At 40.0% G+C, this 288,358-nt stretch overlaps 3 protein-coding genes across 6 annotated transcripts; 1 reads left to right on the top strand and 2 right to left on the bottom strand.

Annotated features, from left to right (window-relative positions):
* Positions 1-37,289: 37,289 nt before the first annotated feature.
* Positions 37,290-52,723, top strand: IRF1 (interferon regulatory factor 1). Of its 2 annotated transcripts, none has more exons than XM_060765228.2 (10): positions 37,290-37,545; positions 43,332-43,425; positions 44,173-44,272; positions 45,223-45,399; positions 46,049-46,089; positions 47,609-47,738; positions 48,281-48,403; positions 49,079-49,122; positions 50,680-50,815; positions 51,822-52,723. In XM_060765228.2, exons 2-10 carry the CDS (start codon positions 43,339-43,341, stop codon positions 51,899-51,901), a joined length of 918 nt encoding a protein of 305 aa, XP_060621211.2. In that variant the 5' UTR covers positions 37,290-37,545; positions 43,332-43,338; the 3' UTR covers positions 51,902-52,723. The 2 variants fall into 2 exon arrangements, with proteins under 2 accessions (XP_060621211.2, XP_060621210.2); XM_060765227.2 differs by having other exon boundaries at positions 37,292-37,545; positions 50,677-50,815.
* Positions 52,724-125,975: 73,252 nt separating this feature from the next.
* Positions 125,976-157,612, bottom strand: LOC132768872 (organic cation/carnitine transporter 2-like). Of its 3 annotated transcripts, none has more exons than XR_009630765.2 (11): positions 156,980-157,612; positions 140,696-140,799; positions 137,759-137,913; positions 135,312-135,483; positions 133,915-134,041; positions 133,136-133,236; positions 131,135-131,349; positions 130,358-130,540; positions 129,914-130,049; positions 127,594-128,505; positions 125,976-126,356 (listed from the first exon to the last, which is right to left on the bottom strand). XR_009630765.2 is itself a non-coding variant. In XM_060765231.2 (11 exons), exons 1-11 carry the CDS (start codon positions 157,523-157,525, stop codon positions 127,702-127,704), a joined length of 1,803 nt encoding a protein of 600 aa, XP_060621214.1. In that variant the 5' UTR covers positions 157,526-157,612; the 3' UTR covers positions 127,058-127,701. The 3 variants fall into 3 exon arrangements, 2 of the variants coding, with proteins under 2 accessions (XP_060621214.1, XP_060621213.1); XM_060765231.2 differs by lacking the exon at positions 125,976-126,356 and having other exon boundaries at positions 127,058-127,707; positions 128,448-128,505; XM_060765230.2 differs by lacking the exon at positions 125,976-126,356 and having other exon boundaries at positions 127,058-128,505.
* Positions 157,613-166,700: 9,088 nt separating this feature from the next.
* On the bottom strand, positions 166,701-234,973 carry SLC22A4 (solute carrier family 22 member 4). The gene is made up of 10 exons (XM_060765232.2): positions 234,483-234,973; positions 203,063-203,166; positions 201,647-201,801; positions 194,975-195,146; positions 185,006-185,132; positions 176,874-176,968; positions 173,532-173,746; positions 172,794-172,976; positions 172,140-172,275; positions 166,701-170,513 (listed from the first exon to the last, which is right to left on the bottom strand). The coding sequence occupies exons 1-10, from the start codon at positions 234,870-234,872 to the stop codon at positions 170,429-170,431; spliced, it is 1,662 nt and encodes a 553-aa protein (XP_060621215.1). The 5' UTR covers positions 234,873-234,973; the 3' UTR covers positions 166,701-170,428.
* Positions 234,974-288,358: the final 53,385 nt, after the last annotated feature.

The following is a 288,358-nucleotide window of genomic DNA, read 5'->3' as shown; positions in this document are numbered from 1 at the left end:
ACATCAAGTGACATCCCATGCATTTCTGATAGGACAGAAGAGACTCCTCTTCAAGCCGTCTCAGTCTCCTCACAACCAGAAAGTAGTCTTGATCGGCCTTGCAACATTTCTCTCCCTGCTTCTGTGTAGCAGCACCCTAATTGTAGCAGGACTTTTCCAGGATAGTGGACCTTTTCCAGGATAATTGGCTTTGAGATGGTTGGGAAAAACTATCGCCCTGTCAAGATTTTACCAGTTCAGAGATCCCTAAGATTTCTTTGATTCTTTTGAAATTTTGTTGCAATCTTTGTTTGGTGTTGTCTTATGATGTTCGTAATTATATTAAAAACTAGCTGTCCCCTGCCACACGTTGCTGTGGCCTAGTCTGGTGATCTGGAAAATAAAGTAATGAGAAAGTGTTGGTTTCTAATATATGTAATTCCTTTATGCTTGTGAGTAAACAATATTTCTTGTTGTTACTTTGTCAGTGTTGATGTGGAGAGTGTCTGGTTTGCCTACTCTGGAATATGCAACATATCATAGTCCTTCTTTAAGGGTTCTTTCAAATCTATGATACTATATCTGTGTGTGAGAGAATCATCTATCTATATTTATGACTGGATGGCTCTTTGTCAGGAGGGCTCTGATTACATTTTCTTGCCCTGGTGAAGAGAGTTGGACTGGATGGCCTTAAGTATTTTCTGTTGGTCATGGGGGTTCTGTGTGGGAAGTTTGCCCCATTTCTGTCGTTTGTGGGTTTCAGAATGCTCTTTAATTGTAGTGAACTATAAATCCCAGTAACTATAAATCCCAAATGTCAAGGTCTATTTCCTCCAAACTCCATCTGTGTTCATATTTAGGCATATGGAATGTTTGTGTCAAGTTTGGTCCAGATCCATCATAGTTTGAGTCCACAGTGCTCTCTGGATGTAGGTGAACTACAACTCCCAAACTCAAGGTCAATGCCCACCAAACCCTTCCAGTGTGTTCTGTTGGTCATGGAAGTTCTGTATGCCATGTTTGGTTCAATTCCATCATTGGTGGAGTTCAGAATGCTCTTTGATTGTAGGTGAACTATAAATCCCAGTAACTACAAATCCCAAATGTCAAGGTCTATTTCCCTTAAACTCCATCTGTGTTCATATTTGGGCATATGGAATATTTGTGCCAAGTTTGGTCCAGATCCATTGTTGTTTGAGTCCACAGTGCTCTCTGGCTGTGGGTGAACTACAATTCCCAAACTCAAGATCAATGTCCACCAAACCCTTCCAGTTTTTTCTGTTGGTCATGGGAGCCCTGTGAGCTAAGTTTGGCCCAATTCCATCATTGGTGGAATTCAGAATGCTCTTTGATTGTAGGTGAACTATAAATCCCAGCAACGACAATTCCCAAATGACAAAATCAATTTTTTTTAGTGGAGGACATACATTGGGTTGTTAGGTGTCTTGTGTACAAATTTGGTGTCAATTCCCTCAGTGGTTTTTGAGTTCTGATGGTATCACAAACGAATATTACATTTTTATTTATATAGAAGATTGTAATAAATTCTTCTGAGGCCCCTTCTACATTGCCATATAATCCATATTTTCAAAGTAGATAATCCATATGATCTGATTTGCTAACCTTGTTTATATGGCAGTATAGAAGGGGCCTGAGTCAAGGGTGTCAAATCCCACATTATCTGCCTTGAAGTGGGTTACCTGAGTCCACACTCAGATAATGTGGGATTTTCTGCCTTGATATTCTGAGATGTAGGGCTATGTGGACTTCGAGGATGATATCCACCTTTGGGTTGCCTTTAAAGGACTGTTGAATCCAAGGACAGATAATCTGTGCATACAGTGGGCCAACTATACGTTTTTTACATAGTGGTCAGTGCTCTTTAGTTTTTACCTAATTTGGTTCCAGATGCTATTAAACCACAATTCCCATCACTTTTGCTTATCCACCATGCAGACTGGGGAATTGCAACCTAACAGCACTTATGGCTCTGAGGTTGGGGGAAGGTTAAAGGACACATTAAAGCCAGCCATCATATCCACAAGCCTTGTATCTAAATTTACTATCCTAACTAAACAAAACAAACGTCAGCCTTCAAGATATCACTGTATCACAGTTCCCATCAACTCTAGTCATGGTGTCTAATGACAAGGAATATGAGAATTGTAGTCCAGCATCCAGAGGAGCACAAAAATGACATGGTGCATCTTGAGTTTGACACATGCCCTCTGAGTACTGGAATAGTTCAGAATTATATTAACTAAAATTAAATAAATGAATTAAATTTGATTAAATTTATTGCAGATCTGGCAGAACTGGCTCAGACCAACCTGTTGCTTCGGGGAAAGGCCACAATTCATTGTCTCATCCCTGTTCAATGTAATTCGTACATTGCCTGGGCTACTATTTAGACCCCTTCCATACAACTGTGTGAAGGAGCCTAAAACAGCAGGACACTTATCTCATGCTTCCTTCAGTGTCAAACAACTAGGCAACGACCAGGCTGGACTTCAGAAAAAGAGGATTTCATGTATTTTTGTCAGTAGTGAATTTTGCCCTTGCAATTAGCAAAAAAGTGAGTTGAGATGCCACATGGCCAGTTTACACCATTGTAATTCACCAACAGGGTTAGAGCTAAAAATTGTAGCGATTCCATAACATGAATCATTCTCTAGCTCCATCTACACTGTCATATAAAAGCCTAATTATCAGCTTTGAACTGGATTATATGGCACTGTAGACTCACATATAGTGTGGATAATATAGCAGTGTAGATCCAGCCTCAGTGTATATAAAATATGTAGGATAAAAAGACTGCAAAATCTTTACAATACCAGTACTTTTCGGGAGCTACTAAATGAGCAATTTGCTTAATACCGTAAAATGCATTTTAGGGGATTTCTTTTTTCAAACGTGCTCCTGCTTATCTACAAGAAGATGCGGACTTATCTACAGGTTACTCAAAAGTGGTTTTCGAGAGTGTAGATATCAAAATAAAGCAGTGAACTTTTGCCCATCTAACTTTTACACATTTTTAAAAATGTAGATTAATATCAGTTTTTTTTACATAACATAGTAGCAAGCAATTTTGTTAGTTATGAATAACTTTTGGTAGCACATGAGTAATCACTATGAAGATAATTACTGAACTTTCAGTAACATTTCCCGTATATTCCCATGATAGACTGGAAGATGGTGGAGGTGGGGAGATGCCCTGCTAGACAGCATAAACAATGTATTTCTAGGTATTCTGTATCTGTAGGAAACCTGAACTCATTTTTGTATGGTATGAAAGTGCTCATTTATTCCCTTACTACCTCCTGTTTTACTGATCCTACGCAGGGCTCTTCCACACAGCCATATAACCCAGAATATCAAGGTAGATATCTGATTTGAACTGTGTTATCCGAGACCATACAGCCATATATTCCAGTTCAATGTGGATTTTATAAAGCTGTGTAGAAGGGGACTGGATGATATCTCACAACAAAAGCATTTGAACCCTGCTCTCCCAGAGTCCCAGTCGAACACTCAAGATACATTAGGTACATCTCCATTGTAGAAACAATGCAGTTTAACACTATTTTAACTGCCATAACTCTATGCTATGGAATCCTGGAAACTGTAGTTTGGTGAAGCACCAGCATGTTTTAACAGAGAAGGTAAAAGAAGTTGTAAAATTACAGCTCCCAGGATTTCATAGCATTGAGCCGTGAAAGTTAAAGTGGTATCAAAGTGTACTAATTCTACAGTGTAGATGCACCTATTAACTCTGACTTGTTGGAACAGCACAAATTGCCTGGCGGCTCAGTACTACACTGCCATATAATCCAGTTCAGAGCAGATAATCTGAATTTTATATGGCAGCAACTATTTGTTGTTGCGTGCCTTCTCGTCATTTCTGACTTACAGTGAATTGATCACCAGCTTTTCTAGAGTTAAGAGTGACTCACCCAAGGTCACCCAATGGTCCTGCCTTTTCTAAGCAAGTACATAAACTATAGTCAAGAAGAATGCTATTTTTCCCTATATCAAATTTTACTGTATTGTTTACTGCATACATACTGCTGCAACACAGCACCAACATTTTGTGGTCTTGCATCTTCTTCACCTTTCTGCCAATGGTGTGTAAGTTTAAAAAAACCCTGCCAGCTAGGTAGATAACAAAGAGGAAAAGAGAAGGGTGAAAGTGTAAAAAGACTTTGTAAAAAAGAGCTTCTTGGTAAGATACTTTATTAAATGAATCATGCCTATATGGGCCCTTCCACAGAGCCATATAATCCAGAATTTCAAGGCAGAATAACCCACAATATTAGTTTTCAACTGGGTTATCGGAGTCCACACTGCCATATATCCCAGTTCAAAGCAGATAATATGGGATTTTATTCAGATGTGTGAAAGGGGTCCTAGTTACTGTATATATTCATACGTTATTCTAGAAATTTAGTCAAATCAAACAAAAACAAAAACTTGGGTTAACTTATCCATAGATTAATATAAGTCCTGTACTTATAAAAGAATAAGAACAATTTCCGAAAAGAGTAGCAAAAGACAAGAGCTTAAGTCCATCCTGTTTGATTCCTCCTCTGCTCTCTCTGCCGTGGAACCACCTCTGGCCTTTTTAAATATCTAGCCAGGGAAATGTCAGTGGTGATCAGGGACAGCTGGTGGCATTGGTGCTTTCTCTCTCTGTGTGTGTGTGAAATGATACTCAGCTTATCCACAGTTATATCAAAATCCATCATTTTGGCCCAAACCTGCCCTCAACTTATGGTCGACTGGCAAAGGAAAAGAGAGAGCAAAATTGTGTCTTACAAAGGCAAAAGCAACCTGCTGTATCCTTTCCCCGTTTATATGTTCCTCCCTATCAAGGATGTTTGCTAAGTTCACCACACTTTGATGTTGTTTAGCCACCTGCCCTGGTTTTTCATCTGTGAAATGTTGGAAAATACATGAATGAGCTCAACCTGCAGAATTGGGGGAGGGGCACATTTGTGGCAGTCTGGGAAATTTTAGACAAATCTTACAACAAAATATCCTAATTAGAAGATTTGGGGGATCCTCCCAAAAAGGGTTGGGGCTGCTATCAGCCCACTTCTGGGTTCAAGGCTTCAAGCATTAGACTAGGACTCTGGAAACCCAGCTTTAAGTCCCTTAATGAGTCAAGTAAACTCAATGGATGGTCTTGGGCCAGTCTGATATACCAGCAACTAGATTTTTCTGGACTCATTGCACTGCAAAATTAAGCATGCAGCTTCCAAAGTACACAAAGAGACAGCCTTTGTACATAGTATAGAAACAAAGCAACAGCAGAGGGCAGTAATTTAAGGATTGCCAGCTATATCTTGATACCAGCAGGTGGCAATCCAGTATTTAAAAATAAGATTGCCATAGCCCGAGGAGGGGAAATTATATATGTGTTCCTTTCCCCCCTTACCATACTTCTGTGTTGATTCATTTTCCATTCACTGTCTTATATTCTATTCACATACAACTTTCTCTCTTTCAAGCACTCTTTCATACACAAACACATGCTGATAACCTTAATTTAGGGATAGTAAATTGGATCCATAGTTGACTTCTAGAGGATCAAATTTACAGGGGGGGGAACTGACTACATTTTAAAGCGACAGAGAAAGTCCTTTTGAGTGTGATGCTCCAGATGTGCATGAACATGTGATCTGCAGTATTATGTCCCTTGATCCTTAACAATAGCCATTTGTTCACTGAGGGCCCTTCCACACAGCCCTATATCCCAGAATATCAAGGCAGGAAATCCCACATTATCTGAGTGTGGTCTCAGATAACCCAGTTCAAAGCACATATTGTGGGATTTTCTGCCTTGATATTCTGGGATATAGGGCTGTGTAGAAGGGCCCAGAGTCTGATCATTCAGGTGGTTTTCATGCACACTTCCAGTCCCAAGACTACTTTGTGGAACCCTTTCAAATTACACAGTTATAGCACTATGATCCCACTACTATGGCTGCATCCTATGAAAATGTGGGGTTTATAGTTTGTTCATAGGGAAAACGGGCTCTCTGGATGGGGACTGTAAAGGCAGCAGACCCTAAGATTCCATGGGACTTGTTATAATTTATGCGCTACAGAAAGGGAGCTTTTTGTTGCTCAACCTGTTTCAATAGAAGTCATTACCTCATTAATTTGCAAATCATAAGATGTACTTGCAGGTGAATAACAGTCCTTATTAAATTCCACAGACCAGTTAAACTCTGTTGTTCTTATCCATGCATGAAGTCAGAATGAACTTTGGGTCTTTGAACAACAACTCCAGATATAGAAGCTATAGCAATATAGGCATAGCTATGTGGATCATAAAACCAAACTTAAAATACAGATTGTGGTCATTCCTGTTAGGCCAACGAGAAAGCACAAATAAAAATCATGATACTAACTTTCAAGACATACTGGATTCTTCATCAAAAAGGATTAAAAACCATGTGGATTAAGTAATATGACATTGCTGTTATGTAAGGAAACAGTCCTCACTAGACAAAAGTCCACCTGCTTGGTCTCGCACACACTCCAATACTTCCGGCACCTCCCTATTAAACAGATCTGTTTTGATTTTAGAAATGAACTCTATTATTACTTTCAACAATGACTAAGGAAGCTGGCAGTGCTCCACTACCAGCTGCATTTTTGTCCTGGTCTTTTACAATAACCGGGAATTTCCCAATTGCTGCCTTTTCAAAGAGGCTGAGCAAGTTTATTGATGAAACTCACCAGAAATTCTTCTCAGTCCTCGGCCAATTCCTTTCTCTCCAAATAGGTTGAGATGTACAATGCATCCTCAGCCGCTTAGGCTTGCAAAACTGGAAGGAGTGTTAACTTTTCAGAACTAAAAAGGGGCACAGGCTGGCAAAAGCTTTTGCAAGAATTTTAGCTGAGCCAAGATGCCATGCATCATGAATCCCTGTAGATGGTGCTCACTCCTCAACTCATTCTGAAAGCTGACCGAGGTGACGCCTTCTACCTAGGCCAGTCTGGGAGCCTGCTGTATGTTTTATTTTTGTTTTTATCTCAGTAGGATCTCTCTCTCTCTCACACACACACACACACATATTCACTGGCTATTTGTTGACCTGGTTCAAAGAACAGCAAAGGAAAAAGAGGTGCTTTTGAGGAAGGACTTTTCCCAAGGCCTTGGATTTCCCCAGGCTTGTCTCAAACTGGAAGTTCCAGCTGTTTTTCCCCAGTGGATTTGTGCCAAGGGATTAATCATTCGCTATAACTCCTGCAGAGCTGTGCCACGCACAAACATAGCAATTTCAAAAGGGCTTTTTCTGGGGGTCAGAGGCAGAGACTGGCATTTTCTGGCTCAGCCTCCAAAATATTGGAACAAGAAAGTCCCTGAGCAGATATGAATGCGAAGTATTATTCTCATAGACATGGAAGATACATTCCCAGGCTTTGCATGTATTCACAAAAATGCAGACAATAGCACTTTATTAAATAAAGAACTTCCACCCCAAAAATACCAACATAGAGTCACACTGGTAGACTGAGAAAATGCCTAGAGATGGCACATTTTGATAAATAAAAGCACAGGTATCAGTCCTGCAGATACAGGGTCATACTGTATCTATTTGATTTAAACTCTACCTCTGCTCCAAGGTTGGGTCTAGCCAGTTTTAATGTCTGTAGAGCTGTGAGTCTTCCTCAGAAAAAATCCAGGATATTTTTTTCTGAAGTTTGAACTAAAATGCACAGAGGATTCAACACCAAACTGAAGCAGAATCCACTAAGTGAGGCTAACTGTGACTTAACATTAATACAGAATAAAGTATACAGATAAGCACACCTCACTGGTTTTAATGGCTCCAGGACCTCTCCCAACCATCTGTTCTGAAAAAGATGTCCCAAAAGAGAGTGAGGTCCAACAATTTATCATTCCTGGAAACTTCAAGTGTGGCATTGATCTCCTAACTTAGCCTTGTGTGTGTTAGTAGGGGTTTCTTTTTAAAGTAAGCATTTCATTTTGGAAAGGGTTGCAGCCTGCTGCCAGATGTCCAGGAGGAGGGAGCAAAACTGGCCCCAGGCCACCAGAGGTTGCTTCCTTTCATGGGCACCGCTGTCACTGCACAGGAATATCTGCTTTAGCCATACTAGGATAAACTAAAGAATCCACCAATGAACAGCAGCAATGGGTTAGAGAGGACATCTCTCGCTGGGCACATCTACACAGTAGAAATAAATGCAGTTTGACACCACTTTAACTCTCATGGCTCAATGCTGTGGGATTCTGGAAGATGTAGCTTTACAAAGTATTTAGGCTTCTCTGCCAAAGAGTGCTGGTGCCTCATCAAACTACAACTATTCTTGATCTGCATGTTCTCCCGCAATGAGGGCATTGGTTTCCAGGTGGAAGGCGGTCCCGGTCAGGGTTGGCTTGACGCACCTTCCTCTTGGCATGTTTCTCTCTTTCACCCTCCATTCGTGCCTCTTCAAATTCTTCAGCACTGCTGATCACAGCTGACCTCCAGCTGGAGCGCTCAAGGGCCAGGGCTTCCCAGTTCTCAGTGTCTATGCCAGAGATTTTGAGGTTGGCTTTGAGCCCATCTTTAAATCTCTTTTCCTGTCCACCAACATTCCGTTTTCTGTTCTTGAGTTCGAAGTAGAGCAACTGCTTTGGGAGATGGTGGTCAGTCATCCGGACAACGTGGCCGGTCCAGCGGAATTGATGGCGGAGAACCATCGCTTCAATGCTGGTGGTCTTTGCTTCTTCCAGCACGCTGACGTTTGTCCGCTTGTCTTCCCAAGAGATTTGCAGGATTTTCCAGAGGCAGCGCTGATGGAATCATTCCAGGAGTTGCATGTGACATCTGTAGACAGTCCATGTTTCACAGGCATATAGCAGGGTTGGGAGGACAATAGCATTATAAACACGCACCTTGGTATCCCTATGGATATCCCAGTCCTCAAACACTCTCTGCTTCATTCGGAAACATGCTGCACTCGCAGAGCTCAGGCAATGTTGTATTTCGGTGTTGATGTTGACTTTGGTGGAGAGGTGGCTGCCAAGGTAGCAGAAATGGCCAACATTTTCTAATGTTATACCATTAAGCTGTATCTCTGGCATTGGAGAGGGGTTGGCTGGTGACTGCTGTAACAGCACTTTGGTTTTCTCGATGTTCAATGACAAGCCAAGCTTCTTGTATGCTTCTGCAAAGGTGTTTAGAGTGGCCTGTAGATCTTCTGAATGCGCACAGATGACGTTGTCACCAGCATACTGGAGTTCTATAACAGATGTTGTTGTAACCTTGGTTTTGGCTTTCAGTCTGCTGATTTTAAACAGCTTGCCATCTGTCCGATAGATGATTTCCACTCCAGTGGGAAGCTTCCCATCAACAAGGTGAAGTATCATAGCAATGAAGATGGAGAATAAAGTTGGGGCAATAACACATCCCTGACTGACACTGGATTCCACCTTAAATGGGTCACTTTGGGGGCCTTTGCTGTCCACGACTGTTGCCATCATGTCATCATGGAGGAGCCGCAGGATGTTCACAAATTTGTCAGGGCACCCGATTTTTTGGAGGATGGTCCAGAGAGCGTGGCGATTCACTGTGTCGAATGCCTTTGCAAGGTCAATGAATGCCATGTACAGAGGTTGGTTTTGTTCTCTGCATTTTTCATGGAGCTGTCGTGCAGTGAAGATCATGTCCACGGTTCCTCTGGAGGGGCGGAAGCCGTTCTGGGATTCTGGGAGGTTGTCTTCTGAGAGGGGCAGAAGGCTTATTGGAAGTTACTCTTGGCGAGATTTGTTCAAAGGGGACTTGCCATTGCGTTCCTTCCTCTGGGGCTGAAAAAGTGTGATTCAGCCCCAGTCACACTGTTAGCAGTGGGTTTCATGGCTGAGCAAGGATTCAAACCCTGGACTCCAGAGCCATGGTCCAAAGCTGAAAGCCAGGTCATAACTGCTTTTAAACGCCCACACGCAGACCACCTTTGTGCTTTGATCTCAAATTGGTCTCTGCCTTTCCTTTGCTGTCTTGTATTCCTGCCTTTCTAAAGTAGAGGGCGCACCTCTCTCTTCTGAGCAATTTAAGATTTCTTGGAAATCAGTTTCCTTAGAAGAAAGAAGCTCACCAAAAAGCAAGAGGAAAATACAGACAGCACTGTCAACAACATATTAGGTTTTAACATTTTACAAGCACTACAGAAAGACTAAGCTGTGTGCATGATGTCACTTAGGAACATGGCCAATATCTTTAATATGGGTTGCTGTGAATTTTCCGGGCAGTATGGCCATGTTCCAGAAGCATTCTCTCCAGATGTTTCACCCACATCTATGGCAGGCATCCTCAGAAGTTGAGGGGTCTGTTAGAAACTAGGCAAGTGAGGTTTAAATATCTGTGTGATGTCCAGGGTGGGAGAAAGAACACTTGTCTGCTTGAGGCAAGTGTAAATGTTACAATTGGCCACCATGATTATTTATTTATTTATTTACAATATTTCTATCGCACTTTTCGCAAACTTGAAGGCAACTCAAGGCGGCTTACAAACCGGCAATAGCATTGAATGGCCTTGCAGCTTCAAAGCCTGCCTGCCTCCTGCCTGGGGGGGAATCCTTTGTTGAGAGGTGTTAACTGGCCCTGATTGTTTCACGTCTGGATTTCCCCTGTTTTTTGAGTGTTGCTCTTTGTTTACTGTTTCGATTTTAGAGTTCTTTTTAAAATAATGGTAGCCAGATTATGTTCATTTTCATAGTTTCCCCCTTTCTGTTGAAATTGTCCACCTGCCATCGAAATCCACAAGCATGTGGACAATATAAACAGGGAGAAGGAAGCCATGAAAATGAACAAAATCTGGCTAGCAGTATTTATTTACTCTCTAAAATCAAGAGAGTAAATAAATAGCAACACTTTAAAAAGAGGAGGGGGAATTCCAGACAAGAATCAATCAGGGCCAGCTAACATCTCCCAACAAAGGATTCCCCCAGGCAGCAACCAGCTACACTTTGAAGCTGCAAGGCCATTCAATGCAACATTCACACTTGCCTCCAGGCAAACTTCGGCCCTCCGGGTGTTTTGGACTTCAGCTCCCACAGTTCCTAACAGCCTACCGGCTGTTAGGAATTGTGGGAGCTGAAGTCCAAAACACCCGGAGGGCCGAAGTTTGCCCATGCCTGCCTTAGACAGCTTGCAGCATTTGTGATTCTTCTCTTCCTGGTTCGGGCGCCCTCTAGCGACCAGCCGCTGTAACGCACCCGTTCCGGGAATTCCTCCCTTTGCAAGAAAGCGAAACCTAAAAGGCGCTTTGGAGGGAGAGGGGCTGGCCCATTGGCTCCCGGCCTCCCGCCCCGCCTTTTCCTCGTGGCCCGGGGCGGGGCCAAGTCACCCACATGTGAACCCGACCCACCCGCGTGATTTCGAGGCCCCTCCTCGCCCGGTTTCTGTAAATCACCCGACTTAAAGCTACTGTATGCGAAGGAGGGGGAGCCGGAGCTCCTGAGTTCAAAGCAAACAAGGCGACGTCTATTTTTTGGCTATGACATTCTCGGGGGAATTCAGGGAGTTGTTGTTGTTGTAGTGCCTCCCAGGAGGTTCTTATCATGGGTTTTACTCGGCAGGATTTGTTCCCAATCTTTTGTTGGGAGCTGTTAGCTGGCCCTGATTGTTTCTTGTCTTAATCTTAAAACCTGTCGCAAGAGACATTGAGAATTGTCATCATACAAGGTGGAAATGATCCCAAGGGACAGCCAGGCCAACCCCATTTTGCCATGCAGGCACACACAATCAAAACACTCCCAACAGATTGTCAGCAAGCCATCCTCAGCTTAGAAACCTCCAGAGAAGGAGATTCCACTAAACTCTGAGGAGGCCTCATATTCTACCTTTGAACAGCTCTTGCCTCCAGGAAGTTCTTCCTAATGTTTAGGTGGAATTTGTTTTCCTGCAATTAGAATCAGTTACTCCTTGTCCTAGTCTCCAGAGCAGCAGAAAACAAACTTTCCTCTTCCTAAAATCATAGAGTTGAAAGAGACCTCATGGCCCATCCAGTCCAATCCCCTGCCAAGAAGCAGGAAAATCGCATTCAAAGCACCCCTAACAGATGTCCATCCAGCCTCTGTTTAAAAGCCTCCAAAGAAGGAACCTCTGCCAAAAAGCAGGAAAATTGTATTCAAAGCACCCCTGTCAGATGTCCAAAGAACATCTGACGGGTGCTTTGAATACAATTTTCTGTATAAAGGCGTCCAAAGAAAGAGCCTCCACCACACTCTAGGGCAGAGAGTTCCACTGCTGAACAGCCCTCACAGTAAGGAAGTTCTTCCTAATGTTCAGGTGGAATCTCCTTTCTTATAGTTTGAAGCCATTCCTCCGCATCCTAGTCTCCAGGACAGCAGAAAACAAGCTTGCTCCCTCCTCTCTATGACTTCCTCTCATATTTATCCATAGCCTTCATCATGTCTCCTCTCAGTCTTCTCTTTTTCAGGCTAAACATGCCCAACTCTTTAAGTCGCTCCTCATAGGGCTTGTTCTCCAGACCTTTGGTCATTTTAGTCACCCTCCTCTGGACACATTCCAGCTTGTCAATATGTCTCCTCAATGTGACATTCTTTCAAATATTCTGACCTTTTCCCTCTCTGCCTTCCTTTTCCTGTGCTAAACCCACCCTGCTCTCTCAATCCTTCCCCATAGGGCTCGGTTTCCAAATTATTGATCAGAGAAGCCACTGAAATCCACAAGCATGTGGACAATTTCAACAGAAAGGAGGAAACCATGAAAATGAGCCAAATCCGGCGACCACTATTGAAAAAACTCTAAAATTAGGACAATAAATACCGGAGAACACTCAAAAATGGGAAGTCCAGACAAGAAACACTTAGGCGATCCCTTCATAGCCCGAGGATGATAGTCCTCCATGTGTAGTGGCTTGGTGGTGGGTTAGTAGGTGGCTTTGGAGCCCTATTTTTGATCCGCATGTTCTCCCACAGTGAGGGCATCGGTTTCCAAATGGAAGCGGTCCCAGTCAGGATTGGTTTGACACTCCTTCCTCTTGGCACCTTTTCCCCTTTCACCCTCCATTTCTGCCTCTTCGAATTCTGCAGCACTGCTGGTCACAGCTATCCTCTAGTTAAAGTACTCAAGGGCCAGGGCTTCCCAGCTCTCGGTGTCTATGCTACAGGTTTTAAGGTTAAGACAAGAAACAATCAGGGCCAGCTAATACCTCCCAACAAAGGATTCCCCTAGGAAGTAAGCAGCCAGGCTTTGAAGCTGCACGGCCATTCAGTGCTAATCAAGGTGGCCAGTTGCAACATTCACACTCGCCTCAAATAGACAAGAGTTTTTCTCCCACCCTGGACTTTCCACAGATATAGAAACCCAATTTTCCTAGTTTCCAACAGACCTCACAACCTCTGAGGATGACTGCCATAGATGCGAGTGAAATGTCAGGAGAGAATGCTTCTGGAACATGGCCATACAGCCCAGAAAACTCACAGCAACCCATTGATCGTCTTGGTCGCCCTTCTCTGGACTCATTCCAGAACTGGATGCAGTGTTATTTCAAGCGAGGTCTGACTAAAGTAGAATAGAGGGGACTATGATTTCCCTCTACGTCAGCACTAGACAGCCCCACTATACACTTATACACTGCCTTTTTAAGCTGCCGCATCACACTGTTGCCTTATGTTCAGCTTGTGGTCTCCTAAGTCTCCCAAACCTCTTTCATATGCACTGTTTTCAAACCAGTTGTAACCTATCCTATACTTGTGCATTCAGTACTGTACATTTCTCCCTATTGAAATCCACTTTGTTAGTTCTGGGCCAGCTCTCTAATTGGTGAAGGTCATTTTGGACTCAGTTCCCACCCTCTGGGGTATTGGCTCTCCCTCCCAATTTGAGAGAGTGTGACTTGTCCAAGTGTATTCCCAAGGTCAAGCTCACATCACAGTGTCCTGCTGGCTCCCCTGGGAGTTCTATAGGTTGAGTTGCCATATTTTGGGACTGAAATGTTCCCTATTTTGACCCCTCCCCCCACACACACCAGATTTTGGTTTACTTGCATATACATAAAGAAATGCATTGAAGATCAGACCCCCATCTAAACACGACATTCACTTTACCCACATAGCCTGAAGGTATTTGAATAATGTGCATGAAACAAAGTTTGCGAACAGGAAACAACCACCACTCATTTCCTAATCTTTAAAAACTCCTGTGCATGAAACAAAGTTTGTGTATAATGATTAGAAAGCAAAGGCGTGACTATCTGAGCCACCCATGGGCACAATTTTTAATGTTGGCGTATTTTGGAATTCTGGATAAGTGAGACTCAACCTGTAGCTGAATATTTTTAGTTGACGAACCTCAGGATTACTTTGCAGGCCCTATAAGAACATGTGATGGAAATAGTATGCTGTCTATCTATGTAGTTAATCAGTAGAGCACAAGGTTCAGAGGGAAGGATTCTGGGTGAAATATGGTTGGCTTCACACTGTTTATTTTGCCCTGGAAAGGTTCTATTTGTAGGGAGGTTAATTTAAGAAGGGCTGTAAAAAAGGGGGTTTCTGGTATAATCAGAGATGGAGGGTTATCAAAACAGATAAGGTGCAAGTTAGGAACGAGAGGAAGGGTTGAGGAACAGGACTTCTTTGGACCGGGTAGTGGCGCAGCTGGTTGGGAGTCAGCTGCATTAAAATCACTACTGACCGAAAGGTCATGAGTTCAAAGCCAGCCTGGGTTGGAGTAAGCTCCCGACCATTTGTCTAGCTTGCTGTCGACCTTTTGCAGCCCGAAAGGCAGTTGTGCTCCCTGACTTTCCTTCTACGCTGCAGAGACACAGATACACAACATGCTCACCGGATCTATGACTGCCTGGAACGCAACCTCTTACGAGAGAGAATTCACATCATCCGCAAAGAACTCGCAAACATAGACAAGGAACTGTTGCACCTCCATATCAACATCAGCCAGAAGATGAATTCCCAGGACTGGGACAAAATAGACAACCTCACTTACAGAAAAATGGAGAAAAACATGGCTGTCCACACCAACAGACAAAAAAAAATCCACAAATGCCAGAAGTAGGAAAGTAGGAAATTTAGGTATCGCTTATGCGGGGAGGCGAATTTAACTAATTTACGACATCATTAAAAAAAACTACTCCAGCAGCATGCAAAAGAATGAGGAAATATTCAATCGGTATCACAAGTGAACAATGAAGCGACAGCTCCCTGGTGGCTGGAATTCAAAGCATACCTTCATGAATCTGGAAAGTTAAATAGCCTCTGTGTGTCTGTATATATATGTTATGTGTCTATGGCATTGAATGTTTGCCATGAATATGCGCATTGTGACCCGCCCTGAATCCCTTGCGGGGTGAGAAGGGTGGAATATAAATACTGTAAACAAACAAACAAATAAATAAATAGTTTAGTGCAAGGATGTGCAATTTAGTGGTCCTCTGGGTCGCTTCAAATCCTATGAAGTGGGACTGTCATTAGGAGCAGAAGGGAATGGGACCATCCAGGGAGACCAACCCCTGTTAGGAGATATGGGGATCTTGTTGACTCAGCACGGAGTAGTCATCTTTCCCTCCAAGCCAAACATTACATAGAAGCTGTCGAGGGGTTATCGCTTGCAGAACAAACATTTGGCATGCAATGTTTGGCATGGAGAAAGATACCCGGCTCCGCTGAGGGCTAGGAAAGAACCGTGATAGAGTCACTGAGAGTAAACAGTGGCCAGAGCATTGACAACAATGTAAAGCAACACTGACAGGGGCTTTGGAGGGGAGGCAAGGAAGCAGTGGGGAAGATTAAGCCCCCATTTTCTTGTGAACGCCTGCCCTCCCTGAGCATGTTTAGAAGCTGAGAAAGCTTACACCAGTTGATATTAATGCTAATTGGCTCAAAAATGGATGAAAATTCTCTCAGCATTAGGCCCATTATTATCCTCTCAATTTCTAACATTATACTGTGGTAATTAATAATAATAATAATAATAATAATAATAATAATAAACTTTATGTTCCACTCTATTATCTGTGGTTAAACCCCTGTGTCAGCAGGACTGAAGACCGACAGGTTGCAGGTTCTAATCCGGTGAGAGGCGGATGAGCTCCCTCTATCAGCTCCAGCTCCTTATGCGGGGACATGAGAGAAGCCTCCCACAAGGATGATAAAACATCAAATCATCTGGGCATCCCCTGGGCAACGTTCTTGCAGACAGCCAATTCTCTCACATCAGAAGTGACTTGCAGTTTCTCAAGTCGCTCCTGACACGACAAAAAAAACCCTGTGGTAATTAATCATCATCATCATCATCAAAGCTTTATTTATATTCCGCCCTATTATCTCCTCTGGGAGACCCAGGGCAGATTCCAACAAGCAAAAAGGCAAACATCCAATGCCTCAATACAGTAAATGTAAATATAAAAACCCAAATATATAAACCCCACATAAAGAGCAACTTAAGCATAACAAGTAAAATTTAAATAAGATTGTATGGCCAAAGTTGTTAAATGGGCTAACATGATCTAACAAGGCCATAAAATTTAAATAAAACATCATGAATGGAAAATTATAACTAACATAAAACTTAAACATAAAACATCCAAATTAATATATCAAAGCAACACAAAGGTTCACAAATGTGTGCATAAATTTTATGGCCAAAGTTGTTAAATGGGCTAACATGATCTAACACGGCCCGAGTGCATTTATACTATCCAATCAGCAGTTGTTTCTCTTCAGTTAATCCTCCCCGTCTTCATAAGCTTGTGGTCAAATGTAATATCCCTTGTTTCCGAAATCTAACCTGCAGCAATAGCCCTTATTTCCTAACCCTTTGTTGTTGTTGTTGCTGTGTTCCTTGAACTCATTTCCAACATGGTGACCCTAAGTTGGCATTATCACGGGATTTTAAAGGAGGCTTGCCTTTGCCTTCCCCTGAGACTTAGAGTCTAACTTGGCCAAAGGCACCCAGTGGGTTTTCATGGCTAAGTGGGGATTGAACCCTTATCTCGAGAGCCATAGTCCAATGCTCAATGCACTGCAGCACACTATCCCATTAGCCTGACTTTCTTAAGTGATCCCTCATTGTCCAAATAAGATTGTCCTCCAAGTGCGATGTCCTGGCAGTGGGTCCATAGGTGACTGTGGAGATTTATTCTTGACCTGCATGTTCTCCCGCAGTGAGGGCATTGGTTTCCAGGTGGAAGTCAGTCCTGGTCGGGGTTGGTTTGATGCACTTTCCTCTTGGCACATTTCTCTCTGTCGCCCTCCATTTGTGCCTCTTCACATTCTACAGCACTGCTGGTCACAGCAGACCTCCAGCTAGAACACACATGGGCCAGGGTTTCTCAGTTCTTGGTGTCTATGCCAGAGTTTTTAAGGTTGGCTTTGAGCCCATCTTTAAATCTCTTTTCCTGTCCTCCAACATTCTGTTTTCCATTTTTGAGTTCGGAGTAGAGTAACTGCTTTGGGAGATGGTGATTGGGCATTCAGAAAATGTGGCCGGTTCAGCGAAGTTGATGGCGGAAAACCATCGCTTCAATGCTGGTGGTCTTTGCTTCTTCCAGCATGCTGACATTTGTCCACCTGTCTTCCCAAGAAATTTGCAGGATTTTTCGGAGGTAATGCTGATGAAATTGTTCGAGGAGTTGCATGTGACGTCTGTAGATAGTCCACATTTCTCAGGCATATAGCAAGGCTGGGAGGACAATAGCTTTATAAACAAGCACCTTGGTATCCGTACAGATACCTGAACGCTGAACAAGGGAACACTGAACACTGTCAAGGAACAAACTAACACTGATAAGGAGTTTTTAGAGACTAGTAAACAAAGCAGAATGGCTAAGCATTTCTTTTCTTGTAGGTGCTTGCTCACTAGAGCATTTTTGCAACTGAGAATGGCTGGTGGCTAAAATTACACATTGCTAGAGTGTGACCCATGATATCCCCCACAAATCCCATTAAATTAATAATAATTACCCATTGCAGGCAACATCTCTTGTTTTCTGAGCCACAACACATTGGGGGGCATGGGCCCCTCTAATAATATGCCTTTTACTCTTCACTGAGATAATTGTTTTAAAGAAGACAGTCTTTGTTTATTTTAAGCAAGAAATATTCCAAGCCCTGCCCTGAAAACTACCAACTGTTGCTGCGTATACACAAATAAGGTAGTAACTAGGGAGTAGCAGCAGTGAATTCTTGTTTACTTGAGCTTTTAGCAGAAGAATCAAGGAAAATTTAACATATATCATGAGGTTTGTTTCATTGCAGGTAGAAGTGCAACTTTCTGATAGAGACTGACCACGTAATAGAGGTGCTCAAAGGGTACAAGCACAAGGCAGAAGGAAAATGCAGTCATTTTGATATATGTCAGGAAATAATTTTTGAAGTCCAACAGAATATTTATACTATAATTATTTTAATGCTTTGTTTGAATGTTTAAATTTTGTTTATGTTTATGTTTAATGGTTTTAATGTTTTTAAGTCAATGTTATATGTAGTAATTAGTTATTATGATTTCCTTGTGTTATTGTATATTGGCAATGAATTTTTCCCATTAATATGTTGTAAATCGCCTTGATTCCCCCAGGTGCAGGAAAGGCGATATGTAAATGCAGTAAATAAACATGTTATTATTAATAAGTTCATTTCCACATAGGAAATTATTTGTTGCAGTCTCCATTCTTTCTGTAACATAGCTTAGGCCAACCATTCCTCAGGATACATTTATTGTGTCATTCTAAAGCCTATGTGTACCAGGAGCACAAAAAAAGGCATAGACTGTATTATTGGGGAACAGCAGAGCTTTCTGTTGACACCCCCACCCGCAGCCTTAAAGAAAAACCACAGATTTGTATACTGGGGGCTGCCTGTGGGGATCTCTTAAGCTGGAAAGGTGGGTGAACATGATCTCTAGCACTCAACATGATTCACTATCAGGCATACTGCAAAACAAGCCTTTTATGTTGTGTTTCAAAATTCATTATGAGGCAGTATGGACCTTCCCATATTGGTCTTATGGCAGTGGTTCTCATCCTGTGGGTCCCAAGGTGTTTTTGGCCTACAACTCCCAGAAATCCCAGCCAGTTTACCAGCTGTTAGGATTTCTGGGAGTTGAAGGCCAAAACATCTGGGGACCCACAGCTTGAGAACCACTGTCTTATGGCTTCCCTTCAGCTGACTCCCACACTTCTCTTATGAGTAGACTGCAGTGCTACATCCACAACCGGCTCAAGGCCAGCTGGTGGGGGCCTACTCAGCAAAAGAAGTGGTAACCTCAGATGGCCGATACTGGGAGGTGGCAGAAAGGTGTTAGAGGAAAGAACTGTGTACTTGCAACCTGTTGTGCATTCCCAAGTTAGTCTGGGTCCTGCAAATGAAATACTGTGCCACCATAATGTTGAAGTAAGATTCCACATCGGTTGTCCTGTCAGCTTCTCTAAATGGAGTGGGAAGAGGTAATTTCACTTCTTTGCCTCACAGGAAAATTTTTTGAACCAATGAATGTTTCTAGAAAATCATGGCAACCTTAAGTAAGATGTAGTGGCATGGTAGCGACCTTCTGTGTGAAAGCACCCTTAGAATATATTGCCCTGCTCATAGATCATAGACAAACAGATTGCTAGAGAAGGCTTGATGAAGGTTGTCATTTCCAACATAGTATAGCTGATCTAGAGTAAACTACTAGATAAGTAGTCCAAGAGGCAATATACCCACACTATTTCTTTACAACAATTTCCGTAATAAAACACCTGCTGGACTTTGTTGCTCTGTTGACTCGATAAATGAATACTCACTAGCAGAGGAGACCTCTCCAAATATTAATACATAATAATAAGCCTTGTACCAGATACAAGATTCAGTTCCCTATAGAAATGAATGGAGCAGCAGAGCTTTGCGAACAAGATGGCTTAGCATAATACAGGTTTGTTTGGGTTTTTTTTGCAAAATGAAAGGCCCCATTTCAAAGCAGTGTATTTAATGATGATAACATGTTACAATTACAGAAAAAGTTACAACTGGTTTAATGAGTTATCACGATATCAGATTTTCCTAACCACGTTGATCTAGAAATAGATATAAAACCATCACTCTGCAAATGGAGAATATCTCCTTGGGCTTTATGTTGCATTATCTCCATCTTGCAAATGACTGAGGCTAGGGGTTGTTTGTGTTTTGGGAGAGTTATCTAGTGGTTACCTTTGGAAACTCTATGCCCCGCTCTTTCAAGTGGTAAAAGTTTCATTCATGGGCAGTTCCTGGTTGCAGACATACGGCAATTTCAAATCGGGTTCATCATTTTGAAACACCTTGTAAATAAGTAAAGAATCCTCTTTTTGTTGAGTACATCAGTATCCTATGTTATGAATCAGTGAACATCATCTAGTATAGTAATGTTATCAACAGCACTATCCACTTTATACATTAATTCCATTGATCTTAACTCTCTCCTTCCCTTCTAAGTAGCATGCTTGTTTATTCATTCAGTCGTTTCCGACTTGCCACCCCCAGGTTCTTCAAGGTCAAGCCAGTCATCTTGCCCTTGGTCTGCCCCTCTATTCTGCCTTGGTTAGACCACATCTGGAATACTGTGTCCAATTCTGGGTACCACAATTGAAGGGGAAATGTTGATAAGCTGGAATGTGTCCAGAGGAGGGGAACTAAAATGATCAAGGGTCTGAAAAACAAGCCCTATGGTGAACGACTTAAAGAGAGTTTAGCCTGAAGAAGAGAAAGCTGAGAGGAGACGTGATAGCCATGTATAAGTATGTAAGAGGAAGTCATAGGGAGGAGGGAGCAAGCTTGTTTTCTGCTGCCCTGGAGACTAGGACACAGAGCAATGGCTTCTAATTACAAGAAAGGAGATTCCACCTGAACATTAGGAAGAACTTCCTGACTGTGAGACCTGTTCAGCAGTGGAACTCTCTGCCCTAGAGTGTGGTGGAGGCTCTTTCTTTGGACGCCTTTATACAGAAAATTGTATTCAAAGCACCCCTGTCAGATGTTCTTTGGACATCTGACAGGGGTGCTTTGAATACAATTTTCCTGCTTTTTGGCAGAGGGTTGGACTGAATGGCTCATGAGGTCTCTTCCTACTCTATGATTCTATTATTCTTCCTTTTTCTTTCCATTTCCCTAGCATCATTCTCTTCTCCTGTCTTCTCATTTTGTGGCCAAAGTACTTCCTTTTTGCCTCTAATATCCTTCTCTCCAGTGAGCGGTCAGGCTTTATTTCCTGGAGTATGGACTGGTTGGATCTTCTCACAGTCCAAGGCACTCTCAGAATTTTCCTCCAGCACCACAGTTCAAAAGCGTCTATCTTCCTTCGCTCAGCCTTCCTTATGGTCCAGCTCTCACATCCATAGGTTACTATGGGGAATACCATTGGTTTAACTATGTGAATCTTAGTTGAGTAACATGCTAACTGCATTCAAACTGAAGGTGCATCTACACTGTAGAATTAATGCAATTTGGCACTACTTTGACTGCCATGGCTCAATACTATGGAATCTTAGGACCTGTTTTTGATGAGACATCAGCACTCTTGGGCAGAGAAGGTTAAAGACTTTATAAAAATACAAATCACAGGATTTCATAGAATTGAGCCATGGCAGTTACAGTGACATCAAACTCCATTAATTCTATAGTAGAGATGCAACCTATAGTTGAGATGCATCACAACTCAGGCTGATTTCTAGACATACTCATTTTGAAGTGTCATACTGAAACAAAACAGATGCCTGTGTATTGCTGGTTATATCACAGATTAAACTGTTGAATTGTTTCTTTAAAATGCGTAAAGCTTGTTCACCTTGAAATCCTGTGTGGGGAAAATGAGTGTAAATCACAGAAAAGATAACAACTGCAAGGCTCTAAAAGACTAATTAGCTAGCTGATCATTGTGGCAGAAAGTTTGCCAGATGTACCCTGGCCCAATAAATTAGTCTTTAAGATTTAAGAGGCCACAAATCTAATACTTAAAAGGACACTGATTTCTTGCTGTTTTTGCAACAGAAGGTATTGAGCTTTGCAAAAACAATTAACAAGCATGTGATATACTACAGACAATGCCTCCCCTGCCCCAGTTGCTAACAGACAAACTGGTTACATGGACTATTACAACTACTTTGACAAGCTTTTGAAATATGCATTTACCTCATCCAAGGAGGCAGAAAGTATTCTTATATTTTTGTGTCCTTGAACCAATGCTTGGTTTATTTTTGGATAACAATTTACAGGCCGCATGGGAACGGTGGTCTCCCTACCATTCCAAAAGTAGACAGTCAGAATCTTCGTAATTCAGAATAAATTCAGAAATATTTGCTTTTTGAAGTGATTTAAAAGTTTTTAAGGAAACCGGAAATCCCTTTACCCTTCTGAAGCTTTTTTCCATTATTTTTGTTATGAAGCAGTATGTGAGTTGGAAATGATTCAGCATTTCCCCGCTTCTCCTCCCTGGCCTCGGCTCAAGCCTGGGAAGCCGTGCTAAAGCAGAGTGGATGAATTTCCTCCCCTCCTTTCTCCTCACATATTGCCTGGATCCTGGGTAGCCGTATTAAAGCAGAGTGGATGAATCCTCCCCCCTTTCCCCTTGCTTCTGCCTGCATATTTGGAAGTGTTTTAGAACAGCCTCGATGAATTTCGCCCCCTCTTTTCCCCTCGCTTCTGTCTGGTTCCTGAGAAGTTTTTTAAAACAGAGTGGATGAATTTCCTCCCTTTGTTCCCCTACCCCTTCCCATCCCCTTCTGGGGTACTTTCAACTACTTTCAAAGTAAAGACCACCCAATGAAACAGGAAACAACACTTTCAAACTATTGAGGAAAGGATTCGGAAGTCTCGGAAGTTTTGAAAAGTTTTGAATATTTTTCCTGTGAAAATCGGAATTGACTTTAAAATCGAATCACCAGAACCCACTTCATCCGAAACGAGTTTTGAACCACTTTTTAAAATCAACAAGCCTAGTAGGCATATCCTTTGCCTAAAGCAGAGCTTGGCTCTGGTGATCAATTGTTTTTAAATGTTTGTATAAAAGATAATAATAATAATATAACACTTAATAATAATAATAATAATAATAATAATAATAATAACACTTTATTCCACAATATTTCCCTGTGGTGGCTCAGAGCGGATTAAAGGCAAACATTCAATACCTCAGTGAGAATAACAGTGACATACAAATACACAGAACAAAAGTTAAGGCTTCCCTTTTCATCTATGGCTTCTGGAGGTGATGCTCAACTCTGGCCATGGGGAGATGCTCTTTTTCCATTCCCAAGCCAAGGAGCCTGTTGTCCATAGACACCTCCTGGTTGTGCATGGCTGCATGGGCGCCTTTATTACCTTCCTGCTGATCTACTCATATTTGCATGTTTTCAAACTGCTAGGTTGGCAGGAGCTAGGGCTAACAGTGGGAGCTTACCCCAACCATGGCTTCAAACTGCCGACCTTTAGGTCAGCAGATTAACCCATTTGCGTCACCATGGCCCATTTTAACTATTTTAACTATTCTTTGTTTGTATAATGCTTATAAGCCACCTTGAATCTCATACACAGAGAAAGGTAAAATATTAATTGATTAATTAATAATTAATAAGAGGTTTAGTTAAAAAAAAAGAACCCAGTTCTAAAAATGCAAACAAGTATCTTCAACTTGTTTCAGACAGGGCATTGAAAAGTTTCCTTATGATGGTTACCTGAGAGAACTGTCCTCCTGTTTGTCAGTGCCAGGTGAAATCATTTGTCTTTTGCAAGGCCCCTTGGTGGCGCAACAGGTTAAACTACTCAGCTGCTGAACTAGCAGACTGCAAGGTTGGCGGTTCAAATCTGGGGAGCAGGGTGAGCTTCTGCTGTTAGGCCCAGCTTCTGCCAACCTAGCAGTTTGAAAACATGCAAATGTGAGTAGATCAATAGTAGACCACTTCTGCAGGAAGGTAATGGCACTCCATGCAGTCATGCTGGCCACATGATTTTGGAGGTGTCTATGGACAATGCTGGTTCTTCAGCCTAGAAATGGAGATGAGCACCACCCCCCAGAGTCAGACTCAACTAGACTTAATGTCACGGGAAACCTTTACCTTTGCAAGGCATTTAAGATGAAGTGTTTGTTGTGACGAATTACATACTGAAATCTCACTCCTACAACTCTCCCTGTTCAAAATGTTAATTGCTCACGTGGAATTGATTTTGCCACTTTTGAAAACAACAAGAACAACAAAACCCTATTTAAAATCAACTTATAAAGATCGAACACCACTTTTAGGAAACTATGTTTCTGGGAAATGATCATCAGCCCATCCCATGTATATTTACTTCACCCAAGTATCTCTAGAAGTCAACAGTTTTATCTGGTGCCAGCTGAGCACAATTTAAAGGTTGTTCACATCATTCCCTTCCCAGGCAGCACTCCTTCCTCATAGCTTCCTTCTAACAGGGCTGTTTATAAGAAATGGAAACAGCTTTAAAGCTGACCGTGGGCTGAAGGAGGCGGAAGGAGGAGAAGTATAAATAACACTTTTCCCTCCCTCCTCATTGCTGGAGCCGCTGGCTGCAGTTTTTTTGTTGAGTCATCTGTAGACAAGGCTTCAGGTTTCAATGGAGAACAGTGCCATGTAGTCCTCATAAGCATCGTGGACATCTATGGATAGAGTAAAAGAGGGAAGTTATTGCTGAGCACCACATTTGTTCACCCTTGCTGCTTCTGCTTTGCCTCTTCCTGCCCTTGCTCTCATTCTCCCTTTCTCACGGGGTCATGCTTTCACTCACCTAACTGACTGAGGGAAACAGTTTGCTTTGTGGCTTCCCTTTGCAGAAAGACCAAAAAAGACTGAGGAAGGGCTACATGCGGAGGGCTACATTGCATAATTATTCTGGAATGATTTCACATTGCACAATTATTGCAGTTCCATGCCACTTTAACTTCCATGGCTCCATCCTAATGAGTGTGACATAGGGAGAATAGTAAACTCAAGTTTTTGGTTCAGAGCCAAGCTTTTCAAATTGTGTGTTGGGACATGTGAAGCCCCTTCTACACTGCCATATAAAATCCAGATTATTTGAACTGGATTATACGGAAGTACAGACTCATATAATCCAATTCAAACCAAATAACGCGGATTATCTGGTTTGATAATCTGAATTATCAAATGTTGGGAACCACTTTGAGTCCCCTGTTCCTGGAATGAGAAAAGTGGTATACAAGTGAAGTATACCGCTTTAAAAATAGGCCTAAATTAATATATGGCAGTGTAGAAGGGGCTTTAGTGTGTCAACTGCAGTGTGTAGGTGTGACATGTGAACATAACTTCTGAATCTATTTGAAATAAGGAATGAATTATATATATTTTAAAATATAAATAAATGTTTTTCATGAGATATTCTGTGTCGCCATACATTTCATTATTGCAATTTATATATGTGTCTGCATGTCTTATAAGGGGTTAGTTTATCCTCCAGTTTGCTAATAAAACTGAATTACTGTCACAAAATGATGCATGTCTAAAAAGTGTGCCACCAACATGAAATGTTTAGAAAGCTCTGGTTTAGAGGGATCTCCTGCAAGATGGTGCCACTGTCTTTTGTATCTTATTTATTCATATTATATATATTTCTTTATTTACCACACTTATATACCATCTTTCTCAACCCTGCAGGGGACTCAGGGCAGCCTTGCAAAGGCAACAATTCAATTTCGCATGCACACAATATATATAGGCTTAAATCCTATATATATATATATATATATATATATATATAATATTGGCAGTGCAGATGGGGCTTTCTCATCCCAACTGAAACAGAGACAATGAATCCATTTTTGAATGGGAAATTCGCCCTTTTGTAAATCCCATTGCTTCAATGGGTCTCCTCTAGTTGGATTTCGGTCAAAAGATGAAGCCAGGGTGATGCAGTGTTTGTTTATTGGACTAACTCTGGAGACCAGGGTTGAAATCCCTGCTCAGGACCATGGAAACACTGAATGATCTCGGGCAATTCACACTCTCTCAGCTTCAGAGGGAAGTGATGGCAAACCTATTGAAACAAATCTTGCCAAGAAAATTCTAACTGAGTTCACTTTAGGATTGCCACAAATCGGAAACAACTTGAAAGCAAACAAGAACAACTTATATGGATTCACAGAAAAAAGAAGTTGCAATACTAACTCCCACTCTTTCTCTAAGATCAACAAGCACTATGAAAAACTCCTACTCATCTCCTCCCCACTGCTGGTATTGTTGGTTTTTCTGTTCTGGATGGTAAATGGATGGCGGGGAAGGACAATGAAGAGATCTGGAATTCACTTTGCATGGAGACCCCTCAATAACCATTGTTTTTGCTTTCTGTAGTATCATGGGCTTAGTCATATTATGTAATCATAGTGTGTTAAAATTCCATTTTCAGCCTCATCACACTAGAACAGTGGTCCCTCACCTTTTTTTGACCAGGGACCACTCTCCAACACAAGTACCAAAAGGGGTAATGAATCAGTATTTGGTCAACTTTAGATTTGGTTTGGTTATTTGGGGTGCTGATTCAGAAAACTGCATTGGATAGACCACATCAGCTCTAATTCCTGATACACAACATGTGCCATCCAGTAGTCGCCATCTGCTCGCCCACAGAAAACCATATCTTATAATCTAGAGCTGATGTGGTAGTAGTAACCTTTTGTGGGTAGTCAGCCTCTCCCCTCCCAACATCCTTGTTGCCTTGGCACTATTAGAGGGTTTTGCAAAACCAGTTGCTCTTGTTGCCGAGTGGTTTCGAGGCAACGATGTAGTAATAGTGAGGCTGTGGACCATATTTTCATTCTTGCAGACCACTGGTGATCCATGGATCACAGGTTGGGGACCACTTCACTAGAGCATGAATCCAGTTTTAATCTGGTTTCTGTCTCCTGCAGAATTCTGGGGTTTGTAATATAGTGAGGCCCAGTACCTGCCAGCCTGAGCAGTTTAAAGGCCCCTCCTTGAACTACAAGCCCCAGAATTCTGCAGGAGGCAGAAACTGGCTAAAAGTCGATCCATGCTCTTGTATGATGAGGTCCTTTAACTATCATGGCTGTGGCCTATGGACTCATGGGACATGTAGTTTGGTACAAGCCACCAAAGTAGCTCTCTGGCTGAGGATTCTAAAGTCCCTCCCTAAGCTGCATATCTCAGGATTCCATTGGGACCGCTGGGGTTAAAGTGGAATCATAGTGTCACAACTGTATAGTGTGAACGATTGCTGAGCAGGGAGGAAAGGTTTGCACCTTCTTTAGAACCCTTCCGTTCTTTCCTACAAAGTGTATCTGGCAGTCCCAAGGATATTATTTTATTTTTGGAGGAGAAGACTAATTTTAACATCCCTTCCTACTAGTTCTCAAATGCACCCGATCTCTAGTGTTATGAAACAAAATGTGGGTTCAGAAATGTAACATTTGGCACACAAATGTAAACTAAAGTGAATGTTTGTGTCTTTGTATTCTTTTCAGAAAATATTTACTTGGGAGATTGTTTATACTATGTTGCAAGATGTAAATGCATTTTCAGAGTGAATCACAAACACAAACTTTAACCAAAACTGCAAATGCAATAAACAAGTATTTTATTCCATTTCTGATTTAGAGGCAGTTTAATGTACCTGATATTTCAGTTTGTAAAATCTCAATTTAAACTCTTCAACTCTCCTCCGCCAAATAACCAAGAGACTAGCATAAAACAGATCATCACACCAGAATTACAACATCAGATCCCAAAAGGAATCAAATTGAGTGGAATCAGAAGTCAGTATGAAAGTATTAAACCTCCTGTTTTTCTAAATCCTAAGGTCATTTCATGCCTTCCAGCTGGTTTCTCTTCCAAATGGGATAAAAACTGCAACTTTTCAGTAGTGGCATTTGCAATTCTCTTTCCAGCATGGCTTCCTTGGTATCCCTGAAAATTTCTTCTTAGTGTTGTCTTCTGTTATCTGTTATCTTTCAAGGCTTTTATGAGCTGCTTTTAGGTACATCTAGATTTTTTTTACATACAATTCTAGATGACAGCATGTGTAGTGGCTTGCGTTTTGGACTATACAGCTCCAGAGTCCAGGTTTGAACTTTTGCTCAGCCATGAAAACCAGCTGCATGACCTTGGCCAAGTTACAACCTCAAAGAAAAGCAAATGCCAAGTAAATTCCATAATGAGTTCACCTTAAAGTAACCATAAATCAGAAGAAACTTGAAGGGATACAACAGTGACAAAGATAACAGCAAATCTTCCAAGAAAACTTTGTGATAGGCTTGGAGTGCACATTCAAATCTCCTGCTGATTTATGGCAATCCCATTAATTTTATCAGGTTTAGTTCCCTCCTATGAAATATAGCATACAGCCCCTGGTAGTCTTTGGCAGTCTCTCATCCAAATGCCAACCAGGGCTGACCTTGCTTAGCCTTGAAGAGTAGACAGAATCTGGTACATTTAGAGTATTTTAGCCTTAGGGTTGCCACAAGCTGGAAATGACATGAAGGCCAACACATAGTTTACTACTACTACTACTACTACTACTAACAATAATAATAATAATAATAATAATAATGGGATTTCAAGATAGAACTGCAAAGACAAGTAAAGGTGGTCCCAGTGGTGATCGGCCCACTGGATGCAGTGCTTAAAGACCTTGACCTGCACTTAAAAACAATCAGAGCTGACAAAATTACCATCTGTCAGCTGCAAAAAACCACCCTATTCAGATCTGCACGCAGGCATGTAGCCAGGGGGGGGGCTCGGGGGGCTTCAGCCCCCCCCGAAATTCTCATGGTGGTTCCCGAAAAGGCCTTACTGGTGCATTATTTAAACTGTTATGTTTATTAATATCATGATTTGATCACCATTCTCAATATATCCCATATGTATGGGGGTATTGGGGTAATGATACAAAAGGTTTGCTAGGCTAGACCCTCTTTCACTCAGACTCAGCCCCCCCCGAAACTCAGCCCCCCCCCCCGAAACTCAGCCCCCCCCCCCCGAACCCCCCCCTGAAATTTTTTTAGCCCCCCCCGAAACGAAATCCTGGCTACGGGCCTGCACGCATTACTTGCCGATACATCACACTTGGGAAGTGTCTGACATGTGATCAAATACAGAAGCCAGCATAGTGATCTTGTTTGCTGTGTACTAATCTTGTTATGTATCAAATAATAATAATAATAATAATAATAATAATAATATAATGTGATTTTGTGATATGAAATCCAGCATATATATCTTGTTTGCTGTCACATACTGTGTTTTTGTGTCAGTAAAAAAATAATAATCATAATCATAATCATTATCATCATATTATTATCTATATCCCTCCCTAGCTCCCTGGGGAGGGGGGGATTATACATAAATATACAGTATTTATATTTTGCTAAGAGTTTTTTGTTTCATGTGCTACATTGTTTTGCTTTATGATGTCAATTTTATCTTAGTTTTATTGGGTAGCACCTTTAATCCCAGTTTATTGATTTGATTTTATGGTTGTTATGTATTTGTTCATTACCCGGAGATTTCTGCTTATTGGGTGGTTGAAAAGTCCATTAAAACAAGCCAACTCCAATTCAGAGCTTCCTGATATTAGAACCACTTATAAGAAATAGAAACAGCTTGAAGCTCACAGGGTGGAGGGAGGAGAGGGACATGCATACCCATTGGTTGGGTGCAGTTTGCTGTATCACATTTTGTTGTGTGCCTTCAAACCATTTATGGTGACCCTAAGGAGAGCTATTGCAAGGTTTTCTTGGCAAGATTTGTCCAAAGGAGGTGTGACTTTTCCTTCGTCTGAGGATGAAAGATGTGACTTGCCCAAAGTCACCCAGTGGGTTTCCATGGGTTAGTGGGGCTTTTTTACCTGTTGTTTGGTTGCTGATGACATGATAAATAAATAAATAAAACCTGTTGCTTCTTGTGAATGGAATAGACAAGCATGGAGACAGAGCTCGTCTGAATCATATGCGACTTTCTTATGTATGGAAACAGCATATGTAACATCTGTGAGTGCCAGTAGCTTAAAAATCCAAAGTCGCTAAACTGCACACAATCTTCAGTCTTCAAGAATGTGATCATTCCTCACTAATATAAATGCTTTACCCCAGTGCTACTCAAAGTGGTGATCTATTAACTGATACCATTCTGTGGGGCACTGGATGCCAGTCGATGGTGAACTTCCAGGAAAGAGATAAACAAGTGTAGAAAATGAGGACAAATATGGTAGCAATCCCAGATATGTTAGAAACAAAAATTGCCAGTCTCGCATATTAGATGGGAAGCACAGAGGTACATCTCATAACACTCACTTCTTTGCCCAATAGATTTTAGAATTGTTCCTCCTTCCTGTACAGATTATAGACCACAAATTCAATCGTTATACTAACTTCATATTCTCAAGTTCTCTTTCTGAAAGGTGTTATCTGGTTTCAGGTGGGGGGGGGGGAATCTGTTTACTTTCCAAAACCACATTATTAAAAGTGTTATATGAGTTCATGAGCTATCTGAAGGTTTGTTTGGTTCCTTCCACCCACATATTTTCTACCATTTGGGACATATGATACTTTAAAAAGGGAAACACAACAGGGCTGTGACTGATGTGTAGCCCATCGATTTTTATCCCAGTATCTTTGTAACCATTTATTTGTTGAAAGAATACATTATGACAATTGGGTTACAAATTGTAGAAAGTTGTGTGTGTACATTTTACTGAGGACAATGATGGCATGTTTATAGTATTTGATACATGTTTATAATAGTTTGATACCACAGAAATGCTGGACCATTCTAACAACTGTCAGACTCCACAGAGAAGCCACTGAAATCTACAAGCATGTGGACAATTTCAACAGAAAGGAGGAAACTATGAAAATGAACAAAATCTGACTACCAATATTTAAAAAAAACCCTCTAAAATCAGGATAGTAAATAAATAGCAACATTAAAAAAAAAACCCTGGAAAATCCAGACAAGAATCAATTAGGGTGAGCTAACACCTCACAACAAAGGATTCTCCCAGGCAGTAACCAGTCAGACATTGAAGCTGCAAGGCCATTAAATGCTAATCAAGCTGGTCATCTGTAATATTCACACTTGCCTCAAGCAGAGTTTTTTTCTCCCACCCTGGACATTCCAGATACATAAACCTCTCTTACCTAGTTTCTAATACATCCCTCAACATCTGCGGATGCCTGCCATAAATGTGGGTGAAACATCAGGATATAATGCTTTTGGAACATGGCCAAACAGCCTGAAAAATTAACAGAAACCCAGTTTGATACCAGTTTCACTATTTTTGTTTCATCCTGCAGAAACCTGGAATTTGCAATTTGGTGAAGTACAATAAATTTTCTTCTAGGGAAGTCTATTCCATTCTTCTGAATTGCAGTACTAGAATTAGCAAAAAGAGAATTGCAAGTATCTCACCAAATTATGAATCCCAGGAATCTTTTGTAGGAATCTAAGGTTGGATCTACACTGCCATATAATCCAATTCAAAGCAGGTAATCTGGGATCAAATACTGGATTATATGACATGTAAAAGGAGCCTAAGAGAACTTTTTCACAGTGCAGTGCACATACCAGGGTAGTGGTGTTCTTAAGTGATGCCCAGCACTATCAAACTTTACTCCCTCTCTCTGCCCCAGAAGCTTTTCAAATGTAATTTGGTTTTTAAAAAGCCCCCAGTGGCACAGCAGGTTAAACCACTTAGCTGCTGAACTTGCTGACTGAAAGGTCTGGGGAGCAGGGTGAGCTCCCACTGTTAGCCCCAGTTTCTGCCAAACTAGCAGTTCAAAAACATGCAAATGTGAGTCAATAGGTACTGCTCTGGCGGGAAGGTAACAGTACTCCATGCAGTCACGACCTTCAGCTCTTCGGCTTAAAAATGGAGAAGACCACAACCCCCCAGAATCGGACATGACTAGACTTAATGTCCAGGGGAAACCTTTACCTCAAAAAAAAAAAACCCCAAACAAACAAACAAACTCAAACTGCCTGAATACTTCTAAAGATACATTTTGGGAAACGGTAATTCTTCCCCCTTCCTTCCCCCCCCCCCAAAAAAACCTGGCATGATGGATCTGTGCCTCTTTTGATATCATTCCATGGGAAAGACGAAGGGCAGGATGTGGAAATAGCATAAAATGGGGATGGCTTTAAAAAGATGTGAAGTACTGTGGCATATGCACAGGTCACCACTCAGAATTATTCATACCCCAACCATTCCTACTTGGAGAAAACCAAGTATGTGAAAGATTTTAGGCCATATGTTGGGGTATCAAAGATAAATGGTAGATTTAGCCACTGTGATGTGGTTATTCACATGCCTTTTGAAGTCCACAAAACTCACAGCAATATTTGAGGATTACAACTGGAGAACAGGAGTGTCAAACTGAACTGGAGAACTGATAGTACACCCAGAAAATCCTAGTCTTGCTGTTGTTCCACTGGCAAGGTCTTGTGCCCCTTGGATACAATCTCAATCTTATCCTGAACTGAGTCTTTGACCTCATAAGTAAGAGGCCTCCAACAGAAAATGTGATGATAATACAGTCTAGGCCCAAAGTCCCCATCTGAGGTGCAGTCCCAGTCCTTTTTGCCACATTGCACTGAAAGATTTCTAATTTGGCCCAGACCTCTACAAGGCAAACTGTTTTCAGAAGTACAGATCATATAGAAATAAAGGAACAAAACATGAACTATTTCATCACCTGCATCCCCATATATCATATCTAGTGTCAATTGCCAGTAATGATGAAAGCATATCATGTTCATTTCAGAATAACTGTATAGTTAACACTGTCATAGGTGTCTTATAGCACTATACCTGCCATGGTACGATCCAATGGAATCCTGGAATTTGGTGAGATTTTCAGTTTGTACACCTGAATCACAGGCTGTATCTACACAACCATATAATGCAGTTTGAAAGTGTATTATATGATCAGTGTAGCAGACCCATATAGTGCAGTTCAAACCAGTTGAGCTGCATTATATGGGTTATATGGGTCTATACCAGTGGTTCTCAACCTGTGGGTCCCCAGGTGTTTTGGCCTACAACTCCTAAAAATCCCAGCCAGTTTATCAGCTGTTAGGTTTTCTGAGAGTTGAAGGTCAAAATATCTGGGGACCCACAGGTTGAGAATCACTGATCTACACTGACCGTACAATGCACTTCTAAACTGCATTATATGGCAGTGTAGTTCCCATCCCAGTTCCCAAAATACCATGTTCCTATCAACGCTATGGGTTCAAAGTGATTTCTTCTTCAGTCCCTTTCATCTCGGAGTACCATGATACCTTTCAAGTATCTCAACAAACTGCACAATTCCTTTGAAGACAGCCATGACAATTAATATGGTATCACACTGATGTAAGTGTGCAGTGCAAACACCCTTTAATATTGTCTTTTCTGAGTGAGAGCAGTCTTCTGAGGAATGAGACAGGAAGCTTTACCAGACCAACTTGGAGATTCCTGGAAATGCACTGCCATCTTTGCAAGGGAAAGCACATGGTCTCCTACTCAGAGCAGGTGCAGAGTGGCTGAGGCAGTGGTGACTTAACCTTGACTTGTGATGAGATTGTAACCAAGGACTTCCTGTCTCTGAGATAATAGTCACACCCAGCTCTGAAGTCCCGCAGACACAAAAGAAGCAGAATTGCATGCCTTTAAAGGAACCTGCATGTTCATTTGCTGCGTGGCCCACAGCTCTGCACTTTCCTCCTCAACATGTGAGGGAGATGCCTTGAGGAATGGTGCACACAAAGGATTTGCAGCAAGGGAATTGGGGGGCAACTTGTGTGCCACAGTCCTCCTTTCTGCACCTCCACTGTCATATTTGAGGTCCACCACCACATGGACAGAGCCAAAGCACACGGCTCCTTGTCATTACCCAGTCATGATATCAAGCTGCTATCATAGTGTTAAGGTTCACACGATTAACTGTTACAGCCTTGCCATGTGGCAAATATCTAGAAGAGCATCCCCTGTGCTGCTTCTGCTGTTTGCTGTTGTCACCAAAGCAGGACTGGTCAAAGTGGTGGTCTATGGACCAGTGCCAGTCTGCAAACCATCGGCCATGGAGAGTTTCCAGGAAAGCAAGAAGCAGTTGAAGCTAATGGGCACAATTACGGTGCCAGTCCCTGGCACTTAAGAAGGGGGAAATCCCTATTTTTCCCCCACTTCAGATACCATGAGAAGCACTGTCCCAAATGTGTTGGTGTTATTAGGCTGGGCTTTAGCACAGCAGCTTAAACCACCAGCTGCAAGAAAATCTTGCTGATCAAAAGATCAACAGTTCAAGCCCAGGTTGGGGTGAGCTACCAACTGTCAGCCCAGCTTCTGTTCACCTAGCAGTTTGAAAACAGTAATGTGAGTAGATAAACAGGTACCACTTTGGTGGGGAGGTAATAAAAGGCACCCATGTAGACATGCCGACAATTCAATTGGGAGAGTGTGTAAAGGCAACAAAGCTCCTCAGCATGGAAGATGGACTGACAGCATATTGCCCCACCCCCATAGCCAGAGTTGAGCACAGCCTCCAAGTGCCAGAGATCAAAAATGATGGGAAGCTTTCACCTCTGTTTGTGTACTGTCTGTCTTTGTTAACTGTATAATGCCATTGAATGTTTGCCATATATGTGTACTGTAATCCACCCTGAGTTCTCTAGGGGAGATAGGGTAGAATATAAATAAATTATTATTATTATTATTATTATTATTATTATTAATTATTAGAAACACAACAAGATTAGTACACAGCAAACAAGGTCACTATGCTGGCTGTTGGATTGGATCACTCGTCGGACACTTCCCAAGTGTCTAGTACTATGTGATGTATCAGCAAATAATGCGTGCAGATCTGAGTAGGGTGGCCTTTTGCAGATGATAAATGCTAATTTTTGTCAGTGCCGATTGTGTTTAAGTGCAGGCCAATGTCTTTAGGTACTGCACCCAGTGCGCCAATCACCACTGGGACCACCTTTACTGGCTTGTGCCAAAGTCTTTGCAGTTTGATAAAATTTCTGCCAGTTCTGTAGTTGTTTTGCTTCCAGTTTCTCTACAAGCCCATGCCCAGGTTGCTTAGCAGTGGGTCCTGGTTCCTGTAGTCCACTTGTCAACAGGTGCCCAGGAGAAGCACTCATCGCAGTCCTTATTATCCTGGACGATGACTGAGCCAGTATAGATTTCTTTAGAGTTTGTTTCACCATATTTAAATGAGTTGGGTGCACTTAGTTCATTTAAGACCACATTGGCTTGGTTGAACCTGGTAGTTTACACTACCACCAGCACAGCTCTCAGCATCATAGATGCAGTTAAGCCCCCTGCCAACGACAAGGTGGCACCCAATGGGGGGTTGTTGTTGTTGTTGTTATTAGCTGTCTAGTTAACTTGGACTAACAGAGACCCTATGAAGAGAGAGAGTTCCAAATCTGTCATCAACAATTCTTTACTCAGGTTAATGTCTTCCTTGACTAAATTGATCTACTTGTGCTGCAGTTTCTCTCTTTTCCTACTGTTTTTGACTTTATCAAAGATTATTGCCTTTTCTATGAGTCATATTGTCTCATGGCCAAAGTATAGCAGCCTTGATTTAGTAATTTTCACTTCTTGTTCAGGCATGATTTGCTCCAAGACCCCTTCACTTGTCCTTTGAGTAGTCATGGTATCCATACAGCTCTTCCCCAGCACCACATTTCAAATAAGTCAATTCCCCCCCCCCCCCCCCCGCGTTAACTTTCTCAACTTTCTTGCATATGCATAGTAATTGGGTTTGTGGCCTGGATGATCCTGACCTTTGGGATTTACTGATACGCATATCTTTACACTTAAGGACCTCCTTGAGTTCCTTCATGATTGCCTGTCAAGGTCCCAGGGCCCTTCCAGGCAGGCCCTATATCCCAGGATCTGATCCCACGTTTTCTGTTTATCCCAGATTATTTGGCAGTGGAGACTCATATAATTCAGTTTAAAGCAGAAAACCTGGGATCAGATCCTGGGATACAGGGCCTGCCTGGAAGGGCCCTCAGTCTTCTTCTGATTCTGTTTTGGTTCACATCTGAACTAAGGTATGGGAAATAATGTTTCAATGTCTGTGATGCATACAGGAAGTTTGTACAAAGCTATCCTCAGGAGCTGCCAAAAGACATCTCTGCTGAGATCTGATTTCTTTTTCCTGTGCATGGTGGACTGACATGAGCAGATTCCAAGGGCTATTTCAGAGCTGGAAGAACTGACAGTGTGCTCCCAGAAACATTTGTCCTAATGCTTGTGTGTGCGTGTACAGTGGGCCCTTCCTATGTTCTGGGATTTGGTTCCAGGACCTCCATGGATTGCAAAATCTCTGGATGCGTAAGTCCTATTACCAACGATGGCATAGAAAATTGCCATGGCTGTGGAATAATATCTGTAGTTTGGTTTTTTTTGGGTGTGATGAGCAACTTGAGAAACTGCAAGTCGCTTCTGGTGTAAGAGAATTGGCCATCTGCAAGGATGTTGCCCAGGGGACGCCCAGATGTTTTACCTTCCTTGTGGAAGGCTTCTCTCTTGTCCCTGCATGGGAAGCTGGAGCTGGCAGATAGGAGCTCACCCTGCTCCCTGGATTTGAACCGCCTTTCGGTCAAGCAGTCTTGCTGGCGCAAGGGTTTTGCGCCACCGGATTCTCCTTGTAGTTTTTTTGATAGGACACCAGCACTCTTTGGAAGAGAGGGCTCAAAACTTTGCAAAACGACACCTCCTAGAATTTCATAGCATTGAGCCATGGTAGTTAAAGTGGTGTCTAACTGCATTCATTCTGCAGCGTAGATGCTGCCTAGAAGACAGGCGCCCAAAGTGAGGCTGTTAAAGGCTCCTCCCTAAACTACAAACCCCAAAATTCTGCAGGAGGCAGCAACCAGATTTAAAGTGGGTTCATTCTCTAGTGCGATGAAGTAGTAAGTATGGGTTAGAACTGGATGTCCCAAGTCCCAGCCCATCTGCACTGTAGAATGAATGCAGTTTAGCGCCCTTTTCATTGCTATGGAGTAATGGGGGACTTGAACCCCATCTGCCAAGAAGTACTGCTGCCTCCCCAAAACTGCAACTCCCACGACTGTAAAGTACTGAGCCATGGCAGTGCAAGCGGTGTCCAACTGGATTCATTCTGCAGTGTAGATGCGCCCTCCCTGGCTCTCCCTCCCAGCCGGGAGTAGCCAGCCAACGAGGCTCCAGGGCCGCGGGCCGAGGGGCGGGGCCAGGGAAGCCGGACTTCCCCTTCGGTCTCTGGTGCTACAACAGGCTGATTTCCCCGAAATGATGCGGCGCTCGAAGCGGACTCCCTGCCGGGCGCTGATTGGCGCAGCCCTTCCCCTCGGCGGCGCTGATTGGACGCCACGCACGGCTCCCTCGGCTGGGGATTCCCAGGGACCTGCGGGAGATATACCACACCGCCCTGGGTCCAGCGCGGGCAGAAGGTGCCAGACCCGGACGGAGAAAGAAAGAAAGAGGAGCCTAGAGATCAGGTGCAGCCACAGGCATCGCTCCGGTTCTGTTCTGCAGCGAGGAGGAAAGCAAGCCAGTGCAGCCCATCCGCGACAGAAGCGAAGAAGGTGGGTCCGAGGAACTCCTTTGCACTCTGATTTGGATTTGAGTCTCCTTTCAGGGATAAAATAATAACAACAATAATAACAATGATAATTTTATTACTATTTGATATACAACAAGATTAGTACGCAGCAAACAAGATAACTATGATAGTTGTTGTGTTGGATCACACTTTTATTATTTATGATGATGATTATATTAAGGTTTTCGCCTGGCATTAAGTCCAGGCGTGTCCGACTCTGTGGGTTGGTGCTCATCTCCATTTCTAAGCCGAAGAGCCGGCGTTGTCCATAGACACCTCCAAGGTCATGTGGCCGGCATGATTGCACGGAGCGCCGTTACCTTCCCGCCGGAGCGGTGCTTATTGATCTGCTCACATTGGCATGTTTTCGAACTGCTAGGTTGGCAGAAGCTGGGGCTAACAGCGGGACCTCACCCCACTCCCCGGATTCGAACCTATATATATGATGTATATTATATTATATTATATTATATTGTATTATATATATTATATATTCTATTCTATTCTGTGTTATATTATATATTATATAATATATAATATAAAATATATACTTTATTATATATTATACATAATATAATATATAATATATATACATTATTATTATTTATTTATTTATTTATTTATTTCCTTGTGGCATTTGGCTTCACTTCGGTGCAAGTTTCTCCTCTGCACGGGTAACAAACAAGAGTTCCCTTCGAGCTCTGCAAGGATTTCTTTAGCATGCATGCATCTACACGGTGGAATGAATGCGGCTTGATCCCATGGCTCCATGCTATGCAATCAGGAGGAGGGTTGTGTGCCAAGGAGGGCTGGCGCCTCATCCAACGACAGCTCGCAGGATTCCATAGCATTGAGCCACGGGCGGGTAAAGTGGTGCCAAACCGTATTCATCCTGCAGTGTAGATGCACCCGAAGGGGAAGGCGCTGCAACGGAGTGAACTGGGCACCTATTTCTTCCAACAAGTCCGTTGGAAGTCACTTTAAAGCAATCTTTTTTTCTGTGTCAGGAGCGACTTGAGAAACTGCAAGTCGCTTCTGGTGTGAGAGAATTGTCGTTGCCCAGGGGGCGCCCGGATGTCTCCCCATCCTTGTGGGAGGCTTCTCTCTTCAGGTCCCCGGTGCGCGCGGCAAAAGCCCGGCAATAGAAAAAAGTCGCGCCCGTTTCCGGCAGAAGGGGAGCGGAGGCCAAGCTCTTGAGGCGGAGGTCCATAGTTGCTCAGGCTCAGATGCTGACCGAGAAGTTACTCCAGCGTGAGCAAACCGGATGCTGGGACACTTGGAAACGGGGGGAGATCAAAAGTTCACGCCTCGAGCCAGGAGCCCCCCATGGAAAAGAGAGGCCTCGCTTGTGATGGATCCTCTCTGGGTTGCTTCCAAGGTGGGAGAGGATGGTGGGAGCGGGCAGCAAGTCTCCTGAATTCAGTTCATTTGAACTCACTTCAGCTGTCCTGGCTCAATGCTATGGAATCGTGGGAGTTATAGTTTGGCGAGGCAACAGCACTTTTGGGCAGAGAAGGCACAAGACCAGGCAGGGGCCAACTTGGGCCTTCTGTCCAGGTGTTTTGGACTTCACCTCCCACCATTCCTAACAGCCTCGGGCCCTTTCCTTTTCCCCCTCAGCCGCTTAAGCTCGAGGGGGCCCGAGGCTGTTAAGAATGGTGGGAGGTGAAGTCCAAAACATCTGGACAGAAGGCCCAAGTTGGCCCCTGCTTGTTGTAATAACTGCACCAATTATTCCATTTGTTAAACACGCAAAGAGTGATAATCTCTACTCCTTCCAGAGCTGCCAAAAGGAACTAACTGCCCAGAAGTGCGAAAGTATTTTTTGTGTTGTTGGGACCAGGAAGTAATACCTGTAAAAATGAGGCAAAGTGTTCAGGGAAACGAACCTAGCTTTGCCCCCTTGATCCTCGGTGTCAACAACAACAATAATAATATAATAAACTTTATTTGGGTGGTTGTGAGTTTTCCGGGCTGTATGGTCATGTTCCAGAAGCATTCTCTCCTGATGTTTCGCCTGCATCTATGGCAGGACATGCACGGGAAACCAACCTAGCTTTGCCCCCTTGATACACAGTGTCAACAATAATAACAAAAGTAACCAAAACTAAAATACTCTCCATCTTAAAGTCAGACCATGCTCCCATAGAAATAGTAATAGAAAATATAGAAGAAAAAGACAGAGTAAGAAAATGTAGGTTAAACGACCATTTAATCCAGGGCGGATTATTAATGGAATACTTTAAATTAAATACAGAAAAAGATACACCAATAGAAATAATATGAGATGCCAGTAAGGCCTACATGAGAGGGCAACTCATAGAGCAAGGTATAAGAGAAAACAGGAAAAGAAAACAATACTACAAAACAGAAGAAGAAATTATAAAAAATGTTAACACAGGCTAAAATAAATCCTCAGGACAAAAAGATCCAATACCAATTGGACCTACTAAGGAAACAAATGAATACACTAAACTTAGTTGAGATGGAAAAACAACAACAATATAATAAAACTTTATTTGGGTTGTTGTGAGGTCTCACAACTCTGAGGATGCCTTCCATAGATGTAGATGAAATGTCAGGAGATAATGCTTCTGGAACATGGCCATACAGCCCAGAAAACTCACCACAACCTAGTGATTCCAGCCATGAAAGTTTTCAACAATACATTAAAACTTTACCTGTATTCCGCCCTCTCCCCGAGGGGACTCAGGGAGGATTCTAACAAAAGATAGCAAACATTCAATGACAAACACATTCATAAATGAAAATTCAAAACCAAATTAATTAAAGACCTCATAACCTCTGAGGATGCCTGCCATAGATGGAGGCGAAACATCAGGAGAGAATGCTTCTGGAATATGGCCATACAGCCTGGAAAACTCACAACAAACCAAACTAATGAAATATCAAAAAGAAACAACAGCTACAATAAAAATTGAACAAAAAATAAATAATAACCTAACCTATTACCTTACATTTTATATGAAAACATAATGCATAAATTATATAGACACACCCACAATCATTAAGATAGTTCTTAAAATATTAATTGGCCAATAAAGCCAGTGTGCCAACAATACCAGTGAGCCAAGACAAGTCTTTTAAGACCTGTCGGAAAAGGCTGGAAGATCATCAGGGGCATCTGCACTGTAGAATTATTGCAGTTTGATGCTACTGGAACTGCCATGCAGTAATGCTATGGGATTGTGGGAGTTGTTATTTGGTGAGGCACTTGCACTCTGTGGCAGAGAAGGCTAAACAACTTCCCAGATTCCATAGCATTGAGCCATGGCAACTGAAGTGGCGTCAAACTGCATTAATTCTATATTAGTTCTTTCCAGCTTGTGGTTACCCAAAGGCAGGCCTGCATATCCTGCAACCCTCCAGGTGCTTTGGGCTTCAACTCCCAGAATTCCCAGCCATTGGAACAGTTGGCTAGAGCTTCTGGGAGTTAGAGGCCCAAAGACCTGGAGGGCCACAGGTTGTGCAGGCGCCTACTCTAAGGCCTATCATGGCTTTCCCTGGATATATTTATCCAGAGTGGTTTTTACTTTGCCTTTGAAGCCAACAGACTTGCCCAAAGTGGGTTTCCATAGCTGAGTGAGGATTTGAACCCTAGTCTCCAGAGTGCGTTCTAGTCCACCACTTAAACTGCAGCCCTCATAGCTAATCTGACTGTGGAAGCTTCTTTCTGTTACAAGGCTCCATTAGGGCAGCGGGAGGCCTCTATGCAGCAATTGACATTCTTGGAACATTCCTTCCTGTTTGTTTTTGTTCAAGAATCATAACAGTTGAGACTAGACTCTTATTACTAACTCCACATCTATTAATAAATTGTTATTGTTGTTGTTATTGTTGTTATTGTTGTTGTTGTTATTATTATGCCCAGTTGTCCTTTAGAGTGTTAATCGGCAATCTGAAATTTGCACAGTCCCAATTCAGAAAAGCACAAGCAGGAAATTGGCTGGGTTTGTGTTGACTGGTGCCAAATGGCTCCTCTCCCCGCTGTATCTCACGCTGCTTTGTAAACATGCCTCCAAAGTTTTAAGAAACAATTTGCAGCAATGTGGCCTACAAGACGCATCTAGTCCCTTGGCACAGACAAGAAACTGTGCTCTGGGTCTGTCGGTGACATTGCAAAGGAAATTCAGCAACTGTTAAATCCCATTTAACCCAAGTAGACCTAGGTACGTCTTTTGAGTGTAGTTCTTGACTAACTTTAATTTAAGAGGCCTAGGAATTGCTTGCCAAGAATACTGTACATAGCTGACCCCTTGTGCCCTGTAGACATCAAGGTTGTAAATCAGCTCCATGTTTCAGTACAGCACTGACCCACAAATTTGTGGAATTGCATCTGAGATAAAAAAGAATTTGTGTCCCAAATATTTCCTTCATTTCCTTGCATTCAGTTCTCATGGAAATCAATGGGACTGACTGAGCTAATTGTGGATAGTAAGGCACAATCGTCTTAATTCTCTAATACAGACCTATGAAAACAAATGGTTTTGTATGCCGAATGCATTTAGGATTCAAATGTTAGATGGCAACCCCTCCCTAACTATTCCTAATGTATGAGATGTCTCAACATTGGCAGACCCATTGTTGCTAACTGCCTACTTGCAGGTCTTTATGGCCTTTTGATATCAAGGCTTTTACGTGTACAAAGTATACTTAAAAGTGTCTTTTGACTGTTCGGTGTAACTTATGGGCATGTAGCTGTGCCCACTATAAGAACAGCTCTCATAGTGGGCAGCTTCCACTATAAGAGCTCTTCTAATGTTTTTGTTTGCGTTTGGTCATTCAGTGCTTTTCTGAGTAAGGTGGTCCACTTTTACCCAGATCATTTTAAGGCGCTTCCCTCAAAGTCTATATAGAATAATTTACAATCCTTTCTCTACCTCACCCCACCCATTATTTACAATATTCCATTGTAAATTGGGTTAAATGGGTCCTCTTCCCTGCTTTGCAGCTATGGCTTGTTTTCCCACTCCCCTCAAAGTCCTGCTAAAGTTGCTATTGTCGATGGCTGCTGGGTGCAGTGGTTTTCACCACCTTTCAGAGCACCCTTTAATCTGGAGTCTATCCAGAAGCACACACCAAATGCGCCTCACCAAATATGGATAAAACCTGATTCTTCATGTGCACACTCCAAATTTGTATAATGGTACAATATACAGCGCATATCAGAAACTTGTTGGGACATGTAGGGCATTGTTTCTGCCAAAGAGGAAGGGACGAACAAATGCTATGAGGTAGAGCCTTTTGTGTTCTTCAGAAATGTATCGGAGCTGTTCGCGCAATAGCCATGTTGGACTAATTGATTTGAGTGTCTTCTTTTGGGAGAAAAAAATTAATAAACAGGCAGATTAGTGACATAAAAATGTTTTTTAAGGTGCTGTAATGTTTTAATTGTAAGCAACTCAGATGTCTAAAAAAAATAGCATTAAGCTTAGGAGGGTGGTGAAAGACCCCTTGAACAGAGTGAATAGTATAGAAGCATGCTCAAGTTCTGTGGAAGACAGACAAGATTTCCATGACACTACAGGCTGATGTGACAGAAATATTGGCAGGTGTTGATTTACAGTGCCATCCTCCATGTGTGCACTAAGTCTCTGATCAGTCTGTTCACAGGATTGTAGTTCAAAACAGGTCACCAATGCTGGATTCCAATAGATTTTTTAAATGACTCTACTCCTGAAATGAAACTTCTCTTTGCTATCACATGACAGTTTTGCTATAACTTGCGTTTTTTTTTTTCCATTTCAGAGCCAAAATGCCACAAACAAGAATGCGCATGAGACCTTGGCTGGAGAAACAAATAAATTCCAATGCATTTGCGGGACTTCTGTGGCTTAATAAGGTATGAGAATGCTTTTAAAATCTCCTCTGCTTTTTATATAAAGGGCCAACGTGAAATATTTTCAATTTAAAATTCAAAACACAAGAAACATTTAATTTGATATGATAACAAGGTATGGGTAAATAGCAAATTATGGTCAGAAAAATAATGCCATGTTATTTAGATTACAACTCATAGCATCCCTCAATATTAGAAACCTTGGCTAAGACTACTCTTGGTACCAATTAGTTTTCAAGCAAAGTACAAAGTGCTGCTTATTATCTTTAAAGCCCAACATGGTTACCTACAGAATTGCCTTCTCTCATATAATCTGCCACTTCCCCTCAGGTCCTCTGATCGACTTGAGTCAGTCAAAACTGTGAGAGCTTTTTCTTCTGAGAGCAATAAAATGGACTTTTCCATTACCCAGAGAAGGCATTTTCTATGCCTACCTCCAGGTTGATCTTCCAAGAAAGTTGACAGTGGGTTTTGTTTGGTTCCCTAGAATAATGTTACAACAAACGACACCAAATCAAAAAGGGTGGATATCAAATGTCTTCCTCATTCTGCTATTATTATATTAATAATTATACATTACGTAATAATGTTGATATAGTAGTAGGAAAACTATATTGACAGTACAATAGCTACATGGAGATACTATGTAGAGTAGACTATAATACTTTCTTTGTTGAAAAATGTCTTTGTATTCATGACTTTTGTTTTACATACGAAGCCAACTGACATCTACTTGGTACTGTCTTGCAGGAGGAGAAGCTTTTCCAGATCCCATGGAAACATGCTGCTAAGCATGGTTGGGACTTAGAGAAAGATGCTTCCCTTTTCAAAAGTTGGGCCATCCATACTGGTATGTGTGGGTTTTATTGTTATTAGAGGCCAAGACATACTGTTTCTAGAGGCTCCTTCTGTGTAGCCATGTATGAGACCATTTGTTTTGTGGAATTAGCAGAAAGAGTAGCTCTTTACAGCCTGCCTGTTTCTCCCTATCCCACAAACACTTTCCTGGACAGTTGTGGTTGTTGTGTATAGTGGCCATATCCAACTCAAAGAAATCCAGAATATTTGCATGCCAGGGTGTGGCTAATATTGAAGTGTATTTTACTTGTCAGTTGATTGGCTTTTCATGATGTAGCCACAAACTAAGACCAGTTTCTGGCTCATATTCAGCGAAAGAAATGGTGCAGTCCTCTGCCAAGTTAATAACATTTGAACCCAACTCTTAAGAGTCTGGCTAGGCTCAATGTGGCAAGTGGTTGGCAAGTATCCAATAGCATTCCAGATAGGAACTTGCAATTCCTACATTCATTGACCCTTATTTATGCTTCTCAGTACATCTGTTGTTACAACTAAATTTATTTACTTATTCATCTAATATTATTAGATTGGCCATGGGGTTGATCTTCTTAAGCGATCTAAAGTGTGTTTTTTGTCTCCAAAGAATTATACATAGTGTTGCAATTCCGTGTCAAGGTGTCATGCCTTCCTGAGGACAGAGATGTTGAAATACCTTCCAATTGGCATATAACAAATGAAAGCATGACCAGTACTGCAGTCATGCTTAAAATAGAGTGATTGGTGAAAATAATAATCAAAATTAAGAATAAAAGAACAATAAAAATTAAGTATAGCTTCAACTCATGTTCAAATATGTGAGTTATGCTGGGTAATGCAGACTTAAAGGAGTCACCATCAAACACACGGATGTGTAAATCTGGGTTCTTGTCAGACCATGAGTGGGATTTGTCGTAAGATGTTATTTCTCATTCAACCAGATCTATGTTATCTGCTACTTTACAGGGAGATACAAAGAAGGTGATGTTCAGCCAGATCCTAAAACATGGAAGGCGAATTTCCGCTGTGCCATGAATTCATTGCCTGATATTGAAGAGGTGAAGGACAAAAGTATTAGCAAAGGTTCCAGTGCTGTTCGCGTTTACAGGATGCTGGAAACCTCGGCTAAAACACAGAAAAAAGGTATTATTCTAAAAATGGGATAGTTGTGAAATGTGCCTTCCCCCCAACAGAGATTTGGTTTCAGAATATGATTTTGACATGTTATCATACTTTTCTTGAATGGTAGTCATCATTTATGATTAGGGGAAGGGCCATACACATGCATGGTGACCATTGCCAAAAGGTCATGTAGAAGATTCTTTGGACAGCAGTTTGCATGATCAGTCAAGGAGGCGTGGCATGGCATGGCATGGCCATCAACCTGCCTCATTTTCAAAAGTGATTATACAAATTCATGGAGAGAAGATTGCCAGTGGCTATTAACTTTGGTCACTATGTGCTGCCTCCAGGGTCAGAGACAGAATCTCTACCAAATGCTGTGTTTTTGGAAATTAATTTTTGTCAGTTTCATCTGTGGTCATCCAATTGTCACTCTTATAGTCTGTGAAGTTTAACTAAAATCAGTGGGACAGTATTCCAGTGCTAGATACAGTTTTGTATGAGTAACATAAGGGTGACTCCATTTTGCCATGATGGATTAGTATTGCAAGTCACAAGAGAACTGTTTGTGCAAGACTTAAGATTGGCATTTCAATTGTTCTCCAGCTGTCTGAACTATATGTCACTTCTTTCTTTGTACTAAATATGTGCTTCCATTTTTCTTGAGCAGAAAAGAAGTCAAAGTCCATAAGAGCCAAGAGTGTGAAAAAGGTATGTATATATTCACTTTGGTAGTTAAGAAGTGAATAATGACCTAGGTCTCGGAGGCTTGGGTTTTAATTTACTTTCTGTGAAGGGAACAGGGTTCATGCTCAGAAAAGAGGGCTTTCCAAGAGTTCTTAGTAATCACTCCTTCATTAAGCAATGCCTTCCTTGTGGCACTCCCTCCCCATGGATGATAGATTGGCCCCACCTCTTTTAAGCCTCTGGTGGGTAGCCAAAACAATCACATTCACCGTTTAAAATGCTGTTTAAACTGTTCTAAAACTGGAATCTAGGATTAGTTTTAAGCTACTTTCAGGAGTATTTATAAGTTTTTAAAAATCCCTGTATTGTTTCAATTGGTTTTTATTTGTTCATTAGCTCTGGGGCCCTTATGGACTGAGAGGTGATGCTTTCAGTGCATTTGCTCTAAGTATGAATAAGTCTTTATAGAACCCTATCGATCAGTGGTTCTCAACCTGAGGGCCCCCAGATGTTTTGGCCTTCAACTCCCAGAAATCCTAACAGCTGGTAAACTGGCTGGGATTTCTGGGAGTTGTAGGCCAAACACCAGGTTGAGAATCACTGCTATAAATAGCATCCTATCAATGGTGTATGCAGGTGCAAGTCAATCTTAAGCCTATTTGATTGCCTATTATGCCTATTTTTGGTCATTGAAGAAAGCGATTAGTATTTCCTTATCACTGGAATGACTAAAACACCTCAACTGGACTTAACATAAAGTTTCTGCAGCCCACTCAAGGATACTATTCAATGGCTGCAAAGAAGCATCTGACTATGTCCACAGAACAAGATGCGAAATTATTACATTATCTGATAAGACCACCAGTGGACTGCAGTGGCTGATGTCATAACTGCACCTGGCAAGAAGGACATACCCAGGCATTTCTCTGACCTCACCTATCACTATCTCCACCAGTCACAGACTGGTCATAGGGACTGAGCTACAGTAACTCTATGGCAGGTCCATGGTGTGTTGAATGGGAAGCTGTGTTCCATTTGTGGAACTACTACATCATGCTGAGTTGTACAAGATGCTGGTTTGTGAGTTTCTGAAGGCTAATCAAGCTGCATAGTTAGGATACTTTTCAAAGGGAAAGTAGTTTGCTCATTTTGCCTAAGCATGAATGTAATACAGTTTTTTCAGAATATGTCTGGCTGAGCTCCCACTTCTTTCCACCATCCTTATTCATGTATTATCTATCTAAGGTTTCACCCTGAGGCTTCAATAAGATAAAATAGGCAATTAAACTAAACTGCAAATAATCTCAAATGTTGAAGGCAAAACCGCAACAGATTGGTTATGCCAAAACCTTTTGCCTGGAATATCAGTTTCTAAGAGATGACTCAAATGTCAATTTGATGTAGAAATGTGCATGTATTGTCTGTGCTTAAGAAGCTGGTATCTCCAGTCACTTAAGTGATGCTTTCTGTCCCAATATGACTGCATACAATACCTAGGTAGAGATTGTGCAATTAAATAGGTCTCCCTTTTTTTTTTTTGCAGTCAGTGGAAGAAGATATCAAAGAAGAAGAGACAGTTGAAGCAACAAACAGTATCCAGCTACCAGATGATCACAGTGGATATGCTCTTTCCAGTTACTCCTCACCGGAAATGGAAGTGGGAAGCACATTAGGTGAGAAACTCAGTGGTTTTCAGGATGCTTGGTTCACATAATGATGCTTAAAAGTAGAGGGATAGAGAAGTATCCCTAGAATACCAAGTCTCTCTTGTCATCATCCACTGTCACCTTCCATGGGATATTTATATTGTAATAATTGATCCCATTGAGAAATCCCTGTGCAAACTACCTCTTGTCTAAGAAAACCATATCAGATCATAATAACCCTAGGAAACACTATTCATGGAGTCCCCTAAGTCAACAGATGACTTGAAGGCATATGCATAGCCTGTCTAATGCAGCTTTCTACAGCAGTCTCATGACAAACCAGAGTCCTATGGGAAATTCATGATCAAGTTATGAGTACAAAAATTGCTATTTTTTACTCAGCATCTCACATTCTGCTTGATATGCCTATTCCCCATGAACTGGCAAGTTGGTGATCATATCTTGCAGTAGCTAAGAGGTTAGAATAAAAAAGATTCAAGATTCTTAGGGATAACCCTAGGAAATAACTTATTTTATTATAATCTGACATTTTTCTATGAATTTTGCAGATCTTGCTACATGTGACTTAACTAATACTGACTGGAGGCCTCACTCAATGGAAATGCAGTTACCTGACAGCACAAATGACATCTACCCACTTCAAGTGTCACCTATTCCATCCTCCTCTGATGGTTAGTATTTAATTGTTCATAGCAGTTGGGTAGCTAATTAGAACTCTATTGAGAAGAGAAATTAAGAATACAAAAAGGCAGGAAGTTAGGGTGAGGTTTCATTGTCTTAAAAGATAGAACTTACTCAGTTCCTTAGACTCCTTGAAAGCTATCTTTAATGAAAATGCAAAATAAAATAAAGAACAAATAAATATGTGCAACGTCAGCATTTTTACAACCCATTGATTTTGGATCAATCTAAAAGTCATGCACTGGAATATGTGAGACTGAATGTGTTTACCCCTAGTTGGTTTGTGCCATTTCCTGTGAAAGGAATGATGCACATACCTATTACAGTACTATAAATCTACAGAAGTCAGTAACTATACTTGTTCAAATATGGACCTTAAACTTTATAGTTTGTCCCCATTGGAACAGATCCATTTAATCAACTGAATTTGCCTATCAACCCACCATTCAACAGTTGATGTAGTGGCTGTCTTTCAGCTGGGATTAAATAGGATTCATGCCAAGACTGATACATTATTTAAAACTTTAGCATTTCAGGCATCTACTAAGTAGTTATTGGTAGCAGAAAATAGAGAAATAAAAATAGTAAACCAAGTCAACAAAAACTCCTGAGCAATACTCATTCTTCTTTCTTCTCTCTCTTTCCAATTCCATCAAACATTACAGTAACTGATGAAGATGATGACCGCTTTCCTCAAGATTTTTACCCGGTAAGACTTTCTCTTTATTCCAAAATGCTCTTGGGTATAATGTAATGTCCATATATGCAGATCACTGCAACAGCTGCTTTGCTGTCTCCTCCCAAAGAGGTCCTGAGATATACTATACATCTGGAACTTTGGAACTGAGGAACCTCATGTGGCTCTCCAGATGCTACCCTTAACTTTTAACTTCCAGCACCTAATGCCATCATATCCAGAGATCAGGATTGATGGGAACTGTAGTATAACAGCTCTGGAATACTATAGGTTGTCAATATGTTTATATCAGTGGTTCTCAACCTGTGGATTTCAAAATGTTTTGGCCTTCAGCTCCCAGAAATCCTAATAGCTGGTAAATTGGCTGGAATTTCTGGAAGTTGTAGGCCAAAACACCTGGAAATTCATAGGTTGAGAACCACTGGTCTATATAAACACTTCTATTCCACCTATCTGGAGATCTCTCAGAGGAGCCAGGGACTATTAAAAGCAATAAAATATAATGAAATTATAAAACCAGATCCATAATATAAATAAACGCAAATGTAATGTGAAGGAATGTCATCACCATTCAGTGAACCACAGTCAAAGAGTAAGGGACTAACCTGTTAAGACAAAAAAATTAAGTTTTTTGGTGAAGCCTGCATTGTCATGGGGTCACCACTGGCCAATGCTGGAACATGGTGTTTTCTGGCTTCCACACAGGTGAGGTAATAAATCGTCTTCAAGTTTTAGCCCAAACTCTATAAAGAAGCTGTCCAAGGTTCTGAACCCTGCTCATCTCAAATATCATCAGTACCTTGTACAATTGTGTTAAAATTTGGGATTCACTGCCATTCTGACATGGAAGCCACCATCCACCACAAGTATTGGGCTTAATGTTTCAGTATAAGGTAACTTGCAGGCTCCATGTAAACAGAAAGACATTTAAATAGCCTTACCCCATCTAGAACTATAAGTGTTGTCATGACCATTAAAATAAGAGAATATCCTGCATCTGAACTTCTTATGTGTGTCCTTGAGAACTAGGCAATATGCATGCCAATACAAGAGGCCCCTGGAAGTCATCTCCTGTATCCACAGGAGATGACTTCCAAGACTCCCTACAAATACCAAAAATTGCACTTGATTCAAGTCTGCATTAAAATGATGTAGGGCTGCAGCAGATGTGGTGACAAGCCACTTCCACTGTTGCCTGATGCTACTTTTAAGTGAACATGTTTACAGACTCTTTGCAAGGCTCACAAGGAGTGTGTATTATAATGAAGAACAAAAGAAGGTGCTGCTTTCGTTTTTATGAGATGCGTTTACAACATCAAATCTGGCATTGGCAGTTATTACAGCCTAATATGTACTGAATTATTTATTTTTTTAAAAAAACAACAAATCATATAATTCTTTTATAATTCTTTACTATTTGGGTTGACAAAGGGATTACACATTCTATTTACATCTATCTTGTGTCCTGTCCCTTTGAAGATATGGATTATAGTGGCTATTAAACTTAATGTAATCAAGACCTTGGAAACTAATAATTTAATGTCTCTTTGGTATTTTGTCTTCTAGCAGCTCTTTAACAACTCCAACTGGCACCAGACTTGTGTTGGCGAGAAGGGATTCCTACTTAATGAAACTGGCATGCAAAGTTTTTCCTTTGATCTTACTTTTCAAGACCCAGAAGCTGCCATAGATGCAACAAACACAGGTATAAAAACTTTCAGTTTAACATATGAAGTATAACTGAAGATTGAATAGATATATGCAGGATAAGCATAATTTACAAAGTTTCTCCATGCAAGTCCTTCTGAGATGTACACTAGGCCCAGTGTATCCACAGGACTATAACGCCATAGTGGCAAAGAACTTGAGCTGCAAACTCATTGGTACATTAGCATTCTCTGTTTCCTCAGCAGTTTGAGAATAATTCTATCTGAAAGGGCTATCACGTATTCAGAGACAAAATATGTGAAATAGTTTAAACATCTTAATCTCCCCATTTCTACCTAAGTAATAGGGTCCTTGATTTTTAAACATCAGAAACATCTTAGGCTTTTTTAAAAGAATGCAGGTTTTTTTTTCTATCTTAAGAGATGGCTAAGGCAGCCTTTGCATACAAAAATACATTGCCTTAGGGTTCTGATGTGCTCTTCTTTCATTTTGTTTATGGCTATTCAATAAATGGACACAATCCAGTAGGATCCCCTCATAGGTTATGGAAGTATCTAACCCAGTAGTTCCCAAACTTTGACTCTTCAGATGTTTTGCACTTCAGCTCCTACCTTCCTGACTTTTAGCCACACTGAAAACCAGAAGTCCAAAAACACTGTGAAGATCAAAGTTTGGAAAACTACATAATTAAATACACAAATACAGTATTAAAAAGCAGTGTGGGTGTCTTTCCTCTTCCCACACTGCCTGGTGCTGTGGCAGGAGCTGTTTCACAGCCCTTGACCAATGTAGTGTAGCTAAAATATGCCCACACTTTCCAGTACAATAATGTTGCTTTATTTTACCAATGCCCTTCTCTGATACAATATAGCCACAAAAACTTAACTGTTGTTTCATTAATGAATAGTGCCGCTTCATAATTGTTTCAGTTTGGTTAAATTTGTAAGGGTCCTATGGTGAAATGTTTCAAAACAATATATAAAAAATTTGCAATAACCATGTCACTAATTACACTATGCATAACTTTTTGTTTGTTTCTGCAGAATTACTTCAAATTGATGCCAGAGCTGCTGTGGAGTTTTCCTTGATGGATTCACTACGATTTACCGCCATACCTTGTTAGGATGTGAACTTCATTTCACCCATTATTATATTATTTCCAATACCACCTGTTAAACTGGCATATTTGTGAATTTCCAACACTTTCCCCAATGTTAAAACTGAACTGTCAACAAGTGTGGTTGTGAGGAGAGGGCTATTTTTATGGTCACACTGTGTCAATTTCTGTCCTTTGACATCCAATAGCTTGTTATATGCTAGTCTGTCTTAAATTTTGACAGTCAGAATACATGAAAAGTTTCTTCATACCTGTAACCAGTCAGTACATATTTTAGTCACACCTATGGCTTATGCTTGCCATTGCTACATAAGAAGACAGGCAATACCCTTTTAAAAGTTTAACATAATTTATGTCATAGCGAGATTTTGAGTTCAACAAAATAGTTTAACAGGGAACTTTGCTCTCCAGATGTGTAAATATGTCTAGTTTGTTGAATTGTGAAAAATCAGATAAAGAGTTTGCTCCATATATTAGATATTCAGATATTCCTGATTATCCGACTTCCTGGCTTCATTATGACATTTTTCAGATGACTATCTTATTAGTCCTTTCAGGTGAACAATATATCTGACATTCCTTCAGTACTAAATGATAAAATCCCATGGTTAATTTACATTTTGTCATTAGCGAGAGAAATCTGAGTGGATTTTTGAGAGTCTTTAGAATATGCATTAAAATGCACTTTGTGGAATTCCATATGCAGGAAAGTGTTTTGACAAAGCATCAGATTGGTCAGTTGAACCTCAAGTTTCTTTTCCCCTTGTACATATTTCAAGTGTATATAAAAAGTTTACAGTTGTAATAAAGTATTTTATATGTTTTAAATCTTGTTTTATTTTATTGTTTTGTTTCCTAATTATGGCTGGAAAAATTTGGGGGATTATCTTGGTTCTATTCTCCCTTAAATGTGAGTGACATTGCTGTTCCATAACAGGATGGAAATTGAACAAGAATGAAAATACAGGCAGTCCCCGAGTCTGTTTTTAAGTTAATTTGTATGTTTCCGAATATTTTTAAAGTATAGGGTAAAGGTTTTTCCCTGACATTAAGTCCAGTCATGTCTGACTCTGGGGTGTGGAGCTCATCTCCATTTTTAAGCCAAGAGCTGGCGTTGTCCATAGACACCTCCAAGGTCATGTGGCCAGCATGACTGCATGGAGCACCATTACCTTCCCGCTGGAGCAGTACCTATTGATCTACTCACATTTGCATGTTTTCAAACTGCTAGGTTAGCAGAAGCTGGGGCTGACAGTGGAAGTTCACGCTGCTCCCCGGAATCGAACCTGCGACCTTTCGGTCAACAAGCTCAGCAGCTCAGCGCTTTAACCCACTGTGCCACCGGGGGCTCCTTTTAAAGTATAACTCCAGTCAAATATAGGTATAGGTATAGGTAGACAGATCGATGGAGGGGGAGAGAGGGAAGGTTAGGATAGCATAGGAAAGCACTAACACTCCTGTGGTTGTTTTGCTATCTGTGGCCCTGTTCAGAAGATTTCACCTTACTTTGTATCCCTGTGATCATTGGATTTTGGAAAAAAATGGCTTGTTGTGGAAATAAGGGACTGTTTTTACCATTTCAGAGCTGCCCAATGAGAATACAGCTTGGCAAGGTAAAATATTTTTCACGACAACTCCCAGAATCCACTAGTCAACATGGCCAGCTTCTCGGGGATTCTGGGATTTGTCATCCTAAAACAGTGGTTCTCAACCTGTGGATCCCCAGGTGCTTTGCCCTATGACTCCCAGAAATCCTAACAATTGGATTTCTGAGATTTGGCTGAGATTTCTGGGAGTTGTAGGCCAAAACACCTGGAGACCCACAGGTTGAGAACCACTGTCCAAAAACACTGCAGCATGGGCAGAACTTCTTCTAATGCTGAATCAAGTAAACTCCATTTGATTCAAAATTCCTGACAACCTTATTTACTTCTTAGTTTCCACATTTATTGCTTTCTGTTATAATCCCTTTTTTGGAGTTAGATGGTTGTGTTCAAACTTTTTATTCTGTTTCTCCAAATGATATTGATTTCACAAAGGGGGATGGGGAATCATATTAGACTGTAACTTCAGCAAGTAGCATGCCCAAGAATGAGGAGCGTTGGATTTGCACTTCCACAACATCCAGAGGGCCACATAATTCCTTCCCAGTACTCTTTAAACAACTGTTTCCCTCCTTTAAAAAAAGCATCAGTCTTCACTGTATGATGAAGCAATATTATTTTGAATGAAGAAATTGAAAGAAATAATGAAAAAGGATTCGTTGGATTTAGTCCATTAATTAATGGCGCTCCATGCATTCAGGCCAGCCACATGACCTTGGAGGTGTCTATGGACAACACTGGCTTTTCAGCTTAGAAATGGAGATGAGCACTAACTCCCAGAGTTGGACACAAATGGACTTAAAGCCAGGGGAAAACCTTTACCTTTACCTTTACTAGTCCATTAATCCCCTTCCATTCTTCACTTTAATTGTTTTCCAATCTTAGTAGATCCATTGAAACATGGGAATTGGTCCCATCATTTCAGTAGTCTAGAAAGCGATAACATTGGATTTAGGTAATGAACACTTTTCCAGTAATTTTTACTTAGGTTTGGCTTTTGTTCTGTTTCTTCTGTTTCTAAAGCTTGAGCACAACTATTGGGCCTCACCCTGCCCGAACTTGTCCTATTACTGCTTTACTAAAACAGACTCAGATATGTAACACAAAACATAGTATTTAAAATTCCCTTTAAATGTCCAGACTACTTTGCATATTTTTTCTTGTAATTTGTGATAGGTGGTATTCTCAAATTGCCGAGGGATGCAGGGAGATACTGAGGATGAAACAGTTTGAAGAAACAATGGATTTTACAAGGAAGGTTTTCAGAATTTGTTGCTCAGGCTCTTTGCCAATATTCTTGAAGCTTCGAAAGCGATTTTCACCCAAGATCTAGTTTATGTCAGAGTTTTATATTGTTTAGGTCATTTCTAAAGTGAAAAATGGGCAAGTGATTGTAAGAATCATGTCCAATCATTGTATGGCCAGCAACAATCAAGCCACCTGTGGGAGTTGAAGTACTACTAATAGAGATTAAGTACATTGTGTTACTCAAGGCTGGAAATGGGTTGGAGAAAGGCTGAAGATTGGAGAGAGAGTTTGGAGCTCAAGGCTGGAGCTGGAGTTGCTGGAGGTGTATTATTGCTACAACGTCTGAAGAGCAAGACTGTGCCATCTTATTTGGAGATAAGAACTTTGTGTTTACAAGCCATCATGTGGAAGCAGCTGAATATTCTAAGGACACTGCTTTATTTGTAAATACCTTCATATAAATCTTTCTTTGCTAAAAGACAGTTTGTTTTCTTTTGGGGTTTTTTCCTCCTTGGATGAAGGGCGCAACTTCCGCAGAAGGGGTTGAATGTTTGGAACCCCAGTTTGATAGCTGGCACAGTTTATCTATCTGGTTATTAATATTTCACTTTTCAGTCATCTCAAAGCAGCATACGCTGTTGGGTATTTAGTTAATCAGTTACATGTATTTACTTATATGCATTTGGATTGGCATGGAGAAGTGTATTCTTTTATTCTTTTAGTCCATCTTATTGCCTGGGGAGGCCTGTTGCTGCTGTCACGTATTGGTGGGGAGAGAGGTGAAGGGATTCAGTTCATGACCGGTATTAAAAAAACTCTAAAATTATAACAGTAAATAAAGAACAAAACTTAAACACAGAGAAACTCCAGACAAGAAACAAACAGGAACATCTAATCACCTCTCAACAAAGGATTTTACCAGGTAGTAACAAGCCACACCTAAAAACTGTCAGGCCACCAAATGCTAATCAAGATGGCCAATTGAAACATTCACACCAAGCTCCAAAACACAAGAGTTCTTTCTCCCACCCTGGATCTTCCACAGATAGATAAACCCAATTTTCCTAGTTCCCTACAAATCTCACAACCTCTGAGGATGCCTGCCACAGCTGCAGGCAAAACATCAGGAGAAAATGCTTCTAGAACATGGCCATACAGCCCACAAACCTACAACAGCCCATATTTTACACAATCTGTCAACAACCATATCAATGTGGAATTTCCCATTTTTCGAGGAAATCCACAACTGTATGACCAGATGATATTATTTATTGATTTATTTTGCATATTTGTATCCTGTCCTTCGCACACCGCGCCCCTTGGGGAGGGGGGCGCGCTCAGGGCAGCTTCACAACAGGCATTCATTCAAATGCCAACCCCTGTCATAAATAGAATAAATTTAAAACAATTCATTAAAAACACTACATTAATAAGACATTTGTTTAAAATCACGCAGGTTTAAAATCAGAGTCCAGGTCAGTCTATTATCATTCATATCACTTGAGTCTACTTCTTGATTGCTGACTCTACTGTTTGAATGTTTGGTCCCATAACTGGTTTTGAGTTTCTTTATAAAGGACAAGAGGGAGGGGGCTAATCTGATGTCACTGGAAAGAGAGTTCCATAGGTGAGGGGCCACCACTGAGAAGGCCCTGTCCCTTGTCCCACCCTGTTGCATTTGCGATGATGGTGGGATCGAGAGCAGGGCCTCCCCAGCTGATCTTAAACTTCGCAGTGGTTCATAGCAGGAAATATGTTCGGACAGGTAATCTGGGCCAGAACCATTCAGGGGTTTAAAGGTTAAAACCAGCACTTTGTGCTCGGCGGCAGATCATCCAGTTCCTGAAAAGAAGATTAAACCTTTCTATTACAATTATAGTAATAATAATACTAATATTATTTTTCTGTATTTTCTGAAATGGCACTTTAATACCATTTCTGTATTTTCTATATCAGTCAATAAACAGTAACACCATTGTGATTAAAGATTACATTCGTTTTTTAAAAAGCTCTTTCCTACTTCACAAGGGATAGAAATGGTATGCTAAAAGTTATGTCTGAATTTGCAAGATGTGATCAGAGCTGTTAAAAGCAAGGAGGATTTCCATTTATAGGGTTAGTATGAGTCAAACCTGACTCAAAAGCATGCAACAATAATAACAAATACTAAGTAATGGTTTTATGGCATTATGCATAATATTTCATGGAAAAGGAAACTTCCCAGAATCCTGACACCATTAAAATTAACAATATGTCATAAACTCCCAGAAAAATATTAGTATAAAAATAAAGTAGTAGTAGTAGTTGTTATTTCTGGGAGTTGAAGACCAAAACATCTGAGACCCACAGGTTGAGAATCATTGGTCTATCAGGAAGTTACTTAGTATTAGGTGACTTCTGTAATAGATCTGCAAGGACTGTCAATTTTCTACGATGTGACAAGAGCAAAAACAAAAGAACTCTCCCTTATCCAAAATAGTTTAGTAACTTCAATTGAAGAAAGTTTGAAAGGGTTTGTGCATGAGACCCAGTGCTACTAATGCAGACTAAGCTGTGCGTGTCTCTGCCACACCAGATTACTCAGGCCCCTTCTACACTGCCATATAAAATCCAGATTATCTGCTTTGAATTATCATCATCATCATCATCATCATCATCATCATCATCATCATCATTTATCCTGCTTTTCTCCCATGGGTGGGACTCATTTAACTGGATTATATGGTCGTGTAGACTCAGATAATCCAGTTCAAATCAGATAATGAGGATTATCTGCTTTAATAATCTGGATTTTATATGGCAGTGTAGAAGAGGCCTCTGTTGTACATCCTAAGTCAACATCTTGCACTGGATTTCATTAGGCTGATCTCAGGAATACCATGAAAGTAAAGTTGCCTAAAGAATACCCAACTCTAACCAGAAGGAAATCCTCGCTGGTGGCTAAACATGGCACGGGATGGTCGTTAATGCAGATGAAACACTTTTTGAAGGGAAGTTTGCATGCTCTGATGTGTCACCGACCACTTGCCTCAGTTTAGAGACGCATGCCCATTCAGCTTCTGGAGAATCCCATTATTCTCTACAAGGCAGTTTGGAAACTGGCAACACAAGCAATTATTATAGATACAGGAGAAATCTTCATTTGACACATAACACAAAGATGAAGAAACTGGCAATAGCTGCTGACCCACCCAAAAGGTCTGAAACATGTCAAATGGGACAGCATGTGATACAATGTAGAATTACCAAATGTGAGAGCATGCGAAGAAAAATAAAGATTTCACAATAATTCTTTTTGAAAACTACACTGTTCACAGTAGCATTTTTCTTCTCCTTTGTCTTTTCTCTTATGTTTCACTTTTAGAATTGTAAAGAAGGAACAGAACTCAACTATATTGTTGCGCTGTGTTTGTTTTTGTTTTTCAAGAACACATGACGTGTTTAATAATGGCCCCACCAAACCTAATTTCTCTATTTCTACAAGGCATTTTCTAGAAAGGTTCTAGAAAAAGGTCGTTTGCCATGTTGTCATGGAAATTTTCAACAGCCTTTCACTGTGATGTCTTCCTAACAAGACTTATATAGTAAGCCCCTATTAAATGTGGCACAGAGTGCTTGAGAATTAGGATATCCCTAGGGATACCAAGGTGCTTGTTAATAAAGCTATTGTCCTCCCAACTCTGCTATACACCTGCAAAATGTGGACTGTCTACAGATGTCACACTCAACTCCTGGAATGATTCCATCAGCGTTGCCTCCAAACATATCCTGCAAATCTATTGGGAAGATAGACAAATGTCAGTGTGCTGGAAGAAGCAAAGACCATCAGCATTGAAGCGATGCTCCTGTGCCATCAACTCCCCTGGACTGGCCACGTTACCCAAATGCCCGATCAATGTCTCCCAAAGCAGTTACGCTACTCCCATCTCAAGAATGGGAAACATAATGTTGGAGGACAGGAAAAGAGATTTAAAGATGGGATTAAAGCCAACCTTAAATACTGTGGAATAGACACTGAGAACTAGGAAGCCCTGGCCTTTGAGCACTCTAACTGTAGGTCAGCTGTGACCAACAGTGTCGCAGAATTTGAAAAGGCATGAATGGAGAGCAAAAGGGAGAAATGTGCCAAGAGGAAGACGCGTCAAGCCAACCCTGACTGGGACCGCCTTCCACCTGGAAACCAATGTCCTCACTGTGGGAAAACATGCAGATCAAGAACAGGTCTCCACAGCCACCAACTGACCCGCCACCAAGACACTACACTTGGAGGACCATCATCCTCGGGCTACAAGGGATCGTCTAAGTAAGGACAGAAGCAGAGGTCGCAGCAAAACCCAACCATCAGGCAAGCTATCTTATGCAGGGTCTACTGTCCCAAAGAATGCAGTGGCCATGGAAATCTGCTTCCCCTGCTTCCATAGGCCACTTTTAATAGGGACTTGAGCATGTACATTTCTTTTCTCCGTGGAGGTTCCTGGAGCCAAACCTGCAGATACTGGGCCCCCAATGTATTTTCTTGCATTGCCTCTGGAAGACTTTCAGGTCAAACAAATGAAACTGTGAGTCTACAGTCTAGCATCTGTATCTAGATCTCTGTTCGATCATACCTGCAATGTTTCACAGTATAACTATTTTTCAGGAACTCCTCTCTTGAGCAGACTGCACCATTATGTCTCTAAGTATGTCATTAACTAATAAACTAGAGAAACAGACTTTGCACTCATAAACATTGTTCAATCTGTTTGCTGTAATTATAGTAAAATGGGTGAGGATGTTAAACTAACAGCAGCAAAACCAACAAAGGTTTCTCTGCACTTTAAAGACTAACAAGACCAGGCGTGGGTAAACTTTGGCCCTCCAGGTGTTTTGGACTTCAACTCAAGTTCAAAACACCTGAAGTCCAAAGCACCTGGAGTGCTGCAGTTTGCCCATGCCTGAACAAGACATTTCTTATAGAATAAGCATTTTTGAGCCATAGTCCACTTCATCAAATTGATTCTTATTTGGAATTTCAGATACACATACAGAGCAAAGAAGGGCAGCAATGGAGACAGTGAGGTCAGAAGGAAATTAAATGCAGAAAATACTGACAGTTATAACTGTATTAAGTACGCTGGCTTTACTCAAACACTGTTAATATAATCATCCTGGGCTAGAATATAAGCTCTGGAACAATTAGCTCTATGATGCTGTGTTGGATTGTGTGTGTGTGTGTGTGTGTCTGTATATATATTTCAAAAATATAATGACACATAATAAATATAATGACTCCTTGTTGTGCATTTCCAAATGTTCCTATTGACATTTGCTGAAATCTGCTTCATGTCAGAAATAACCATTAGAATGAGATCCATCTGCACACACACACAAGCATGCTGTGAAGGTGTGGACTCTCTGATAGCAAAAAGTATAATTCTTACAGTGAAAAATGCCCTTTCTAACTCTTGATGTGCTACCTTGGACCCCACACTGGGCCAAAGACAAGTTATACATTCTTCATTCATGTTATCTATTGTAGATAGAAGGCAGTGGGACTAAGGAGGAATGGGTGTATTGTATTGTTGAAGGTTTTCATGGCTGGAATCACTGGGTTGTTGTAAGTTTTTCGGGCTGTATGTAAGTTTCTCGGGCAGACCTCAGAACTTCTGAGGATGCCTGCCACAGATGCAGGCAAAACATCAGAAGAGAATGCTTCTGGAACATGGCCATACAGCCCGAAAAACTTACAACAACCCAGTGGGTGTATTGTTTTATGATGTGTACTGGGAAAAGTATTTAATTTCATTGTACAATGTACAACGACAATAAAGTTATTCTATATATACACACATATACACACACATATATCTACAACAGATAACATGAAAATAGACGTAAGATCTGACTTATTAAATCCTGCTGATAAAAATGAGTTTAGTCTGCCTGGGGCTGTATTTACACTGCCATAGAATCCAGATTATCAAAGTAGATAATCCAGATAATTAACTTTGTATTGAACTACATTAGTCTACACTGCCATATAATCTGGATTTTATATAGCTGTGTAGATGGGGCCTGGGATTAACAGTTGGATTTACAACATATGGTTCAGATTAGAAAACTCAAATACCACTTCCTAGACATCAAGTGAGCAATAAAATACTTCTGCTGACTATATTCAACCCCTTGGGTTTTGCATTAAATAACTTTCGAGAAAGGTTGGGTTTTTGCTCCTCTCTCAACCCTTTCACACCAGGCTGTATCTGCATGATAGTTTCACAATTATTTTGCTGTGGTCTCTCTGACTCACAAATCAAAAACCACTTCTGTTTAGTGTTCGATTGCCAAGTCTAAGAGTGCACTGGCATTCATTATCTTCAGTGTTCTTTCCTATAGTAAGCAAATAAGTATCCCGCAACTTTATGTATTTAAGAGCTGGAGGCCTCAGGTAAACTCAAATCAATTCTGAGTAAAATGGGATTTCCCAGTTGACTCTGGATTAATTAAGACACCTGGAAAGATGTCTTAATTAATGTAAGTTCCATATACAGGGTTAGTCAAAATGCATAGGCCAATCTGCCATTCAATTGAATGGCTTATTGGCCTATGCATTTTGACTAACCCTGTATTTCCAGGTGTGGACTCTATGGGGATTGACTCCTAGGACTGCTTCTGATTGTGAGGGGGGTCAATCCCCATAGCAATTCTGGTTCTTTGGGCTCCTGGAGCCCGAATGAGCAGGATGGTGCCCTCGCTCTCCCCTCCCAGCATCTCAGTTACACGCTAAACTTACCTGAGGGGCTGGCTATATGCTCAGGCACGCCCACCAAAAGCTCTTCGTGAGTCAAAATGATGTGTTGGGAGGTTTTTTTGGGGGGGGGGAGGGGGGATTCCCTCCTCTCTCCAACCTCCTGACCTGTCATTTTGACACACCCAGAGCTGGGGGGGGGGGGAGGCTGGCTCCATGCCCTCCTGGGTCAACCAGGGACGGTGGGTGTGGGGACTAAATTCCAGGAGGAACTGGGATATAACATCCCAGTTCCTCCTGGGATTTAGCCATGTATGAAAGGGCCCGGAGTTAGGCTCTGAAGTGGGGAATCTTGGGAAATAGGGTCTTGCATTGAAATTATGATCTATTAAAATTATGAACTACTATATGAAAATACGTATACCCTGCCTTATGTCATGGGATCTTAGAGCACAATACAAGTAAAATCATTTTGAGTCCCAGTTTTGGAGAAAGAGCAGGATGATGATAGTAACTGTTTCAAACAATTCCAAATAATTGAAATGGATTGTAAGGATATTAAAAATTCAACAAGTCAAAAGAGATTTAAAATGTGAAAGGCTGTCAAAATCATGCATATACACATTTCTCAAAAAGATTCGTTAAAGTTGGAAGGCCATATTGGTGTGAAAGAGGGCACTGGCATTTTGCTAACTTTCCAAGCACAGCAGCAGTTTTTAAACAGAATGAGCCAAAACAACTGACTGTCCTTCCATCCACATTGTAGAAGTATAGCAGTTTGGCAATACATTAACTGTCTTGGCTCAATGCTCTGGAATCTTGTGATTTATAGCATATTGTCGCAAGAGAGCTCTCTGTCAAAGAATGGCAAATATCTCACAAAACCACAAATCCCAATAGCATTGAGCCATGACAGTTAGTGTGGAGTCACATTGAACTAGATACATGGTCTTCTTAAACCCATATAGCAAAGAAATGTTAAACCAATTATGGATGAGTTTTTCGTAGCTCACTGGTAGCACTGTGCATCAGTATGTCCTACTTACACATACCTATTAATGGTAGTATATAAAATAAATCAACTTCCATAGCTTGCTCCTGTAGTCTAAGGCTCCTTCTACATTACCATATAAAATCCAGATTATTTGCTTTGAATTGGATTATATAGCAGTGTAGACTCATATAATCCAGTTCATCTCACCTCTTTCACAAAAAAAAAAAAATGAGTAAGCCCCAGGCAGGCCCTATGTGTAGCCTAAACTGGAACTGTGTTGTCAAGATGGCTGTGAGGTTAATAATAATAAATAATAATAAAAACTTTATTTGTATTCCGCCCTATCTCCCCAAGGGGACTCAGGGCGGATTCCTGCATAACAATGGCAAGCATTCAATGCCTACATAAAACACATGATACTAACATAAAATCCCCCAAAACCCTCACATATAAAAGTAACATTAAAGCCTAACATGACATTAAGACCTAATATCAGTAAATCAAACCTGACATCAATAAATTAAACTACATGTAATGAGACAAAATTCTATAATAACATAAATCTAAACAAAACATCCACATTAGTGTACAACCGCCAGCAAGGGTTAGCTGAAGTTGGAGAGAAGTGTTCCCCTGCCTTCTTTCAAAAGGGATGTGCCTAAATGTAACAGGTTCATTGCACCAGGTGGAGGATCTCTAAAGAGAACAATGCTAGCGGGGTAGTCCAGTTGCAAAATGGTCTATGCAATATAAACAGTCTATTTTCTATTGGTATTAAGAACATTGACACTTTTGAATGAAAAATACCTACTTTTTAATCAGGCAAACATTAGCATCAATTCACATATATTCAGGAAAAATGCTTAAAATCATATTAAATCATATCTCCTTGTATGAGCCTACTAGAACTTTAAGATCATCTGGGGAGGCTATGTTCCCATTCCCATGTTGCACACAAAAGAGCCATGTCGCTTTCTTGTGCAACATTGCTGATTTTGTACTTTTTGGCTTTTTAAAAAAGTAGAACCCAGCAATGTAAAATCCAGCAACAGAGATACTGTGTAAAATCAACATTGTTGCATGAAAAGCGACATTGGGGGGGGGGGGTGAGAGATGGGGCCTTCTCAGTGGTGGCGATTGGTGGGGATGGGAGGCAGGGCCTTCTCAGTGGTGGCCCCTCGGCTGTGGAATTCCCTCCCCAGTGACATCAGGCAGGCCTTATCCCTTCTAGTTTTTAGAAAAAAAGGTAAAGACATGGATTTGAACACAAGTGTTCAAAGAATAATTGACTACAAGCTTCAACACAGTTTGAATATGGATTATGAACAAGGATCTTAGATGAATGGAACTATGCACTTTATATATTTAATGCTGTAATGTGTTTATTGAATAATAACTGTTTTAATGGAAGGCATATGTTATTGTTTTTACTGTTGATTTTACCTGCATTGAATTGTACCTAAGTTGTAAGCTGCCTAGAGTCCCGTGAGGTATAAATGAGGTATAAAGGCAGAGTATACATGAAGTAAATAAGTAAATAATAATAATAATAATAATAATAATATTAAAGTCATTATACTTTATATTTGTTATATATCGAACCACACCATTTTCCTGGATGAAGTAGTCTGAGTAATGTGAACATTTGCAAATTCGAGTATGAACAGCCCAATGAAAGACATCTGTTTATTGCCCACTCACTGTTTCTCAGGAAAATGACTTCTGTGTACAGTGAAACAAGCATGTCCAGGATGCAAACTTATAGCCCTATCCTACAATGTGTTTCCTCTGATATAAATCCTATTTACTCCAATAAGATTTACTCGGTTATAAGTCATTTTAGGTTAAGAGTGCAGCTTTTGAAACAGCGGAGAAGATCTGTCTGTTTTTGTTTATTGGCGAAAGAACATGGGATGAAGTCTCCTTATCGCATAATCTGAAGAAACAGAGACTTAAGGCCTGAACCTTCAGAGAAATCTACCTGTATGTAATTCATTCTCTTTCTCTTCATTGTATACAATTCTTCCATGCACAAGACTGGTTTTGAATAGAAAACCAAGCGAAAAGAGCAGTCATGTGGAAACAAAAGGACTGCAAATATTTCTAACATTTGAAACTTCTGTGAGGAAACCAGGGCTTCCTGTACTACAGAAGCAAGCGGAACAAAACTTGACAAAACACGTCTCATCACTCAGATGTCACACCTGCCATTTTCTTATACAGTAGACTCTTAGTTAACTGGACTTCTCAAGCAACTATAAAAAAATAATTAAAATTGTATAGTGCATTTACAATGCTGCTTTTATAATACAATACAACTCTGTTACATTAAATTTGTCTTAATATGCTTTTAATATTAAATATCAGGTCAATATAGAGTTTATAGTATGGCATAGTACATGGTATAGTATTAGGCCTATTTTTAATAGTAACTCTCAAGCAACTGGAAACTACATTTATCTGGCACCACCCCATAGGTGCCAATTAACGGAGAGTCTACTGTAATACCAAAATGCCTAATAACACCATGAATCTAATGCAAAGGTAAACCCCACTATGACGTAGATCATCTAGTTAGAGTGGTCCACTGCAAAAGTGGATGGGGCCTCTGCAGCCTCATCAACTGGTTGTTTAAATTCCCTTATCTACCAAATTAAGTACAGGAATTATGTCCTCTTTTGCTTTTTGCACACATTAGAGATGGAATGAAAATCCATCAGTTTCCCAACTGGAGTTCTCAAGAATAATAGAATCATAGAGTTGGAAGAGACCACAAAGGCCATCCTGTCCAACCCCACTTTGCCATGCAGGCACACATAATCAAAGCACTCCTGACAGATGGCCATCCAGTCCCTGCCTAAAAGTTTAAGTAGAATCTATTTTTCTGCATTGGGAATCCACAGCAATGTAGTGCAAAACTGGCTATGTTGCAGGCAAAAAAGCCATGTAATTTTTTTGTGCAACATTGCTGACTTTGTACTTTTTGGCTTTTAAAAAAAGTAGAACCCAGTAATGTAAAATCCAGCAACAAAGATACTGTGTAAAATCAAATTGTTGCATGAAAATATCATAAAAACATGGCTGGTTTTTATGTAGAAGTAGCATCTATGTTGCAGAAAACGTGGTCATACGGTTTTTTGTGCAGCAGCACTATTTTTCTGTGATGCCTTTTTGTTATGAAGCATTGCTATTTACTTCATAAAATAAATCTTGCCCAAATTCACACACAGTTGCCTACAAGCAGTTCTTTCCAAATGAAAAGATGCACAGATTTCAGTGATGGTTGTGCAGATTTCAGGCGGATCTGCACAGCTCCCTGAAAACTACAGTTTTTTGGAGAAGCTGCACAGAGGGAGCTCAACCCACTCTCCTTGGATTCGAACTGCTGACCTGTCAGTCAGCAGTCCTGGTGGCACAAGGGTTTAACCCATTGCACCACCAGAGGCTCACACCAGAAGCGACTTGCAGTTTCTGACATGAAAAAAATAAAAATAAATTCCATTGCAAGATCCATCCAAAAATCTATGAATCAGTCCCAAGTAGTGCCCCTTTTTTGTAATTATGAGAACTCCAGTTGGGAAAATTATGATACAGCAATACTCTCTATGGCAAATAAATTCAGATGATTTATCAATCCATATGGAATTGCTTCCACCTATCACACTAGAACCGCAGCTGTTTATTGTTCAGAGTCCTGGATTGTAGTTTGTAGGTCTCAATAGTTCATTATTATTTCCTTCCCCCTTTTCTTTGAACTTTACCTTAATTATATCCGACTTTTCCGTCAAAACTTGGAATTAAGAATAACAATAAAATAATTATATTCTTCCTCCTTTTCCTCGAACTTTACCTTGGTTTATATCCTACACTTCTGCCAAAACTGAGAGCTAAGATGGCTTGTAGCCTCATAATCACCTCTCTTTTTCAGATGATTATGACATATAACATATATAAGGGTTTCTGGAAGTCATCTATTCCAACTTCTTGCTAAATGCTATATGTACAAAACAGGCTATAACTACTGGATCCCTCCTGCCAGGTGGCCATCCAAGCTCCAGCAAAGAACACAATTCCCTCCCCTCTCCCGCTGCATTGCCAAACAGTCTTTACTTAGGATGTTTCATCTAAAATTTGGCTGATAACTGGTTCCTTCTGATTTCCATCTTTTGGTTCTGGTTCTGTCCTTTGGAGAAACTACATCAGTAATTTTTATGTTTTGTATTCCATCTCAACTGAGCTTACACAGGCAGAAGTGAGGGTAAGTAGATTTTTTCTCCAGTGGTCATGTGCCATACATTAACAGAAAAACATCAGAAAAGACAGATTTGCCATCTCCTATGCTACTAAGAGTAATTTTGAACCGTAAATAATACATCATAGGAACAGAAGGTTTCCCCAAGAAACCTGAATCAAGAGAACACTTTTTTTTGCTTTTAAATTACTATTATTACTAGGGCAGTTCGACACAACTGCATAAAGCAGGCTGGAACCAGTGTCTGAAAAGCTGGTACCAGCCTACCTTCTAGCTTGACAGTAATATCTAGAGCTGTATTGGTGGCAGAAGAGCATCTCTACTGCCCCCCGCCCCTTCTCTGTATGTTGCTGCTAGTTGCAGCAGCGACAATGTGACCTATCTGATGCTTGTGGCTTTGCCTTTCTCCTGTGTCTTGTGACTCACAAAGGATGATGCAAAGAGCCCCCTCTTTCCCTCCTCCCATCCTTGATTGTGAGTCACAAGACACAAAAGGAGGAAGAAAAATCCCCAAGCATCAGGTAGGCTGCATTGTCACTGCTGTATTCAGTTTTACAGGTAGACAAGTCCCAATCTGTGAAATCTTTGCTATGGGGCCCTGGAAGAATCAATCCTGGCAACCCCAATTCAGAGGTCATGCATGTAATGTTAGCTCCATAGGACACCACATGCATCCATTTGCTCGTTCAGACCTACTGGTAGAAATTTTTAACAGTAGAGATGGTTTCAGTTGTGGAAATGAGTGTCTCATAAAACTGAAGTCCAGTCCAAGAACAAATTAAGATTAACAAATCACAACAAACTCTCCTGGTCTTGCAATGGAGAGCACTTTGAATATGTTTGAAGACTGTGATTATTTTACCTGCTCATACAGCCTTTGGTTAATCATCAGAATTTTTCTTCATAATTTATATTCAGATCTGCCTATCTCCACCTTCTCAAACAGCTTGAATGAGCAATCTTACTTGTTTAACTCCTTGTGGACAACAAGTTAAACATGAGCCAACAATGTCATGTGGCAGCAAAAAAAGCCAATGGGATTTTGTCCTGCATAAATAGGAGTCTAGTGTCTAGATCCTTTATTCTGCTTTGGTCAGACCACACCTAGAATACTGTGTCCAATTCTGGGCACCACAATTGAAGGGAGATGTTGACAAGCTGGAACGTGTCCAGAGGAGGGCGACTAAAATGATCAAGTGTCTGGAGAACAAGCCCTATGAGGAGCGACTTAAATTTAGTTTAGTTTCGACTAAAGAAGAGAAGGCCAAGAGGCGACATGATGGCCATATATAAATATGTGAGGGGAAGTCATAGGGAGGAGGGAGCAGGCTTGTTTTCTACTGCCCTGGAGACTAAGATGCGGAACAATGGCTTCAAACTACAAGAAAGGAGATTCCACCTGAACATGAGGAAGAACTTCCTAACTGTGAGAGCTGTTCAGCAGTGGAACTCTCTGCCCTGGAGTGTGGTGGAGGCTCCTTCTTTGGAGGCTTTTAAACAGAGGTTGGATGGTCATCTGCCAGGTGTGCTTTGAATGCAATTTTCCTGCTTATTGGCAAGGGGGTTGGATTGGATGGCCCTCAAGGTCTCTTCCATCTCTATGGTTCTATGATTCTATACACCTTTTATTTTCTCCCATTCTTGTGTACAGCACTGTAAATAGCCATGACCCAATCTCAAGAGACTATATAATATATTTTTACCCATACAAAACAAAAGAAAAAATTACTATTTTTAGTACAGTAGTTTTCTTTACCTTTGAAGTTTAATTTGTGCTGGGTTTGAATTAGCTATAATTTTTTCTTGTTTTAGAGAGGAATAAATTGTGAGAAAAGTTACTTTCTTGGAAACATTTTTACACTTTTTGTGTGCATGACTTTGTTTCTTTTAGATCAATGGGAGTGATTCATTTCCAGATGAAACATCAGGATAAGATACATTTCATGAGCTGTTTTCACCCATCAACACTTCCAAGCCTAATATAGTATTTCTTTCAAACACTTTTATGCTTAGCTAAGGCATTTAAGCGGAAATGTTATTCCACTGTAATGCTGTTATGAGATAATGTGTTATCATGTTTCAAGTGGAAGAGGATATAAACAGGTGGTGATGTGGATCATTCAAATGCATTATCCCATATTTGCTGTGCATTTTTGAATGAGCTGTCACAGATTTAAGTTCTGCAAACGAAACTTCCATATCATCCCAGTCTGATTGGCTTCATAGATCCTATTGTGTTTAGCTGTGACTCACAGAGTGGCAAACAGATGTGTATTGACCTGCCCTTCTACAATTACTGCTCCTGGGTGTGTTTTAAGAGATGGAACTATCAGTAATTAAAACATCTTATACTACAGAGGATAAATGGTTTCACATTAATATAAAACTGGCTGTAGATATATATGTAGATATATATGTATATGTATGTATATATATTCCTTTGTTATGTGACATCAAGTAGCTTCTGACTCATATTGACCTTAAGGTGAACCCTACTGCAGATTTTTGGGAGAAAGGGGGGGGGGGGGACACAAAAATCCTACTGCAGGTTTTTGTGTTTGCCTTCCATCCCCTCTGAAGCTGAGAGAGTGTGACATGTCTAAGGTCAACCCTTGTGTTTCCATGACCAAAGTGAAGATTAGAAAATGGCCCTGACAAAAATCTGGTTTGTGTGTTTTAGGGTCCTTCCAGACAGGCCCAAAAATGTGGGGCCTGTTGTGCTTTTACTGGAGGCATCCAAATGACATCTTCGGTAAAAGTGAATTAATTTGGAACAACACAGGGTTTCCCTGATTTGTTCCAAATTAATTAGATACTTGGGAAGACCCAGATCTTAGGTAAAATCCAGGCCTTACCAGATTTGGGCCTTGTCTGGATTGGGCCTGGGGACCGTGGCAGACGATTCCCAGGCCCAAAAATACAACCATCACACACAGCAAGAGGGCACCCTCCCCCAAAATAAGCCCTTAAAATTTGAAACAACTTACCCGCCCACCATTAAGTAACTCCTGGAGTCCTCCTGGCACATAGAAATGACATGCAAGGAGACTGGGGAGGAGGGCCAGGAGCTATTTTCCTCCTCCTTCCCATCATCTCCTGGCATTGCTATGAACCAAGAGGACTCCAAGTGTTCCTTAAGGGTGACTCTGTAAGTTGTTTTACATTTTAAGGACTTAGTTGGGGGGGGGGCTTCTGGGTCTCTGGGTGCCATCCTGGTAGTTACCAGGATGGCATCTAGACAGCCTACCCAGGAAAGTCCAGATTTGGGGGCCCTTGTGGGGACAAAAACCCACACCGCTTCAGCATGGGCTTTAGTTCTGTCTGGAAGCGCCCTTAGTCAATTGTTTGAGCCAATCTCAAATGTGTTATAAAAATACAGTCTGATTAATCTTGCTAGTGGTGACCAAAGATGTAGAAAACATGTGTTAGGGATGGTGGCGGTGTAATGTAGCAGGAGTCTTTGGGGCAACACAACAAACCATGGCTTATAATCATATGAACAAACTTTAGGAAGTCTTAATTTACTATACTCTCCCTTTCTCTATCATCTTCTAGCATGTCTTTTTTTTTACTTCTCTCCTCTGAAATATGACTGTAATTAATCTTAAATGTAGCTAAAGGAAACAAGCCACCATCACAAACCACAGTTTGTATTATATTTTTAACAGTTTTATGGTTTTTACAGTATATGTTTTTATCTGTTTTAATATGTATGTGAATCATTGTAATATATATTTGTTAGAATATGTGGTATTGAATATTGCATGAGTAAGCACGAGTTCCCTTTGGGATGAGAGAGAGCAGGATAGAAACATAGTAAATAAATAGTTTGAAGTTGCATTCCCTCCCATTTATCAGTTAAGATTAAACCCAATTTGTTGTGTTCAAACAAAACAGCACATTTTCGTGGTTGAAACTGAAAGAACAAAAGGAAGAGCAAAGTGCATGAGCGTGGCACTTTCAGAGTGTTGTTCTTCTCATGACAAAACAGTGGTTTATTGTGACATCTCAATGCACCCAACATGGACACCTTCAGAATGGTTGTTGGTTGCTGAGCTCTGTAATTCTATCAGGAACTCTTAAGGGCCATTTTGAAGCTTATTCTAGTTTAATAAAGTGTTTGAGCATCATTTCATTAACTGTAAAAGAACAGATGTGCATTTTAAAAGGATAACAAATGTCAATGAAAATTTAGACAAAAAAATACTGAAAGACCAATCACAGAGTACAAGAAAATTAAAAATCCACAAAACAGTGATGCCTTAATTAAGTCAATTTTTTAAAAGCCACAAAATACTTAGTGAAAGCTTTTGGAGCTCTAATGGCATCTTCCTTTCTTAGGATGGATTTATACTGCCATGTAATTCAGATTCTGAACCCAGATTATCTGCTTTGAACTGAATTATATGAGTCTACACCGCCATATAATCCAGTTCAAAGCAAATAATCTGGATTCTGAAACTGGATTATATGGCAGTTTAGTTGGGGCTCTAGGATCCACTGCTTCAGAAAGGGGCTGGAAGCTGCCACAGGACAAGGACAGTTTGAATCTCAAGGAATTTGTATTTCTGTTGCTAATGGGAGTTGAAATTTGACAGCCTAGGTTTTATAGTTCTTTGTTTTCCAATCCCTCACACACACAGCCACACAAACTCGTATCATCCAAACCATTTTAACTGACAACAAAAGCAGTGTCCTATGACAAAATATAGTTCTCTGACTCTAACTTGTTAATTTTTATTTTTCTGTATTATTTCTAACACCCTGGACTATAAAAAAGCCACTGGGTTTTTGAAAGCTTGCATGGCACACCTTTTTAGTTGGACTAATGAAGGTATCATGATTTAATAAATACTAGATTTTGTTGTATTTTGCTGTATGGCTAATACAGCTATTCCTGGATATGTTTCGTAACAGAAGAAGCCAGATAGTTTTGAAATACAAGGTGCTTGTGCCATTAGGAAGTCTGTTGAAATGTAGCTCTTAAATATCTCTTTCCCATAGCTTTAGGAAGGAAGTAACATGATGTCATTTTTGATATCTGTAGTTCAGCTAAGGTAGGGTATTGTTTTGATGGCACAGAGAAAGTTTGCGCTTATGAATATAACAGAGACCTTGATCCTCTCTTGGCCCTAAATATATACACTCCTGGAACCTCTTTTCAGGACTAAGGCTCTGTACCAGTGGATGTAGTGACAAATGAAAGTAGACAACATCGCTGTATATTTATTTATTTATTTATTTATTTATTTATAACATTTATATGCCACCATTCTCACACCGAAGGGGACTCAGAGCAGGCTTACAAGTAATATGTAAATACAATATATTATATTATTACCATAGCACAATATTAGTATTATATATTACTATATTGTACTATACCATTATACTGTAATATTATTAGTAATATTACATGTAATGCAAAATATATAATTATAATATAATATTATTATTAGTAGTATTATATTGTATCACATTATAATATTATCAATATTATATGCATACATGTTGTATTGTATTGTATTATATTATATTATATTATATTATATTATATTATATTATATGAATAGCACAGTGCAGGAGACAAGGTGATATATGTTAGTATCTTGCACCCTTAAACCTCAAAACAATGCTTGGAAGTTTAGCTGATTTTGAATTTAAAGTTCTGGTTTTAATTCTATTTTTTCCCCAATATTTTAGTTGCCAAAAGTTGTCAGTTAGATGAAATGATTAATTATAAACAACTTGGAGGGGACCACTAGAAGGCAAGGACTGCAAACTTCAATTTGTCACTCTTTCTAGTGCCTCAAACCACTCCCTCAGCCTTCCCCTCCAGTTCTCAAAATAGAAAGCAAGAACTGCCAGGAGAGCTCCAGTTGCCAATGTAGCAATAAATCCACTCTAAACTTAAGTCCAAGAGCTGGCAACTGTGGAGGGGGTGAAGGTGGCACTCCCCATGCCCTCAAGTGGGGAGAAATGGTCCTTCATCATACCCTTTTGTAGTTTTCGTTTTCCAGGATTTTGCTGTGTGTATAGGGCCCTGGAGTAGGGTGAAGGAACAAAATCACCCATGTGCAGCCATTTAATCTGAATAGTAAAGGAGCGATCCCGATGAGCCTCTTTTGGAGGCACACTTCAGCATGTTGGCTATCTCCTTAAAGTTTATAGTGATTCCCAGAGGGACTCATCACCCCATTGATATATCCGTCATCAAGAAGGGACTCTTTCCAGTGGGTATTTTTAAGGTAAGAAGATGACCAAATGCCACACGTGCTCTAGTTTCCAATCCTCCCTAAAATTAATCTGTGAAATTATCTGCCTCATTTGATATGTTTGAAAGGAAGATCAGGATGAAATATCTTCCTTCTCCATAATACCTGTTGGATGAAATACTGTTTAAGTATTCATACAAGAGGAATCTTTCAGCAGGTTCCTTTTTTCTTGTCTCTGTACACCACCCAATGAAAGAGATGGCCCACATCTTGGTGACCTACAGTCATGCAACCCAAGGTTGCAAGAATGCATGTGCTTCTAGGCATGTTGTTCAAGAAAATATCCAATACCTCCTTGAACTAAGGCTCCCTCCCATACTAGAAACTGCTGTGCATTATCCCTGCCATTTAGTGATGAGGAAAGCAAAGGAGGCGCTGTAGTAGCTGGGGCAAGGTAGAAGGGGGCATCTGGATAGTGTCAGGCTCCTCTTCTGCACCTGGAAGGAAAGGACGCCCACAACAGTGATTTTTCTGTTTTCTCCTTCTGAACTTTCCTCACAGAGCTACTTTCTATGGGAAATGCATGACAACACTCATAGAGTGTTAGGGCACAGGAGTGTCAGAGGATCACAGCCAATACTAGTACTCACTAAGTCACAATTTTTCATACAGAAGATGCTCTCCTGCTTTGCATATGATCACAGGACTGCCACCTGATAGGAAAACAGAGGCTCCCTTCTCCATGTACCCGCCCCTGGTGTTATCATTCCTCAGGCCATGGATGTGCAACATCTGGAGAACTCTAAATCAGTACTTCTCGGGCTCCCATCTGCACTGCCATATAATCCTGTTCAATGCTTTTAATCGGCATTTGGGCACTGGGTTATTTGGCAATGTAGATGGGGCCTAAAACTAACCAATGTGTCTTATGGGGAGCAAGTATTGTTTTCCAGTGTGCCAGAGGCTGGCATTACATTTGTGTCCATGAGTAACAACTTACTTTCTTTCCTGGAAACCTGCCAGGGGCTGGCAACCAGGGAACGATGGTACTCCACAGACCCCTATTTTGAATAGCGCTGCTCTAACTCAAAGTCTACTTGTAAATACAAGTAGTTTAAAGTACAGTTTACAAAGTAAAGTTTACAAGTAGTTTAAAGGAAAAAGTTCAATTCACTGCCAAGGATCCTCTACACATGTGTCAGGCAGGGTGAAATTATTCATTAACCAAAGAGGGAAACCGAAGACTGGCTAAGGATATGGAGCTAAACGTGTTTGTGGGTGTTTTTTGAACGACCCATTCCTCGAAAGGCTGCTATAAATATTCCTGCTCAGCCCAAATCAAGAAGGCAAGGGGAGAGTTTCTATCTCTTAATATTAGTTTAAGGAAACCTTCCCTTATATAATGACAAAGGAATGTTTATCAAGGAACAAAACTACTTCATTTTAGCTTCCTTTTATTTATTTTTTGTTGCAAAATTCCAAATCTAGTAACCAACAAAGAAACATATGCAAGAAAAACATATTAAAACAGTATCTGCATCAAGAAAGTACATTGTAGTATGGAGTTTTCTTAATGCATTAATAAGGTCAACAAGTAAAGTCATCAAAGATACAATCATTATATATTCATATGATTAATTGCTAATTATTGTTTTATATTATTTTAAACTGTTTTAATGTATTTTATAACTCTATTTAAATGACTGTAATTGTACATATCCTATGGCTTCATATGGTTGTCTACATGTAGGCTTCCTTGAGTCCCCTCCGGGGTAGAGAAGGATGGGGTAAAAATGCCGTAAATAAATAAATAATAAACAAATATTTAATAATGTAAAATAATGATAGATGTAATAATAAAAAAGCACCTAATTTATTTTAAAACGTTCCCTGACTTAAAGTATACTGCGCTTATAGTTCTAATACAATTTTTCTAATTACCTGAATATGTTTAGCTTCCCCACCCCCATCCCTTTTCTTTGTATCACCTTCATCTGGACCAATTTTTTATTCTTTATCTCCAAAATTTTATTGTTTCTGTTGCAAGTTTGTTCCCCTGTCCTTCTATAAATACAAATTCTATAAACTTCCCCCTGATTTTCCAAAAGTCCAATTGTTTCCACATTCCCTTTTTAATTTTAATGTAGAAAGTTAGTTTGTCAATGATTACTATGTTACAAACTCCTCTATATCATTCTTCCAATTGAATTTCACTTTTATCTTTCCATTTCTTTGTGATTATCAGTCTCGCTGCTGCTAACTGGTTGGAAAATTAATTCCTTCATTTCTTGTGAAGATATAATATTATCATACAATGATAATAATACTATTTCTGGTGAACCTTATATATCTATGTTTATTATCACTCTTATTTCCTTAAATAGAATTTTCCAAAATTTATGTATAAATTTACATGACTACCACATATGGATATGTGAGCCTAATTCTTGGCATCCTCTCCAGCATTGATTTCAGTGTTTCTCCTCTATCTGATTTAATCTAACTCGTGTTAAGTACTCTCTCTGTATTATTTTACAATAATTTTCATTAATTCTTATAGACATATTTTTACCCGGCCCTTGCTCAGGGTCAACCTTAGTCTGAAATGACTTAAAAGCACACAACAACAACAATCCTATCTCATCAGTCAAAAGCAGACCCACACTTCCCATTGAAATACTAATAAATTTATATTTTTAAAAAAATGTTCTTCATTTTAATTATTGTATTGTTTTTAAGGGGGTTTTTTTTTTTGCACTACAAATAAGATATGTGCAGTGTGCATAGGAATTCATTCATGTTTTATTCAAATTATAATCTGGCCCTCCAACATTTTGAGGGACTGTGATCTGGCCCTTTGTTTAAAACGTTTGAGGACCCCTGGTTTATAAAGATCGCTTACTGTACCTTTTATTGTTTCAATTTCTACTTTAGTCTCTTTTCAGATAATCCTCCATTCAACTTTTGGATATTCTGTACCCTCCTTCTATTTATTTTGTATATCTGTTGACCAGGCATTTACAGCATGTTATATTATTTCCTAATAATTGATTTTTAATTCTTTCTATATTTGTCATCTTTAAATCCCAGTCTTTTATGTTCATTGTTTCTCTTCTTTTTAACTCTTCTTCCAGTACTTTTTTTTTAATTTTCAGGGAAATTGCTATTAAGACTTGCTATCAGCTTGCTATCAACTTTGCTTTATATTTCCTCGAGATTTCCAAAACATTTTGAAAGAAGGACTTCTTTAACTGATGATACCATTTCTACTTATGTCTTCCATTTTTATCTAGAAAGAAAATATATTCCAATTACAAATCTAGGTTTTTGGTTTTTTTGCCCTCTTCTCACCATTTCAAATCTCTTTGTTTTGCTATTTATCTTATTAGATTGGCTTGGTAGTATAGTTTGATATTTGGGAGGCCTAAGCCAACTTCTTTCTGTGATTTATACAATTTTCTTTTATTGATTCTGGCTTTTGTATTTCCATTCCAATAAAAAAAATTAGCACATTACATCACCTTCACTTGATCCACCGTTTTGTTTGAATTCTTCTATTTCTTAGTTGGTCCCTCTGAAAAGAATCACCCCAATGTGTTCCACTCCCTCCCACCACTCTCCAAATCCTTCCCTAATATAATAACAAAGGAATGTTGACTTTATCAAGGAACAAAACTACTTCATTTTCGCTCCTAATAAAAACTTAACAGTATTTTTACATAAATCCAGAACACCATGGTGCCCAACAGCAAGATTTTCTGTTTGCCCAGCTGTGTTCCCATCTGCAATGTTGTTCTCACTCTGATTACAATAGACAGCACTTGAACCATGCGATATCCTTCCTTCAACGCTGAGTGATGCCACACCCTGCAAAGTGTAATACAGTAGGTACATTTTTATTCCGTATCAAAAGCATTGCATACGTAAGTATAAAACTGATAAAAATAGAAGGAGTACTAGTGGCCATCCAATTGGAATTTCCTGGTTTAGCTTTAGGTACATTATTATGCCTTAGCTAATGAGACAAGGGGATTGAGTATAAATAGGTTGCCATTTGTAACTGGATATATCCAAGTTCTGATAGGCTGTAAATAAATGTAAGCAGACATACTATATTTATCTATGTATGTATTTATGTATGTATGTATGTATGTATTTATTTAAGGCATTTATATGCCACCCTTCTCACCCCGAAGGGGACTGAGAGTGGCTTACAAGTCACATGTAAATGTAAATGCATTATACTGTTAGTATAGCACAATATTAGTACCACACATTCCCATATTGTTCTATACCACTATATTGTAATATTATTAGTAATATTATATGTAATATGAAATATATAATTATTATATTGTATTACATTATAGTATTATCAATATTATATGTATTATATTATTAGCATAGCAAAATATTAGTATTGTAATATTAGTAATATTACGGTAATATAATATATATAATTGTTATATTGTATTATTAGTATTATATTCCCTTATGCCATCAGGGGAAAGTGACCTGAGTACTCAAACCTTTGTGCTTATATTTCCCTCTGGGTGCTGGCTTTGGGTACTGAAAATCATTTGTTATCCATTCTGCAGATTAAAATGACTGCTAGATTTACAATCTATAGATAGCACAATTTTGAGAGATTCCTGTAACTAAAACAAGTGGTTTTGACACCATTTCAACTGTCCTGTCTCAATGCTATGGAATAATGGGAGTTGTAGTTTAGAAGGTCTTCTTTGCAAAGAGGACTGGTGACTTACCAAACTACAACTCCCAGGATTGCGCAGCATTGAGCCATGACAAAGTAGCACCAAACCGCGTTATATTCCACAGTGTGAATGCACCCCAAGTCATCTGCGACCAATTGTCTTCCCACCTCTACCCCCCCCCCCCTTAAGAATGAAGTAGGAAGGCTTGTTTCAGTCACAGAAAAATCAAATATTTGCCATACTCTGTAACTAAGGCAACAGGAAACAGAAATACTGATTTCCTTGTAGTCCAGTTTATAAACAAATGTCATGCTGCCCATGTCAGGGAAAGTTCAATGCCTGCCCTCACATCCCCTGCAGAACACTCCCCTTGTTTTGTTCAGCTCTTGATTTAATGCAACTGTTTGACATGATAAATGGTGAACCGGTGACACAACAGAATGGAATGAGAGGAGGAAAAAGAAACTCTACAATTTAAAGCCTCTGGCCTGAAGCCTTTGATCCAGTCATGCCAGGATGTATCTTCCAGAAGGGGGAAAAACTCTGATGTGTTTATTTTTTGCCTTGTTTCACGGAAGGTACACAAGCCAACACCCTTGACTTTGGGGACAGTTTTCTCTTCTTAATTCTTTAACGCTAGAGAGGAAGTAGGCAACAAAACAAGATGCACATTACAAACAGGGCTACATTACCCTTCTTCAGTTTATGTAGGACTACAGATTTCATCAATCTCAAATAATAGGAATGCTTACCTGAAGCGATGCCCTCCAAATGGTCAGAATGCAACCTTACCATGCAAAACAGCATGGGCAACCTGTGCATAGGTGGTGATGTTTATACATAGTACATACAATTTCAAAGACACTTGGTTGGGAAAGGCTGATATCAGAGCAGGGGTGGGGAAACGATGACCCCAAGGCCATTTTGTGACCCTGCTATAGTATTTTTTCGTCCTCAAATGCTCCTAGGTCAGTGGTTCTCAACCTTCCTAATGCCATAATCCCTTAATACAGTTCCTCATGTTGAGATGACCCCCAACCATAAAATTATTTTGGTTGCTACTTCATAACTGTAATTTCTGCTACTGTTATGAATTGTGATGTAACTATCTGATATGCAGGATGTATTTTTATCCACTGGACCAAATTTGGCATAAATACACAATATGCCCAAATATGATACTAGTGGGGTGGGGGGGATTGATTTTGTAATTTGGGAGTTGTAGTTGCTGTCATTTATAGTTCACCTACAATCAAAGAACATTCTGAACTGTACCAACGATGGAATTGAACCAAACTTAGCACACAGAACTCTTATGACCAATAGAAAATACTGGAATGGTTTGGTGGGCATTGACCTTGAGTTTTGGAGTTGTAGTTCACCTACATCTAGAGAGCACTGTGGACTCAAGCAATGATGGATCTGGACCAAACTTGGCATGAATATTCAATAGGCCCAAATGTGAACACTGGTGGAGTTTGGGTAAAACAGACCTTGATATTTGGGAGTTGTAGTTGCTGGGATTCCCACACAAAACCCCCATGACCAAAAGAAAGTACTGTGTTTTCTAATGGTCTTTGGTGACCCTTCTGACACCCCCCTCAACCGATCCCCAGATTGAGAAACACTGTCCTATGTGGTGTCAAGAGAAATTTCATTATGTTTTGGGGCCTTCCCTGAACTTTTTTAAGACCAGGAGAGGTTTTTACCTCAACATGAAACTATACTGAGTCTAAAATTGCCCAGAGACAGCCAAAAAGTGGCATAATTGTCACTTCATGAACATCTCATGGTGGATGAACTGTCATGTAAGAATTTCAGAATCAAATCTGGCAAACTTTGATAATTCCAGGTTTGTCGCTTATCAGCCCAGCTCTGACTCAGGAGACATTCCTCTTTATATCGCAAATACAGACAACTCCCAACACACAAATATTTGTTAGTGGAAGGAACAAAAGAGACAAAATGCAACATGAAAAGAAGCTACGTCCTAAATTCTTAATTCCTCCCCCACTTTCAGCACCTGGAAACTTAAAGTAGTGTGAAGTCTTCTGTCAGTTATCTCTGGTGGTTTCTACACTCAAACATCAAAGCATTTTGCATCTCACATGCCAAAGTTAAAAAATATAGCATTGCTGTGGTTTATGACAAAAGGCAAAAATATTCATTTATTTCATAGAGTCATTACAACCCTCTCCCCCCAAGTCACAAGGGCATACTAAACACAACTTCTGCTTTTTAAAGCACACGTTAATTCTCCTGATAATTCTTTTGATAAGCCACCACTTACCATCATCCACAACTTGGGAAAAGATTTACAAGTTACTCAGAATAAATAATTAGAATAAATAATATAAGGAAAAGCTAGACTTTTTTCTTGACCTAGTGTATTTGTGTGTGTATATATATATACACACACACACTCCATCCTATATACACCATTCCATCCTATTCCAAAAGATGTCAGGATGACTTAGAAATAATTTTGTTACATGCTTGTTCTGCTTTTATGCAGAACATTTCCTTAGACTGTGAGTGTTTATGTGCCTTCATGGGGGTTTTCTTGGCAATATTTGTTCAGAGGGGATTTGTCACTGCCTTACTCTGAGTCTGAGGAAGAGTGAGACTTAGACTGCATCTACACTGTAAAACTAATGCAGTTTGATACCAGTGTAACTGCCATGGAGTCATGGGTGATATAGTTCTACAAGGCATTTAGCCTTCTTTGCCAAATAGTGCTGGTGCCTAATCAAAGTACAACTCCTATTGATTCCATAGCTTTGAGCCATGGCAGTTTAAATAATATCAAACTACTGTGTAGATCAGTGGTTCCCAAACTTTTCTTGACCAGGGACCACTTGCACCAGGGACCACTCTCCAACATTAGTACCAAAAGGGTTATGAATCAATTTTTGGTCAACTTTAGATTCGGTTTGGTTATTTGGGGTGCTGATTCAGAAAATTGCATTGGATAGACCACATCAGCTCTAGTTTCTGATACAGAACATATTCCAGCCAGTAGTTGCTATCCGCTTGCCCACAGAAAACCATATTTAATCATCTAGAGCTGATGTGGTAGTAGTAATCTTTCATGGATAGTCAGCATCTCCCCTCCTGACATCCCCGTTTCCTCAGCACTATAACAGGGTTTCATGAGACTAGTTGCTCTTGTTGCCATGTGGTATTGAGGCAATGGTGTAGTAATGGCCGTGGACCATATTTTTGTCCTTACGGACTACAGGTTGGGAACCACTGGTGTAGATGCACTCTTGCTCAAGGTCACCCAGTGGATCTCTTATGTCTGAGCAGAAATTCTAACCCTGGTTTCTAGAATCATTGGCCTCTTCCACACAGCTGAATAAAATCCCACATTTTCTGCTTTGAACTGGAATATATGGCAGTGTGGACTCAGATAACCCAGTTCAAAGCAGGTATTTTGGGATTTTCTGCCTTGATATTCTGGGCTATACGGCTGTGTGGAAGGGCCCATATTTCAATGCTCATACACTACAACCATGCTGTCTTTTATATGTCTAGATGGTGTTTTCCCCCTCTCACAATGACAGCTTTTGAGAGTTTTATTTCAAACTTTTATCTTTGCCCTTCAGTTTTTGAGAAATTCAATTCCATTCAAAATAAATGAAATTAATTAACGCAGTGACTAAAGTTATACCCCTTGAACACTGAATTTTGCTGGTCCTGTAACAATTAATGGCATTGTAGGAAAGGCGAAAGGCTAGTGGGTTTTCTGCTATATCTAAAACTGTTATATCCAGATGGCTTTGATTCTTAACCTCTTAATTAGGCAGGCTTGCAGACTCAACTGTCGATGAATGGCAATTCAAAGGAAGTGCACTCTGCCAAAACGGGGGAGTTTGAAAGCCAGACAGTTCTCTGAAGGAGTTGTGTGGGTTTTTAATTGCAGGAGGAGGTTGTTGTTATGAAGAACAGGCACAGAATCAAGGTATGCGTAGGCCAAATCCATTAAGAGAGAAAGGTGTTCAGCATGGATGAATATGCACAGCTTTCCCATAAATTTCACACTGTAATCAAAATATCTTCTTTCACTCTACATAAGCCGAAGCAAAAGGAAATAAAGAAGGTTGAAAGTTCAGACGGGTTTTTCCTCAAGTTAAATCTAACAAGTAATGTTGTTTCCTAAGTAGGACCACTGGTTTCTAGCCCCTACGCTCACCTTTTGTTCAGAGCTAGTTGAATAAGTACAAGAATCTAGTGGGATATCATCCTATACATTTATACTTAGGGCAAACCTACACTTAGCAGGAAGACTAAGCATGCATCTACACTGTGGTATTAATGCAGTTTGGCCCCATTTTAACTACCATGGCTCAGTGGAATCCTGGGAATTGTAGTTCTGCAAGGTTCTTCACATTCTCTGCCAAAGAGTGCTGGTGCCTCACCAAATTACAGCTCCCAGTGGTCTATAGCATCGAGACACAGCAATCCAGCTGCATTAATTCTGCAGTGTAGGTGCACCTCTACTCTCAGTAAATGTGCAAAAAAAAAAAAAGGCAAACTTCACAGTGCAAAGTCTTACATATATACTCAAGAACAACTCCCATTTTGTTTCATGGGTTTTATGTGCAGTAAGTATGCAGAAAGTTATAGTCTAGATCTTTCTTTGGACTGTTCAGTTGTAATATTCATGTGTAGCATAGTTATCACTCAGTAAACAAAGTACTGCTGTGAATAGGAAGTATTGCTTTAAGAGATATCTGGTACTGGAGGCAAAAAATAACATGGAAAGAATAGGAATACATTCCTACATCAAAATTTATAAGAGCAGGTTCAACGTGTTTTAGAGAATTGTTAATTCAAAACTAATAGAAAACATATTTGAAAGACTTCATCAGTAGGACTTGCATAAGGAAAGAAAATAACTTTGAATTTTCTAGAGTAGGGGATCCTAACCTTCTTTGTTCCAAAGACCTCTTTTCAGAATGTGGCAACTGTTAGAGAAAACTACCCAAAAATACAGCAGAGCATCCAAAAATACAAACAGGATACTAACTTTTATCACACAGCACTTCACACTCTGCCTGCTGTGAGCATTCAGCTCACAGCAGACAGAGTGTGAAGTGCAGTGTGAGATGTGTGATAAAAAAAATTAGAGTTTAGGTTGGCAAAGATGCAGAGTCCAATCTTAAAAATTACATATGGTATATTTACATATGCATTTTAATAGTAAAGAACTGGATCTGAGCCACTCCAATACCCATCTCTTCTAAGGTTTCAAAGAGAGGGAATAAACACCAATCACTACATCTCTCTGACACACAAGCAGAGAGAGATCTCAAAGCAAACAGTACATACCAAATGTAAAAACTAGAAGTCAAAGTTAAGGCCTGAAGTAGAAAAGCATCCATTCTACACAACCAATCAGAATGAGAGCAGAACAGAGACATTCCAATTATCATACAGGAAACATGGTGGAAAGGAAAACGTCAGCCTATTCTAAGCTAACTCACTGAGGACTGGAGACTTGGACAGCGTAGAGTTGAGCTCCAACAGCAACAGGTAGTTTTATGACACCCAACACTAGCATGTCACACAATAGTTTGTATACAGCAAGACTGTGATCACGCATGATTGAGCGTCAGGTCTAACAACTGCCATAATTTCAAAATATGGATTAGCGTAAGTGATCCTTTTTCCTTCCATTTTCCTAATTATCATTGTCTTCTCTAAGGTTACCTTTCTTCTCATGATGTGGTCAAAGTACTTCATTTTTCTTTCTAATATCATTCCCTCCAATGAGTAGTCGGGCTTTATTTCCTGGAGTATGGACTAGTTGGATCTTCTTGCTGTCCAAGGCACTCTCCGAATTTTCCTCCACAGTTCAAAAGCATGTATCTTCCTTTGCTCAGTCTTCATTATGGTCCAGCTCTCACATCCATACATTACTATGGGGAATACCATTGCTTTAACTATGCGGATCTTCGTCGCCAGTGTGATGTCTCTACTCTTCACTATTTTATCAAGATTGGTCATTGCTCTCATTCCAAGAAGTAAACATCTTCTCATTTCCTGGCTGCAGTTTGCGCTTGCACTAATCTTTGCACCTAGAAATACAAAGTCTGTCCCTGCCTCTATGTTTCTCCCTCTGTTTGCCAGTTATCAATCATTGTTGTTGCCAGAATGGAAATAAAGGCATAAAATAATCAAGATAATAGTAATAGTAATAATACTTTATTTCTAGACCACCCTCTCTCTCCAAAGGGGACTCAGAGTGGTTTACATACATATAAAACGGCAAACAGTCAATGCCATAATTTAAAGTCACAGAACATCAGAAATGCAAAATGGACAGTAATAGGCTTATTACGAGGAAATAATTAAGGTTAAAGTAACAGAAAATACAGCTACTTAAATAAAATGTAATTACACTAATAGCACATAATTGCACAAAACTATATATCCTAGACATTTAGATGATTAAAATTTAGACAGTGCCTGACCGTATTTGTAAATTAAAATAGACCACAGCAGCCATAAAGTGCTAATTAAATAGTGCTAGTTCTCTTCCTTTCTGAACGCTAAAGTGCATTAATGTGTTTTCAGAAGTTTCCTGAAGTACAGGAGGGTATGGGCCATTTTAATTTCTTTAGGAAGGGAGTTCCAGAGACAAGGAGCTATCACGGAGAAGGTCCTCTCTCTCGTTCCCGCTCATCGTGCTTGTGACAGGGGTGGGACTGAGAGTAGGGTCTCCTCTGCTGGCCGCAGTGTGTGGGGTGGTCTATATAGGGAGATACGGTTAGACAAATAATCTGGACCCAACCCAAGATGAGCAATTGAACTGACAACCCAGCAGGACCAAGTCAAAGTGAGTATTCAAACAAGCTATTTTAAGGCATATAATAGCACAAAAACCAAGATCATTGTACTGCTAATTTGGGGCAAGTTACAAATAATATTAACTCTAACTGATTGCTTAGGAGAGGGAATAAGTGTGTAACAAAGTTATATTTTTAAAACTATGTAACAAGTATGTTTTAATGTTGTGATGCATCACTCCACCTACTTATTTTTCAAAGGCTACTTTAAAGGCATTTCAGAAGCATTCGGTTAGGAAATTTTCAAGTGCAATGACACTCTCAGATCCATCCTAAGATTTTTATTCCCATCAAAAACCTACAAAAAGCAATGGAAAAATAACATCAGAGCAGCAAATAATGGAGTAAGTTCGAAAAGAAATAACTGTATTTGGTAACAGTGTTACTGAACACTGTAATAAGTAACAGAACTGTTTCTGAAAAGTAACTTTCCAAGATCTGACTGAGACAGAGAACACGGTTGGGAGCTGTTTTCAAGCTCCACTAGTGTGATATAGTGGTTTGAGCATTGGCAATGCTTCCATTCTCTGCTCAGCCAAAGAAACCCACTGGGGAACCTTGAGCAAGTCACAACCTCTCAGCCTGGGAGGAAGCTAAAGAATAACAACAAGGACCCCATAAGGGTCACAACCTGAATTGAGGGCATTATACCTGTCATTGCTGAGTGTGTGATGGGTGTCATATCAGGTTAGTCCATTCTAATCAAAGACATCTTGCTTAATAAAGCTGTATTGAAGCTAAGCTAAGCTGAATCCTCACCTCTGGACAGAGAATGGTGCAAAGTCACAGGACCTGCACTGAAGATACACAACACAGCTAGGGATCCTAAGAGACATACTTCCCTGAGTAGGCAACAACCTGGGTATCCATGGATACACTTACACTGTTGAATTAAAGCAGCTTAATACCAATTTAGTTACCATGGCTCAATGCTATACAATCTTGGGAGTTGTAGCCTCACAAGGTCTTTAGTCTGCTCTGCCAAAGATGTCTGGTGCTTCACCAAACTACAAAATCTACTGTCTAGACACACCCTATAATGGAAAAAAGCTGGGATATGAATTAAACAAATAAAATGGGTTGCTTTAGGATAAGCCTATATGGGTGAGTCATTTGCACAAGGTAAAATGAATGCTATACTTATATGGACTGCTCTCTTGTGATTAGCTTGTTGAGCAAAGAAACTTGTCTTGAAAAGAAAAAAAGCAAACAAACCATAACCAAAATAAACATTTTGACATAAAAAAAACTTTGAAGAAACTTTGTGTGGGATGCCTGTGAGGATAATCTCTAACCTCTATTCTTCCCACGCTTGGTTTCCATTTCCTAGAAATACTACCTAACAATGCAACACTTTGTGCCAGATTTACTTATGGCTAGAGATGCATTGCTGGATCATGTACAGAAGCAAAGAGAAATGACTGCTTGAAGTTTACAGAGGAACGCATGCCACTTAGTGTAAGCCTTAGGATGCCTCAGCACATTCCTTCATTCTGAAGCTGCTTGGAACACAACTAACTTAAATTGGATCAGATAGGCTTCCAACAAAAAAGCCAATTTGGTCATGTTATTACTGATTGTTCACACTACACTGGTATAGCAAATGAGTAAGCAAAACGGGACGGTTACATGCCCACTTTGATAGAAGACAGTTCTTTAGTTCAGCATTTGGGGGGTCCTGAAGGTGGCCTCTGTTGGGAGGACTGTCTGTCCAGTCCAATTTGACAAAAAACAATATGGAGCGGGACAGAAATGTTGTCTGCCCATAGTTATTCCTTAGACTAGAAACCCAGCACATACTCAGGAAGTCATCTGGTCACGCACTCCTCTACCAGGATGAAAGGTATTGTCATTCTGGTTTTTTTTTTAATCTGGTAGTGCAACAGGTTAAACCGATGAGCTGCTGAACTTGCAGACTGAAAGGCTGGCAGTTCGAATCCAAGGAGCATCTCCCACTGTTAGCCCCAGCTTCTGCCAACCTAGCAGTTCAAAAACATGCAAATGTGAGTAGATCAATAGGTATCGCTCCAGTGGGAAGGTAATGGCACTCCATGGAGTCATGCCGGCCACATGACCTTGGAGTTGTCTATGGACAACGCTGGCTCTTCAGCTTAGAAATGGAGATGAGCACCACCTCCCAGAGTCTGACATGACTAGACTTAATGTTAGCGGAAACCTTTACCTTTACTTTACTATACAATGTTATGCACATTCATCATCCTGTTTTGTCATCTTTTTTGGAGTGATATATAATTCCTCCATCACAAATAGAGAAAATAACAGCTGAAGTTCCCAAGATGCCCAGATTTATAGTCATCTTCATAGGTCCTGGAAAAGTTTTATGAAGTGCCCCAGTCAGCATGGCCATGCTCTGCTTCTCCCAGGCCAACATTTCTGAAAGGTCCTATTTGTTTAAATAATCTCAGTTTATTTCGCCTTGCTTCTTATCCAACTGTTTTTTATGTTAATTCATTTTAATTTTTAAAATTATTTTATGCGTGGCATGCAGCATCTTGGTGGATCACAGTAATGTTTTTTGTTTTGTTTTTCTAACATTCATGGGTGAAGTCCTGCAATGGTCTGGGTTGCATCATACTCTCGTTAAAACAGCAGCAATATATTTCACTTGGATTCTAGCAAGCTGCCTTTGTACAGCATGCTTTAATTGCCAAGATTATCATTTTGGAAGCCTCTACAAAACAATTAACTTCCTATGTAACGACTCAAGTAAAAACAAACCAAAAAGAAGGCAAAACTGATCAGATTTCAAAGTTCAAAAGGAATGGAAGCTTCCAGCCCATCAATTGTCTTGGTGGGAAACTTGGCAGACCTGACACCATGATTTGGGAATCTTATCATTGCCAAAAAAAAAAAAAGAGTGTTATTTGACATCTCTATTACAAGCTAGCAAAGTGTGAATATAACGGTTAGCTAATTATACTGGGGTGAGGACTGTGGGCACACTTGCTGCTGTAGCTTCCTTTGACTATAACAAAACCCCAGAACCACAAGAGTGATACTTTATTGGCTAGCTCAAATGCAAAAATAAATCCCTAGCTTCTTCATCAGGCAAAGATGTTTAAAATAATTTTGTTTCATGTATTACTTTTCTTGTCAGGTAAAACAGTCCACAATGCACTAATATCCCCTCTTAGACCAACATATTTCTGACAACACATACAGTAGGTCAGCCTGGGAGTCAGGACCCCTGGGGGTTTGTGAGGGGGGGGGGGTGTTAGAGGGGTCACCAAAGACCGTCAGAAAACACATATTTCTGCTGGTCTTAGGAACCAAGTTTGGCCAAGATCCATCATTGTTTGAGCCCATAGTGCTCTCTGGATGGGGTGAACTACAAACTCCAAAATTCAAGATCAGTGCCCACCAAACACTTCCAGTATTTTTTGTTGTTCATTGGAGTTCTGTGTGCCAAGTTTGGTTCAAGTCCAGCATTGATGGAATTCTGAATGCTCTTTGATTGTAGGTGAACTATAAATCCCAGCAACTACAACTCCCAAATGACAAAATTAACCCCCCCCCCCCAACCCACCAGTATTCAAATTAGGGGGTATCATATATTTGTGCCAAATTTGGTCCAGAGAATGGAAATACATCCTGCATATCAGATATATATCTTACGATTTTTAACAGGAGCAAAATTACAGTTACGCTGTAGCAACAAAAATAATTTTATGGTTGGGGGTCACCACAACTTGAGGAACTGTATTAAAGGGCCCCAGCATTAGGAAGGTTGAGAAATACTGCTGTAGATAAATATTATAATTACAGAAAAGCTGGACTTCTCCTTTAAAGGCTCCTTTGAATGAATTCTACATAGCTTGTAATGAAGTTCATGATTTAAGAACTTAGATCATTCTTTTAATTTACACATCACATACACATTCACATCAACAGGAGAATGCAACATGATAGTAATAAAATATTTAAACTACTTTTGTAAAAAAAATAAGCTATTAAAAACAACAAATTCATTCAATGTAGTTAATGCTTGGATTGCCTCATCATTGGGTTTTAATAAAAGAAAAACAGTAGTTGACTGGTGCATCCTTTTGCTCAGGACTAGCAAGAATGCCCCTAAGCATTGTCTCTGAAAGGTCCTATACCAGTGTCTACTACTGCCCAGTCACTGTTTGTCACACTTAGTCCAACTCTTTAAGCCTGTGTGACATGGAAAACCCCTGCCAGAAGCCCAGCCTCTTACCCCACAGCTACATGCAATTCCAGCACCACAGAAAGATAGGGCTGAGTTGGGTAACCAAAGACTTCCCTAAAAAGGAAGCTCTGTTTGATGCCTCCTAAAGGAGAAAGCTATCTTCCTGTTCGGGCTACATTAGATGTTTATTCAGCAAATGCACAAACAAAGCTTTAAGGATTTCTTTGCAATGAATATTCTACATATGTTAGGGAATTTAGTGTGCTAGACTCGATTTCAAAAAGCTGTTGCCCTATCAGAGGATCACTGCATTCTATACATGTTTCAAAGCATCATATGATGTATTTTTTTAATTAAAAAAATCAAAATGGTAGTTCTTTTACCATCAAAACATCTGGAAAGGCTTAGAGGTGAACGTTTCAGAATGTCTGAAAGCAATATCAGACAGATCCACCTGTACCTTATCTCCTAGTTATGCATTAAGAGACTGCAAGGATAAATACAGTATGAAACAGGAGTCTTAGCTGGCAGCCACATATATGGGTACATTGACTGCACACGAAGGAGGTGACAATGACTCTCTTATAACTGTACCTTGGAACTTCTCTTCTTGGAAAAAACCAGGAAACCGGCTCTGGAGATACACGCACAAACACACCTATATTCTGTGACTAGCATTCACTAACTACTGACTCTAATAATAGATAATGGAACTGACAATAGAGGGGAATGGTTACAGCTTTTGAAGCAAAGCTTCTCAGCCAAAAATAAAACAAAAAAGGCACCTCAAGTGCAAAGACACACTTCAGTGCCATCCTCAGGTTGCAAATCAAGCAGATCAGGAGACAGGAAACCAAGCTCACCCTGGCATACATACTGACAGAGAGCAAAGTTCTGCTTTAATTAACAAACATTTTCCTAATACACCAGGAACAAAACAAAACATAAAACCCTCAAAGGCTTTAAGCTTAACACAGAAGCAACAAAAGTCCAACAATTGAAATGCCGCTCCCTCTCCCTCTGGCATTCTCCATAGCAGCAAGCGACTGAGCAGAAGGCTAATTTCTGTGCCTGAAGTATTTGGAAAGCTTGTGTGTGTGCATATGTCTTTAAGTCACCTATCAACGGATGGCAATCTCATGAATGTCTGAGGGTTTTCTTAGGCAAAGAATCTTCAGAGGTAGCTTTGCTACTTCCTTCTTTGAAATATAGCCTACCACACCTGGTATTAGTTGGTCTCCCATCTAACTATTAACATAGCTTCCAAGATTGCACAGGATGTGGTGCCCTTTTAGGCCCATTTGGAAAAGTCCACTCTGCAACATTTTACAGAAGCAAACTGAGACTTGGGTGACCAATATTGGAGAGTGGTCAAACTGGCAAAAATCAGTGGTGAAGAACACACAAGGCAGGAGTGGCTACAGCCATTTGCATTTGCCTGGCTCTACAGGGAAAGGCAAGATCCTGCCCCCTTCTTTATGCACCCAAATTGTCTGACTACAAACTTTGGCAAGTTGGATTCGGTTTGCACAACTGAAATAAGTTGAGGACAATGGGGGGAAGGTGGAGAAAGGAGGGAGAAACAGGAATGTTTTAAATGCATCTGAAAAAGTGGGATGACAGAAGATTAATCAGGACTGCTCATGCCAAATTGAGACCATTAGGAGATATAGGGAAACTACAATTTTGGACTAGGATTCCAAGAACTCTCTCAGTCAGCTGGGGAATTCTGGAAACTGCTGTATAAAAGACACAAAGGAACAGCATTTTCCCCAATTTCTATGTTATTTCTTGTAACTTGTAGGAAAAAAAAAACCTCGGAGAGTTGTGATCCACACTAATAAATTTTCCAAGCCCTTGGTTTTTTCTGTCATGCTTGAAGGATTCAATTTGGAAGAAAGTTAAAGTGTGCTTCTCACTCACAGAGGGTTTTGTACTTGCATTTAGTATTATTTCATAGTTGGAGGGAAAAAATCATGAAATAAAGCCTAGCAAGCAAAATTGATTTAAAGCTCATTCGTGAAAATAAGTGGAGTAGTACCAAAGCCAATACCTGAAAATGAATGACAAATGCACTTATGCAGCTTAACCTTGTGCAAGAGTTTTTAAAAATGTGTTCTAAAAATATGCAACCATACAAGTACATTTTATAGGCTGAGAGCAGGCAAAATACCAGTGTGTTTTTCATTATGTCAGGCAAACAAAAGCATCTTTTCACAGTCACTGCCCTTGCTGGAAAACTGGATCTGATTTTAGCATGTGGCTCAGTGTAGCAAGTCCTATACGTGTTTACTCGGGAGTAACCCTCATTGTTTCCTATGGCTCTTACTTCCCAAAGCATGTTTTGGATGGCAACTTTCCTCATTATCCAAAATGGGTCTTCAGATCTTCTTTGTAGCACAGGATCTCTATGCTGATTCAATGTTTTGAGCCTTGGGAGCATGAAACAAGAGGAACAAACCTAATAAAAACACTTGACTGACACTGCATGAAGACAGCACATTTTTTTTCTCTTCCTGCAGGGGAAAGCAAATAAGCACACCCAGCATCTTGCCGAGAACGATTCTTTAAAATCATGTGACTTGTTTTCAGAGAGGCAACATGCCAAGTCATCTTTGACCTAGCTTACATCATGCCCAGCAGCTGCTGTTACACAGGGAGACAAAGCAGCAAAGAACCACAAAGAAGGTTGAAATACGGCATCAGTTCTGAATCCTATTTTCATTTACTGCTTCATTGCCATTTAATCTGCTACTAAACATTTAATGGCTTATTTTGATAGCTTCTTGCTTCTCATTTGCTTACTTTTCACTGTTTTCCCTAACAAACTGTGGATTATTTATGTCTTTTTCCTTTTTCAAAAAGAATTATACACTTTTTAAAAAGTATTACAGGAATTTTTATATTGTGTTTTAAATAATATCAACAGATTTGAAAAGTTTCCAGGATCAATTGTCTGAGTGATGGATGTGTGTACTTTGAGATCCAAATCCATGGTTTCACACCCGGGAGAAATTATCTTTTGGGGCATTTCCCAGGTCCTCCAGATGATTGCATGACATGCTAGCGGTCAACCCTCCTGTTTAAGGAGCTCCATTGGCTGCCATTCATTTTCCGGTCCCAATTCAAGGTGCAGGTTCTTACCTACAAAGCCCTAAATGGTTTGGGATCTGCCTACCTGTGTGACCACATTTCTGTGTACGAACCCACACGATCTCTTCAATCATCTGGAGAGTCCCTGCTCACGCTCCCACCTCCATCGCAGGCGCGATTGGTGGGGATGAGAGAGAGGGCCTTTTCGGTGGTGGCCCCTCGACTCTGGAACTCACTCCCTAAGGACATCAGGCAGGCCCCAACTCTGGCAATCTTTAGGAGGAGCCTGAAAACGTGGTTGTTCCAGTGTGCCTTCCCAGAATAAGGAAACACCCAGCAACATGTCCCTAATTGCACTTTATTAGTGATCTAGGACTGCCTGTACGCCCCATTCTGTTCTGAAATTCTATCCTAATTATATTTCACCTGGTCTTGCTCAGCATTATTTTTAAAATTTTAATTATTACATTTGGCCCAGCCATAGGTTTTTAAATGTATTATGTTATTGTTGATGTTTAATGCCTATTTTTATGAGTTTTATTTTAATGTTTTGTATTACTGTTGTTGTTGTTTTTGCTGATGTATTGTGGGCTCGGACTCATGTAAGCCGCACTGAGTCCCTTGGGGAGATGGTAGTTGGGTACAAATAAAGTATTATTATTATTATTATTATTATTATTATTATTATTACTCCCAGAAGAGTTACCATAAAGTTACATTGGAGGATGCAACAAATTTTAGAGTGGATACCTCTCTAGAAATTTCACTGACCTGACATTAATGTGGATTGTAATCTTGTGGTTGTTCTTGGTGCCTTATGGTTGAATTTGATGCTATCCTAGAGTTTGTCTTGAAAAGATTAATTGGGGGGGGGGGGGAGGTTGCCATCGCCTTCCTCTGGGTAATGTGGGGCAAGGGATGATGGGCTTCCCACGGTCCCAATGGATTTGCCACGATCTGTGGTGAATCCTTATTTAATATGATGAGGTCCCTAGGCATGCCACATTTTCTCAGTCATAGGGCGGATCGAGACAGGCCTTTATCCCAGGAGAATGTATGTTTTAAAAATGTGGATTTTCCTGGGGGCCTCTTCACCCCCCTCCCCAGAAAGCACATGCCTTCTAGGGTGGGTGTACAGACGTTCTCCCGGGCTAGTCCTACCCTCCTCCCCCAAAGTCCCCAGACCCCTTTGAAAAGTAATGAAAACTTAACTGGTTTCCATTACAGGCTTGGAGAAGCTCTCCCAGCACATAGAAATGATACACCAGGAGAGCGGGGGGGGGGGGGGGGGAGTGATTTTCCTCCCTCCTCCCCCCACCCCGCTCTCCTGGTGTGTCATTTCTATGCACCGGGAGAGCTGCTCGAAGCCTATAATGGAGGCCGGGTAAATTTTCATTACTTTTCAAAAGGGTCTGGGGGCTTCTGGGGAGGGGGTGGGTATTCCCACAGTTTATCGGGCTTATTTAGCCTGGTAAACTGTGGAAATGGTGTCTGGACTGTAGTGGGAAGCAGTGGGTTTATCCCACGCCTGGTTTGTAGTGAATTAATTCGGGTGTTCCTGGTTTGTAGTGAATTAATTCAGAACTGTCCAGAACGTTGTCTGGACAGTCGCTCCTTTATTGAGGTAGATAATGCAATAAAGGTACTGTCTGGACAGGCTCTCAGAGGAAGGTAATGGCAAACATCCTCTGAATTCATATTTCCAAGACAAACCTCTTGGACAGGATCAGAATCCACCTGAAGACATGAACAGCAACCGCCAGATTATAATCCACATTAATGTCAGGTCAGTGAGATCTGAAAAGGTTAATTCATGTAAGTCTGTTATATCAAAGATGCATGCTCAATAAGAGAATCTTGGAGTAATAAATACATAATGGATTGATTGTGGTATACCTTTCAGTGGACTACAGTTTACTTCATAAGATAACTAAAGGACTATCCTTTGGGCATTTATCCTTTGGGCATCTAGTAATTAGATTCATAGAGATAAACGGCAGAGAGGGGGATAAAGAGTGAGGTCCAACAGGCAGAAAATATGTGTAATATTTTCTGCAGATTCCACTAAAAATAAGGAAAGCATTTTTAAACGGCAGTTAGTTGTATACAAAAAAAGTCAAACAATACAATTAAGGCAATGTTCAAACAGTAAGCAGCAAAACAATAGCTGGTTGATGTTCTCTTTTTTCCCTTGTTAGAGCAGCAGTGAGAAGTCTGAACAGTATGTCAGAGCATGTGTTCCTAATCAAAGGCTCCCATGTGTTTATTCATCTAATCCTTTCAATGTCTTCAGATTTGATGCAGGCCATTTTGGAACAAGAGAAACTTCTGCATCTACATTAAAATATATGCACTGTGGAGACCGTAAGGCTTGATAGGCTGGCTCCATGCTAAAGAATTAATGCAGTTTGACACTGCTTAAACTGCCATGGCTCAAAGCTATTATTATTTATTACTATTATTTCAAACATTTGTATCCCGTCCTTCTCAACCCCAGAGGGTGGACTCAGGGCAGCTTACAACAGGTAACAATTTGATGCCAATATACACACAAAACAATATAACACAAATTTGACATTAATTAAAAACATTAAGTTATAAAATATGTAATTAAAACATTTTAACAGCAATATAACCACATCCAAGTCTAGTTCAGCGTCCAGAGTTCCGGTGCAAAGCCCGTCCAAAGCTATGGAACCATTGGAGTCATGATCTGGCTAGGAGCCAGCTATCTTTGACAGAGAAGACTGAAGATCTTGTAGAACTACAGAGCCCAGGGTTAATGGTAACCATGACCATTAAAATAGTGTCAACTGCATTAATTATATAATATAAAATTAGATGCACCCTGAGTTGTTGTTGTTCTTGTTTTTTCGTTCAGTCACTTCTGACTCTTTGTGACCTCATGGACCAGCCCATGCCAGAGCTCCCTGTCAAATGTGGTCACCCCCAGTTCCTTCAAAGTCAATCCAGTCACTTCAAGGATACCATCCATCCATCTTGCCCTTGGTCTGCCCCTCTTCCCTTTTCCTTCCATTTTCCCTAGTATCATTGTCTTCTCTAAACTTTCCTGTCTGCTCATGATGCGGCCAAAGTACTTCATCTTGGCCTCTAATATCCTTCCCTCCAATGAGCAGTCGGGCTTTATTTCCTGAGTATGGACTGGTTTGATCTTCTCGCGGTCCAAGGTACTCTCAGAATTTTCCTCCAACACCACGGTTCAAAAGCATCTATCTTCCTTTGCTCAGTCTTCCTTAGCTCTCAAGTCCATAGGTGACTATGGGGAATACCATTGCTTTAACTATGCAGATCTTCATTGCCAGTGTGATGTCTCTACTCTTCACTATTTTATCAAGATTGGTCATTGCTCTCCTCCCAAGAACATCATCTGATTTTCTGGCTGCAGTCTGCGTCCGCAATAATTTTCGAGCCTAGAAATATTGGCTGGATTATAACAATCCTTTGCTGGAGGCACCCTGAGTTAACACTGTTGATCTCTAAGTTAAGCATCTTTTTTTTTTCCTGGCAATTTTCATAAGAAGTAATACTATGGATAGATGTGCTCAGAAGCAAATCAGTTCCATTGAATTCAGTGAACTTCATCTTTATTTTTTCTGGATGACCACTGTGCCTTGGCTAGTGGATAGGAGTTCACCCTAAAAATGATTTCCGTACTTTCATCGATTCTAGGCATGACATCCAGATTGACACAAATCATTTTATGATATGGAATAGGAAACCCACCCTGCCTCGCCCTGCCCTTCAGGTCAAGCTGGACTGTATCCAGGAATTCAATCATGGAAGGTGGAGTCTTTGCCATTAAAATGGTGAATTTGCTCAGGGCTTTATTTTAAACTTTAAAGGGACTGTCTAAAATCCTGAAATTATTTTGGGAGTAGGGAAAATAACCTTGGATTGTTTCATTAAGTTTAGACATAATTAAGCCCAGTGTGGTTTGCTGCTGCACTCATATGAGTGCCACTAGCTGCCATTGAACCCCAAAACATTGTTTTGGCATCTGAAGGGAAAAAATTCACAAAGTTTTCAGTATCAGTCTCCCCCCCCCCCCTTCTTCCCATGAGCATACCAATATGTCTTTGGTTGGACTGGATGGCCCACAAGATCTCTTCCAACTCTATGATTCTATGATTCTATCAATATAGAACAACAAATTAATAACTACAGTATGACATCCACATTAAAATCACTGGAGTTAGTACAGGACATCTGCAAAAGTGGGAACTCTGCAAATTTTAAAATTCTGTTTTTTCTAAACTTGGGAGAACACCTCTCTAGGAATCTCTAGGTCCCCCAGCACAGCTCTATAGCCAACTTTCACCAAAGTTGACCATGGAGTCACACTGGAAGACCTAAATATCCATAGAAAGACCATTTTAATCAAATCTACGAATAATCAAATCCACAAAAGTTAAAGTCACAAATGTGGATGGTCAACTGTAATAACCAGAAATTTGATGCCTTTTCATGACATAAAAATCCTACCAAATGGTAAGGCTAGATATCTGAAAACATATATGTATAAGCCATGTGTCTATACTAGAAGTCAGCACCACTTCCAGTCTCTAGCCTTTCCTATTCAGTCTTCTCACAGAAGTAGATTTTTTACTGTAACTGAACTTTAGGATTTGTTCTATTTTCCTTCAGACATGAGTGAAAGAATGTACATCTCTTGGTAATGGGAATAAGAGAAGAACTATGTAGTAGTTTTCATCTGATGTGGCATTTTCTCTGCTTTATCTTTATTATTCACAAGAAATCATTAACAAAAGTCCACTATTTGATATCATGGATGTTTAATTAACCCAACTGTTATTACCATCCATATCTATAAATGGATGAAATTGCTGATGCCACAATGTATGTATAAATGCATTTTCATTGATTAATTGCCACTTCAGTATATGCAGGGCCTACATTCTCTCTTTCTTCTTTTCCTGTTTGTATTTTTGTGGTTATGTAGAATACCATATATTTTGTAAAAAATATACATGGCGCAGCCCTGATATTAACATGCTAGTATATTAAATCCATAATGTTGCAATAGTTTTTTGGGGTCTCCTCGGGATTTGTTTATCCTGTATTTTCAACTTGGGATATATTCTATTTTGCTCAAGAAATTAAGTCAGGTTAGCTGCAATTACACAAAACCTGGTGAATCTATTCATGTTAGCAAATGGTAATTGGCAGTGAATGACAGCATGCTTTAACAACTGGGAAATTTTAATCCTGTCTTTCTTTTTTCTCTCCCCACCCCCTGCCTTCTTATATTGATTTACTCTTAGCCATAAGAATGAGAAAAAGCTTGTTGGTATGAACTGATAGATGAAAAGTGAGGTTAGTATGTGCCATGCAAGGGGATTCAGCATTGATGAATTAATCTGAGTGGTGTCAACAGAGCTTTATAATGTCAGAAACCCTGGATAATCAATTGCAACTTTGTCATACAACATGCAACCCAAGGTTCTTGAAGTCCCTTTTGACTATCAGCATCAACATGAGAAAAAGAGGGAACAGAGCGTGTACCCTCAGCTCTTTTCATACATTATTTATTTATTTATTTACGATATTTCTATCCTGCCTTTCTCAAGCCCAAAGGCGACTCAACAAAACAGTAAAGCACTGCTTCACAAATGCCTGATGATGACACAGTTTTGGCAATGCACTCAGTCCAGCCTTGTCAATTTGCAAAAACAGGAAGGTAGGTAGAAAATCATCCAAGTGTCAATAAAGCTTGTCAGACTTATGTACAAGCAGATGATACAGAAAGCAGCTGGGTGGGGCAGTGGCAAGAGAAAGGCTTTTATGCTTGCCACTCTGATAAGGTTGGCATGTAATCCGAAAAGTGCATTACCTTTCCAGTAACAAGGTGGCCTGGCAGGTTTTGTCAGTTTCTGGATTGTTACCACAAGCTATTGTACAGTAGCATTGGCAAAACAGTCTAGTCTCAATTGTAACAAAGTAATCGGAGGGTAGCCTGTGCTATGATGAACAAATCTGTGCATGCCCTGAATGGACAGCCTCCAAAATGTTAGATCATTTGTTAGCTTGCACACTCTGGATACGTGGGAAACAATTTTAGCATATTTTTGAACTGCTCCAGAAAAAAGTCATTTTGAGTCTTGAAAAAGACCTTTGGGCCTAAGATGGTTAGAATGCAACACAAACATACTGAAACTACCATCCATCCTAGAAGTATAAGGACAATTAGAGTTTTAATTTTTTTGGAACTAATTTGCAACCACTGAGCAGGTTTGGGGGACCTCAAACGTGACTTCTGGATATGGGAACTGTAAATGAATTTTTCCTGTCTCCTAATTTTCAAATGTACATGGATCTGTTTGATATTACATGGTGTACTTTATTGTTTTTAAGTGAAAACTTGGAATCCAAGGCAGCTAATGGTCCCAAAGGTCACTAGATAGCATATCTAAGTAAAATCTAGCTAACTTGGTAATATGACAAACAGACTTCAGCTGTATTCAAATTTGGCACATGGTATACCAATTTGCACATGGTATATCAATAATACTGGGAAGGTCCAATTCTTTTCAATTCCCATCTTGTATTGAAATTAAAGGGAGGATGGTGTCCAGAAAAAGATTCTCTTTGAAAATAAGACAATCTCCATGATTTTGGAAGCTGAGTCAAAACTCTGATGCCAACATTGACCTCACTCCATTCTAAGAAAGATTAAAGGCTGAGAAGTCAGTCTGCTCTTCTCCAGCCCATACAAACCCCATACAAATCAATATAATCTAATCTCTGTGGTTGTGGGAAGGAAGTTCTACATATCTACCTGTCAATTGAACTATTTATTCATTTTGCCTAAATTAAATTTCATTGTGTGTATCTGCACCATAGAATTAATGCAGCCTGACACCACTTTGACTGCTATGGCTCAATGTGATGGCATCATGGGAGTTACACTTTTACAAAAATGTTTAGCCTTCTCTGCCGAAGAATGCTGGTGCCTCACCAAACTACAGATCCCATGATTCCACATCATTGAATCATGGCAGTTACAGTGGAGTCAACATGCATTAATTCTACATTGTAGATGCACCTCCAGAGGCTAAGGAAAGGGATAAAAGTTGTTCAGACAATAGAGTCTCTAGGGTTAACCACATTATTTTTCTCATAATTCTGTAAAAACACAATCCAAGATATTTCACAATGTTTAGATTCCTAACTGAATGATCACACACGTTTTTCTTGAAGGAATGTGGCTCAGACAGAAGATATGATGCAGACACAACCTTCATGAAGCATAATAAACTGCAATTTACTGAGTAAGACATGCAGATTTCCATCCATGGCGTGTTCTGATGAGCAATTATTTTGCTTTTAGATTATCACCACCTTTGGGTGAACAAGAAGTTTTGCTGGGTTTCTGTAACACCCTTTTAGCAGTCTTGGCAAGGATCCCCCAGTGGCGCAGTGGGTTAAACCCCTGTGCCAGCAGGACTGAAGACCGACAGGTCGCAGGTTCGAATCCGGGGAGAGGCCGATGAGCTCCCTCTATCAGCTCCAGCTCCTCATGTGAGGACACGAGAGAAGCCTCCCACAAGGATGAAAAAAAAAACATCAAAATCATCCAGGCGTCCCCTGGGCAACGTCCTTGGTGACGGCCAATTCTCTCACACCAGAAGCGACTTCTGACACACACACACACACACACACACAAAAGCAGTCTTGGCACATGGTTTAAAACTATTTTATTGACTACATTTGTATTTTACCTCATTTGCTACATTGTTTAAACATAAAAGTAGTTAACCCATGGTACCCACAGTACACCCCGAAAATGTTGAGGAACATTGGAACAAACTGAAGACCTCCATCATCCAAGCCTGCGAAGAAACTATTGGATACCAAGCCAAGAAACATCAAGACTGGTTTGACGAAAATGACATCGAGATCCAACAGCTAATCGACAAGAAAAGGAAAGCCTTCCAAACATGGCAGAGAGACATCAACTGTGCTGCTAAGAAAAAGATCTACGCCAGTGCAAAAGCTGAGGTCCAAAGAAGGACAAGAGAACTCAAGAACATCTGGTGGACAAAGAAGGCTGAAGAAATCCAACACCTGGCAGATACCCATAATGCTCAAGGATTTTTCAAAGCCACAAAGGTCATCTATGGACCAAGAAACCATGGCATACAGCCTCTACGCTCATCAGACGGAACCAAACTCCTGAAGGACCAAAAGTCAATTGCACTACGTTGGAAAGAACACTACCAAAGCCTCCTAAACCGCAGCTCCAGTGTGGCCGAAGAGGTCCTCTCACAAATCCCGCAACAACAAACCAGGGATGAGCTTGCAGCACTGCCTAGTTTGGAAGAAGTCAGCAATGCCATCAGCCAACAAAAGAACAACAAAGCCAGCGGACCGGACGGGATCCCTGCTGAAAACTTTAAAGAGGGAGGACCTGCGCTGACACACCAACTCCACCAGCTCATAGAAAAAGTGTGGGTGACCGAGAAAATCCCAGCAGACTTCAAGGATGCCACCATCATCACCCTCTTCAAAAAAGGGGAAAGAACAGACTGCGGAAACTATCGAGGTATCTCCCTTCTAGCCTCTGCTGGAAAAATCCTCGCAAGAATCCTTGCAAACCGCCTTCTGCCCCTCTCAGAAGACACCCTCCCAGAATCCCAGAACAGCTTCTGCCCCTCCAGAGGAACTGTGGACATGATCTTCACTGCACGACAGCTCCAAGAAAAATGCAGAGAACAAAACCAACCTCTGTACATGGCATTCATCGACCTTGCAAAGGCATTCGACACAGTGAATCGCAGCGCTCTCTGGACCATCCTCCAAAAAATCGGGTGCCCAACCAAATTCGTGAACATCCTGCGGCTCCTCCACGATGACATGATGGCAACAGTCTTGGACAGCAATGGCTCCCAAAGTGACCCATTTAAGGTGGAATCGGGTGTCAAACAGGGATGTGTCATTGCCCCAACTTTATTCTCCATCTTCATCGCTATGATACTTCACCTTGTTGATGGGAAGCTTCCCACCGGAGTGGAAATCATCTATCGGACAGATGGCAAGCTGTTTAACCTCAGCAGACTGAAAGCCAAAACCAAGGTCACAACAACATCTGTTATAGAACTCCAGTATACTGATGACAATGTCGTCTGTGCGCATACAGAAGAAGATCTACAAGCCACTCTCAACACCTTTGCAGAAGCATACACAAAGCTTGGCCTGTCACTGAACATCGAGAAAACCAAAGTGCTGTTCCAGCAGTCACCAGCCGTCCCCTCTCCAATGCCAGAGATACAGCTTAATGGTGTAACATTAGAAAATGTCGACCATTTCCGCTATCTTGGCAGCCACCTCTCCACCAAAGTCAACATCGACGCCGAAATACAACACCGCCTGAGCTCTGCAAGTGCAGCATTTTCCCGAATGAAGCAGAGAGTGTTTGAGGACCGGGACATCCGTAGGGATACTAAGGTGCTTGTCTATAAAGCAATTGTCCTCCCAACCCTGCTATATGCCTGTGAGATGTGGACTGTCTACAGACGTCACATGCAGCTCCTGGAACGATTCCATCAGCGCTGCCTCCGGAAAATCCTGCAAATCTCCTGGGAAGACAAGCGGACAAACGTCAGCGTGCTGGAAGAAGCAAAGACCACCAGCATTGAAGTGATGGTCCTCCAACATCAACTCCGCTGGACAGGCCACGTTGTCCGGATGCCTGACCACCGTCTTCCAAAGCAGTTGCTCTACTCCGAACTCAAGAACGGAAAACGGAATGTTGGTGGACAGGAAAAGAGATTTAAAGATGGGCTCAAAGCCAACCTTAAAAACTCTGGCACAGACACTGAGAACTGGGAGGCCCTGGCCCTTGAGCGCTCCAGTTGGAGGACAGCTGTGACCAGCAGTGCTGCAGAATTCGAGGAGGCACGAGTGGAGGGTGAAAGAGAGAAACGTGCCAGGAGGAAGGCGCGTCAAGCCAACCCCGACCGGGACCGCCTTCCACCTGGAAACCAGTGCCCTCACTGCGGAAGAAGATGCAGAGCAAGAATAGGGCTCCACAGCCACCTACGGACCCACAGGGAAACCCATGATGGAAGACCATCTTACTCGTCCAACAAGGGATCGCCTAAGTAAGTAAGTAAGTAAGTAAACCATAATAAAATATTGCTGAATTAAACTATTTCTTCCCAGCAAGGCTACCAAGGGGCAACAATGTGTGCTTTGATTTCGCATTGCTGCTAACTGTGGCAGTAAAGTGAAACAAGCTTTACTGGAGTACTTTATTCATTCACAAAATACAGTCTGGGCCTAAGAGTAGCTAAGAAATAGAGAATTTACTTCCTTAAAAGATAGAAAGTGGTTCCAGATCAGCCATCAAGTGAGCTGGATAATTTTAGGCCAGTTGTTAGGTTTCAGCCTACTGTCAACAACCCTTCTCAGGTCTTTCAGACCCAGAACTGTGCCTTCCTTGATTGCCTCTATCTATCTCTCTGAAATGGGGTTTTCTACTTTTCCTACTGCCCTCCTCCACCTTATCAAACATTATTGTCGTTTCTAATAAATCATGTCCTCTCGTGATATGTCTAAAGCACAACAACTTCAGTTTAGTCATGATAGCTTCTAGAAAGAGTTTGGGCCTGATTTGCTCTAGGACCCATTTATTTGACCTTTAAGCAGCCCATGGTATCCATAGATATTTTCTCTAGCAGCACATTTCCAATGAGTTGATTTTCTTCCTATTGGCTTTCTTTGCTGCTTAGTTTTCAAAATCATAAATAGAAACTTAAAAACAATGACATGGTCAATCCTAGCTTCAATCTTCAATAATGTATCTTTACCCTGGATAATTTCGTTCAGTTCAATGTATTGTCGAAGGCTTTCATGGATGGAATCACTGAGTTGTTGTAGGTTTTTCGGGCTGTACGGCCATGTTCAGTTCTTTCATAGCTGAAATTCCATAGCCTAGTCTTCTTCTGCTTCCTTGACTACAGTCTCCTTCTGATTAATGACAGAGCACCAAGGCACTGAAAATCTTGAACTGCTTCAATGTCTAAATTGTCTCCTTTATAGTTATGGAAATCATCTGTCATCATTAGTTGTTTTTCATGTTCAACTGTGAAATTGCCTCTGCACTTTCTTCCTTTACTTTCTTCAGTAATATGATGTCATCTGTGTATCTTAAACTGTTGATGTTTCTTCTTCCAATTTTCATGCTTTCTTTCTCTGAGTCTAATTCTTCTTTAGGAATGATATGCCCCACATGCTGACTCTAAATTATTGTTAATTTTTGTTGTTAAGGAATATTATGTCATCAACTGAATACGAGAGATATAATAAGCTTCTGCTGCAACTATAGTGGGGATCCTAAAAGGAAATCAGCAATGAAGTGCTAAGCTTTGGCTTCTCTGATGAAGAATAATAAATACACACAAGGAAGAGTGGGGCAGGTATTGTCATGACAGCAAGCTACAGGAAGTGAGAGACTACAAGTCACTGAACTAAGCTGCTTAAAAAGTACTTTGGGCAGTATATGTGAATATGTGAAGAAAGGGTGAAAGAGGTGGCAGAAACCTTTTGCAAATTATTATTATTATTATTATTATTATTATTATTATTAACTTTATTTGTACCCCGCTAGCATCTCCTGAAGGACTCGGTGCGGCTTACACGGGCCGAAGCCTCAAAACACAATAGCAAAGGCAACTCCAACCTCCCTGCACTTTTTTTGGACCTGCTGTGGTACATTTGGCAGCATTTACCATATACCCTGTGTCCCTGAAAATAAGACCTACCATGAAAATAAACCCTAGCATGGTTGTTTTTGTTGGGGGGGGAGGGGGGTTGGACTTTTGAGGATGCTCAAAATATGAACTCTACTTCAAATAATAAGCCCTAGTTACAGTTCATTAAAAAGTCCATTTAAACAGTGTCCAGGCGGCTATACATAGGCCATAATTAATCTTTTGGAACAAAAATTAATATAAGACCTTGTCTTATTTTCAGGAAAACAGAGTACTTTCTAGTAATGCTGATGGAAATAAGCACATATCAGCTTTGTCAAGGCTCTGATAGGAGTGCTGGTATTTGATTACTGGATTTGAAACTTAAATAAGTTATGTCAGGGAAGGATCAACAAATCTGTAATAGCAATTCTCAATAGGGTGACTGCATACACATAATCAGAACAGTGGATAGACACAGGCCAGAGTTCTGATTAAAATTACATTTGCTAAGTTATTGGTATAAATGAAAGCTGAGACATACAGTATGACCTCCCCCTCAAACCCATGGTTTTATTTACCTGGGTCCAACAAAGTATGTACCCACTAAGCCAGTGATTCTCAACCTGGCTTAGAATTCCAAAGAGCTGCACTGGAGGGCCTAGAAAATGCTTGGAGCAGTGGTTCTCATCCTAAAAACTAGTAAACTGGCCGAGATTTCTGGGAGTTGTAGGTCAAAACACCTGGGGACCCACAGATTGAGAACCACTGCTCTAAGCATTTTCCAGGACCTCCAGTGCAGCTCTTTGGAATTCTTGAACCAAAAGTCCTTCATTTCAATAGGGTTTGATATTCCTCCTGGTTTCATGTATCCACACAAAGTTTGGAAACATATCTCTTGCAGATACAGAGGTCCTGCTGTGTGTGTTGTACTTTCCCTATGATTATATCCCATCCCTGGAAGAAAGCCTATCAGCCAGTAACCTGAATGCTGGCTCGGTCTGCTGTCCAGGTGCTGACTGTAGACACACAACTGTCTACTGTAATCACAGCATGCTGAGTTCATCATTAATGCTTTGCTCTGCTCTTCTTCCTCCTGTTAGTCAGGAGTGCCAGAGGAGGACAGTGGCTGTGAATCTACTGCAGGGCGCATTCAAAGGAAATCCAGAGTATCCAGAATCCTGGGTTACTTTTTCATTTGAAGTTCACCTATGTCATGCTTGATGCCATTCCTAATTTATTGGTCAACTAGAGAGATTTATATTGTTCTTAGCAGCTACCCAATCTGCTGTAATTCTAATCAGATATCAACATTAATTGCTCATCTTTGCAAGGAGAATCACATTTCCCTTAATATTACAAGAGGACTTAATTTTAGGTGTTAGATGATAATGTAATGGCTTTGAGAATAAATCAAAAGGATTTTAATTGCATTTTGAAGTGGAGAGGAGAGGGCATGTCATTTGTCTTTATTAGGGATGTGGCCCAGAGCAACTAGCCCAACAGTACTCTTGAAGAGATGAGAAATCTAAGCCAGATCCAGTGTATATGATGGCTAAAGGCTTAGCTTGATTTGCATCTATCACAATTCAAACTAAAACAATATTCTTGGGCTATGAAAGAAATGCAGTTAATATACAGAATAAGCAGCACTTATTTATGTTTATATGCAAGTGTTTTAGCTACATGCAAGTGTTTTAGATACTGTGTTTTAGCACGGATGAGCTCCATCTGTCAGCTCTGGCTCCTCATGCAGGGACATGAGAGAAGCCTCCCACAAGGATGGTAAAACCTCAAAACATCCAGGCATCCCCTAGGCAATGCCCTTGCAGATGGCCAATTCTCTCACACCAGAAGCAACTTGCAGTTTCTCAAGTCACTCCACACACACACACACACATGTAAGGAGAGGGGAGATTTATTCAAGAAGGAAAAAGAGTCAGAAGCCAAATTTTCACTGTGGCCTAAACTGGTAAAATCTTCATAAGCCCAGCAGAATCACAAAGACTCGGTTCTAGCTATGCTATAAATAGAAAAGCATAAACTACGTTTCCTGTCTCCATTTTTTTCTTTGCTTATTTTCCTAACACAAGGAAATAAATACTGCTTGTTAAACCAAAGAACCACCTCATTTACTTTTTTTCTAAGAGCGACTTCCTTCCTTCTCCTCACCCATTATTTGGCTTTTGTTCTAAATGTACTGAGAGAAACTTGAACTCTTTAATAACTTTACAAATCTGAGTGCAGTTTTAAGGATGGCACACAATAAAATGTGAGAGTTCTCAGGATTGGGGGCCTTAAACCATTTATCACTGGCAAATCTGAAATAAGGATAAATAAAAAATGTTCCCTAAGCTTAACCATTTTGTTAGATTTCACTTCATTGACTTAACAACTTAGTTTATATCCTACTGGAAGCCATTTTGCATAAGCCTGCTAATGAGTCTCTCTGATAGAGCCTTCTCATGCTCAAATGGAGAACCAAAATATGGAGCTTGTTTCCAAAGGGTATCAAATTCATCTGAACAAATTTTATAGGAACTGAAAAAAAAAAAACATGCTAAGGATATTAATTGTTTTGCTATAAAGGGTAGTCTTCCACATCCTGTACCAAAGCGATTTGATACATTTGATAGTTTTGATCTGTGCATAATATTCTACTGCTAGTGAACATCATTCCAAGGTTTGGAATAGTGCCGAGAACTGGAGCCAATTCACACTGTGGAATTATAGCACTATGAATCCATTTTAACTGCCAGGATTTGATCTCATGGAATCTCAGGATCTGATGATCTGGGGGAGATGCCTTTAGAATCCTATGACCAAACTACAAACCCCAGGATTCTATAAGGTGCAACCTACACAAATCAAATTATATGAAATAATCGCACTATAATTATGTAGTCTGAATAGGCCTCTCAGCTGGATACAACTCATTAATCTCACTACGTGATGAAATTCACTGGGTGTTTGTCATTCCCTTGCAGCCTAGTTTACTTAAGCCATAGAGTTCTTATGAGGACAAACTCATAAACATCCAAGAAGTATATCCAGAGAATAAATGCCATTTATCAAACTTAACAGATTTATGGTGGCGTAAACATTCATGGACTGCAAAAGATTTTGGTTTAGTTGCAAGATTTTTTATAATGGGGGACAGACTTTGGGATCAATTTTTGTGGATTTCTGATAGGATGCTGCCATCTGTCGGTTTAAAAAATGCATAACTGGAAGCCAGATTGCAAGATCATTCCTTTCTAAAACACAGCAAACAATGTTTGGAAAGTGTTACATTAATAGCAAGGTTTTTGGAACCGCCTGCTCATAAGAATATGGCTTTTTATATTGTGTTGTACTTCTTCTCTTCTCACCTTTTTTGTAGATCTATTTGAAACTGCAGTTAGCTCTAGATAATTTTATTTTAGGACATCTTTTTTAGTATTTAATTTTTGTTAAATATATGTGTTGATTTCACCAGTTTGGTGAAAAAAAGGCAGGATGAGGATTATTATGAGGACATCAGGTTAATTTTGTTTGTTTGTTTTAGGCAAAAATTGTATAGAAGGAAAATTATAGAGGACCTGCTACAGCAGGGTTTCTCAACCTGGGGGTCAGGACTTGAGGGAGTTCATGAGGGAGTTCCAGAAGGGTCTCAGTATTTTCTGTTGGTCATGGGGGTTCTGTGTGGAAAGTTTAGCCCAATTCTACTGTTGATGGGGTTCAGAATGCTCTTTGATTGTAAGTGAACTATAAATCCCAGCAACTACAACACCCCAATGTCAAAGTCTATTTTCCCCAAACTCCACCAGTCTTCACATTTGGGCATGTTGAATATTTGTGCCAAGTTTGCTCCAGATCCACCATTGTTTGTGTCCACAATGCTCTCTGGAGGTAGGTGAACTACAAGTCCAAAATTCAAGGTCAAAGCCCACCAAACTTTTCCAGTATTTTCTGTTGGTCATGGGAGCTCTGTGTGCCAAGTTTGGTTCAATTCCATCATTGGTAGAATTCAGAATGCTCTTTGATTGTAGGTGAACTATAAATCCCAGCAACTATGACTCCCAAATGACAAAATCAATCTTCCCCCATCCCATCAGTATTCAAATTTGGGCATATCAGGTATTTGTGCCAAATTTGGTCCAGTGAATGAACATACATCCTGCATACCAGACATTTACATTATGATTCATAACAGTAGTTGAATTACAGTTATGAAGTAGCAGCAAAATTAATATTATGGTTGTGGGTCACCACAACACGAAGAACTGCATTAAAGGGTCGCAGCATTAGGAAGGCTGAGAACCACTGTGCTACAGGCTATTTATCTATGAGAGTGAAATGTAATACTGTATCTATATTCAGAGAAGCTTCTTGGAATACAAAACTATCAATGTCTACCTGTCACAATAGCTAATATTTACTGGTACATTCTCATGGAGATTAGACTCCATTTCTGCCACAAGGTAAAGGATATTCTGTTTTGACAGGTCTTTAATTAATTAATTTACTGCATTTTTATACCACCTTTCTCAGCCAAAGGCGACTCAAGGTGGTTCACAATCAGCAGCAATTCGATGCCATAATAATAACAACAGGGTACAGTTAAAAACAATTATAAAATCAGTTATAAAACGGTTCAACATTAAAAATATAAAAACCATAATATCTATAAAAACAAGTCCTCAATGTCTCCTTACTGAAATCGTGATCCAACTGCATTGTCAGACATTTCATGATTCATTTTCGTCTAATTATGCTCCATTAGTAAAAGCCTGCTCGAACAGCCAGGTCTTAACCATCTTGTGGAATGTTAGCAGGGAGGGAGCTGATCTTATATCCCTGGGGAGCGCGTTCCATAGCTGAGGGGCCATCACTGAGAAGGCCCTGTCTCTCGTCCCTGCCAAACGCATCTGCGAGGAGGGCGGGATCGAAAGCAGGGCCTCCACAGACGATCTTAAAGTCCTAGATCAGGGGTCCTCAAACTTTTTAAACAGAGGGCCAGGTCACCGTCCGTCAAACTGTTGGTGGGCCGGATTATAATTTAAAAAAACATGAATGAATTCCTATGTACACCGCACATATCTTATTTATAGTGCAAAAAACATTTTAAAACAATACAATAATAAAAATTAAGAACAGTTTTAACAAATATAAACTTATTAGTATTTCAATGGAAAATGTAGGCCTGGTTTTGGCTGATGAGATAGGATTGTTGTTGTTGTTGTGTGCTTTCAAGTAGTTTCATATTTAGGTTGACCCTTAGTGAGGGCCGGGTAAATGACCTTGGAGGGCCGCATCCGGCCCCCGGGCCTTAGTTTGAGGACCCCTGTCCTAGATGGTTCATAAGGAGAGATACATTTGGATAGGTAAGCTGGATCAGAACTGTTTAGGGCTTTATAGGCTAACGCCAGCATTTTTAATTGTGCCCAGTAGCAGATTGGCAGCCAGTGGAGCAGGCGCAACAGAGGAATTGTGCACTCCCTGTGTGCCACTCCTGTTAGCAACATGGCTGCTGCTCGTTGGACCATCTGAAGCTTACGGACAGTCTTCAAAAGCAACCTCACATAGAGACCATTGCAGTAGTCTATACGGGATGTAACCAGAGGGTGGACTACCGTGGCCAAGTTAGACTTCCCAAGGTACGGGCGCAGCTGGTGCTCAAGTTTTAATTGTGTGAATGCTCTCCTGGTCACTGCCGAAACCTGGGGTTCCAGGCTCAACAATGAGTCCAGGATCACACCCAAGCTGCGAACCTGCATTTTCAGGGGGAATGTAACCCCATCCAACATAGGCTGTAACCCTATGCCCTTTTCGGCCTTACGACTGACCAGGAGTACCTCTGTCTTGTCTGGATTCAGTTTTAAGTTGTTAGCCCTCATCCAGACCGTCACAGCAGCCAAGCACCGGTTCAGGACCTGAACAGCCTCCTTAGTAGCAGGTGGGAAAGAGTGACAGAGTTGGACATCATCTGCGTACAGATGACACCATACCCCAAAACTCTGGATGAATTTCATTGTTTAGGCATGGCCAAGCCTGCCTAAACAATGTGCTCAACTTTCTGTTTGTTGTTTTGTTGTACTGTGGTTCGCATTTTAAACCATCTCTTATGGTTCATATTTTAAACTGGCTTGATTTATTTTTATATCTTAGATATTTTTAAAACTTTTGTATTTTAAACTTTTCCCATTTTTCTCTGTTTTAATTGTATTTGGTTTTATCTGAGGTCAAATCCAATTGTTAATCCCAACTAGATTAGCATCCTTGGATCAATGAATTCCTTGACCTTGTTGGCTATGTGAAACTGCAGACAATAGCCAGTCTTATTGAAACTATGGATATACAGCTGAAGAATACCACAGAAGCTTTCTAGAGGACTTAGAAAATGTCTAGAGATGTCACATTTTGTCGCATGGATACATGAAAACACAGGTACCAGGCCTGTGAATACGGGGCCTATACAGTACAACTGTGTCACGTTTGAGTCTTCTCTTCACCAGGCTGAACATGTCCAACTCTCTCAACCTTTCTTATATTTTGTTCTCCATACCATGTTCTCCCCCTTGTTGCCCTTCTCTAAACCACTCCAAATTGTCTATATACTTCTTAAAATGAGGCATAGTGCCTGACTAGATTACTGTAGTGATCTTAATTTATATTATGAGATAGGTAGATAGAGCAGGTTAAGAACATCACCACCAAGAAGTGTCTAAAACAACTTCCATTGTTTCTGTCTAAAAACGGGCAATGGATTCAGGCTAAATTATCTCCTCGTCTGCTCATGCAGTCCCCTCGTCCAAAACACCCAATGCTCCACCACCCTGAGCAGGCATATTCCCAGTCTAATAGGACCACTGGCGTATTTAATAGACTATGATTATGTGTTGAAGCTTATCTTTAGAAGGGCTAAGCTGACTACACAGCTCTTTCTCTGGCTCCCTCAGAATTGTACAATGACCGTTTGGCTTTCCTGCAGAACTGACAATCAATTCAGTTAGGACGAGTTTCTAAAATAAAATTTGCTGATATAGCTATCACAACCCCATAGGAAAATTGCTCAAATACTATCACAGGTGTCTCCAGTAACTTATTTCCTTTTCTTTAGCCACATGACCTAACTCAGGAAAACCACCAACAGTAGCCTGTTTCTGCACCTATAAAACACTGATACACAAGTACTGGGTGTTTCAGCAACACCCAGTTTTACTGTGGAGTTGAGTTGATGCTTGTGCAGAAAATAATTTTGCTTGCAGCAGCTTTGAGCCTTGTTAGGCCACAAATTAACAAACAAGTCCTTTGAAATGAGAACATGAGGCATGTTTACTTTATTCTCCTTCCTGTTTGCTTTAAGCTCCACATAGCAATTCGGCATCTGGGAAATCGAAACTCACTCCAATTGGACATTTCAGCTAACTCTCTGATGTTAACAATCAGAAGTTCTTCTCTTTTCACGTAACAAGGGCTGGTTCATATTTGGGCCCACTGTCTGTCACTCTGAACCTTGAGGAAACACGCCATGTACTCTATACCATTCTAAACTTATACAGTTTAAGATTCATGGAGTCACTTATGCAGCAATGTACTGCCTGAAACAAAAACAATGTCACCGGATTTCCTTTTTGGCCTTTTAACAACAACAACAAAAAGGAACACTCCTGATAGAAAAATAAATAATAAATTAAGCAGCCAATTCTTTCTGCCCCTTTCTGGAACTTCAAAACAATGGCCTAAAAAAAATCAAAATGGTATTTTTATACACCGTGGTATATATGGTAACATTTATGGATTTTGGTGCTCATGTGTGTTTGTGCATCCTGGAACTAAAATTCAAAGAACAGCAATAATTCAGTATCTGCAGTAAGAATATAACAAGCAATCGTGATTCTGGTCAAACATTAGAAATCGTGGTTACCTCAAATTGCTCATCACTTAATGTGCTCTATAAGATATTTTGTCAACAATGCCCTTCAGCTCTCCACATTGGGTAAACAGACCATTCTCTGTCCAGAGAATAAATAAGATATAAATCAGGCATTATGAATGCGGGGGGGGGGGGGGGGGGGGACTAGTTAGAGAGCACTTCAGTCTTCCTGGACATTCCAGCTCAGATTCAGAACACTAGCCCGACAAAAGTACCTCAAAGGGAGATAGGAAGAGAAACTGCAGAATTGGGATATATCCACAAACTCTAATCCATCGAGACAGGGTTGAAGAGAGGCAATAGTTCCTGACATACTGCATATATTATAACGTTATTGAATTTTCCAGCCTCATGAAAGGTCAACTGTTTATTTTATCACATCTTTTCTCTGTTTCCCAGCCAGTGTCCTGCACCATTCCAAACACATTTCTTCACTATTAATAAGTTTTTCCCTACTCATTTTATCTTCATGCAACATACTTTCTCCCACCTTTGTTTCTTAATGGCCATTTTTTGATACTGAACTTGTCATCCCAGCATCATACCCACAATTTTTTCATTTCTGTTATCATTTACACACACCCTACCAATTCATGGGAATGAAAGTCTCTCCTTAGGCACTTCAATCTATGTTTTTGATAAAGTAGACACAATCCACGAAAGTTTATGTGACAAACATCTTCCTCTTAGTTTCAAATGTGCTATATGCTCCTCTTACATAAACTTTGAATACTGCTTTCAATGGTTTGTAAGCTCTGCGGCAGAGATAAATACCACACCTATCAGAGCTGCTTCTGATGTTATACACCAGGCCTGCACAACCTGGCAGTAATAAGGGGCCCAACTTAAAACAGAGGAAACCTCTTTGAGCAGCAAATGGGATTTCAGCTCTCCAGGGGGTAAAACTTTTTAACTCAGTGAGTTGTTTTAGGTTTTTCGGGCTGTATGACCATATTCTAGAAGCATTCTCTCCTGATGTTTCACCTGCATTTATGGCAGGCATCCTCAGAGGTTGTGAGGTCTCACTTCTTTCCAGGGAAGTACATGCCACTGGCAAATCCAGGCAGGAATGGAGCTAAAGTTGGGCAAAGGTGAGATGACATTACTGATACTGCACAGGCAAACCCAAGGTGTTCAAACTTCCAGTGACCTCCCTCTAAGAGCCTTATGCTTAGAGCCTTTGCAGCCTGCATTCGGTCCTCAGGCGGTATGTTGTGTAGGCCTGTTGTACAGCATGCTATTCCCCACATCTGAAGACTACATGTTAGTCAGCTTTTATGTTAACCTACAACTAATGTGCATATTTTCCCTCCTTTTGACTTTTTATAAAATTGAGTCTGTCTATATGTGTGTGTGTGTGTGTGTGTGTGTGTATCACTGTAAAACTCAACCAATAGTCAATCCAAAGTAGGAATTCTACAAAGCGAGAATTCCACCAATATCATCATCATCTGAAAAGTGTCACATCTTTACTTCTGAAGTATTACTTAGAAAAAGCCTTTGACCTTGCATTTTCACTAAAGTTGAAACTACAGTTGAAATTGTTTGTGAGATCTATCCATGTTAAAGTCTTATTACTATGGACACCAAAGTTACAGGCTGTGAACAAAATAAGAAAAAAAACTTGTCTCCTGTAGGGCCCTTCTACACTGTCCACAAATCTGGGATAACTCGCTTCCTCCTAAGTTTCAGTCCTCACACCCCCCCCCCCCCACACACACAACCCTGGGCTTCTCCTCGGGGAATGGCATCCAACCACCCACCAGCTCCCCCCCCCCACCCCAAACTTACCGGAGGAGCCTGCCAGCAGCACAGGCCCCTCCATAGAGTACTCCTGCCATGAAAAGGTGACACGTCAGGAGATGGGGGGTGGGGTGGGGGGAAATTTCTCCTCCTCCTAAACTCTTCATGCCTTTTTCTCGCATCAAGAGGACTCTACGTTAAGTTTTTTTGGGGGGAGGCACCCTCTCACTCCTTCAGGCTTTAGGAGCCCAAAGAACCGGGATGGTTGTAGGGATTGATTCCAGTCCCAGGAGTCAATCAACATAGGGCCCACACTTGGAAAGCTCGGGACCTTAGCTTAAGGTGTGGATCTTTCTAGGTATTTAATTAAAGCTGAGTAAACTGGAAAAACCAAGATTTCTCCACATTAATTCACATTTACCTGAGCTATCGTTTGGATGCCTCAGGTAAAAGTGAGACAGGTCCTGCATTTTCGGCTAGTCTGGAAGTGCCCTTAATTTTAGAAGAAGGGATCCTACTTAAGGGTAAAAGTTATTAATAAAAATTGTGACAGGGTAAAGTGAGGTGAGCTGGCAGAGATAGAAAATTGCTGTTTCTTTCTCCTGTGACCTCCTGCTTGGTTTTAAGGGAAGTCCCTTCTTCCCCAGATGGGCTGGACAAAAGAAAACACAGCCACCAGCTTCTTATTTGCAAGACTTCACTTTCCACCATGGCTGTGGAGGAAGCAGAGCTCTTCCCTTCACTGTCAGTAGAGAAGTTGGCAAAGGGGCACAGACTGACCGGTTCCTCTTTTCACCAGCCTGATTGCTCAGCTGCAGAAAACTCTTTGCTATTGTAGCTATAAACAAAGACTAACTTAAAGCACTATTCACAACAAAACAGAAAGCATAGCATGTGGCTTTATAAGTTTACCAGCAAAAAAGGTATCTCACATTACAGAACAAACCTTCAGCATTCTCCACCATTGTTTATGCTGCTGGAGACTGCAGACCAAGGACATTTGGAATTAATCATGATTTCCACCTGCAACATCATGGGTGTGTGTGTGTGGAGAGAGGCCCTTCACACATCTAGTAAACAAAAGGAAGCTTCAAGAGGAGGTATTTCAATATTTTTACAGAAAAGGGGAAAGGTGAAGTTCACTTATCCTCTCCCAACCCACATTTTTTGTTTCCCCAGTTCCTTTCTCATCCAGAGAGGCACATCTGTAAAACAGATATTTTTTTTCCTTAAACAATAATAAAAAGCACTTCTATGCAGATTTCAGAATTCAAAGCCAGCACTTCACTCCAGTTAAAAACCATACAGACATAAGAAGCTTGTTTAGAGAGTCTATGTTGTCATATTAGGCAAACTACTCGGGTTATTTTACAACCAAAAATGCTGTATAGCAGGGCAATCTTGGGCAGCCTACAGACCACAAATAGACTTTTGTGGGACTCCAAGGTAGCCTTGCTCTCTGCTCATTTTTGGCTTTAAAAAAGCATAAATATCCAGAAGCCTCTCTGTGAAGCTAGAAAATGGGTCTCTCCATGCCAAAAGAGCCCCAAACACAGACCCCAGAATGGCTTGAAAGGCAACTTGTAGGGATATGTCATTTCCAGTTATACAGAATAACAGATGCAACAATGTGTTGTGGGTGTAACAATGTGAAGAGACCTTTCACATCACATGATTACAGCACTGTGATTACTTTTTAATTCCCATGGCAATGTTTGGTGAATTCCTGGGGTTGGCAGATCAGGGGAAGGGCCTTGAGAATATCTGGTGGTTCTGACCAAACTACAATTACCCAGATTCCAGAGGAGGCAGCCATGGCAATAAAAATGGAATCATGGTGCTAAACTGTGAAAGGGTCCCAGAGCTCTGGAAGAGCTGAGAAAGTTGCATTGTGGCCACCCAGGCTCCAGAGCATGTCCACCCTACTTTGTTGTTGTTGTTTTTGTTATTGGTTTGTGTGCCTTCGATTATTTTCTGATTTATGACAATCCTAACTACTATAAAATGGAACCTCCAGATACTTGACTTTCACCAACCGAGGGTTGTCACATCCTATGCGTAAAAGTGACAATGTGAATGCTGATTCACTGAAGCATCTGTGCACATATTGCTGTTGTTAAGTGGAGCATGATCACCCCTTTTTTAAGGCATCCACATGGGGTCCCAGAACTGAACCTCCACTGATCTGAAGCGCCCATCACAGTCTGTGTCTAAAAATATATAATTATCAACATCAAAGAAAGCAAAACAAGCAAACAGAACTAAAATGTAGATAATAAAAGGTTAACTGACCCAACAAATCTCCCTCCACAATAGCAATAAAGATACAGTACTGAAATGCTTCATAGCAACTAAGAGCAATCTAACTCAGCTTCAAGAAATACTTGTATTATCTATTGCAGAAAGCAACAAAAAGATCCTCCATCTCAGCTGTCAGACTAAACTGCCATTCTCTTTTCCTCATGCCTTGTGACTTTTTAAGATTATAACCTGAGCGCAATGAATTGCCAAGTTAACAATTTACAAGCCACAAGAGGCTTTATGGTTGAAGAGCTGGGTATAAATAAATGCATGCATGAATAAAACGGATTAAGGTCAAAGAAACAGTAATGATAGGAAGGCACTGTATGTACTCTTTACTTACATACTTAAAAAAATCAGGACAATTAGGTGAAGAGGCAGAACATATTATCCTTTCCTACTCTTCTCCCAAGGTTTAGACTGGAATTATTGGACATAAAGCAATCAAGCATCCTTGCAGTGCTGGGTGTACCATTGTGCTTAAGCACTGGGCCCCGTTGTTTACGGTGGATTTTGCTTAGGTAGTGCAATTCAAAATTTGAAGGCATTTTGTTTCGGAGTGATTCCAGACATAATGATAGTAAGTAAATAAGGGGCCTCATAACTGAACGAGCACAGGGCCTCATTTGTCCTTAATCAGGCACTGCATCCTTCCCATCACAGTACAGCTGGATCTATTAAAAACTTACCTTTCCAAGTTTTTCTTACTTCTCATAAACTTCAAAAGGAGAAATAGTTTCCAATCTCAAATAATCCATGTATATTTTTGCTTCCTTGATTCCACATGGAACAATCATGCCACCAGCCAATATGTCATGGATTCAGATGTTCTCAGAGCTCCCTAAACAGCTGGACAAGCAAGCAAGCAAACAAAAAAGGACAGTAAGCAGTCCCAGCAATCCAGGTGGGTTGTACAGGCTTGGCAACATCCAACGTCCCCCTGTATGTTCATCTTTCGTGTCAGAAAGGCTGGACTACAAACCTCAGATTGCCTGTTCAAAACAAAAAGTAGATTCTGACTGCTTTCACTTTCCCTTTTGCATTGTCTCATATCTGACTTCAAAGGTGGGGAAATGAAAGAGAGCAATGCTAAGGGAGAAAGAAAAGAGAAATCTGAGAAAGTAAACAAATGATGTGCCTTTATTTGAGACATTGTTTTTAATGCTAACCCAAAGTTATGAGCAACATGAGCATCCTATTCGCCAACATAATAGTAGCTTAATAGTAGCCAAGACTATGGCTAGTAGGGCTGGGCGGTTTCGTTCGTTAATTTCGTAATTCGTTATTAATTCGTTATTTTTTTTATAACGAAGCGATATTGAACCATTCAGGAGCAACTAAAAAATGAAATGAATTTTTCCAATTTGTTTCATAATTGTTTTGAAATTGTTTCGTAATTGTTTCGAAATTGTTTCGTTATTATTTCGTTATTATTTCCGTATGTCTGGTGCAAGTTTTATAGTCGTTGTTTGTTTTATCAGTGATAAAAAAAATTTATCACACCAACAGTCAACAACAGAGGGAGAGGGAAGCTTCAGAAGTTCCCCCTGTCCCATTTGGAGGGTTTTTTAGTGTATTGCGCAATCGCGTCCGCCATTAACGAATCGATTCGTTATTGTTTCGAAATTGTTTCGTAATTTCCAAAATTTCGTAAATATCGAACTTTTTAAAAGAAAAAATTCGGAATTCTTTTAAATAACGAAACGCAAAAACCCCCTAAAAACGAATCAAGTTTAGAAATAAATTTTTCTGTGGTTGGACAGCCCTAATGGCTAGTATGGTATAGTGATAGTGTTGGGAGAGCAAGGTTCAAGTCCATGTTCAGGACGAAATCCACTGGGTAACCTTGGACAAGGAATACTCTCTTGGCCTCAGAGAAAGTCATAAGTAGATGCTCTGAACAAATTCTGCCTTGAAAACCCCCTTAGAGTTGTCATACATCAAAAATTATTTGAAAGTATACAACAACAAGGGCTATTAACTATAGCTATAGGTCAGTAGCTCTGGGGTTTGGCATTATTTACACCATTTAATCCTCTCCTCTTCACCATGGCCCACAATACTGAAGAGAAACACTGGGGACTATATGAGTGCTATAGACCCTTTATATAATCTGTTTGTTGATTTATAATACAAAATTGCAATGCCACAGATGTACATGTAGCTATATATAGAACACAAAATAAACAACAAACAAAATTAAAATAAGAACAAAAATAAAAAAAAAACCCACAAGAGAACTTCTTGCCCTCCTAAATCCAAGACAGAGATCTGGCATAAATATTCAACTTTTCTTTTCAACATAATAATAATTTTATTTATTTATTTATTTATTATTACTTTCTTTCTACCCTGCCTTTGTCCCCATGGGGACTCAAAGGGCTCACAATTACATGACACAACTTTTGGTTTCATGATGAAACTTGATAAAGATTTTTCAAAAATTATAACCACAATAAATTTTATTTTATTCTACAGAGGTCAACTTGAAATAAAACAAAGCATAGCCAGCTAGATGAACAGGGAACTTACTGATGGCAATCCCCTTCTAGAATGACACAAAAAGTCCACAAGTTTGTTGTTGCTCTTTCTCTGAGAACAATCTCGCTAGGCCTCCTCCAGACTGTTTTGGGAAACCAAACTTCTTTGATTTTGTTACCTTTACAACTATTAGGGGCACAGTATATGTTTCACACAGGGCTCCTTCACTTTAACAATTGTGTAGAAGAGGGAATTTCTGGAGATATTGCTTGGTATCTGATTGCATGACAAGCAACAACAGCCAACTTTCCTTCACCCATTAAAGGTCTTCACTCAGGCAACCCTACAAGTGTCCCAACAAGACTATTTTCTATGCTCCTAATATAATAATGCCTAAGGAAGAACAGAGTGCAATTCCCTTGTGTTATCAAAACCCCAGAAGCTCACACCAGAAGCAACTTGCAGTTGACATGCAAAAAACAAAAAACCCAAATGAACCCTAAAACCCACAGTTCTGAGGATGACCAGACATGAAACACTTTATTTATTTATTTATTTATTTACGAGATTTATATGCTGCCCTTCTCACCCCGAAGCGGAGTCAGAGTGGCTTACAAGGTATATATACATACAATATATTACGGTATATTATTAGCATAGTACAATATCAGTTTTAAATATTGCTATATTATACTATACCAATTATATTGTAATATTATTAGTAATATTACATGTAATATAAATATATAATTATAATATCATATTATGATTAGTAATAATAGTATATAGCATTACATTATAATATTATAAATATTATATGTTTATAAGGCTAAAGGTTGTCCCCTGACATTAAGCCCAGTCATGTCTGACTCTGGGGTGTGGTGCTCATCTCCATTTCTAAGCCGAAGAGCCAGCGTTGTCCATAGACACCTCCAAGGTCATGTGGCCAGCATGACCGCATGGAGCAGTATAATATAATGTTATATTTTTGCATTATATTATTACATTATATTATTAGAATAGTACAGGAGACAAGATGGAACTGTCCCCTGGCCCCCCTTTCTTCACTCTGGCCCAGAGAAGCAGTTGGTGCGGGGGGGGGGGGGGGGACTGATGTCATATGCAGGAGACAAGGTGGTGCTGTCCCCTGGCCCCCACTCTCTTCACTCTGGCCAAGAGTGGCAGTTGGTGATTTTCCCCAGAAACCCAGTTCTAGATAATTTCCAACAGGAACTCGCGAAAGTTGCACCAAGCACGACCATACACCCTAAGAAAAATCCTATCATTCCATCTAGGAAGGACTGCAATCCCTTCAAAATAATCCTGAGAGTTTCACAATGGACCCATGAAGAGCCATGGGTGTTTCCCAAGATACTTTGAAGCCTTAGCCATGGGAATGCATCCTAATCCCAAATACCCGATCAGACCCCTCTCCCTAGTAATCAATTCAGGCTGTGCCTGCATCCTTGCCACACATTGCTCAGACAGCCAAAACCTATTGTTTCCCTCCAACAGGAAAAAACTATTATCCCACATTTATCATCATCATCACATTTATTTATATCCCACTTTATCTCTCCCGAAGGATATTAAAAGCAGATCCTACTTGCACAGATCCCACCCGCATTTCTTTCCTCCCACACCCCACCATGGGCACATCAAGAAAACAGCCACAAGACTTAAATTGAGCAATTCAGAATTATTGTAATTCCCACTAGACCTGCTAGCCAATCAGTGATGACAGCAGATGGCACATCTCAACCAACCAGCATGCATATTCTAGCTGGCCTCAGCCTGAGCCAATCAGCATCCAGGGTGGCAAAGTCTTTTGTTTCAAATTGCTGTCAAAATGTTGCAAGTAAATCTGCTGTTTGTAGTTGAGTTATGTCAGTCTTTAGAGCACAGACTCTGCTGGCATCTGCTTTGATCAAGGTGAATAAATACCTCTGTTCTGTTTGCCTTCAACATGTCCGTGTCTTATTTGGTCATGGAGTTTGGCACAACAGACCCCTGAATCCACTGTTTTTTTGTGGCTTCTGACCTCACACAACACCTGCAAATGAGCAACTAAAACTGGATGTGCAGCAATAATACTGTGCTGAAAATGTTTTCCAGTTAGCAACTATAGCAGTATTTCCCAAACTCTGGACTTTCAGGTGTTTTTGGACTTTGGCTCCCAAAATCCCTGATCTTTGGTCAAGGCAGCAGAGCCTTCTGGGAGTTAACATCCAAAACACCTGGCTACTAGAGTTTGGGAATCACTGAAGTATAGTTTCGGAGCAACCATTCAATCCCTGCAACTGGTGACTGTAGTATGACTACAGTATCCATAAATGGATATGTTCCAAAATGCATGCATGCATACACACACACACTGGATACCTGGACAGAAATCATACTATAGAACTTAATTGGAGAACCCAGAGAGGCCCATAAACACTTACAAGTGGGATAATTTTGGGAGTGTTGGTAAGAGAAACCATGGAGAAGGAAGTCATACTACATAGAGTAGAGGACAAACCATAGTCAATGCTGAAGTGGAGCCAGGAATAATAAGGCCTAAATTAGGCATGGGCAAACTAGGGCCTTCCAGCGGTTTTGGACTTCAACTCCCACAATTCCTAAAAGCCTACCGGCTGTTAGGAATTGTGAAGTTGAAATCCAAAACATCTTTGAATTGTGGGAGTTGAAGTCCAAAACACCTGGAGGGCCAAAGTTTGCCCATGCCTGCTCTAAATGCTGATATGTATTGGTCGGCATACATGTTGGCCTAGGTTGAGATCCTGTTATATACTGGGCACCATATACAGTATTGTACTTGGAGAAGAGACCAATCGTTGCCTGCTAGACAGTAGCATAAGAGAGTTCTCCCAGCAAACCTTCTCAGCCGATAAGCATCTCTTTAGTTGGGGAAAGGGGTGGTAAGACTTATGCTGGTTGCTATCCAGCAACCATTGTGCAATGCTGCTTAATATACATACAATTCTAACCTAACTGCTGCCACTCCAGTCACTTCACTGTTTCCTCTGAGTTTATCTGCAATTCCTTTTACTGCAGCAGGAGATGGGGATGGAATGAATTTTCTCAGAAATTATATGGTATATCGATTTCTTAATGTGGAGTGTTTTGGAGTGACTCTGTCTGAATGGGCAATTAAGACCCAATTTCACTACAAAATACTTACTCTTTCCTAGGAGATGTTAGAATGGCTGGTTTTGTTATGTCGACAAATCATCACAGGTGTTAACTGTTTCCAGCTTTCCTTAGGGATCTGGCTCATTGGGATTTCATGATGAGTGCTTGCACTTCATAATTTATCACTATGGTATTTCTTATGATTGTTAAAACACACACACATATATGAGGAAGGGGCTTGAGTGCAGATCTAATTAGTAACTGTGAGAATTGAGTGTAGATATCAAATTCAGAGGAAGCATATCTCTGAATAGCAAATTTAGGGAACCAGTAATGTAGGTCAACTGCTGAGATGCATCTGGCTTTTCAGGAAACTTTACAGCCTTTTCCTCTTCTCCTTTCATTTAATCTAAAACACAGAACCAGTACAGTAGGGGAAAAGGAAGGAATTTTTATTTGAATCAAAATAGGCATATATAATCAAAACAAAAACTGTGTCTGTGCTGACATGGATTAGTTACCCAGGCTGTTACTTGTTGAATTCTTGATTGGTGTGGTGTCTTAATTGGTTGTTGAAGACAAACCATGGCTTCTTAAATAGACATAAACTACAGTTAGAAGCCACAGATTGCTATTGGCTTAATGTCAGGGGGCTACCTTTACCTTTACTTATATACAAATGACAAACACATAGAGAATAGTCAGGGGTGTTGCAAAAGCAACTTACTGTGTGTAAGGTTTTATAATTTAGTTTGCCTCAGGTTTGTACCAGCATTTCTTATAGCTCTGTGAAGTTTGTTGTGTATAGGTTTCTGCATAGCACTACTTTGAATGGATGGTCAATGGGTTTGAAATTACTTGGGGTGGTTATTAACCTGTCCAGTATTAATAGCTTAGACCTGGAACATTGTCTCCCTTCTGGTTGATATAAGATGCAATTAGTGTTTAGAGCAAAGATGGGAAGCACAGCTTTCCACGTATTTTGGGCCTCCAACAACTACTGTCAACTATAGTACACATTGCTGCTGGTGATGGCTATGTGATTTGCAACCCAGAATCATGCATATATCTCCTGTAGTTTGGCACTGCAGGTGGTAAGAATTGCTTGTCTTTTCTTCTTTCAGCTGGAAAATCTCTGCTCCACAAAATTTTCATCCCATGGCTTCCTTGCCTCTCTTCTGTAGAACAACTATGCTTAATAAGACAAACATATTAAAATCTGCATGAAAATTCCACCCACTTCATGGGCCATGAAACAAATTCATATATGTTTGTGTGTTTGGGGGGGGGGGGGGTGAGTGTTATGCCCATGCCATTCTCTGCACGAAGGGCCCTTCCACTCAGCTATATAACTCAGAATATCAAGGCAGAAAACCCCACAATGTCTGCTTTGAATTGGGTTATCTGAGTCCACAATGCCATATATTCCAGTTCAAAGCAGATAATGTGGGATTTTATTCAGCTGTGTGGAAGAGGCCGCAGCCTAAAGGCAAGCTTGAAACCAGAAAGAAAAATGAAAGTAGTAATTTGACAAGTAAAGCTTTTTCTTCAACAGAAAAAGGATATCTAGTAGTAAATCTGGAAACAAAGCCAGGTGCAAAAACAATCCTCATTCATGGAGTTTTCTCAAGGTGGGACAGAATAACCCTATTTCATTGATTCTAAGACATGTTTCCCCCCATAGGGATATCTCTAAAAATGGAGTGCCTTTTAGAGTCATGGGTGGTGTGTGTGTGCACGTGCATGTTTTCTGGTGTTGGTACTGAAATTAGTGTAAATCTTACAATTCGTGGCATCTTAGAATTTTTTTCGTGTCAGGAACGACTTGAGAAACTGCAAATCGCTTCTGTTGTTAAAGAATTGACTGTCTGCAAGGATGTTGCCCAGGGGACGCTCAGATGTTTTACCATTCTGTGGGAGGCTTCTCTCATGTCCCCATATGAGAAGCTGGAGTTGACAGATGGGAGCTCACTCACTCCCTGGATTTGAACTGCCGACCTTTCAGTCAGTTTAACCCAGGGGTCCTCAAACTTTTTAAACAGAGGGCCAGATTATAATTTGAAAAAAAACATGAATGAATTCCTATGCACACTGCACATATCTTATTTGTAGTACAAAAACCGCTTTAAAACAATACAATAATTAAAATGAAGAACAATTTTAACAAATATAAATTTAATAGTATTTCAATGGGAAGTGTGCGCCTGTTTTTGGCTGATGAGATAGGATTGTTTTTTGTTGTTGTTGTGTACTTTCAAGTCGTTACAGACTTAGGGTGACCCTGAGCGAGGGCCGGGTAAATGACCTTGGAGGGCCGCATCCGGCCTCCGGGCCTTAGTTTGAGGACCCCTGGTTTAACCCATTGCGCCACCAGGCTTAGAACAGAAGAACTATACTGTCCTCATGTCTGGCTGCTGGGCTTCCTGTCGCATCTGCTTGCTTCTTCTGAGAACTGAGGCCTTTAGTCTCATCTAATATTGCTATTTATATTCATATGAGGTCTGAATGGGATACAACTTAGAGCTGGAGTGGACAACTTGTTACCCTCACTTACGAGTTTGTAGTTCTGGATTTGGTTTTAATTGGCATGTTTAAGTTATCGTTTAATGAATTGTATAATGTGGTTTGAATTATTTTTAATGTTTTAAATGTAATTTTTGATTATTTATATGCTGATAGCATCATATGATGCTTGTATGAGGCTGCCCGGAGTCCCCCTTCGGGGGGAGAAGGGCAGGGTAGAAATGCATGAAATAAATGAAATAAATATATATTCTTATTCCTGAAGTTTCCAGGCCCTTGGTGGGGTCATGAAGCTTTATGAATTAATTTCCAACCACAGTTACAGCTTGAACAGCATGTCATTCAAGCACACACATGCCACATTTTCCTGTTTGGAAATCAAGACAGAGATTTTAGCTAAAGGGGCTGCCCCCAGATTAAGGTGAAATGAGTGAATTATTCTTTCTCATATACTTATGAGAAATTGGATAAGTAACATTTTTTGTAGTTTACGAGTACTTGCTTCTGGCCAGAAGGTGGATGCAGAGCAGAGGATTAGCCATGGGAGGAAGGAGGAAACAAAGTAAAGAAATAGATCCCCTGGCAAGTCTCTACAAGTTGCAGCAACAAATCATTTGAGGCTTGCCAATTTATACCAGGCTACTCTGCCAGGTGAACTGGAGATTTCAATAGTCTTTTCCTCTTGTCTGGTGCAGAGTCCAACAAAACTGGAGAATTTGCACATTTGTCTCTTGCCTGAAAACTGGAGACACAGAGCCAGACCCAGAGATCTGAAAACTATCCTTCCATCAGCCCTATTCAGTATAACCAATGTTGAGTTATTATGGGAGTTGTACTCCAAACTCTGCAGGGTCACAAGTTCTCCACTCTATCCTAGGGATGTGTGCTACTGCAGTCATGAGTAAGAATGATCTGCCAGTAAACAAAATGGTTTGAATCAAGTACTTAATGAAAAATGGAGAACAGGCAATGTTAAAGATACTGACCTCTCTCCATAGGAAAGTGCATGCATGTTAAACACGACATTGTTTAATGTATTGTCGAAGGCTTTGTTTGTTCACATTGTTTGTTCACATAGCACTGGGAAAACAGTGTATTATGTCATAGAATAGTACCAATGAAATATTGAATTTCTGGAGTGTAGTTTTTAACTATTTTAGTACCTTATGCTTGGGAAGAGCCTTACATGTTAATGACGACTTTCAAAACAAAGAATTTTCCCCAGATGTGACTGTACCTCCTTTTAGAGATGTTACCTTTCCAGTCCAGCATATATGCTTTTAATATTGCCCAATCCATCTTCCTGTTTCAAATAAATATATGTCCTCCTTTTAATGGTTTTCCTGTTCCTATGCCAAGAGTATTTTTAAGATAGCTACTGTAATTTTGTAGCTTACTTATTAACTGCTGCCTTACAACTCCTGGGTGTTGTATTTATTGTTGTATTTGTAATGTGGCTTTTAATTTGCTATGGTCTGTAAGCTGCTCTGAGGCTTCTTTCTGGTCGCTCTTCCTTGGGCGACCGGGTGAGAGTCCCATGCCAGTGGAGAAGCAGGGGGGGAGGGAGAAGGGTGGCTCCAGCAAGGGGAGAGAGGAGGGAGAGAGGAAGGGAGGGAGGGGGAAAGTGGAGAGAGAGGAGGGGAGAGTGGAGTGGGCGAAGCTATACTGTAGATATACAGTATAGCGTCCCTACATCGTGGTTTTTCACTTATCGCCGAAGTGTTTACTGGTTCCTGGAACGGAACCCCCACAATAAGTGAGGGCACACTGTAGTATTATAATAAGAAGAGTAGCAACAGCAACAGCAGTTTAGCAGATCAGAAGCTTCTTGAATTAACAGTACAGCAAATTAGTTTCAGCCATATGTAAGTCAAGCTTTAAAAGTTACGAAAGATTTCATTGAAAGAACAACATTTCTGCATAGAAAAGTTAGGGTCTATCTATCTCTCTGGAGACATCTTGCCTTTCTTCATGCTCACAGGAGAAGAACAAAAAATGAAGGACTCAAAGGCTGAAAACTTTGAATAAAAAGAGGCATGTCCCTGAGAAGTATCAGTCTAACAAACAGGCGGTGGGGGTGGAGGCAATGGGCATGCAAAGAAAGGACAATGAGGGCAGGAGTTCCTTCAGTAAGTAGAGCTGTCTATCTCCTTGTTGAGGACTATAAGAACCTAGAAGGACGTCCATGTTGAGTTCCAACATGGGGCCCGTCACAGAATAAAAAGACCTAAAACAACCAGGAAATAGAAGGAAATATACGGTTTCGAAAAATTTGTAAAATTCAGTTGGAACAATAAAAATGATGAAAAGCACTCTTGAAATATTTTATAATTAGCACATGAATCAAAAGAATTTTCAAAGGACTACTACATGATTTGTTGAAGGAACAATTTTGTTTATTTCAGATGACATCATATTCCATTAATCTAAAAATATTTAATAAACATTTTTTTAAAAAAATTAACAGTGAAAATTGAAACAGAAACCTTTGATGAGAATACAACTTTTCATAAACAAGTGCTATAAGTCCAATAATACCTCTAGGAACAACAACACGACATGTCCTAGAAGCGATATTCTTGTCTTTGTTTTCTCTCCTTTTTCAATCAGACTGCAAGAGATCACACTATGACTCTCTTTTGAAACTTCTCTAACTTTAGCAAGTAACTTGTTCTGAAGAATGGAGACTACTCTTCTTGGCTGTGATGCCGGTGAACCAATTGTTGTACGACATTGTAGAAAACTTAAAAAAAATCTGAAAAAGTGGGGGAAAGTGGAAAGATTTTTTAACTGTACCGTAGGCTGTATAGTGAGTGGTTTGAGCATTGGATTATGACTCTAGAGCAGTGGTCCTCAGCCTGTGGGTCCCCAGGTGTTTTGGCCTACAACTCCCAGAAATCCCAGTCAGTTTACCAGCTGTTAGAGGATTTTCTGGGAGTTGGCCAAAACATCTGGGGACCCATAGGTTCAGAACCACTGCTCTAGAGACTAGGATTCAAATCCCTTCTCAGCCATGGAAGCCCACTGGGTGACTCTGAATAATTCACACTCTTTCAACCTTAATGGAAGGCAAAGACTATCATCCCTCTCTGAACAAATCTTACTGAGAAAAACTGTGATGGTGTCACCAAAAGTAAAAAAAACCCAACAACAACAACTTGAAGGCACATAAACACAGTAAGGCAGAAATCTTAGACATAATTCATTAAAATTATGCCCAAGAGAACTTCCTGGCATTTATTTCTGAATTGATATGTACAGGATTGCACTGTAAGGCATTTGAAATACTGCAGATAAGTGCAGTATCTTTGAGTTGTTAAGCCACTATCCCCATTCAGGGGGTCCCTTTAAAACTAGAAAAACTATCATGACCCCAAAACTGGGAAATCTGCAGTTATGCTCGTAAGCCATCATTTCCTATCCAAATATTTATATCATGGCTTTCTACTTGTTGAGGACTATAAGCACCAAAGTGGTCTGACATTCTTTATCAGCCAATGGGCAGCTCTACAGTATAAATCAATGATTTCTAGAGTGGCTAAAAACAGCACTATCTGCAAGAATGTCTGCTCTCTAGCGATTCTTGTTATAAAAATATTTATTCATTTAGTCTTTAAAGATTCACAAAGGCATTTCACAAGTTATTAGAATAAGAATGCAATTCCATGTTGCTTTATGTTTACTATTATTTTTGAAATTTGCTTCATCGTAGAAACCATTTTAACTGCTATCAAGTGTAAATTAGAGTCTTAAAGAAAACAAAAATAGATGCAGTCAGGATAGTTTCCAAATTCGGTGGGCAAAGTCTCTTGGAAGATTTGATACAATTGTTTCGGCATAAGATTTTGTTTTTATAGTTTCATAATAGTCATTTAAAATAATGAACTCTTTGCTTAGTCAAAAGGCAAGCATATGGACTTGAGACAAAAGGCACCAGGTTAACCTTTGGTTGACAGAGCAAATTCCATATTAAATAGACCTTTATTACATACCTAGTAAGTTATTCAAAACATTTCAGGCAGCGAGTGAAGAGGACTGACGGACAGACAACACGGCTTAATTGCTGTGCCTTTTAGAATTAGAGGTCACGCGAGGAAAATTCAACTCTTAGAATATTAAAAGGAAAAAAAGAATTATAAATTCAATCTATTTTCAATAATAAAAATAAATATATGCCTAAATAAGGCAAAACATCATTCCCAGATATGAATGGTACCCAATGATATTATTTAAAAATACATCTGGAAAATGTAAAGTAGTTTTGCAAACAAAAACTAGACAGCTAATGTTTTGCATACAGAAACATTTGATGTCAAATGAGAGTGAACACTCATTCTCAAATCTTGGTAAAACCATCCAGCACTCATTTATTCTGATTGAGAAAATTATCAGTGTTGTGTTTAAGTCATGTTTTCCTAACCTATTGTTTCAATTCATTTCAAGCCTATGTTATTTCAACAAGGAGAAGCAGTATTCGAACTTGGATAATAATATATGACAATATTTACATTCTGGAATATGTTTACCTTTTGACAATGTGTACTGAAAAAACCAACCTCATACAAATATAATTTGTGAAAGGTCTTAAAGGCAAATATATTACCCTCACCCATATATTTTTCCATGTAATGTGTACAATTTCAGGCAAAGATCCCATATTGGGATATACAACATAGTTACATTCACAAAAATGAATGTATATTTAATAAATAAGTTTGTCACTATAGGAAAAAAGTGATTCAATTAGTCCTTTCTGGAAGCAAATTAAAGGAAATATTTGGGTATTATTCAGTTCAAAATACAAATGCAGTGTAGTTCATCAGAAAGATGTAGTTTTTAGAATTACTGTATTTTCTTCTTCTTTTGTTTTCTTTTGGCTTTTAGAAGTATTTCTGTATTTAATTCTGTAAAAAATGAAAAAGAAGCCATGAAAAAACAATTCACCAAATGCTGTGGCTTATTTCATGTTCAAGGAAGTGGCCCTTCAACAATTTAACTTTCAACATACTTTCAAAATATATAACCAAATGCTGGTTCTTGTTAAACCTAAGACCCAACAGGATAACTTTTCAGAAGTGTATTTAAACCAAACCAAACACATTTAATTCTAAAGGAAAACTAGTCATGTGATCCACCAATCCAATCTGAATAGGCACATCCCATAATCATTTCATGGTGTGATCCAAACAAGTAGCAGAGCATGTTGGAAAACTGGTCTGGAGTAGGAATGTGACACTGTATATTGGGCTTTTCCTTAAAAACCACTCTTTTTAAAACAGTGAATTAAAACAGAATGTATTGTTTGCTCCTGAGAAGCCACAACATAGACATGTAACGGAGTCTAGCTGGTAAGACAACCATTCTTCCTCAAGATTTAAGCCCTCTGCATTCCCCGTTTTTATTCTTTTTCCTGTAGTTCATTGCAGTTTGCCACAAAAATGTTTAGGAAAGGAGTTAAGTCAGCCCTCCATACCCACAGATTCTGCATTAATGCATTCTACTACCCACACTCTGAAAAAAATTAAACCAAAAAGCACACCTTGATTCTGACATTTTACAGAAGGGGCAACATTTTACTGCATCACTGTACATAATGAGATTTGATTTTTGGTATCCTGGAACCAAACCCAAGCAGGTCACCAAGGCCCCAGAATATTTTGTTTTGTTGTGATTTCTTCTTTAGTCTAACTGATTGCCAGTTTTATTTTTAAAAATTATTTATATCCTGCCTGTTCCTGTCACTTAAAACACAGATAACAGACCATAAATCAAAATTAGAAGACAATTTTAACTATTATGGAATCATATTAAGAGTGCACAAAATTTAAAACAGTTTTAAAGCATTTAAAATAACTAATTCAATGTATTAAAAGGGAGAAAAAGCTCTTAGGGCCCAAAGTAGGTCTATATAAGAGGGTCTTTGCCTCAGAAGTTTCTGAGGCATAGATGAGGTCCATCCTGCCTTCTTTAAGAGGGAAGGGGAAGCTCTCTCTCACAGTGCCACCAAATTATGCCTGTGAGGGCAGTGGGGCCTACAGAAAGTGTTTCTTTAAAGGTCTCAAAGCTTAGGCAAGCTTATGTATGAAGGTATACAGTATTTAGAAATTCTGGACCAAAGCAAAGGCACAGAGAGCTTTATACCTTGTGATCTGACAATATGACCTATTATGAGTTGCCCATGAACTGTTCATGGCGGTGCTTGCCCACAACCTTTCAAGAGTCCTCTCCCATTTAGTCCACAGGCATCCACTGCAATCCATCAACACTTTCTGAAACGTATTTTAAAAATGTAACAAATCAATTAAAACTTACCCTTTAATCCTTAGCATCTGATCTATGGTATCTGGGAGTGGTGTGCCAAAACTCTCTGGAAGGAACAGAGTGAGGATTCCTGTAAGTACTGTCAAGCTTCCCATTAAAATGTAGGGAAGAAACCTGTCATAGGCCCCTGTTAGAAAGCACAAGAGGACAACAAGAGTGTTAGTGTCAAAGTGGATTACAGAGATCCTTTATTTACAAACTGTGTTTTGGGGGTCCCAGCAGCTGCTTGGAAGCTAAGCAAGAGCTACTCAGTAGCAGATTAACAAAGGATAGATCAGCTTCCTCACTTCTATTGAAGTTCTTGCCCCATGGAACTGCTAGGACTTGTCAGGACCAATGCACAAAGAAAGTTGTTTTGATAAAGGTAAGAGTTCACTTTAATGCTAGAAAGCACAGAACTTTGCCAAGCAAAAAATAAGAAAGATACTAACTTACCAAGATATACAAAGTAAGGTGACAGGATGCTACCAATTCTGGAGGCCATGGAACTGGCACCAACTCCCATGTTCCTCACCACAGTTGGGTACAGCTCAGCCGTATACACGTAAACCATTGAGAAGGCAGCCGTGATCCCAAACTTTCCAGTCATTACCAAAACAATGGATAGTACGCTGAGATCTACAAATGAGAGCCAAACTTGAGGATACTAAATCTATCACCAAGCCAGTAAAATATCTATCAGCCTCCTGCTTCTATTGCTGTTTTCACTTTTATCTAACACTTAACACCTTTCTGTTGAAAATTCAGGAGGCTAGTTGTGATAGTCCACTTCAGAAAAATATATATAAAGAATTATAAAGTTGGATGGAACTATAAGGCCATCTCATTTACAGACAACATCCTTCCTCATTGGATGCCTGTGCCATTCAATCATGAATGTTTAATGTCATTTTATGGCTTTATTTATATTTCATCTTAAACTAAACTGACAGACATGTTACATGTTTGGCTAATGCAGTGAAGTCAGGTTAGTGCAATAAAGACAGATACAATATGGAGATAGCATCAGATTTGGAGCATTGAGCTTCTTTTCTATGGACACAAAGAATTTAAATAGATTAGACCTCTGTTTTGAAGTTATAAATGGCATGCAGTTTCACTAGCTCACTGCACGGCTTATGATCACTTTTCATTCACTGAGGGTTCAAGCTTGTCCCTGTCGGTTACATCTATCAAAGGAGGAAAGGTTTATGTTAAGGAAGATGTTCTTACATAAAGGCACCAACTGAACGAAGAGCAGGACACAGCCTCCTAAGAACAAGACGGCTGCCATTGAATATCGCCGGGGAAAATATTGAAGGAGCACCCAAGAGATGATATAAGCTGGGACTTCGATTACTGCCGAAAGGAAGCAATTGAGATAGATGTCTCCATGCAAGTTAGGAGTGTCCAAAGAGAGGCCAAAGTATCCTATGGCAATGACCATCCTGAAAGACAGATCTGTATTATTATAAATTTGCTGGAGCCTCCAAGGAGTTCTGCACTGGACTAGAGCTATTTCATTTACATGTGACAATAAGCTGCATGGGTTCCTAAGCATCCTGAACATCAGCTAATTCTGCTGTTGCTGCTTACATTATCATCTAATTACATATTCAGAATGCAGACTTAACACCTTTCTCAGGTATCGTATCATAACAGTCTATTCATGTAGAGAAATGGGCATGTGTCCTTTTCATCCTGTCCACCACACATCTGAATTAATGTCAGAGGTGGAAATGCAGCACAGTGATATGGATAAGTGATGGCTATGGTGATTGAAAACATTTTCCTTCCTTTTATGAGGTGGAAGAATTATAAAAGTGGAGATATATTTGGCCTTCCACATTCATGGGTTTAGCTGTCACAAGTCTGATTATTTGCGAGTTTGCCACCAATAATTAAATGGGATTTTTTTTCAACCTACCATGGATCCAAAGCCTCATTGCTGCCCCCACATTCCTCATGAAGAGATAATCTGGGCAGGAGTTAGGGAGTCCTAGAGATATCCAAATCTGTTATTCTGTATCTCTGAAATATTAGCTAGTATAATAACTGGTTTTTAAAAAACTTAACCATAAAAGCAGCCTAGTTTGGCAACAGACAAACCATCTTGGGTGCTGATCAAGTAGCATCAAATTCTGAGAGACAAAAATTAGTGTACGCATGCACACATTTTCCCCACCACATATTTAAGTGTGAGTACATCTTAGAAATGAATTCCTAAAAAATGCTTATCTTAACAACAACAACAACAGATTTTTATACCCCGCCACCATCTCCCCAAGGGGACTTGGGATGGCCTATAAAGGGACAAGCCCAAAACAGAGATACAATTAAAATCAATCAATTAAAAATAAAAACATAACACAGTCATAAACATCAACATAAATAATACGTCAGAAATAAAAATCATAGCTGAGTACAGGCTCAATGAGTGCAATAATTCCTAAAAGGAGCCAATGGAAAGTGTGGAGATCAAATTAACAGGGACTAAGGAATACCCTTCGCAAAAGTGTCGAGGTGATCAATAAGAGGGCTGAACGAAAGTGCAGGACTTAGCATAGAGTCAAGATAGTTAATAATAATAATAATAATAATAATAATAATAATAATAATAACACTTTATTTGTATCCCGCTACCATCTCCCCAAGGGACTCGGTGCGGCTTACATGAGGCCGAGCCCGAACACAACAATACAAGCAATAATCACAACAATACAAGCAATTAAAATAAAAACATAAACAATAGACATATAACATTATCAATAAGACAACATACAATTAAAACTGTGGGAAAACTGTGTTCTCTGGTGAACTGTTTAATCCAAGGCACAATGGAACATCCAAGTTTTTAATTTCCCCTGGAAGGTGGACAAGGTGGGAGTCTGTCTGATCTCCCTAGGGAGTTCCAAAGCCGGGGGGCCATCACCAGGAAGGCCCTCTCCCTCGTCCCCACCAAGCAAGCTTTAGATGGTGGCGGCAGCGAGAGCAGAGCCTCCTGGGATGATCTCAGGGTGCGTGCTGGTTTATAGGGGGAGATGTGATTGCGAAGATAGGCGAATAGTGATTGTCTATGATTTAGAATGGAGGTAGGGATGTTTTCATATGCTACTCTGTTAAGTATACTCACCTTTCTATAAATAAATACAATAATTTATGAAACTGGAGCATAAAATTTGCAGGCTTCAGTCATTTGAGTGCATTTTAAGAGGTTGTTTATAGTTTGCTTACCATAAAATCACAGACATAATAGTGATGCAGCGGATATTCTGACCCTTCACCAGGTCCAAAATGCTGTATGCTTGTTGGTCCCGGGTTGTCAAGTCTTGTAACTATGAGTGACAAATTACACAACATGTTAAAACTTGTTGCCTTCTTCCCAAAATCATGTGATTACAACATAATGTTCTAAAAGGAGCACTTTCTAGTACATTTCCAGGTCATTTATACAGCTTAATTTGGGTCAGCACATGAAATAATAATGGAATTGTATCTGGAAAGGATCAATATTTTTCCAGAAACAAAGTTAGTGTTGTGTATTTGCTGAAACAAGGAAGATGTCTATAGCATATACCACCCATAACCAACATGTGCAGATCTGTTGTGCTTTTAAACAGTTAAACTGTTTAACATTTTATAGAAGCTAAATGAAAGGAATAATGTAGAGCATGCTGAGTTTTAAGGAAACTGGGAAACACATGCTGACTAGGGATTGAAGTAATTTAATCCCCAGCAGCTTTGTGTAATGGAATGAAACTTGGTAGCTTTGATTACATGTGGCAGAAGGTTTTAATGCAATGATTCTCAAACAGTGGGTCCCCAGATATTTTGGCCTTCAACTCCCAGAAATCCTAACAGCTGGCAAACTGGCTGGGATTTCTGGGAGTTGTGGGCCATAACACCTGGGGACCCACAGGTTGAGAACCACTGCTTTATTGGATGGCAACATATCCAAATGCAGGAATCTTGGGGGAAAACTCTCACCAGATACAATACACATGCAAATTTACCTCAGAGGGATCGAATATTACTTCCGGAGCTGTAACACCATTCTTTTGGGCAGCCTTCCGAATAATGCATTCTGCTTCCTCAAGCCTTCCTTGAGACAGCAGCCATCGAGGGGATTCAGGTATGAACCTACAGGTTTTGAATGGGTTATAAAATCTTCCTACCATAAAGAACACTGTGATCACAAAAACTTTTAACTATAAAGCTACAGCTTCTTGTCTCGCATACAAGAAAGGGATGCCTATCGAAAAAGCCAATAATCAGTTAAATACTATATTAATAAGGTTGAGCATAACATAAGATATAAAAAGAATGATGAATGATTATCATGAAAGAACACTACTAAAAGATACCATGCCATAGTTCAATGGTCCTCAAAATTTTAAAACAGAATGCCAGACTGTTGGAGGCCGTAGTATAGTTTAAGGTCTGGGCCAATGTGGATTAAGTGGTTTGAGTGCTGGATCAGGTGAAATGGTTGAGAGTTCCCACTCATTCATTGAAACCTACTGGGTGACCTTGGGCAAGTCACATTCCCTCAGTCTCAGAAGGAGGCAATGTCAAATTGCTTCTGAACAAAGTCCCCATGTTATGTACCCCTTAGAGTTGCCATATATCTCCCAAAATGAAATACAAGGCAGCTTATGATAATTTTAAAAAGATCAAATTGAAACACTAACTTATAAAAGTTAAAAATAATTAAATATCAATATCATTAAAAACTTTATTAAAGACATCTTTTGTTTAAACTATGTTTACAATAATAATGTTTAATAAAAGATTAGAAATTTACAGCAAATAGTTTTGCACATATCAACTTCATAAAAAAGACTGAAAAGCCAGCCTAAATAAAAAATGTCTTCACCTTAATACACAGGTCTGAGAGAAAATCCATAAAATAAATAAATGGGTATGAGAGGAAGCTGAGTCTGAATTCTTATTAAAAATGGCTAAATTGAGGTTATCATACTTTATTTATATTAGGAGATTACATGACACACTGCCAATAATAATAATAATAATAATAATAATAATAATCAGTAAAAAGAAAGAAAAGAGGAACAATACATTGCAGATGGGCTGATTCAAAGACGAAGCTTCAGCTGAGTGTGCAAGATTTGAGCAAGATTGCTGATGACAAAAGAAGCACCTAATGCAATTTGAAACCATGTCATGTCTTAATGCTTTGGCATCATGGGAGCTGTAGTTTTACAAGGTAAAGGAGTGCCGATGCCTCACCAAATGACAATCTCAGGACTCCATATCACTGAACCATGGCAGTTAAAGTGGTATCAAATTGCATTAATTCTACATATAGATATACCCTAAGATTCTCGGAGATCTCTGATTTACAGGGTCAAAGTTGACTTGCTGGCGAACAACAATAACAAATACTTACCACCAAAGAGGAATGTACAGCACCCCTGGCACAGTAAGAGCCAAAAGCAGCATCCGCCAATCTCTGAGGAAGTAAGCCGTCAGTGGCAGCAACATGTAGCCCAGGGCATAAAACAGGCAAACACCTAATGTGCAGTATATAATACGGATTGAGTTGCCGAGAATTTCTGTGCCTGTTAAAACAAATGAATATCAGTTAGCACTTTAATAATAAATAATAAGAAGCTTTATTTTTACCCCACCCCCTCTCCCTGAAGGGACTTGAGGTGGCTTACAACCAAATAAATACAGTAAATAATATAAGCAATAAACAATAAGCAACAATAAGCAGATATCACTTAATACAAATAAAATAACACAATAGTATAAACATTAATAAATAACCCGTTTAAAACTATTTGCCCACTAAAAACAGTCAGGGTATTAACTTTTATTTTATTTTATGTACACATTTTCTTGAGATTAGAAAACAGCTATGCCACATATTCATGACTTCTTATACATAAGGGATAAACCTTAATTTTTATTCCTGCATTAAAGAAAAGTTCTGAGGTTCTACTGATATATGAGGTAATAATATCTACTATTACTGGCTCGTGAATTCTTTGTTAATTGAGTAATCTTTTTATTGCACAGCCAGTGGAATTACAGATTTCACCTATTTGTCATACTGAAGACTATGATATATCATATGTCAGTTTCCAGTCCCAAATTATTACACATTACATGGAGATTATTGGCAAGAACAGTGTTTAGCACTCAAAATACAACTATCTTGGTATTTTTAGGCTAAAGTGGACAAAAGGCAACACTCCAGATATTGCTCAACTGCAACTTTCATTGCCTCTACACAGCCTAGTCAATAATTAGGAGTGCTGGGAATGTCCGTCCAACACCACCTGAAGGAGTACAATTTGATCGTCTTTGTTATAAACTAATTTTGTAGTCTGAAACAAATTGGCCATTATTAAGGCTATCTGAATGTATCTCTAATATCTTTTCAGAAATTTCTAAATATAAATAGTGAGATACCCTGCAGATGGGATCCAAGTCTAAATATGAAATGTTTTATAGAATTCTTGTGCATGTAGCTTGAAGGTAATTTGATAAAATAATTTTAAAAAGTCATCTGCATGAAACAAAATCTGTGTACATGGAACCACCAAAACACAAAAGTGTCACTATCTCCATTACCCATTGGGATAATTTTGGAATGTGGAGTATTTTGGATTTTGATATTTTAGTCATTGTCCATCCTATACCTGAAATACTACGGATATGCACCTGAGGGCTCCTTGATTTTTAAATCATATTGGCTTGAATCCTACTGATTACTCCAAACTAGAGAAGATCTATTGAATAAACTACTCACTGGTTAATTAATGCATAGCTAAATCCTGGTAATTGGATAGCTCTGCTCTAGCAGATCTGTCACTAGGTGGCAGGCTTCCCTCAAACTGTGCATACTTTTGAAGTGAATGCTGTTTAAATTCAGAGATTAGTCGAAAAGGAGCTGTCCCTCCTTTGCCCTCCTGTTGTGGGAAGCATCCTCCTTGACTTGGGCAGAACTTACAAGGCTGTAAGGCTGTACCATGCCATTGGACCCTCCGAGCGATGTCAGTGGTGAGGACATGACTTCACTCAAATGATGGCTGCATAATTTTGCTTGAAGATTGTGGTATATCAAACAAAAGAATGATAACCAAACTTTCCCCACAAAATTGCAATAGTTGTTAGAAATATATTCACATATCTCTACGTTCTATTTAGCTTCCCATGAGAGTGCATTAACTCCCATTCAGTTTAATTGAATTTAAGCAATCTATTTGAAGGCCACAGCCATAAGGATTAGTATGCATAGCTCATGATAATAGTTTCTTGAGCTCAGTAATACCCCGTTCCTTGCAGGCATATGCTGAACTGAATGGGAGGTTGCTGCATGCCTTCCTTATTCCAATCTGAAACTTGTTTTGAGTCCAGCTTAGTGTACATCACATAAACTCAGAGCTTGAGTGCCTTACACCGAGCAAAAGCCAAGGGCAAAATGAGTCTACTGAAGATGCACTGAGACCCTTTTCCCAAATTCATAATAACCATAAGGAGGAGAAACTGGAAACTGGTTTTCCCGTGACAATCCTTGTGTGGGTCAGTCCTTTTTTCATAGGGAACTGACTGCATGGTGACCTTAGTCTGTAAAGTACCAGTGGCAAATCATGCTGGTATGTTGTGTGTAAAATCTGCATGTTGGATACAGATTTGAGAATGGAATACAGCAAGATATTAACAATACATTTTAACTGTTATTGCATTTTTTAAAAAGCTATCTACTGTTCCACAATGCTTGTAGTCCTGCCTAGGACTGAGCAAGAGCAAAAATACGATGCTTTTCTTTAAGAAAGTAAGCAATGATGCTGAGACCATTTGTTCTGCAAATGTTCTAGTACATACCTAGTACAAATGCTGCTACATAATTAGAGATCTGCCCCATTCCAACAATGAGAAAGAGGACTGAAAACATCTCCCAGCTTGTTGAGAAGACCTGGAGGATGCCAAAGCCAGTCTGGACTCCCATGGTTGCAAACAGCACATTCTTCCTACCAAATCTATCATCCGATTAAAAAAACCAGACAGTTATTAAACAGAATTTATGGAGACATTAGAATACAGAGGCTATTTATTGCATGATAGACAGCATAGTGTAGTGACTGGACTCAGGTTATGATTCTGGAGACAAGTTTGAATCCCATTTTAGCCATGGAAATCCACTGGATGACCCTGAGCAAGATATACTCTTTCAGCCTCAGCAGAATGCATAGGCAAACCCTTTTTGAAAAAAATCTTGTCAAGAAAACCCTGTGACAGGTTTACCTTAAGGTTTCCAGAAGACAGAAATGATTTGAAAGTATACAAAAAGAGCAACAATTAATGCATGCATATCTCCCCCATTTTATATGCATGAAGAGAAAATGTAGTGAAGGATCCCCACTTCTACACTTCTTAAATAAAGATTAAAGTAGTGGCCATGATGGTCACCACTGAAACATGCACCATAATGAAGAGAAAACAAGGTTAAGAGAGGAATATGCCTGAAATTGGACCAAGACACAAGAGGAGTCCTATGAAAATTCAGACATTTAATGTTTAAATCTCAGCAAAAGTATGATAGCTGGGACCCTACACAATGCTAGTTGCGCAACATGGCTCAGAATTCATAGAATCATAGAATCAAAGAGTTGGAAGAGACCTCATGGGCCATCCAGTCCAACCCCCTGCCAAGAAGCAGGAATATTGCATTCAAATCACCCCTGACAGATGGCCATCCAGCCTCTGTTTAAAAGCTTCCAATTAATGAAGGGAAGACATGCGCAACGCGAGTCAGAATTAATGAAGGGAAGACATGCACAACGCAGGTCAGAATTAATGAAGGGAAGATGTGTGTGAGGCAGCGGAACGAGTGACAGATGCAGCTGCAACAGGATAGCAGTGAAATAATTTAACTCAGGTGTGACAGGATAAGGGTGAAGTAATGTAAGAGTTATTTAATGTTAAATGATAAACAGCTGCTTACGAAGACGGTAAACAGGATAGAAATGTTACCTCTCCCCCTTTCTGGCGAACAATGTTGCCACGACGCTGGCGCAGGTGCATTTCTCACTGTCTGAGCTGTCTCATGCATGTGTTGCCCTCATTAATTCAGACCCGCATTGCGCAACCAGCGTAGGGTCCTACCTATCATACTTTTGCCAAAATCTCTCCCCTCTTTGGTCAAATCACTAGCATATTTATCTTGTTTCTCTTTTTAGTATTTTTATCAAACAAATACATTAATAATACTAGTTCTAATATATGCTTTTAAGTATCTGGAAAGAGGGTAAAATGGTGAAGCTGAACAAAGAAAGATACCATTTTAAAGGTTTCTTGACTGCTGAAAAAGAAGCTTGCACGAGAGCCAAATGCTCTTGGGGACGAACACTACTTTTCCTCAGATTTTCCTCCACTACCCTCTATTCAGCCATTAATGGTGCATGGCTGGGAATCTCTGCCTCTCTGGCCACTGCCGAATACCTCTTCTAAATCAAGAAGTCATCTTGGTTAACATGTTTGATTAGATGGCCCATGTGGTCTCTTCCAACTCTATTATTCTATGAGACATGACAGGAGAACAGTTCATCAACAGTTGGAGAACTGAATTTTTCCCAGCCCAGACTTAGGCAATGTTTATATCAGATTGCATTTGCCCCTTTACAGTGATTAAGCTTGCAGCACAGCTTTACTGGTTAAAGCAAGAGGAAGAAAGGGTGTGAGGGTCTGGAAGCTTAGAAAAGTGGCTTAGAGAGCTTGGTATGTTTAGCTTGGAAAAGAAAATGTTGGGAGGAGTGATGATAGTCATGTTTAAATATTTGAAATGATGTCATATTGAGGAGACAGGTTTGTTTTCTTCTCCTCTGGAGACTAGGACATGAAGCAATGGATTCAAATGGCAGGAAAAGAGATTCTGCCTAAACATTAGGAAGCACTTGCTGGAGGTATGAGCTGCCTGACAGTGGTGTGGGATGCCTGAGAGCATTATGGAGTCCTTCTCTGGAAGTGTAAAAATAACAGTAGATGCAAAAAAAGTGTAATAGATTGTATTGAATATTATGTGTCTGCTGTATAACAATGTATATATAAATAAATAAAAACAAAGGCCAGACGACCACCTGTCAGGACTACTTTGATTGTATAATCCTACATGGTAGGTTACATTTGGACTGGATGGCCCTTGTCTCCTCCAACTTTATTATTCTAAACAGGCTTTTTCTCCTTTGTTGAGTTGTTGGGAAGCTAGCAGCTGAACCATATTCAAAGGAGACATGATAAAGGTAAGATAAAGAGTAGCGGGGAAACAGACACACTATGTGAGAATCTCAATTTTATACATTCATCCTGAGCCATGAAATGTAGTGGACTTATTTGCATAATTCAGTGTCTCTCAGTATATCCTTTCTTACATCCCCCCCCCCCAGATCCAACCCTTTGCTCCCACTCCTTTAATCTATTTGAAACTGTATTTTAAAAGATTTGCAAATTAGAAACAATATCATATTGAACTGTTGCTATTTAGTTCTGCTCTTTGGCATTCCTGAAAATATTTTGCTATGTCAGTTTGCTATCACTGCACTACATAGATCATTGTAGCAAATCCAAAAAAGGGAACAAAATGACACAAAAACAAGAGAAACTCAAGTTCTTAGCAGATTAAATAACTAAATAGTATGTATAAAGGATGTATCACACTTACTACAGTTATTTACGTTAGAGCTCCAAAGTATTATCAGTAAATTGCTACATCCTTTTATTTTTGTGTATAAAAACAGACAAGGAGCTTTAATATATGCATTTTACCTGTCTGAGATCTGTCCAGATACAAAGGATCCAAACAGTACACCCACAAAAAACAAAGAGGTAGTTAGAGGTGTTTTCCAGTCGTTGTCACAGACAAGATCCCACTGCAAGTGAAAGGAAAGGAGAAGGTTATAGAAAACATCCATTTTCTCAAACAACCAGGCAATAATCTTAGACTCTTTGATATCAAATCTGGATGCACACTTGTCCACAAATCCATACACCAATGTTTTCATCTAAAAGCAAATTCCCTAAATTTATGTTTAATTTCCTTTGACATCTTACATATTTATGAAACAGAACTCTACAAAATCTAATTCAGGGGCTCAATCAGTCAAATACTTCAGCACATAATGATCCAGCTTCTGCATTTCTGATACAGAGCATAGAGTAACTTTAGAATAGAATAACTTTTTATCATTGTACATCGTACAACAAAATTAAGTGCCAATACACATCATATACATAGAATTACAAATCAAAACATCCGTGCTTCCACGTTCTAATCACTATTGCACAATCCCTAATATCACATCAATGTGAAACCACAGAGTTCAATATAGCTCTGGGATAAAAGCTCTCTCTCAGCCTATTTGTCCTTGTTTTTATCATCCTTTGGCATCTTAGTCATTTAAAGAAAATACTTCCTTTAAGGATGGTGTGTGGGTTCCTAGTAATACCTTCAAATTGCTTTAGACCAGCTGAACCTTTTTTTAAATATTGGAAACTGTATTAATAGGCGCACTAGAAAAAAAACAAACCCAAAAGGCTCTACAAGTTTAGAGTATCAGCTCTCAAAAGGGAATGTCAGTTTTAACTATGGGAATGTGCATTAAACAGTCAAGCAGTAGACTGGATCAGATATACTGTAAGAAGTAGGACAGGGTAGCTCCTGTCAAAAATGCTTAATGATTGTCAAGGGAATTGATGCACCTCCTTCACTCAGATATACTAGAGTGGGACATCTGGAATAGATCATGTGGCCCCTCCTGGAACATGTACCACTATTGTTGATGAATAAGTCACATGATCCAAATGGGTCTGTTGGGGTTGGTCTCTAACTCCAGTGGGGTCACGTGTGCCATTCAGAAAATTGCTCCATCACCTTTAATCAAGAGGAACCCCACCTCTCAAAGCCATGTAGTCACAACTGGTTGATGAGGGTAAATTTTCAATGTGTGCCCTAATTGATCACAGAAGAGTAATGCAACCCCTGTGGTCCTGACTGGTTCAGTGGCTTTTGATATCATTGATCATGGTATCAACCTGAGCTGCTTCTCTGGGATGGGACTTGGAGGTAATATTCTATAGTGACTCCGTTCTTTCCTGGTGAGAGGCACACAGAATGTGCTACTGCGTCTTGAGTTTTTGGTCTTTGGTCTGTATAGTCCCTTAGGGATTACTCTTGTTATTTAATATGGCTGCCAATTAGCTTCGGAGCACAATTCAAAGTGCTGGTGTTAACCTATAAAGCCCTAAATGATTCCGGCCCAGTTTACCTGTCCGAACGTATTCTCCCCTATGAACCATCTAGGTTGTTAAGATCGTCTGGAGGGGCCCTGCTCTCGGTCCCACCGGCCTCTCAGGCACGTCTGGTGGGGACGAGGGACAGGGCCTTCTCGGTGGTGGCCCCTCGACTCTGGCACTCTCTCCCACTGGAGATCAGAACTGCCCCTTCCATTCTGTCGTTCAGAAAATGGGTGAAAACCTGGCTATGGGGTTTGGCTTTCAACGAGTGAATCAATATTTCTGTGATCGGATAGATGACGATGAATGATGGACAACGAATTCACTATGATGACTGACCATTGTTATTATGTGATTGCATTTTGCTATTATAACGTTTTAATTGAATATGTTATATGATGTTTTTAATGATTGTTTTTTGATTTTATTGTTGGAAACCGGCCCGAGTCCCCTGATAGAGGGGAGAAGACCGGTATACAAAATTGCTAAACAAACAAACAAATAAATAATATCTACATGAAACTACTGAGAGATGTTGTTTGGAGTTTGAATGCGCTAACAATAACCAGCTCTATTACTTCATTTCACCCAATTCCAAGGAGGTTGGAATTGGATTTGAGCATAGAGATCCAGGTGAATTTGTGCAGTTGAAGTAAGTGTGCTGACTGTGCTCATTTCTGGAGAAGTCAGACAGGCATGGTTATATGCTTATATACCTTGGGTATATTCCATTGGGATAATTATAGTAATGTGGTCTGCATGAGGATATCTTTGAAACATGGACACAAACCTCTGGTGTACCTGCAGCCAGACTGGTAACTGGGGTTGGCTATAGGAACAGGTTGCAACAGGTGCCAGTTTATTCCCAATTCAAAATGCTGGTTTTGACCTACAAAGCCCTATACAACTTGTATCCGGGTTATCTGAAGAATCATATCTTCCCGTATGAGCCAATTAAAGTGCTAAGACCTTCTGGAGAGATCCTTATCTGTATCATAGTACCTTCTCAGGCCTATTTCATGGGAGAAAAGGAAAGGATCTTCTTGGTGGCTGTTCTTGCTCTCCTTCCATCAGTGAATTTAAAAAAGGATACCAATCGGCTTTCACAAACCAACCAAGGTTGAAATTTTAATGTTGTGTGATGCTGTTTTCAAGATTTCTACACATTCTTTAATACATTTTAATATCGTTAATATTTAAGAAGAAAGTTATCAGACTATCAGATGTGACGTACTCACGGTAGTAGTCGGACTAAAGAATTCTACATTATAATGACAGGATCGTTAGAATTTCCTATACAGGTAATAGAAAAATATTTTCTTTCTTTTTTACAGAAAAAAAGCCTTCTAGTAGAATAAAAGGAAGTAGTTATTGTTACCTACATAGCTCTCTAGACCACAGCATGTAAGTCATCTGCATATATTTATATCCCATATCAATGTCAATATTTTAAAAAGTTTTCATATAAAAGATGAATAATTCCAAAATTGACAAATACGTGTAATGTCTGTCTTTGCTATCTAGGTACCTGGCATATTTACTAAAGTGATAAGTCTACGTAACAAACTGTGCAGTTCTGTGTACAAGTATTCATAGGCAAGTCCCACTGAAGTAAAGGCTTACTTTTTGAAAAATAGGTATAAGACTGCAGCTTAAAATATGTATATGGCCTGCATAGCTGTTAGTATTCAAGCTGGCCATTGGCTGAGCTTCCAATATCGAATCAGACTATGCTTTTTAAAAACATAGCAAAATGGTGAATTAGCCAAAACAATTTTCATGTATATAACCTTTATTATTAGGCATGAACTTTATTTTTAACATGAACTGTAAAACTTATTGAGATTCATCTTATAAACCGACAGCCTTTTCATATACGTTGAATATCTAGAACATTTCAGTTAATTCATGCATAGCTTGCCATTTTTTAGTTAGACAGCCACAAATTTTCCCAGAGGATATGGTCAAAATTATCTCACTGTATAAAGTAACAGCGGGATGTGCTGTATTTTGTTTGGACTGGAAAGTTACAAGAGCGATACGTCATATCAAAGGTCTAACCTACAGGGATTCTCATGGAGAAGACCTGTTTCTCAGATTACAGAGCTAGCAGGTTTGGCTTAAGAGAACACAGTCTTGATGTCAATAATCTTTTCAAGGCTACATAAAGACAAATCAGTGCAAGTACCAAGGAAAGGCTGCCTCAGAGTTTGGGACCTCTGTTATGTGTCTTGTTGCTGTTGTTGTTGCCGTGGGGTTGCCAAAAACCTTGCAATGGTCGAAAGTCATTTCTCTCTTTCAAAACAAAAGCAGCTTTAAAAAAATACTTAGTACAGGAAAACCTTTACAAACTTTTAAAAATATAAATTGTTTCTAGAAGCTTTTAGGAAAGGCAAGTCATTTCTATTTCAGTCAGAAAAGGGCCACTACCAGAAGTCTAGAGCAGGGGTCCTCAAACTTTTTAAACAGAGGGCCAGGTCACAGTCCCTCAGACTGTTGGAGGGCCAGATTATAATTTGGGGGGAAAAAACATGAATTCCTATGCACACTGCACATATCTTATTTGTAGTGAGGAAAAAAACTTAAAAACAATGCAATAATTAAAATGAAGAACAATTTTAACAAATATAAACTTGGGTTGTTGTAGGTTTTTTCGGGCTATATGGCCATGATCTAGAGGCATTCTCTCCTGACGTTTCTCCTGCATCTATGGCAAGCATCCTCACCTCACTACCTCTGAGGATGCTTGCCATAGATGCAGGTGAAACGTCAGGAGAGAATGCCTCTAGACCATAGCTATATAGCCCGAAAAAACCTACAACAACCCAAGTTTATATTTGTTAAAATTGTTCTTCATTTTAATTATTGCATTGTTTTTAAGTTTTTTTTCTCACTACAAATAAGATATGTGCAGTGTGCATAGGAATTCAGTGATTCTGGCCATGAAAGCCTTCGACAAAATGAAAGCCGTTGACAAAATATAAACCTATTTCAATGGGAAGTGTGGGCCTACTTTTGGCTGATGAGATAGGATTGTTGTTGTGTGTTTCAGACTTAGGTTGACCCTGAGCGAGGGCCGGTTAAATGACCTTGGAGGGCCGCATCCGGCCCCCGGGCCTTAGTTTGAGGATCCCTGGTCTAGAGGGTTGGAAAGCCAAAACAAAACCAAACAACTTGGTGTCCTTGGGCTGGCTATTCAGAACCCACCTCCGTTCTAAGAAGTACAATTCTCCTATCTGTAGCCAATACATTCCCAGACTTCACGTAGAATGTGAATAACAAATCTTATTGAAAGGGAAATACTTCTGGCCCAAGAAAGTCATAGAGCAGACTTGCACAACCTGTGGTTCTCCAGGTGTTTGGGAATCCAACTCCCAAAAGTCCCAACCAGGCTGTTCAATGGTCAGGAAATCAGGGAGCTGAAGTACAAATAAATTGTGGGACACAGGTTATTCAGGTCTGCCACTGAGTCATGCAGAAATACCTAGATGATATATTTTGTCAGATGTGTCTACATGAAACTGTAGACACTGGTACTTCAGATATGGCAGTTGTACTGAACTCACAATTTTAACTTTCAAAAACCATTCCAACCCAGTGGTACTCAACAAATATCTGCAAATAAGCCACACATGTTTTATGTTTCATGCTGAAGGTGCTGGTTTCATCCTCATAATTTGGTCCAGTCTAGCTCTAAATGGCACCAAAGCAAGGTCCTGTGGGTAGGTCAGGGTAGTCAGGGAAGGTCAAAAATATAGTTGCTTTACTTTAGTCTAATTATTACTCCACTCTTTGTTGTATCAGGAAATATAAAATATGAGGGTTAATCTTGCCAGGGCCCCTAGGTTGAATGAGTGCTGATGCCATATGAGGAAACAAGTATCAACTTCCCATCTGTAATACAGTAGTTCTGTAATCTGGGGCACTAGTTTGGTGAAACGGTAAAAGAGCTCTCTAAACATCCCTTCCTAAATTACAAACTCCAGGATTCCATCGGATAGAAACATACTTGATAAAGTGGAAACACAGTGCTATAATTTTGTAGCTTGAAAAGCCCCTAGACTGCTGGCGAGGCATGCAAAAATAATAGCTTGAATTTTCATTCCTTCAGCCAACATTTTGGGCAACTCTGAGGGGTGAGATGAGTTTTTGCCCTGCTTCCCACAAGCTGCATCAGTGTATTGGTGGTGTGCCAGAAGTGATGTAATGTTACTTCCAGTTCCCATCTCAGCCAATTAGACTTTATTTTATATGCTTTCGGGGGGGGGGGGGGGGGGTTGCATATAAACTGAACCAGTGGATAGATCGGCAGTATTGGGGTATTCACACAATTATTTAAAGGTTTGATTTGGAGACTATGGAAGAGCACCAGAGTGCTTGAGTCATAAAAGCACGATTCAGGATTTACATACAAATTTAATTGTTGGAAAGAACTAATCAATATTTATTTCAGAATGGTTTGAGATGTTACTTTGGAGAGTTGGAGAGATGTTACTTTTGAGAGATTCAAAGGCTGGAAAAATATGGGCAAGTGTAAATGCTGAAATAATGTATAAGATTCAAGGAGAAGAACTACTGGTACTCGGATACTGGAGTTAGAAAACAGCCAGAAGCAACGCAAATGACTACTACTTAGGGGTATCATGTGAATGGCCACTGGTGATATTTGAGCACTGGATACCATGGCAAGATAAGGTTGGGTTAGTTAATATTTAGTTGTATAATTTATTCAATCTTGTTTCCCCTTAACCATATTTCTGTAGGCAAAACCAGGGTAACATACTCTTCCCTCATTTTATTAAGTGTACAAACCATTTTCCTAACTAGAAATTGACTGTAGTGTGACTTTTTGTTAATGGTGCAATCAATCTTCCCAAAATGTCCTAATTTAAATTTGTATTTGTTGTTTATTGTGCTTATGTTAAGATTTGCATCTATTTTTAAATGCAAATCTTTATGTTATATTAAAATTTCAATGCAGTTTGGATGTCTCTTATCTGCAATGCTTGGGGTTTTGTATTTAATTTTTAAAAGAATACCTGTATTGCATATATGTACATAATATCCTAAGAGATGGGACCTAAGTCAAAACACAAAGTTCATTTATGTTTCATATACACCTAAAGATAATTTTATACAATATTTTATATTTTTGTGCTTGAAGCAAAGTTTGTGTACAATGAACCAGCAGGAAAAGGTGTCAGTACCTCAGCCATCATATGGACAATTTTGGAGTACTTCAGATTTCAAAATACCTGATAAGGGGCAGTCAACCTGTACAAGTTTCATTTGTTTTAACTTTCTTTACTCATTGAACAAGAAGGAATCATGTCTGTTTTTATCAGAAAGATCAGGTATGGTCATTTAACATTGCTGAGTATTGTGGACTATCGACAACAATGAGAAGAGTTGCTCAGTTCCTCCCAGAAGCCTTTAGCAACACCAGCCCTTTTGTACTCAGAGAAATGTAGCCTGAGCCCCAACTCTTTTTCATTCAGTGCAACTACTCTCACAAACGAAGGAACAGAAATGCAGTTTGTATATTTCCATATTCCCCCTGGCAAAGCAAAGGGGGGATTAGTGATTCTGTATAATGGAAATGAATGTGTTTCAAAGCCAAACATTTTTTCGCTTAAGACTAAATCTCAGGCAAAGGTCACCCTGACTGACTGGCAAGAGAAAGCAAGGTAGGCAGCCAAGCAGGCGACAAATTGGCACAACTGAGTCAAGAGATTACAGAGTTGAGCAAGGTATAAATTGAAAGTAGGTGAAAGGCTACAAATGTTATACAACTACGAAAGGTAAAAATACCACATTTAAAAGCTAAGGGATGTCAATTGCATTGAGAGTGGAGGGAAATCAGCCACCCTGCCAAACATAGTGAGTTCTTAGGAATTAAAAAAATCATTGTCTTTTCAATATAAGCTGGAATTGTGGTGCCCTTTCAATACATTTCTAATGCTTTGGTGTGTTTTGTTGTTCTGCTCAAGTCAGTGGGAAGGGAGAAAGTTGGATGGGCGAGGATGGAAAGTTCTCCTTCCCTTTGATCCACTTTCAGGCTCTCTGGAGCTCCTTTTAGAGATGAAAATGTTGTACATAAAGCAAGGTGAGGGCTCCTCTTCTATGCTACCTTGCATTAGTTAGCACTTTGAAATGCAGTTACATGTTTGCAGTGCTGTCCCTTAATTTAGATGTAAGTAAATTAGTCAGCAATGCAAGACTGACCCGACATTTTAATCACATGCAAAAGCTTTCAAGTTTCATCATACAACACTACTTTGTTAGAAATGAAAATAGATACTGGGATAGAAGTTTGCTGAAACCATGCATGCATTGACCTATAACTATTTGTTATTGTCAGTCTCTTTCAAATGAGCTTTTTCTTGGGCTCTGGACAGCTTGCTGCAACAACTTCTGTAGAAAGAGCATTTTAAACTCATAATCTTATTCAGCAGCAGCTCCCATTTTGTTTTTTAGAGCTTAGTTGCTGATAAGGCTGTATAGGATTTCAGACTTAGATATGATGCCTTCCCTTATCAAAGCAATTGTTTTAGACTGTGATCCTGTGAATACTTAACAAGGGACTAAATGTCACTAACCAGAATGGAATTTAGTTCTGATGACACAGGCATAGGCTTCATCTGTTTGAATTCCTTTACAAAGTCTTATTTTAGCACTGCTTTATATGTACAGATGTTATTCTATGAATTCTTAGAGTAACTTACAAGATTAGGATTTAGATGCTGCCTTTTAATTAAATATAATAGTTGTAAATATGAATTGCTCCAGGGAGAAATTACCCTGAATGCTGTTTAAAGATATGGGTGTCAGTTCCCTTTAACACACTAACGTCATCTTCACTGCCTCACCCGGTATACAGTTTGCCTTGAAGCAGTGTGCCCTTTGTCCCAGTTTTTCAACAATTCACTTTACAATTTAATTTCACAAGAAATGGTAACTATACAAGAAGTAATAAAATATAGTAAGATGAAAAACTCACTTTACAAAACCTAAGGTAATATGGATTGAAGGTAACTGATAAAAATCATTACAGTATATCAGCTTCAAAAAAGGCATTTTAGATAGAGCTGAATTTCATGAAAAGGTGATAAAGGCTCAAAGATTTTCAGAGATGGCTTTCTGTGCTGCTATTGTTTACTTTGTTAGATGCTTTGTTATGCAGCTTTCATGAGGCATCACCATTTTGTCCACATATCAAAATTAAACTGCTTTTATATTGTAGCCTTCTTTAATGAAAAAAAATGACAGGAATAGAATCCAAAATAATCTTAACAGATTAGAGCTGGGCCAAAACTAACAAAATAAATGTGAACAGGGAAAAAAGTAAGGTACTACACTTTATTTATTTATTTACAACATATATATGCTACCCTTCTCACCCCGAAGAGGACTCAGAGCGGTTTACAAGATATATATATATATATATATATATATATACACACACACACACACACACACACATACATACATACAATATATTATACTATTAGCATAGTACAATATCAGTATTATATATTACTATATTGTACTATATCATTATATTGTAATATTATTAGTAATATTACATGTAATATAAAATATATAATTATAGTATCATACTATTAGTAGTATTATATTGTATTATAATATTTATAAATTTTATTATAATTTTATTATAAATATATGTATATACAATATATTACCTTACATTACTTCAGAAATAAAGAAATAAAAATGAAAACAAAACAAAAAGAAAAGAAAAGCAGAGAAATAGGATAGGTGGCACTTGGCTTGACAGCAGTACATGTGAAAGAGATCAAGGAGTCGTGGTAGACTTAAAGCTGAACATGAGTCACAGTGTGATGCGGCAGCTCAAAAAGCCAATGTGATTTTATGCTGCATCATTAGGAGCATTGTGTCAATACCTGAAGGAAGAAACAGAACCACTCTATTCTGCTTTGGCCAAACTTCACCTGGAATATTGTGTCCAGTTCTGAGCACTACAATATGAGAAAGACATTGACATGTGGGAACATATCTAGAGGAGAGTAACCAAAATGATCAAAAACCTGGAAACCATGCCCTATGAGGCATACTTTAGGGAAATGGGTATGTTTAGCCTAGAGAATAGAAGGTTAAAAGGTGAAATGGTGGCCAGGTTTAAATATATGAAAAAAGATGTCATATTAAAGACATTTGTTTTCTGCTGCTTTAGGGACTAAGACATGGACAAATGGATTCAAACTGCAAGAAAAGGGATACCATTAAACATTAAGGAAAACCTTCTGGTGGTAAGAGTTTTTCAACAGTGGAATATGCAGCCTCAGAGTGTGGTGGAGTACTCTCAAACTGCTTCACTGAGCTTAGCAGATAAATCATTCAGGTATCTCAAAGAAATGTTTTCTGGAATTGGCAATTCAAGTAAGAACAGAACCACCATAATGTAGTACCTCCAGTACCTATGCCAGACAGCTATACCAGAAAACATTATCATTGATAGAATCAAGATCTGCAGATGTTCAGGAAAAAAAAGGGCCATACTTCTGACCCCTTCTGGCATTGGTGATCAACCATATTTTGTTCAGCGATGAAACCATATTAAAATGTATAGAGTTAATTTAGGAATGCTTGAGGCCATATGATATCCACACCTTCAATCAATTTGCTCAAGAAGAGAATATCTGTAGCATGTGAAGAAATACTATCTTCACTGGCAACTTCATAATCTGATTTTCAGAGTTCTGTGGCTACTTCCTTTTCCAAGGAGGCATTTGATTTTTCTGAATTAAGTCATTCACTCCCTCCTTGCATAATGTTATGAATATAAAGAGCAAGCAAACAGGTCATATGCCCTCAGTTTCTAGCAACTATAGAAAGGAACAAGTAGGATGGTGTTTGATAACAGGGGTTTGATATTTCATATCGTATTTGGGAATTGGGTCCTTATCCTGAAAAGGCCAAGGACTACAGCACTGTTAAATAGTTCAAGTTGGAATTCTTCAGAATTATATTTATAAAGCTGTAAACATTAGTGCTAAGTAACTGCTGTTTTCAGTTTGATTTGCTTAAGAAATTGTACAACTTAAATGTTTAAAGAACAAGTTGTGTTAGATTCTTGCAGCATACAACATCTGAAGTATATCCAAGAAATCTCAGGCAAAAATAAAAACCAGTTCGTATTAAATGGATTGGATTCCTGACGGCTCTTGGGGAGTTTCCCGCCACCGCGGTAGGTGATCATGTCGAGGCCTTGGTCGCTCTCTGGAATGGGGAGATGACCAGGGCTATTGACAAGATCGCTCCGGAACGTCCCCTCTCAAGTAACCGAGCTAAACCAGCCCCTTGGTTTACTGAGGAGCTGGCAGCGATGAAGCGAAGGAAGAGGGTTCTAGAGAGCGTGTGGCGCTCGGACCCAAGCGAGTCAAACCGAACACGGTTTGTGTCCTTTTTAAGGGCATATGCCGCGGCAATAAAAGCCGCAAAGAAAACTTTCTTTGCGGCCACTATTGCGTCTGCAAAAAACCGTCCGGCGGAGTTGTTCCGGGTTGTCAGAGGTCTTTTAACTCCCCCTATCTCAGGTGGGAGCCCTGACAATTCGGCAGCGCGCTGTGAAGCATTTGCTCGGTTCTTTGCAGACAAAGTCGCTTTGATCCGCTCTGGGCTGGACGCCACATTAGATGCAGTCTCCGTGGATGTGACACAAGCACCTGCTTGTCCGATTTTGTTGGATTCTTTTCAGTTTGTGAAACCCGAGGATGTGGACAAGATACTTGGAGGAATGAGACCCACCACGTCCATCCTAGACCCCTGCCCATCCTGGCTTCTGAAGGAGGCCAGAGGGGGATTGGCCGAGTGGGTAACGGTGGTGGTTAATGCCTCCCTTCGGGAAGGCAAGATTCCAGCGAGCCTAAAACAGGCTGTTATAAAGCCGCTGTTGAAGAAACCATCACTTGACCCCACTAAATTGGACAACTTTCGGCCTGTTTCCAATCTTCCCTTCTTGGGCAAAGTCATGGAGAGCGTGGTGGCCTCACAACTCCAGGTATTCTTGAGAGACACGGATTATCTGGATCCGGCACAGTCTGGTTTCAGACCGGGACATGGTACCGAGACGGTCTTGGTCGCCTTAGTGGATGATCTGCGCCGGGAGCTAGACAGGGGGAGTGTGTCCCTGTTGGTGCTCCTGGACCTCTCAGCGGCCTTCGATACCGTCGACCACGGTATTCTTCTGGGGCGCCTTGCAGAGATGGGTCTTGGGGGCACTGCTTTGCAGTGGCTCCGGTCATTTCTGGAGGGTCGTACTCAGAAGGTGTTGCTGGGGGACTCCTGTTCAACGCCACAGCCGTTGACCTGTGGCGTTCCTCAGGGTTCCATCTTGTCCCCCTTGCTGTTTAACATCTACATGAAGCCGCTGGGTGAGATCATCCGGAGTTTCGGGGTGCGGTGTCACCTGTACGCAGATGACGTCCAACTCTGTCACTCCTTCCCACCTGCTACTAAGGAGGCCGTCGAAGTCCTGAACCGGTGCCTGGCCGCTGTAATGGTCTGGATGAGGGCGAACAAACTGAAACTAAATCCAGACAAGACAGAGGTACTCCTGGTCAGTCGCAAGGCCGAACAGGGTATAGGGTTACAGCCTGTGCTGGACGGGGTCGCACTCCCCTTGAAGGCGCAGGTTCGCAGCTTGGGTGTGACCCTGGACTCATCGCTGAGCCTGGAGCCCCAGGTTTCAGCGGTGACCAGGGGAGCATTTGCACAGCTTAGGCTCGTGCGCCAGCTGCGCCCGTATCTTGGGAAGTCTGACTTGGCCACGGTGGTACACGCTTTGGTCACATCCCGCCTCGACTACTGCAACGCTCTCTACGTGGGGCTGCCCTTGAAGACGGCCCGGAAGCTTCAGCTAGTCCAACGCGCGGCAGCCATGTTGTTAACGGGAGCAGGACGCAGAGAGCATACAACGCCCCTGCTGTCCCAGCTCCACTGGCTGCCGATTTGCTACCGGGCCCAATTTAAGGTGCTGGTGTTATCCTACAAAGCCCTAAACGGTTCCGGCCCAAAATACCTTGCAGACCGCATCTCGGCCTACGAGCCCACGAGGGCCTTGAGATCATCCGGGGAGGCCCTTCTCTCGGTCCCGCCTGCCTCACAGGCACGTCTGGCGGGGACGAGGGAGCGGGCCTTCTCGGTGGTGGCCCCCCGGCTGTGGAACACCCTCCCTGCTGAAGTTAGACGGGCGCCCTCCTTGATGGCCTTTCGTAGGGGCCTGAAAACATGGCTCTTCGAGCAGGCCTTCAACTGAGTGTATCTTGGAATGACACTGGAATGAACTAGGACTACGAATTTCGGCTATGACCCCAGGACTTGACGAAGCGGATTTTTAGTATAAGTATATGTTGTGTTGTATGTGTCTGGTTTGTATTGTCGTGATTCACTGTACACTGTCTTTCTTTGTTGCTGTTCACCGCCCCGAGTCGCCCTCGGGCTGAGAGGGGCGGTCAATAAATGCAAGAAATAAATAAATAAATAAATAAAGATGCTGCTACATTCCTCCACCCCAACTCCTCCCTATTTTTTTAAAACAATATTTAGTAAACTTTTAAGAACAGCCATGTTTACTTTGGATCAGAATTGTCCAGCTTGGATTTCATCTCATTAAAATCTTTCAAGTATGAACTGCGCACTTGACAATGAATTACAAGAAAGGTTAGTTCACAAACATAAAAGATTTCAGTCAGGCAATTTCAGAATTTGCTATGCTCAGCATGACATACTTGCCTGAAACCAGAGGAGCAAAGGGATAGCAAGGTTCAGGGTTTTGACTGTGTTGTTTATTTTATTTTTAATTTTTAAATTGCACACAATCCATAGACCAAGGCAGCAAAATAGGCTTTAAAAACCCTCAAGATTGTGAAGGCATCTCCCTGGCACAGATGCAAAGCAACATATACTTCCCAAGAAATCAAACTTTTGGAATCTGAATTAATGCTGTTAATAAACAATAAAGAGGTGGAAGTGGAAATGGAAAGATGAAAGAAGCATCAATCACAAGAAGTAGATTTCAAAGTAAAAACAGGATATGAAAAAATCCGGTATAGGCCTCAACAATAAAAAAAATTCAAAGGAGTTTTTAGGGTAGATTGCATTTTATGGAAAAGAAGGCTTCAAAAGACATGGCAGACTTCTTAACCAGAAGACTTTTAAATTGTATTTGGGGGATTTTGGTTATCTTCTCGAAGCCCACTTTAGCAGGTTTTGAAACTGACAAATGATTGCATATTCCCAGGGTACTAGCAAATGTACATTAGTATGCTCAGGCTGATATACTCTTTTCTTGGCCTTTTGAAACACAGTAATTATATATACCTATAGCCAGTTTAGAACATGTAGCCTCAGTTTTCCTGCCAGCACTATATTCAAATCTCATTCTGTCCTTCCCCTCTCTGTTATTACTCATTTATTTATTCCATCCTTTAAAAAAGTGATATACCTTCATGATAGACTTTAACTCTCACTTGAAAATTGTCCTGATTTGAATCTTCTCACTACTGTTCCCCATTCTCAACACTCACTTCCAAGTAGTCCAACAGTTACAAGACTACTATGACCAACTACTTGCCAAATATGAATTACGTTCAGTTATGCCGTTCTTCATTAATGAAACTCGGGAGCACTTAAGAGTAACATCACTAGGGGAACATCACTAGGAGAGTCATGTGTAAATCAACAAGCAATTGTCAAGTGTGTAAGTAATTATAATCTTGACAATTGCTTGCTAATTTACACATGCCACACATGCAAACTCAATTACAAAGCTATAAATTCTAAAAACTTATCAAAGTTCTGGATTATGTGGGCTTCCTGCAAATTGATTAGATAGGCTGTTCAAAGAGGGCTTTTCTCATATGAAATGGAATAAGTGTCCCATGTCTCTTTGCCAGACATAAATAAATGTAAAGCATTATATATGTTAAAAGTGCACAGTCTAAATTGCAATCTACATCACTTTAAATAAACCAGTAATCCACAGACACTGTCACAGAGAAATATAATGTGGTCATTTTATCATGAGAAAAAACTTCTTCTATGATGCTCATTTTCCTTTTCTTTCTGAAATCTCCCAAATGCATCCAATAATACCCATGTCTCCCAGGACTGAGAAGGTTAAAGAAAAGAATTGAAGTGCCTAAGGAATGTTGCCTTAAAACAGGGCTGAACTTTGACACTTTCTCAATCTGCCCCTTGAAGTCTCTTAATGTTTGCTTCCTTGTTACTGAATGCACAAAGCACTACAGGATTAGAGCTCTCCCCATATGCAGTTGCCCATATTTTACATCATAACAATGGATATTGAGGCTGCACTAGTTCATATAGAGAGGCGTAGAAACACTTGAGAAAGTGCTGAAGATGAAGTCTGGATGGGTTGGGAGGTATGTGAATGATGATGGAGGGGCCATATCTCATAAAATATCACGTTAGCTGGAAAATGAAAGGTCGTGGTGGGGACAGCTCAACCTAGAAGAAAGAATGGCAAGAAATGTACCACACACAGTTAAAGCTGTAGTTGACAGTGGAGCAGGAATTAGCCAGAGCAGGGGGAAGAGTTTCATACAGTGGAGGGATGCTCCTCCAGAAAGTCTTATCTGTGGTTCTGGAGAGGGGCTCATACACTGCCATCCATCGATTCAGTGGGTGTCATTGGGCCTGGTGTCCCCCAGTCTAGCAGGGTATGATGCCACTTCCCCAATAACAACCAGCACAGAATCCTTAATGATGATGTTGAAGGCTTTCATGGCCAGAATCACTGGGTTGCTGTGAGTTTCATGGGCTGTATGGCCATGTTTCTTAATAATGTTTTTTTTGTACTAGCTGGAATGTGTCCAGAGGAGGGTGACTAAAATGATCAAGGGTCTGGAGAAAAAGCTCTATGAGGAGTGGCTTAAAGAGCTGGACATATTTTGTTGTTGTTCATTCATTCAGTCGTTTCCGACTCTTTGTGACCTCGTGGACCAGTCATGGACATCTTTAGCTTGCAGAAAAGAAGCCTAAGAGGAGACATGATGGCTATGTATAAATATGTGAAGGGAAGTCATAGTGGGGAGGGAGCAAGCTTGTTTTCCGCTGCCCTGGAGACCAGGACATGCCAACAATGACTGGAAACAACAGGAATGGAGATTCCACCTGATCATTAGGAAGAACTTCCTAACTGTGAGAGCTGTTCAGCAGTGGAACACTGCTCTGGAGTGTGGCGGAGACTCCTTCCTTGGAGGCTCTAAACCAGAGGCTGATGGCCATCTGTTGGGGTGCTTTGAATGTGATTTTCCTGCTTCTTGGCAGGGGATTGGACGGGGTGGCCCACAAGATCTCTTCCAACTCTATGATTTTAACGTGCAAACATAGTCCCTGTAGATCACTGCATTTAATAACAGAACCAGGTATGTTTTCATTGACAGCAACGAAACAAGAATGTGATTGTAAACAAAACCACGTGATTTGGAGTGCCATAGTAGTTGGGTAATAATGATAGCTCTGACTGGAGTGCTTTATGAGGTTCAGGAAGGAAAGCAGTCTGAAGCAGGCACGGGCAAACTTGGGCCCTCCAGGTGCCTAACAGCCGGCAAACTGTCTAAAACACCTGGAGGGCCGAAGTTTGCCCGTGCCTGGTGTAGACGCATTCCTGTTGGACCACTGCACCCGCCCCCCCCCTCTGAGGGTGTCACGTGGTCCCCATTCCCCCTCCGGTGATAGTATGATAGCTGGGTTTCTCTCTCTCTCTCTTTCGGAGGTGGAGGAGGCAGTCTGGGCGGGGGCGCCGCTCACCTGGCTGACGATGGTGGCGAGGTAGGGCTCGGTGGCGTACTCCCACCCGTCGAGGCAAGGCTCCTGCGGGAGGGCGGCCAGGTCCACGTCCGCCGGGAGCAGCCCCTGGGCCGAGAGGTTGGCCAGGGCGCGGAGGCTGAAGCGCCGGCACCGCGCCGCCCCCTCCCGCCCGCCGTGCTCCTCTCGCGGGGCGCTCGCGTTGAGCCAGGCCGCGCTCAGGTTGGCGCCTTCCGGGATGCGGCAGCGGTGCTCGGGGATGCCGGCCAGGAAGACGGCGGAGAGGCCGTTGAAGCCGTTGGGGATGATGCTGGCGCTGAGCAGGAAGAAGACCAGCCGCTGGAAGGGGCCCCACTCGCCCAGGAAGGCCACCATGTCGTCGTAGTCCCGCATGGCGAGCGCGCCCGAGGGGCCCAGCGGCACGAAGGACCGTTGCCGGAGCCGCAAGGCGCACACTCCCACCGCCGAGCGCGCCTGGAAGAGCCACAGCGGTTGCCGCCGCCTCCCCGCCCCTGCCGCTTGCCCTTTGCCGTCGCCGGGCTCGGCCATGCCTCCCAGGCGGGCCTCCCGGGCCAAGCGCCGCCTTCGCCAGGCACGCCTCTCAGGCAGGAAGGAAGGAAGGAAGGGAGGGAGGGCAGGGAGCGGAGGCGGGGCCGGCCTCCAGGGGGCGCCACGGACCGGCCCCGCCGAGCGAGCCTGGGAGGGAGAGACGGAGAGACGGAAGCCTCCTTCTGGGCCGAAGCCCTCGCCAAGCCAGGCCTGCTTCTGACAGGAACCCCTCAGAGGCACCGGAAGTCCCACCAGCCACAGCCGATGGGCCTCACAGGCACCGGAAGTCGCACGAGCCACAACAGTTGGGCCTCAGAGGCATCAGAAGGATAGAATCATGGAATCATTGAATTGGAAGAGACCTCGAGGGCCATCCACTGGGACTGCCAAGCCCCTGCCACAAAGCAGGAAAATCGCCTTCAAAATACTCCCGACTGGTGGCCATCCAACCTCTCTTTCAAAGTCTCCAAAGAAGGAGCCTCCACCACACTCCGCGGCAGAGAGTTCCACTGCTGAATAGCTCTCACAGTTAGGAATTTCTTCCTCATGTTGAGGGGGAATCTCCACGAGCCACAGCTGCTAGGCCTCAGAGCCACCGGAAGTCCCACAACCCACAGCTGCTGGGCCTCAGAGGCACCAGAAGTCCCACGAGCCACAGGTGCTGGGCCTCAGAGGCACCGGAATCATAGGATCATTGAGTTTGAAAGAGACCTCAAGGGCCATCCACTGAGACTGCCAACCCTTTGCCAAGAAGCAGGAAAATTGCATTCAAAGAACCCTGACAGATGGCCATCCAGCCTCTGTTTAAAAGTCTCCAAAGAAGGAGCCTCCACCACACTCCGGGGCAGAGAGTTCCACTGCTGAACAGCTCTCACAGTTAGGAAGTTCTTCCTCATTTTGAGGTGGAATCTCCAAGAGCTACAGCAGTTGGACCTCAGAGACATCATCAGTCCCACAAACTACAGCTGCTGGGCCTCAGGGGCACTGGAAGTCCCACAAGCCACAACAGTTGGCCTCAGAGGCACCGGAAGTCGCACAAGCCACAGCTGCTGGGCCTCAGAGGCACCGGAATCATAGAATCATTGAGTTTGGAAGAGACCTCGAGGGGCATCCACTGGGACTGCCAAGCCCCTGCCACAAAGCAGGAAAATCGCCTTCAAAATACTCCCGACTGGTGGCCATCCAGCCTCTCTTTCAAAGTCTCCAAAGAAGGAGCCTCCACCACACTCCGCGGCAGAGAGTTCCACTGCTGAATAGCTCTCACAGTTAGGAAGTTCTTCCTCATGTTGAGGGGGAATCTCCACGAGCCACAGCTGCTAGGCCTCAGAGCCACCGGAATTCCCACAACCCACAGCTGCTGGGCCTCAGAGGCACCAGAAGTCCCACGAGCCACAGGTGCTGGGCCTCAGAGGCACCGGAATCATAGGATCATTGAGTTTGAAAGAGACCTCAAGGGCCATCCACTGAGACTGCCAACCCTTTGCCAAGAAGCAGGAAAATTGCATTCAAAGAACCCTGACAGATGGCCATCCAGCCTCTGTTTAAAAGTCTCCAAAGAAGGAGCCTCCACCACACTCCGGGGCAAAGAGTTCCACTGCTGAACAGCTCTCACAGTTAGGAAGTTCTTCCTCATTTTGAGGTGGAATCTCCAAGAGCTACAGCAGTTGGACCTCAGAGACATCATCAGTCCCACAAACTACAGCTGCTGAGCCTCAGGGGCACTGGAAGTCCCACAAGCCACAACAGTTGGCCTCAGAGGCACCGGAAGTCCCACAAGCCACAGCTGCTGGGCCTCAGAGGCACCGGAATCATAGAATCATTGAGTTTGGAAGAGACCTCGAGGGGCATCCACTGGGACTGCCAACCCACTGCCAAGAAGCAGGAAAATTGCATTCAAAGCACCCTGACAGATGGCCATCCAGCCTCTGTTTAAAAGTCTCCAAAGAAGGAGCCTCCACCACACTCCGGGGCAGAGAGTTCCACTGCTGAACAGCTCTCACAGTTAGGAAGTTCTTCCTCATTTTGAGGTGGAATCTCCAAGAGCTACAGCAGTTGGACCTCAGAGACATCATCAGTCCCACAAACTACAGCTGCTGGGCCTCAGGGGCACTGGAAGACCCACAAGCCACAACAGTTGGCCTCAGAGGCACCGGAAGTCCCACAAGCCACAGCTGCTGGGCCTCAGAGGCACCGGAATCATAGAATCATTGAGTTTGGAAGAGACCTCGAGGGCCATCCACTGAGACTGCCAACCCTTTGCCAAGAAGCAGGAAAATTGCATTCAAAGAACCCTGACAGATGGCCATCCAGCCTCTGTTTAAAAGTCTCCAAAGAAGGAGCCTCCACCACACTCCAGGGCAGAGAGTTCCACTGCTGAACAGCTCTCACAGTTAAGAAATATTTCCTCATGTTGAGGTGGAATCTCCATGAGCCACAGCAGTTGGGCCTCACAGACACTGTAAGTCCCATGAGCCACAGCTGCTTGGCCTAGCTGGGCTCACTACTCAGGTAGCAATTGGCAGAGGTCTCTGAGGTTCTCATGGAATACTTCTGAGAAATACTGTCACAGGTTGGATTCTCTGCCTGCCCCTCAGGCTGGATCTACAGTGTCATACAATCCAGTTTCTGATCCTAAGTTATCTGCTTTCAGCTAGTCTACACTGCCATATAACCCAGTTCAAAGCAGATAATTGTGGATCAGAAACCGTATTTTGCATGGCACTGTAGATCGAGCCTGAGAGAGAAGTGTGAAAAATAGTCCTGTTGATCGTGTGGGGGCTTTCACCAATGCTTTGCAAAATGAGTCATAAACACAGTAGCAGTTTCGTATGAAAGATTACATTTGAAATCCATAAAAGAGGAAGGAGGTTCGTGGTCCGGATTTTCGTTCTTGCGGCGCACAGGTTGAGAAACCCTGCTCAAAAGTAAAGTAATTGCAAACTTCTCTGAGCAAACCCTGCCAAGAAATCCCCATGTTGACTTGCATCAGCCCCATGAATTTCAGAGTGTTTTTAGGCAAGGAATACTGAAGAGGTGTTTTTGCCATTTGCTTTGTCTGAAATGTGGCCTGCAGCGCCTGCTATTCATTGGCAGTTTTCCATCCAAGTGCTGACTGGAGCTGACTCACCTTGGCTTCCAGGATCAAGTGGGTTCTGGTATACTTAGAATATTTAGGTCACCTGTTTCTACATAAATGTAAAAATATTTCTACATTTAGGCCACCTGTTTCTACAAGCATATTTAGATTGTAAGCCTGATGGCAAATTAACGCTTTCTTTGTAGCTGAAGAGCAGGATATAAATCCTCCAAATAAATACATACAGGATAATTTTCCATGTACAGCAAGGATGGGGAAGTGCAGTGAAGCAGCATATCACTCCTCTGGGCCACCCAGAGGCCAAACCTATTTTTGTAGTTTTGAATGTTTTTATTTGCTCCAAAAGGCCCAAACACTCTCTTTTTGTTTGCCAAGGAGACATAAGACGCAAACCTCTAAAAAGGGCATTGTAGGGCTTGGCTATTGAAATTCCTAGCAAGGTGCATTTGGGGCTCTGTGAATTTTTTCTTCCACGGGACAAAGTTGCAGGTCCCAGTGCCATGCACTTACATTCACAATTGCAGCACAAGAGCCCCAGCAAAGCACCCTGTGTATTTAACCCTATGTGAGTTCAGCATTTTATGGTTCATATACAACAGAGTATAAAGAATGCATTGGCTTCCAACTAATTTAGTTACTCTGGTATAATTAAGAGTTGCTGGAGATGTGGAAATTTGTCGCAATCAAATCCTAAGTCCACAAGCTATCTGTGAGAAAGCCTGAGAAAAAGCTGGCATCTTGTCCTACTGAATAGAAATCGATCTGCTCTTCCACTGCTAGTAACATTGTTATTTGGGACTTTGGGAACATGCCTTTACTATATGAATTCATGCCCATATCATAGGAAAAGGTATATATTTTCAACAAAGAATAGAAAACAAAACAATAGTCCACATTGGGATCCCCAATGAAAGGAAACACAAGGGACTGCAGTAACCACAGGCCATTGCAGTAATTTCCTGTGAAAACAAAATGATGCTCGGCGTTTAGATGTCCAAAATGGGATTAGGAAAGGAAGAGGCACTAGGGATTATATTACAGAGACATTGCATAACGGAGTGAACAACAGAATTTCAAAGAAAAATCAGCCTGTACTTTATAGAAAAGCCTTTGATTATATAGATCAGTGTCTCAAATTCTGTTCCTACAGATATTTTGGACTTCAGTTCCCACAATTCCTAACAACTGGTTTGATGGCAGAGATTTCTGAGAGCTGAAGTCCAAAACATCTGAAGGAGCAGTTTGAGAAACACTGGTATAATTATGAAAAACTTGGGTGGGTGTGCCACACATTTGCTTGTCCTTATTTGTAACCTGTACTTAGGACAAGAGGCTACTGTTAGAAACTGTTTGGTTTCTAGTTGGCAAGGTCAGGCAAGGCTATATTTTATCACACTATCTGTTTAACTTGTAAGCGAAACATATGTAAAGCAGGATTAGACTTAGGCCACTCCTACACTGCCAGATAATCCAGGTTATTAAAGCAGAAAATCCACATTATCTGATTTGAACTGAATTATCTTCCTACACTGCCATATAATCCACTTCAAAGCAGATAATGTGGATTTTATATAGCCTGTGGCAAGAGATGTGAAAATTGGAGATGCAGATGACATACTATTTGAATAAAATAGTAAAGATGTGGAATGATTTCTGAATAAAATCAAGGGGAATAATGCAAAAAGAGGTTTATTGTAGAACATTTTAAGAAAACAAAAATAATGAACATAGATGATTTACATAACTTTAACAGATGATGAAGACATTGACAAAGTTCAAGATTTTCCATAACTTGTCTCAATTTTTAATCAGCATATAGATGGCAATTAAGAAACTAAAAGATTAAGACTCGGAAAGGCAGCTATAAAGGAAGTAGATAAGATCATGAAGTATATATTATTGAATATCAAAGGTTAGACTGTTAGAATAAACTATGGATGCCGAACTTTGACCACATTACAAGAAAAATGACTTACTAGCAAAGACAATAATATTGGCAAGGTAGATGGCAGTAAGAAAACAGGAAGACCTTATTCCAGATGGATAGACTCCATTGAAGTCATGGCTCCAAATTTGTGGGACCAGAACAGGGCAGATGATGATAGGATAATTGGACCTATAGATCATTTATTTATAGTGTCACCTTTAACTTGATGGGCAGTGTTGAACAAAATTGCATTGAGCTGTTTGTAGCAAGAGCTAAAGTAACATTTCCTGTTTCACAATGTAATGGAAGCCATAGAATCATGGTAACAGGACACCTCTTTGCTCTTCTTTGCCCTTTATCTAAGTTTTGCCATCTTTACATAGATGATGCATGCATATCTTCTTTTCCAAGAGGTTTTAATCTCATGTTAAACATTCTGTTGTATTTATTTATTTATTTATAAGATTTCTATACCGGCCTTCTCAACCTCGACGAGGGACTCAGGTCGGTTTACAGTGCATATCAAATACAATCATATAAAACAGCAAATACAACTCATTACATATTAAAATAGTACAACTCAGTACAATAAAAACCTCATCATTACATCATTACAGTTTCCTACGCCAAATCGTCAATCCAGTCATGGACATAATCATATTCATAGTCGCAGTTTATCATAATTCATCACAGGGAAGGTTCTAGGTTCAGTCTTTGAATGCCGCATTCCAGAGCCATGTTTTTAACGATTTCCTGAACGTCAGGAGGGAGGGGGCAGATCTAACCTCTAGTGGGAGGGAGTTCCAAAGCCGGGGAGCCACCGAGAAGGCCCTGTCTCTCGTCCCCACCAACCGTGATTGTGAGGGTGGTGGGACCGAGAGCAAGGCCCCCCCGGAAGATCTTAGTAGCCTTGATGGTTCATAGGGGAGAATCCGTTCGGACAGGTAAACTGGGCCAGAGCCGTTTAGGGCTTTATAGGTCAACACCAGCACTTTGAATTGTGCCCAGAAGCTGATCGGCAGCCAGTGGAGCTGGCGTAACAGAGGGGTCGTATGGTCTCTGTACCCTGCTCCTGTTAACAATCTGGCTGCCGCACGTTGGACTGATTGAAGCTTCCGGGCAGTCTTCAGAGGCAACCCCACGTAGAGAGCGTTGCAGTAGTCTAAACGGGATGTAACCAGAGCGTGGACTACCGTGGCCAAGTCAGACTTCCCAAGGTACGGGCGCAGCTGGCGCACGAGTTTTAATTGTGCAAAAGCTCCCCTGACCACCGCCGAAACCTGGGGTTCCAGGCTCAGCGATGAGTCCAGGGTCACTCCCAAGCTGCGAACCTGCGCCTTCAGGGGGAGTGTAACCTCGTCCAGCACAGGCTGTAACCCTATACCCTGTTCGGCCTTTCGACTGACCAGGAGTACCTCTGTCTTGTCTGGATTTAGTTTCAATCTGTTGTCCCTCATCCAGTCCGTTACAGCGGCCAAGCACCGGTTCAGGACTTCAACAGCCTCCTTAGTAGCAGGTGGAAAGGAGTGACAGAGTTGGACATCATCTGCGTACAGGTGACACCGTACCCCGGAACTCCGGATGATCTCTCCCAACGGCATCATGTATATGTTGAACAACATAGGGGACAGTACAGAGCCCTGCGGGACCCCACAGTACAACGGCCGCGGAGTCGAGCAGGTGTCCCCTAATAACACCATCTGAGAGCGCCCCTTGAGAAAGGACTGGAGCCACTGCAGAGCAGTACCCCCAAGGCCCATTCCTGCGAGACGTCCCAGAAGGATACCGTGATCGACGGTATCGAAGGCCGAAGAGAGGTCCAGCAGAACCAACAGGGACACACTCCCCCTGTCCAGTTCCCTGCGCAGATCATCCACTAAGGCGACCATAGTGTTTATCATTTATTTAAAGGATTTTGCCTTGCTTCTAGTTTGAAAAGCTCATGATATATCTTGCAGCTGAATGAAAACCAGTCATTCCTCAGGTTTACAATCTAAAATGTGCAACACAAAACAAAAGAAAGATAAAACAAACTGGTGAACCAGTCATTCAAACTATGTTTTTTCTCTCCTAATGACTAACAAGGATAGTAGCTGTTCAGAAGTCTCCTAGGGATCCACAGAAATCTTGTGTGTGCAGGGGGATAGTAATAGATACAATGATAACATTACTTCTGTATATGAGTATGTTTGTGTTTATGGTTTAGAATACCTTTACATGATACTAGATGCCTACATAGAACAGGGCAGAGACCATTTAGAATTTTAAAGCATTATGCACAGGTTTTGTATAACACAATAAAAAAAAAACTCCCTAAGAATAGAGGAGGAAAGATAGATAGGTGTAGACAAACACAGCACAACGAAACAATCTTAAGAATGTCACATTGGATGTTTTCTGGTATCTCAGTCCTCATTGCAACATGGACAACTTGAAATAATTTCAGAAGAACCCAGCACCCAGCCATTCTAGGATAATTTTCTCCTTCTTTGAAGCTGCCATGCAGTCTGCAGGGAGCAGCGCTACAGCCTGACTGGATCAGGGGTTATGGTTCTGATGGAGAACAGCAGTTAAGATTCATACTTTCATATTTTTTTTAGGTCCCCTCAATCACAAGTTGTGTGACCTTTCTCTAAAGCTCAGCCAAGTCAGCAGGGATTGAGATTCCAGATGAGTTCTTGATCAACAGTATTCCAGATTCAAAAGCACTGCGTGTGGTTAATATAATCAAGCATCAGGAACAAACTGTGCAAGAGCATGGAGTGCAGGGGCTGTATTTTATTATAAGAAGAAACCGCTGAGATAATTAGTCCACAGCTCTACACACAACTAGCATAATTGTAAAAGTCAGGGGGACTTGAATTTCTGAATAGTTGTATAACATCCAAGTATTTGAATTAGATCTTAAAACTTAGCAAGATCTTAAGATGGGCCAGGATTATTTCTTTATATTCAGAATGCAGATCCTAGTACACATCAGGCAAATAAGAGACTGGTTGACAGGTGAGCAAGAAGGCCAAAATAGCTTGTGTGGCTCTTGAGTTGCACTTTCCAGCACCCCTCACCTTACCTATGCTGGCTGTTATTATTATTACAGATGATGAGAGCTGGACATATTTTTATACATTTAAAAGGATATAAGCCATCTCCTAAACTGGGAAATCAGAATCACGGTGACAATTCTCTATTAAATGTAAGACCATATATTTAAATATACATTTAGTCCTTTGCGGGGAAGAGGCTTGATTCCGTCAAAAGGACAAGGTTTCAAAACAAATACTAGGTTTTTCAAAAAGTAGTGGCATAGAGGTGAACAAGCAGTAACAGTTCATGATAACAATGACTGCCTGGAAAGGTATACTCAACTGTATACAATTTTTACAGCAACCTCAGTTAATGATTTAGATGTCTTCTGGAAAAATTGGTACCAGAGGCCAAAGTAGCAGGGAAAGAATATGAAGAGGTTTTTAGACCACAAAAAAGGAGAACAGTTCAAAATTGTTAGCAAAAATCCTTTGTATTAAAAATTAAGATATTCCAGTGTGAAATGAAACCACCAGGTTAGGTAAACCTTGCATACTCAAAACATATTTTGAATCTTCTAGAGACCATTTGAAGGCTCCTTCTAAAAAAGTATGTTTTTTCTTTCTTTCATAAGCTTCCATGCCTTGAGATTTTCATTTTGGTGGCCATATTTAAAGATCTATGTTTCACATGCTAGGGTACCAGATGAGGCAAGGAAATCAACCCACTCTTTTCCTCTGCCCCCCCCCCCCCCGAAATCTCAGTAAGGATCTCCAGAGACAACTGCCGTTTGCCTTGCCTGTTGTAGCCCAGTTTCACATATTGGCTGAGGACAATCCCATTCTTTTACAGCTCAAGCTTTATTGCACTGTTGGTTACAGACATATTGCTGGAACTGAAAGACTGATTCTTTAGCTGTCCATCACCCCCCCCCCCCCAAAGTACTGTTTAAAATTTCCAGCTAGATAGAAAAGGAAAGTTGGGTTAGCAACAAGGACTTTGTAAAGATTAACTTCCTTGAGGTATGTCTGCAAAAGATCCAAGCTATTTACAGTTTAGAGAAGTGGGACATGTTGTGTCCTACTGATCAATTCCAAGAGGATACTGAGGAAAAAATAACACACGAATTACCTGGTAATCAGATGGCCTTTATTTTGGTGTATATTATATGAAAAAACAGAGGCTGAGAACACGATGAAACATTAACCACAGAGGCCTCCCTATAAACAAGAGTACTGTTCTATACAGCTGAATGCATCCATATATCATTCAGTGTTAAAGCAGTCCTTACTCTTCCACTTCCAGGAAGAGATATCTCCAAAAATGGTATCAATGCTTCTCTATTTAGCAATTGCATTAGGTTCGCACCACCTTATAAACCTGAGTACACTGATTTTGGATTTCAGAAGCTCAATGAAGTTTGACCTGGTTAATACCTGGAGATCAACTGGTCACAATAGGAATTTCCAGTTAGGAGTAGTAAATGATCCCACCTGAAAATCTGGAGAGCTATTACCAGTCAGTACTAGACTAGATGGACTAATTGTTTGGCTTGGTATAATAAGGCTACTTCTAATGCTCTTAACACAATTAGTGTCAATCTTGTATCTTATGCTAAATATATTTTTCTGCATCTTATAAAAAGTATTTTAATATATTATGAAACTCACACAATTATCCCATTTCACTTCAACAGAAAATTGGCCAGTGCATTTTTAAAACCGCCAATATAGAAAAAGAATGTGCATCAAGGTGGTATATAGTACATTTCAAAAATCCTGAAGAAATATTGTACTATAGTCAAATATGCTATTGGAAAGACCAGTGAAAGAGATGCTAGGTGAGATCGACACAAATGGTAACTTTTGTTTTCTTTTGAAAATTGTACCAAGCCTAACAAAGAGGCACTTTATGAAGGTTGCAAAAGGACAGGCCCACACAGCAAAGTCTGTGATCCACCGAGCCTAACCATCTTTGCCTTCTCTGTCACCCAAGGTTCACAGCAAAAAAATGAAATGCTACTTTATGAGTTTCCCCTAATGGTCAACGCTGTACAGGCCTGTGGCAGAAATGCAAACAAGTCCCTACCCAACACTAGCAAGTCTCCCAATAGATAATCAAAGCTTGGCTAGACATCTGGGAGATTTACAGCAAGAAGTAAAATAAGGTGCCAGCATCAGAAGTTAATCCATCCCAATCCTTCTTTTCATTTGTAATCTTTGGACTACTACAAACATTACATGGCTAATCCCTGAAAGGAATTTTTTTGACAATTTACTTCCAAATATCCCTCCCCCTGCAAGAAGCAACCTTTTCCAAACTTGATACTGCAAAAATACAGTATGACACAATCCATTTCCATCCTTAACCTTCCAGTTTTTAGAGCAAGTAGATGGAGGTAACATGATAGATTTTATTATTTGAATACATTAGTATTTAAACATATTCTATAGATTAGATCATATAATCTAATTATGTAATTAATCTCAGTCATTGCTCCCCTCTAATACACATTATATTATACAATGTTGGAAAAGTCTTTACAAAATTGATTCCTCCAGAAATGAAGGCTTTATTTTACAATGCCACAATCCAACAAAATACAGAGAAGTTTAAAATGTCAAAGAAACCTGGGTAAAGTTGAATCTTCCACAAAAATACCACAATAATATCAAGTGAAAATTTTATAAACAGTGACAGTTACAATAATACGAAACATGATCAGAATCCAGTATTTTTGTATAAAATATCTACATAAATATAGAGTATTTTAACATATTGCAGATTTACAATAGACAATGTAAACAACTTTTTTCTGTTGTACAGCTGAACTGTTTATTTAGAAAAGAATTATGACTTGGACCTGTTTACCAAAGACTAGTTACGGCTTAAAAGTTCTGAGAAAAAAAACGAAAACAAAATACATATCCTTTGGGAATGATTGCTAGAATTCTTAATCTGATATGGGGAAAACGTAAGAGTTTTCCTGACTACACAGCAAGCAGGAGAAAGTGGGAGAAGAAGGAGATATTGCTCAAAAGCTGACCTGAAAAATTGGAGTTTCTGGCTCAAAAACTCACAACCTTCCAAGCTTTTGAGACATTCACAGAATCATAACACACATTAAGCTAGGGATATTATGTAAAAGACATCATAAACAAAGCAGATATAGCAAAACATAATTCTCTGACATAATAAAGCCTTCTTGATAAAGAATTTACATTATTGGGGAGAAAATAGCTGATTTTGGAATCATGAACTCTTAATAGTGTCACTATTTACTACGGATTATATGGATTAATTATATAAAACAGCTAGGATGTGCTGTGTGATTTGCTGTGCTGCTGACATTGATCTTTAGGAATTGATGAAGAATGACCTAATGTCTTAGTCGTTGATTAACACATTAATTTATCAAGCCTGTACACTGCTGTTGTGATTTACACATTATCAGCTTTGACATAGGAGCAGATACAGCAGCAAACATCAGCAGCATCCTAACTACTGCTGCTGACAACATATGAAGTGGTCCTCTCTTTCTGATCAGAACTGTATGGGGAGATTGTGCTTCATCAAACGAAAGGATTATGAAATGTACATTCCTTGTATTAACAAAGGAAGGAAATTTTGTTGTTGTTAATACATTATAATTTATATATGAACTTGGCACAAATGTAGTCAGTAACTCACTAATTTTTTTCTGCTATACATTTGTTCAAAAACTCTAAAAGATACAACTGTCAAACTTATTTTAGGTGATATACCTTTTTTCTTTTTTCAAAATACTTGTTTCATTTTGCACCAAAAGTAGAAAGGTATAACTGTGGCATAAACATAAAAAGAAAAAAAAACACTCCAAAGTCATAATATATATGTTTTTGGCTGGATTACACAAGTGTACCACAGGATCTTATTTGTATTAATTCTGGTCCCAGAAATGTTAGTTCTTTACAGCTGTGGGTTTGGACCCAGTGAATAGCATATTAAATGGAGGAGGAAAAGAGGCTTGACGGGCCATAGTAGTTTGCAGACTTTATTCTTTCTTTATTCCAGGCATCCTCAAACTGCAGCCCTCCAGCTGTTTTGGCCTCTAACTTCCAGAAACCCTAGCCAGCTTGTTCAATGGTCAGGGATTCTGCGAGCTGGAGGCCCAAACAGCTGGAAGGCTGCAGTTTGATGATGCTGCTTTATGCTCTGGCAAGCTCCCAAAGAAACCCTACTTGGTTAATGCCAACTGATGCTACATAGCTGAATTTTTATAGCTATCATTGGGTATGATGCATAGAGAGAAATATGATTGAAGTTCACACCTGACTATCAAACAATCTCCAAATAATATATTTGACTTTTAAAAAGTTTGTGTCTGTGCCTGTATTTATTATATTTATTTCTGAAAAATAACTAAGCAAACAATGACATCAACATTGGCTGGATTAGCTATTCAGTTCTTCTCAGGGGTTTGAAAATGGCACGTGGAGCTCAAAGGAACTTGATGTGTTGACACTTCAGCTCTAAGATTCTATGCAGTCATTATCTCCCTTCTTTCAATAATTATTCATGGCCTTATTTTTTTTAATGTATCATATCCAAACTAACAGAGGAGATGAAAGTGCTTAAGACTTTACAAAAAACCCAACTAATCTTAAAATCAAGGCACAAAAAGAACTACTAGGAACTTTTATGTATACCAACAGAAACTTAACCAAAAACCCACTCATTTTGGTACAGCAGTGTTGTGAACTGTCAGCAATAAGACAACCTCTTCCTAGTAGATTTAATGACTTTTCATTTATCTTCAGAAACATTTGCTAACAAGTCCTGGTTGCCCATTTTGTCAACAGTCAGCTATATATTATTAAAATGATGTTCGCAGGTTCTTGCTGTTCAATTCATGTTGCATTGAATTCCCTATTTTGTAGGTGTTTTTTCTATTTCTGAACCTAAAAACAATAGGAGATTGTGTATGTTAGAAACAGTGATAAAACATTATTATTTTTATATAATTCATAGAAACTATACACCATTGTTTTGTCTGCCGAACCTCAATTATGTACACAAGAAATATTTATAATCTAAGCAAATAAATCCTAAGCATTACTTATTGTCGTGCAATTTAGAGTTGTTTCCAATCTATGGCAACTCTAAACCTATCACAGGGGGTTCTGGACAATATTGCCTTCCTCTGAGACCGAGACAATGTGAGTTTCATGATCAAGTAGGGATTCAAACTCTGGTTTCCAGAATCATAGTTCAGAGCTGAAACTACTATATGCTAGCTCTCTAGTACTTACCAGGAAACAAAGTCCAGTTATTTTAGGACTGAACTTCTGTAGCAAAGAACTTAAAATTATTTCTTCAGTCAAGGACACTGCACTATAACACCTTGCCCAGTAATGCTAAATCTCCAAGAGGGGCTCCTAGTAATATTCTACAGTTAACACCATCACATCATCTCTGAGACAAGGATCTAGAAATACTCCTGCCCTGGGCTGCAGGCTCATGATCAAAGGGGCAAAAGCAAAGCCATGTCCTTAATAAAGGAGGTTCCTGATTATCTTACAAAATTCTTTGCTGACCTACTGTTGCTAAATGCTAATTTTGTCATTGCGTCAATTACATTTAGTCATCACATAACTTAATCACAACTGTCAAAGAAAATATTGGCAATTAAATAGACTTCAATTAATATACTAATAATATATCATAAAGAGTGGATGGTATTAGATTTGCTTCAAGCATCCTGTTGAGACTTGTAGAAAATCCATGTCCTTTTTGTTTTGTCTCTTTGTTGATGATATTGTATGCCTCTGAAAATATAGTATCAGTAAAGAGCTACATTTTGGTGAGTGCATTTGCACACTAAAGCTTGTGCCAGCTGCATCCATTCCGTGGGATCTCAGATCAATTATAGTAACACATGTCTTGGTTACATCCTGTTTCAATTACTGTAAGATGCTCTACATGGTGCTACCTTTGAAGAGTATACAACTGGCCCCAACTATTGCATGCTGACTGCTATCTAGGGTTGGCTACAGGGAGTAGACTGGCTAGATTGGTACAACTCCTTATTACAACAGTTCTGCTGACTGATTGTCCATTTTCAGGAAGAATTTAAACTGCTGTGATGACCTACAAGGCCCTTTAAGGTTCATTTCCAGGTTATGTGAAATATCTTACAATGTTGTATGAATCTGTCCATGTTTTCAGATCTTTTGTGGAAGTCTTAATCTCTGTCTCACCATTTGATAGGTGGAAACACAGAAGAGGGCCTTCTCAGTGACCACTCCCAGGCTCTGTAACTCTCTTCTCAGACTGGCTAGATTGGCAATCTCTTTACTCTTTCTAAAGCAGTTCAAACCCTTTTAATCCTGAAGACCTTTGATGATGGGTTTTCCAGGAGAAACAGACCTTGTATAATTTCTTGGACTTCTATTTGTAATTGTTTTAATTTAACTTTTGTGATGGCTTATTTGCTTCTTTTTTCATGCTATTAACTTTTAAATGTTTTAACCTGCCCTGAATCCCAAACTGGTGAAAAAAGAGTAATGATGATGCTATCCGCTTACCCTTTGATTTGTAGCATCTCTTCAAATGTTTCTGGCAGAGGGTTTCCATAACTTTCTGGTAGGAAGAGGGTGAGAATTCCTATCAGCACAGTAAGGCTTCCCATAAGGATATATGGCAGAAACCTATCATAGGCACCTGGTAAAATCAGAAGTGGCAAAAGTTGTTATACTATTACACAAAATTAATGTTAAATTCTTTGAAACATGTCAAATGCCCAGCATTATTTATTTCATACTTTACATGATCCTGTGATATGAGTTAGATGCTAATAAAGCAACTATTTCAAAGCCATACTGTAAGCTTCATGGTTAGTGATATCCAAGTCTCTACAGTAACGTTCAGCCTTCTCCACCCCAAAACTAGGATGTAAGCATCTTGATAATTCCTCTTAGCAGCATTGATAATAAATGCTCATTTCTAACTGGATGAGTACTGGAACTGGATTATTATATTTAAGATTTTTTTTTATGGAACTCATGAGCATCTAAATAATGATGATATTTCATGCTGGAAGTTTTAAAATGTGTGTTTTGAAGCAAGGCGTGACTAAAAAGCCAATTCAGGAAGCTTTTTGACACTACTAGAGAATAAAGGAAAATCTGGCAGGGGATGTTCTTTTTTAAATATAAGGCTGATAATAAAATATTTCTTACCAAGGTAAACAAAGTAAGGAGCAATGATGCTGCCCACCCGGGAGGACATTGAAGCAGCACCCACTGCCATGTTTCTCACTATAGTTGGGTACAATTCCGCAGTATAAACGTAAAGCATGGAGAAGGCAGATGTGACTCCAAACTTCCCCAACATCACCAAAGTGACAGAGAGAATGTGGAGGTCTGTGGAAAGATTGAAAACAAGAAATAAGGTTTCTTGCATTTTTATTAAAAACAGTTGAGTTTTTCTTATTCTATACACTATTTTACAACAGTATTAGGAACAAAAATCAAGTTAATATATTTGTAGATTATGTCTGCAGACATTTGATATAAGCATGGGTTTGAGGCAATAGTTTAGGGACATAATTTTTATTTTCACTGCTAATTAAAGTCTGTGTACATTATACAGGAAAAATAATTAAGATATGTGTCTCTACCCAGCTGAACTATCAACAAACAAAATAAACTTTTTTCTGTATGACTGTAAGCACTAAGAATCAAAGACTTGACCCAACAAATATTTGGACTACATATCCTTTATTCCCCACTGGAAAGCTTTCATGGTATGTATCTGCACGATTCTATTTGCAGATCCATGTTTAGAATTAATGGCAAAAAGGTGAACACTACTTTTGGACACTAGGTTTGTCTTTTCAAGTATCCAATATGCTACTGAAGTCCTTAAACAGCGCAATCAAACATCAACAGATTTAGAGCATTTGTATATGCTCATACTTTGAGGTACTAGCTGAAGAAACAGGATAATTCCTCCTCCCAAGAAGAGTGTGCCAGATATTGAATAACGCCGAGGTAATGTTCGGAGAAGTAACCAAGCAATCACACAGGCTGGAACTTCTGTTAGTGCAGACAGGAAGCAGTTGAGGTAGACATCCCCATGCAAGTTGGGGGTGCTGAGTGACAAGCTAAAGTAACCAATAGATGTAATCATCCTGAAAGGGAAAGGATAGAAATTCAGCACATATGAAAGGCATTCACACTGATAGAATTAACTAAATGAACACATAACAATAACCAGTATAGCCACATATTTCAGTTACTATTTTTTTAAACAGTATTAGGAACAACAAATCAAGTAAATATATCTGTAGATTATGCCTGAAAACATTTGATATAAGCATATCAAATATAAGAATATACCTAAATCAGATATCCCCTTGCTCCTTAGGCTGTGCCAAAACGCATTAATTTTGGCATGTAGGGTTGTGTCAAAATGCATTAACCTCACACATTATCTTTTATTTAGTCACTTTACACTTGTGATGCAAGGCCCCATTCACAATGAGGCACATACTGCTAGCAAGTTACTGATCAGTATACAATGGAGATATGTAATAATGGATTAACAAAAGATTTAAAAGATTGAGAGAATTTTACTCAAAGATACACCAGAAAGACATCAGGCATTTAATATCTTTTTAAAAAAAATCATCTTGGCAGCAATTTTAGATATTACATCTTTTTGTTTAATCATGTTGACTTCTTTTCCAGTAAGCACACTGGAATGCTGCATATCTTATAATTTTAAAAAGGACTAAATGTACTTTATTTACTTTAAAGTTACTTTAATAATTTACAATTTCCCCCTGTAAACTTGCCTTCTTTGGAATTAGTGGATTTAGCAATGAAAAGTAAATTGTTTGTTTTTAATTGTAACTATTTACATATAAAGATAGGAATCCTTCCACTTCAAATAGTTAATTTACACTATATATAGTAAGAATATATGAACTGATAATTAACCATGATGTCCTTGTGTTGTTCCAGATCTGGTGTGTAAACTAGACACTACTTTATCCTAACCTTTTGCTTACAATTCAATGCAGTGTTATGTTCAATGCAGTGTCAATGTTTGTTATGACTCCAAGTGTGAAATGCCTTTATTTATTACAGCTTCGTAAAAGATAAGTTTTGAGGGATGTGAGGACTATTATGTCTATTTCATTTTCACATCTATATCTGCCTGATGGGTGTTCTGAGTTTGGTAGATGAGGCCTTCACAGATGTGATGCTAGCTAGCATCCTATTGGCCGGGGGGGGGGGGGGGGGGGGGGAGGACAAGGCTATTCAATGATCTATTCCTCAATTATAGCTGGATATCAAAGGAATATATCCTTTGGTGCCTTATAATACTCATATAAATGTAATATTTAGTAGGGAAGTTATGCACTTAAGCAAAAAGCAGCCACAGGGAACATAAAAAATATTCCATGATAGACGTCCTTGGCTCAGGAAATTCATCTGTCTCCATTATGATGATTTCATTTCACCTTGTAGCTGAGGAGCCTTATAACCAAGGAGAAAGAAGAAAGTGCAAAAGCTGGGTCGCAGTTAAACATCAGAACAACCAAGGCAACCAGTCTGATTGAAAACTGGCAAATAGAGGGAGAAAACATGGAGGCAGTGACAGACTTGGTATTTCTAGGCGTGAAGATTACTGTAGATGCAGACTATAGCCAGGAAATCAGATGACGTTTACTTCTTGGGAGGAGAGCAATGACCAATCTTGATAAAATAGTGAAGAGTACAGACATTACACTGGCAATAAAGATCCGCATAGTTAAAGCAATGGTATTCCCCATAGCAACCTAAGGATGTGACAGCTGGACCATAAGGAAGGCTGAGTGAAGGAAGATATATGCGTCTGAACTATGGTACTGGAGGAAAATTCTGAGAGTGCCTTGGACCGCAAGAAGATCACACCAGTCTATACTCCAAGAAATAAAGCCTGATTGCTCATTGGAGGGAAAGATATTAGAGGCAAAGATGAAGTACTTTGACCACATAATGAGAACACAGGAAAGCTTGGAAAAGACAATTATACTGGGGGAAAAGGAAGAGGAGCAGACTAAGGGCAAGATGGATGGATGGTGTCCTTGAAGTGATTGGCTTGACCTTGAAGGAACTGGGGGTGGACACAGCTGACAAAGAGCTCTGGCATATGCTGGTCCATGAGGTCACGAAGGGTCGGAAGCGACTGAATGAATAAATAACAACAATTGCAATTGGAAATATTTTTTAAGACTGATATTTTAATGGATTTAAAAGCTCATTTTATCTGCCACCATTTTCTTTTCTTTTGAACGTCCCGCTTCGCAGTTTAAGATCATCCGGGGAGGCCCTGCTCTCGCTCCTGCCAGTGTTGCAAATACATGTGGCGGGGACGAGAGACAGCGCCTTCTCAGTTGTGGCCTCCCGCCTGTGAAACTCGCTTCCCACTGAGGTAAGATTGACTATGTCCCTCCTGTCATTTAGGAAAAAATTGAAGTTGTGGTTCTGGGACCAGGCTTTTGGACAACAGGTATAGATAGAACTTTGGACATGGAATTGGATATGGAATTGACTGGAATGGTAATAACGGCTATTGATACTGGTTTTTTTTACTGTTTTAATGAATGTTTTATTTATTGTTCAAATTGTTATTATATTGCTGTTATATGTAGTGGCATCAAATTGCTGCCAAATGTAAGCCGTCCTGAGTCCCCCTTCGGGGGTTGAGAAGGAACAAGATAGAAATGCCGGAAATAAATAATTTTGTTTAAAATTAAACTACTTCAATTTTTTCTCAACCTGTTGAAAGAGGTTGGCTCAATCTATTAGGGAAGACCAAGATGACATTTATTGTTGTAATACTTTCATTCAAATAAATGAAATTCCACCATTCTATTTAATTATCACATAAATGTTTCTACTGGTGCAGATAATGTAACAATGTGCTTAATAGTAGCCTGTGACTTATGCACTATATCAGCAATTTAATTCATAGATTGCGATGTTCTGCTGGAGTCTGATACTGTGTCGTAAAAGAGGTAGTAAAAGGTAAAGGTAGTCCCCTGACATTAAGTCCAGTCATGTCTGACTCTGGGGTGTGGTGCTCATCTCCATTTCTAAGCCGAAGAGCCAGCGTTGTCCGTAGAAACCTCCAAGGTCATGTGGCCGGCATGACTGCATGGAGCGTAAAAGAGGGGTTATAGCTTATCTAGTGTGTGCTGCAGTTATTATACCTAAATCAGATATCCCCTTGCTCCTTAGGTATTATAGAGTCTCAGATATACTTACCACAAGAAAAGTGACATGATTGTGATAACAGCAATATTTGGGGTTCTGAACAAGTCAAGAATCATGCTCTGCTGCCTGGTCTTCAAATCCTGCACCTTTTGGAGAGCGGGGAGAAAACAATGTGAAAATAATTTAAAAATTACATTTTATGGATACCAAACTGTCAAAACTAAAGTTTGGGAAGATATTTTGATCAAACTGGAAGCCCAAGAAAACTGAATCCCTGAAAAAGCTGTTGTTTGTTCCAAGGAACTCATCGTTGTATTGCTAAGAGGACTGCTCAAACTCAACCATATTTCTGCTTTGAATGTTTTCTCCTGTAGCTTTTCACCATTCTATATAGTCACATTTTATTGTCAAATTTCATCTCTTTTCCACTGCATATGAACAATCCCACTAAGAGCAGAATAAACAGATGGCTACAGTTGTTGTTGTTGTTATTATCATTATTATTATGCCAAGACTACAGTATCTCAGCCTGAACAGATAAGAGACTTTACCTACACATGTACAGCACACGGATCACAATAAAACACTAAGGCCTGCAAAATGAAGCTTATACTAAGAAAACCCTTTATCACCTGAAAAAACCGCTGGGCACAACGGAGATTTCTTCACCACCTTTACAACCACAAGAGTAACACTTAGATTCTTACCTGTGTTCAGCCATATTCAATTTTTTCTTGATATCAGTTGTAATCATCAACCATGTCATTTCATGACCCTGAGCTCCTTAGATAGCCAGCATGGAATTAGAAGTACATCAAGGAACATTTTTTAAATTTGTTTTATTGTTTTTGAAATATTTTAACAAGTACAAATATTTTACAAAGAGAAAAGATAGAAAATTGAAATACATTTTTTTAAAAAACACAGCAAAAGGAAAAAATAGAAGACTAGAAAAAGAAGAAAAAAGTGACTTTTAATCTTCATTTTGGTGGTTATATGTATATATAGTTATTTGTCCTTCTCTCTCCAAAATGTACAACATATTTCTTTCTTTCTATAATTTTTAATTGATGGTTCTTGTGTATTAATAGTATATTAGCCTCCTGACAACCACCAGATATCTTCTGTAAAATAGTCATCATCACAGGCGATCCCTCGTGGCTGAGTACAATTGTCTTCCAAGATAGAGTCTTAGTGGTGGGTCCGTAAGTGACTGCGAAAGCCTATTCTGGATCCACATGGTCTTTCACAATGATATAGTGTTCAATTTGTTCCAAAGGTAACAGAAGTTAATTCTCAAAACACTTATTTTTTAATTATTTTTTATTGTGTAAAGATGATATACAAAATGTAAAAAATAAATAAAAGAAATACATACCTCAGATACATATAATACAAATACATCTGTCTACCACACACACACCCTCCCGACCAGTGAACCACCAACATGATTTCTGACACCACTCAATATGAAACTAATATCTCATAAAACCTACCCTCATCTTTATATTAATAACTTCCCCCTGCTACCTTTGTCTTCCTTTCTAAATATTCAAATGCAAGCCTCCATTTTCTAACAGTCTTCATTATTTCCTCCTAATGCCACTGGACAGCTTGGCCATTCTTTAAAAATAGCTCTTTCCCCCCTTCCATAATTTTCTTATTAATCTTGCAGCTACAAAATTGTATTGGCAAATTTCTATGTCTTCTTTGCCGATTTTTTCACCAAATAAACCTAAAAGACACATTTCTGGGTTTTTCTTAACCTTTTAAGAAATTGTTTTTTCTTGCTTACCTTTCCCCAGAAAGTTTGTACCAGCCTACAGGTCCACCATGCATGGAGGGAGATGCCTTTAAGTATTTTTCAACTCCAGCATCCCCCCTCCCCCACCCCAATGGAATTTATCTATTTTGCTTAGCATCTTGGGAGTTATATAACTTCTACAGAACATTTTATACATATTTTCTCTAATGGACCCAGCTATCGAAAATTTAAAACCTCTTTCCCATAAATATTCATTTTTTTCCAAATCAATATTTCCCCCTAAGTCTTTAGCCCATGAAATGATCACTGTTTTTATTTTATTGCCTTCTAAGTTGTATTTGTATAATCTGGAAATTAGTCCTTTATTCAGTTTTTCCAAAATGTTCTCCAGTTCCAATTTTCCTTGGGGAAAACCTACATTATCTTTCATAAATCTGTCATGTAATTGGAAGTAAGGAACTACTTCCAATTACTCAGGGCACAACGAGTCAGACTGAACATGGCTGTATGTCTATCTAAGGGCATACATCATGGCAATTGATGGCGCAAAAAATATCTCTTTGCTGTCAACATTGTGTCTGCAAGAAACCGTCTAGCTGAGCTGTTTCAAACTGTCAGAAGGTTGTTAATTCCCGCCTTGCATGATAGGACCCTTTACCATTTGGCTGCTCACTGTGAAGAATTTGCTCGGTTCTTTACAGAAAAAGTCGCTCTGATCCGTTTTGACCTGGACACTATATTAACGGCAGACTCTGGAGATGTAATACGAGCACCTGATTGTCCTATTTTAATGGATTTGTTTCAATTTGTGCATTCCGAGAGCATCTCCCCTTTTTGAGCAAAGTCTTGGAACGTGTGGTAGCCTCATAACTCCAGGTGTTCTTGGAAGAAATAGATTTTCTAGATCCATCAGCTTTGATCTCCTTAGTGGATGATCTGCATAGGGAACTTGACAGTTGGAGTGTATTCCTGTTAGTTCTCTCAAACTTCTCAGCGACCTTCGATACTGTAGACCACAGTATCCTTCTGAGAAGCCTTGTGGGAATGGGCTTAGGAGGGTCGATCTCAGAAGATATTACTGGGGGACACCTGATCAGCTCTGCAGCCATTGACTTGTTGAGTCCTGCAGGGCCCAGTATTGTCCCCCATGTTGTTTAACATATACATGAAGCTACTAGGTCAGATCATCTGGAGTTTTGGACGCAAATTGCATTCAACTCTATCATTCCTTTCCACCTACATCTAAGGAGGCTGTTCAGACTGTTGGTGGCAGTGACCGTTTGGATTAGTATGAACAATTTGAAAGATGGAGGTACTCCTGGTCAGTCAGAAGGCCAAACAGGGTATAGGATTACAGCCTGTGTTGGATGGGGTTGCATTGGATGCAGGTTCACAGCTTAGGACTTCTCCTGGACTCATTGTTGAAGCTGGAGCCCCAGGTTTCTGTAATGGCCTGGGGTTTTTTCGCACAACTAAAACTTGTGTGCCAGTTGCGCCCGTACCTTGAGAAGTCAGACTTGGCCATGGTAGTCCATGCTCTTCTTGTATCTCATCTAGACTACTGTAACATGCTTTATGTGGGGTTGCCTTTGAAGATGGCCTGGAAGCTTCAACTGGTCCAATGGGCAGCAGCTAGACTTCTAACTGCAGCGGTGTACAGGGAGCACACAATTTCTCTGTTGCATCAGCTTCACTAGCTGCTGATATGCTACCAAGCCCAATTTAAAGTGCTGGCCTTGGCCTATAAAGCCCAAAATGGGTCTGGTCCAACTTATCTGTCTGAACACATCTCTTCCTATGAGCCTACTATATTGTCTGGGGAGGTCCTGCTCTCAGTCCCACCTTCTTTGCAAGCACGATTGGTGGGAATGAGAAACAGGGCCTTCTCAGTGGTGGCTCCTTGGCTATGGAACTCCCTCCCCAGTGACATGAGGCAGGCCCCATCACTTCTAGCTTTCAGAAAAAAGCTAAAGACTTGGCTTTGCACACAAACATTCAAAGAATACGTTACTATGGGTTTCGACACAGCCTGAATTAAGGATTTGAGTAAGGTTATCAGATGAATGGAACTATGCACCTTATATGTTTTTAATTTGTATATTGTTTTATGTGTTTTATTTATTCATTGTTAATTGTTTTAACTGTGGGACATGTTTTTACTGTTTATTGTTGGTTTTTACCTGCATTGAATTCTTGCTGGAGCTGTAAGCTGCTTTGAGTCACCTTGGGTGAGAAATGCGGGGTAAAAATGAAGTAAATAAATAATAAATAAACAAGTCATTTATCCCTAATTTTTCTCTCCCTTTTAGTTTCCATTGCCTTTTCTTTGCTTAGCTATTCCGTATAGGTTCTCTTTTCCTCATTAAATGCTGGATTTAGTACTGCTTTAAGAGGTTGCAACCATAGAGGTGTTTTTGCTCCATCCCTGCCTTGTACCTATTGCAAACTGTAAGAAGGCTGGTTCTTATAATGTGCCTATTAAAATCTTTATTGATACTGTCTTTTTCGTACCATTAGTATGCATGCCACCCAAATCTTAAGTTGTTTCCTTCTAAGTTAAGTAAAGCACAATTTTCTATTCAGATGCAGTCCTTTATCCAGCTAAAGCCTGCCACTTCATTGTAATACCTAAGATCTGAGAGAGCTAAGCCCCCTCTCTGTCTTTAGCATCTATCAGTTCTTGTATGCAGTTTTAGCCTTTTCCCCATTTCATATGAATTGGACCGCATCCCACTCTCCATTGTTCAAAGACCTTCACACCCTTAATTTTGAAATGAAAACATTTTTGGGAAGACTATCAGTTTTATCACAGCTATTCTCTCCATCCAAGTTAGTTGGATTTTTTTTTTTGCCATCTTTACAGGTCTTTTTAACCTCTTTCTGTGCTTTTTCATAATTGTTTTGGTATAAATTGTTATTTTTATTAGTAATCCATAATCCTATTTTTTTTACTTTTGTTATAGCCTTACAGGCTGATGAATTCTCCAGTTTTTCAATATTGTGTTTTGATATATTTTTAGTTAAGAACATGGATTTCTCTTTTTTTATTTTAAATCCTTCCAGTTCTGTATCTATTGATAGTTTCCATTAAGCATTGAATACTCTCTATTGGGTCTTCTATGATACACATCATATCATCGGCATAAGCCTTGACTTTAAATTCTTGTCCTTTTATTTTTACCCCTTTAATATCACTGTCTTCCCTAATCCTAATAATGGTCCTATAGGACCATTTATAATCTGTCTATAATATTTGGTAACTTCTGCTTAGCTCACTATTTATACACGCATGCCAAAAAATTACTTGGCATATCTATCTATAAAGAATAATATTGATCAAACACCTTTTGTATATTTGTATTGTCTGTTATTACATCACCTTCTAGTAACTTGAATATTTATTTTTATTTTCGCAACATATATGCCATCTATTCTCCCAATTTATTTGCAAATTCATTTTTTTTGTTTCACATAATTTATCTGTATTTCCATCTCTCTCATTATTAACATAGCTAACTGCCTCTGTAAAATCTTAACAGGGTACTTAATAATTGTGTTTTCCTTTCTTTTTCTCTCATCCAGAATCAAACCCATTTTTTCTTGGTTCTTTTTATGTTCAGAATGATGTTGAATGAAGGACCCTCATGAAAGTTTTACTCATATCCCAAAATATTCCAACATCTGTATCTTTATTAAAATTATTCCCCCCAAAATCTTGTAATTCCCTTTTGGAGTCCTCCAACACTTTTTCCTTCTTTTAACAATATGCCACTTAGTCTCCATCTAAAAGCAATTATTTTAATCTTGCAAGTTGTCACTGGATTATGATTTGAGAAAGTCTTTGGTAATATTACCACTTTGTAGACCTTAGTGGCTAAAGCTTTAGAAGTCCAAACCATATGTATATCTTTCAGAAAAATAAGTACCTTCTGTAGAATCATTTTTTTTTATCTTGATGTATCAACAAATTCTAACTTGTTCATTAAGTTAAAAATATTTTTTGTAACTTGTCACACAAAATTGTAATATTAATTTCAAAGTTCGTCCTTTTAAGTGAGAAACTACTCAATGCCAATCTCCTATGAGACATTTGAAAAATCAAATAGCTGATAAAATGCTGTTTTATCATGATTTTGGGAATAGATTTCCATCAACAAAGTCCTATTTTCCTGTATGGAGATCTCTTTTCTAGTACATCCACAGGGTTCATAAGTTAAATCAATTCTTGATATGGTGGAGGGTTTATATACAAAATAACTCTTTGTCTAAACATTTATAAATCAAGTATTCAGCTTTCTTTTTTGCTAATATGTGTTTCCTGTAGGCAAATTGGAACTTGTGTTTTTTTCATATGATGATTTTTCCCTCTTTCTTTTGAAAAGAATTTGTCCTATTCCATGTCAAAAATGCCACTTGAGCCTGATGTTAATTCTGGGGCACCCCAACACTCAACCTACTCTCGGCTGCTAAGATTTCAGCAGTCCCCTCATGAGGAGTGGTGTTTTGGAGTGCTTGTAAGTGATTTCATGTTCTCTGATTGTCCAGAAAGAGCTTTCATCACCAGCTGGAAATTGCCCCCAATTGTTTGCACTTAAGCTTTCCCTGTTATGTAGCTTGTGCAGGAATGTCAATCCAACATCACCCATTACCGGACATCCAGATCGAGGCCCATATTGATAGCCATCGGAGCCTTAGAATGACTGCAAGTGGAACCCAAAAGAAAATCCTGGGACCTCTTAAAACAACTTCCTGCTTTAAAGATGTGTTGCATCACATCTCCCAAAGGGGATCAGTGTAACACTTGGTCTTGGGAAAAGATGAGAATAGGGATCAGTAGCCTTTGGACATGCTGGGGGAAGGGGTACAGCCAGTGCCAGCTATACATACACCCCATATCACCTGTAGGATGAATACATCTGTACTCTACAGCTTCCCACAACACCAAAACCCCATCCCCCACTCTTTTAAAATCAAAAGAGGCTGAGAGAAAAAAACTGAAGCCTTGATGCATTTTTCCTATCAGCTTATTTTGGTGTTAAAGGGTTGAGGTTGTTTCAGTGTTATGGAAGCTGGAGTGTGCCATGCATTTAAACCCCAAGCCATTAGAAAGTACTATAGCAACTGTACATGTGCTGATTGCCATAGCAAAGTTTGATGGAATTTGGTACTTCCATGTTCACTTAAGAAAATATCCAGTTTCACATTATGCAAATAGAAAGCTCTCATATAGCTGTTCTGCAACTTGTAAGAATAGTTGCTAAACTTATCAGGAAGATGAGAAGCCCACAATAAAATGGTGGAAATGGCTCAGAGAGCATGGATAGATATATAGCTAGTGAGAGAGCACAAAATGGTAAAGCCTATGGGTATGATTACTTCATAGATTCATTGTAGGTCAACTCAAGACCGAACATGTGATAAGGCAACCAGAAAGGCCTAGACTGCACTTCAATTGTGCTGTACAATTGGAAAATTCAAATGAGATGGAAACTTCAGCTTTTCATTTGTCTGGTGATTTAATAATAGGGCTGGAGAAGTTACTTTCCAAAAGAGTAAGGATGGATCTACACTGAAATATAATCCAGTTTCAGAATGCAGATTAACTGCATTGAACTGGATTATGAGTCTACACTGCCATATAATCTAGTTCAATGTAGCTAATCTGCATTCTGAAACTGGATTATATGGCAGTATAGATCCAGCCCAAGATTGATACCAGACTGACATTTCCAAGCATGTCCCATACCACCTCAAACGAGACAAGATATCTCATATGGGGAATCTGAAAATAGCAATAGATTGTATTGGGTGCGGAGAAAATATGATCTGCTAATTTTTACTTATCTGAGCTAACTAGTTTGAACAGGAAATTTAGTTAAATAAATCTCAGATGGCTAATCATGACATGGTTTATTCCTGTGCTCTGATAATTGTAGACTAGGCTGGAGGAAGAGGAGTATAATAGTACTGCAATTCTGTACTTGATCCAAGGAAAAAAATATTTGAGGCAGTTTTTTTACTTGTCTAAATATCTAAAGGTTTTACCTTGATATCAGAAGAACTGAACTATGAAACAATCTTTAGGGAAACTACATAAGTGCTATATTAGTAATGAACATACATATATCTATTAGGTCACATGACACGAAGATGGGCATATTTCAGTTTCCAGTGCTGAGAGTGTACTATTTACTAAATGTGAGTTGTTATACCAGAAGTCTGTTTACTACAAAACTTTAAGAAGAATTAAAGTAATGATATACTGAATATAATGATATACTCAGGAATTGTAAACTGTTGACCTGGGATCCAGTGTATTATACTGTTTTGGAAAGAAACTTTCCCAGCTGTATTATAAAACTTCAGACAAATAAACCCAAGGCACGGAGAAACACAAGAACTTCAATATAAAATTTACCTCTGTGGAATCGAAGATTACTGCTGGGGCTGGAACTCCATTTTTTGCTGCAGCCTTCCGAATAATTACTTCAGCTTCTTCAAATCTTCCTTGAGAAATCAACCAACGGGGAGACTCAGGAATGATCCTGCAAAAAATTCAAATAATGAAGCTATATATTATCACAGCAGCTTTCATGTTGTTGGCTGAATATTTTTACATAAGTTGCTTGCTTGCTTAGTTGTCTGAAGGTCACTGAAAGTGCGATCAGGGAAACCACTCACATTTTACTCATAGGTCTGCCTTGGTTACATATAAGGTCTCCAGGTCACCATTTAAAGTGAGTTTTATTTTTTATGAAAAGGACCATGAGAGTGAAAACAGATGGATTTATGGATTTTCCTGATTTTAAAGCTCTCTTTCCATTCAAATTAGTTTCTTTTTGAAAATAGACAAGTGGCTCACTGTCCCCCCCTCCCCCCCCAAATTAGTCTGCTGTTACTGTTGATGCTTTTATTGTTACACTGTTTTATGCTGTCTTAATTGTTATTGCTTTGTTTTTAATTGTATTCTGCCTTGGGCTTGGCCCCATGTAAGCCGCCCCGAGAACCTTTGGGGAGATGGAGGCGGGGTAGAAAAATAAAGTTCTTCTACTTAATACCTTCTTTGCCTCGGTCTTCTCACAAAAAGAAAGTCATCTTCAACCTCAGCAAGATGGAGTGGGTGAGGGATTAGAGGACATCCAACCCCAAATTGGGAAACAAGTCGTCCAGGAATACCTGGCTGCTCTAAATGAGTTCAAGTCCCCAGGGCCAGATCAACTACACCCAAGAGTACTGAAGGAACTAGCGGAAGTCATTTCGGAATCATTGGCAACCATCTTTGAGAGTTCTTGGAGAATGGGAGAAGTTCCAGCAGATTGGAGGAGGGCCAATGTGGTCCCAATCTTCAATGGATTTATCAAAAACAAGTCATGCCAGACTAATCTGATCTCTTTTTTCGATAGAGTTACAAGCTGGGTAGATGCGGGGAATGCCATGGATGTAGCGTACCTGAACTTCAGTAAGGCCTTCGACAAGGTCCTCCATGACCTTCTGGCAAGGAAACTAGTCCAATGTGGGCTAGGCAAAACTACGGTGAGGTGGATCTGTAATTGGTTAAATGGATGAACCCAGAGGGTGCTCACTAATGCTTCCTCTTCATCCTGGAAAGAAGTGACAAGTGGAGTGCCGCAGGGTTCCGTCCTGGGCCCAGTCCTTTTCAACATCTTTATTAATGACTTAGATGAAGGGTTAGAAGGCAGGATCATCAAGTTTGCAGACGACACCAAATTGGGAGGGATAGCCAATACTCCAGAGGACAGGAGGATTCAAAACGATCTTGACAGATTAGAGAGATGGGCCAAAACTAACAAAATAAGGTTCAACAGTGACAAATGCAAGATACTCCACTTTGGCAGGAAAAACAAAATGCAAAGATATAGAATGGGGGATGCCTGGCTCGAGAGCAGTACGTGTGAAAAAGATCTTGGAGTCCTCGTGGACAACAAGTTAAACATGAGCCAACAATTTGATGTGGCGGCAAAAAAAGGCAATGGGATTTTGGCCTGCTTCAATAGGAGCATAGTGTCTAGATCTAGAGAAGTAATGCTACCCCTCTATTCCGCTCTGGTTAGACCACACCTGGAATATTGTGTCCAATTCTGGGCACCACAATTCAAGAGAGATATTGACAAGCTGGAATGTGTCCAGAGGAGGGCGACTAAAATGATCAAGGGTCTGGAGAACAAGCCCTATGAGGAGCGGCTTAAGGAGCTGGGCATATTTAGCCTGAAGAAGAGAAGGCTGAGAGGAGATATGATGTTGTTGTTGTTCATTCGTTCAGTCGTCTCCGACTCTTCGTGACCTCATGAACCAGCTCACGCTAGAGCTCCCTGTCGGCCGTCACCACTCCCAGCTCCTTCAAGGTCAGTCCAGTCACTTCAAGGATGCCATCCATCTTGCCCTTGGTCGGAGATATGATAGCCATGTATAAATATGTGAGAGGAAGCCACAGGGAGGAGGGAGCAAGCTTGTTTTCTGCTTCCTTGGAGACTAGGACGCGGAACAATGGCTTCAAACTACAAGAGAGGAGATTCCATTTGAACATTAGGAAGAACTTCCTGACTGTGAGAGCCGTTCAGCAGTGGAACTCTCTGCCCCGGAGTGTGGTGGAGGCTCCTTCTTTGGAAGCTTTTAAGCAGAGGCTGGATGGCCATCTGTCAGGGGTGATTTGAATGCAATATTCCTGCTTCTTGGCAGGGGTTGGACTGGATGGCCCATGAGGTCTCTTCCAACTCTTTGATTCTATGATTCTTCTTCTGTTGGTTAGACTGTGGCCTTATCTACACACAGAAGAAAGCTCTTACAGTGTACCACTGCTCTGTGGTTTGTGTAATCACCATCCAGGTTCAATTTCAGTTTTAATTCCATTAAATAGTTCATTTAGCTGTGCCCTAAAAGGAAAGTATTTGAAGCAATGAAACTGAGTGAAAAATCATAGAATCAAAGAGTTGGAAGAGACTTTGTGGGCCATCCAGTCCAACCCCCCTGCCAAGAAGCAGGAAAATAGTATTCAAAGCACCCCTGACATTTGGCCATCCAGACTTTCCAGAAGGGAAAGGTTGGACTCAATCCCAAAGCTTGGAAAGTTATTTTCAATCTGTCACATTTATTTCTTACAGTGTTTGAGAAGTAACTAATTGGTATAGTTTGTTGAAGTGCTAGGAAGATAGCTTATTGTATTACTTGTAGTGGTGTTCATTGTTTTCCTGCTTTTTCCATTGCTGACTATCAAGAGGGGCATATAAATTGACAATAGGCCTGTAAAATCTATTAATGTGCTCTTTAAAATAAACAGAAACTATTACTCATGATACTATTAAAATAATTTATTATGCATTGTGCTACTTTTGAAATTTAGCTTCATTGCAGTCCCTTACTGTTAAAAGGATCTACTTGCAGGTAATGGTCCACTGTGTCTCATTGCTTCCAAGCATGTAACCTGTTTTTGTAAGTTCAGGGCAGACATGAATAAAATGTGTGCTTGTCCCATCTAATTAAGTCTTGATGTAGAAATGTATATTCAACATTTATCCAAGTGGGTAAACCTACTGAAGTGAAATAGGCTTTAAATCTATTTTTAACTGTTTCAAATTGTATTGATATATTTTAACCTGTTTTATTACTTTATATGTCTATTTGTTTATTTATATTGTTAATGCGTCATTGAATCTTGCCATATTTGTAAGTCGCTTTGAGTCCCCTTCAGGGTGAGAAGAGTGCAGTAGAAATAAAGTAAGGAAGTAAATTAATAAATAGGTGGGCTATAAATATTTCCTTATAATGCACATGTGTTTTAGGGTAAGTGCATGAGTTTAAAATAATAAAGAATTAAAATGTTGCTTGTTTATTTTGATGTTTTTCTTCAGCAGCAAGATGGAACACATCACGGCTTTAGAAGTAAAGTAGTTATATTAAGTAGGTAACACCATGTAGTTTCAAGTACAATATATAGTCTAATTTGAAAACACAGTTGCCTCAATGTTAATAACGATGAGTTCGGCAACCTTTTGTTTAAGTGAGAATGCTTAAGAATGCAGCAATTTTGAAGTACAGTCAACCACAACTAATGCCATATCCATATAATACTTCTAGTATGGTGTTGGGCACGATCTAGCATCAGTACATAGCATGGTACTATACAAATGAATGCATCGTCTGTAAATAGTAAATACTAAACTATTATTATCTACTAATAACAGTATAAATTAAAATGTTTGCTAATAATGTCTACTAAAATATTTTACTGAATTGTACTTTCAGAAACGCCTATAGTAAAGTTTGTGCTTTCATCAATTCCAATTTAGAGGAAGAGTTTACTTTAAGTTTTCCAAGGCATTACTTAAAGTAGAATGAAACATAAAAACATTAAATGCCATGTGGGACCCAAAAGATAAACTGTTTGATAAAATGTTACAAGCAACACAGTACTTCCAAGTTTTGGAAAAGGTGTCACTTGGAGCTGAAGTCTGGTTTATGACACCTGTAGAAATATCTACAGTGCCATCTCGTGGACATGATGGTTTCCCAAGCAAAATTCAAACATCCCTATGTGTATTATTAATTCAAAAACATTCATTCTCCCTTTTCATTTTTTTGGCCAGGGGAAACAATGTCTACTTCCAGAAAAAATATCTCAGAAATTATATAAATGAATGTGCATTGAAAGACTTGTGTGTCTATTAAGTGGTAAGAAGATTAGGAGATAAGTATACATATTCATTTCTTTAGAGAAAGAGACTAAGAATATTAAAAGACCATGTCAATATGCCAGGATTTCATTTAGACTTCCAAATTTATTCCAAAGTTTGCCAGAAAAAAGAATATTTTTATTACAATACATTTTGTTTACAGAATTTTTTTTCTAAACTGGCTGTATTTGTTTCCTACAGTAGTACTACTGTTCTACAACTAGCTAAGGTCATAGGCACATGGCATCAGTACAAAAGGGCAGCACAACCTAACATAAGGAACAGTAAGGTTTTATTAGCCCTGGACCAAAGAAGAGTTGCTTCTTACACACTGCTCCTTGGATCATTAATTAGCCCAATAATGGTGACAGAATGTTGCACCATTGATTCTTTGCAAGTTCAGAAAATGTTTCCCTGGCTCACACAAAACCCCATTTATAAAACTGGGTGGCAGAAGATGGCACTGTATAATTTTTTTTTCTAACTCTGAGCTCTTTGTGCAGAAAAGATGAAGTAAGTTATTTATGTTACCTATTTTTCTCAAGTACACTGATCTCAAATGAGACCAGGGACTGTTGTTAAATACCTTATTGTGGTAATATTTTCTATCAGAATTTGAAAATCAGCATGCTCCATATTTTATAGATTATACTATCTAACAGTCAAAGGAGCACTGAAAGCAGCAAACAATAAAACATATGCAACTGTATTAGGAACATCTATTGAAAACTGCAAGACTATGTATGTTCACCAAGAGGCAGATCTCACTAAGCTCAGTGGGTTTTACTCCCAACAAATGAGAGTACTTTTGCAGAAGAATATTGACATTTTTGCCTGAAAACGGTGACAAGTGGCTGTGAACAGTAACCAATATATTTTGAAATAATTTTATGCTTAGACTTCAATGGTATTTTAAGTAGTACAAACTTTCCAACAAATCAATATAAAAATCTGATTTATGGCTCTTACGTTTTTCCTTCAAAAATGATACTATAGAGACCAGCTTTCCTTGTTCCTCTCCTTACCCTTCCAGCACTGTTCAGTTGCTCTTTCACCAAATATTAATTTTAGTTCATTAGCTATACAAAGGAGAGGAGGCAACGCAGGGCTATAAGAGGCATATACAATGAGCCTATTTCTTATAATGGCCTGGTATGCTGAGACTCATGCATCAAGGGCAGAATTGATAAAGCTGAAGTTTTGGATTACAACGCCCATCACTACATTTGGTGTGGTGAGACATCCTACCATATTTATAGAGGATGCCCCCTCTGTTTCTTTACAAAGGGATATTATTCATGAAGAAAGCAATTTTACTATATAATAAGGACATGGACAAGCAATGACTTCTGAAATATTTTATTTTACAAAGCAGACAATTTTTGGCCAGCCCCACCTTCTAAGACAAGGGCATATCAATATAATTTTTGATCTGGAATCTTTTTCTCCTTTGTTGTCAGTGATACCATATAAACAGCTAGTGTTAAAGACATATTTGCTTAATTGGTTTTATTTTTTTAAAAGGCATAAAGTTAATGAGTGCACCTGTAGGTCAGTACTGAACTAATTGAGAGCAGCTAAGGGAGGAGAAAAAAGTTTTATGCACACTGATATATGTATTAACTGGAAACAACATGTAGAAGGACACAAAAAAACTAAATAAAAAGGTAGGTTCTTTTACTCTAATGCTATTATTATTCAACCCAAATCAGACATTAATTTTCTCTCTCCTGAACTGTTTAATACTGATGAACATTTGTCTCCCATTTTTGGCCTCTATTCTGTGGCTCCCTATGAAGAAATCACTTTGCAAAGGTGTCAATACTTATTTGTTGTGATCTATCCAAAGGCTTCAAGGCTAAGACATTTTAAACAAGCTAATAGCAAAGATCCCAGCTGATTTTTCACCATACAATCTTCTATACTATTGCAGCTCTGGGATAATAACACTTACCTTTTTCTGTGTGGCTTGCTAAATCTCCCTCACAACTTTTGCCTAAAATGGGTTACCCTTTAGCTTATAGCTGCTGTATCATATCAACACAAGTTTGGTATGAGGAAAATCGGTTTAGCAATAAAGGAGGAGGAAATAAAGAATGTAAAGGGGTAAAGGGCAAGAAACACGCAAGGAAAGATCCATGAAAACTTAAAGAGTGGAAAAGAGAGATAATAAAGGGAAAGTGGAGAAGTTCCAAAGTTTAACTCACTCTGAAAAAACATCATATGGGGGTGGGTAGGGCTTTGATAGAAAGTACAGTAGGCTCTTGGTATCTGCTGGGGGTTGGTTTCAGAACCCCTTATGGATACTGAAAACTATATACAATGGTGTGGAAAATCGTGTCCCTTACACAAAATGGAAAAATCAAGATTTGCTTTTGGTAATTTTGGGGAAATATTTTCAAACTGTGTATGGCCGAATCCATGGATACACAATTCTTGGATAAAGAGTGCCAACTGTCTATGTATGCAGAACAATGACTAAAATACGAGGGCAGTTCCAAAAATCAGGTCAGCCTCAAGGTACATTTCTAATATCTGTGATTTCTGCTGTATGTCTTGTAGTTCTATTCTTAAAAATTGACTAGGAAGTAGAAAGCACAGGTCAAAATCCAATGGTGAAACACCTATTTGTTTCAACAGACAAAGGAGATAATTGACTGATTTTTGTGGGAGTGAAGCAATTGGAAGAGAATGTTGAAGTAGTATGCCATTTCTAATTTATGGCAACCCTGAGGTGAAGTCATGACAGAGTTTGCTTGGCAAGATTTCTTGGGGGGTGGGTGGGTGTTGTCTATGTTTCTCTAAGACTGAGAGAGAGGGGGGGGGGGGGAGAAGGGAGAGAGATTTGCCCAAAATCACCCCGTAGTTTTCCATGGCTGAGAGGATATTCAAACCCTGGTCTCAGTTGTAATTCAGCATCCAAATCACTATACCACACTGACTCACTGTAGGACAACTTTGTCTATGTATTCCCACATAATGAAATTATTTGAGCCAGAAAAAGTAAGTGCTCATATTTTTAATTGACCAGAAGATTCTTAAACACTTCTTCAAACACCTCTTTAAACACCTCTCCATTTGCATTCATTTTATATTAGGTACATCTTTACAAGAAAAATATTTGTACTAGAAAGCCCTTCAATTTTTTTTAGCAAAATAAAGATACCTGAAGGGTAGTACTGGGGTTCCACATTTGGTGTTAGCTTCATGTTGTAACCCGTTAATTTAAAGTGACTCCACTTCAAAAACAAAACTGTAACTTCCCACTACAAAATAATGTCAAAACCATGGGCTAATGAGGATTACTAAAGAAATATTACAGCACCCTTATTTCTGTTCCCTTTCTGCCATTTTGTGGGACTATCTAAAGCCCATAGAAAATAATCAAAATAATGGTTATAGAGGTACAATGTTTGTAATATGTGGCAGGTATTCCTTTCCCCTCCTTTCCCTTAAGATGGGCGTATCAAATACATTTTCACTGAGGGCCACACCAGCCCCATGTTTACCTTTAATGGGTTATTTGCAATTTTAAGACTATATAAATATAACGATGTTGCCCTGGCACTGAAAGCCTTGCAGGCTACATAAAATGATGTGGCAGACTGGATTTGGACCATGGGCCTTGCATTTGACAGAGGCACATGACAAAATATGCACTATTGTTTCAAACTAGGCAGTCATGTTGAAAATCTGAAGGCACCATCACTGTATGATGTGATATGCCTTCAGAAAGTGAAGGCATATCTCAGGATCAATAAAAAGAATGGGATTCTGTATCAGTGTGCATACTTGCATGCTGAAACAAATAAAAAAGCAAGCTTGATGTAAGAGCAAAGAAACACAGATGGCAGGCCAAGAGACCTGGGGTGAAGAAAAAGAAGGATGTGTTCTAAAAGTTTGGTTGTTCTAGTTTGGGGATGGGATCATAGCACAAAATAGCTAGAGTGCCAAAAGTTTATCCATGCTTTCAGTATGATGGGATACTGGTGGGTAGGCAATAAAAAAGAATGAGGTAACTAATGGGAATTCAGATGAAGTGCAAAAAAGGGGACAGGAAGCATGCATTGTGGAATATAGATAAATGAAAGAGTAGTGTTAACTGTAGAGTGAAGGGAGAGAATGAGATTCAGAAAGCTATAGTCATCTACAGACAGTCCCCAAATTATAAACATCCAACTTACAAATGAATCATGGTTACGAATGGGGGTGAGACAAATAGGAAGTGAGAGAAATCTACTCCTAAGAAGGGAAAATCACTCCTAAAAGAATTATCATAGGGAAAATATGCCTCCACTGAAGCTTTATCACCAATCCTTGTTTTAACAACAAGCCATTTTAAAAAATCCAATTATTACAGGGACAGAAAATGAGGTTAAATCTTTGAACAGGACACAGACCGCAAAACAAACATGGCAGGGGTATTTTTCAATCAAAGCTATATAAATATGGCTGGAGTTACACTTTAAAAAGTACCTGTTCCAACTTACATACAAATTCAACATAAGAACAAACCTATATAACCTATCTTGTTCATAATTGGGGACTGACTGTATAGTAAAATGCAAAGATAGAAATACAGAGATTAAAACAAAGAATGGAATATGGAGAAAGACAAATACATTATCAGGAAAAATATATGTCTTAAGTTAATAAAAAAAGTTAAAATTGTCCTTCAGAAATATTTGAGTTGTGTGCCCTGCTTTAGACTTCTAAAATATAATATATAACAAGTGTCTCAATACAGGTAGAGAAAAATAGCTTTCTTGTTCTGAGGGTGAAAATGGTATTTTCAGGATATCATCTGTATGGATGGAAAAACCATCATAGTTGAACTATTTGCCATTAAACAGAAATAGAAATCACCACAAATGATATACTCTAGTGAGTTTGTGAAGATGACAAATGTTTGTGCATTAAACCTGCACAGGGTTGGGGAGAACCATTTTGCAGACTCCATCTCATTTACTTATTCTAGCTACCAACACTTATAAACTAAGACCAACCATTAGTAAAGCAACCTCTGTGTGTGATCTTATGAAAAGTGATTTAAGACACTAGGGATCCCAGAGATGCAAAATTGTGAATGTGGTTCTGTAGATCTAACACAAACTAAGATATATCAGGTATTCAAATGAATTTGTATTATCTAAACCAGGAAAAAGTGGTTTGGGCAGATTTCATCACACTACTTTTGCATAACTGCCCTTAAAAAAACACCATATGCCTTGCATTATGCACTTTAATCTTTCAGGAGAATGTATAAACTTGTATGCACAGAGACAGTAGGGTAGAAGAAGATGAAGAAAGGGAAAGGATCACAAGTGATCTCTTCAAGCAATAATAAAGATGCAAAAAAGAGCACTTTTGCAAAAGTTGAAGGTTAAAGAACAAGATAACCCAGAAAGAATATCTACATAGTCCTGAAAAGCCAGTACATGGCATGCTCAACCACATTAGCAGCTGTCAGTTGGACTCAAAATAAAAGATAATTTATCTAAGAAGGGCATGTTGAATTTCCAAGATAATCCTCTGCTCTTTTTTTTTTTTTTTTACAAAACAGCCTGGGGAAAAAAGATATTCACAGCAATAAAAAGCTGTAAAATTCTAACTGTTTACACAACAATGTAAGTTGAAGGATATCAGCTACAGAGGGGACATTTCTGAAGCTGAGCACCTTTCAGAACAGTTAAACTCACCACCACAGTGGAACGCAGAGCACCCCAGGTAAAGTAAGAGCCAGTAGCAGCATCCGCCAGTCTCTGATGAAGTAAGCAAATAGTGGCAGCAACATGTAGCCAATTGCAAAAAATATGCAAACTCCTAACGTAGAGAATATAATACGAACTGATTTGCCAAGAATTTCTGAGCCTGTTCAAAACAAGGAGTGTGGGTTAGCATCTTAACTCTGTTTTTGAAAAAAATTACCCAATATTTTATTGCATTTTGAAATAAATACAGTCTTTAAAATGCAGTCATTTGTCCAATAACATGGACTAAAATTAAGCTAAAGCCTAAAAGAAGTTTAGCTGGAAATTCTTCAGACACGACTCTTGCTTATTGTGTAATTCACAATAAAACTTTTAGGAGGAAAAATAAGTTACTTGGAAGGTGAATACCAAACACTGTTGTATCATTACTGAGAAAGTATTTCAACATAATTTAGCTTGGCTTTGGTAGTAGAGCTGAACAAGATTCAGCAGGTTTCCGGTAACAACCAGTTATATATATCTAAGCAAAGGAGGGGAACCTATCCACTACACCTCCCATCATTCCTAAACACATTGGGTAGGGATGCTGGGAGTTAGAATTCAGTATGTTAAGGGCCACATGTTACCTTGCTCTCCAGGCATGGAGATGTTGGCAATTCTATTTGTCTTCCAGCAGATTACATGAATATCTAAGCTTGTAGAAATGGGGCTGTCACAGATAACAATCAAGGACAGACATTGTTTTCTATGAATTTGTCTAATTCTCTCCCACCAAACCCAAACACACTGGAGGCGAATTCCATGGTGCATTGTGTGACATATCTGTTTCTTTTATTGGTCTTTGAATGGAATGCAAATTTTCTTCTCTGGTTAGCCTGGACTTTTGGTATTAGTTAGAGAAAATCCTTTCTTCCCAATTTCTCTAAATAATTTATACTTTTATAAATATAACTGATTTTCATTTATTTTAATAGAGCTGCTTTGAAGTACTCAAAAGTTACCATGCTCAGCAGAATGTATATATTCTTTTAAATATAAAAACTAATGAAAAAAACATATATGACAGCCACCATTGGAAATAAGTATTCCCTTTCATCTCATGGACAGAAAGAAGTGTATACTGATGTCTTCTACAAGGTCTATGTAAATTCTCTAAAAAACAAAGAAGAAATGATAGGCCCAGTTCCATCATGGTTCCATCATAAAAATGAAAGACCCTCGACCCCAACTGCCACTGCCCTAGCCGTAGAGGGAGAGAAGAGGCAGGCACAGCTCCAGGCCCAGAGAGATATTAAAAGTCCTCTGTCTCTTCCAACTACCACTGCTATGACTGCAGAGAGAGAGAGAAGCAAAGGTAGTATCTCCACTTGAACTGTCTCAGTTCTAGCCTGAGAGGGACAGAAGACAAAGACCCAGCTCCATTATAAGTAGGGTCAGAGGCAGATGAAATACCCTCCCTCCCAACTGCCACTGCCCTGGCTACAGCGGGAGAGAAGAAAAGGCAGTTTCTCCTGTCTTAGCCCCCTTCCACAGTGCCATCCCTTTTCCTGTTCTCAATTAGATTGTAAACCTGAGAGCAGGGAACTGATCTGTTGTTCTTTTATTTGTAAAGCTTCACGCACAATGATAATGCCAGATAAAGATATGGTTATGATGAAATAATGTGTGCATTTTGGGTTTAGAATTATCATTTGGACTCTCAGGCACCTCTGCAATTTTAAGTCAATTAGTTAACTAAAATTAAATTAAGTTATTTTAAAACCAGAAGACACTTTTATTACAAAATTAACAAACAAGCGTTCTAGTTCTGTTTTATTAGTTTAAAAATTATTGAGGGACATGGAAAAATACTACTCAGAATTCACACTGACAAGGAACTGGCAACATTTGCTGAGTCTGCATGGTTTATGGAAAAAAAAGAAGCAAATGCTTTAATCTCGCCCTGCTGTTGTTTCCCCAGCCCCCTCAAATACCTTTTGCACCCTGCAATGTTTAAACCTGTGTTTTACAAAGTACAATGCTGGTCAACATTATTATTCCTCTACTGTGGACTGGAAGAAGTCCTGGAAATAATACACTTGTCCCAAACTCCCTAATACGTCTGCAACCTTGAATGCCACTCTGTTTGCCGCAGAACTTACCCTGAGCATAACTGTTACCGTTACTCTGTTAGTAAAAGTTTATTGTATTTCTTTTTGTATAGGTAACATAACATTACTATAAACCAGAGCTTTCATGTTGGTAACATATTTTTTAGACATGCATCATTTCACAACACAGTAATTCAGTTTTATTAGCAAGCCAGAGGTTAAATGTACTCCTTTATAAAAGATACAAACACACATACAAATAATAAAATGTATGGGGACATACCGTATCTCATGAAAACCTTTCATTTATATCTTTAAAGGTATATAATTTTTAAGATAATAACATATATTTCCAAGACACTTACACACTGTAGCTGACACAGTAATGTGTCACAAATCACAGTTTGGGAAGCCCTACTGTAAACTGTTCAGTCCCTGTCTAATGTAACATCAAGCAAACCAAGTTTGCTTACCATACCACCTGCCAATGGTGTGGCAAACTGGAAAAGCTAGTGATTATTGAAATCTATGTATCTGTCTGCTTTTAATGAACATCTTATTTTTATATCCTGTCTACTGAAAGAAATCCAACTAAACAAATACACATCAGTTCATATATTTTCAATTTAATCTACAGAATTAGGTCAGTTAATTAATGGAAAATAAAATCTTTATGCTTGACACTTATTTAAAAACAAGTTACCATATATATGAAGGCTCTTAAAAGTAGAACTTCATTTTCTTAATTAATGTAATGTTTAGCATTAAATGCTATTGTTACTTTCTTTTCCTTTAAAAATAAACAAACAGCTTTATTGGCTAAAATTTATTGGAATTTCAGTTTCTGGACTACAGCAAATTACTATCTAATCAACTGAAGATATTAGGAGCCCCCGGTGGCGCAATAGGTTAAACCCTTGTGCGGGAAGGACTGAAGCCTGACAGGTTTGAATCCAGAGAGAGCACGGATGAGCTCTCTCTGTAAGCTCCAGCTCCCCATGTGGGGGCATGAGAGAAGCCTCCCACAAGGATGGTAAAACATCAAAGACATCCGGGCATCCCCTGGGCAACATCCTTCCAGACGGCCAATTCTCTCGCATCAGAAGCGACTTGCGGTTTCTCAAGTCGCTCCTGACACAGGAAAAAAAACAAAAACAAACCTGAAGATATTTAATAAAGATTTATTAAACAAGTGCTAATGAATGTCCCTGTGGAGATAAAAAGTGGTATATAAATAATAATAATAATAATAATAATAATAATAATTTCTAGGCCTATGAAAAGTAGCAAATTCAATGACAGTATACAGTAAAGAGTACAGACTTCAACTAGGATCCAAAGAATAGTACATTCTTCCAAGAGATATTTGATTGTGTGTTTTTAAGAACAGCAGGTCCTATGCCATGTGCTTACAAAAATGCTAGACTTCTGACACTTCAGACATGACAGCTTTACTCAGGTTCAATATAGACACAGTTGATCAATTTTACTTGTTAGTGCTAGCACATCGCGGATAACTATCCTTCACTAACACTAATTGAAGTTTTTTCCAGGATTCCAATTCACCCCAATCTACTTAACAGTAGTATGAAGCCATGCGGTGTGTTTTGGAATGAGGAAAGGAAAGAGGAAACCTCAAAAGTACAAAGCAAATAATGAACTGTGTTGTCTAAGGCTTTCATGGCTGGAATCACTGGGTTGCTTTGAGTTTTCCAGGCTGTATGGCCATGTTCCAGAAACTTCTGGAACATGGCCATACAGCCCAGAAAACTCACAGCAACCCAAATTATGAACTGTCAAAGGATGACAGCTGCTTGAAGTCTAGAATGTTTTTTTTAAGTTCAAAAATAAACACATGGTTGAGGAATCTCAAAAACTGCTTAGTATAGCTGTATACAGCCTACAGACCATAGCTTCCTTAACCCTATACTATGACTGTATTGTGTAAGCATGCTAAATAGTAGTCTGGCATGTGCACAATCTAAAAGGAGAAAATGAGAATTTCAACTTTATATTCTTCTCCTGCTACTCTCATGCAACCAGGAAAAGGGCTTCAGAATCTTTCATTTCCTTCTATGTTTAACAGTGGTTTGTAATTTTGTCAAAAGCAGCATTATTTTCATGAAAAACCTTATTTTTCACATTATTAATTTGAAAGAAGTCTGCATAGAAAAATATTATTTAGTGATTCAGGTTTTTTCCTAATATGGTGGGATAATAAAGAACTTGCAGTAATAAAGTTAATTTGCCAGTCCGGTCAGGGGGCTGGGTTTGGTTCCAGTGAGAAAAACTGTCTATCTGAACACCACTGTATGACCTATCCACATAACCCAAGAGCCACTGTACAAAATCAAAGTTATTTTTACAGGAGAAATCAACACAAATTAGAAACCTGAAAAGGGCAGAAAATGAACAATTCTGCATCCAAATTCTAATGATATTAACAGAAAGCAACAACTACCCACACAGCATTATCATCATAATAATCATCACTGTTGAAATTTAAGAGCCTTAGGTGAAGTGGTGTATTTTATGAAAGGTTTCTAGAAAAGATACTTTCAAAACCTGATGAAGCTAATACAAAACTCCTTTATTGTTAATTATTTTATCAGAAACAAAGAAGATCTCTAATAAAGAAGTGTTAAGAGATTCAGAATTTTTGAAGGTTTTCTGCAACTATGGATTTCTACTTCAAGAAGCCTCCAACACGCTTCTGGAGTCCAAGATTACTCAGTTTATCAAGTAGCGTGTGAACAAAATTCTTAGGAACGGAATCTGTCTTGAGGATACATTATGGGGAAAGATCAAAATGCACATTGTGAACACTGAATGAATATAGGTCCTCATAATCCAGTAATGGCCAGATGTTCTTTTTAACAGCCATTTGTTGCTCATTAATTTCTCAAGCACTTCCTGAGCATTAACCATGAGTTCTTAGTGTATTGCATTTTAATTAGGGGTTTGATGCATAATTTGTAAAGTGGTGTGATTTTTAGTTTGTAAATCACTTTAAGATCATAGAAAACAATTCAAAACCAGTTATTGTTTTTGCTTCACAAATTTACAATTAGTACAAACTGTTTTTTAGCTCCTCTCCTTTGTCCCCCATGGTTTACAGTGACTGAAGGCTACAATATATGAATGTTCTTTAGCAAAGTAAAGCAAAACAGGGAAAGGAAACAGGTACAAATGGAGAATGTGGACAAGGTCTAAGTATTTGTAATGTTTAAAGAAATGAATGCTTTCTCAGTCTATGGTGCCTATCACAATGAAAAAGGATTTTGTTTAAACCCCACTGATAACTTCTTAGGAAGTGTGAGATGCTCTTAGCTTAGTCTAACACTTCAAGATATTAAAAATACCATGGCATATATATTTGCAACTTAGCAAGAAATGGAACTGTACTTTTAAAAAAATGCAGTATCAACATAACTTTCAACTTTTAAAAAATTCATTCTGGTGATGTTCACTATTATTTTCTGTTCCAGGAGGAAAAAAGTAGTGTGCAACAATTTAAGGAAACACAATTTTGCTTAACAACATAAAGAGAACAAATAAAAGGGCCCCTCATTAATAATTTCATATAATGGAATAATAGTTAGATGAAAACATTCTGTGGGAATTTTCATTCAAAGGAAGTTGGGCTATATGAATACATCGGTATCAATGAACAATGACCAAACTGATAGAAAGTAATGTTTGCAATACCTAGGGTCAGAATGTGTTAAAACTATCGGATCAGTCATCAAACAACAATGCAAATGGCATGCAAAAAACAATAAATTTCATCAAAGGCATATTTTTGCATCGTAAAATGTTGACTTGGTCAACATTTGAATTCCTCTTCCTTCAATCTCTTGCTTATCTTCCACACTCCAAGACTTTTTGCTGTGATATTCTCTAACAGCATCATGTGCAATGGCAGCATAATATCAATACAAATAGATAACATGGGATATCTAAAGAAGTGGGGATGTTCTTCATAAAAGTTATTATTTTCTATCTCTTTTCATTAATAGAATGGGCAGACATTTATTCTCCCAAAGAACGCACATTTTCAAAAATCTTATTCAAGTTATTTTTGGTTTATAAAAACAAAACCATCTAAGTGTTACATGCTCTGTATTTTTTCTGGCTGAAGACAGCTTAACTTTTCTCTCCTTGATCAATTTCCCAATGAATTATGCTACACAGAATATCTCAAATGTTTCCTTATGTTAATCCTGACATTCATGTTTAAAAAGTAGGTTTGTGCGATGTCATGTAATTTGGCTCTGGGTATTAAATCCAAATCCCCGATCTTCGGAACTAATAGTACATATAATGGACAAAGCATTAAAACAGTGGTCCAAAATCTCAAGCTTAACCCTTTCACCATTAAGCCAAAATAACGGCACTTTTTATTTTCTTCTCAATGATGTCAGACAAGAGAGCAATCAATTCTCTTTACTCAGTGGTCTTCAATGCATAAAGAAAGAGTGCTTTCTACAAAACAATCATTTCTGTCTAATTGCTTCAGCACACTGAAACCACCATGCTAAATAGCTGAAATGAATGAAAATGGTCTTACCTAATATGAAGGCCACAACGTAGTTCGAAATCTGCCCCATGCCAACTATAAGAAAAAGCACTGTGAACATTTCCCAGCTGGTTGAGAAGATCTGTAGGAAGCTGAAACCTGTCTGCACACCCATGGTTGCAAACAGAATAGCCTTTCTGCCAAACCTTATAGGGAAAAGAAGATACAAATAAATAAGAAGACTGAAAATGAATCCATGGTATTATTGTCAAGTGATTCCAGTTCAAGAAGTAGATGATGTTCCTCCTTTTACAAATAAAGGCTGCTACTCATCTGTGCTGAAGGAAATGGAGACCCTACTCTACTTTTAGAAAGCTTACAAGAACTTGTGTCCCAGGGCAACATCTGTCTCCAGCTAACATATCACAATCATACCATAATCACAGTAGTTAGAAAGTGTTGTCATGAAGCATCAATTAACAAGGCAAATCTTCTGAAGATTAGGCCACAAAAATTGTGCAAGTTCCTCAGCAATGTTTTATGATGAACACATGGTGGCAGCATGTCATCCTTGTTATTAACATTATTAATTTACTCTTGATAATAAATGAAATCTGCATTTAGGGAATAACCAATATCTGTTATATTCAAGCCGAGGGAGGCAGATTCTAAGTTACTGATTGCATCTCAGAAGGAATATCACCAACATGTATGAATCCAGAAGTTTCATAGAAACATAGAGTTATGACTGTCCTTTTTCCAAAACATACGAATTACTACAGCTCATTTAAGCACAGGTAGGTCCAAATTAGTTTTAAATGAAAGTTATGATGTTCACACATGTTGCAGATAATACTTGTCCATGTAAACATGTTTCTAGAACCCTGAACACATAAAACAGTATTTCAGCCAAAGGTTAAGCACATTCCTCCTTAACTTCCTTAAACACAACTCTCCTGGGCTGTAAAATTACTACTTTGCATATGCAGCTTGCTCACACTTAAGTATTACTCCTTCCAATTGTATTTTGCTCTCCATTACAAGGATTGCGAAATCCTTGTAAGTAATGTTTAACTTCAATCACATTCATCTTTACTGTGAACAAGAATGTGTTTTTAAGCAATCCCTCATCCTCTGTAAATATATGCATTTCATACTCACACCTATATCCACAGTAAGTAGGTACACATTCATGAAATTATAGGATGCAGTTGGCAGAAAAGTCTGTTATCAGTTTTTAAAGACTGTGGTATGCCACATGACTCTGAAAAAGCAAAGGGAAAATTCATCCAAGCGTGGTTGATTGTTTGAATTCTGCTGCCATATTGTTAAGTGAATATTCTTGGAATTGGTTCAGATCACCATAGCAGGAATTGTCTCTGAGATTGAGCACTGTTTTGCTTTAAAATAGATTACGAAAGATGAAAACAAAACTTTAGGAGAACAGATTAGTTGCATGTATGTTACCTGTCGGAGAGTTGTCCTGATATAAAAGATCCAAGCAGCACTCCCACAAAGAACAAAGATGTCGTCAGGGGGACTTTCCAGTCATCATCACATACTAGATTCCACTATAAAACAAAAAATAGAGCACATTCCATTTCATTTTCCATAAATTATGGAACACACTTAATATGTTTATTAATCATATTGATAAGACTCTGGTGGTGACTGACTTTCAACTTCAGGGAAGAGATCTCGGGAATGCGGTAAAGAGGATGTGGAAAATGCTAATGCAATCCTGAAAAATACACATTCAGACAGTGTAGAAAGGCATAGTCTACTTCAGTGATTAATAAAAACTAAAACATAGTATAATATATAATACAGCTTCATCTGGAAACTATTGTTTTCATTTCAAAAAGGTACATTACTGTAAAGCTAGAAGAACTGCAACCAAGGAAAATAAAATGGATTAAAACTGATGGGTATATCAGTATCCTAGGAAGTAAGGACATGGTGCTTAGTTTGAAAAAGAAGACAGGCAAGTGAAGATTATGCCAAGAATTTGAAATACACTGTATGGTATAGGCAAGCAAAATACAGAGATTAAAAAACTCCAGTATTTAAAAACTCTAGAATTACAACAGCAAACAGCAGAGAGGAAACAACCAGGCACATCTTAACACCTCTCAACAAAAGATTTTCCCAGGCTCAGCCAGGCCTTCAAATGCTAATAAAGGTGGTCAGTTGAAACATTCACACCTAGCTCCAGCAGAGAAAAGCTCTTTGCCCCACCCCAGCCATTCCACAGATATATAAACCCATTGTTCTAATACCAACAGACCTCACTACCTCTGAGGATGCTTGCCATAGATGCAGGCGAAACGTCAGGAGAAATGCCTCTAGAACATGGCCCTATAGCCCGAAAAAAAACCCCACAAGAACCTAGTGATTCCAGCCATGAAAGCCTTCGACAATACAAAATACAGAGATTTTTCACTGGAAGAATCCCCTGCTTTCCAAGCTTTATTATTATGAATCACAGAGGAAGAAATTAATTAGCAGTAAATTCAGTACAGACAGGGGCCCCCAGTGGCACAGTGGGTTAAACACCTGTGCTGGCAGGACTGAAGACTGACAGGTCACAGGTTTCTATCAGCTCCAGCTCCTCATACGGGGACATGTGAGAAGCCTCCCACAAGGATGATAAAAACATCAAATCATCCGGGCATCCCCTGGGCAACGTCCTTGCAGACGGCCAATTCTCTCACACCAGAAGCGACTTACAGTTTCTCAAGTCGCTCCTGACACGACAAAAAAAAAAGTACAGACATATACAAAAAAATCTTAGTTCACACAAGGTGAATGTATAGAATTTTCTACTTCAAACTGTGATGTTACTCAACAACTTGGATCTGTGCTGTATGAGATTAGTAGTTTTTGAAGGCATCAAGAAGTCCATCTTATCAACCATATTTTTCCTGGTCACAAAGGTGAGATTAAACTCCCCAAACTCTAGATTCTGTATGATCTTGGAGGCTAAGCTGGGTCATTACTCAGGTGGCAGATCAGGGAATATCGGGTTCAGTAAACTACATTTCAGAGGAAAACAATGACAACTCACTTTTGAGTATTCCTTGCCTACAAAGTCTGTGAAACTCATGGAGTCAGCATAACATGGAGGTATAGGTATAAGGACAGTGCAAATTCGTGAACTTTTGTATTTTTTCTGTCTCTTTCTTAGTAATGATGCACTGCTACTAGTGCAATATAATCATTCATTGTGAATTGTCAGTTAAAAATCAATGATATGAGAAATTAATATGATGATGAGGCTCTACAAGTTAAAAAGAAACTGAGCTGCTTCATCACTGTGGATTTGCTTGTGTATACAGAGTATATAGGCATCTTCTAAAGATAAAATCAATACTCCACAACTCTAGGCCAAGTAGGCTTCAGATGAAAGCCAAAAAACAGAAAACAGAGAGATGCCAACAGCCACATCTCCTCCCACAGAAATTGGTTACAACTTGTATGAGCCCTGGAGGATGCATGCATCTGGAAAACACCAGTAAATATCAAATTATTTGTAGCAAGGTAGAAATTAACCACTAATTTCTATTGTGTTCTTTTATTGCAAACAGAGATTTTACTCCAAGATCTGATAATTGGACAAATACGGAATTCTTTGTTTTCCCCATAAGCCAAATGCAGGTTCATTTTCAACCAAATAAAATGTATATGGGTATAAAACAGGAAAATATAGTCCTAAACTACTGGAGCTTTTCAAGATCACAGGCAGGACTTTAAATTGTGTTTGCATATGCAGGTGTGAAATTCTGAGTGATATGCTCAAGCATCCCAGCAATGGATAACCTAACTACCAAGTTCTGGACAAACTAAACCTTGCCAAAAGCCTTAGAGCTGCCGCAAACTAGGCTCCTGCGGGAGCAAACCTTGCCAGCACGTCCCTGACGTCATGAGACTCCGCCTCTCGCCCCGCCCCTTTCTCAGCCTCTTTCTCCGTGCCAGAGTGGTTTTTCCTTTGCTAGGGCAGCATTGCCAGCGTACTCTCTCAGTTGGCAGAATTCAACTGAGAGAGTATGCTGGCAATGCTGCCCTAGCAAAGGAAAAACCACTCTGGCACGGAGAAAGAGGCTGAGAAAGGGGCGGGGCGAGAGGCGGAGTCTCATGACGTCAGGGACGTGCTAGCAAGGTTTGCTCCTGCAGGAGCCTAGTTTGCGACGGGTCTAAGAATCATACTTTCTCAAACCATGGATGCTGATGGTCATTCATCATGGAGATCAGAATGGTTTACAGGCAAAACTAGGTCTAAAACCTTCAGATAATTAACTTTATCAAAAATACCTAGATGCCATGGCATACTCAAATATTGCCATTTCCATATGCTTTTTTTTAAAAAAAAGAATAAAACTTGGACGGGCTCAGACTCTTTCATCCACCTAGAGTTAGCATTTTCCATTCACTAGCTAGCTGTGGTGGACTAAGAGCCTTCCTGCAAATGGTTGCTCTCAATATTCCTAGATGTTTGAGTGTCCTTCATAATATCACTGAGCATGGACAAAGTGAAATAGAAAGAAAGAGGGAAAGGAGATCAACCTGTCTCACCAGCTACCTTGGCATGGTAAAAAGCATAGCCCTGTAAGTATGGCTATCAAAATGGAAATCATAAAAAGTGATGGCTATTGGGGAAAAAATCACAGAATGCATCTTGGAAGGTTTCAATAGAAAATTAAGAATGTTTTTGTTTGTTTGTTTATGCAAGGCTTACTTGCCTTGATTATTTTGTTTTCCATGTGCATAGCCACTCTGAATCCCATTTGAGAGAAGAAGATTAAATAAATATACAGGTAGTCCCCAAGTTATGCACAATATAGATTCTGTAGGTTTGTTAAAGTGTAACTCCAGCCCTATCTATCTATCTATCTTTGGATGGCATAAGGATAGTCTAACACTCCTGCCATGTTTGCTTTGCTGTCTATGCTCCTGTTCAGAAGATTTCACCTCACTTTCTGTCCCTGTGATAATTGGATTATGAAAAATGTGTTTTGTTGTGGAAACAATTATTGATTATAAAGCTTCTGTGGAGACACCTTTTCCCCATGAGAACTCTTTCAAGGGTGATTTCCCCTTCTTAGGGGTAGATATCTCTCACTTCTTGTTGTCTCACCCCATTTTTAACTGTGAGTCGTTTGGTGGGTTGGATGTTTGTAACTTGGGTACTGCCTCTATATATAAATGCAATGATGTTTTTGAATAAAAAGTATTTGCTGAAACTTTTGAACTGCCCTTCTTTTTGTGGGGTAAGAACTTTCCTCTACTTGTTTTCATAACACATCTACTTCATTAACCAAGGTATATCTGAAGTACTTAATAGCATTCCTCTCACACGCCTATGCTCAAATACTTTCTTCTATGCTTTGTTGTTGTTGTGCACCTTCAAGTTGTTTTCAACTTAAGGCAATTCAAAGGCGAAGCTATCATGGGGTTTACTTGGCAAGATTTGTTCAGAGGAGGGTTGCCTTTGCCTTCTGTTGCGGCTAAGACTATAGGACTATATGAGTGGGTTTCCATGTCGAAACTGGGATTTCAACTCTGGTCTCCAAAGCTTAAACCACTACATACCTCATGCTGCCTCCATGTTACAGTATAAAGTTATAGTAATATCTACTATCTTCCAAGCAACTGCTAGGACCTGGATGTTTCAAATGGCATGCCAGGAAATGACCTTCAATATATCCTAAAGGTTTCTGCTTCCCTTTTCTTTTTTTTCAGCAAACACATTTCCAACAAAATTGTTTTCAGGAGGTCCAGCACAAATACAATTTTGAATTGTATGGTGCATAAAATACAGCTATATGGAGGTATTTTTCAGGAGCATCATCTGAAACTACTATACTACACAATAAACCACAGCAGAAAATCAAATTTCCATTGGACTGTTGTTTAGGTAGAACTCTTGAGGTCAGGAGAACTATTTCTCATTTGCCCTCTAATATTACTCAATTTGTATAGGCCGTGAAATAATAACTTTTACCTCCATTCATGTTTTCTTTTCAAAATGGGTGCGCTAAGTAGATGCCCACACTTCAGAATTATTGCAACCCATGTTTGAAAGTATTTACTACCATCAATATCTGTGTCAAAAGTTGCTCAGAACAGAAGAACTAAAATGGCCTAATTTTATTGTCAGGCTTTTCTTAAGGCACTTTGTTTATCAGACATGCTTACACAAGACAAATATTTGTAAATAAGGTAGGGCAGAAACTATATTTTTGTTGTTGTTGTTTTTAACTACACTGCTGTATGCTTCAGGCATTCACACACCCATTTCAGACAATTCCAGGCATCTCTCCCATCCATCTGGCAGATTTTGGAAATGACACTTAAGGGACAGTGTCAGTGCCAGGGAAACTGGGTTGAAAACTAGAGTTTGCTATGACAAGTCCTTTTTGTTCACAATGCGGGATTGCTCAGTTAGCAATGACATTAATAAATTCCACTTTGATAAATTACAAAGGAATGTAAAAAAATATAAAAGTGAAACACTAAAGAAGTAGAAATGAGTAACCTTTGTTTATTCTGGCTTTAAGTATGTATCTAATTAATACTGCAAGATAGATGAAAGAATCCCTAGTACAAATAATGTTAATGGGATGCAACTTTCTGTAAAATATGATAACACAGTGTTGTCACAGAGCAAAATAAGCAACATCTTTTGCATACATGCTACTTTTTTTTTATATATTTTTTATTGATTTTTGCATACTATACAGGGGTGAGAAATAGATAGGGAGAGGCGGGGGTTAGGGTAGGTGGGTTTGGGATTGGGAGGGGGGGGAGGAGGGGGAGGGAGAAAGTTCCATCACCATCACCGTTTTCTTCTGTGCTCTGACTTCCCAGGGTTTTTCAAGAGTCTTATTCTTCTGAATTATAGTCCTTCAGACTGTGATTTGTTTCTGCTGACAAGATGGTAGGCATTTCATTGTTCTCTTCTAAAAATTTATGAGATCAATCATGATGGGAATTTCTTTTGCTTTTAAATAGTCCGTAAAACCTGTCCAGTCAGTTTTTTTCTTTACTCCGTTTATTCTTTCAGCTAGATTATTCATTTGTATTATATCGAATGCTTTTGTAATCCATTCTTCTAATGTTTGTGTTTCTTTCTGCTTCCACTTTTTTGCAATGACCAGTCTGGCTGCTGTGCTCAATAAAAATAAGACTTTGTCCTGATTTCTATTCAGTTTGGTCTCCTTAAGTATTCCTAATAAATATGTCTCGGGGGCTTTTCTAAAAGTTATTTTTAGTATTTTTTGGGATGCCCTATGGATCTTATTCCAGAATCTTTTGATATATGTGCAAGCCCACCATTGGTGGAAAAAAGTGCCCGTTCTTTTTTCGCACTTCCAGCATTTATCCGAAATTGTGTTATTTTTTTTAAATCTAGCTAATTTCTCTGGCGTATAGTGCCAGCGATAAAACATTTTGAACCAATTTTCTTTGATATCACTGGCTGCCGAATATCTGATTTTTGTTGTCCAGATTTCTTCCCATTGGTCTGACGTAATAGTATATCCGAAATCTCTAGCCCATTTTATTTGGCATTCTTTAACCTGTTCTTCTTCCGTATTCCAAGTTTGTAATTGTTTGTATAGTATTTTTATTAATTTTTTCTCTTTCTCCATAATTATGTCCCACAATCCCTTGTTTTGTTCAAATCCTAATTTTTCATCCTTTTTGTATCCCTCCCGAATTTGGTAGTAAGTTAGCCATGTAACTTTGGGGTTTGTTTTTTGGAGTTCGTCATAAGACTTTAAAGTTAAATTTCCTTCTTCATTTTTCTTTAGGAGTTGTTTGTAAGTAGGCCAATTTTCAATCCCTAGTTCTTTTTTCTGTTTTGCTTCCAATATCGAAATCCAGAGTGGGGTGTATCTGAACAGTCTATTTTTATGTTTTTCCCACGTTTTAATGAGGGCTGCTCTTATCATGTGATTTGCAAAATTTTTTTCTATTTTCCTCCGATCATACCATAGGTAGCTGTGCCACCCAGCTCTTAAGTCGTGTCCCTCTAGTGTTAATATATGGTTATTCTCCAATTTTGTCCAATCTTTAATTGCCACCAGGTTGCAAGCCTCATAGTATGTCCTAAAATCTGGCAGTCCCATCCCACCTCTCCTTTTATCATCCGTCATTATTTTTAGACTGATTCTCGGCCTTTTCCCTTTCCATATGAATTTGATTACATCTGAATTCCATTTTTTGAAAAGGTAGTTATTTCTAATCACTGGAATAGTTTGGAACAAAAATAATAATTGTGGTAGCACAGTCATTTTAATTAGTGCAATTCTCCCCATAAGGGAGTGGTTTTGGTTCTTCCATTTCGCCAAATCCTTCTGGATTTTTTTCCAAAGTACTTCATAATTATTTTTAATTAGTGCGATATTACTTTTGGTTACGTATATTCCTAAGTATTTTATTTTGGATACCGTCTGTATCCCTGTTACTTTTTGTAGCGTGTCTTTTGCTTTCTCATTCATATTTTTGGTTAGTAATTTGGTTTTTTGTTTGTTTAGCTTAAATCCCGCAAGATTACCAAAATCTTCAATTTTTTTTAGCCAATCTTTGATATTATTTATTGGGTTTTCGACAAAGCACACTACATCGTCTGCGTAGGTTTTTAATTTGTATTCTTTTTTTTGGATTCTCGGCCCTCTTAGATTTTTATCGTTATTTATGTTTTTAACCAGAATTTCCATGACTAAAATGAAAAGTAAAGGGGACAGTGGGCAGCCTTGCCTTGTACCTTGTGAAATTGGTATTGATTTTTCAGTCTCTTGTCCATTGATTACCAGGGTGGCCTCTTGTTTTCCATAAATTGCATTTATTACATTTCTAAAACAAAATCCCATGTCCAATTCTTTAGCTAGCAATTTTATGAAACTCCAATTTACCTTGTCGAATGCTTTTTCGGCATCTACGAAGAGTAGAGCCAAAGCCTTTTCTGTATGTTTTTCGTAATATTCAATTATATTGATTAAGATTCTAGTATTGTCTTTTATTTGTCGGTTAGGTAAGAATCCTGATTGTTCTATTGATGTCCATTCTTTTAGGAAATTTTTTAATCTTTCTGCCATGATTGTAGCGAATAGTTTATAGTCATTATTTAGGAGCGAAATTGGGCGATAATTTTTAATTTGGGTTATTTCGGTATTTTCTTTATGTATTAGAACTATATTTGCCCTTTCCCATGATTTCGGAATAGTTCCTTCTTTCAATATATTGTTTGCAATTTTTTGGAATAATGGGCTTATCTCATTCTGAAATAATTTGTAGAAGAGAGCTGTGAAGCCGTCTGGCCCTGGGGCTTTGTTTTTTTTTAATTTCCTTATCGCTGTGTCTATTTCAGCCATCGATATCGCTCCATTTAAGCCTTCTCTTTGCTCTTCTGTTAGTTTTGTCATATTTGTTTCACAAAGATATTTTGTTATCTTTTCTTTGTTTACCTCTATTCCTTTATAGAGATCTTTATAGAACTTTGTAAATTCATTTGTGATGCCCTGTTCATCTGTGTAAGTTTTGCCATCTACTTGTATTTTGGATATCATCTGTTTTTGTTTTCGTTTCTTAACTTTATTGGCTAGCCATTTGCCAATTTTGTTCGAATTTTGAAAATAATTTGCTTTTACGAATTTCATTTGTTTTTCTAATTTTTCATTTTGTAGTAGTTGCAATTGTTTGTTGAGCCCTTTTATGATTAATATTCTTTTTTTATCTTTGGGATTCTGTTTTAATAGTTTTTCGTTTTCTGTTAATTTCTCTAAAATATCCTTGACTTCCTTATTACTCTCTCTTTTTAATCTGGCCTCTTGCTGCATGAGGTACCCCCTCATGACAGCTTTCATAGCCTCCCATTGCGTATATTGGGATGTCTCCTCCCCTTTGTTTAGGTCTAAATATTCCTTCAGTAATATCCTAATTTTTTCAATATCCTTTTCTCTGTTTAATATATGATCTTTTAGCTTCCATCTGTATCTCATCTCTTTTCCTTTGATTATCATTTCTATAGCACAATGATCTGAGTGCGTTCTAGGCAATATGTCAATTTTTTTAACTTTAAGATTTATAGAATTAGTTGCCCAAATCATGTCAATTCTCGACCATGTTAAATATCGTCCTGAATAGAATGTATAATCTCTTATGGGCCCTTTGTGTAGTCTCCATGTGTCTCTTAAATTTAGATTTTCTAATTGTTGCATAAAAATCTTTGGTAACTGGCCTGTTCTATTTGTGTTTTTCATACTTTTAGTTTTGCTTTGTATTTTATTTGTTTTATCCAAATTTATGTCGACTACCCCATTAAAATCTCCCAGTATTATTATTTCATCCCAATTTTGCTTATCTATTTCTTTTTTGAGGTCTTTTATAAATTTGCCTTTGGCGCCATTTGGCGAATAAATGTTACAAATCAGTAATTTTTGATTATTTATTTCGATGATGATACCCACATATCGTCCCTCCATGTCCTTAAAAGCTAGTTTTGCATTTAGCCAGTCTTTCGTGTAAATGACTACCCCTTTCTTCTTCTTGCTGTTTGATGCGTAGAATTCATTTCCTAATTTTTTATTTGTGAGAAGTCTTGTATGTCTACTAGAAATATGCGTTTCTTGTAACGCGATTAAATCCAAATTTTTTTGTTTCAAATAATTGAAGACTTTGTTGCGTTTTTTTGGGGAGTTGAGGCCATTGATATTATTGGAGAGTATCTTGAGGTCTTTATTCATGGTTGTTTTCTGCCATCTCCCATTGCAAGACCTCCGGTGGAACTAGTTGATAATTTATTGGTGAAAACTCTCTTAGTCGTTTATTTTCCCTTTCATCTTGCTTTCTCCATGATATCTCACCCCTGTCATCTTCGTCATCTTCCTCCTCCCCAATTCCTTCTTTTTCGGGTTTGGTTTCTTGGTCATTTTCTGAACGTTCAGTCTTTTTCGGCTGTTTTGGTGTTTTTACGCTTTGAGTTGTTTTGGTATGAAATTTTCTCTGCTTTGCTTCTTCCAGATTTGCTTTAAGTTGTTCCTTGTAAAAAGTTTTGGCTTTCTCTTCCGTGTTGAGCCAGAACCTTTTTTCGTTGAGTGTGACTGTAACTCCTTCAGTTTTTTCCCATTTAAATTTTATTCTCCTTTTTTTTAATTCATCCGTCAGAAAGGTGTATCTTCTCCTTTTTATAAGCGTCTGCTGCGTAACTTCTTTCATTATTATTACTTTTTTCTCTTTGTAGAATACCTTCTTTTTTGCATTTTCTTTCAATATGGCGTCTCTGGTGCTCTTTCGACAGAAGGTAATTACTATATCCTTTGCAGTGTTATGCTTTCTTGCATAGCCCGTGGGCACTCGGTATACCCTGTCAACGTCATTCCCAATTACCTCTATGCTCTCGTCCATCAGATCAGCCAGTAATTCGATCATGATCTGTTTCACGTTTTCATCTTTGGTCTCTTCCAGATTTCTTATTCTTAGTTGGTACTCAAGTTCACGATTCTCCATCAGTTCCAATTGCTGTTGTACTTTTAGTGTTACATTTTCCACTTTGTGTACCTTATTTTCGATTTTCCCTTGCTCCATTGTGATTTTCTGATTCTCTTTCTTTATTTTATCTAAATCCTCTTGTAGCTTATTCATGTCTTTTTTGATTTCTGCTTTCATATTTTTGATTTCTTCCTGTAATTCCTTATGTTGAGAGTCTTGTTTTGTTGAAATTTTTATGATTTCGGCTAAGATTTGACTGAGTGCATTTTCTTCCGTGAGAGAATCTTTTTTTGTTTGACTTATCTTTGCTGCAGGCGTGCTTTTCCCTTTTGTACTTTGGGTTGCCATTTTGTGTTTTGTTGAGAATTGCCTCTGCGTCTATTGTAAGTCTCTAGTCAATTTTGTCTATCCTTCTTTCACTGACCTGTTCTGCTGTAGTAAAGTTTCAGTCCTTTTATTTTACCTTCTTGTATTTATTTAATACTTTTTCTCTATATTTTTTTTATTTTAAAAGGGTCTTACCTTCCAGTTTCTTCCGTCTCCTTTAAAGTCGTTTGGATCTCTTCTATCCTTTAATTCTCCCCTTATTTGTTGCTTATTTGTGTCCTTTCTCTATTCGCGGTTTATTTATCCTCTTCTTCCGCGTTTACCTTTACGTCAGCACTTTGTTCTCTTCTCGCGAGATTTTTCCTAATTTCCTTTCTCGCTTTGTCTCTCGTTATCTCGCGTTGTTCCCTTTTAGTCTTCCTCGCGTCGCGCGTCCGTCCGGGTCGTCCCTCGCTCCTTCTCTCCGCCTCCTGACCTCCGCGTTCCGCCTGCCGATCACCCCCTGGCTCTCTGCCAGTGCTTGGGCACAGGAGGCCAGCCGATAAGGATTGGGAGTATTCGTCTCAAGGTCAGACCTCGTGGAGTTTTTGTAGGCTTCTTTTTTTTCCTCTCTCTCCTCTATGTACTATTGTTTGAGAAAGAAAATGGTGGAGGGGGGGGGGGAGAGGAGACTTTACGCTCCTCTTCTTGTAGCTTTCCGGCTCCTTCTCAATTCTCTTCCTGTTTATTTGTTTATCCCTTCTAGAGCTTGATCTGCTCCGCTCTTCTTATTTTCCTTATTATTCTGTTGTGGTATTTGAAGTGCCTTCCCCTGTTCTGTTTTCCAGCCCGCTGTACTCTTCTGCCTGAGTTCCCTGTCGGGCGAGCCTAGAGGGGTTCGACCGTCAGGGTTCTCGAAGGCTTGAGTTTTGCAGTCCCTGACGGGAGGGAGCCTGTTTTGGCTCTACCCAGCTGGATTACCAGGAAACGGGGAGTTTGGTTCAAGTTTAGCTCCCGTATGGTGCAGGGCTGTGCTACTCTCTCTTTTAAGAGTTTCTTTGCCCTTCTATGGCACCTTATGAACCTTCCAGATAGACCTTGTCCTGTTTTCTAAAGTAGATCTTGTCTTATTTTATTTTATGTTACCTTGCTTGTGTCGTTGTCTCAGTCCTTGTTTCCCATCTAGTCTCGTGCCGAGAGTTGTTGCTGTTGTAATCTGTCTTTCTTTCCCCTTCTTTGTCAGCTTAGACTCTTGTCTGACCTCTGCTTTCTTAGTCCTATATTCGTGCTCATAGATCTTCTCTTCTTTCTATTGTGCCGGTCGCCATGGAGCGTCGGGAGCCTTCGCTCCGGCTTCAGTTTGAGCTCACCCTCTGCACCACGTTGCCGGGCGTCCCTGGATGCCTCCTTGAGGGGGGTATCACTCGGACGCCATCGGCCGATAGTGCCTTAGGGTCTTGCCTCCTTGACCTCAGCCCATCCGTAGGAGGTTGGAGTTTGTTACTCTCCAAAGCAGTCAAAAACCGAGCCGCTTCTGTGATCTTCTCGGAGCGATCACAGAGGCATGTCCTCCATGAGCGGCGACCAAACCGGAAGTCCCCTGCATACATGCTACTTTTGAGTCACCAAATGAAATGGATTGTTTTACTAGTTAAAAATATACTTCTGAAAATCTTTTATTTTCCATATATATATACACACACACACACTGCTTCTGACTAAGAAAATATCCAGCTGTTTTGACCAACTTGCTCTGGGTTTGAACTTAAATGTTCCAATCTGAGCACAAGCTGGATTCAATTATAGTTGGCCCTCTACATTTGCAGGTTCTGTTTCTGCAGATTTTATTATTTATGGCTTTCATTAAAATGTTCTCTCTGAGAATGTTTTGATCCTCCAATGGGACTTTAGGGGAGGCATAGGCAAACTTTGGTTCTCCGGGTGTTTTGGACTTCAACTCCCACAATTCTAAGTTGAAGTCCAAAACACCTGGCGGGCTTTTTTTTTTATGTCGTGTCAGGAGCAAGTCGCTTCTGGTGTTAGAGAATTGGCAGGACTGAAGACCGACAGTACTGCCGGCACAGAGGTTTAACCCACTGCGCCACTTGGGGCTCCACCTGGAGGGCTGAAGTTTACCCATGCCCTCTCTAGAGTCTATAGCCAACTTTCCACTGGGGACCTAGAGATTCCAAGAGAGAATGGAATCTCTAGATCCTCCAGTGTGATTCTATGTTCATCTTCTGGCAGAAGGTGATCATATAGTCATCATGAAGAACCTAGAGGCTCATAGAGAGGTGTTCTCTCTGGTTGAAACAGTAGCAATATTTTTATTTGCAATTTTTCACTTTGTGGGGACTCTGTACCCTTAACCCCAGCAAATGTTAGGGGCTGGGAATTCACACCAATCTACCCAGCATTTTAAACAACCAATCAGACCTTGCAATTTTTTACATTCTTTAATTTAAAACAACCAAAATGTGTTATAAAACAAAGTAAAATACATTTTTTTCCACCAGAGACTTTTAATTAATCTAGTGATTAGACTTGGCTCTTTTACAAATTGCTGAATTTGAGAACAATTTTAAATGTCTCTGTACAAAACAACTTGCACAGCATTTTAAAAGGAACTATAACAATGGGTAAATCACCCAATAATATTCTCTTCAACATAAAAAGATTTTATTTTGGAGTTTAGCAGGATTTTCCCCTGAGTGTACTAGGGACCCAACATCGTATTTGTAACCATTGATGAACGTTTCTGGAACATGGCCATATAACCCGGGATTTTGTGTGTATATGCTGGAGTTACACTTAAAAAGGTATTTGTTCTGACTGGCATATAAATTCAACTTAAGAACAAGCATACAGAACATATCATCTCCATAACTTGGGGACTGCACATACTTCTTTCTTTTCCCAAAAATGTTTCCTTGTACAATACACCTGAATATGTCCTATCTAGCTCCTAAGAGCTTGAGTGTTCTTAGCAGGAGTATCTTGGCCCCATGCTGGGAAAACATTTCCTCCTTTTCCCCAAATGATGATGTCTAGTGTAAATCTTTTATTTCAAATCCCAGGTACTTCTTAACAGATGGTTACTAATACTGGATACCAAAAATTACCATGCAACTGTTACCTCTTTCCTTCATCAAACAAACCCTCCAAGGAAGGAAAAGCGGTGGAAAAATAAATGGAAGACAATGACATTTGGAGTCCTCCCTCCTTCCTGCACCTTTGGCATATGAAGCCAGAACAACTGCACAATAAAAGCCTTGCTCGAAAGTATCTCTAGGTGCCCCCCTTCCAGACAGGCCCTATATCTCAGGATCTGATCCCAGGTTTTCTGCTTTAAACTGGATTATATGAGTCCTAACTGCCAGATAATCTGGGATAAACAGAAAACCTGAGATCAGATCCTGGAGGGCCTGTTTCGAAGGGCCCTAGGATCGTGAAGATACAGTAGAGTCTCACTTATCCAACCTTCGTTCATCCAATGTTCTGTATTATCCAACGTAGTAGGCGAATCCAAGTCTTGTTGTATGCGGATGATATGGTCCTCCTGTCAACTACGCAAATAGGTCTCAGGAGACTTTTGAGGTCACTAAGCAGAATTTGCGAACAAGAGAAGTTGAGGATCAATCACTCTAAAACCAAAGTAATGGTATTCTCCAAAAGGAAACAAATGCATAATTGGAAATTCGATGGCCATTCAATAGAGCAGTGTCATAGCTTTAACTATCTGGGCATATACTTCTCATACAATGGAAATTGGAAGAGCCATATTGAGGCAGCCAAACTAGCTGCATGGAGGTCAGTGAACTCAATCCTAGCCTTCAGGAAAACAAAGGGAGGGTCCTTGGTATGTCCCACAGCAAAGATTTTTTCTGCTAAAATTTTACCCCAACTATTATATGGAGCTGAAATTTGGGGACAGGGCAATACAAAACAGGTTGAATGTATTCAGAATAAGTTTGCAAGAGCTTTGTTAGCCCTTCTCCCTGGGACTCCAGCTGCCTTGTTAAGGCTGGAATTGGATCTTCCCTCACTTAAGGCCAGAATGCATAAGCTTAACATCTTATATGGGAAGAGGCTCCTGGGAATGGAGGACGAGAGTATAACAAAGCAATGCATGATGGAGCAGTATAAGCAGGGAGGATGGGCACAATACTGGCAAGCCTTGCTCCTTCAGTACTTTGATGGGTCAACAAATACCCTAATGCATCTGGACAAGAAGGCGATTAGAGACAAAATCTTTGAGAGGGATGCAGCTGACAACTTGCAGATTAGCAAACTGCAAGGTTTCTCTACCTGGTATCCTCGGCTAAAAAGTGACCAATATCGTCAACAATATCTTCAAGACCTAACATCAGCGGTCCTGAGGAAAGCATTTACAGCCCTGCGATTCCAAACAATGCCATCAAACTGGCTAGAGGGAAGATACAGAGGGATCCCCCATGCCCAACGACTCTGCATTTGTGGCACAGGGGAAATAGAAGACCTAACACACTATTTGCTACACTGCCCCTTGTACAATGACCCTAGGAAAAATCTCCTAGGATCACTCTTGGAAGAAAGGGCATCATGGCAACAATCTGCGGTGATCTGCGACTTGCTAGCAGATCATTCTAAAAATATAACACTAAAGGTTGCCACATTCGCAATCGCAGCCCAAAAGATCAGAGCCAAAGTAGCAAAATCCATACTGGGGGTCAGAAATGGAAAAGGTTTGGAATGACACAAAGCAGACACTGTTATTGTCATGTTTCTGCTTTCATAATTTTAAAGAACTTGTTTTAGTTTTAATTCTTGTTACGTTTTAAGGTTTATATTGGAAAGTGTTTATAAAGTTAGTATTTTACTGATGTCATGGCCTATGGCTAGTACAATAAACAATTCATTCATTCATTCATTCATTCAAGTAGTCTGCCTCCCGCCTGGATCCACAGCTGTTTCAATACATTGCAATGTTTTGGTGCTAAATCCGTAAATACGGTAATTACTACATAACATTACCATGTATTGAACTGCTTTTCTGTCAATTTGTTGTAAAACATGATGTTTTGCTGCTTAATTTGTAAAATCATAATGCAATTTGATGTTTTATAGGCTTTTCCTTATCCCTCCCTATTATTATCCAACATTTTCGCTTATCCAACGTTCTGCTGGCCCGTTTATGTTAGATAAGCGAGACTCTACTGTGTACCAAAAACTTTACTCAAGGAGACTCCTATTCTATAATGTTGCAAAGTGGAGCAACTGAACTGGTAGCCGAGCAGCCAAATTTTCTCAATCTCGCTTTCTCTTTATATATTCTACAATGCTAAAGAAGTAAATAACATGTGTCCTAGATTGAATTGTTGTGAAGAATTGAGACTGAAGCAGAAACATATATATATGTACAGCTGCAGAGTGGAAACTGTGGTCTCTCTTTTTTGCACAACAGATCTTCATTGGTCAGTAGGGCAATTTACACACATAAAAACAATACCACGATGTTCTGGTTTTCCAAGTACTATATGTATGTATGCCCCGTACTTTTTGTACCACCAGCTGCTTGACAGACTTATTTACATCAAAATCTGGTACACATCTTAACATATCAATAAGTAGAAAAATAACTACCATCAAGAAGGGTGGAGAGGGAAACTAGCCCCACTAGTCTTATTTTTAGTACACCAAGCCCTGGGGTCTGACTCATGAACTCTAATTTCCTGAGGACTTTCCAATAAAGCAAACCAACTGCTGCTTTAAAAACAAAATAAAAGCACAGAGACCAACATGTTGCTTATGAAATACAGGAATGTTTCAAAACTCTGACACGGTTCATAGGAAAATGTGGTAGGGCAACGGAAAATGGCAAAATGTGAAGATGTGTTTAATTTTACAAGAACATTTTATTTTCATTTAATTTTTACAAGAATTGGCATCCTGGGACTGGAGTGGGTGCACGTGCATGCATATTTGTCATAGCATCTCATAAACAATCTAGCCAAGACAGGTTCTTGCCTACAGTTTTTGAGAGAAATGAACAACCTTTCCCCCCAAAGCCATGTTCCCTCTAAATCAGTGGTTCCCAACCTTTTCAAGTCACCACCTCATTTTATAGAGGTAAAGTAACCCGAGACCACGAGACAATAAAAAAGGTCTGAATCACTGCTCTAGCTGGAGATTCTGCATTGAGCAGCTGGGTGGATTCAATGGCTCATGAGATCCCTTCCAACTCAGTGACTCTATGAATAAGCAGATGCAAGCATAGAATTATAGAATAATAGAGTTGGAAGAGACCATATGGGTCATTCAAGTCCAACCCCCTGCCATGTAGGAAAAGCACAAAGTTTCCCTGACAGATGACCACCCAGCCTCTGTTTAAAAGCCTCCAAGGAACTTCCATCACATTTCAAGGCAGAGAGTTCCACTGCTGAACAGCTCTTATAGTCAGGAAGTTCTTCCTAATGTTTAGGTTGAATCTCTGTTCCTGTAATTTGAACCCATTGCTCCGAGTCCTAGTTTCCAGGTCAGCAAAAAACAAGCCTGCTCCCTCTTCCTTATGATATTCTTTGACATATTTATACATGGCGATCATGTCTACTCTCAATCTTCTCTTCTGCAGGCTAAACATACCCATAAGACACTCCTCATAGGGCATGGTCTCCAGATCTCTTCCCATTTTAGAAATCTTCCCATTTTAGTTGCCCTCCTCTAGATACCTTTTAGCTTGTCAATATCTCTTTTTAAATGTGGTGCTCTGAATCAGACACATTATTCCAGGTGTCGTCTAACCAAAGCCAAATAGAAAAAAGCACCATGACCTCCTTCAATCTAGACACTATATTCTTTTGATGCAGCCCAAAATCTCATTGGATTTTTCGGTTGCTGCATCACACTGTTCTAGAGGAAGGGAGGGAGGTGAAGGAAGGCAGGTGGGCTGTGGGCTGTGCCCCTTGGCATCTGTAGCATCACAGCGCAGGGTCCTGCCTAGTGCTGGCAGGAGCATGGCTGCTACCAGCCCCCCCCCCCCCCGGCCATGTGCTGAGTCTTGGGGAGTGCTTGAACCTCAAGGAAGGAGCAGGAGGAGGAGGAAAGCAGCATGATGGTGGTGCCACGAATACTTGGAACAGGTGGAGGTGGAAAAGTGAAGAGTGGAGCCCCTCAGTAGCCCTTGCGGAGCCCCAAGGGCTCAATGGAGTACACTTAAAGAACTGCTGGCTTAGAGGAAGCAGGAAGTGGAAAGTGTCACAAGAGATGGACACACACAGCAGGGAAGCTATGCTGGGTCATCATCACTCATCTGCAGAATTCTAATTGTGTTTGTTACTTCAAGTTATTCACATGTTAAAATCCTAAACACATTTACTTGAGGGAATGTCCTGGTGGAATTCAGCAGGTACTCATTCCAACAGTGGTCTATGGGATTAAAAAAAACCCCCCAGTATATTAGGTAATTCTGCATCATACATCCCCCAAACCACTGTCTAAGAAATGCAAGTCATCATTGCGCACACAGTCCTGGGATTCTGGTCCAAGACTCTAGGGATATGGGCTAGTATGTGCTTGTCTTTTCAAAAGTTGAAACTGCAAAAATAAAGTTAAAAAGTGAGAGGCAACTGAAATGCCTTTAAAAAAAATCCATCTTATGAAATTTAAAATGATTAGACCTATTTCTCCTTTTTCCACGGGAAAGCTTTGGTTTATAAAGTCTTATGAAACATGATTAGTTGCGGTTATTCTAATACCGCTGAAGTCAGTATCCCATGACTTAAATTGGATTAGAGTACATCCCAATGTATTATATTAGCCAGTTTTAGCCTTCAACTACAAAGCAGAGACAAAAGCTAACTCTAAAAAAAGAAAAAAGAAAAGGTTTTATTTTGGAAAGCATTGGCATTCTAGACAGTTACAAGATTAGTGTGCACTGTGTACTTAATCAAACTATGCAAAGTGAGTGAACTCTGAAAGAAGATAACTGGAGGTGGGATCAGCCAGAGAAGAGTCCTACCTATGCAATTAAGCTTGTCAATAGAAAAAGCATAGTAGTATTTATGAATATTAGTTTCCCAACACCAATGTATGTACAGGTTTGCTTCAGATAGCAAAGTTGATGCATTTCTGGGCATTACTTCTTTGACACTAACTTTGATACCAGAGACAGAAACAACATAAAAAGAATAGGGATAGGTTCCTGATCCATAAAAGAAGAGCAGTTCCATGTTTCAGTAACTATTGGATTCAAAACTAACAATGTGAATATGTGAAAAGTCAGTTAAACCTTGCATAAATAACCAAAAACATTCTAAACCTTCTAGAGACTACTTGAAAGCTTCCTCCAACCTCCATCCAGGAAGTACATTTTTTTTGTCTCCAGTCTCCAAACTCCTTAGGATTTCCATTTGGGCACCAAATCTACATACTGATGCTTTTTTAAAATAATGAGTCTAAGTGATGAGTGGAGCCCCTGGTGGTGCAGTGGGTTAAACTGCTGAGCTGCTAAACTTGTTGACTGAAAGGTCACAGGTTCGAATGTGGGGAGTGGCATGAGCTTCCACTGTCAGCCCCAGCTTCTGCCAACCTAGCAGTTCGAAAACATGCAAATGTGAGTAGATCAATAGGTACCGCTTTGGCGGCAAGGTAACGGTGCTCCATGTAGTCATGCTGGCCACTTGACCTTGGAGGTGTCTACGGACAACACCGGCTCTTCGGCTTAGAAATGGAGATGAGCACCAACCCCCAGAGTCGGACACAACTGTCAGGGGAAAACCTTTACCTTAACTGATGAGCATGCTTTTTTCTATCCAATCTGCTGTTTACACATACCTAATAAGGGATTCTAGATGCAGTTGCTGTTTACCTTAAACTGCTGTAGGCAGGCACACACAACTACAGTAGGGTAAAATAAAGCAAAATACCATTATTTCCCAGCTGAACCTTTATTGCGTTGCATACTGCAGCAACCTACCACTGAAGATATATGTTTCTCCAGCCCTCCTTTACCATCTTCCCAGTGTGGATGCCCCAAAAAAGCTGCCAGCAATGCAGGATATGAAAAGGAAAGGGGAAATGGGCATATATAAAAAGGAATTTCTTTTTCAGAGGTGTGCTTCTACTGCTTGAGCAAATCATATAATTCGCACAGAGTTGTGCCTACCTACAACAGTTTAGGGTAGCTGCTTTGAGTTTCCTTTGTGGATAAAAAAGGAGGGGCATAAATAAACATAATAAAAATATTTTTTGAATCTGAAATATTACATTCAGTGCCACAAAGGAGTTCCCAGAAAATAAAAGATGCCTTTAGATCAGTGGTTCTCAACCTGTGGTTTCCCAGCTGTTTTGGCCTACAACTCCCAGAAATCCCAGCCAGTTTACCAGCTGTTAGGATTTCTGGGAGTTGAAGGCCAAAACATCTGGGGACCAACAGGTTGAGAACCACTAATCTAGGTAATGTATGAAATCGTATCGGGCATTAACTGTACATTTGTAATGGTTAAAAAGATCCTACTATTTAAGCAAGAAAACCCAAATATGTCCATTATGCAATTCCTAACATTGCAACCATTAACATGTATTAACTACAACTCATCATGCTTTGTTAGCTAATATGACAGAGCTCTTCAGCAGTTTACTGAATCAATTTTAACCTATCCTAGGAATCGTTAATTAAAAATCAAAGTCCAATCTTCATGCAGCAATTACAGCACTCCAAGCTTTGGCTACAACTCAATACTAACAAACAACATTTAACTAACATCACAACATGTTTAGACTTTGAGCGAAGCAAAAAAGAAACACTATAAAAACAAAGCTTAAAGTACTGTAATAAAGCATCAGCAGAGAAGTAATTTGTTCTGCAATAGTAAAAAAGGGATGGTAGTAAATGATATTTTAGTCAGCTGACATGTGCCGTCACAAAGTCTTGGAAATATAAAACATTTCAGTTCAGTTGAACTTAAAATAGTGAAAGGTCTCAAAGAAACTGCTACCTAGTGCCTTGTAACAATTGTTAAAAGTTAGAGTGGCATAGTGGTTTGAATGCTGGACTAGGACTGGGAGACCAGGGTTCTAATCCCTGCTTGGTCATGAAACCCATTGGGTGACCTTGGGCATATCACACACTCTCAACCTTGGAAGAAAGCAAAGGAAAACTCCCTCTGAACAAACCTTACAAAGAAAACTCCACGTTAACTTACAGCATTCGTGTTAATTGTATAGTATCTTCTTAGACAAGGAATACTCAGAAATGATTCTACTAGTTGTTTCCCCTGTGGTATAGCCTGCACCACCTGGTATTCCTTGGTGATTTTCCATCCAAGTACTAACCAGGGCTGATCCTGCTTAGCTTCCACAATCGAAGCAATCTTGTGCCTTTAGGGTCATGAGATATCAGATATGATTTGAAGGCCTATGAAAAGAACATTATTAACTATAATGCGTTACAGATTAAATGAATATATAGAAACAAGTACTATTTTGACTTGAAGGACAAGCAATGCCTCATGGTGAAAGACGTTATGCTATGTAAGGTTGTTTCTTTAGAATTTGAACTTAAATTCTAGCACTCCAAATGCAGTGTATGCCTACCCAAAGATGTGAATGCCTACCTAGAGGACGAAAAATTGAGGTAGAAGATTTACATCTTGTTTCATTCTATTGTTCTAAATAGAATCAAGTTCAAATGATGCAAATGATATCCATCTCAACTTGACTCCTTCTGGTGAAACAAAACTGTCTTTACACAGACTGTCAACTTCAGAAGAAGGATTTTTCCAGTCTGCTGCTACAGGGGAGGAGGGGATTAAATTCTCACTCCCCGCTTGCTATGATCCTATTATCAGTTCCAAATCTGAAGCTAATTGCAGTTTGAACTTTAAAAAACGTTGTTAGATGCAAAGAGGTATTAATTTGGCCCTTAATTCCTAAAGACCACTCTTAAGAGATAACTGCAAAAAATGGACAAGGTTTTCATGCCCCTGATGCGATCTCTTTCTTATCTCCACAAGTGTACACCCATGGCCAGCAAGTTTTCCAAATATGCTGTGTGTTCTCTGCTTTGCTAAAGATATGAAAGGAGGAGACAGACCAGAACTGCAGTTCTTCCTTATCTCTTTTTTGTCCCAGTCAAGAAGCAGGGACGGAGCCAAAGGACCACTTCCATGGTATCCTACATTTTCTTTTCCCTGATCTAACAAATTAAGCTACTATTCTAAATCTTCTAAGAACCATTTAAACTCTACCTAACTGTGACCTAGTAAAAGACTACCTAATACAGATGAAGATTGACCTCATCTGCTGAAGATATTCAATCCTAAGAGAATATGCGGATGGAGGGGAAGCAGAATAAGTATAAAAACAACTCCAAATAATTTTTAATGACCATCGGAAGTAAGAAGGACGTTAACAAACATTTTTATTATATTTTTTTATTTTACTTTTTCTCTCTCTTCTTCTCTCATTCTTTTTTCCTACTTTCTACACAAGCAAATGTCCTCCCACTTTCACTGTATAATTAACCAACTCTAATATATAGATAGAGTATATATATATATATTGAGAGAGAGTATACACACAGCCCTCCCCCCTTTTCTCCTGATCCACTCTCTATATTCTACATGACAAAATCATAATAAAAATATTTTTAAAACCTCTACCTAACCTGCTATGACAGAATGTTCTCTCTCTTACCTCTGTTATCATATATTCCTCTATAACTATATTGTCTAAGGCAATTGTTCCCAACCTGTGGTCCATGGATTACCAGATCTAAACCGGATCTAAAGTTGACCAAAAACTGATTCATAAACCATTTGGTACTCATGTTGGAGATTGGTCCCGGGTCTGAGTAGTCCCTGGTCAAGTGGGAACCACTGGTCTAAGGACACTGTTTCCACCCCCTCAAAATTCGGAAAGATCAGATGAAAAAAATAACTCCCCAAATCAATGAGAAATTATATCTCATTACTACATTAATGGGATTGCTCTTGTTCTGAAGGTAGTCACAATAAATAAACTCTATTATTATGTATATTTATACTCTGCTTTATCTCCCCAAAAGGGACTCAAAGCAGCAATTCTCTTCAAAGTATTGGTATTTCTTGTACTTGTCCCCCCCCCCCCCTATTTTTTCTTCTGGATCCCAATTCTGAAAAATGCAAAAGACAGTTTCATTTACTCAATTAGCAATCTAGTCACAATATTTTGCAGAAACAGAAGCTTCTGGCTGGACATATTCACACTGTACCATTACAGGGCTATGATTCCACTGTAACTGCCATGGTTCTGGGACTAGCTGTTTAGGTTGGGCCATTTAGAATTCTTAGCTGGGGAGCTCTACTGCTTCCATAAATGACAACCCCCACGATTCCTTTAGACATTGCCATGGAAGTTAAAGGGGAATATAGCATGATATTTCTGAACAATGAATAAGCTCTAGGTCTTCACAGGCTGCTTGAAGAACAATGGATTACAGCAGCAAGACAAATGGAGTACAAGAAAAAATAAATAAAACTATGGTCAGTTAGGACTATGATCCATTAAGAGATAAGGTTTAGAATGGTGAGAAGTGATTTAAAACATGGGGCTCCCAAAATTAGGACCTGATTTTACAGAATCCTAAATATGCAGTACTGGTCCTTTATAGAAACGTCAACTCACAGTAAATCAGTGGTTCCCAACCTTTTTTTGACCAGGAACGACTTGAACAGAGACCACTTTGATTAGGGACCACTCTCCAACATTAGTACCAAAAAGGTTAGAAATCATTTTCTAGTCAACTTTAGATTTGGTTTGGTTATTTAGGGTATTGATTCAGAAAACTGCATTGGATAGACCACATCAGCTCTAGTTTCTGATACAGAATATATGCCATTCAGTAGTTGCCATCTGCTCGGACACAGAAAATCACATTTAACAATCTAGAGCTGATGTGGTAGTAGTAATCTTTTGTGGGTAGTCAGCCTCTTCCCTTCCAACATCCCCATTGCCTCAGCACTATAAGAGGGTTTTGCAAGACCAGTCACTCTTGTTGCCATGTGGTTTTGAGGCAATGCCATATTTTCGTTCTTGCAGACCACTGGTGGTCCACGAACCACAGGTTGGGAACCACTGCTCTAAATCAAATGAATCTCTCACCAGCATTATCTTTGTGCTGTGTAACATTCAATTCACAACTCTGAAGCAACCCTTCTCTTAATACACTCTGATAAAAAGGGGAATGGGTAGGTTTGTAAGTGATGACCTAAAAGCCACTTTAGAAATTTCCATGTTTTGTCACATGGATCTTGGTAACCACAAATAAACAAATATATTTCTTACAAACCATGTATTTACCCTAGAAAGGTACATGGATTTGCTGGGCGGCAGGAGGGGGGAGGTGTTAGACAGCTGAGTTGGTTTCCAGCCTTGTAAAGCAAAAAATATGTACTAGGCTAACAAGAATTTTGGCAACTTTCTGGGGCTGGCAGAGAAAAGAACAAAAGCCAATGTGTGTTTAATTTAGTAAAAAGCCAGTATCAACCCACAGTTCTCTATGCTGCAGAATGGAGAATTGTTTATTTATTCTGCATGTTGTTATTCTGCAAATCTGGGTGGTAATTGCTGCTTGGTGATAGATTGTGAAAACCAAAAGTTTCTCACTTTAGAGGTGGGGAATTAGTAAATACACTCCAATTGTCTTGGAAGCTCAGTCCAGTTTTTTTAAAGCTACTTTCTGTTTTGACAGCTGACAGAGAGTTCAGTCAGAATTGAGTTGAGAAGAGTCCTGTTTGCCAAAGATAACACAATGAAATTTATACACATGGGCTGGTTACCAGTGTCAGAAGAAACAGCAGATGTATAAGAAAAGGAACAAAGGGTAAGTATTATATACAGTAAACAGTATATAATTTGCTGATGATTGAGATAATTTGCTTGTGTGTATTTAGGGCATTTGGTTGGGATGCTATTAAAAGGACTTGTGACAGCAACTGTTTCTCTTACCGAATAATTAGAAATTGCCCCAAGTAATTTCTGAAAATCTCAAATTAACTAACACTATTCTAGCCTGTAAAACGCCCCTTTAATAAATTCAGATAGCTAATTGTAGATAGTCTGCAGTGATTGTATTTCTCCTAAGACTAGAGTACCAAAGCTCCAGGAAGCTTTAAATACCATATCTGGTGTGAGAAAAGACAAGTTAGGTTAAGGAATTATTGTCTAAATCAGGAACTATTATCAATAGTTCCATGCAGACAGATAAATGTAAAACACCAGGAAGCCCATGAAAATCTGAGAAATCATGCCTTGGAGTAAACAACACATACAAATTTATAAACTGACCATACTTTTTAACACACCATTCTCTTTTACTTTCCTTTAGAAAATTTTCTTCATCCCTATTGACAGGAGCATTTAAATCAAAGCAGAACCTGAACAAAGAAGTAGTTGCAAAATCATAGAAAACAATAATGTAGCTTTGCCATGTTCAAATATTGACCAATGCAGAAACAATGCAAATGAAATAACTGAACATGCTATTGTAATCTGTCATAATCTCTGATAGACAACAGACGGCTCCCAGCCAGCAAACCAAGACAGCTATTATCTGGACTAGCACAGCAGAATGGAGAACTGCTGTTGCCAAGGAGCAGGATGGGGATAAGAGAGCATCTGTTCTACATTCAGACAAAGATTTTATGTCCTGTAGAATTGCATTCAATAGTGTAGTCATTTTGGACCACAGAAATGGCACAGCCCACGATTTCTCATTATAGTCTGCAGAGTACCAACTGTTTGTCCTGCTTAGATATAATGACAAGGGGAGAGTTAATGCAAATAAGAAGTCAGAGAGGCTTTGGGGGGGGGGGGGGGGGCACACACAGAAAACAGAGTACCAGACCCAAATGCCAAACTATGGTATGGTCATTATGTTCATAAAGCTTTTAGTTGTAAGATCAACATTTTAGAACAGCTATCTAAAATAAGGTCTCTTCTGAAAATATTTGATGCAACTGGAACAATTCATGTTTATGCAAAAATAGGACTCTTTTTAAAAAGGGGATTCAAATTGTTCATTATAACTCCAGGTCTTAAAGATCACCAACTGATGAAAATAAACTGTGTAAATCATCTCGATCATCCCTGCCAGATTCAAAACCACATATACTTGCATGTGCTTGTACTGTGCTTTCTATGAATACATCATCAGATAAGCTAAAATATGACTCCCTTATGACTCCCTCTTTCACATACACACCTTAAAAACCAAGCACATAATTTAAATGCTAAATGTATAACAAGACTAATATGTGCTTTATAACTTTGGCCAATTTTACTTTGTTTTTCTAATAATAATAATAATAATAAGAAGAAGAAGAAGAAGAAGAAGAATCATCATCTTTATTTATAACCCGCTTTTCTCCCTCATAAAACCCAAAGTGGCTTACAAAGTATTAAAATCATGTAAACAACAATCCAAACACATCAATGATAGTTATAAAACATAAAATAAGCAGTTTAGAACAACAGTAATATACATTCACATTCTTGTGGCATCATCTCAGATTATATTGCACTTTGTTCCAGTCCATAAACATTGTGGTGTTTCTTATTGCTCCACCTTAGTTTCCCTCACTAAAGGCCTGTTTAAACAGGAAAGTTCTTAATTGGTATTTGAAAGAAGAAAGGGGAGGGAGCTGTTTTAATTCTTTTGGGTGTTCCACAGGGTAGGGGTGATCACAGAAAATGCCTTCTCCCTCATCGATTTCAGTCACATTTGCGACGGTGGTGGAAGTGAGAGTAGGGTCTCACCAGAAGATCTTAAAGTGCGAGCCGGTTTGTATGAGGAGATGCAGTCAGATAAGTAAGTTGGACCTGAACCGTTTTGGACTTCCAACATGGCTTAAAGAAATTAAATGCATTACAATATAGAAAAGAGCAATTTTTCAAAGCACCAACATCTTTTTCAGACTAGCAGCAAAAGCCTGCAGAGCACAGATGGGCAAAATGTGGCCTTCTACATATTGTTGCACTGAAACTACAGTGATATACAGCTATCCACTGAGGCTTGAAACTAGGGTACCCCTGTGGATATCAGAATTTGTGGGTGCTCATGACCCATTATACACAATGGTGTAGTAAAATGGGATTTCTTATATAAAATGACAAAACTGAGGAGTCTTTTATTTTTTTAAAATACCACGGAGTAAAAAAAAAGAAAAGAAAAACTAGATTTCTCTATAAGAAGCCCATAGCCTGGAAACAGCCAGCAGCCTTGTACCAAGTGTTCCATATTAAAATATTTATAATAGCGGCTTCCCCCCCCCCCCCCCTAATTTTTTAAATCAAAAAATGAATTGGGGGGAGCTGTGGTTTTCCAATGAATCCTCTCATTATCTTGCCTTAGTCCAGCCTTTATAGTGCCAGCAGATCTTCCTCAAGATCACAGGCAGTTCCCAAGTTACAAACAAGATAGGTTCTGCAGGTTTGTTAGCCATATATATAGTTTTGGATAGTATACGGAAGGTCTAAACCCCTGTGGTGTTTGTTTTGTTGTCTGCTCCTTTTAAACGATTTCAACTCACTTTTTGGTCCCCCTGATAATTGGATTTTGACAATTTGGCTTGTTGCAGAAGCAAGGATTGGTGGTAAAACTTCAGTGGAGAAACCTATTTGCCATTATTACTCTTTCAGGGGTGCATTTCCCTCCCAAGGAGTAGATTTCTCTCACTTCCTGTTGTCTGATCCCATTCTTTACAAGTCACTTGGTAAGTTGGATCTTTGTAACTTGGGAGATTACCTGAATTAACATGCACTTTGAGGGTACTTAGATAAGACTAACATGGCAATCTAAGTAGTTCATCTATGCCTACTTCAAGTGTTGCTAGCATGGCAAGTTTTGATACAATATTCTGGCAGGCAATCACAATGGGTATCTTGAGAAAATGTGTACAGCACAAAACAGGAGAACAGCTGAACCAAATATGAAGGGTTAAATCTATGTATGTTGCTGTTATGTGCCTTCCAAGTTGTTTCTGCCCTAATTTGACCCTGTCACAGGGTATTCTGGAGCTTTTTTTGTTTTTCCATTTCAGGCGCAACTTGAGAAACTGCAAGTAACTTCTGGTGTGAAAGAACTGGCCGTCTGCAAGGATGTTGCCTAGGGGACACACAGATGTTTGATGTCTTACCATCCTTGTGGGAGGCTCTCTCATAGGGAGCAGCATGGGGAGCTGGAGCTGCTAGAGGGAGCACAACTCGCTCTCCCCGGCTTTAAAGTGCTGACCTATTGGTCAGCAGTCCTGCCAGCACAAGGGTTTTACCCACTGCGCCACTGGTCCTTTCTGGAGCTGAGAGTGTGCGATTAAGCCAGGATTACCTACTGAACTTCCATGGCTGAGTGGAGTCAAACCCTGGCCTCCAGAATCATAGTAAGTCAGACTTGGTAAGCCACACTCTCATTACATTCCGAATAGATTACTACAACACACTCTATGTGGTGTTGCCTTTGAAGACTGCTTGGAAGCTTGAACTAGTCCAATGGACGGCAGTCAGGTTGCTCAATGGAGCGACATACAGAGAGCCTACAACCCCTCTGCTATGCCAGTTCCACTGGTTGCCAATCTGCTACCATGCACAAATCAAAGTGCTGGCTTTATCCTATAAAGCCCTGAATGGTTCTGGCCCAGCTTATCTGTCTGAACGTTTCTCCTGCTATGAACCATCGCGAAGTCTAACATCTACGGGAGAGGCCCTGCTCTCGGTCCCACCATCCTTGCAAGCACGACTGGTGGAGATGAGAGACAAGGCCTTCTCAGTGGTGGCCCCTCGCCTGTGGAACTCTTACCCAGTGACATTAGATTGGCCCTCTCCCTCTTGTCCTTTAGAATGAATCTCAAAACCTGGCTATGGGACCAAGTGTTCGAACAGTAGAGGTAGCAATTCAGAACGAGACCCAATTTATATGAATGACAATGGACTGACCTGGAAAATGATTTCAAACCTGCATCATTTAAATAATATTTTAATAATTTTAAAGCATTAACGAATTGTTTTAATTGCTTTTATCATTTATTATTATTGTTGGCATTGAATGAATGCCTGTTGTGAAGCCCCTCAGAGTCCCCCTCCGGGGGTGAAAAGAATGGGATACAAATATGCAAAATAAATAAATAAATAAATAACTTGTAGAGCAACCTGCAAACCACTACACCAGGGGTCCTCAAACTTTTTAAACAGAGGGCCGGGTCACAGTCCCTCAAACTGTTGGAGGGCCGGATTATAATTTGAAAAAAACATGAATGAATTCCTATGCACACTGCACATATCTTATATGTAGTCCAAAAACACTTTAAAACAATACAATAATTAAAATGAAGAACAATTTTAACAAATATAAACTTGGGGGGGGGGGAGGTGGCGGGCAAAGCAGCCCCAAAGTCGCTTCGCCCGCTGCCTCCCCCTCTTTCTCCTGCCTTCGGGATGAGGCATGATCATCAAGTTTGCAGACGACACCAAATTGGGAGGGATAGCCAATAGTCCAGAGGACAGGAGCAGAATTCAAAACGATCTTGACAGATTAGAGAGATGGGCCAAAACTAACAAAATGAAGTTCAACAGTGACAAATGCAAGATACTCCACTTTGGCAGAAAAAATGAAATGCAAAGATACAGAATGGGTGACGCCTGGCTCGAGGGCAGTACGTGTGAAAAAGATCTTGGAGTCCTCGTGGACAACAAGTTAAACATGAGCCAACAATGTGATGTGGCGGCAAAAAAAGCCAATGGGATTTTGGCCTGCATCAATAGGAGCATAGTGTCTAGATCTAAGGAAGTAATGCTACCCCTCTATTCTGCTTTGGTTAGACCACATCTGGAATATTGTGTCCAATTCTGGGCACCACAATTCAAGAGAGATATTGACAAGCTGGAATGTGTCCAGAGGAGGGCGACTAAAATGATCAAGGGTCTGGAGAACAAGCCCTATGAGGAGCGGCTTAGGGAACTGGGCATGTTTAGCCTGAAGAAGAGAAGGCTGAGAGGAGATATGATAGCCATGTATAAATATGTGAGAGGAAGCCACAGGGAGGAGGGAGCAAGCTTGTTTTCTGCTTCCTTGGAGACTAGGACGCGGAACAATGGCTTCAAACTACAAGAGAGGAGATTCCATCTGAACATGAGGAAGAACTTCCTGACTGTGAGAGCCGTTCAGCAGTGGAACTCTCTGCCCCGGAATGTGGTGGAGGCTCCTTCTTTGGAAGCTTTTAAGCAGAGGCTGGATGGCCATTTGTCAGGGGTGATTTGAATGCAATATTCCTGTTTCTTGGCAGGGGGTTGGACTGGATGGCCCATGAGGTCTCTTCCAACTCTTTGATTCTATGATTCTATGAGGCGAGGCCACTTTCCAAAGGCAGGAGAAGAGCAGGCTGGGCCCAGGAAGGCAGCGAGCGAAGCGTCCCTGAAGCCGCTTCGCCCGCCGCCTCTCACCCTTCTCCACACCCTGTGGGCCGGAAAAATGCCCTCCGGGGGCCGGGGCTGGGCTGTGAGCTGTAGTTTGAGGACACCTGCACTATGCTGTAAAGCAGGGGTCCTCAAACTTTTTAAACCGAGGGCCAGGTCACAGTCCCTCAAACTGTTGGAGGGCCAGATTATAATTTGAAAAAACCATGAATGAATTGCTATGCACACTGCACATATATTATTTGGAGTGCAAAAAACACTAAAAAACAACAACACAATAATTAAAATGAAGAACAATTTTAACAAATATAAACTTATTAGTATTTCAATGGGATGTGTGGTCCTGCTTTTGGCTGATGAGATTGGATTGCTGTTGTTGTTGTGTGCTTTCAAGTTGTTTCAGACTTAGGTTGACCCTGAGAGAGGGCCGGGTAAATGACCTTGGAGGGCCGTATCTGGCCGTTGGGCCTTAGTTTGAGGACCCCTGCTGTAAAAGCACCAGATCAATAGCCTTTACATATGGATCATCAAACCCCAAATTCACTCTACTCTAGCTGGACTTAGCCTACAGTACTAATACTCTAGAGCAGGCCTGGGCAAACTTGGGCCCTCCAGCTGCTTTGGACTTCAACTCCCACAATCCCCTGCAGCTTGTAGGGTCTTAGGAAATGTGGGAGTTGAAGTTTACCCAGGCCTGCTCTATAATCACTAAACCCTGTGAAGCGCAGGAGGGTTAGCCCTGGTGAGTATTTGGATGGGAGACAGAGAGCTATGTTGACAGGCGGCCTAAAGGGCAAGGACTGGCTGTGCAAGGGAGCGTTCAAGGGATTCATCAGAACTAGCCAAATGTCAATGTCCTGAGTATGGCGTGCCATTGAGGTGTTGTGCCTGGAGGAAAGATAAGATAGCGCCGGCTGGCTCAGTAAAGCCATTCCTGTCCTTCCGGCAGGACCACGTTTACGAGGAGACCAGCCTGTCCTGCGCGCCTGTCCCTTGAGGGCCGAACTGGCGCACGCGGGGCCCTCGCGCGCATCCTTCCGCCTGCCCGCAGGCGCCCTCCTGCTTCTTCTCCTCCTCCTCCTCCTCGAGGTTGGGAATGCCCGTTAGTTATGGCTCCATTAGGAGGAGGAGGAGGCCTATCACGATACTCAATGGCCTTTCTATCCGTGTTGTTATTGTTATCGTCATCATCACAATACAATACAGCGAGGGGGGAGGCGCGAGACAAAGGTCCGTCCCCACTCACTCCCCGCCCCGCCTCTTTGGTTTTCTCCACTCGGGCAAAGAGCGGTAACCTCCCTTTGCAATCCTTGGACCGAACCATTGCAGCCAGGCGGAGGGGTGGTGGTGGAAAGGAGTGACGGCTGCCTGCGCGCGCGCCGGAGGGAAGGCACGTGCGCCGAGGTCCCGACTGCCTCCTATGACGCAGCCCTCCCTCCCTTATGGAGAGGGTCCCTTTAAGGGCGGCGCGTGAGCGGGAATGCCGGCAGGTGTGCGGCTGGCTGTGCGTGACGAGCAGCACTCGCAAGCGGCCTTTCGTGGCAAGGGCTCCCATTGGCTAGCCATGTGCACGAGCCCCTCCTGTTGCCTCCCTCGGCCCCGCTTCCAAAGCGTTTGGGTGCAGACAGTGCCTGCTGGCTGGCTGGCTGCCTCTCCCCCTCGCGCTCACCTGGCTGACGATGGTGGCGAGGTAGGGCTCGGTGGCGTACTCCCACCCGTCGAGGCAGGGCTCCTGCGGGAGGGCGGCCCGGTCCACGTCCGCCGGGAGCAGCCCCTGGGCCGAGAGGTTGGCCAGGGCGCGGAGGCTGAAGCGCCGGCACCGCGAGACCACCGCCCTCCCGCCGCGCTCCTCCAGCGGGGCGCTCGCGTTGAGCCAGGCCGCGCTCAGGTTGGCCCCCTCCGGGATGCGGCAGCGGTGCTCGGGGATGCCGGCCAGGAACACCGCCGACATGCCGTTGAAGCCGTTGGGGATGATGCTGGCGCTGAGCAGGAAGAAGACCAGCCGCTGGAAGGGGCCCCACTCGCCCAGGAAGGCGATGATGTCGTCGTAGTCCCGCATGGCCACCCGCTGTATCCGCTGCGCCCCAGCGCCGAGAGAACAGGAGAAACAAGCGGCGGCTCTCTCGGCTCCCGCCCGGCTAGTCCGTCACCCCCCTGGGGGCGGGGCCTCACGGGATGGCCCCGCCCCCGCCTCTTCACCCCGCCCCCTCCTTCTTCTCCGCCTCGCGCGCCGATAGATGGACGCACCGCAGGCTCACGAGCGGTTTGGGCGGGAAATGCTCCCGACGCGGGATAAGGCTTGGTGTCTGTCTCTACGTCATTAATACGGTTTGACGCTGCTTTCACTGCAATGGCGCACGCCTATGGAATCCTGGGGGCTGTAGTTTGGCACTCTTGGGCTGAGAAGGCCCTGTGAAAAGGCAGCCCCCAATCTATCTATAGAAATAAAAAATGTAATGTTCGTTTGTGGGATTAACAGAACTCAAAAACCACTAGACGAATTGACAGCAAAGTTGGACACAAGACACCTCTCATGTTAAGGAGTGACCATTTATAAAAACACTGAAAACATAGCAGAAGAGACTTACAAAGCCAAAAAATTAAAAAATACATTACAACACATGTGCAAAACTACATATATATATATATACACACACACAAACACACATATATACACACACAAAAAACATATATACAGACGGCCACAGCAACGCGTGGCTAGGGATGGCTAGTCTATATAAATAAAAATGTAATGTTCGTTTGTAGGATTCACCTATCGGGCAACGAGTGACCATCACTCAAAAATATTAATAATCCGGGCATCCGCTGAACAACGTCCTTACAGGCAGCCAATTCTCTCACACCAGAAGCAACTTGCAGTTTCTCAAGTTGCTTCTGACACTAAAAAAAAATCACATTGGGAAATTTCCCCCTCCTCTGACCCTTAAGGTTCTTTTCAAGCATGGAGAGGCACTGTGCTCATCACCACATGAGTTAAACTACTTCTGGCAGTCACACATAGCCCTCCATGGTTGAAAAGAGGCAGAAGTGTTCGACATATTGCTCTTATCCTGCCTCCAATGGGGAGGACTGCCCAAGTTACAAGTTTCTAAGTAAGCAATACACAAGGGTAGGTGTCTGGTTACCTGTGATGGACAGATCTTTTTATAGTTAAGATGCAGCATACAAAGCATGAGACCTGAACCCTAATGACCTCCGTGTTTGATTTATGACTCACACTCATACAAAGAAGGAAGAAAGTAGAAGTCAGATTCCATGAAATCAAAAACAGATCTTCCTGATTTAATTTGATTTTTCCAACTCAAACTGCCCTAATGCCAGAGATTTCCTTTGGCTTGATCGGTTGGACCAGAATCATCATGCATTTGGTGCATTCTGGTGCTGCCATGGTTCAAAAACATAGGTCCTACCCAGACCTTATTGAAAATGTGCTGGTCTCCAATATAATTATTTAATTACTCTGACAATTGTGAACCCCTATAGTTGAAGATGGACAACTGAAGCACACTTTTGAGTGCTTGCAGGTTCAGTTCTTGTTCAAGGCAACAGTATGCAAAAAGCACCTTTCGTTTTTTTAAGAAGTTTGCAGCATTATCCAAGGTTCCAAACACCTTTACCAAAAAGTCTAAGGCACCCTGTCTTTGCTCAAGGTCTGAAAGCATGCCCTCAGTGTTCTGCTTCAGAGGTTGACACTTCTAATAGTAAAAAATAATAATTCCAGAACAAAAAAAAACAAAAAACATTTCCTTGTAATCTATTGACTCCTGGAATGTCTCAACCACCAGGACTGCACTTATCAGACATGGGTCTAATCAGAAAACCGTTTTTTCCTACAATCACTCCTGTTCTGACAAGTTTATCACAGGGCTTTCTTCACAGAATTGGTTCAAAGGTAGGTTTCCCTAGCTTTCCTCTGAGGTTGAGAGGGTGTGACTTGCCCAAGGTCACTCAGTGGGTTTTCACGGCCAAGGGGGATTCAAACCATAGTACCCCAATGTCCTAGGCACTCAATCTACTACACTGTGCTACTGTCTCCAGTAGGATGTTTGTTTAGACCTGACTGGTAGCCATTAATATCTCCTTCAGCCATGGTTGAAAAGTTCCAGTTAGGAAGCAGATCATAAAACATTGTTGAGAAGGTGGTAGCAGCTTTATAATGTCTCAGGAAGAGTATTTTTCCCCAGCAATCTCTGTTAGGACTCTTGTTGCTACAATTTGTGAAATTCCGTAATCAGAACCTGAAAATGAGTTTAAGGTATTACTCGTACTTTTTTTTTTCCGTGTTAGGAGCAGTTTGAGAAACTGCAAGTCACTTTTTGCTGTGAGATAATTGGCCGTCTGCAAGGACTTTGCCCAGGGGACGGCCAGATGTTTGATGTTTTACCATCCTGTGGGATGCTTCTCTCATGTCCTCGCAATAGAATTGATAGTCAGGAGCTCTCTCTGCTCTTTGGATTCGAACCACCAACCTTTTTGTCAGCAGTCCTGCTGGCACAAAGGTTTAGCCCATTGCACCACCAGGGGCTTCTTACTCACCCTGACTCATCAGCATGGCTAGCCAATGAAGAGTTGGTGGGTAGCACAAAAGATAGATTCACAGATGAGATCCCTTGGAGACCATGTAAAATGTATTGCTTCTACTGCCTGCCTGCGGATCAGGTGTGGGTGACTTCTAAGCCTCCAATTACACTACTTTGCCTAAGATTACATTCCAATAACATCTGGAAAAATAGAAATTGCAGATTATTATGGGATTGCCTGTGAAGGAAGGGAGTGTCCTGCTGCTTAGAAATCCCATTTGTGTTGTCCCTTGACGATGAAAGCAATTACAATATTGCAAACTGGGGAGCTACCTTGACTGTATGAATTGCTGTTTGTGAAATACAAAAAATATACATCGAAAGGATGAGCTTCTAGTTAAAGCAACATGTCTTAATGCTCTACTTTGGAAACCATATTGCTTCTTTGATCTTGTTTTTGCATTCATAAGCAAATTTTCCACTGCCAAATTGTTGTTTCATTGGAGAAGGCAGCAGTGCAAAAGCACTTTTGATAGATACTACATGTATGACTGGAGGCAAGAGAACTTGGAACAAGCAATAATTTCCATCTTACAAAAACAATGATTTAATTCTCAGTTATTATAAAATCCATTCTGCTGCAATGTTCACTACAATCTTTGCCACTTCATTTTTACTCTGTTACTAAGCTGAAAATGTTTTCATGGAGGCTTACAGATGATTTTGCCCTCAATTTGTGCTTTTGCAGTAGAGAGAACACTAAAGGAAACAGGGATAGGAATGTGATAATCGAGTAACAGACATCAATTCTTAAAGTTTAGAGTTGCAGGTAGCCTGATTAAATGGTTCCTGCTTGGTGATAACAACAGAGAGTTGAGGGTATCTAAATTTCTCAGGAAATCATCAACTTAGTTTCATAGCCAGCCCATTTTTCAATTGTTTGGAATAGTTGCCTCCAAGGCTTTACATGCTGCCTAGTTTCTCTTTTTCTTAGAGCACATCATACTTTACATGCACATGGTCCCAAATATAATATCTAGTATGTCTGTTCAGCTCCAATATATATGATTTCCAAAACAACAAAAAAGTATATCAAAATCTATTTACTGCAATATAAAATGCTTTAGTTATAACTTGGCATATAAAATTGCAGTAATTGATATCCAATGTACCATGGGATGCATTTTAGAGGACGATCCCATCTGATCTTGGAAAGTAAGCAGGGCCAGCCCTGTTTAATACTTGGATGGGAAACTGACAGCAAATAGAAGGTTCTGTAGGCTGTATTTCATAGGATCGAACTGGCAAAATCTCCTAAGAGTATCCCTGGCATAAGAAAACTCTTTCATATTTGATTGTCCAAAGTTGACAGGCAACTTGGAGGCACACCTATCCATAAAATTTAAAATGACAGAGTCTTAATTTACAAGCAAAACAATGACTATATGCTATCAATATATCCCTAACTTCTGGAAAAATTCCATTAGCATTGCCTCCAAAAAAAATCTTGCAAATCTCTTGGGAAGACAAGCAGACAAATGTCAATGTGCTGGAAGAAGCAAAGATCCTCCATCAACTTCGTTGGACTGGCCACGTTGCCCGAATGCCCCATCACTGTATTCCAAAGCGGTTACTGTACTCCCAACTCAAGAACAGAAAACTGAATGTTGGTGGACAGGAAAAGAGATTTAAAGATGGGTTTAAAGCTAACCTTAGCTGGGAAGCCCTGGCCCTTGAATGTTCTAACTGGAGGTCAGCTGTTCCAACAGTGCTGTGGAATTCGAAGAGGCACAATTGGAGGGAGAAAGGGGAAAACGTGTCAAGAGGAAGGCATGTTAAGCCAACCCTTGTCGGGACCATCTTCCATCTGGAAATTGATGTCCTCACTGTGAAAGAATAGATCTCTACAGTCACCTATGGGCCCATGGCCAAGACCCTATACTTGGAAGGCAATCATACTTGGCATGAGTGATAGCTTATGATGATGACTCTGCTAACTATTACATCTAGTGGTACCTAAATACCTGGATCTTAGTTTTTAGCATCACAAAAGTAAATTGAAAAATGGGGCAGGGGGAGAGAAACCAGAAGACTTATTATAAACAAAAGAAAGTGTAGTATTTGTTTCTAGGATGGTATGCAACCCTTGATATATAGCTAGGGTGCAACTTCCAGCATTCCTCACAATTGACTATGAGGGTTAGAACTGTTGAGAATCGTAGTCCACTAACATCTGAAGGGCCATGTAACTCCCATTCCTGATTTAGACACAATATTTGGAGTAGCAACAGATTTGAATATAATTTTTCATTCACCATTTAAAATACTCAATTCTATTAAAGATGACAAAAGTCTTCCAAATATGGTCCTTTTCTCATGCATCTTGGATCTGAATCTAATGTATGCACAGGGATTGTTGTTTTCTCACCCTTTGGAAAGTCTCAAAATATTAGCTAATTCCTGGGAGTCTGAGGAGGAAAAAAAACATGTCTTTAAGTGCACAACACTAATTGCATAATTAAAAATATCCCATTGCACTTCCCCCTCCCTGTTCTAAAGTTTAAAATTTCCCGGTGTGAGTAGGAAAATATTTTTCCAATTTTTAATTATTTTTTTCCCTGGGTTTTCACATCTCAAGGCCGGAAAAAAGTCTGAAATCCCAGAGACATACTATGTGAATGTTGGCAGTACTGGGATAGATGTAGTTAAGATCAGGCTTGTAGCCAGGATTTTGTTTGGGGAGGGGCTGAGTTTGATTCGGGGGGGAGGGGGGGGCTGAGTCTGAGTGAAAGAGGGTCTAGCCTAGCAAACCTTTTGTATTGTTACCCCAATACCCCCATACGTATGGGATATATTGAGCATGGTGATCAGATCATGATATGAATAAACATAACAGTTTAAATAATGCACCAGTAAGGCCTTTTCGCGAACCACCATGAGAATTTGGGGGGGGGGGGGGGGCTGAAGCCCCTCAAGCGCCCCCCCCCCCCCCCCCGGCTACATGCCTGCTTAGGATAGCTTCCTATGTTTTTTTTAATAGATGGACAGCTATAATGAATAAAAGTAAATCACTTATCAATTAAATCAGAAAAACAAAAAGAAAAAAACTTTGCCTTCGACACTCCTCTGCATTTCTCTGAGTTTATAACAAATCTTTTGCAGCAATTTCTTGACTCATAGGGACCACAGGGGGAATTTAGAAACACTGATAGGCTGCCTTGTTGCATAATACAGATCAAGGGAATTCTTTTTCTTATCTAGCTTTTGTGCAAATGAGTTAAGGTCACTCTCTTGATGACAAACATACAGATTACAGCTGATAGCCTGAAGAGGTGATAATGCTAGAATGTGGAAATAACTTGCTAGGATTGGGAAAAAATATGCAGCTGTTCTTGCCTTCTTCAACAATCTGGTGTAAAGGCTACTGGGAATATTTTCAGGTTTTTTATTTATTTATCATAAAGCAACTTTCCAGCACTTGCCCAGATTGTTTTCACTGCTTTTGTTAGCTATTCCTAGAAATGGTGATGCCAAAAGTATCCAAAAACCTGAAATCATCTACTTAAACAGTTTATTTTATAACATTTGTTAATTGCTATTTATTATGAAATAGTCCCAAATTTGAATACAGCTGTACAATCTATCTATAGTTACCAATAAAACAGGAAATTGGGAAAAATCGTACACTATTAAAATCAGTGTGTACTTTCCAGTGACACAGATTCAGCCCAAAGGTTGGGTGATTAAGTAGGTCATCAGTTTGCAAGGCACGCTTACAAAACATGATGCTAATGTTACCGCTGTCTGAACAGAGCCAGTAGGGTACAGAAGGAGATCTGGATGGCAATTCAGTCCTCACCTAAGGGCTTTTTGGGGCTTGGCTGATGAATGAGCTATAAAGCAGGTGGAGGAGGGAATTCCTTTCAGGCAAGCTTAATGATTTGTTAAAAATGATTTAACTGTTTTTGTGGAGGATTTTCTCAAACAGGAAAGCTATGGCTACCCTTGCATATGATCAGTCTTTGAAAGAGTAATAATGGTGGTCTGGGTGTATGTGAAGAGCACTTAATTTTAGAACGTAAACCAATCTTTACAGAATGTGTCATGTAATGTTGTTGTCATCATAGGCAATCACTCGTGGCTGAGTATGATTGTCTTGCAAGTGTAGAGTCTTGGCAATGGGTCCTTAAGTGACCTTGGAGACCTATTCTGGATCTCCATGGTCTTTCATTTTGAAGACATAGATTTCCAGATGGAAGGCGGTCACAACTATGGAGCCTCTCCAAAATTCATAGCACCATTTGTAATAGCTCCAGTCACAATGCTTGAGGGCAGGGCTTCCCAGTTCTCTGTTTTTAAACCCATCTTTAAATATCTTTTGTTGTCCACCGACAATTTGTTTCCCTTTTTGATCTGAGAGTAAAGTAACTGCTTAGGGAGGCAGTGATTGGGCATTTGGACAACATAGCCAGTTCAGTGAAGTTGATAGTGGAGGATCATTGCTTCAGCACTAGTGATCTTTGACTCTTCAAGAACTCTGATGTTTGCTGCTTGTCTTCCCAATAGATTTGCAGAATTTTTTAAAGGCAGCGTTGTTGTAATCTTTCTAGAAGTTGAAAGTGGTGTTTGCAGATGGGCTATGTTTCACAGACTTACAGTAGCGTATAAAGGACAACGGCTTTAAAAACAAGCATCTTGGTATCACCGAATATCCCAGTTCCCAAACATTCTATGTTTCATTCCGCAAAAAAATAAAAATGCTGCACTCTCAGAGTTTAGACAGTGCTGTATTTCAGCATTAATAATGACTTTTGTTCTGAAGGCCTAGATGCTTTAAAGATACAAGATCCCATCTTGGAAGCTTAGTAGCTCTGGCTAATATTTGGATTGGAGACCACCAAGGAATACCAGGTACTGTAGGCTATGTTTCAGAGGAAGTATCAGGCGAAGTTACCTTTGGGTATTCTTACCGAAGAAAACCATATGAAATTGAAAGCACATGCACACACAAGTCTATACTGTGCATACCTACTAGAGAGGAAATTCTGTTAAACTCAGGGACATGGACTTTTAAGTAAACATGCCTGATTTAGATAGTTTCTAGGGATGAGCAAATGATTCAGCAGAGAAGTGGGCAATCTTCAAACTACACGTGGCTCATGTTTTTCAGCACCCAACCAGGTCTCTTCAACCCATACCATCAAAAGTTATCATGGTGGCAGCAGGAGTAAGAATGCAGTTTTTAACCATGTAAACAAGAAAAGTATTTGTTTGCACTTACCATCTATGATAATACTATATATCAGAGAAGTAGATAGTTGATCAGTCTGGCTATATTTGTAGATCTGCAGTAGATAAGCAAAGAGTTCTGAATATCTCTTGCTTAACAATATCAACAAATGATTATATTTCCCTCTCACAAACTATACTGTTGTAATGAAAAAATAGCATTACTGGGAATTGCTTTTTAAATATGTATAGGACTTTATCTCACAGGGGAGGGGAGGGGAGGGGAGGGGGAGAGTGAGATGGCGTTTCATGGGGTAACGTCTTTAAAGAAGATATAGAATTTACTTACTCCCATGACGCAGGATCTTCTTTACTTGTCCCATCACACTTCTTTCAATGAGACTCACACTGTCTTTAAACCACTAATGCACAGAAGGATCAGGGAAGGGCACTTCATAACACAGAGTGTAATGAAGAAATCCACCATTTCCTATTCCACAGACAGGCATCTCTATGCACATACCATGGAGTGGAGTTGATTTGTACCTGGATTAGAAATCCTCCCAATTCTACATGCTGCGGAGACAGAGTTCACGCTGGGAGATGAGCAAAGAAGCAGTCCTGCATCGTTTGTTGGGCTCCATGGGAGTCCGTCTTTGAACTGCCTTTGAAGTGTCTAGAAAAGGAAGAGAAAACCTGTCTGATGAAGTGCTATGAAAGGACTATGAGCTTGATTCAATTATAATTTTAAAAATGAATCCTTGTAAATAACAAGAACTTTCAATAACTACTGCAGGATTTATAGCCAGTTAACAATGCAATGCCAAATAATTGCCCATAGGGTCCTATTTCAATTTCTGTAAGAGTCATTGTCTCTTCTGACAATTTTCCTAGTTAGCATATGGGAGCCCCTGGTGGCACAATGGGTTAAACCCTTGTGCCAGCAGGACTGTTGACTGAAAGGTTGAAGGTTCATATCCGGGGAGCGGGATGAGCTCCCATCTGTCAGCTCCAACTTCCCATGCATGGGCATGAAAGAAGCTTCCCACAGCATGGTAAAACATCCAGGTATCCCCTGGGCAATGTCCTTGCAGATGGCCAATTCTCTCACACCAGAAGTGGCTTGCAGTTTCTCACGTCACTCCTGACACACACACACACAAATTAACATATGTATACAAATAGTGTCCATTAAGCCATCTTAATGTGTTGCTGAAGTTGCTCAGGAATGTGCTCTGATTTGGGAAGAATGGTATATTTTGATTCTGCAGTGTGAGCTATGACCGAGATGTAGTTTAAAAAACAAAATAAGTCTCATAGGTCTGAAATCCCTTCATCCTTAATGTAATGTGCAAACTAGCTTGCTGAGAAAGTTGATATAGCACCCCTGTATTTTCTACAGCCGCCATATGTTTTGTGGAAATTGAAAAGAACTCAGTGAAGCCATTGTTTTTCCAGATCTTGCTTGAAATAAATTTTCTGAAGGTAAGTATCGCAAAGGATGCGTTTCTCCAAGAAATCTGCCCTTACGTGCATGGATCTAATATACCTCCCAGTAGTATTTACTGAACAGCTGGACATGGCAGATGGCATTAGGGAGTGACCTCAGTTAATTACAGCATAACAAAATCCTGCAGGCAATGTTGCATTTACAAATGAATAGCAAAGATTTTCAGCTCTAATAGGCAGCTTGACTTGCATGCATACTTTTATTTGTTCTAAGAAAGTAAAAGCTTAATGAAAGAGAACTAGGTACATACAAAATGTTGAGTTGATTTCCATTTCTTAACTGTGAAAAAACAAATTGGGTCACATATGTTTTAAGCATATACCTCAAATCTTTCAGTAATCATATCTTCATCCTGGGGTACTGTGATGCTCTGTATTCTCTGGTAAAAATAACATACACAGGAGGTAACTTGGAAGAGAAAAACTAAAGAGCAGGTATATGATGCTTTGCTCAATCTTTTCTCTACCTTCTGTTATGGGGATCCAATTCTCCACCCCAACAGTACCCCCTCCCCTACTTTATTTCTGTTCTCCTCACAAAATAGGCTTGCTTGAAAAGGACACTGGTGAGTTGTGGCACATAATTTATCCTTAAGCGTTGACCTAAAAATGCATGACACAAATGTGATGCAGTTTTCTGTAAATGTGTCATTATATACAATTACTCATCAACCAGGTAGGATTGCTTGCAGCCCTGTGCTAAGGGCCTTTCCATTTTCAACAGGCTAAAATTGCCACAGTTATAATTCTAAAAATGTGCCTTTCTTTCCCAGTTTCTCTTTGTTTGTTTATGTATTACAAGTTCAATAGCTGAATTTATATTCAGGGGCATCAGGTAGGATGCCCCTGAATATCAGAGGCTGAGTACAAACCGGCTGTTGGAGGGTACTTTGCTTGTGCATATTATAGAGGTATTTGGCTGGCTACTGCTCAATACTGATGGGTATCTGATGGGTGTTTTGCCTGATCTGACAAAGCACCTATTAAGCTCTATACTGTATCCATTGGAGTCCATTACCCTGGAGCACTTAAAGCATTTCTCTATGCTGGAAATATACTCTTGAAATTATTTATAGGATGACACTACCCATGTAACATTACTGGAAGTAATCCTTCAAGATAGAGTACCATGCTTGAGAAGAAAAATGGATTTCATTCTTGACTAATTGAAGTTCTTGAAGCTATTGTTCTCAAAGCATCTGCATTACCTCTGGTTTAGAGTTTTGCAAGGATCCTCAAAGGGCCTGCTTATTAGTCAATGAATGACTTCATCTGTGCTCTGGTAGGAACTTGCTTGAGATACTAGGATGATCAGACGGTTTAGTTTAAATTTTTGCTTAAATGGATTCACTAGAGCCAGAGATAGGCTTTCCTGTAATTTTGGCTCAAGCTGCTTTGTTCCTTTATTTTGAATATCTCGACAATGCCCTTTTATCTTCAGCACAACATATTCTACTTTGGTTGTAAGTGTCCTGCAGTAAGAGTTCCATGTTTTTAGTATATATTTAGTTCTCTCTCTTTTGCTTATTCTTGAATGGTTCTTTGATTATTTTGCATATTCTTTTATAGTTCTCTAACCTTATAATTAGATCTGCTTCTTTATAAAAGATTTTTGTGTGTATATTACTAGCAAGAGACATAACTATAAATCCAGCATCTGGTCTACTAAGCAATTTTTACTGAATACTGCTTATTGGTTTTGTCTGGAATAGTTGAGAGCAGACGGCACAGGATCTTACTTCTTGTTATGAAGCTCAGAATTATGGGCATCTTCTGATCTTGGCTCAGTATGATTTTTAAAAAGTGTTCTATCTTGCAGAGTTCTTAATCCTGGTTACTTTAGATGCATCTTCACTGTAGAATGAATGTAGTTTGACACCTCTTCAACTGCCATGGCTCAGTGCTATGGTCCTTAGTGGTAGCTGCCAAATCTTGCCAGTGCCACATCAAATTACAAGTCCATAGCATTGGGGCACTGCTGTTAAATGGTGTCAAACTGCATTCATTCTACAGTGTAGATGCACCCTTTTGCTGTACTTTAGTTATGGCCCCTTCACTGCATCTTCTGCCTTTGATCATTCAGTAATAAGCTTTCCAAAAACAAACAGAATGCAGGCTGCTTTCATGTCATCTATGCACAGTGCTATTTAAAATAGTGGCCCATTGAGACTTGCCAGTACATAAGCCACCAGCTATTGGTCCATCCTGAGTTTCCATAAAAAGGAAAGAAAAAAAATTGTATGCCAATGAGTATAAATATGGTACCAGTCCTGGGCTCATTTGGAAAAAATACTGTTCCCCGCATCGGATATGGCTGAGAAGCACTTTACCAAGGTACCTTGAACAGGAGTGTCCCTGTTACCCAGGCTACTTAGTGCAAATCAGAATGTGATGAGAAAATAATTTCATTGGGACTTTCAAGAGAAAGCTAATCACTTATGTGGAATTAAGCTTGTACTTGGCATTAAAACTCTCTGAGCCTGTAAGCTGGTTTAGATGGGAGGAAAATTAGTTGTGTATTCCCAATTTGCTAGCTGCTGATAAGAGATGTAAAATTCTCATTGGCTTAAAAAGGGCTTCTCTGGATGTCTTTTATGAAAATATGGGGGCAAAACAAAAAAAAATACAAAAGTGAAATAAATATGATTTTATATATTACAATTGGTATTTTTTTGTAACATTTTCATGCCGTGATTGGTTGAATCTATGGAAGTTCCTGACTGAAACGTCTGCAACACTGTATTGTTTTCCAAATAAGTCAAATAGGGTTGAAATCTTATTTGGCAGTGTTCACTTGTCCTCTCAAAGAAGGGAATCAGCAAGTGGTGGCCTTGGCTTTGGAAAGGGGGCAGAAGCAATCTCTCATCCTCCCCTTCTCCAAAAGCATACAACAGCCTCAGAAGGGGGAGGTGTCCACTCCTCATGCTCCTTTTTCCATAGAGATAGAAAATACAAACTTAGCCAAAGTTTTGAGGGGTCCTTAACTCTGTATTCCTATCTCTATGGGCTAAGGACTCTGAGCAAAGCACCACTTCTGTCCTGGAGAGTGGGTGCAGTGAGTCAAAAGCAAACTTGCAAATAATTGAATCTGCAAATGTCAGATCAGTGACTGTGGAGGTATTTCCTTTCATGTATTAAGCAATTTCTTGGCAGTTGATAAGCAATTTCATCTTGATAAGCAAGTTCATTTTGTTTATTTTCACATAAAAGGAGATAGGATCATGTTTGTCAGTATGCCTGGTAATTAACATCCTGTATCTTGTGTTCTAAATCTTGTATTAAGGCTTTTGGTGTAGAACATTTGTGACAACATCCCAATAACAACAACACTTCATTTGTATTCTGTACTATCTCCCCGGGGAGACTCAGGGCAGATTCCAGCATACACAAACACAAAGCAAACATTCAATAGCTACCATCATTGAAACACAGATAAAGGTAAAGGCTTCTTCCAGCTCTGAGGGGTGGTGCTCACTTCCAGCTCTAGGAGGGTGGTGGTGGTAGTGCTCATCTCCATTTCTAAGTCAAAGAGCCTGCATTGTCCACAGACACCTCCTAGCTCACCCTGTCCTGTGGATTCAAACTGTTAACCTTCCGTTCAGCAAGTTCAGCGGTTTAACCCATCATACCATCATACCCCGGATAGCCATCTTAATCACCTGCAATTTCTACTTCCAATCAGGAATGCAGAGGGAGTTTTTTGTGCTGATACTTAGTAAAGCTGGGACCTTGCCTTCCAACCTAGGGCTGGGAAAGGGAGATCTCATGATGACCACTGTTGTTGTTATTTCTATCCTGGACTCCCTGGTTCTTGTTTTTCTTAAACAACTTATTCCCACACACTTCTTCTCTTATCTCTTTGCCCTTTCCAACTGTGTTCCCATTTAACCTCTTTCTTCAGCTTTGTCTCTGTCTCCAAATTCTTCTCCTTCTGTCTTTCATTCGTCCCACCTAGGTTTTCTCACCAGTCCCTCTATTTCCCTTTTTCTTTTCCTTTTCCTTTCACTCAGGCAACCAGATAGGTTCCAGTTTTCATCTGCCATTTTCATGTGCCATTGGCTGCATGTACCATCCAAGATAAGCACTTTAATATTCCAATATTGTGTGTCCAGCACTCAGTTAAAATATATGCGGAGTTGCCAAATGTGCAGTGATTTCCTGCTGTGGAAAATAGCACCTGGGACACTGCTCCTGTTCAATGTCTTCAACATGCAAGGCTTCTACAATGAAAAAGGTAGTAACCCATCAAGGTTAAAAATTAGAAAGTTAAGACTCAGTTTTTCCATTGTGTGGTCTAGTTTTTTTTTTAAATTTACATTCTTGCTGTTATCAGAACTGAGTACTCAGTCTATGCAGTTGGTTGTGAAATAACAAGTTATCCTAATTCCGTAGATAAAGATCCAAATAATAACATAGATTCAAAAGTTTCTGCTATTTCGACAAAATGTCAAAGAAACCTGTCAGCAATTAATTTCTTGAAATCCTTGCCTTATCCTAAGCCACTTTGGGAGCATGTTATCATAATTTGGGTGCTGGACTATAATTTTGGGAAACCTGAGTTCAAATCCCTCTCTGGTCAACTCTTGGCAAGAAAACCCTATGATAGATTCATCTTATGGTTGCCACACATTGGAAATGACTTGAAGGCTCACAACCAGAACAGAGGGATGGGAATTAGGATTGCTGCTACACATGCCTCTTGGGCTAATGGAACTGATTTAATGATCCTTTGATGATAACTTTTTCTTAAAAGAAACTATGCTTCAAAAGGTGTTTATGAATGTTTGCTCATACGTGAGTCTTGATATATCCAGGTCACATTTTAAAATATTACATCTAATTGTTTTGTTTACAAAACAAGACCCAGATCCTTTCATCTCCTTTAGTGGGTTTGCACTTAAATGACATTGCTTATATCGTGGTGTGATAACAAAAGTATTCATCTCATTGCAATGATCACATGCTATCCATTATCATACATTCTAGTCTTGCTCTTATCTAGTTTGTAGGATTAATTTTGAGAGAGTAACTACGCGAACACCTTGTATTAAGCATTGTATTCATAATGATAAAATATATGATTTCATAAGTCAATTCTTCATTATCTTTCAAGTTACAATTATTGCAGGGGAGGAGGAGGCTTTGGAAGGCTTTGGAATTTTTTTCAGGCCTTCAGATCTTTAACTGTAAACCAGGCAACAAAAATAATCACCATGCAAGCTCACATGATATGTTATAAGAAAGGAATACCTGCTCTGCTTAGCCAGTATTTCGTTGAAGCAGACAGTTTCTTTTTTTAATGGGGCAAAGGTGTTAAATACAGCAGGAGTATCCATTCTTGCTGGATTTAGCATGGTTTTAGGTCTAAAGGTGCTCCATGCAGTCATGCTGGCCACATGACCTTGGAGATGTCTATGGACAACGGCAGCTCTTTGGCTTAGAAATGGAGATGAGCAACAACCCCCAGAGTCAGACACGACTGGACTTAATGTCATGGGACAACCTTTACCTAGGTCTATAGTGGTTTGAGAAACTGAAGCTATGGTGATTTTCTATGATGAATCACCACTCTTCATATACGTTGGCACAAAGCTTTGCAGACATGTTGGTGACACACTTTTTAGACATGCATCATTTCTCAACACAATAATTCAGTTAAACCAACTGAAAGTTAAACCAACCTCTTATAAGAGAGATGGGCACATACATATACTGTAATAACAAAATGTATGGAGATGCAACATGACTCATGAAAACTGTTAATTTATATTGCTTATTTCAGAGACTCAGGGGTTTCTCATTATGTTTGTATGACACACCTACACTGCAGCTGTCACATGGATGTGTCACGATACACAGTTTGGAAGGATCTGGATTAGTGCTTATCAACAACCATGAATATACATGACTTGTTAGTTTCAGTACTTTCTGAAAATGAACAATGTTTCCAAGACACTGGGCTGGCTGAGACCTCAAAGCTCATGGTCCATATAGATGCCAAAATGTGCAATTTTAAATACAGTTTGGCCTTCTGTATGCATGTATCCATGGATTCAAACAGCCACTGCTTTAAAATATTTTTGTAAAGCTCCAGAAAGAAAAGCTTGATTTTTGCCATTTTGTGTAAGGGGCACCATTTTACTATGCTGTTATGTATTTAGAGACTTGAGCATCTATAATTTTGGTATTCACGGAGGGGTCTTGGCACTAAACCCCAGCAGATACCAAAGGCTCACTTTAGTGCCGAACTGCACCTTTGGGGATCTGGTTAAAAAGATGGCAGTCCTGAAAAAATGGCAAACATGCCTTGCAATTTGTAAATTAGAACTGCCCCACTGAATTAGCTTAGTGACATTTCACTAAGCCTAATTGTAATTGACAAGAGTAACACAGGTCACCCTGGGTGCCCCAGCTCCCTCAATTGCGGGAAGGGCTGGTTGCTTGGCCACAGATGTCCAAGAAGAGGAAAGCCTCAAGGACAGTGGAAGTGGGAGTGAAGTAAGCTCTGAAGGAGCAGAGGGAAGCCTTCTGGCCCTCTGCAACAGAACAGGAGAATTATTCAAATACAGCTCCAGCCTCAGGTGGAGAAATCCCCATCAGCAATAAGATAAGGAAACCAGAACTAGGACTTTCTTTCTATAAGCAAGATGAGATGGGCACAAATTAGGCCAGCTACCTCAAAGGCAACAGGGCCAGAGCCAGGTTGGCCATTCAGGGCCTGAACAAACAACCCACTTGGCTCCAGGGACCAAGGTGGGTGTATTGGCAGGTGACATGAGACAAAGACAGCAACTGTCACAAGACCAATTGTGCCTGACTTCCAAGAAGTCGCTTTGTAGGGACAAGCTCCAGGGCAAGACCCAGCCCTGCCTGGGTCCCATATGGGAAAAGGAGGTCAGTTCTGTCACACCTTACTGCCTTTGGGCTTCAGGTCCTGCAGCCACAGATCTGTCTAAGGGACTTGGTACCTCAATGAGACCAGAGGGCCAACCGTGGGGTCGGTGAGACTGCAACATACTTGAGGGCTAGGCCTGGCAATGCATACTTGCAAGAACAGATGATTCCAGTCACCTTCCTTATGCCAAGATCGAAGATCCTGTGCAGTCTTAACCATCTCTCAGTGCTCTGTTTCACAGCAAGCAATCCTCATTGAAAGAGGTCAAAGTAGTTGGGAATCAGGCTGATTCATGGTGGGTGTAAATTATTGAATCAATTGATACCAAGATATGTACCCCAAGGTACACTGTCCTTTTCTTCATTAAATGACCAGAACCAAAGTAATCCATTCAGAAGGAGGTGTGTTGATTTCAGAAATGTCCAAAGGGGCAGGGGAAGTATATGACCCCCCTCCCCCTTATCTGCACAAGTCAGGAGACATGCCTTATGATCCAAACCCAAATCTGAAAAATTTAATCACCTCCAAATGGCAGAGACATCTGCCATTTATTTTACATTTATTTTAAATTGTATTAAGGTTACATTTTTAGCATTCCAGAAATAAGTGAAGAAGCAATGCTCGAAGAACCACCAATTTTTATATTTCTCAGCTAGATCTTTACATAAATCCCAGTTTTCTTGGATTTTAATCAAACTACTAGTTGATTTTTGTTAGTCACAAGATTCATTCCACCTATTCATGATCACAGTGTGTCAGTTTAGTTAATTTTAATATTAGAAGTTTTTAAACAGACAGTAAAAGAGTAATTTAGAAGCAGGGTGTTCTTCCCTGCATCCACATGGCCTTTCTACATTCTACTATGCCAGTGGTTCTCAACCTGGGGTCCCCAGATGTTTTTGGCCTTCAATTCTGAGAAATCCCAACAGCTGGTAAACTGGCTAGGATTTCTGGGAGTTGTAGGCCAAAAACATCAGGGGACCCCAGGTTGAGAACCACTGTACTATGCTGTATAGAGGTCCCTAATTTGTCCCAAGAAACTGAATATTTAACTTCTCTATCATGGGAATGTTGTTGCGATGCATGTGAGAATCAATAAGGAAAGGGCAGGGATAAAATACAAACTTTAAGGAACAGCGAAAGAGAAATCAAGAAAAGGGGTGTGAGATCGTGAAGTAGCTGAGAAATGAATGCAGTTGTTTCTCTCATTCCTATGGTCAAAACCAAAAGAAGTGATGGGCAGAGTGGGGATAAAATCATGGATACTAGGGCTGGGCGGTTTCGTTCGTTAATTTCGTAATTCGTTATTAATTCGTTATTTTTTTTATAACGAAGCGATATTGAACCATTCAGGAGCAACTAAAAAATGAAACGAATTTTTCCAATTTGTTTCATAATTGTTTCGAAATTGTTTCGTAATTGTTTCGAAATTGTTTCGTTATTATTTCGTTATTATTTCCGTATGTCTGGTGCAAGTTTTATAGTCGTTGTTTGTTTTATCAGTGATAAAAAAAAATTATCACACCAACAGTCAACAACAGAGGGAGAGGGAAGCTTCAGAAGTTCCCCCTGTCCCATTTGGAGGGTTTTTTAGTGTATTGCGCAATCGCGTCCGCCATTAACGAATCGATTCGTTATTGTTTTGAAATTGTTTCGTAATTTCCAAAATTTCGTAAATATCGAACTTTTTAAAAGAAAAAATTCGGAATTCTTTTAAATAACGAAACGCAAAAACCCCCTAAAAACGAATCAAGTTTAGAAATAAATTTTTCTGTGGTTGGACAGCCCTAATGGATACCATTTTCCAGTTTCTTTCACTGACAACTGCAGTGTATGCTTTCATGGCACTGTTCCATTTTCCGGGTGGAGGCCACAAGGGGGAGCTAGACAGAGAAGGATAGTCCATTTTGGGGGGGGGGGGAGGATGTTGAAGGAGAGAAAAAACAAAACATTTCCCCCATTGTTACTGTTTATTCCCACCTTCCTCTTCCCATGTCATAAACGAGGGTTGTTTCCATGATGGTGACATGGGTGGGGGGAATAACAGGAAAACAAGGGGAAATAGTTTTACTCCATCAACCCCCCCCCCCTCCTCAGTAAAATACTCTATCCTTCTCTGTCTAGCATCCCCTTTTGGCCTCCGTCCTTGGGGCCAAGTGTAAATAAATCTTAACACCCCCCCCCCCCCCCACAACACCGGATTACCGATAGATTTTTTAGCTTCTTAATAATTAATTACATTAGCCCTTTCCTGGTAATTTTCCAGTTAATGCTAGAATATAATGTTTTCGTATTTGGCTTGAAGAAACAGATTTGGAAAGAAAATTTGAGCTAAAGTCCAAGATACAAAATATAAACCCAAGGATAAGCCAATTTCACAAGAGATGGAAGAGTTTAATAGTTTGATAACACCTTAGTTTTATAACAGGATTTTCCACAAAGTCTTTACTTACATATCCCTTTGGAGAATGCTTATGGTGCAAGACATGACTTGCACTCCCAGAAAACAAGGGGTAAGGTTTTAAGTTCATTAGCCTCAATAATCATGCTATGCAAGTTCTACCTTAAGGGCAGAAACGTTCAGTCTTGATGAATCAACATTTCCTGTTAAGATGCAAGTACGCAGGCACTTGGAATGAAAATCCTTTATTGCAGTGTAAAACATGTCATTATACTGTATAAGGATAGCATTCAGAAATCATAGTGGAGATTTCCTAAAATGGGCTCCGGAGAGGTGTTCTCTCATTAAAGATAAGGTAAAGGTAAAGGTTTTCCCTAACATTAAGTTTAGTCATGTGTGACTCGGGGGGGGGGGGGGGGGTAGGGGTAGGTGCTCATCTCAATTTTTAAGCCGAGCAGTACCTATTGATCTATTCACATTTGAATGTTTTAGAATTGCTAGGTTGGCAGAAGCTGGACCTAACAGTGGGAGCTCCCCCCACTCCCCGAATTCAAACCGCCTACCTTTTGGTCAGCAAGTTCAGCAGCTCAGTGGTTTAACCCGCTGTGCCACCATGGGGGCCCCTCATTAAAGATATGCTGCAAAAATATATATAGCTTGGACAAGCTTTCTCTTTATATATTATGTTCCCACAATTATTTGATAATTGTCAATAAGAGCCAGACGGTATGGACATTGAATTAATTGTTATAACTGTGTGTGGAAACATTTGGAATAGCAATAGCATGAACTCGCATCTTACAAAGGAGGTACAACTTAAGTGTTCTGCCTGGACTATCTAACTAGCTTGTGTAGACACAATTGCGCACACACACACATACCCACATGGTTGGGAAACAAATTAACTGTCCTGGACCCATACAAGATGCCTCGCATACAAATAGGGGTCACAGGAGTGTAGAAGATTGTTGTTACTATAAAAACATTAGTTCTGATCAGCATTTTCTCCCATTTTATAACAAACTAGTTTACTTTGTTAAACCTTCATTATGTATATTCAGTCATTCTTCCACTCATGTTAACAAAACTAATGAGAACTCTGTTCTACAGGACCAGAAACTAGCCAGACGACCTGTAGATGTGCAAAAACTCAGTACTATCATTTAATTAAAATATTTTGTTGGTTTAAGAATGTAATATGCTTTATGAACTGGAAAAGCCTAGTCTGTGGCCCCTTCCACACAGCTGTATAAAATCGCACATTATCTGCTTTGAACTGGGTTATGTGGCAGTGTGGACTCAGATAACCCTGTTCAAAGCTGATATTGTGGATTACTTGCCTGATATTTATATGGCTGTGTGGAAGGGCCCTGTGCTAGCTGTGAAGGTGGGCCCTTCTACACAGCCATATAATCCAGAATACCAAGACAGAAAATTCCACAATATCTGCTTTTAACTGGGTTATCTGAGTCTACACTGCCATATATTCCAATTCAAAGCAGAAAATGTGACATTTTATTCAGCTGTGTGGAAGGGGCCAGGGAGACTATGGGGAAGAAATGCAAAAAACTTTTGTTTCTGATAGAAGGTAAATACGTGAAAGAGATAAGACAGCTGAATAAGGTTTTATGGAACTGCAAATGATTAATTAGGGGATTAATGTTTGATCTAATTATTTATTAATAAACCTGTACTTATTTATGTTAAATTTTGATAGCTTAGTCATGCTTACCACAGTGATCCCACAGAACAACATATCCACTGGTCCATGTAAGGATCACTGTGAGGCCAAAGTAACCGAGAGCTGTTTAGCAGTGGAACTCTCTGCCCTGGAATGTGGTGGCTTTGAAGGCTTTTAAGCAGAAGCTGGATGGCCATCTGTTGAGGGTGTTTTGAATGTGATTTTCCTGCTTTTTGGCAGGGGGTTGGACTGGATGACCCACAAGGTCTCTTCCAACTCTACAATTCTATGTTGTGGAAAAAATGGACAAAGTGGGTGGCAGGAGCCCAAGTAACTATGGGGCCAGCCTGGCGAGAGGATCCATTTCAGAAGGTCAATTAAACTCAACATATCTTACTGAACAGTATATCTGGATGGAAATTTCATATATATGCTTTCTCAATTTTTTTTTATTTTTCAAACCTGTAATAGCCTTTCTGTCCTCCATATTATCTGTCTGTCTGTCTGTCTGTCTGTCTGTCTATCTATCTATCTGGCAGCCATAATTGGCTACTTATATAAATAATAAATGTCTAAACTTACTGTTATGTGCCCTCTTTCCTGTGTAATGTTCACATGAGTAATTTCCTTCATAGGAAGTCATTAGCCGAGTTTCACATTGTTTTGCAAGATTTCAGTTACTGAACAAATGCACAGACTGAGCATAAGGGGGCAGCATAGGTCAACACGCCAACATACAGCCCAATCCTACTTCTGCCTCATCAAATCTCTCAAGAGGCAGGTAGCATCCCAAAATGTTTACAATTCAGTTGCTTTTCTGCTTTCTCTCTCTCAGATATTATTTGCTAGGTTTTCCTATTTTGTTTTGTTTTTTCATGTCAGGAGCGACTTGAGAAACTGCAAGTCACTTCTGGTGTGAGAGAATTAGCCATCTGCAAGGACGTTGCCCAGGGACGCCTGGATGTTTGATGTTTTACCATCCTTGTGGGAGGATTCTCTCAAGTCCCCACATGGGGAGCTGGAGCTGATAGAGGGAGCTCACCCTGCTCTTCCCGGATTCGAACTGCTGACCTGTTGGTCAGGAGTCCTGCTGCCACAAGGATTCAACCCATTGCGCCACTGGAGGTTCCAGATTTTCCTGTCGTCTTCTATGATCACCTTTTTCTTTCCAGAAACAATTTTCTAACGATCAATCTCAATTTTAGAGACATGCGGTAACCTAAAATTTTGAAGTGCTTTATGCACTTCATTTTATTATGTTCTTATAATTTAAATTTTTTTTATTTAAATTATTTTGTGAGTGACAGCTACTCAGCAGTGTAGACATTTAATCAACAGACCATAAGCTATTGAAATTGTGTTGTCAAATCCAATCCAACATTATTTCCAGATACTGTACCAGTTTAGCCAAACCAGCCATGACAGTCATGTTCAGAAATCTTATGCAGACTTAGATGGACTCAGTGAGATGGGTGCAGTAATCCGAAATTAGATGGGGATGGGAGAGGAGAAAGACGTGTTTCCTTGGCATTGCTAATATGAGAAAACACAGGTGCATGTTCAGGGTTTGAGGCATTGGATTTAAGTGAAGCTGATGGGTTGCATCAAGGCCTCTCCACTTTGTTCCACCCTAGAGGCTCTTTGAGGACGCTACTCCTGGCAGAAACATCCAGAGGCATATTGGATACCTTCCCCATCACTTGAACTCTTCCCTCCCATTCCAATCCTTCTTGGACAGCTTCCTGATGTTGTCCCTATTAGGACAACTATTATTGAGAAAAGGGTTAATGCCTTTAGTTAATAACATGCTAAATGGTCTACTTTACTTATGTTATGAAGGGAATTGTTGTTACAGTTAATTCAAATTGCCATTTAAACCACTTTAGAAGTCTGTACGAAAGCCATAACAGGGTGAAGCCGAAAAATACTTGTCGTTATACTCCCACCCCACCCTCTGCTTCACCGTGTTCTGAATGTGAGAGATAAAGAAATAGCTGAATAAATTCCTGGAAAATCTAATTTCTCAGCACCTCCCTTTTCTTGATTCCTCTTTCTCCATCTCTTATCTCTTCTTATCCTCCCCCTTTCTTTATATGTAGCAATCTCTACTTATTTCTTAGCATACATGGGCAGTTTTGGACTGTAATAGGCTAACAGGACAGCTATAAATACCAAAGGCTCTTTATATTTGACGCTAACTAGAAAGAGCGATATAGCCAAGACAAATATTTGAGGGACTTCCAAATTCAAGGGCTGTTTTCTCAAGATGCCCATTACTTAATTTTTTTCTTGACTTTCACAAGGAAATCTTTTCTTTTAAACTGCTCTCTTATTATTTGAAAGAACAAATCCACAAACGAATGGAAATTCCCAGTGCTATGTTTGTTTTTCTAAATATACTTGGCCTCCGGGGAAGAGATTTTCTATGAGCCTATTTAAATAAAGTCAGAAACTGGCATCATTACACTGTGTGTAGTCCAGATCTTTTGAGTGAAACTTAGAAATAGAGCATAAAGCTTATGTTATCTGGCACAAATTTTTCATGATCTGCAATCATCATAATCATTTCAAGATTAACTTCTGTTTCGCTCCAGGTCCTGCTTAAGACAGTGATGGGGAACTTGTGCACCTTCTGACATTGTTGAACTACAACTCACTTCTTTCCTTTTTTTTTGTCTGTGATGGTTAGAACTGATGGGGGTTATAGTCCAAAAACTGTGTTGTGGTGAGTTATCTTTATATATCCTGGCAAAGGGATTATATTTCTCCCACTACACCAGGGGTCCTCAAACTAAGGCCCACGGGCCGGATACGGCCCTCCAAGGTCATTTACCCGTCCCTTACTCAGGGCCAACCTAAGTCTGAAATGGCTTGAAAGCACAAAACAACAACAATAATCCTATTTCATCAGTCGAAAGCAGGCCCACACCCCACTGAAATATTAAAAAGTTTATATTTATTAAAATTGGTCTTCATTTTATTGTTTTAAAGTGTTTTTTGCACTACAAATAAGGTGCATAGGAATTCATTCATTTTTTTTCAAATTATAATCCGGCCCTCCAACAGTTTGAGGGACTGTGACCTGGCCCTATGTTTAAAAAGTTTGAGGACCCCTGCACTACACTATCTGGATCAATGTTTCTACTCTTTTCCACAAAAGCTGTATTTAAGCATTACAAAAGCTTCATTTGGTACAGCGAATCGGTTGTTACAGCTGACAACAGTTGAAGTTTTTTTGTGTAGGAATACAGATTTGAGTAGGTTTAGACGAGACAATAAAGTTATGCAAATATTACAATGCCTTCACTTATGTGCGCAGCTGGAGCCCCCAGTGGCACAGTGGGTTAAATCCTTGTGCTGGCAGGACGAAGACTGACAGGTCGGAGGTTTGAATCCAGGGAGAGTGCGAATGAGCTCCCTCTGTCAGCTCTGGCTCCACATGCAGGGATATGAGAGAAGCTTCCCACAGGGATGGTGAAACATCAAAGCATCCGGGCATCTCCTTGCAGATGGCCAATTCTCTCATACCAGAGGTGACTTGCAGTTTCTCAAGTCACTCTTGATACTAAATAAATAAATTAATTAAAATGTGTGTAGTCGCACACATCTCTGCTGATTCCCTTCTAGCCCACCAGAGGGAAGCAAAGAACCATTTGTCCAGAGAACTTCTGCAAAGTATAGGTTGTCAGAAGACAAACTGGAGGGAAGTGAAGCGTCCAAGTCCCTTCCTACTCTATTTCAAGCATAAGGAAGGTACGATCCCTGAAGCTTCATATTCTCCAGAATCCAAAACTTGTAAAGATGTGTGTGTGATTTGTTGTCATACAGTGAAAATAATAGTTTTATGTATTGTCGAAGGCTTTCATGGCTGGAATCACTCAGTTCTTGTGGGTTTTTTCGGGCTATATGGCCATGTTCTAGAGGCATTTCTCCTGACGTTTCGCCTGCATCTATGACAAGCATCCTCAGAGGTGACCTCACCTCTGAGGATGCTTGCCATAGATGCAGGCGAAACGTCAGGAGAAATGCCTCTAGAACATGGCTATATAGCCCGAAAAAACCCACAAGAACTGAATAATTGTTTTATTCTCTCTGGCCACTACAGTCACCCAAGACACTTCAAAAAGAAGCTTAGTCTGTCAAAAATGGATCCAGAAATCATGTTTTGTTTCAGCATGTTAATGTAGCTGTTGGAGGGAGCGTTGTATGATACACATGTGAGAAAATTGCCTTCAACTTGGCTCAGGCCTTGTTTACATTGGCCGCTTAATCTGCCACCCATACTGAGCCGAACCCTCTGTGGTGCTGTCCAGATGATCAGGAGAGGTAGGGAATGACTACATCAGCCATCATCTTGCATTTTGTGATTCTGCCACTGTTTCCTGCCAGTCACAGAGCTCACCAGAGAGCATCTAGCCATCATGGCTGTGTGTGCTCAGGTAATAATGGAGCATCTGTGTGATCACCAAAGAGGGGATAGAGCTGAACTCAGTTGAATTCAGCAGATGTGATCATGATGGCCAGAAGCTCACAGGGAGCTCCATGGCCGACAGGGAGCAGTGGCAGAGACATAGGTGTGCTGTTGAGTGCTAATGATGCATTTCATACATGTGACGGGCATGATCCAGCTGTCCAGATAGCTACAAAGCCTGCAGATAATCCAGAGTTTCCTCCAACTTGGCTTAAAACAGAGCAAATTTGGGTTAAAGGCAACAGACTCAGAATACTTTCTAGAAATCCCCATATGTTGTGAAGACTGTCAACTCCGAATTTGGAGTGAATGTGGGGTTTCCCCCTGTGTAGACACAGCCTCAGTTCCCCATCCCTATTGTAGTGGAAAGTGGTTCATCATTTATTCTGAGAGGGTGCATAGAAAGAATTTGCTTGAATATCAGATGCAGCCCATGTGCACTGTGCATGTATTTCTTTTAGGCTGATGTTGGTCATCTGCCTATACAAACAGCAGGAAATAGGAATAGTTGTAAAACCACCCTTGCTATTTGTGTCATCTGTTTTAGGATGCTGCCACAGGTGTATCCTTGAAAGAAACATATTGTTGTTTTCACCCTGTATCTTTGAGTGGTGGTACGTTCTAAGGCCCCATCTACACTGGCAGTGTAGACTCATATATTGCAGTTCAATGCTGTTAAACTGCATTATGCAACTCTATTATATGTCAGTGTAGATTGCAGCTGTTCAGAAACTCCAATTAGTTCAAAACATATAATGTGAGCATATTATACCCATATTAAAGTCACTCCACTGGTTGCCAAAAAGTTTCCAGGCAAACTATGAGGTGTTGGTATTGACTTTTAAAGCCCTACATGGTTTGGTTCCAGGTTACCTACTGGATCGTCTTCTCTTGTACAATTCGCCCTTTAGGACACTTAGGTCCTTGGGCAGATGCTGTCAGAATTTAAAACGCAGTTGAAGACAGATCTTTTCTGGCAGGCCTACCCAGTCAACATTCAATCATGAGTTTTGATTTATGTTCTATTTCTTCTACATGTCAATTCAATATCTGTGTTCGGTGTAAGTTTTTTTATCTATGTTATTTACTGTATATATTTTATGTTCATATGTTTTTTACTTTGTTGTACCCCACCTTATGCCATCAGGAGAGATGGGTAATAAATAAAATCTACTACTACTACTACTACTACTATAATTACTATGGGGCCTAAGAGTGTGACATTTAATCACCCATTTTTGTTTCATTGGATGCTTATGGTATTTTGTAATATCTGCATTTATTTAGAAATATACTGGTTACCACAGATATGCCTTTGACCATCTTCGTGTCTTCTTTGGCTATCTACCCTAACAAAGAATATACATGCTGCTGCCATTTTGTATCTGTTAGCCCCCTTATTTCCAGCCTGTCCCAAGCAACAAAGCAACTATATGAAACACACACACACATACTGCATCCAACTATTGTTATGCGTAACTATTTCATATGTATCGGTTAAATGTATTGGCATATGTATCGATGCACATGTTTATACCTTTTACTCCATTTGACACAATGTATTTTTGTGTTGTTGGTGAGCACAATCCACATTGGTAACAAGTTCCAAGACGAGTTTTATCCATAGATATGACAGTTTTCCCATGGCAGTGGAGCCAAAAATGCCAAATTAATTTGGTAATTATTACATGTGCCCAGCTAGCACATCTTAATTCTGTATTTAAAATACAGCTCATCCTCCATATCCATGAAAACATTTGTCCCACTCCAAAAAATAAACCTTGATTTTTTCATTTCATGTAAGGGACAGAATTTTACTATGCCATTGCATATAATGGGATTTGAACATCCACATATTTTAGTGTCCTTGCGAGTCCTGGAAGCACACCCAATGAATACCAAGGGTCTGTTGCAATTATTTTTTGTTCTCAGTTCTTGTGGGTTTTTTCGGGCTATATGGCCATGTTCTAGAGGCATTTCTCCTGACGTTTCGCCTGCATCTATGGCAAGCATCCTCAGAGGTCTGCTGGAGCTGGGATAAAGGGGTTTATATATCTGTGGAATGACCCGGGTGAGACAAAAGGCTTTTGTAAGTTGGGCTAGGTGTGAATCTTTTCAACTGACCACCTTGATTAGCATACAATGGGCTGACAGTGCCTGGAGCAAACTCTTCTTGAAAGGTGATTAGATGTCCCTGCCTGTTTTTCTCTCTGCTGTTTTAATTTTAGAATTTTTTAATACTGGTAGCCAGATTTTGTTCATTTTCATGGTTTCTTCCTTTCTGTTGAAATTGTCCATATGTTTGTGGATTTCAATGGCTTCTCTGTGTAGTCTGACATGGTGGTTGTGAGAGTGGTCCAGCATTTTTGTGTTCTCAAATAAAATGCTGTGTCCAGGTTGGTTCATCAGGTGCTCTGCTATGGGTGACTTCTCTGGTTGAAGTAGTCTGCAGTGCCTTTCATGTTCCTGGATTCTTGTTTGGGCGCTGCGTTTGCTGGTCCCTATGTAGACTTGTCCACAGCTGCATGGTATACGGTAGACTCCTGCAGAGGTGAGAGGATCCCTCTTGTCCTTTGCTGAATGTAGCATTTGTTGGATTTTCCTGGTGGGTTTGTAGATTGTTTGTATGTTGTGTTTCCTCATCAGCTTCCCTATGCGATCAGTGGTTCCCTTGATGTATGGCAGGAACACTTTTCCTCTGGGTGGATCTTCATCTTTACTACAGGCCAATGGATACTCCACCTCAGACATCAGAAGAGCTGCAAGACCAAGAACAAGCCACAAGAGTAAAGATGAAGATCCACCCAGAGGAAAAGTGTTCCTGCCATACATCAAGGGAACCACTGATCGCATAGGGAAGCTGATGAGGAAACACAACATACAAACAATCTACAAACCCACCAGGAAAATCCAACAAATGCTACGTTCAGCAAAGGACAAGAGGGATCCTCTCACCTCTGCAGGAGTCTACCGTATACCATGCAGCTGTGGACAAGTCTACATAGGGACCACCAAACGCAGCGCCCAAACAAGAATCCAGGAACATGAAAGGCACTGCAGACTACTTCAACCAGAGAAGTCAGCCATAGCAGAGCACCTGATGAACCAACCTGGACACAGCATTTTATTTGAGAACACAAAAATGCTGGACCACTCTCACAACCACCATGTCAGACTACACAGAGAAGCCATTGAAATCCACAAACATGTGGACAATTTCAACAGAAAGGAAGAAACCATGAAAATGAACAAAATCTGGCTACCAGTATTAAAAAATTCTAAAATTAAAACAGCAGAGAGAAAAACAGGCAGGGACATCTAATCACCTTTCAAGAAGAGTTTGCTCCAGGCACTGTCAGCCCATTGTATGCTAATCAAGGTGGTCAGTTGAAAAGATTCACACCTAGCCCAACTTACAAAAGCCTTTTGTCTCACCCGGGTCATTCCACAGATATATAAACCCCTTTATCCCAGCTCCAGCAGACCTCTGAGGATGCTTGCCATAGATGCAGGCGAAACGTCAGGAGAAATGCCTCTAGAACATGGCCATATAGCCCGAAAAAACCCACAAGAACTGAGTGATTCCGGCCATGAAAGCCTTCGACAATACATTTTTTGTTCTGTTTCAGTAGGTGTTGAAATAACAAATTAGCTTGTGCAGTGACAAATTAGCTAGTGCTATAGGACTATGGTATATATAATTAAATATTAGAATGGCTGTTCACATGAATATGTGAAAAATAAAATCTATGCTCAATGCTGTAAATGTTTAGGAACAGATATGTTCAGTGGAGTGAATCTGGATAAAGTTGCTGGTAAAAGCCACCAGGTGGCATCCAGCATCTACTAGATTGGTAACAGGTTGATCATCATGTTTTCTCAAAGTGAAGATTCAATCCCTTCCTTTTATTTCTGAATTACATTTGATTTCTGCTCATTTAATAAATAATGAAGGAACTTTGGTACCCTGGCCCACATACTCCAGAGATGCCTCTCAGCTATAGCTACTTCAGTGTTTCCCTTCTAAGGTTACCATATTTTATTAGGTGTTTTTCTTCAACAGTATCAGTAACCAACCAACTTGTTTCTATTGGATGCTTTTCAACTGTTGGTCTTTATACCTTACCATCTCATGGAAGATTTGAATTTGAATCTTCTTTCTTCTGTTCAGTGCCAGAGTGTTACATGCAGGGAGAGCATGGATGAGCTCCCTCTGTCAGCTCCTTGATGGATTGTCATCTTGTCATGGTGAGGGGGCTTGCGTGTTCCAATGAAACTGTTTACAATATTGACAGGGATATGTTATTGCATCAGCCTTATTTTCCATCTTCATTGCTATGATACTTCATCTTGTTGATGGGAAGCTTCCCACCAGAATGGAAATAATCTATCGGACAGATGGCAAGCTATTTAACCTCAGCAGACTGAAAGCCAAAACCAAGGTTGCAACAACATCTGTTATAGAACTCCAATATGCTGATGACAACATCATCTGTGTGCATTCAGAAGGCCTACAAGCCACTCTAGACACCTTTGCAGAAGCATACGAGAAGCTCGGCCTGTCATTGAACATCGAGAAAACCAAAGTGCTCTTCCAGCAGTCACCAGCCAATCCCTCTCCAATGCCAGAAATACGGCTTAGTGGTGTAACATTAGAAAATGTTGACCTTTTCCACTACCTTGGCAGCCATCTCTCTACAAAAGTCAACATTGACACTGAAATACAACACTGCCTGAGCTCTGCGAGTGCATCATTTTCCAAATGAAGCAGAGAGTGTTTGAGGACCGGGACATCCGTAGGGATACCAAGGTGCTTGTTTATAAATCTATTGTCCTCCGAACCATGCTATATGTCTACAAGACGTGGACGATCTACAGACATCACATGCAACTCCTAGAACGATTCCATCAGCGTTGCCTCCGAAAAATCCTGCAAATCTCTTGGGAAGACAAGCGGGCAAATGTCAGCATGCTGGAAGAAGCAAAGACCACTGCATTGAAGCAATGGTCCTCCGCCATCAACTCTGCTGGACCGGCCACGTTGTCCAGATGCCTGACCACTGTCTCCAAAGCAGTTGCTCTACTCTGAACCGCTTTCCACCTGGAAATGAATGCCCTCACTGCAGGAGAACATGCAGATCAAGAATAGGGCTCCACAGTCACCCTAGGTACGTAGGGATATAAAATAGATTCCAGGGGTCTTTTAATTGTGTTTTCCTGCATAGCAGGGGCCTGGACTGGATGGTCCTTGTGGTCTCTTTCGACTCTATGACTCTAGGCATAAAAACCAAACATTCGTTATAAGAAGTCATCATTCGCAAGGCTTGCTAAACAGACTGATTTCCCTTTTTGTGGGGTACAGCTGAAGCATTTGTGTCAGTTAAGTTATGGCACAGTGCGTTTGGCTTTCCTGCCCCTTGAGCAATGACATCTTGCCGTTCCACTTGAGCTGAGCACGAGTTTTCCTCTCATTGCCATTGAAGAAGGAGTTTGTCAAGTTATGTAAACTCCTGCTATGAGGGCTCAACACCTCTGGAGTTCAGCCTAGTCTGCTTTTGCTATGTTTTCATAAGCTTGCAATGATTCAGACATCCCAAAGAGCTCAAAGGCAGTACAGAGGATTAAAGGGGGAATTAGCCTCTTCTGAAAATGTAGTCCTTAGTTGCAAATGTTGAGGTCTTTTGAAAATAATTGCTAGGTCACTTGGCACTGAGATCAGATCATGCACTGTTCTTCTATCCTGATAAGAATTCAGATGAAAGACATTCAGATATGAGTGGAATGAAATGCTTAACTGCCTTTGTAACTTTATTGAACTTAACTACTTCATCCCATTCCATTTATATTACCTCATAACAATACTTTGGTGCTGCCTGAACAGATACTGAGACAAAGTTACTTGGGGCCCTTCCAGACAGGCCCTATATCCCAGGATTTGATCCCAGGTTTTCAGTTTATCCCAGATTATCTAGCAGTGCTGACCCATATAATCCTGTTTAAAGCAGAAAAGTGGGATCAGATCCTGGGATATAGGGCCTGCCTGGAAGGGCCCTGAGTGTTGAATTCACAAGGGGACTTTGATTATTTAAGAGACTATTCTAATTTAAAAAAAGAAATAACTTTGATTTTCCTCCCAGATTCCATGAAAGTGGCCATCTAAAGCCCCTTCTACACTGCCCTGTATCCCAGGACCTCATCCCAGATTATGTGCTTTAAACTGAGATATATGAGTCCTCTCTGCCAGATAACTTGGGATAAACAGATAATCTGGGATCACATCCTGAAATATAGGAACAATGTGGAAGGAGCATAAGATATCTCTCCCCTATATCAGTGTTTGTTAAGATAATAATGGCAACTGCTATCAACACATTGGCTGAAAAACCTGTGGATTAGGAGAAAGTGGCCCAAGAGATGCAGTCCTGTCTGTAAGGTCTCTTTCAGAAAATGGCAATGGGAGATTTTTGCTTGACACCTGATTTTCTGAGGCCCCTTCCACACAGCTGAATAAAATCCCACGTTATCTGCTTTGAACTGGGATATGCGGCAGTATGGACTCAGATAACCCAGTTCAAAGCAGATATTGTGGGATTTTCTGCCTTGATACTCTGGGCTATATGGCTGTGTGGAAGGGTCCTGAGAGGAATCCGGAACTATGTTTATAAAATGTGTTGTCGAAGGTCAATGTTTATAAAAACCCATTTGAAGGTCATGGGATGATGCCATTAGGGGATATGGAGATAGAGGCCATGACTACATTGCTGACACTCAGCAGTATCCTGCATCTGTGTCCTTTATCAATGAACCAAATGACAACCAAACTATTGAAGTCAAATCCTGAAAAAACAAAAGTCAGGATTTCCCTGTTTTAATTACAGTTTAGGTAGTTCACATGTCAAAGGAACTGATTTTTTTTTTTGTCGTGTCAGGAGCAATTGCTCCTGTTGTGAGAGAATTGGCCGTCTGCAAGGACGTTGCCCAGGGGACGCCTGGATGATTTGTGATGTTTTATCATCCTTGTGGGAGGCTTCTCTCATGTCCCCGCATGAGGAGCTGGAGCTAATAGAGGGAGCTCATCTGCCTCTCCCCGGATTCGAACCTGCGACCTGTCGGTCTTCAGTCCTGCCGGCACAGGGGTTTAACCCACTGTGCCACCGGGCATGGATTTGTATTGTCGAAGGCTTTCATGGCTAGAATGACTGGGTTGTTGTAGGTTTTTCGGGCTGTATAGCCATGTTCATACAGCCCGAAAAATCTACAACAACCCAATGCGTGGATTGTTTAGGCTTCTTCCACACAGCTGAATGAAATCCCACATTATCTACTTTGAATTGCAATATATGACAGTGTGGACTCAGATAACCCAGTCCAAAATAGATATTGTGGGATTTTCTGCCTTGATATTCTAGGTTATATGACTGTGGGCCATCCAGACAGGCCCTAAAACACGTGCCTTCTTCAAGTGGGGCATCCAGATGATGGCCCATGAAAACACGAATGCTTTCAGCACAAAGCAAGAGAACTCTGCTTTGTGCCTTATATAATTAAATAGCCATATATAATTAAATATGGAAGAAAAATCCCAATGCTACATATTTATCTGAATCATGCATTTACAAATCATAGCAGCAGAGAAAAAAAATCTGCAACAATTTCTGTTACCCGTTTATTAGTGTTTTCTAACCAAATATCAGTCAGAGAGTCTATCAGGGAATTTATTAAAGAGTGGAGCCATTAATTTATATCGTCCATCTCTATAAAAATTACAAAAGAAAAAAAAATACATGTGAATGCAATTCTACTAATTTAACAGTCCTGCCAATATTAAAGGCATAGATGATAAATCATTGTCAGATGTTTCTAGAAATGTATAAATAATAAGTGAAATAATAAGTGGGTGGGGTGGAGAGAATAACTCACTAACACATCCAGTAGTAATTTACAAGACATTTATCAGACCTGAAAGCTTTTTCTGATTTGCCCAATCAGCCATCTCGGATCTCTCTATTTCCTCTACTCCTTCCATCATCTCAAGAACAGGAGTCGGTTCCCTCACTACACAAGGAGAACAGCAGTTCAACATGTTTCAGCAAAATGTTTGTCCAAACCTGACAACACGCATGTGTGAACGGAAAGACCCAAACAATACTGGCAGACATAAACAAAAAACATTCCAAAATGCATCTAGGACTGACATTTTTCCTTTCTCATTTCCTTATGATTTCTAAGTTGGTGGCCAAATTTGTAGATCTATTCTGTTTTATTAACATGCTGATATGTAGCCAGAGAGTCAGGATTATCTGGCTCCATTTTCTCTGTGTTATGCTGTTCAGAAATGCCCAAAAAGGGGTTATGGCGGTAGCTGCTTTTTCCCCTGCCTGCTGTAGGCTGACACACGCAGTTGCAGTAGGTTTATCTAGGGAAAAAATCTGCCCTGTCCTTCCTTAAGCTTTATTGCTTACTGCAGACTTTCTACTGCACTTTGACATTGAAAGTGTATGTTGCTCCAATCTTTCACCACTCTTAAAAAAAAAAAAAAGCCTTCCAACTCAACAGAGGATAACATGTTGGCAAGTATTAAAACCTTTGTAAAACAGGAGTTTCTTTCTTAGAGATATTAACAGAAGTATGCTTGTATATACAGGTATTTATCAGAAAGGAAGATTCAATTGTAATGTTAGGCAGTCCTAAATTGTAACTGATATCATGAGTTAATATAGTGGCAATTCTAGAATAAACATTTAATGTAGAAGCTTTCTTACAAAGTATGTTTGTTTGTGTCTTTCTCTAAATTATTATCAGTAAGAGCAAACTCTGTTATGTCTACTGAAAAAGGTAATCTTGTGTGAAGACTCCATTTGTGAGTGTGTGTATACAAATGCTATAACTGTTGTGCCCCCTTATATTGTTAGTCCGTAGTGGCCACTATATTAAAACGTTTACAAAAGAAAAAAAGAGCAAGGGTGTTTTCTCTTTCAGCATGGAGCCACTCCCTCCATTATCTTTCCTATTAATCTGTCAGTTCAGGATGGCACCAGTTGTTTGTTTTAATGGGAATTAAACAATCCTGATCTCTTTGGGGCCCTGATATGGCAGCTATCCAACAGCTGACAAAAAATGAAACAGCATTGAGTTCAAGAAATCAGAAACAGAGAGGAAAGAGATTAAAGCCATGCCTCTGGATCATTGCGTAGGAAACTAATCATGATAAACAATGGTAAACAATTAGAAGTGTAATCAGTTTGACTCCAAGTCTTCCCATAAATCGAATTGGGAGGAGGCATCTACAACTTGATTTGGAAATTTGATCATAATGATAACATGCACCATTCCATAGTATAAATGCTTTATATTTCAAATCGAAGGCCTGTTTCTAATGGGTTGGGGGAGGTGGTTTGCTGTTTTCCTGTATGTGTGCTCTAGGCAGACATAAGGCAGATCCATGCTGTAATTTAACAGTGGAAGTCCTTGAAAGCTGTCCAGTCCCATTATGTCATTTTTGGTCTTGGATCTGAATAAAAAATGTTTACTCCTGGGAAGGGGATTTGGAAAGCTGTATTTAAAGTGTAGAAATCCAGCATTAGAAGAACCCTGGAGTGCAAACTGCCAGATGAACAGGTAATTTGCTGGCTTACAAAACTAACCAGAGAAACTGGGGAGTTAGTCAGGAAGGCAGAAAACACAAAGAACATGACTTCATAAATATGCATGTGAACAAAATGCGCCTTAGACTTTGTAAAGGGTTTGATCTCTGCATATTACATGTCTACCTAACTCAGGAAATCTTAATCTAGAAATCTAAAAGATTAAAAGGAAGAATATGTGATTCAGTCCTTCCTATAAGTTTTGTCCAAAGTTCAAACAGTTTACACAGCTGGAGTTTTGATTCGGGCTATTCTATACCATGGTTACAGCCTTTACACAGGAATTGTGTTTAGTACAAACATCTTCCATTTAGTTGTGTTTGAAAAACTGTGACAATTGACTCCAGGTGAGCTGTGTTCAGCAATGCTATAAGCAGCCAGCTGTATAAAACCACACTTGTATTAGCTCCATGGCAATTGCCCTAAACAGTGTATTTTGGGAGATTGGTCCCATGGACACACCCTTCCTGATGACATGTTCACCATCCCATCAGGAAGTAAAGAACTTCCCCCACAAAATTAGTTTCCCTGTGTATATAAATCATATTTTCATTAAGGGAAACTGACTAAGAAGCATCTTTGTTACAATTTGCTTATCAATAATTTATGTTAAATCTTAGAATAGTTAATACAAAATGCTAATGTTTTATGTAAGTGGCTAAATCAGTGTTTCTCAACCTGGGGGTCAGGACCCTGGGGGGAGTGGGTTGCAAGGGGGTGTCAGAGGGGTTGCCAAAGACCAGTATTCTCTGATGGTCATGGGGATTCTGTGTGGGAAGTTTGGCTCAATTCTACCATTGGTGGAGTGCAGAATGCTCTTTGATTGTAAGTGAACTATACATCCCAGCAACTACAACTCCCAAATATCAAGGTCTATTTTCCTCAACTCCACCAGTGTTCACATTTGGGTATATTGAGCATTTGTGCCAAGTTTGGTCCAGATCCATCATTGTTTGAGTCCACAGTGCTCTCTGGATGTAAGTGAACTACAACTCCAAAACTCAAGGTCAATGCCCACCAAACACTTCCAGTATTTTATATTGGTCATGGGAGTTCTATGTGCCAAGTTTGGTTCAATTCCATCATTGGTAGAGTTCAGAATTCTCTTTGATTGTAGGTGAACTATACATCCCAGCAACTACATCTCCCAAATGATAAAATCATACTAAAAAAAACCCAAGAACATAGATGCCATTGGGCATCTGTGTGTTTTCATGAGAGTATAGGATATTGCTATATATTGACTCAGACCAAGTGGGTAATCTACAATATTGTATTTCTCAGTTTTACATATGCTTCCTTGCCAGCAACTTTCTAGACTTTCACATACGTCTTTGACAAGCAAGAGACTAAACCTGGGAAATATGAGTTTTGTTGTTGAGCTCTGACCTCTCACATTGTGGGTCATTGAACAGGCTGTAGTCTCAGTAGATGGAAAATGATGGAGGAAGATTGTGAACTAACAACCATCTAGGACAGGGGACAGGGGTCCTCAAACTTTTTAAGCGGAAGGCCAGTACACTCTCAGAATGTTGGAGGGCTGGACTATAGTTTGAAAAAACCACGAATGAATTCCTATGCACCCTGCACATACCATATTTGTAGTGAAAAAAAATGAAAGAATAATACAATATTTAAAATGAAGAACAATTTCAGCCAACACAAATTTACCAGTATTTCAATGGGAAGTGCAGGCTTGCTTTTGGCAGATGGGATAGTCAAGTTAATTAGGATAGTTGTTGTTTTGTTCAAGTCGTTTCAGACCTAGGGTGACCCTAAGTCTAAAGTTGAGGCTGAAGGCCAGGTAAATGACCTTGGAGGGTTGCATCCAGCCTGCAGGACTTAATTTGGGGATCTCTGATCTAGGAAGTAGGGAAAAAATTATGGTGAAGGTTTTTTTTCATTTCAGAGGTGACTTGAGAAACTACAAGTTGGATGTGGTGTGAGAGAATTTGCCATATGCAGAGACATTGCCCAGGGGACGCCCAGATGTTTTACCATCCTGGGAGAGGCTTCTATCATTTCCCTGCACGGGAAGCTAGAGCTGACAGATGGAGCTCACCCCATCTCGTGGATTCTAAGTGCCAAATTTCAGGTTAGCAGTTCAACCAGCACAAAGGTTTAACCCATTGCACACCGCAACACCTCCTATGGTGGAGGTGCTATTATAGTAATAATGGCATACATAATACTGGTTTTCTTTTGGAGTTTTATTTTTAAACTGGAGGTATATATTTGCTTTATTCATCCAAAGCTTTCTTTAAAATGGAAAACCTCCAACCAATATGGGTTTCTTCAAACATAAGCATTTAACTTTTTTTTTTTACTAGTACCCTACTTAAGTGCATTTACACTGTAGAATTTGACACAGCTTTAACTGTCATGGCTCAATGCAATGGAATCCTGGGATTTGTAGTTCGGCACCAGAACTCTTTGGTAGAGAAGGCTAAGGACTTTTTAAAATACAAGTCACAGAACCCATTAGCATTGAGCCATGGCAGTTATAAATAATAATAATAATCATCATCATCTTCATCTCTATTTGTACCCCGCCACCATCTCTCCAGAGGAATTCAGGGTGGCTCACAGAAGCACTCCGTGCCACATGCAGACAACAATTCACAAGTATAAATACACAAACTATACATAGAAGAGGTTGCCCATAAATATGCAAAACAGATACAGAATATGCAGATCTCTGATGGTCACTTCCTACCCTGACACTGTGCAGAATAAAACTTGGGTACTCTTTTACTTCCCATATATATAAAAGATGCTGTTATTCATCATATCCCCATACATATATATGTTTGCAAACATATACTTGCCTTATTCATATTTTACACACAAATATCTGCAGTGTAGTTGTAAATAAAATCATATATGTGCCTAGTTCTGGCAGTTGTGACTAGCTGTGGAGCTTCAGGCTTTTCTAGACTCTTTATAGGTAAGGTTCTTAAATCTACTGCAATGATGTTAAACTGAACTGATGGCTGACCTTTCAGATTATCTTCCAAGTATTAGCTAATGCAAACTATTTAGTACATCTGAATAACCAAAAAAGTGTCCGTATAAACATTAGGCTTGATCATATTTCCAATACGTTTCTTTCAAAGCAATGCTCTCATTTATGACTAAGAACTTACATTGTATGTTCCAAAGTTGCGTAATATATGTATTTCTAATAAAAATACACATTTTCTTTGGATTGATAATCTTGGCTGAAACTGCCAGGCATGTTCTTTTACAATGTCATTTCAATAAGGATATTCAATCTGTTTTTATTACTCCCATTGTACAGAAGTTCCCAGGCAGAAATGAAGAATATTATTGAAAACATAGAGGATAGGAAGCCATCGATCACTTATAGAGTAGCTATGTTTTGTGCAGCAGCTATAAAAATAAGGAAGCAGATTGTGGATTATTTTAGCGGATAAGGTTTTAACTTACTTGTTTTATTACCCATGGACTGTCTGCTTTTAATACCCCCAAATTCCTCTATCTGCTGGGTTAACAGTGCAAAGTACTTTTACCCTTTGAATTCTGTTTGCATGACTGACAGTAAACTAGAGGGGAAGGGGGAAAACAGAAGGAGGGGGAGAGAGAAAAAGGACCTGGAAATATTTAACGACTCAGGGTTAATAAGGACACAGTCAAGACACTTGGAGGGTATCTATCAGGCCGATTAACAGGAAGGGGTTAAAACTATAGAGATGTTCCAAAAGGTTCATTGTAAAGGTGGGATTTCTGAAAATCACTCTCAGATTCCAAAGTGTACTTGAAGAGACAGTTCACTGAAACAAAATCCATTGAAATTTATTTCATCATTATTGATGTACACTCTGATGATTTCACATGGACTTGAACTGTGTGTGAAAACATAAAAATCATGCCCAAAATCCTGCTCGTTGTTCCCCTATCATCGCAATCATGTTTGGTGGGGACAAGGGACAGGGCCTTTTCTGTGGTGTGGAACTCCCTCCCATGCGAAATTAGATCAGCTCCATCCCTCCTGACCTTTCAGAAATAAGTGAAATCCTGGCTATTGGATCAGGCCTTTACAGACTAGACTGACCTGCTGGCAAAGCAACGATTTTAATGGACTTGACGGACTGCTTTTAGGATGATGACTTAAATTGGCATCTGCTTGACTGTTTGAATGTTTTTATACTGTTTTTATATTGTTTTTATATAAATTATATAAATTGTATATTTATGCTTTTGGTTGTGGGCACCATGGTGTGCCAGTTGTTAGCCGCCCCGAGTCCCTCTGTGGAGGTCGAGAGAGGACAGGATACAAATGTCCTAAATAAATTATTTATTTATTTATTTATTTATTTGGTATGCTTGTATACCGCCAATATCTCAGCCTGTGCGGCGACTCATTGCGGTTTACAACATGTTAAAATATACAATGTTAAAAAATACAATTCACTTAAGCATATAAAAATTAAAATTAAGAATACATACAAAAAACATACGCAGTATTGGGCCACCAATATGGATCGGGACATCTCATAGTTAAAATCGTCATCCAATTCGTTGTCTTGATTGCTAATCCATGGTCAGATAAAACATCACGACGAAGGTCAATTGAAGACTTGCTCAAACATCCAGGTTTTTAGTTTTTTCCTAAATGCCATTAGCGAGGTCGCTGATCTTAATTCAGTAGGGAGGGCATTCCAAAGCCGGGGGGCCACCGCAGAAAAGGCCCTATCTCTCGTTCCCACGAGCCGCACCTGTGAAGCAGGTGGGATAGAGAGAAGGGCTTCTCCTGAAGATCTAAGGGTCCTGGTGGGCTGATAGGCCGAGATACGTTCGGATAGGTATGTAGGGCCAGAACCGTTTAGGGCTTTAAAGGTCAAAACCAGCACTTTGAATTGGGCTCGGTAGCTAATCGGTAGCCAGTGAAGCTGGTACAGCAGAGGAGTTGTGTGCTCCCTGTGCCCAGCCCCTGTTAATACCATGGCTGCCGCCCGTTGGACTAGTTGGAGCTTCCGGGCCGTCTTCAAAGGCAACCCCACGTAGAGAGCGTTGCAGTAATCAAGACGGGATGTAACCAGAGCGTGGACTACCGTGGCCAAGTCAGACTTCCCAAGGTACGGTCGCAGTTGGCGCATGAGTCTTAACTGTGCGAATGCTCCCCTGGTCACCGCCGAAACCTGGGGCTCCAGGCTCAGCGATGAGTCCAGGATCACACCCAAACTGCGAACCTGTGTCTTCAGGGGGAGTGCGACCCCGTCTAACACAGGCTGTAACCCTATACCCTGTTCGGCCTTGCGACTGACCAGGAGCACCTCTGTCTTGTCTGGATTCAATTTCAATTTGTTCGCCCCCATCCAGACCGTCACAGCGGCCAAGCACCGGTTCAGGACCTCGACAGCCTCCTTAGTAGCGGGTGGGAAGGAGTGACAGAGCTGGACATCATCTGCGTACAGATGACACCGCACCCCGAAACAAACAAACAAATAAATAAATAAATAAATCTGTTATGCCTCAATAGAGTAGAGCCATTAATTTGTTGGGATTTGTGTATAGGTAAATCCTATTCAACATTTGACCTAATAGGTCTACTCAAAATAGGACTAACCTATGCGATCCCAGTCTATATCTTATTGTAAGCAGCAGCATAAGTAGCCAATTGTGTGTGTTAGCTATTTCAATGGGTTTCAATGGCTGAATGGATATTTGAACTTTTCCAGAATCCTAGCCCAACATTCAAATGCCACATCATGCTTGATCTAGCTTCATTTTTTGGTATGATATGGGGGAAGGGAGTAGGATTGATTTATGAAGATGGGCTCTGTTCACTCAAAGCAAGATGGAGTATCTTCAGATGGAAGTCATTACTATCTCACGTCCTTTACTATGCTAAAAGCAGAAGGATGTCTCTCAATACAAATCTACTTACTTTTAAAAATTTCCTTTAACCCATCTCCCCATCCCATCAGCATGTCTTTCTCTTTGATTTTTCGTAATGGAGTACACTCCACAAAATATACACACAAATAATAGAAACCAGTTCATTTAATGCCTGTGTTTCAGGTTTAAATTTAGAACATGTTATCATAGAAAATTGGTTTGGGATTTGTGATGTGCTCCAGTGACTAAAATGAGAGTGACTTCATGCCTTTTGAGAAACATTTTTACAGATGTGGTCAAAAGAAAATATTCTGCTGAAAAACCACAACATCTGCAGATAGCATGCTCATGATGTCACTGCTACTGCAGAATAACCCAAGAGCTCCCACTCCCTGCAGAAGGCAAATCTAGAGACTGACAAAGAAGGCCATCCTTCATCTTGGCCAGCCTCACATTCCATGCTCCCAATGTTTAGTATTTCTACTCCTATCATCCCCAGTTAGCATGGCCAGCAGCCAGTGGTCATGAGATCATGGGTTCCTGTGAGTTTCCCGGGCTGTATGGCCATGTCCCAAAAGCATTATCTCCTGATGTTTCACCCACATCTATAGCAGGCGCCCTCAGAGGTTGTGAGGTATGTTGGAAACTAGGCAAGTGATGTTTATATATCTGTGGAAGGATTATTGGATGTGGATTTATCACCTCCTCTGTGGCTTGTAGTGAGATCTGCTACTACTTTGGAAGCAACTCATTTCCCATTCTCTTGCACCACAAGTGAGATAATGAATTCAATGTGCACATTTAATTTTCAGAAAGTACACTGACAGCCAGTCCCCATTAGTGACTATAACTGCATTTCTTTGTTGTTTTGCCATTTCCTAATGCACAGAGAACATCTGCAAAAAAGTGAAGACCTGGTTGTTTGAGCAGGCGTTCGAATAGTCAGTGCAATGAGTGTAATGAACATAGGAATGGAACAATGGATGATGGACCTGGATCATGCTTTTAGTGATGAGGTGCTAGTGAATGGCTATTGTTATTAATTGTATATTATTGTATAATGTGTTAGAATGTTGACTGTTTTATACCGTGTTATTGTAGCATTGATTTTTTTGCTGTTGTTAACCACTGTGAGTCGCCTACGGGCTGAGAACAGCGGTATACAAGTAAAGTAAGTAAGTAAATAAATAAATAAACTTGGGAAGAGCAACTCTTTTACATATATGCAACATTTTTTGCCAAGACTGCATTCCAATGAAAAAACGTTGGTCATCACTTAAAAGTCTACTAGGCTGAAGTCACATAGTTGTAAGACATAGAAATCATCATTCCTAATTCCATGGGCAGTTTAGAAATCTTTATTCTAAAGAGTGACTCAAGGACCACATAAGACTGGCCAGAGTACACACAGATTGCATCACTGTAAGTAGACATTATATCATCTCCTGCTTGCGCACTTACTCACTAACCATTCCGCTTGCACATTGGCTTGACAAGCTAAAAAGGGGGAATGGAATGACTGAAGCTCCAACAGTGATGGTAATTGAACTCCATGGTAATTAATTACACATTCATATTGGATCAAATGGCTAATCCAGAGTAAATCTGTAGGTGTTTGACAAGTGTATGACAAGGATGAGTCACCTCAATTGCTTCAGAAAGTATTTTCTCAGCCACCCAATTATTTAAATCATTCTTAAACTTCAGGGAAAAAGAAGAAGGGACTGCTGGAATTAAAATGAAGGAAAGCCCTCAGCAATGAACATAGTTGGGTCTGTTGGATGTTAGTGGTTTCCTGGTGGGAGTTGAAGCAGCCTCTTCTGTTCCAAGGTGCTGCTAGAACTAAACTCTAGCTAAATGACTGACAAGTGTATAAGACTTGTTGGAGAAACATGTCTAAACTATTTTTTAAAAAAAGAGAACAAGAATTCCAGCTTCCAGATGCTCATTGCTATGCGTGACTTAGTATGATTTGTACTTGTTTATACTAACTGGACCACCTATCTTGTTAATAGCTTCCCTGCAGAATGTCCTCTGCTTTGCTCCTTGCACATTGTGTTTCTGGTTTTCGGAATGCTTGCTTCATTTTTGACAACACGGGGAAGAAACGGAAGCTAACTGATCACATCTGTCCTTCTTTTCTTCTTCATTGACATGAATAATGGAGACTCATACTTCTAAGGCACGCACAGAGAATGCTGTCCCAATTTTGGTAAAGAACTACTGTTCTTATCCAACTAAGGAGATCTTCCTACGTGACCAGGGTTCCCCTTAGATATTACTTCCTTAGTCTGGAACTAGTCCTGTACATTTGGTAGGATACTAATGGATATCTGCATGCAGATATGTGTATCTGTGCTATTCGTGTACATCCCCATTATTCACAACTTTTTAAAAGAATGCCTAGAACTGAATCAGGGTGGTTGTCATTGATCTAGCACCATGCATTAATTATTAAGATCAGTTTGAGCTATGAAAAAGATAATGCCATAAACAGATTTTAAGCATAGATAATGATGATAATGATGATGATGATGATGATGATAGGAGGAGGAGGAGGACAAGGATGAGGATGAGGAGGGAAACCTGTACTGGCAGATTATGTGAAAGGCAGTCAAGAATCAACATTGATGAAAGTCAATTGTAGAAAACTGCTTCAAGTGCAAAAGACAGTGACTACTGTAAAAATACAATGCAGAGCAAAAGAGAAAACTGGCAAAAGAAAGCTCTCCATGGACTGTTCCTGGAAAAAAATGAGAGCAAAATGGACAGGGAAAAATCATGGATGTGGCTCACAAATGGAACTTTGAAAAAGGAGACGGAGGGCCTGATTCTGGTAGCTCAGGAACAAGCCATTAGAACAAACAATCATCAAAGTCAGAATTGAAAAGTCAACAACATATTCCAAGTGTAGATTCTGCAAGGAAGCAGCTGAAACAATGGATCACAGACTCAGCTGCTGCAAGAAGGTCTCAGTCGAACTACAAGCAGAGGCATAATGCTGTTGCTCAGATGATCCACTGGAACTTGCGCCACAAATACCATCTGCCTGCGACAAAAAACTGATGGGACCACAAGCCTGAAAAAGTTACAGAAAATGAATACATAAAACTACTCTGGGACTTCCAAATTCATATTTACAGAGTTTTGGAGCACAATACTCCTGACCTCATGATCATGGAAAAAAACAAAGTAAGGATTGTCAATGTTGCAATCCCAGGTGATAGCAGAATTGATGAGAAGCAACTAAAAAAGCTTATACAATACGAGGATTTGAAGATCAAACTGCAAAGACTTTTGCATAAGCCAGTACGGGTGGTCCCAGTGGTGACCGGCACAATGGGTGCAGTGCTTAAAGACCTTGGAGTGCACTTAAAAACAATTGCCACCGACAAAATTACCATCTGTCAGCTGCAAAATGCCACCCTACTTGGATCTGCACACATTATTTGCTGATACATCACACAGTTCTAGTTTCTTGGGAAGTGTCTGAAGTGTGATCGAATGCAAAAGCCAGGATAGTGATCTTGTTTGCTGTGAACTAATCTTGTTGTGTATCAAATAATAATAGCAACAATAATAACAACAACAACAGCTGCTGCAAAAAGGTTGCACAGACAGACTACAAGCAGAGGCATAACACTGTTGCTTAGATGATTAATTGGAACTCGTGCCACAAATACCATCTGCCTGCGACAAAGAACTGGTGGGATCACAAGCCGGAAAAAGTTACAGCAAATGAACACGTCAAACTACTCTGGGACTTCTGAATTCAGACAGATAGAGTTTTGGAGCACAATACTCCTGACCTCACAATTGTGTTAAAAAACAAAGTATGGATTGTTGATGTTGCAATCCCAGGCGACAGCAGGATTGCAGAGAAACAACTGGAAAAGCTGAGACGATATGAAGATTTAAAAATCAAACTGCAAAGACTCTGGCAAAAACCAGTAAAGGTGGTCCCAGTGTTGATCGGCACACTGGGTGCAGTGCCTAAAGACCTTGGCCTGCACTTAAACACAATTGGCTTTGACAAAATTATCATCTGCCAGCTGCAGAAGACCACCTTACTGGGATCTGCATGCATTATTCGCCGATACATCACACAGTCCTAGACACTTGGGAAGTGTCCAACGTGTGACCCAATTCAACAGCCAGCAGAGTGATCTTGTCTGCTGTGGACTCATATTGTTGTGTTTCAAATAATAATAATAATAATAATAATAATAATAATAATAATAATAATAGCTTTATTTATAATCCGCCCAGTCTCCCCGAGGGGACTCAGTTTCTCTAAAATATTATTTTTAATATTTGAAATATCCAAATGCACACACTTCACAAAAACATTTCCTCTACTATATATTTCTTATTTTCTTAAGATAAATTTTATATATACTTTTTATTTGTGAACTGTTCTACTGAAAATACTGAAAAATGAAGATTTTATTGGACAATTATGTTCCAGTTCATTTATAGGTGTAGAAATTGTGAATTGCAAACAGTTTTGTATTACAAAAACCAGACAGCATTTTTTTCTCTCCATCTCTACATGTGATCTCTAATTAAACCTTTGGTTGTGTGGTCCAGATGTAACAAATAATTTTCTAAAGCAACCTCTGGCATTAAGAAACACGCTGTTCTGGGTCAAACCAATGCCTAACTCCAATAGTTAGAGCCAAGTACAGTATACCTATGGAGTCAGTTAAATTTATACAAGTATTAACTTTTGAAGTTCTCATTTACTTAATACGTCTGGTCTAGTTGTGGCTAACAATCAGATTTAGGACCAACCACTTCTCAGCACCCTCTTTAGTAGTGTCTTTGGATAATAATGTGCTCTTAGTTTTGCACAATGTTTGAAGATGCAAAGCAGATAGGCACTCCTTCAATGTGCAGCCATGCCAGAAGAGATGATCAGAGCAATTATACAGTCTCTTGTGATGACCATAGACACACATTTCAGAGCACACTTCCACAAATATTCTCCATAAAGTCCTGGCAGGATCAGCAGTTCTGAAAATATTTGTTTTTGGTATGTAATAGTTATTTTTGTCTTCTTTCTTACACAAGCATTACAGTAGAACTTTATATTATCTAGTCATGTTCTCCCTATGGCTCGTTTCTCCCTATGGCACACAAACAAAGTTGTTGCCTTCTACTCAAGAGTCACCTTCTTTTTAGGAACTGACCCATCAGAAACAAGCATCTAAAACCCAGGAACAAACCCAGATAAAAAAATTCCGTGATTTCCAATTGCAGGGATGGAGGGCCTGTCCAGACAGTACCTTAATTACGATATCTACCGCAATAAAGGAGGTGTTGTCCAGACATGAAATATTTGGCTACAAATGAGGAAAACCCTGGTTTGTAGCAAATTAATTAGATAGCGGGTTTATTCCACGCCTTCTTGAAAGATGCAGGATAAATCTACTATTTCTGGTTCTGCACTCAGAATACTACAGTCCAGACAGTATTCCCACAGTCTTCCAGGCTAAATTAGCTTGGAAAACTGTGGGAATCCCAAACCCCTCACCTAAAGCTCTCCTAAATTGAGTTTTTAAAAAAGGAAAGAATTCAGCTGGCTTCCCAGGGACGGCTGCCAGAATTCTCCTGGCGTGTACAAATGACGCAGATGCTTCTGGGATAAGAGGCTGTCTGGATCTGCCCATACAGACATACGAACATCCAGATATTTGGCTAAAAACCGTGATATTACCAAACCTGAAAATCTCATCCCCCCCCCCCCTTTTAGCAATAACTTCCGGGTTTACAAAGAACGGCATCTGGCCACCCTTCTGATTACTGCAGGAGCTCCTGGGATAAAGGTACTGTCTGGACAGGGCCTCAATGTCAAGTTGCTGCAGGAAGCAATGCAAGAAACAAAGTCTGGTCTGGGAATAAGTGGGATTCTACTCCTGATATATTCCATTGTATCCAGAATAGCCTGCCTAAAACAGATGTTTAATAGTATCTATCTTAATAATCCATTACTGAGCATCCATAAACAGCAAAGCAAAAAGAAATGGGACCGCAGATAAACCTATCTCATCAGCATGTGTAAAAAAAACCCCACAGATCTTAAGTTTGGCCATCAAAATAGAAATCATAAGAAAAGTGGAGGCTGGTGAAAGAAAAAAAGTCATTCCTGAATGCATTTGGAAATGGTTTCTAAAAGCATTTTAGACATTAAAATGTTTCTGTCTACTTATGAAAGGTTTAGCAGACCTGGTTGTTTCATTTCACACGTGCATACTGTTAGTTTTGAATATTTTTTTCCCTTGAAATACATTGAAGGTCTTTTTCTTTCTTTCTCATAGTGTAGGAACCTATCAGGAGAGCCAGTGTACTATAGTGGTTTGAGTGTTAGACTAGGATCTCAGGAAGATCAGGGTTCGAATTTTGCTCAACTGTTGAAACCCCTGAATGACTTTATGCGAGACTTAGCCTTAGATTTTTTTATCATGTGAGAAGCAAATTGAGAATATACTGCAAGTTGCTTACACTGTGAGAGAATCGGCCGTCTACAGACATTGCCCAGGGGACGCCCAGATGTGTTACCATCCTGTGGGAGGCTTCTCTCATGTCCCCACATGAGAAGCTGGGGCTGACAGATGGGAGCTCACCCCATCTCATGGTCTTCAGGTCAGCAGTTCAGCAGGCATAAGGGTTTAGCCCATTGTGCCACCGTGGATCATTTAGCCTTCGATGAAGGCCATGGCAACCCCCCTCTGAACCAGTCTTACTAAGCAAAGCATACAATAGGGTCAGCATAAGTTGGAGTTAATTTGAAGGCATAGAACAACAAAAGTTATCCTTTTTCTTTCCATACTATTTCTGCCCCCAGTTCCCAATTTTCTGTTAAAGAAGTAATGCCGAGAAACACATCTACTTCATTAACAGAAGTATTCTGGCATAAGGTCACTTACCTTGTGACATGCTGGGAAAAATATGTCTAGAATATAACTCTTTTTGGGTGCAACCCAGCAGTCACAATGACACGCCAAATGCAGCTGATCCCCCTTGAAAGCTTATTAGTTGCATCAGAGAATGGCTTTGAAGCAAAGAATGGCATGTTGGTCCCCAGCCAAACAGTAAGACACAGGCTGGGCCTTTTGTGAGATCAATTCACCGGCCTGTACCAAGACTTGAGGGTGGAGGTGGGGGCATCTTGGCATGGCCAGACAAAGGGCAAACAGCCAGCCGTGCTTGTCTTCTTCTCGCTGCCAGCTGCTATCTGGATTTGATGAACTTGTTCCAGCCTCTGTAACAGAGGCTTTTTATATTAGAGAGGCAGCTCATTATTCCAAGGGACATTTTCACATGACAGGCCAATGTGGGTTTTTTTTTTGTGTGTGTGCTGCCTCATTCTGTAATGTCATTATGAAACCTACATGGGCAAAAATGGATAATCAAGTAATAGTTTTCATTCCCTTCAACATTCATATATGTACAGATATATCACTTACTCACTGACACGATCATGCTATCATGCACCTCATTAAGTGGGCTACAATCCACAAAAGCTTATGTCAAAATAAATTCATTTGCTCCAAGATGCTGCAAGGGCCATTGTTCTTTAAGTTACAAAATGGAATGTACATCTACGAGGGGTTGCTGATAAGTCTTTGGCTTTACTCAGAAAGAAACGAGATAGGAAGATGAAACTTTACATTTATTCCACATACTCTCCACGGATCTTCCACATACTCTCCACATCAGTATTCCAAGTTCTGTAAGCCTTGCAAAAAGAAGGATTTCAGTTGTGCCTCAAATCAGTCATCCAAAGCAGCCATGACATCAGAAATGGTGTGAAGTTTGGTACCCTTGAGGTGTTTCTTCAGGTTTGGAAACAGATGATAGCCGGAGGGAGGTAGATCCAGTGAATAAGGTGGGTGGTCAACCAGCTGTAAGCTAGCTCCACCAATTTTGCCGTGGTCAACCCTTTGTTCCTGACTTAATTATTTTGGTCAATTATAAACCCTTTCATTAGTTTCTAAAAAGTGTCTCCAATTAATCAAGTTTTTTTTAGTTTTACAAAAAATGTTATTTTTACTACAAGCAGAACATACAGTTTTGAAGAGATACTCTTTTCCCCCTCCAGAGAGCAGCAGAAAACAAGTTGGCGCCACACTCAGTATGGCATCCTTTCAAATATTTAAACATGGTTATCCTTCTTAAACTTCTCATCTCCAGGCTAACCATACCCTGCTTCATAAGCTGCTCTTCATAGGGCATAATTTCCAGGCCTTTTACCATTCGGTTGCTTCTTGAACATGTTCCTGGTTGTCAAGGTTTTTTTTTTGAATTGCAGTCCAGAACTGGGCATTTGCTGATGAAGTGGAACAGGTAATGTATTTCAACTCCATGTGAACGATAGAGATCCAGAAATGACTTATTGCATTTATGAAGCAGGTAATCTTACTAAAGTGTATTTCTTCACCATTCAAACAGAAATGTATAAACCACATCTTAAGGTTGTTGTAGGTTTTTTGGGCTATATGGCCATGTTCTAGAAGCATTCTCTTTTGACGTTTTGCCTGCATCTATTTTGTAATAAATGTACACATTTATTACAAAATCATAACAAAGACTTGATAGTGTTTTGCTCATCTCTGAGGACGCCTGCCATAGATGCAGGTGAAACGTCAGGAGAGAATGCTTCTCGAACATGGCCATATAGCCCAAAAAACCTACAACAACCTTAAGATGTGGTTTATACATTTCTGTTTGAATGGTGAAGAAATACACTTTAGTAAGATTACCTGCTTCATAAATGCAATAAGTCATTTCTGGATCTCTATCGTTCACATGGAGTTGAAATACATTACCTGTTCCACTTCATCTAGAAGCATTCTCTTTTGACTTTTGCCTGCATCTATTTTGTAATAAATGTACACATTTATTACAAAATCATAACAAAGACTTGATAGTGTTTTGCTCATCTCTGAGGATGCCTGCCATAGATGCAGGTGAAACGTCAGGAGAGAATGCTTCTAGAACATGGCCATATAGCCCAAAAAACCTACAACAACCCAGTGATTCCAGCCATGAAAGCCTTCAACAATACATTAAAACCACATCTTACTTTTAATAAGTTCTCAAAAAATAAGGTCTATGTTAGTGAAGGATTGTCTCAAGAAAAAAACACACCTGAGATGAAGATATAGATGTAATAATTATAACAAAAATAAGGCTTCTCTTTGCCCTCAGTCCTTTTCCTTGGTGACATAGTAGACCTACTATGTCTAATCTACTAACCAGAGCTCCACCTCCCCCATCCTCTTTTTTGTTATTTTCTTTTTGTGTGATTTTTTTGAAATGCTTAATAAAAACATTTGAGTGGAAAACTTTTCTGTTGGATGTTATTGGGAATTTTACGGATCTTGGGAAAGTCTACTCATAAGTACCTGAGTGGCAGGTTTGGTTCTTATAAATTTGAATACAGATGAGAGGCAAGAAAAGTTTGTTCCTTTGTGTTTATGGTTTTTTTTAAAAAAATGTTATTTATAATACCCAGAACTTAGGGGGAATGAAAAAAACCTGCATGAATTTCCAAGATGTACCAAATGTCTAGTATCATTGCAACATATATCAGATAGATAGCAAACACCTGCAGGGAGAAAAAATACTTTTGGGATGGAGTTAAATAGGAAATAAAAACAGTGTAGAGTAAAATATAGCTGAGCATGTCCAAAAAGTTGGGTTCACAGCATTACATGAGAAAAGCTGGCCACACAAGGCTTATGATGCATTCTCAAATGTACATGTAACTGGGCAAGCTAATCTTATACTGGGTTTAATTTTTGCTGCCAAACACCTAAATGACAATTATTACTTCTTGTGCATGCATATGGGATCCTTTTTGCTCTTATAGACTGCAGTAACTATTTGAGAATGCAGAATTGTATATGATTGGAAAAGAGAAATAATCAGCTCTTGTAGTTTTTAAACAGAAAATAAATATACGTAAGAAGGAAAAGTATGCACAAGGTCCAAGCAAACATGGTGAAACCTAGGGCCGTGCCTCCCGTTGCATGAGGCCATGCTGTGAATTCCTGAAGAAAGAATTTTTCCAAGAGGGAGAGATAAAATCAAGCTTTGATGAAAGAGAAATAAACTTTTGATTGAATTTTGTAGTTGATTAAAATGGTATTTGACATTTCTGTATTGGCTTCCAAAAGATTATTGCAAGTCATATGAGTGAAAGGGTCTCCCACCAAGTTCTGTAAAATCATATTATAATACTGGCAGTAAATGAGAGAGATAGAGGTTTCTAGGGATTTGCCCAAAAGACCACAGGCAGACATTCTGCAGATGGTCGGAATATAATCTGTTGGCAAAGTCCTGGTTATAACACATAATGAGCACTTTGATATTAATTTCAGTTGTTTTACACAAGAACATAGAGCCATCACAATTTTTCTTTCATGGACTTAGTGCCTATTGAACAAGAATGAATGTTTCAACAAACCATTAAAGCAAGTTTGTAATTCTAGATGTCAATTTATCAGTTATTTTTTAAGCAAACGTGCATTATGTATCTATTTTTGAAGAGAAATGTAGCCACCATTTGTAAAAACCACTTTCATAATACTCATTTTCCAATGTGAATTAAACAGAAGCCTTCAGCAAATAGTACAATAATTCATAGTCTTTTTAGAAAGAAAAAGGATAATAAAACCAAATTTAACTGGTGTGCATGACTGTTAAAAGACACATTTTTCTGTCAGCAGAAAGCAAGTAAAATAGCAGTAGTACTTTCTATAATATTATTGGTGAACCACAATCATTTGTAGGTATTTGTGGATTTTTACAGTTGACCAGTTCTTTCTTTTGACAAAACTCTCTGAGTATTCCTTGGCTAAGAAACCCTATGACGTTCGTAAAGTTCACGTAAGTTGACAGGTGACTTGAAGGCACACACACACTGACATGGCTCCGTGAACAAAGTATGCAAACAAAGCCACATTTTAATTAGGGACAAAATGTCTTCTTCAAAATTGTGAAGTGGTGACAAAAGTTTCAAAATAAGACATGACTGCATTGTATCATCCAATGGAACATTTGCTGAGAGGCTCAAACTGGCTTCCAGGTGTATGCTGCCTTATCCTTGCACATGTCTTTTTTAGCTTCTCTTCCATGCTCAGTCTACAACAACCAAAGCAATAGATTTATTGCATTATCTGCTGCTATCTCTGGAGGACCCCACTGGACCTGAAGGTGATGTCAGCCTTGTGTATTTGATACAGGAGTTTCTCTGGGACACACACCTGCTCTTCATGAGCCACATAAGGGCCATGAGGCAGGCTGCAGCAACTCGGCAATATGGCCAGAAGGTGCTGAATGGCCAGCTGTGGCCTCATTCTGTATGAGGAACGATTGCTCTATGCTATGCCATACAGGCTTCTGACCACAGCATGAAAATAATAATAATAATCACAATATTGAATTGCCAATTGACTAGATTAGTTGTGCCTGACTGAAAATGTATCCCGATTATCTTCTCCAGGAGGGGATGACTGGGCATTGATTGGAACACCTCTGGTAGTTGTTGGATCAGCCATAACAGGCAAAAGCTCCCAAACAGAATGTTCTGGGGGTTGAGTGCCAGTAGCTTAGAGCAGGCATTGGCAAACTTTGGCCCTCCAGGTGTTTTGGACTTCAACTCCCACAATTCCTAACAGATAGGAACCTGGAGGGCCAAAGTTTGCCCATGCCTGGCTTAGTGCCACTGTATCCAAAGTTCTGTAGCCCACCCGAGGGTCCCTTTAATGACATCAATAAAGGGGGATCTCCTGTTTAAGGATGCATAGATGGCTCAGTTACTCCACTCCTCCCAGGCCAAACTTTGCATTCCTCTGTAAATTGTATTTAATGCTTGCACTTATGACAAGGGCATACACCAAGTGCCATCTTAAAAGGAGTATTTGTCATTGGAGATAGAAGAGCCTCTTTGAAGATGAATCTGTTTTTTATAGAGTTGATTGTTGTTGTTTATTCACTCAGTCGCTTCCGATTCTTCGTGACCTTATGGACCAGCCCATTCCCAAGCTCCCTGTTGGCCGTGGCCACCCATAGAGTTATGCATCATCTAAACATAGCTAGACTTTTTTTTCTTCCTGCATGCAAACAGGTGTATATTTAATGGTCTAAATAACTAAAAATTACACATTAATTGGATAAGATTTATTTCACTGGGTGACAACTTCATAAAATATGGATAATTGGGCAAAAGAGAGTCATTTTATGTGGAATAATTGTTCATACCTGGTGACTTGAATTCACACTTGTTCTTTCTAGCATTGGCACTTGGATAAGTAAATCTGGTTCTAAACTGTATCTCTTTTTTATATATATATATAAGAGTTCTAAGAGTTCATCATACTCGAAAAAAATCGAACCATCCCATCAGTGTCCGCCAAATCTTTTATTATTTACTGTTATCAACCTTATGCCAATAGGTTATGTAGTTAATCCTTGAGAGAATGACAACTGTGCACAAGTGTGCAATCCTCATTTAAGTATTTTATGGTGGTGTAATTTTTGTTGCTTTATATTTTATTTTGCTGTATTGTATTTTTGGGCTTGGCCTCATGTTAGCCGCCCCGAGTCCCCTCTGGGGAGATGGTGGCAGGGTATAAATAAAGATGATGATGATGATTATTATTATTATTAAGGAGTCCAGGTTAAAAAATATTGTATTTTCCACTTGTGATTTGAAAAAGCACTCGCTCTCTCATAATTCTACAACTGAATAGGATTGGCAATGGCATGATGCTTCTAAAGAAGAAGTCCTGGTCTGGCATTGTGTATTGCCATTTTTGATTTGTAATCTAGAGATGCTCCATATTAAGTAAGATTACAGTTTTGCTGTATGAGCATGTAAATGCTCCTACCCCCCAGCAGCTGGATCAGGCAAAGAAGGACTGTTCAAGGCACCAGGAACACCTTCCTCTTTCCGCCAGTGAGTAAGGTTGAGATAATCAGGAGCAGGACATTTGTAGTACATTGTTGAGAGGAGGCCAAAAACATCACTTTTCTTGTGCCCCAATTGGGAGCTGAGCAGATTGCCTTTGCCTGATGCGGCTGCTGGCTGGTATGGTAGACCTAGAGGGTTGGGCCATAAGATGTTACTTTTTTTCACATAAGCATCCAATGTAGCACATCGGCAGTGGTTTCAGTGGGAAATAAACATGTGACAAATGCATAATATTGTACTATCAATGACTGCTTGAAAATGTCTTACATGTTAGTGATCCACCGTATTTACTCAAGTACAAGCTGATCTCATGTGTAAATTGAGAACAGG

Source organism: Anolis sagrei, chromosome 2 (genome assembly GCF_037176765.1).
Source record: "Anolis sagrei isolate rAnoSag1 chromosome 2, rAnoSag1.mat, whole genome shotgun sequence".
Lineage (NCBI taxonomy): Eukaryota > Metazoa > Chordata > Lepidosauria > Squamata > Dactyloidae > Anolis > Anolis sagrei.
The sequence above is the reverse complement of the archived record's forward strand: the minus strand, read 5'-3'. Positions and strand labels throughout refer to the sequence as shown.

What these genes read in the sequence shown, in the direction of transcription:
- IRF1 (XM_060765227.2), top strand. Translation starts at nt 43,339, where the DNA reads ATGCCACAAACAAGAATGCGCATGAGACCTTGGCTGGAGAAACAAATA. An exon ending in GGCTAAAACACAGAAAAAAG is followed by an intron (nt 45,400 to 46,048) that starts GTATTATTCTAA and finishes TTTCTTGAGCAG; the next exon opens with AAAAGAAGTCAAAGTCCATA. An exon ending in GGAAGTGGGAAGCACATTAG is followed by an intron (nt 47,739 to 48,280) that starts GTGAGAAACTCA and finishes TGAATTTTGCAG; the next exon opens with ATCTTGCTACATGTGACTTA.
- LOC132768872 (XM_060765230.2), bottom strand. Translation starts at nt 157,525, where the DNA reads ATGGCCGAGCCCGGCGACGGCAAAGGGCAAGCGGCAGGGGCGGGGAGG. An exon ending in TCTGGACAGATCTCAGACAG is followed by an intron (nt 137,914 to 140,695) that starts GTAAAATGCATA and finishes ATCGGATGATAG; the next exon opens with ATTTGGTAGGAAGAATGTGC. An exon ending in CAGATGCTAAGGATTAAAGG is followed by an intron (nt 128,506 to 129,913) that starts GTAAGTTTTAAT and finishes CATTTTTTACAG; the next exon opens with AATTAAATACAGAAATACTT.
- SLC22A4 (XM_060765232.2), bottom strand. Translation starts at nt 234,872, where the DNA reads ATGCGGGACTACGACGACATCATCGCCTTCCTGGGCGAGTGGGGCCCC. An exon ending in CTCTGCGTTCCACTGTGGTG is followed by an intron (nt 185,133 to 194,974) that starts GTGAGTTTAACT and finishes AATTTTTTGCAG; the next exon opens with GATCATTCCTGAGTCTCCCC. An exon ending in TCCTTACTTTGTTTACCTTG is followed by an intron (nt 172,276 to 172,793) that starts GTAAGAAATATT and finishes TGATTTTACCAG; the next exon opens with GTGCCTATGATAGGTTTCTG.